This window comes from Psittacula echo (genome assembly GCF_963264785.1).
Source record: "Psittacula echo genome assembly, chromosome: 1".
Taxonomy (NCBI): Eukaryota; Metazoa; Chordata; class Aves; order Psittaciformes; family Psittacidae; genus Psittacula; species Psittacula echo.
This window is the reverse complement of record NC_137735.1, coordinates 120,218,512-120,506,869: the sequence shown is the minus strand read 5'-3', so window position 1 is coordinate 120,506,869 and position 288,358 is coordinate 120,218,512. Positions and strand designations below refer to the sequence as shown.

The 288,358-nt window shown below is 36.8% G+C and overlaps 4 protein-coding genes across 4 annotated transcripts in view; 2 read left to right on the top strand and 2 right to left on the bottom strand.

Annotated features, from left to right (window-relative positions):
• Positions 1–15,546: 15,546 nt before the first annotated feature.
• SLC6A15 (solute carrier family 6 member 15) lies at positions 15,547–42,885 on the bottom strand (the record flags this gene model as incomplete). Its single annotated transcript, XM_080625742.1, has 11 exons — positions 15,547–15,918; positions 17,336–17,498; positions 19,943–20,102; positions 22,748–22,940; positions 24,165–24,357; positions 24,447–24,688; positions 28,283–28,393; positions 29,640–29,821; positions 33,638–33,764; positions 34,221–34,378; positions 42,597–42,885. 11 exons carry the CDS (start codon positions 42,883–42,885, stop codon positions 15,547–15,549), a joined length of 2,190 nt encoding a protein of 729 aa, XP_080481868.1.
• Positions 42,886–134,996: 92,111 nt separating this feature from the next.
• Positions 134,997–144,624, bottom strand: TSPAN19 (tetraspanin 19; the record flags this gene model as incomplete). The annotated part of the gene is made up of 8 exons (XM_080630719.1): positions 144,320–144,624; positions 144,135–144,207; positions 142,938–143,068; positions 141,599–141,673; positions 139,697–139,807; positions 137,683–137,826; positions 136,260–136,343; positions 134,997–135,062 (listed from the first exon to the last, which is right to left on the bottom strand). The coding sequence occupies exons 1-8, from the start codon at positions 144,383–144,385 to the stop codon at positions 134,997–134,999; spliced, it is 750 nt and encodes a 249-aa protein (XP_080486845.1). The 5' UTR covers positions 144,386–144,624.
• Positions 144,625–150,116: 5,492 nt separating this feature from the next.
• On the top strand, positions 150,117–267,004 carry LRRIQ1 (leucine rich repeats and IQ motif containing 1; the record flags this gene model as incomplete). The annotated part of the gene is made up of 26 exons (XM_080610104.1): positions 150,117–150,245; positions 151,275–151,386; positions 152,027–152,121; positions 153,218–153,323; positions 154,023–154,252; positions 156,177–156,251; positions 156,428–157,630; positions 158,624–158,776; positions 161,442–161,592; positions 174,649–174,842; positions 175,613–175,740; positions 181,840–181,913; positions 182,190–182,283; positions 186,493–186,669; positions 193,168–193,644; positions 196,106–196,244; positions 198,792–198,911; positions 214,807–214,896; positions 215,580–215,704; positions 216,969–217,064; positions 217,398–217,483; positions 225,497–225,598; positions 246,044–246,176; positions 247,699–247,759; positions 252,667–252,787; positions 266,850–267,004. 26 exons carry the CDS (start codon positions 150,117–150,119, stop codon positions 267,002–267,004), a joined length of 4,626 nt encoding a protein of 1,541 aa, XP_080466230.1.
• A 13,758-nt stretch (positions 267,005–280,762) lies between these two features.
• The window catches only part of ALX1 (ALX homeobox 1), a gene marked incomplete at both ends in the record, with an annotated part of 18,265 nt that continues 10,669 nt past the window's right edge, over positions 280,763–288,358 (top strand). Inside the window, 3 exons of the mRNA XM_080632554.1 lie at positions 280,763–280,994; positions 283,202–283,506; positions 287,133–287,261. Coding sequence (XP_080488680.1) covers positions 280,763–280,994; positions 283,202–283,506; positions 287,133–287,261 — 666 coding nt within the window. The remainder of the gene's footprint in view (positions 280,995–283,201; positions 283,507–287,132; positions 287,262–288,358) is intronic.

Below are 288,358 nucleotides of genomic sequence, written 5' to 3'. Positions count from 1 at the left end.
AATACAACATATACAGCCACCTACAAGTCATACCTTTCTTCTTTCCCGTATCACATATAGTCTTGGCAAAAGCTTTTTTACAAGTAGAATAATTCAGTCTTAATATCACCTACCAGTGAGTAGCACTGACTCCTCCATGCAGGAAGGAATTTGCCAGCATAGATGAATTCTTTCCAACTTGGGTGATGCAGCTATATCAGTTTGAGTCTAGACTGTCAACCTAAATTTGGGCCCAGAGCATTGAAAATTAAAAAGACACTGGCACATACTGCATGATTTAGCTCAAATGTGTGACATTTGAGCCAGAATGTGTAGTACACGAAAGATTCAAAAATTAAGGTCTTTATCCTTAATGATTGCACAGGGACACATTTTCATAGGGTTAAGCTGCATGACACCCATTAAAATAAATAGAAGTTTAAAGCTTAAATCTCCTGTTCTACTTGCAAGACTTTCCTCATCATAGCATATAAAATTATCAGAGGACTTATTTTCTCAGTTTTGGAGGAGTTTACTCCTGTACTTTGTTAAAAAAAAGGTAAGTGGACAGGAATAAAACACATTTAATATCTCATTTTGTTGTTTTTGCATTTCTCTCTGTGTTTCAACAACTGTCATAAATCTGGGGTTAGGGAGATGTAGGTTGCAGTGTCAAAGTGATGCTTCTGTCAGAAAAAGCAACTTTAAGAATGTTTGAAATGTCTGAGACTGGATGAGGTTTCCTTGTGTTTTGTTCTATTCTCATTAAAGACTCACATCCAAGTCTCACTAACACTGAGTACTCATTTCTCCTTGTTAAAACACTAACTTGAGGGAATAGTTGGTATCTCCCACTGTATCCCTTTCCCTATACCACTGTCTGCTAGGCCAGATTTCAAACTGTAAGCTACAATCCTTTATTAGTATAGCAGACTGGGGGCTAATCTCTGTGCATGTGTGTGTTGGGGGGTATTTCTGGCTTTATTCTGCTTTCCACAGTGGAGTTTATACCCTAGCCATGGTCCTGGGATGTGCTAGCAGAATGAATAAACAGCTGTACAGATCTGTTTGTCTCCTGCAAGGCTGCATTTTGATGAAGAGGGTCCAGAAGCATGCACTGTGCATCATATATGTACCATATGTGAGTGTACAAAGGCAGAACACAAAGATATTTTTGCCCTGTATGTTGCTGGTTTCTTGTTCCAAGCAAGCAATACTTATAAAATACGCTTCATTCCTGATGTTCACAAAAGTTAGAAACAGTGAATTATTTCTTTATTCTCTTTAGTAATCAAATTAAAGCATTTTCAAGTCCATATTATTGTGATATCAATGTCTGAACATAACTTTTTCCTCTGCATTTTCTTTTCTGCAACTTCACTCCATAACTCCCCTTTTATTGGCTGACATTGTCCAGTCACCTCAATGCTTAGTTAAGTACTTTTAAGCTTCATTAGCATAGGACATCTTGTTGTCTAAAGTAATCACCCTATCAGTGAGTTTCTGGCTGTTTGCATACTTTACAAAGATAACATATTCATGGGGAGCTGCTTCACCCTATGACGAGAAAAGGCTTAACCTTCTGGGCAGTATCTGTTCCTGAAGCTGCAAACCCTTCTGGTTTTGTTCCTGATGTTGTGTCTTGAAATTAGATTTTCTACATGTTGTATGGCATAAAAATAATTATTCATAGAGCCAGGAAGGACACTGAAGTGTTTCATTTTCATTATGCATTTTTCTTCATTTCTAGGCACAGTCTTAAAATTTGTTACACTACATGCTGAGCTTCTGAAGTATTTTGCCCAGACAGCACTCAAAACCTCATATATGTCTGTAAATATGCTAGAAGTCAAATTTCAGATCTGACTTAGACACATTTGCATTGCCTCTGAAGAAATGGGTTCCCATAGCTAAGTAATGATATTCTGTAAAATAAAATTAGCCATTCAGTGTTATGGGTGTGATGATGATAAGTCAACAGCACACTCAAACATACATCAAGGCAGAGAAAGCACTGAGTCAATTCAGCAGTGGCAATCAAGAAAAGGTAAAAACTAAGGGAGTGGCAAATTATTATATTCATATTAAAGACATGATAAGACATTAACATTTTCCTCACAATTTGTTCTAGAATATTATTAACTTGCTTTAATAAGAATGTGCTTTACTGTGAAAGTTCATGTACACATAATATGGGGATTTTAATGATATAGTGGATCTGAGAATTGTTCCTGCTAGGCCAAAATTCAGATTATCCAGTCATATATCTCCATTTTGGGCTAATGTTGCATGATTGAGCAGATACAATAATTTCATTACTACCAAAAGAGAGATCCATCCCACTGCAACTGTATTCCTTTCCTAACCGCAAAGTCACCTCCTCCCTCCTGCATCTCTGCTTGTCCTCACTTCATCCTGTGACAAATCAGTTTAATTCACAACAGAAAACAAACTGGAATAAAAATGGAAGCATTTTGCTGGCCTAACGAATTGCATCTGTCTGTGAAGGTCTGATGAATGACAAAGTGGGCAGGAGTGAAAATAGGAAGATGAAAAAATGCCCTCCTCCTCCCAAGATTGCTAGATTTGTTCAGTTGGGTTTCATAGCAAAACATCCCACAACAGGTGCTTCACCTAAGATGGTTTGAAGAGTTTCAGAGAATGAGAATTAAATACCTGGTCTGTTACACAACTAATACAGAGCATGTGTACACAGTCAGAGTGTGATCTGGCACAGATGATTTCTGACCTGTGCAGTACTGGCACAAGGGTTTTCTGTGCAGCATAGCAATACAGACTCAGCTTCTCTGCATTCAAACTGCAAATGCAATTAAGAAATCTGATGCAGATAGTTAGAATGTAATTTCTATGTGTGTGATAAATGCTGTTAGGCTGATTCTGCAAATTCCAGGTACTTCACCAAACTGTTAAGTGAATCCTGAAAGCTGGTAATTGTGTAATGGGGAAAAGACAGATATAGAAGGTTAGAAAAAGTTATCCCTGAAAACAAAAGGGAAAAGCTGTGGAAAGAAGTTTAAGAATTACAATTCAGTTAATTTGGTTTTTTGGGGTTTTTTTTAGTGATTGTGATAAAGTCATGATTTAGTGTCACCAGCATTTTTTATATGTGTATGTGGCCATGTATCTGTATGCCATGTGTTGGCTAATTTTCAGGTTCCTGTCAACAGTAAATTAAGTAAAATCTTTAAGAGACAGACTGTGGATTTTTTTGCTACTGTTTAGTTGCTCATAACACCATTTTCATAGAAAGAACTTGGTATTTTTGAGGCTGAAAGCAAAATTCCACGTTTCCTTTTTCAGTGGCAGTGCAGGTTTAAGCGATTTCCACTCTCAGCCCTTCCTTCCTGCCTCCACACCACCACATCCATTGTGCCAGCACAGCTGTTTGTGCAGCCTGTGATGAAAATGGGAACCATCTGAGAAATCCTGGGGCAGCAAAAATCAAAAGGAAGCTTATAACAATGTGTGAATTAAGATATATGGGAGCTTGACCTTGCACTGGGACATCTATGAGATCTATGCAGCCCTTGTTAAACTGACCCTAGAGGACCTGAGGTCTGGGGAAGATTTTAAAGTTTCTTACAAAATTTCAAAATGTGTCTCAAGAAGCCTCTTATTTCTCTAATTCAAAAGTTCTTTCTTTATGTAGTGAGCTTACTTACTTTCAGCCATTTACTACTTGTAAGACTCTTTACAGAATAATCTTGAATTCATTTGGAGATAAATCTTCTGCAGGAGTAAAGACACATACTTAAGTGCCTTCTGTTCCATCCCAATTTTGCTCTTCTCTCAGAAAGCCAGTTGAATTGTAGCCGTATATTTATGTAAAGGTATAGGTAATGTGTACATATATTGCTTACAACATGTTTGCAAGCTACTCAATTTTTTTAAGTCAGATAACCAGTTTGTATTTTACAGTTTTGCTGCCTAGGGGCAAGCAGAACATTCATGACATCTTCATTAAATATGACGTCCATGTTATTAAACACTTATTTTACTCAAACTATTTTTTACTTGAACAGAGCTGAATGCTCAGTTTCCGTAAAGACCTACAGACATTAATGTCTCACCTGCCTGATTTGGCAGTTTCTTCAGAGTGCCTCAGATTCTCCTTTTTGAGAACAAGGGGTTCTGTCACACCCAAGTCCCACACCAAATGTTGCCCATTTATAAATTCATAATTTTGGAACACTTGACTGTCCAAATGCATTGCATATGGGAGGCTGGGCATCTGGTTTTCATTCCAGGGACCAGGCAGTAAAATGTATATCATTTAGGTGCTTTGAGTTTTTGGCTAATTTCAAGTCTGTAAGTAACGGCTGGGACTATTCATATCCTTGATGCTAGGGAAGTGCTCAGGAGATTTATTACAATATTAAATCACAGTAACCCAGTGGTTCTGACTCTGAGCTGTTAGTCACAATCTCCCATTTTTCTTCACCTCACATCCTCATACATTGAGTTTTCTGTGCTTTTAAGTAACTAGTTTTCTCCTTAAACCTTAAATCCATGGTACAATTTTCCTGCTATTTCACCCTAAATCCATGGCACAATTTGCCTGCTATTTCACCCTGATAGTTTTGTCTTTAAATAAGACAGCTAAAATAAAATAATTTTTGAAGGCTGCATTTCTTTAACATGTTTCCCCAGAACATTTCACAATGCTTCATGAAAAATAACCAAACTTTTCAGTACGTCAAAGGCACTTGAGTACTTAAAGGGAAATTAATTTTGACACAGCCCAAGTCTTTCTTCCCAGCCCAGCATTCTCTTGTCCTGATTCATTCCCCTTCTCTTCCACTCCTATACTGACAAAACTTCAACCACCTTTGATTCATACCTCTCTTTAACAGCTATATCTAACTGTAGACTGTTTCTTCTAAAGGCTTGATTACATCATACTTCACATAGCCATCAAAACCTATTTTCTTACTGAAGTCCTTTTTTTCCCCCTATCTTTTTATCTTTCTAATTTACACTTTGCCATTCATTGAGTCTTATTTCCTCAGTATCTTTTTTCTTGCTTCTTTTAAAGAGCTCAATTTCAGTTCCACCCCCTTTCATGACTCTCTTCACATTTTTCCTCATTTCTCATTCTTTAGTTTGCAAACCTGACTCTTCCTTCGCACATCTGCCCTTTTTGCTTGAATAAAGAAATCTGAAAATAAATTATTCTTGCTTTGAAGCAAATTTTTTTTTTCCTTATAATTTTTCTTTTGGCTAATCAGATCTGCTTTTGGTTAAGACAGTATTTCTTATCTTTGAATTTCTAGTCTTTGAAAACACATTCTTCATTTTCCACCTGTTGAGTTCGGGTTAGACATGAGACATCCAAGACACATCTTAAAAACAGAAAAAGATATGGGACTGAAGAAATAAGGAGAATGTCTAAATCTGGTTTGTTGGGAGTTTTTTTTCACTGAATAAATTCTTTATCTTAACACCATAACTTAAAGAATATGGCACAGGAGCTCTCATTACCATTCTGTGTACTTTATTGGAAAAAAAAAGAAATGTATTGATACTGACTTGAGAAGAGTGTCTTAGTTCATATTTTTCACTTATTTAGTACTGAGTTGTGATGAATACAATACAGATGAAAGGCACAGTGGTTCTGTCAGAGCTAGTGAGAAATGCTTTCCATCTTCTTTACCAAGAGGGTTAAACAGCTGCCCAAGACATGTTTTAGTAGCTGTACTACTTTTAAAACACTACCAGATATCACAGTAGTTTCTTTCCTCAGAAGCAAAGTTGCAAGCTTCAGTTGCTCCTTGAGCTGCTGTCCCTTTTCAGTGCTTCTTGCTACCCCCAGTTCTCATCTCAACTCTCATCTCATTGCAACCTTCAGCATTTACTGATGATGGCAGTGAGAAGTGTTGAACTCTTTAATATTATTAGTGTTAATACTATATTTTGAGATTTCCTTATTCCACTGATTAATTTGCCAACTAATTAATTGGCTAATTTAAGAAATGAGAATAAAAAGAAATAGGATATTTGAAAAACAAGAGCATGTTAGAAAATTATTGATTTCAAAATATTGAATCAAGAAGCTGCTGCTTGCTTCCAAGACCCAAAAGTGTACTACTTGGCACTGGGATACTGACAGTGTGTTGCTGCTTTTACTAGCATTGAAGATTCAGAGAATCTTTGTTTCTTGGATATAAAATAATCAACTATCTATGAAAACAGCTGAAGGTACAGAAAATTAATAAAGTTTAATTAATAAAGGGGTTTAACAAGACTATGAGCATTCTGAAGAGTTCTCTGTCTTGGTAAAGAATAAAAATACAGCATTCTCCCCTTTTAAAAGCTCCTGAACATGCCATTTTACCAATACACATGAAATACGAGCACCATCCAGTGGCAAAGGAAGTAGATCACATCTCATATTTCTGATTTCCTCTTTTTCCTCAAATCACAGCATCTAATTAGGCATTTAAATGTTTATATTAAATATGCTGCATTTTTAAAACCTGTCATAGCTACATTTCTGCTAATTTCTCAAAGATGTTGTAGCAGTAAAAAGCTTTTTTTTTTTGAATACACTGCATCTCAGCTGAACAGTGAACGTTTGTCTTTCGTGGTCGTCAATATGGTTTAGTATCTTCAGAGTATCTAAACCCCTTTGCAAACACATCCTTCTTTTGTCTGCTACTGCTATCACAAACATAACTGATTCCTTCCTAGTGTGACAAGATCGCTGGGACCATTATGCCAGCATGAGGATTCATCAGCTAGCATGTACCTGCTGTTCCCTGATAATAAGGTTATGATTGTTCAACTTTTTCTTCCTTTTTTTTTTTTTTTAATCTCATTCTTATCTCTTTTTTCTCTGTTCTCTTTTTAATTCTCTGCATGATACTTTGTAAGCTATTTGTGGTGAATTGACTGTGGCTAGATGCCAAGTGTTCATTAAAACTGCTCTCTCACACCCCTCCTCAATTGGCACCAGGGGGGGAATGTACAACAAAAGCCTGCTGGGTCAAGGACTCGCAATTCATGAATTACTGTCACAGGCAAAACAGACTCAACTCAGGGAAGTAAGTTTGTTTAATTTATTGCCAATCAAATCAGAGTAGGATAATTAGAAAAAACAAATCTTGAAACACCTTCCCCCCACCACTCCCTCCCTCCCTCCTGGGCTTACTTTCATTCCTGATTTCTCTACCTCCTCACCCCAGAACAGGTCAGGGGAATGGGGAATGTGGATTGTGGTCAATTCGTCACACGTCTCTGCCACTCCTTCCTCCTCAGGGGAGGACTCCTCACACTCTTTCCCTGCTCCAGCTTGGGGTTTCTCCCAAGGGAGAGAGCCCTTCCCATGGGCTGCAGTTCTTCACACACTGCTCCATCATGAGTCCCTTCCATGGGGTGCAGTTCTTCAGGAACAGACTTTTCCAGCCTGGGTCCCCGTGGGCTTCTGACTCCATGGGGCCACAGGTCCTGCCAAGAGCCTCCTCCAGCACAGGATCCCCACAGCTTCCTTCAGGCATTGCCCTGCTTCTGTATGGGGTCCTCTATGGGCTGCAGGTGGAGATCTGCTCTGCTATGGACCAACATGGGCTGCAGGGAGACATGGAGTCTTCAGAGCTGTTACTTTCACATACTGTCACTCTTGCTGTAATTGCTGTTGTGCAGGTTTCTTTTTCCCCCTAAATCTTATCCCAGAGCTGCTACCAGTGCTGCTGTTGGGCTCAGCTTTGGCCAGCAGTGGGTCCATCGTGGAGTCAGCTGGCATTGGCTCTGTCAGGCACCAAGGAATCTCCTAGCAACCCTTTAGTTCCCCTTGCTACCAAAACCTTGCCATGCAAACCCAATACAGTATTGATAAAATTTTGATACATCAGAAAAGACTAAGAACAAGCAAGAAGACTGTGGTAAATGTCCTGAACATATGTCACTGCATTTGAGAACCTTCATCAAAGAATATGGAGGTAATGAAATGGCCTCCATTTGTGCCATACTGAGGCTGACTAATCGTGTTATCTTTGGGGAAATCAGATCTCACAAAGCATACTGGTTTCAGAAACCTTAGGACTTCTGCAATAAATTATGTTGGAAATCTATTTTCACTTTCCACATGGATGAGTCTGTTCTTAGGCTATCTCTGATTGTGTAAGGCACAAATAAGATTTTCTTTAATTTTAAGCATGACTGCCTTTTGCAATGATCTTTTCCTTAAAAAAAAAAAAAGGATAAATTAATTGTGGTTATGACTGACACACCACATAGACATTCCGGCTTTTTAGATAAATATCTGAAAACTCTCTCTCCTGCTCTTTTCTTTTTGTTTATAAAGACAGCAAGCAGCAACTTGCTCCCAAATTGAAGTGTAAAAGCAACGTAAATTACCTCGGTTTTACCAGCAACTGTACATATAATTTCATATTTTGCTTCAGCAGTTCTTTCATTAATATCCAAGGGCCTGGATGTTATACTTTATAGTAATTATTTCTGATGTTTTTAAACCTCCTCATCTAGCTACTTTTTTTGACCAGTCCTGCTTCTTTACAGAAGACAGACAGTGCCCTCATTTTTAGCCCATCAGACTAAACCAGGTTAAAGAACTTCCTGCACTTAAGGTTGTTCAATCATTATAAGATCAAACTAAGAATCAAACATCTGGTGGTAGACAGGGCATACATTCTGATATACATCAAGTCTGAAAATTTCTATAAAGCTGAGGTGATTCATGCTAATTGGCTATTAGGAAGCAATTGATTAAGAAGCAGTAGTTTAAATGGGTGCAAAATCGAAATACTTATTATAAGTGTTGAAGGAGACAGGCAAAAGGGCAGAAACAAGACATATTTATTCCACAGCAGAATAAACTTTAGCTGTCTGCTTAAGTAGCATTAGTCCCCTTCATGATTCTTTAAAACAAAGTAGCCTATTGCACTTTGATAGCAGCTTTTGCTCACGTTCTTTCCAACAGGTCTTGTGCAGCAGCAGACATTTGGCTATCAATTCACATTTAAATCTAGCATCTATATTACTAAAAGCAGATGTCACTACAGGCAACTAGTCTGTAACAACAGATTTCGGCACTTTGTGTACTGGGCACAGAGGGGATGCATGACAACTACCCTGAGCAGTCACTTACTTCAGAAGCCTGATGTGATATGATGGTGGAAACTTGCAGCTGCTCTGCTACAGCAGGAATATTTTGTACATTTGCTCTGTGTCTATAATAGCTATCCATTATACACATACTAGTATTGACAATTGATAAATTATGAATGAGCAACTTGCTTAAATTATGCCATCTTTCTACCATATGTTCTAATACATGCATTTTAGAGGACTCTTTGTAACCCTATTTTATGTGCACAACTTCTAACTACTGTAAGATGAGCCTGATAATTAAATATAGCTGTTTCTAAGCTAATGCTACTAGTGCAACTTTGTGTTGACTGGAAATTATGTGAAAAGCTCCAGGTAGAAATGAAAAAGGATCTGGGATTATCTTCCAAAACCAAGTTATCCCTAAGGAATTTTATCAAGTTGCTAAGATGTTTTAAGATTTCCGTACTTTTCATTTGTTTGGAATAGCTTTTCAACACTTGACACACTCAAAATTGTGCTCTTGAAGCACACAGCTTCTGAGACTTGCATTTACCTCAAATGAGTTAATTTGGTTCTTTGTCTGATGCTGGGACAATGTAGCTAGGTTATGCCCTTAGCTTACTAGAGGTAGTGAAGTCAGGACTTACACCTAACTTTAAAAATCTTTAAGGTAAGGAATAAATCATATACTAGCTTCCGGGGTATCATGCCAGTTTACAGTGCTACATCAACTACTATTCACAGTAAAAGCCCTTGTCCAACAGTTTATTAAGATGACTGATGTAGGATTTTTTGTTTTCAGGTTCTTTTAGCATCTCTACTCACAGTATCACAGTATCACAGTATGCTAGAGATTGGAAGGGACCTCAAAAGATCATCTAGTCCAATCCCCCTGCCGGAGAGGAACACCTAGATAAGGTTACACAGGAATGTGTCCAGGCGGGTTTTGAATGTCTCCAGAGAAGGAGACTCCACAACCCCCCTGGGCAGCCTGTTCCAGTGTTCCGTCACCCTCACTGAGAAGAAGTTTCTGCTCAAGTTTAAGTGGAACCTCTTGTGTTCCAGTTTGTACCCATTACCCCTTTCCTATCATTGTTTGCCACTGAGAAGAGCCTGGCTCCATCCTCGTGACTCTCCTCCTTTATATATTTATATACACTAATAAGGCCACCCCTCAGTCTCCTCTTCTCCAAACTATAGAGACCCAGCTCCCTCAGCCTTTCCTCATAAGGGAGATGCTCCACTCCCTTAATCATCTTAGTCGCCCTGCGCTGGACTCTCTTCAGCAGGTCCCTGTCCTTCTTGAACTGAGGGGCCCAGAACTGGACACAATATTCCAGATGCGGTCTCACCAGGGCAGAGTAGAGGGGAAGGAGGACCTCTCTCGACCTACTGACCACCCCCCTTCTAATACACCCCAGGATGCCATTGGCCTTCTTGGCCACAAGGGCACAGTGTTGGCTCATGGTCATCCTGCCGTTCACTAGGACCCCCAGGTCCCTCTCCCCTACACTGCTCTTTAGCAGGTCGACCCCCAACCTATACTGGAACCTGGGGTTGTTCCTGCCCAAATGCAGGACTCTACACTTTCCCTTGTTATATTTCATCAAGTTTCTCCCTGCCCAACTCTCCAGCCTGTCCAGGTCTCGCTGGATGGCAGCACAGCCTTCTGGCGTGCCAGCCACTCCTCCCAGCTTAGTGTCATCAGCAAACTTGCTGATAGTACACTCAATTCCCTCATCTAAATCGTTGATGATCAGACCAGGAGCGCGGGCGAGGCAGTTTGAGCGGGCAGGCGAGCGGGATGGTGAGTACTCGCCGTATGACCGGTGCCTGGTCTGGGAGCTCTGCTCTGGCTGCCCCGGCAGTAGCCAGCATAGGCACCCAGACAGAGCCGATGAGAGGGGAGGCTGCAGTGCAATGCTCAGAGTGTAGAGAGTGCCTGCACTGGTCTCCTGAGGGAACGGTGCCCAATGGGCTGGGCTGCACTCGGTGCTCCCTGGTGGAGGTCCTCCTGCAGCAGGGGCTGAGCTGCAGGATGCTGTCAATAGGCTTCAAGATGTCAGGGAAGCTGAGAGGAAACAGGGCTGCCTCCTCCAGGCCCAAACTGTGCAGGGGCCTCAAGTGTCCCCTGCAGCTCATGGAGGAGTGGAGGAGGCTGTCAACCCAGGAAGCTGGGAAATAGTAACAACAAAAAACAAAAAAAAAAAGAGGAAGAGGACAATTAAAAACAAGGGGCTTCCTCCTAAAGCTGTTGTCCCCACCCAGAACTGCTTTGCTGTCCTGCAGGGTGCTAAGAAGGAAGGGCACTTGCACCAGAAACAACCGGCTGCTGCGCCGGTAGAGAAGATCACTACTGGTGTTGCCAGGAAAAAGAGACGGGTCATAGTAGCAGGGGACTCAACTTTGAAAGGGACAGAGGCACTCATCTGTCGGCCTGACCCAATCTCGAGGGAGGTGTGTTGCCTACCTGGGGCACGGATCAGGGATATTGCAGAGTGGCTGCCTGCTCTAGTGAGTCCCATGGACTATTATCCACTTCTGGTGATCAATGTGGGTGCTAACGATGTTGATAGCAGTAGTCTGGAGAACATAAAGAAGGACTACAGAGCCCTGGGAGAGGTGGTTAGGGCCTCTGGAGCTCAGATTGTCTTTTCATCAATTCTCCAGGATACAGGGGGATACCTTAAAAAAGCTAGGAGGATTGGCTTAGTTAATAAATGGTTAAAAGGATGGTGCCATAGTCAGGGGTATGGGTGTTTTGAATACGGGACCCAAGTTAGTAGGTCAGGTCTACTGGGAGCTAGCAGAGCTGATCTGACAAAGAAGAGGAAGAGAGGTTTTGGTAGGAGGCTTGCCAGGCTGGTCAAGGTTTCTTTAAACTAGATGTGTTGGGGGAGGGAGGCATTGTTCCATCCCAACACACCCAGTCAGTTGCCAGCACCTACAATAAATGCTCGGAGCGATGCAGAGATATTCCAGTCGCTCCAGCCAATGAGCTGGCTTCATTTGGAGCTCGGCTCAAATGCCTCTATACAAACGCCCGTAGCATGGGAAACAAACAAGAGGAATTAGAGATGTGTGCACGACTATGGGAGTATGATATAGTAGGCATCACAGAAACATGGTGGGATGGCTCCTACGACTGGAGTGTTGGAATGGAAGGTTACAGGCTCTGTAGAAAAGACAGGCCTGGCAGGCGGGGAGGGTGAGTTTCTATTTATGTTAGGGATAGGCTGGAGAGTATGGAACTCTGTCTGGGGACGGGTGAGCAGTTAACAGAGAGTTTGTGGGTCAAGGTTAAAGGGAGAGCAGCGATGGGGGACATTACTGTGGGGATCTGTTACAGACCGCCTGATCAAGAGGAATCTGTGGATGAAGTGCTCTATAGGCAGATAGGAACAGCCTCACACTCACAGGCCCTTGTTCTCATGGGAGACTTCAACCACCCTGACATCTGTTGGAGTGAAGGTACGGCCCGGCACAAGCAATCTAAGGCATGCTAAGGCACATGAAAAACAAGGAGGTGGTTGGTGACAGCCAGCATGGCTTCACTAAGGGGAAATCCTGCCTGACCAATTTGGTGGCCTTCTATGATGGGGCTACGAAACTGATGGACAGGGGCAGAGCAGTTGATGTATTCTACCTGGATTTGTGCAAAGCTTCCAACACTGTCCCACATGACATCCTTGTCTCTAAATTGGAGAGACATGAATTTGATGGGTGGACCACTCAGTGGATAAAGAACTGGCTGGATGGCCTCACAGAAAGAGTTGTGGTCAATGGCTCGATGTCCGCCTGGAGACCAGTAACGAGTGGTGTCCCTCAGGGATCGGTGTTGGGACCAGTCTTGTTCAACATCTTTGTCGGTGACATGGACAGTGGGATTGAGTGCGCCCTCAGCAAGTTTGCCAATGACACCAAGCTGTGTGGTTTGGTTGATACGCCGGAGGGAAGGGATGCCATCCAGAGGGACCTCGACACGCTTGTGAGGTGGGCTGATGCCAACCTGATGAAGTTTAACCATGCCAAGTGCAAGGTCCTACACCTGGGTCGGAGCAATCCCAGGCACAGCTACAGGTTGGGCAGAGAAGAGATTCAGAGCAGCCCTGCAGAGAAGGACTTGGGGGTGTTGGTCGATGAAAAAATGAACGAGCCAGCAGTGTGTGCTCGCAGCCCAGAAAGCCAACCATATCCTGGGCTGCATTAAAAGGAGCGTGACCAGCAGGTCGAAGGAGGTGATCCTGCCCCTCTACTCTGCTCTCGTGAGACCTCACTTGGAGTATTGTGTGCAGTTCTGGTGTCCTCAACATAAAAAGGACATGGAACTATTGGAACAAGTCCAGAGGAGGGCCACGAGGATGATCAGGGGACTGGAGCACCTCCCATATGGAGACAGGCTGAGAAAGTTGGGGCTGTTCAGCCTGGAGAAGAGAAGGCTGCGTGGAGACCTCATAGCAGCCTTCCAGTATCTGAAGGGGGGCCTACAGGGATGCTGGGGAGGGACTATTCATCAGGGACTGTAGTGACAGGACAAGGGGTAAGGGGTTCAAACTTAAACAGGGGAAGTTTAGATTGGATATAAGGAAGAAATTCTTTACTGTGAGGGTGGTGAGGCACTGGAATGGGTTGCCCAGGGAGGTTGTGAATGCTTCATCCTTGGCGGTGTTCAAGGCCAGGTTGGATGAGGCCTTGGGTGACATAGTTTAGTGTGGGGTGTCCCTGCCCATGGCAGGGGGGTTGGAACTAGATGATCTCAAGGTCCTTTCCAACCCTAGCTATTCTATGATTCTATGAATATATTAAATAATACTGGTCCCAGTACTGACCCTTGAGGCACTCCACTAGATACTCAGGTGGTAAATGTTATTCTTTCAGATAGTCTAGCTGAGGGAAAAGCAGTCTGTGTTATTGTCGTGGTTTAAGCCAGTCGGCAAGTCAGCCACGCATTTTCTACTCTCCCCCCCCCCACCCCAGAGGGATGGGGAGGAGAATCGAAAGAATGTAACTCCCATGGGTTGAGATAAAAACAGTTTAGTAACTAAGGTATAACACAAACCACTACTGCTACCACCAATAATAATAATGATAAAGGAAATAACAAGGGAAGAGAATACGATACCACCCGCCGGAAATGAGCCCGACAGAGAAGAGGACGTGCCCTTCCGGGGAACTCCCAATTACATCCCCGGGCATGATGTGCTGTGGTATGGAATACCTCTTTGGTTAGTTTGGGTCAGGTGTCCTGTCCCTGCTTCCTCCCGGCTTCTCCTCCCTGTCAGAGCATGAGACTCACAAAGTCCTTGGTCAGGGTAAACATTCTGACCAGCAACTGAAAACATCGGCTTTATCAGTATTATTCTCAGGCCAAAAGTCAAAACCACAGCACTGCACCAGCTACTAAGAAGGAGAAAAACTGACTGCTGCTGCTGAACCCAGGACAGTTATAATAAGCATATTAGGAAACAACAGAGAAACACCTTCTCAATCTCTTTATTCATAGGTTAAAATGTAATGCCATACAGTTCTTAACAATTACTGACTGAAAAAAATTACCTGCATAAAACAGAAGCAAAACTGAAGGAAACTAATTAAAAAAGCCATCTTGCTTCAACTTCTGAAATGATTACATACAGAATAATATACATATTTACATTACAAGTATATTATATAAATATAATATATATGTAATCTTGTAACCACAATAAATACCAAGAAGGTCTTTTTTAGGCACACAGCATAGAAAAAAATGCAGAATCTGCACAATCCTTAAGATTCTTGGAGTGACTCACTCTAACATTGTTTTCACACTGAAAAAGCAAGTATTTTACACAAAGTATACAGACAGAGTTTATGCAGTCCCCAGTGAACAGGGAATCTTTCCTCACCTTCCTGTAAGTCTACTCCTTGATTTTCTAATCCTATTGCTCTATACAGCTATTATATAAGAAAATAGTTTGCAGGTTTGTTTTTTACTCAGCTAAAAGCCTAAGTAATTATCAGTGCTAACAAAATAAGTACAGCATATCTACATAAAGTATACAAGTGTTTACACAAACATGGGTTTGGTGAACTACTTTGGAGCTCACTTTTAATACTGGGGAGTTAACCTGAAAGCAGAAAAAAAAAGGATTTTCACTGATATTACCACACAAATAGTTTCTCATTTGAGTGACATCTCAGCTTTGGAGATAGAAAGCTTTAAATTTAGAAATTAATTAAAAAATCAAATCCTTGGCTATACTGGCAGATGTAGGCTACCACTGATTTTGAATGTGTTCCCTTCAGTGCAAACAAAACCCCAGAGGATTAATCCAAAGCCAGTTTTCTCAACCTGTACATACAGTCATGACATTTTAAAGACTGTCGCTATGGAGCACCTGAGATCGCACCCTACTAAGTGAAGCTGACCACTTCTCATAGGAGAGCCATGATCAGTGAGAGAGGAGAAACTAACAGCATCTTTTTTTTCTGCAGTTACAAATCAGACTCCGGCATATCAGGCATATCAGCCATCAGGTATCCAATACCATAACGTCCATTTGGAGCAGTGTCCAGAGTTGGTGATCCTGTCTGTTTTCGATATATGGTTTTGCCAAAATTTGGAGATGGCACTTCGCTTGGACTCTTCCCATGAATTAGACTTGTATTATCCCCCTCCAGATTAACAGGTTCCTTTATTATCCGGCCTCTTTTGTAGGATACAGATGCCAAACTACCAGAGCTGTCATCAATAAGGTTGCAACGGCGCACCATGAAGACTACTGGGACTGGCAGTATGGCCAACACCATCAGAGATATACAGACAATCATTCCCCATGTTGGATAGCTGTGGAACTCTTCCATGGCCTGATGAACCGAAGAGAAAAACAAAGAATAAGTCTTCCTGAAAAAGAGCAAACCTGCAGTCCTCATCAAGGCGTGCCATTTTCATCTTCTTGTCACCTTGAACCCACAATGTGGGCATCATTACAGATCTCAAATGGAGATGTAGGATTGCCGCCTTTTTGTCAGTGAGTAGGACCTAAACACTGTCACACAGTTTGAGATGCTCAGAGTACTCCAGCAGAACCCAAATCAAGATTTTCACAATAGGCTTTCTGGTGCATTTGTCTGCAGCTGCTCTCTGATTCTTTAAAGGATGTTCAGAATGGATAAGTGTGCAGTGGAATTTGTTACTGTGCCTGGAAAATAAGTTCGTCTAGGCCAACAGCTAGTCTAGACAGGGACTGTCCCAGATGACTCTGTGGAATTGTTTCACTTCTTATAAATTTAATGCAAACTATAACAAACACATTTACTGGGGCAGTGACTGCACCCCACACCATGACTCACTGGCCAACAAATTCAGTTTGCTTGATTTTATATACATGGAAAGGAATATTGTGTTTGGTATTCTAAGGTATTTCTTTTTCTAATTTTTGAGGGCAAGAATAAAGCATAAACAAGAACATTTTTATAAGAATCCTGAGAAAGTAGCAGTGGTTGTCTCATTAGAGGTAGATGTCTACCTATTGTAAAGACGACCTCTTGTGTTTATGCTTTACCTGTCTTTGCTGCAATCTTCCCACAGCTAATTCACACAGTTGTCCATTCAAAAAGGTCCCCAAGATTCATTTCTCTGTTATTTTTCTCTCCCTGTGTTTTGCATGACAAGCCTGTAGAAAGAGCTGAGGGCTGTTGAGCCTACATGCTAGTAGAACTCTTAAGAGTTACCTTGACTGAATTTCTTTTTGGAGCCAACACGCAGCACTGACTGTACTATTCATACAGACAAGTTTTGTGCAAATCAAACACTCCTATCAGAAACAGATTTCAATGCAGCTGTTACCTACAATGTGATATGCATTCCTAAAGGAGAAAATTTACGACATGGCTAAATCACAGTATTTAATTTCACATTAAAAAAGAAATATGCCATCTGAAATTATTTATATAGTGTTATTGCCCAACTATACTCTCTAGGAAAATAAGATTTAAGGAAAGTGAGTAACTTCTCCCAACCTTAAGAATTTCTTCAACATGCATCAACAAACTAAAAAGTCACAAAAAGCATGAAGGTTCACGTAAAGTAGTTATATTTTAAAGCAGAACTACTCTAAAATTTAAAAAATGGCTGGGTTTACATTAATGTTACTTGAGATAAAAACAACCATGCCATTATTTATACTGATTATGAATTTCTAATTGCAATTCTTTTGTCTTTTTATGTATTTCTGAAATACTTCAGATATGATCATTATGATAGCAACTGTTATATACATACCATATCTTCAATCCAAGCATTGTAGCCAGGAGGACTTAATCCCATTTGGACAACACTAGCTACCAACAAACACAACAATACTAAAGGTGAAACATACTTCCACATGTAGTAATAATACTGGCTTGGAGAAAACCCAAGCATATCCTTCAGATCCTCCATAAACCTGTGAAGGGAATAAAAGCTTATTGTTAGTGCGTGCACTGAAATACTGAAATTTTAAGTACTATAATTGATACATAGCAACTAATTTGAGGGAACTGGCCCTGAAAAACTGCATGCATAGAAAAGGCTGCAGTTTAGATTACTTAAATGGGCTGAAAAAAAATGAGTTTATATTTCTAGTTCAGAACAAATGAACAGCTGGATTTGCTACACAGTGCAGTGATTTAGTAAAGTGCTTGCTGGACTGTGCTGGAAAGATATTTAAACTCACCTTCTTTTTAGAAGATTTTTTTTTACATCTTCTTACATTGTCTACTGGGTTATTTACTAAGGCATGTGTCATTACTTTTGGGGACATATAAAACCAGCACATCTTACAGATTCTGCAAAATTAATTTTGAACCCACATGTTGGTGCAGTGTAAAAAAATAATTTTACGCATAAGCTATGGTTTGCATCATGTAAGTGCTGAAATAAAACTTTGTGAAGTTTTAAATCTGTCTCCCTGTGCATCAAAATTGCAAGTTATGATACAAACAAAACTCCTATTTTTGTACTCTTGACGGAGGAGTACATGGTTCCAGAGCCAGTAGAAAAAGAGAGAACATTTTTAGAATTAATTCCTTTGGAGTGTACATAAGCACTAATTCTGTTTTAACTCCCTTGTGATCCCACTCCCTTCTGAAATGTGCCTCTCAAAAAAGCTCTCATAGAAACAAATATGTTTTCAAAGCAGTTACACATGTGAAGCTACTGTCATATAAACTCAAAAATGTTTTTGAACTGCATAGTGTGGGGTGTTCTATCCCTTGCTTACACTGCAATGAAGCACATCATTAAGAAGAAGCTGAATTTACAAATGTATTGTGCTCCACTATAGATAGCCTCTCCTTTCTGGGATCTCCAGTACTTCATCCAGTTGAGCATAAATCTATTATCTTCACTTTAAAGTTTCTCACCACCTCCATCCTACTTATCCTCATTTAAGAGTTACCAAGCTCCTTTAGCACTCATTCCAGCATAGAAGATTTTCCTTCTTGGCTACAGGAAGGACATTGCCTATCCTTTGGCTGTAATCCCTTTGGATGCAATGTGTTATTTTTTTACTGTCTGATCAAAGACAGGAAACATATGTACGGATCTTCATCTACAAGGAGGACCCCTCAGTGCTATCACAGCTGATGACAACCTGAAGCTGTTGATTCTGGCAGTTTTTGCAAACAAGAATGCTGGGTTCCTGAAGACGGATATTCTAGAGAAATATCCATCAGAAAAAGTATTAGGAATACTCCAGAGGGAGGTTCAGGAGGCCATTACGAATAAGAAATTTGGCTGTTAACTTTTCACTTTATCCTGTCAGAACCCTTTCTGAAAACATGAATCAACTGAACTCTGATTCAGAAGCAAAATATTACTGTATTTTAGCTATTCCTTAACATCAACTTCCTCACAGGTAAACTTTTTGGCACATCTACCTTCACAGTGGAACTCTACTTGACTGGACATTACCAACCTGATCATCTGCTTTATCTTTCATTTGCATGTGCAAAAACATCTACATGGTGTTTTCATGTTTATGTGATCAATCATAGCATCATACATGTGGCCCAAGTGGGAATTCTCCTTTAACAAGTAAGCAGACACAGGCACTACTTGCACAGACCAGAAACAATGTCTGGAAACCATTAAGTTAAATTTTCTTAATATAGTTTATTTCATTATGGTGAGTGACTGGATGATTACTCAGATTGAGCAAGCAAAATGTAAAATGAAAGCCCACCCATTCTGTGCACCATTTGTACATGCAAAGGAATCACAGATGTTTAAATTACTTCAGCACCTGGTATAGCATACTGTTTTATCTGTGGACTGCATGAGTTATTTTGTCATAGAAACTCTTCTGCTCCTTAAGTGTGGCACATATCAACTTTGCTTAGTGAACACATTCTGGTTATTACAGTCTTAAAATGTAAAAAAATTAGGACTTCATAGTCATTTCTCTTCAGCCATCACTGATAGAAACTCACTTAACTTCACCGTCAACTGGGCTACTTCCAAGTAAGTTTTGACCCTGTCTTTTCCGATCATTTTCTCTATTTCCTCTCACAACTAATGCAAAGAACAGTTAATTGCTATGACCCTTGCTGTCTTATTTCTACAAAAATTCCTCATACTTGAATATCCAGCTACCTTTCTAACTCTCTTCTTTTGCCACTTTTTCTGTACTCTCCTCTCTCTCTATCTGTTGCAATTGCTCTTCGGGTTTCACTACAGTGAAATGCAGTATATCTTGCTCCAAACCTGTTTTCAGTCACATCCAGATTAACCCACTTTCTGCTTACTTGTATCTATGCATACATAGCAAATACTTCACGCTTTAAATAGTAATTGCTATTGTAATGAATACTATTGATATGTACAGAGAGATATATTGCCTTCACTTACTTGTTTATTCCATAAATTCTGGTGACTGCAATATTCTCCAAAATGACCACAATAAGCAGCGGCAGAGTAGCTGAGTAGTCATCAAACATCGTCACAAAGTAATTTCCAGAGCGCTGCACGAAGATCAGGCCAATAAAAAATGCTACCAAGCAGCAGATGACTGGAATAAAGGACAGAAATGTGAGCTGTAATTAAAATGAAGTTCCACAAGAGGAAACAGGATAAACAGCAAAGATATACTTTAACTCATTATTTCATTATATTTCATATAATCAAAGTTTGATTTTTTTTTTGGGGGGGTGGGGTCTCAATTTTAAGAATACTAGGAATCCTACCTATTCCCTATATAACGGAAAAGCTGTTAAACTAGAATTACTGGAATTGCCATATTGCAGCAATACTGATTACACAGCAGAGATTAATCAAGTGACTATTTCTCATTAAACATTCAACTTAATGTGAATGCAATGCTAAAATAATCAGAATTGGCAAGCTAAATATCATACATCATGTTACTTGGTCAATAGATGACTTTTTGGAATTCAGAACTGAAAATAACTTAGAAGTGAAAAAGTGAAAAAAAAAAAAAAAAGCTAAAAATTTAAAAAGTTTAGGACTATAATTCTAAAAAGTATAAAGGCTGAACAGACTTCCCCTAATTACTTACAGAATAAAATTCCATTAGGATCAGTCTAAGTGCATTTTTACACTAAGCAACAAAATTTCTGCCCCTTTTTTTGTTTAGGGACAACCAATTGAATATATGAAAAGATTTCAGCTGTCATCCAGGTGAACACATTAACACCTAGCTGCTCTGGTGCTGGGATAATGGGGTTGGCAGTTTGGAATTAGAGGACAGGGAAGCCAAGCAGCTGGGATCACTTTCTAGGGAAAGAGGTGTTGACAAGGCAATTGGAAAAGGGACACAAGTCCTCAGCCTCTGGGAGTCTCCTGTCCAGCGTGAAGAAAAGGTATTCCTTGAAGAAAGATGTTATCTGTCACTCAGGCAAGTGACACACAGTCATTCACAGATCCAGATGAAGTCCAATGCACACAACCCACGTGGACATGAGGAAGTGAGATGGAAAATCTACCTCAGCCCTAGAGTCACAGCTACATGAATTGCAAGGAAAAACAATCACAAATGGATGTTCTTCCAGGAAAATTGCTGCTCCAGTCTCCAGTGAGCAGTGCTGCACAGTGGAAGGACTCCTGACCATATGGAAAGGAATTCTAATTCACTTTCACAAGAAATGAGTGCAGAATTCTATAACCAGGACGAGAAGGGCCCTGCCTCCAGCCAGGATGAGGCTAGGGACAGTTGGGTTTACTGGCATGTATGGAGCAGATGGCCTGGCACATGAGTCCCACAGGAGTATAAGGCTCTAGTAGACACTGGTGCACAGTGTACCCTGATGCCATCAAGCTATCAAGAGGTAGAATCCATTTGTATTTCTGGAGTGACAGGAGGATCCCAACAGCTGACTGTACTGGAGGCTGAAATCAGCTTGACGGGGAATGAGTGGGAAAAGTGCTCCACCTTGACTTGTTCAGGGGCTCCGTGCATCCTTGGCACAGACAGTCTCAGGAAAGGGTCAGCGGGACTAGTGGGCTTTCAAGTATAGCTGCCTTGGAGACTGAGGAAATTAATCTGATTTGGAAATACTTGAACGCAAAAAAACTTTTAGCTTATGAGTTTGTTTCCCTGAGCTCAAGAGGAACTGAACTGGAACCACAGTGCAAAAACCTGCAGATGTGCTCACACTTCTGTAAAAATTGAATATTTGTGGGTTGTAAGCACAAACTCTAGTGCAGGCATAATCCTTATTAAATCCCACCAATACTGCATGAAGTATAACCCAGCCACTTTAGTTTTGTAAGTTAATTATATAAACACTATATAGAGTTGTAATCCTTTGAGTACAACTGAGTTCAGCAAAAATCATGCATGCATACCACTCAAAAAAATTACAAGAGAAAAGCAGTTCTTTAATATACCTTTCTCTTAAAAGGTTTCTTTCTCAAACGCAGTTACAAGGAATTTTTGTAAAATACTCCTTTACGCCAGAGTAATGGTTATATATCATAGTACTTGCATATAAAATTAGAAAGAACAGCTAGTTTCTAAATGTCACACTGGTTATTCAGTAAGAATTAAAGAGGTGATAAAACAAACAAAGAAAACCAAATAAACAACTGCTCAATAGGTTAGAACTTCCTAAGACAAATCAACTGATTTTTCAGAAGAATTTTCCTCTAGCAAAGCTAAAAAAAAAAAAAAAAAATGTTTTCTGTTAAATCTTATTTATTAATATAAGGTAAGGAAAGCAGCCACGAAAGAGCAATGCTCTGCTGCATCCAGGGTTAGCTCTTAGAAAATATATTATTATTTCCTTCATAGAGTTAGATAATGTTAAAGCAGCTTATTATATTTTTAATTTTCTATCCTTCCTGTCACATAATTTGTGCATAACATACCAAGTCCTTTGCAGATGTCATGCAGATTTTCCGAAACTTAACTTTCACATTTTATGCTGCCCTTCTACCTCAAAAAGAGAAATTGCTACAAGATCAGAGCTATATGAACAGGCTATACCTCAAATAACTTTAGGCATTTAAATAAAAACCTCAAACAACTAGACATTTTGTTTAAGACTAGAAGTACAGTCTGGAATACAATGATTTACTGCTTTGTAAAATGTCAGCACTGAAAACTCTCATGTCAAAAAACAAGAAATGATCATATGATCAAAAAAACCCCTTACTTTAACTCTTTAGTGAGAAAAAAAAGTTTGTGCAACTCACCAGTAAGAATTTCTTTCCTGACTTTGAAGGTATCAACAATAGGTGTGATGATGCCTTCAATGGTTCCAAACATACTTCCAAGTCCCAAATTTACTAACATGAGGAAGAACATGACTGACCAGAATGGAGAAGCAGGGAAGTGGGTCATTGCTTCTGTAAAGGCAATAAAAGCTAAACCAGTTCCTTGAACCGCCTGTCAGTGAGAAAAATCCCCATTATTACTCATGGACAGTATTTCCTTTTTTTTTTTTTTTTTTTGTTGTAGTTTGATAGTCTGACTTCCTGTTCATACAATGTCATTGATTAAAACTTAAAGGTAGCCATCTAATATGCAATTTTTCCACACTTTCAAACTTAATTAGTACTGGATTTACTGAAACATTGGATCTGGCTGAGAATCTGTAAGTTGAATGATACTAGCAACACATTTCTTTCAGAGGATCATGGAATACCAGGTTGGAAGGGACCTCAAGAATAATCTGGTGCAACCTTTCCTGGCAAAAGCATAGTCTAAACAAGATGTTCCAGCACCCTGTCCTGCTCAATCATAGAAATGTCCAGTGCTAGGGAATGCACCACTTCCCAGAGAAGATTATTGCAAAGTCTGATTGTTCTCATTGTGAAAAAATTTCCCTCTTGTGTCCAGCTGGAACTTCTATCTCTCTTTCATTAATAATTTTGCATAAGAGCTATTACTACACAGGACTGCTATAAAATACACAGTTTTCTCCACTAAGTATATAAAGGACTTCATTTCTATAATTATTTCTTTCAAATTTAAATGGCAGGAATAGTACAGAAACTTTTAATGTCTAAGTCACTGATTTTACATTTTAGCTTCAGATGCTGGCACAACCATATAGAGGTCTATGCTTGTAACTGGAAGTCCCTCTGAAAAAGCTAGAAAAAGCTAGAAAATCTACAGATCTGGCTCACACTAAAGATTTTAAACCAGGATGATATTCCTTAAACAATTATCTAATAAGTAAATAAGAACTTTTTTACTTTCTAATGAAACAATATTTATGTTTAACGATTGTATCTTAACATTGGAAGACATCGAAGTATGACACTGAATAGGTACACCTCTGTTTAGTCTTTGGAAAAATTCTCATGCTCTACTCTTCTAAAGAACAGAACTTTAAAAACTTATCACCTCCTGAGGAGACCAATGTAAGGATCAAAATACATTATAAATCAGTGAAGACTGTATTATGACATCTGACCCAAAAGTCCTTAGGCGAGCTATAATGTAACCCTGCACAGAACCATGTTTTCATATGGATCTCTATTGGTGCACTTCTCACAGGTACACTGTACTGATAATCTGAAATAAACTGTGAAGTATACTTACACAGACTTACAAATATTCATCTGCTCATCATCTCTGTATTTAAGACTCGCTTATTACTCTCACCTTGTTAAGTTCATCTTCAATTTGACAAGATTTCAGACCAAGAGAATCAAACTCTTCTTCTTTAACTTTCTGAATAATGTCATAAACTAAATTGTAATCTTCTGCTGTAATGCTTGAGAAATTGATATGATGTGGGATCATATCCTGGCTCAGATTGCCCATTTTTAAAAGTTTTAAAATCTTGTCTGAATTTCTGTAAAACATAACAAAACAGAGAAATCAAACTCAATGACCTGTGTTAATTCATACATGAAATATAAATAAAAAAAAAAATATTCATACTGGATAACACATTTTTCATTTATGATACTGGCTTTGAAGCCCAGAACTGCAAACACCACCAAAGTTGCCAGCACAGAAGTGAAAAAATTGATGAAGGACACCAGTACAGCATCAAAATGGCAGTTGTTGTCTCTCTTGTTGTAGCTTGAAAAGGCAATGACTCCACCAAATCCAAGCCCTAAGGCAAAGAACACCTGAGTAGCAGCTTCTCTCCAGACCTTGGGCTCCAGCATTATTTCAAGCTGTTTGAAATTAGATATAATATATGTCAGCTATAAAATGCATTTCTATTATAACAGAAATAGATTAACAGAAATAGATAACAGAAAACCAAAAAATAACAAACAGGAAGACAACCTACATCATAAAACACTAATACTCAACTACAAATGTATTTTCATTATGATAGAATGAAAGCTGAATGTGACACCTAAAGTTGAGTGAACTTATGGGCTAGAAATTCTCTTAATTTTATATGATACAATCCTTAAAGAGAAGCATGCTATACTCTGTTCCAAATAATGAGACACTGCTGGAGATATACGATAATTCAAAACGCAGCTAGTTATACTGAGAAATAAGACAGAACTTATACTTTATTTTTTCAGTATTTAGTGTCCTTTTTTGTGGCAGTGTATGTATTGACAGTTGTTAGAATTACAGTGCATTTTGAGATGATCAACCCTCTTATAAATGCATTAAGTATGCTGAAAGTTGCTTTGTTGTTACTTTTCAAAAAAAAAAAAAAAAAAAAAAGGTGAACATGAGATATACATGCTTATATGGGATTTTACACATGCAAATATGTAAAGCAAAATGCAATAGATGAAATAAACGTTAGCCACCACAATCTCTATAGCTCACGAGTCAAATCTTCCTTAAACCAGATGCCTTGAACTTACCCTAAGTTAAATGGGTCAGGTATTTGAGGGACACGTAAGCCTTTTATCAAAAAAACTGAACTGCATTGCTCATTCAGATGACTGTACTTCAAGAAATATCTTTGTTACAAAGTTGTAAGTCATCTTATAACAAAGTTATAAGTCTGTCTATCTCAGATTCTTTTAGATACTGAATCATAAAAATAATTATACGTGAAATTTATACATTCGATTTTCTGAAGTTGATTCAGGGCCTCCCTTTAACAGTGAAAGGCCTTACGTTTGCACACGTAATCTAAAAAAAACCCCAAACAATCAAACCCTAGGCTTATTGAAAACAGTAAAACCAGAAACCATAAGCATAGATGCCAGCACTGTTAGACTGTCTGTCTTACCTTACTTGAAGTAAAAAAAAAATAAATCTGTTATTGTAACATTTCAAAAAATTTTCCAGTTTCCCATAAAGGTATATCATTTATTATAAACAGGCAGAAAGTACCTGCTTTATTCATTTATATATAGCTAAAATACAGTATATTTGGGGAGGGGGATGGTGTTTATGACAATAAACTTGTTCCAGAATCACAATTTTTGTTTTAATTACAATGCACAAGTAGCTATTGCACGTAGTTCTAGCTGCCTGTATCACAGAGTCATGCTGGAGCTGTTCCACTAGAGGGAGTTCAAGGGATATTCTTAATTTTTGCCAAATTGTAACTGGATTAAGTATCAAAACACTTCTCGCTTCCTGTAATGTGTAATTCAGCACCATCGAAGTCAGTATGCTCTCAGACACAAATTGTCTGGCATTTCAAAATAAATTTGCAACTGATTTGCTATATAAGATGTTTTCAGTGAAATTTTGGGGGCTCTGTATTTAAGCTTCATTCAGTCCTACTGCAGTTTCATTGAAGCAGTTGACTTCAGTGGGCTTTACATGTACCTTGCTTTAGGTTTTTCATTAAGGTTATTATTTAGAATTTATCCTTTATTCATCAGCCACACCCAATAGAGAAATTCTCCCCCTCTTCATTAGCCCTGTGCTCTCACACCTGCACCAATGTGTGCTAGTCTTCTGCTGTGCAGACACAACTCTTCTGCGGGAGTATGTTGTGGTTGTTGGTGGTCTAAATGTGGTTGTAAAACTGAACTAATCAAGGCTAAGAAGATGTTTTCCCCTCCCCTCTCATGTCTTTCTCACTGTATAATTTTCAACTTAGATCAGTTTAGCAATCCTTTTTACAGCCTTCCTCCCCAGAGAAAAAGTTAGCACTATGGAGTGAATGGAAACAACAGGTAGGGGAGTCTAAATTCCCTTACGTAATTTCATATGAATCTACACGCCAAATTAGCGCCCAAATACAGAAACAATCAGACATTATAATGAAAATACTTTTGAAGGTTTATATTCACATATACTGTATGTGACATACAGGCCTCCTAACCTCAAATTTAAACCACAACTTAAATTTTGAGATACAGAACTGGAAACCAGTAGAAGGAATTAAAACTTGGAACAACTGTGTAACTAAGCTAAAAAATAACTTGTAAAGTAAGCATGAGCTGCAATTTCTTTTAGGTCTGACTTATGAAAGATGAAACAGTGAAGAGGTGATGGTATTCAAGGGGTGTTTCAGTGCTTCCTTCAGTATTTAGTGACACTTCTCTAGTTAAAGAAAGGATTAAAAATGTGGTCAAGAAACCAAATTATAACTTCTAGAGGTTTGTACTCCATCTCTCCATCTCTGCTACAGACTTTGTCAGTAAGCATTACATTTCTCTGTTCCTCTGATTTCCCAGATTTGCCCAAGCAGCCTGAAAGTTCCTGAAGACCCACGACTCTCTAAAGCCGTGACAGCGAGTGAAGTGGAGCATGACTATGTATCACAATGCAAGAAATAACAGTGTGATAGCTAACAAAGGTCATTTTTATAAGATGACAGCTCTCCACAGACTCAGAACACCTGGGGATCAATACATCTGACAACAACCTGTCATCTGGCATTAGCCACTATGCGCATTGATTTTAATAAGCCTCTGTTATTTGGCTTTTGTTTTTAAAATGTCACTCCTGTCCTGATTAACTGCATTATGAAATGGACTTGTTGGGAAGTTCATTTCATAATATGGTATGAAGCCCAGCATTATGCATTGCTGAGTATGACTCTGACTACTCAAATGTGCTGTTCCTGTAGTCTAGACATGGTTACAAGCACTTGAGATGGGTGTGGGCCAGCATAATTTAGATCTTCAGGCTAAACAAGGATTTCTAAAAGCCTTTCTAACCTCTGTAGTTATAAAATTCAAAGCTCTGTAAGATACGTTCCCTGTTAAAATGTTGACTGTAAAAAATAAATAGAAAAATTAAAAAAAAAAAAAAAAAAAAGAAAATGTTTAGGCCTGCTGCTATCCCGGCATGACATGACAACCATAAAGAACACAATAACGAAAGCCGAGTGGTGAGTACTTAAGACTATGTTAGTATTAAAGATAATTCCCCTGTACTTTGGGCTACTATGCAAACAGCATCAATTTATTTCTAAAAAAGAACAAACCTGTCCTCTTTCAAAAGGAGTCAGTTAATTATGTAAAGCCATGACAGCGTTCAAGGTAAGGCATTTCACTGTGACATCCCAGAATTAGGCATTTCAATCCTATCGAATGGCAAGATTCAAGATTCACTTCTCTTTTCAGTATTTGGACCTCTCTGAACATCCTAAATCCTGTAAACAGCACTTTCAGTCATTAGCTTTGTAAAAGCATCTAACTCTGGGAACCTTTTACCTAAAGGAGGTAACTCTACACAGGTCCCTGGGACACTTAAGAGTCTTTGGACCTCAGGGCTTGTTATCTCATTTAACCAAACAGAAATACGGCTAAATGTTCTATGAAGACAATAAGCTTAAATGGTCAAATTGCCACTGCATATATTGCAAACAGAAATTAAGCACGCACCTTAGGTGTGAACATGTGACGAATTCCATCCACTGACCCATTAAGGAGCAGTCCTCTGATCAGAAAGCATAAAAGTACCACATAAGGAAAAAGGGAACTAAAATACATGATCTGAAAGACATTAAGAAGAAATTTAACATGACATCCATGGACTTTATTTTAAATAGCTTCATTCACTATTCAATATCTCTTGGATAGATGACTGAATTGATAATCATACGGTGTTACAGAACATGTAGGGGAACTTTCTATTCCCCTTATCTCTGCAAAAGAAAGCAAAATCACAACTGTAAAATAAATTCTCTACTAAAACAATACGGTTGTCATTGTGTTGACCAACCGAAAACAGCTGGGCTTCCAGGGAAGTTCAGTGCGAATTCAATGAGATGATGACAAGAAGGACAGAAGTGGATTGTTTCAGAAATGTTTCACTTTACAAATGCGCTTTGATTCAAGTACATGGTATAGTAAAGCTATAGAGCACAAATGGAAATTCCTTTTGTCTTCAGGAGACAAGAGTCAATGAAAGTACATAACCAATGGATTAGAATCACTAAGCAACACTCAATATCAAAACAGCAGAAAATAAAAGTAATCAAATAAAATCTTTCATTCTCCATCACTGAAAAGCAAATCTACTCTGTATTTTACAGTAAAATAATTCTCTCGCTAAACTTGCTAGTTCTTTAATTAAAATACGCTAAAGAGGTCGCAGAATTTTCCACCTCAGTGCCAAACTTTTTACTAGCAAAAAGTTTTGCTATTGAAGTAGATTATTTTTCATTTAGAATCCCACAGAGATCAACAGAGCTAGCAAAACACTCACTAGCCAATCCAGCTGGCTGCATAGCAAGGAAGGACAGGGTGGTGTACTCGGATGGAAAGGAATGGCAGTCATTAGTCAAAAGAAACAATCCAGAATTCTGAAAAGCAGCTGTGTTAATGACAGAAGCATGCATACCAATAACAGTAACAAAAATGGCAAGGCCTTTTGAGGATCTGGGTGCCCTGCAAACATAATGTGAGTATACATGGGAACCTAATTCGTAGACATTTAGAAGCACACAGACATGCTGCACACTATGTTATGAATAACAGTCATGCTGATGGGAACAGAAATTATTCTTGAGATCTCGACTCCCACTAAATTACTATAATTCCCACTAAAATTACTACAGTTTTAATGCTCAACTACTAACATTCCTCTACCTGAGATTATACAAATACTAGGGTGAGTCACAGCTTCTAACCTGCTCCTACAGATTTCAGGAGAGAGTAAACAGAGGGTGTGGTAAACAAAAATGTCATGAAATGTTTCAAAGTAAAACACTGTAATTTAGGTAAACAGTATACTCACTTTGCCTGAGGACTGAATTCCTTTGATCATGGCTAGGCATACCATGACCCAGGCAGCCAGCAAGCAGATAGTCATCTTCCAGTTTAAACCCCCGCTTTCTGACAGAGAGCTGGAAATATTCAGTGCTTCTCTGTACCAGTAGTAAGTGGTTGCAGAACTTTTTTCACACTCTGGCTCCACAACTGTCAAGAGATGTTAGCAAGTAAAGAACGGGACTCAGGACAAAAGTATTTTCCAATATTTCATGACAGTGTTATACCAATTCTAAATATTTGTAATTGTGTCACCATCATTTCCAAAAAACTAAACTCAAAGTGTCTTAAAATGTTGTCTAAAAGAGAAAGTGATTGCTAATGGTGAAAGGTTCAGGGTAGATCTTTCTAAAACACCCTTTTGGGATAAGTTATTTCTTCGCATGTAGTCAAGACCAGTCCTAGGCAGAATTTATTTTTCACTTAATTACTAAATAGTAGGCAGGTCTAGATGAAGACATACATTATCTTTATGACATTACCCGCGTATGATACTGTGACTTATATACTATGCAAAGCTCCTCTCTAAAATTGAACACCATTTTGAAAATATACGGAAAACAAATTCTTGCTTGTGTCTGCTTTGATATGACACTCAAATCAACAAGCAATTAACTACTATTAGAAACAATAAAATCAGTCAAATCAAAATCAAATCAAAATCAATCGATCAAAAATCAATCAATCAATCCAAATCATCATCATTATTGTTTGATACTCAAGGATCACCTACTACAAGCTCAGGAGTGTTGCATCCCAACTAGAAGGAAGGGCAGCAGGAGGGCCAGGAGACCTCCATGGATGGATAAGGAGCTGCTCAGGAAAATTTGAAGGAAAAAAGAGGCTTATAAAAGGTGGAAGCAGGGACAGGTGGCCTGGGAAGAATACAGGGATGTTGTCTGGGAAGCTAGGAACCAGGTTAGGAAAGCTAAGGCCCAGTTAGAATTAAACTTGACTAGGGATCTGAAAGATAACACAAAGGGATTCTATAGGTACATAGCGAATAAAAGACAGACAAGAGACAATGCAAGCCCCCTCCGGAAGCTATCAGAAGAACTGGCTACCCTGGATTTAGAGAAGGCTGAGGTTCTTAATGACTTCTTTGCCTTGGTCTTCACTGGCAAAGGCTCTGACCGCACCACCCAAGTCTTGGAAGGCGAACACAGGAACTGTGAGAATGAAGGCCATAGGCCCACTGTAGGAGAGGACCTGGTTCGAGACCATCTTAAGAACTTGAACGTACACAAGTCCATGGGACCTGATGAAATCCATTTGTGGGTCCTGAAAGAGCTGGCAAATGAAGTTGCTAAGCCACTGGCCATCATATTTGAAAAATCATGGCAGTCAGGTGAAGTTCCCAATGACTGGAAAAAGGGAAATATAACCCCCATTTTCAAGAAGGGGAAAATGGATGACCCGGGGAATTACAGACCGGTCAGTCTCACCTCTGTGCCTGGCAAAATCGTGGAGCAGCTTCTCCTGGAAGACATGCTAAGGCACATGAAAAGCAAGGAGGTGGTTGGTGACAGCCAGCATGGCTTCACTAAGGGGAAATCCTGCCTGACCAATTTGGTGGCCTTCTATGATGGCGCTACAGAACTGATGGGCAGAGGTACAGTAGTTGATGTCATCTACCTGGACTTGTGCAAAGTTTCCAACACTGTCCCACATGACATCCTTGTCTCTAAATTGGAGAGACATGAATTTGATGGGTGGACCACTCGGTGGATAAAGAACTGGCTGGATGGCTGCACACAGAGTTGTGGTTAATGGCTCAATGTCCGCCTGGAGACCAGTAACGAGTGGTGTCCCTCAGGGATCTGTGTTGGGACCGGGCTTGTTCAACATCTTTGTAAGTGACATGGACAGTGGGATTGAGTGCTCCCTCAGCAAGTTTGCCAATGACACCAAGCTGTGTGGCTCGGTTGATATGCTGGAGGGAAAGAATGCCATCCAGAGGGACCTCAACACACTTGTAAGTTGGGCTGATGCCAACCTGATGAAGTTTAACCATGCCAAGTGCAAGGTCCTACAGCTGGGTCGGAGCAATCCCAGGCACAGCTACAGGTTGGGCAGAGAAGAGATTCTGAGCAGCCCTGCAGAGAAGGACTTGGGGGTATTGGTCGATGAGAAAATGAACATGAGCCGGCTTCAGTGTGCGCTCACAGCCCAGAAAGTCAGCCGTATCCTCAGCTGCATCAAAAGCAGCGTGACCAGCAGGTCAAAGGAGGTGATCCTGCCCCTCTACTCTGCTCTTGTGAGACCTCACTTGGAGTATTGTGTGCAGTTCTGGTGTCCTCAACAGAAAAAGGACATGGAACTGTTGGAACAAGTCCAGAGGAGGGCCACGAGGATGATCAGGGGACTGGAGCACCTCTCATATGAAGACAGGCTGAGAAAGTTGGGGCTGTTCAGCCTGGAGAAAAGGCTGCGTGGAGACCTCATAGCAGCCTTCTACTATCGGAAGGGAGGCTATAGGGATGCTGGGGATGGACTCTTCATTAGGGACTGTAGTGACAGGACAAGGGGTAATGGGTTCAAACTTAAACAGGGGAAGTTCAGATTGGATGTAAGGAAGAAGTTCTTTACTGTAAGGGTGGTGAGGCACTGGAATGGGTTACCCAGGGAAGTTGTGAATGTTCCATCCCTGGCGGTGTTCAAGGCCAGGTTGGACAGAGCCTTGGGTGGCATGGTTTAGTGTGAGGTGTCTCTGCCCATGGCAGGGGAGTTGAAACTAGATGATCTTAAGGTCCTTTCCAACCCTAACTATTCTGTGATTCTATGGTCATCACCAAAGTGATGAGAAAAAAAATGGCTTCTACACAGCAATGTTAAATGAAAGTTGCAACGTGCATTCCAGAAGTGGTTTTTTTTTATTATCCTGAGTCAAGGTAATTGATGAAAAGAAGGGAAAGATACACTCATTAGAAGAAACCTAAGACAGATTTCAGATCCTCACTGAAATAAACTGTCAAAAATTATAGGAAGTTATCATATGTAATACTTTTCTTTGTGTAAGCATAGTTAAGATGACCTCTGCTGAAGTTAGGCTGACACAGTGTACCTTATTATTTAGGCAGGATGAGAGTACATAAACTATCACTGTGGCTCAATTAATACACAATAGCTTGTGGAACTCAGTCTATCTGTGTGCCAATATTCACGAATACCAATTATTTCAAGCAACAGAAGGAAGGAACACAGGCAAAGACACTATAAAAACATCATACAACTTTTTAAATGTCCCTGATTATGTTCTTCATAAAAATAAAAAAAAAATTACAATTTGAAATAAAAAGAAATTAAAATAAGCATTTTGTATTTCAATAGCAAGGATAATGCAAAGTGTGCTGAGTGTGTAACTTGTTACGAGATGACCAAAACCAAGGGATAAAGAACTTCTAACACTATTGCATAATATGTCCATTTAAGACCATCACATTATAGTGACAAACCAATGACCAATTATCTCAATTCCACTGGTTTACAAAGCAAACAATACTTTTATCACATACATTTCATTGATATTCACAGTTTTCAATTTTCTGCTTTGTTAGTAATGGAACACCAGGAAGTACCCTACCAATTGAAGTGTAGAAATACCCTTCCACCTTTGTTTTTCAGCAAGTAAGCATAAAAAGCAGTCTGAACATCAGGAAAAGAGTAATCAGAACTTTTTTTTTTTTTCCTGCAACACACTAAGCAGCACTCTCCTTATTTCATGACTCTTTAAAATGCTGTTGACAGTGATGATCCTTTCAAAATACAGTATATTTATCTTAAATTAGGGGGTTTTGTTGCAGTTTTTCTAAGTATAATAATGTGACATCACATTAAGGTACAAAACCAGCTTTGCATGCAACACTCTTTCCCCACAAGTATCTCTTTGAATTGGTGGGGGGTTGGGGCGGGGGGTGGTGTTTCTCCATTTGGTTTGAATTTTTAAGAACATTAATACAGACTTACAGGTATGAGATGTATTTTTAACTAAAGGACACTGGTCCCATGGTAATGGATGCTGAAAAGACTGGGAAAAGTAAAACAGACTCCATCCAATAATGACATTGTAGTACAGGGCCACAAAGAAACACACCTATAAAAAAAGACAGATAAAAAAGTTAATAAATGCAACTACATTTGCAAATTAAAAAAATAAGAAAAAAATCCCAACTGAACTTCTGCATATTTCAGCACGTCAGCCACTGAACCTAATTTTAATTAAGTCAGAAAAAGAACTGAATGTCTTGCCCAATTAAGGTACTTGCCAAAATTTTCACTTTTCTCTGTATTTATCACGTAACTCCTACACTTTTACAGGCTTTTTTTCTCTAGAAGACTACTTTGTTCCCTAGTTTCTAACTTCAAAAGAATCACAAAATGCAAGTTAAGTGGTTTTACACACACATCTATATCAACACTTTTTAATGTTTTAAGATCTCCCAAAACATTGTAAACTGACCTTGATGCTCAACTACAGATCAGTGGGCTTTCCCTGCAGCAAAACAGAAAGTCTAGAAAACAAATCACACAATTAATGTTAGTAACTTACTACACAGCTTGCAAATCCAATTCCTCCAAGTTTGGGGCTGATGTAATTCCATACACCAATACTCCCTCGGCGGATCCTCTGCCCCACAGCAAGCTCCAAGAAAAAGAGTGGAATCCCTATTATCAGTAGCAAGATTAAGTATGGCACAAGATAGGCACCTATGAAAGGAATAAAGAGTCAGAGTGAGTGGAAGAAGAGTCAGAACTTGACACAACAAATGCGAAACCTAACAGCTTCAAGTCTGAACTAGTGTCCGCAAAGCTCTTCTGATCACATGCAAAGAGTAATTTTACCTGATGTAATTGGCCATACATCTTCTAAGATAGGAAAAACCCAGAGACAGCAAATTTCCAAAGCACTGTAACATTGTGAGGCAAACCCTACTGAAAGTGAATTATTATCTAAGCTAGTTGTTCACTTGTGTGAAATTCTAGACAATTAATCAAACTTTTAAGATACATAATGAGGCAATCAGGAGCTAAATCGACATCTCTTAAAACACTCAACACCTTGACTTCTAACACAGCAGCAAGACTTAATTTATAGAAGAAATACAGAACATACTGTGCACATAATATTCTAAATTTCATCCAATCTTAAAACAGTTTCAAAAGATCACTTGTTGATTTCTCCAGGTGCACTTCAGACGCTCAGAAACAGGATTTCACAATATACAGATAGTGATTGTACCCAGCTAAGCAAAACATTACATCAGCCCATTTCTACCAGGCTCCAGAAAGAGACTAGGGACACGAGGTGGAAATTAAATGTGATATTGTAGGTCCAGATCTCGCATTAGTCAAAAATGCTCAAAAAAACCCCAAAATACAGCTGTTATTTCACTTTTGTACATATGTGTAACACCTTTTTTCAACATTTTATTCCTAGGAAGTGGTCATACAATACTAACTTAAGCACATATCTTCATTTATTTCTGTGAAACTAATAGGAAGCAAATATATCCATACACTAAGCACACTGAAAAGTTCAGAGCCTGACTTACCCCTTGGTGTTGCAGAGTATTTAACACTAGAGCTAACAAAACATTCAGCCATCACCAATCAGCAACGTGGCCCCTAATTTTCAAATGCCTGGCTCTTATGCTGCAACACAGAGAACTGTGCTGGCCAACAAACTCTAAAGACTTAGGACTTTTGACTGCAACCGTTGTAAGGATAAAGAAAAGCACTTGAGAGATGTAGATTGCAACATGTCAGAGCAAGCTACAAAGCAAAAATCGAAAGATCTCAGGAGCTTAGACTCAGAGCTATTAAGTTGTATAACCAATCTCTTCATCTCGGCAATGAGAAAGAAGCTGAGCAAATTTCAGAAACCAATTTGGAATTTATCCTCAACTCCAGCTAAGTCCTTCTTCAAGTTTCTTCATCCAGCATCAACTTTCTAGGGCCTTTTTTTTTTGGAGTCAAAATACACTGTCATTTGCATATACTTAGTAGCTTATCTCATGGAATACACTTTATTTTAGAAGAGCTAAATGTCCTAATCTGTGCAGGAGATCACAGATTTTCTGGTACGTTCCACTCCTATGTGGGTCCACTTGCTATTTTGCTCCTCATGAAACACAGAAAAACTGGACATCACCTTCTACTATAAAGATCTTGCAAAGATCCTAAGCAGGGAGTAACTACAGTCTCAAGTCTAAGAATAGTAGGAAAAAAAGGCAGAGTAAATAAAACCTAAAAAAAACCACTGCTGGACAAGACAAAGAATATTGATCTTATTTATCTCACAGTCTACAGGCTATTACTAGAATGGCATATCTCCTTGTGCTTTATTTTCATGACACGATAATATGATATCAATGACATTGAGCAGCATCTGGTCAAAACCTGCACCAGGCTCTGAACAGTATACCAGTTTTGAGGTTACAATACACCCTTCATAGAGCCAAACATCATGGTCTATCTACTCACTGCAGGACACTTAAGTGCTACTTCTACTGAGGTAGCAACTACATTCCCATCCAGTATTTTGGTGTTTTGTGTCTTATGTGCACTAAACAGAAAGAATACAAAGGACTTACTGTCTACTGTGAAAAGTGAGACAAGAGAGACAGAAGGAAACAAAGGTAAAGAAAACTGAGGAATAGAGTGACAATCACACTCCAAAATGAGGGGGACCACCTGTCTAAGAACGTATAAGACAAATAATACCATTAAACACCCTTGATTTATCATCTACATTCTCTCAAAATTTCTGCAAGACAGAAGTACAGTTAACTCACACTGCAAATGAGAAGCTCTGGCATTACAAGCTTTAAAAATTTGGTCATACAATTAACTGAAAGCCAACAGTACATAGTTTCTTCATCATATAACACTACTGTGAATGATACCTGAGGTCTTAATTAGACAGGTGTTGCATAGCTGTGCACAGCTGAAAATAATTGGGCCCTAAATGACTTACCCTGTATCCCACTGGATGACTGTACTAGAGCAGTAACTGAACCCAGCTCTTCAGTGTCCCAGTCCACAACCTAAATCACAAGGCTGCAAAGTTAAAGAGATACTTAAAGACCGGGCTGAAGTGGGTGTTTTATGGTGCAGTATCAATGTAAGTTGCAAGATTTATCAGTTAGATTCAACTAAATGATTTACAGAAATGTGGTGTTAAATCCATGTCACATTACATATGACACCATCCTATATTCAGTGTGTGTAGCCAGCAGAGCACACCTGTATACTGTACGGCTTGTGCAGAGCACCTGAAGCACTGGTCTTCTCATCAACCCAACCTGCTGAGCAACCTTTTGATCCTGTGCCCTTCCCCAAAAGAAGGACATAATGGAAAATAGTGTACCTATAAGTTTCAGTGCAATACACTTTGGACATTGGTGGATTATACAATGGTGTATCATAGCTGCAAAGGGCTTCTATGCCCTATAAATAACATGAAACCACTGCATCTCTAGACAAGTATTTTGTTTCAGCCTTCTCTTGAAGCTAGACATCAAAGAACTGTAAGACATCTTCACTTCATCATAGACCAGAATCACTATGGAAACAGATCAGTATGCCTCTAAGTTACTAGTGCATGAAAACATGTGTCCTTGGAGTTAGAATATTGGATAATTTTTATTTGAATAAGAACAATAAAGTATACATGCAGGCCTCAAACAGCATCTTACAATTAGTTATATCATCTGCTGTATCTACCTGCTATGCAGTCTTCTGAATATTACAATTTTGTGCAGTTCAGGATCCCCAATTTCCCCTTCTATATATTCAAAATTATTCTAAAGACTTTATTATTGTAAAGTCACTTTTTTTGCACATTTTTGCCTTAACCACTGGCTTTGATATTAGAAAACTTATCTCAGCATCATATGGACAAAAAAACAACAAACAAACCCTCATCCTTCTTCACTAGAATGAATAATAAAGATACAAAAGATTGCAGGAACTGGTGAACGTTAATACTGTACACAGCACTGCTTTGATATCTTAATTTTTTTAATTAACCAAGCATCATAATGGAATATCTGGTAAATTGTTTCTCTTATTTTTAATGTTGAATGTTAAAATTTTCGAAGTTATGACAAGTGGGCAACAAAACACTATAGGTTTACAGTCTATGAAGCGCCTATAAGTGAAAATATTTACCATTACAAAATACAAATTGTTTTTATCAGAAAAATCTGATAAAAGGTTTTATCTGTAGGTTTGCAGTCTATCTTACTGATAGGACAGTCTTCCTGTCACTAGTCTTTCACGCTTTAAGTAAGTTCAGGTATGCCTATTTACAAAACTATGCTTAAAGGATGAAAATGTCCTTAGCTAATAAGCTTTAATGAAGAATTACAATAAAAATAGACATTTTCAGCACTGAAGTACAAATGAATTTTGAGTCTGATCATTCAGTTTAAGTCTGAGCTCACAAAATAGTATCAAAGTCATCAGTGAATTCAAGACACTGATTATGAATTGTTATCAAAAGCTAAATAATGAAGCCACTGAATTCATACTCAGTGTTGGGAATACTAGAGAATATCTGCTTTGCTCCCATTTTGCTTGTATTAGACAATCAGACTGCAGCTGATAATGACTACCCAGTATTTAGAGTTTATATATTATTTTCTCAGCAGTTCCCAGCAATAGCTGCTGGACCACAGAACTTAACAATTTGATCTACTGATATTTCGGTATAAAATACATAATACTTAAATGTAAAGACTCATGATGTGACTCTAGATGTCTACCTCCAAAACATAATGGCAAGATAATCTGCTACAGATTTCACTATGCTGCTCCTAACTTTTATCTGTTTATCATTTTTACTAGTTCTTTTGAGTTTTTACATCACAGAGATATTAAAAAGACTGACTGCAAAAAGAATTTAAAAAAAAAAAAAAATCAGGAAAATTAAGCTAACGCTCATCAAAATGCAATACAATTGGGTGTGCAGTACTTTGTACACTCCAAGTAAATCCTCTTATAATATGCAACACTAGAAGCTCTTAGGTAACTATGTTCACTTGTCTTCATAAACACCTAATATCATATCAACTAATCTAGCAGAACAGCTAATTTTGTTTGCTTTTGTTCCTTTTAATATGTGAAAGTACCATTTTATTTCTGCTAATCCTAAAGGGAAATTATAACAAAATTGAATAAACTTTAAATAGCTCTTTGAAAAAACGTGCAAGGTATGCAAGCTATTCACCAGGTGATAGCTATAAGCAGCAGGCAAATACAGGTCTAGTCTGCCACTATTTATTAGCCTTATGGCAAGACTGGGTACACCTGAGTGGTTTATTTTCATAGGAAGCTGGGGCAGCTCTGAACCTACTGCATGCTAACATGGGTTCTGAAATTGTTATATAGGAACTGTGCCTATGTGAACAAACATACATATTATTCTTCATATAGTAAAGGAGTAATAAATAAACTGTACAGTGTAAAAATTATAAATATAAAAAACTTCTAAAGCTAAGTTAGAGAATACCCAGCTCCAGTGCAAATCAACTTTTTGAGTCACCAAGGAATAAACAGCTTTTTTTCAGCTGTAACACACTGAAAACAAGTGGAATAGGTACCTTAAGTGTCAGATGAGAACTGGGCATTGCTTACCGGAGGTAAGGAGGACATGTGGTGAGGACAGAGGTGAAGTAGGCAGAGATCTATAATCAGTTCCTCAAAACTTTACTGAACACCTTCAGACCCTCATTCACAAAGGCTAAAAACTCCTTTGGGCCCTCTGTCTCATTACAAGTCTAGAAAACGAGCACCCTGAAGTACTCAGTCTCCTCCCAGCCAAGCGTGAAAACCAGCAAAGAGCTGCCCACTGTAGGTGTATCTTAGTTGAGCACTAACAAAACCCAAACAAGTATTACTCTAAATATTTACAAGTTTGTACGAACGAAAACAACAGGAGAAAACTGTTAAAGGATCACAAGAAATAAAGGGAAGTTATTTTGGCAGTGCAGACCAGACCCAGAAACACTGATTGGAAAAATACCTATGGATGGCCAAGCATCAGCGCAGTGTAGCGATACACAAGTTACTTTTTAAACATGGCATCACAAATAACTTACTGAAGCAGTACAGACCTCTGAAGTCAGGAATGCTGGCATACCACAGGCCATAGCCATAAACAAACCTAATCTCTCTAGAAAACAGGGCAGTAAACACCCAATGTTTTCCCCACAAAATCCTCTTATAATATACATCTAATTGGGCTAACTTGGCTGTATCTTTTCTGTGTTTATTTTGTTGGGTTTGTTCTTCTGTTTACAAAAGGTTGGGTTTGGTTTTTTTCTTTAAAAAAAAAAAAAAAGACAAAATTAAAGATGACTATGTGTTGTGAAGGAAACTAATGAGTAACTATGGGGTTTACTTCTTTTTTGGTTTAAGTTTTAAGTATGTTTATTGGTTTACCACTTTTTATTATACTCTGCTTGCCTGACGGTATTTGCCAGATATAACTTCCTTAAACATAGGGAAGAAAATGAAAAATGCTTGGACAAAACCGAAGGTGGAGACCTAGCCATGTTTCACTGAAACAGCTCTAATGAAAATCCACAGAAAGGCTGTGTACCTTATATCGGAGACTCCAACAGGTATTTATAGTAATGCTCTCTCAGCAGAAGACTACAGAGCAGTTCTGACACTGATACTTAGAATGGGTTGCATAAAACCACTCTTTTACCTAGAATTAAACATGTAGCAGAAAACTGGAACCTCATATAAAATGTAGATGTAGATTTTCTCACCAGGCATTTGAATTATTTCCTCCTTCCTTTTTCCCTCCTCCTATTCTTTTACTTTTGAGAATTATCTCTCCATCTGCGGACACATATACAGGCACCAATGTACTTTATGTTTCAACATTTTGTGTCACCCTCATCATCTTGCATTATGGTTAACTTGAACACCAAGAAAGCTTTAGCTCTAATGATCACTTGCTTTTCTCTGCTGCTCTGAAGGTTGCAATTCACTAAAATGGGGAAAAATTACTGTTAAAGTCAAATACATCCTCGGCTCAGCAATGTGTAGAAAACATTATTTCTCCACAGACTCCACATCCAAGTTCCTGCAATCACAGCACAAGGGGAAACATTTAACATCAATCTGAAATGAAGGGGTTTTTTTTATTTTTCCAAGTTTGATTAATGAAGTGCAATAATGTCTGAAGGTTGGTGGGGTTTTTTGGTTTTGTTTTTCCCAAAATGGGGAATTATTAACTAAATGCATTTAAATTTTATCTGAATTAAATTAACACTTGCTGGCAGAGTAACTTTAAAAGCTCCTGATGGTATGAATCCAACAGCCTAAGGAGCATATCAATGAATCTTTAATGTTGGTTCGAAGGACAATCCAATGGTCTTGCAAATTTAGGAACTAACTACATCAAACACAGACTTTCAAAATGACACCACGACGCAGAACAAACTGCTTTAGTGCATTATCCTTGAGATTACATCCTGATATCCATACTTAGGATGAAATTATAACATTTTAATAGCTACACCTTTAACTATGAACCAGTTTGGTTTAAAATTATTAGCATATGTATTATTTTTTTCAAATAGCAGTAATACTTGATCAATTCTATACTGTGTCTAGTAGAATAGATGAGATTGCCATCCACTGAAAAGCTATGGGCTTTGAGAAACTACATTTAACAAGTTTTCTCAGTTAATATTACAGTTACAGATAAAGAAAATTTTAAGATTCCAGAGGAATCATTAAATCAACCATTTAATTTTTTCTTCAGAATAAAGTAGAAAAAAATTAAGTTAAATGAGAATTAAAAAAAATAATCTTCAATAACTAAATATAAAAGAATTCTACAATAATTTTATCTGGAGATGGAATATTTCAAAGTATAACCTTCATTTTTACAGCTTGAACTGTCTGAAAGAAAACAAATAAAGAATTATACTCTGATCATATTCTACGCTTATTTCTATATTCCTCAATCACATCAGTTTTGTCATTCAACTTTCAAAATCCACCATGAATAAAATCTTGTTCTGTATTTTCTATTCTGTAGTATAGATTCACTTTTTGTATCATAGAGAGTGACAAGCGTCGTTTGAATTCAGCTACAACAGGATGTGCGTTAATGTAGTATAGTAGTGTACAGTACAGCATAGGATAAAACACTAATCCTGCATTCAGAGGAAGGGAGGTCTCCAGCCTCATACTTCATACTACATTCAAGACCACAGGTGGACAGCTAGCAAACAAACAGCTTGATGTTAATGTTCTAAGTGAAAGGTAACTTGTTGTTTAGGAAAATAGTTAACTATATAACAACACAAAACAAATGTATTCTCTTAAGGTAATGATTTAAATTCTTCATTATCAGTAAATAAAACCTTTTCACTCTTACAGTATTTTGTTGTTCTTGCAGGAAATAAATCATGATCAAGTGGCCTAGGAGCTAAAAGCAATTAAAAGCAATTAAAAAGTAAAGGTGTGAAGCTTAGTACTGCTAAATACTGAAGACTGAATGCTGCTTTAGTCTTTGAAGTGGATGCAGATATAATGCCCTGATTTATTGTCCAAGTACTATGAAGAACACTTTAGCAGAGCAATAGCCAGGTCCTAATTAATGCAACCTCTCTGTAAATATGTGTTTTGCTTAGACACTAGTTTGACCACTAGTTAAAGTCATATCAAGAGCTTTCTTCCCTAAAATGAATAAATTGAATCTTAATCTGCTACTTACTTTAACAGATGTGTCTCACTAAATAAAGAGAATATGGGTTTCTCTTCATAGGTTCTGGTGGAAATTAAAGCAAAAACCTGACATGATGGAGCAGGTTTTGCTGTCGAAACCTCTGCTAACCTTGAAACCTGACAGGTTAGCTTCATCACTTAGATATGCACCAGCTATCACAAGACTTACCTCCACCGTTTTTCTGACACAGATACGGGAATCGCCACACATTCCCTAATCCCACAGAAAATCCAATTTGTGCCAGAATATATTGGAGTTTGCTGTTCCAAGCAGGTCTTTCATCTTCTACATCTGAGCCATCTTCAACATCAACATCTTTTTCTTCCTGATCATCAACCATAAGTTCACTCTTCTTAAAGGGATCATCTGAAGAATCTTCATTAGAGAGAAGGTCCTTGACTGACTCAATGACCTCATCATCTAGTTCTCTTTTCACTACCTTGCTGTTCTTAGGCATTTGTAATAAGAGAAAATCAGCAAGGAAGTCAGATTCTGCTGAGACAGATGGACAAGTGCTGAAGAAAGCTCTCCCTCTGCTTGGCCAAGAATACTGAAGCAATAGGCTGAAGATGATGCCTGATGAGTCCTTGATACTAGGGAATCAAGAGTAAGGACTTCGCTTCCTGAAAGTCTGTTCTACTGAAAGTATCTGTGAAAAAAATAAAATAAAAAATAAAGAAGGATTAATGAGAAGAAACTTAATTTAGAAATCATATGCTTTGGTTTACTCATTTCTGCTTATCTCAATTATTTGACAGGAGGAAAAAAGAATAAGAAAGGGAAGTTAACCTGTTTCCAAATTGTAGAAATTAAGTTCACTGTACTTAAATATTTCTGTAGAATACATTTCATTCACTTGCTGATAGTTTTGGTTTTGGTCTTTTTATCTTCAATACTGATAAGCTAATTGTTCATATTTTGACAATATAACAAGATTCTTTTTATCAGGCGTAACTGTGAATGCATTTTATAGAAAAATTGGGAGCCCAATTTCATTACTTCCTGATTTAACAGCTGTATTTGAATTTATTAAAAATGTATTTTAAACAAAACAGATTCAGTTTTTCAGACCACTTCAGAAAGTCATGCAGCAATCAAAATTTTTATATATAGGATGCACCTAGTGCTTCAAAAGCAAGGGTGACTTGTTTTCCTGTATTCTTCAAGGAAAATATAATCACTATCATATTTTCAAAGGAGAGATGTTCATCATGTATGAAGTTTGAAGCTTTAGTTAGTTTCATAGAAACAGAAAATAATTAAACATATCTGAAACATCTGAAAAGCTGTAACCAAACCCGTTTTAAAAGCCTGCTGTTTCAATTGTGTATGTACAGACACAAAAATGCCTGCATTTGAATACGTATTGTCTTTAACACAATGAATCATTTAAAAAGACACACAAACTTGCTTGCAGCTGCCACTCTGAAGGTAACCCGAAGATTTTGGGGAGGAATGTTTTTCAAGAAATTCTTCACTAATCACATGGCATAAAACTAGTATGTGCAAAGCCATCTGCACAGTTAAGAGCCGTAAAAGGGATTTAGATTATGTGTTAAGCTTCATGAAAACCCTGAAGAGGGAATACACAAGGAGTCTAATCAAGAACTGCTAACTGATGAACATCGGAAATTACTCCAGGATACAGGAGACCTTTCAGCTTTTGCTTATGAACCTGCTGCAATATCTGGTCCTTAGCACTAAGGCTGTATCATGTTCTGATGAGCTCACACATAGCTGAGAACTACAAGGTATTACTGGACTGTTTATAAAATAATTGAGAGATCAAGCACCTCACAGCTGCTTCAACCACAGATCAGAAGAAAGACTTCAAGCCACTGGAACCCAGCCCACACCTTATGAAGGTGAGACTGCACAACACAGAAGTAAAACCTCAGTCACTACAAGTTCTATCACCAGCCTCGTGGCTGACAGAACAATTACATTTTTCAACAGTTTCTAAGGATTTGGAAGTTGAACATCACTCCAGTTGCCTACTGAACTCCACTGTAACCTCTTTTCCTTCATTCCCTAGGCTCTTGTCACTGCCTTCTCACGTCTCACTCCCTCCTGTTACTGCCTCCTCTCAGCAACTCCAGCTCTGGCAGTCAGCCCAAATGTTTTACGCACAGTGGAGCCTGCCAGTTTCTGCTCTGCTTCATGCTCACCACTGTCACTGGGAAGGTTCATGGTCCTATAAACTTTCCTTCTGGCACCTGAGGAACTAGTATCAGGCTTTGTTTTGACTAATACCAGTTCTTTAAAAAAAAATTAAGTGTATGAGCTATACACAGAACAGTATAATGGGGAAAAAGAGTTGTTAAGACAATGGAGAAATCCTAATACCATACCCTGAATATCTGGGCTAAATCAACGTCTATTCAGGTCTCTTTCTATCTGTTTTGTCTTTTGGGCTGTAAACTCTTCAAAGGACTACACCCTCTTCTACTTCACGTATGGTTCAGTAGCTCTTAGCTGTGACTGAAATATGCAGGTAGAACCAGAATGCAAACACTAATAATACACTAAGTTGAAGCATGTAAGCAGTTCTAATAGAGCTTTGGGACTATAAGCCACAGCATCTGGTGCTTCAGCTACTACTTTCAGTCATATTTGAAACTTGTCTTTTCCTTTTGTTCCCCTGATGTAAATTAGAACAGCTTCCCAGTTCCAGTAATTACTAATAAGTTCAGGGAGTACGTTAAAATGAAACAATTTTCTGTCTGTAATAATGTAATGGCTGTATAAGTGAAACTACACAAGTATTTGTCTGTAGGTCTGAAATCCTTCTCTAACTGTAATAGGCAAAATATACTTTCAGTAGAAAAGGCATAAGCCACCTATCAGTATTTAATAAAATGTTTCAAAAGTTCTTATCTGTATTAATTATCTTAGACACAGTAGCTTGCAGGGCAGCATCTGGAGCTCTAACAGATGAGTCAATTCCAACAGAAATTGCATCATTCTGTCCTGTCATGCATTAAACATTGCATTAGTACACTTCAGAATAGACTGGGCTTGATACTTTTATTCCTAGCACAGAATAGTATTAACATCCCTTCCATTAAGCAGGATGTTATCCATAGCACTATTACTGTATAGATTGCAACACTTGCAGGGCTTGAGAAAATGTGGGAGGCATGCTCAGCACACTGGTGCTTGGCTCTTCCACCACTGGTTTTCTAACTGAGTATGTGTCACTGTACAAACTGCATCAAGGATGCAGGACAGCCCTTCAAAATGATACATCAGAAATCCACAGGTGGTCTCTGACTGTCAGATTTAACAACTTCTTCTCTATACTAAAGGAGTCAGCACCAAACCAAATGAAGAGTCCTACCTCACCAGATACCTCAGGTAAAAATGCTCAAAGCGTGGTCCCAGCTAGTTTGTGCAAGGACTATTCCATTCCATGATAAGCACTCCCAGAACACATTCTAAGACATCACAGAAGCCTCTTGCTTTGATCCAAATCAAAACCTCACAGAAGGCAGATGCCAAACTACTCGGCCTGAGTAACATCTAGATATGGATGCTGCCAAGTGAAGACTGAATAGTCATAGAATCATTTAGGTTGGAAAAGACCTTTAAGATCATCAAGTCCAACTGCTAACCTAACACTGCCAAGTCCACTATTAAACCACGTCCCTCAGTGTCATGTCTACATGCCTTTTAAATACCTTCAGGGATGGTGACTTGACCACTTTCCTGGACAGCTTGTTCCAGTGCTTGAAAATCCTTTCAGTGAAGAAATTTTTCCTAATATGCAATCTAAACCTTCCCTTCAAGCCGCTACCTCTTGTCCTATCACTTCTTGCTTGGGAGAATAGACCATACCCCACCTTGCTACAACCTCCTTTCAGGTAGTTGTAGACAGCGATAAGGTCCCCCCCCCCCGAGACTTCTCCAGACTAAACAACCCCAGTTCTCTCACCCACTCCTCGTAAGACCTGTGCTCTAGACCCTTCACCAGATTTGTTGCTCTTCTCTGGACATGCTCCAAGCACCTCAGTGTCTTTCTTGTAGCAAAGGGCCCACAACTAAACACAGTATTCGAGATGTAATCTCACCAGTATAGGGACATACCTTGTAAAGTTGTAAAGTTATTCACCAGCATAGTTCACCTAAATACAAGTTTAGCTGAACAAGTTCTTTTTTTTGTTTTGTTTGTTTGTTTAATAACACAGTATTGAACTTCAGCCCTTCAACCTATAAAATGCTGGTTTAGGTCCCCACATCATTTTGATCTAGTCCAGTATAGAACTGAAGCTCTTCATTAGCATTGAATAGTAATTAGAAAATAACACACCAAATTCTGTTACATGGCCCTTTCAGGTAGTTCCACTACTAGCTACCTTCTACACAGCCTTGTGCAGCAGTACAGCATTATGAGATATTCCTCCTAAATACCATTAAAAATCTACATAACAAACCACCATATTTATTGATGAACTACTGAATTCAGTATCAGACTCAGTCATTACTGTGATCATTTTAAACTCCAAATCCTAAATCTTGTCACGTATTTTAAAATATTAATATGCTATTACACCACTTTGGATTAAAAATAACAAGTCCAAATATAACTTAGCCTTATTAAAGCTCTTTAGAGGCTGGGGTATTGTTTTGGTTTTGGGTAGGTTTTGGGTTTTGTTTTTCCTATCTTAGATCAGATCATGGAATTTGATCAATTGATTTAATTTGGTTTCCAGGCAGCTTCACTCATCTTTTTCATAACTTCGAATGATGTCATGGTCAGGTAAAAACACTGAAAGGAAATTTTTATAATCACATTTACTGAAGAATTAACATTTCTCTGGAATTTTCCACAAGTGAAATGAACAAAGAATGATGGAAGCCCCTTTCTTATATAAAATCCTCTTAAAAAAGAAAAAATAAAGAAAAAATAATCTTAAACTGACCTGACAAGTGTCTGTATTGTTTGAGGGAATTTAACAGAATGGAAATAGTTGAACAGTACATGGTTCATTTAGAAGAACATTTAGAAAATTATTCTGTCACTGAGCTAACAGTAATCAATAACCTAAGTTAGCATGAACATACTTCTGGAAACAACCAAACAATTCAGCTAGATTTTTATGTCTTACTAGCACTGTCCTGGATATGTTTAAATCTCTATTTCTCATACTGAAATATAAATCAGTGAGTCTTTTTTGACACATCAAGCAAACTGCAGACCCAAGCTTTCTCAGAGCACAGTCAGAATTTTGTTATTTTCTTCTACAAAAGAAGAATCAAGACTTACTGCATTAGCATGCACAAGCAACGTAACCTGATTAGACTGCCACATTATTAGCAAATTAAGCAATAATCCCTTGTGACAGGGAATTCAGTCCCAAATTAGCTCCCTGGGAGATCTGGGCTTGCTCTAGAACTTTTATGTCAGCTTCATTCCCGCATTCAGAAATGCTGGCACAGGGAGATAAGACCTGTAAAGCCTTCACTGACCAAACTGCAAGCGTTTGCAGTAAGACCCAAAGGGAATTCATCAGGCATAGCACCAAAAGACACATTGAAAAATTTTACTGTATGCCATTTCTCCCAATCCTTCTTATATGCAATGTCTAGTAAGAGAGTCATACTAGTGCTGTTCAACACTGCCTGCTCCTCTTCACCGTTACGCTGGTAATGAATCTTATGTCAGGATCCTCTTCAATGCATTTCTATTAGACAGATCTGCATGCTAACGTACAGACACTTACTAGATGAACATCGTACTTCTAGTTCTCCCAACTGCGTAGCACCAGTATACAATTAAAAGTTATGAGGCTGGAGATTTCCACAACACATACGAAAAATAGGTGAAGAAAAAAAAAATAAATCTCACTTGCTTACAAATTTGTAAGTATAATGAGTACAACCGCCCCATGTTCTTGAAATCACAGCACAAGTCTCTATAAAAAGCTATTTGTAAAGCAATTTCATGTTTAAAACATCCCACAGTACTACTGCAACAACTGATATAACTAAATATTAAAGAACTTTCAGCAACGATTTTCTGACATAAATTAAACCACAATTATTTTTACATTGTGTTCCTTTTTAAAACTTGCCTTATAAACCCTCCATTCTTTTCTAAGACTGTACTTTATTTCTTTTATTATCTCATTTTTACATCTGATCAAAATGCAACAATTCCGCAGGTTCCAATTATAATGCATTACAAGTAATCCTCACATCTTTGATCAAAAATTATTTAAATCTTCAGCATGAATTGGAAGGGAATGAAAGGAAAGAAGGGGAAAAAATATCCAGGCAGAAAATAACTTTCTAGAAGGCTACTGTAACATCATTTAAAAAAAATAGGAAAAAAAAAGAAACCAGAGAGAAGTAATACCTTTTTAAGTTCAATGTCTGCCATTAAAGGGAGAAAAAGATTAACATTCTGTTCTTCAGACCTCTGCACTCTTCTCTGATGGAGCAGTTAACGTAGCAGCATGCTGCTGTGGGGATAACAAAATGCAATATGAAACTACAGTCAGTTCACAGCACTATAATCTCTGCTTTGAGGGTAGACTGTGATAGCGCAGTGTACCAGTCCGGTCCCACCAGCTTACATTTTGCGCTCCAGTTCATGAAATCTCCAGACTTCCAGTGAAGAAACCAGTATGAGTCAGCACAGGACACAGAACTAAAAGTCAGGATTCTCACCATGGCACGTGTTTGTAAAAGATCCTGACTGATATTCATGACAAAGGTTTCAGTCCCTATGAAATCACTGGATGAGACTTATAAGCAAAAGTGAAGAAGAGGAGCTTTTGCACCTTGAAGGAAGCCTATGAAATGCATCTCAAATACAAGTCTATGAGCTAGGCATAGAGAAACTGTGATGGAAACAACCGATATAGAAAAAGGACCACCAAAAGGACTACTGAGAATCTGCATAGGAATCAGGCAACTGGTGCAGGCAGGATGCTAATGGCCATCCTATCTGAATGAGAAAGAAAGAAGACTGCAGGAGCAAACTAGGTTTCCTGGGAGCATTGTGATTGTGAAGAATGGCTACCATTGGGGGAAACCTGTGTACAAATAACTATTTCAGCAAGAGTGACACTTTGTAAGAGTACTCATTGCACAGAGACTGAATTACTGCTGCAATGCAGCATTGTGTTCTTTGGTGGAAACAAGAATATGCACCATAGCCTTTTTGCCTAGTCAAGCCCACTTTTACCTGTCTACTGAAGCAGTCATTACGCTGCTCTTCAGCATGGACTACATGATCTGGCATTTTTCCCTGGCTAGTTTAATAGAGCCTGTCAGTAACAGATATCTATTCAATAGGTACTTAACTCAATCATAATGCAAGATAATAATATTCTACGGAATGCAACTCACATTTATCTGCATTCTTCAGTGATGTTATCAGAGACATGCTAATGCACGTTACACATACTACATTACACTGTAAAACAGTAAGAGCTACAGGAGACTTGAAAGCATTAGAAAAAAAATTAATGGTTTTGATTCTGGTGTCATTATACATTTAAATCATTTCGACTATAGCAAAACAAGAGAGACAAGACTAAATTCACACCTCCTGCAAGCAGAGGTAGTAGTTATACAGAGTTCAGTGACACTGCACCTGTTTCATATGCCTGGGAAATTTGTTCTCAGTTCCTACAAGATGTTTTTCCTGGTTTTATCTTACATCTAGACCCTGGACAGTCTCAAATGCTGACAGTTTCTCTCCCAGATTAGTCTCCATAAATTTCAGTTACAGGAGAATACTTCCTAATGTTGTAAGACAAACAGAATTATTTGTCAAAAATAGTAAGATTTTTTTTCTCAGACTTGTTCATTGACAGTAGATTTGATTTTAGCAACTTGTGTGACTTCTTCCGTATCACTGGCCCAACAGAACGTTACAACCTAGAGATCATCAGTGTTAATTTTTTCTTTTCATTACATGTAATCTTTAAAGACTTTATTGCCCTTACTGTAGTTTCTCGCCTGCTTTCACAGGTTTCTTAGTATTTTCTTCTCACAAATCAACCTCTCTGAAATACTTCACAGACTTACATGATGAGCTAACTGTAATTTCTTATTCAGATAAAGAAAAGGTATGACTTATTCTCTGGTCTTTTCTTACATGTACTTTATTGAAGGAATAAATTCAGTAGTTACCACACCTCCAGCTGAAGCTGATGAAGTAATCTCAACAATACTGACAATACTTGATTGGTCAAGTTCAAACTGCTGGCAACTTGAAATAAAATCTCCATTTTCTAAGTAAGTTCACCACAAAATACAACAGCACCATAACTGTATTTTAAAATCTTATCACACTTCTAAGAAATAAGAGAATATAAAACTATATTAAATATTTCATTAATACTGAAGTTATTTAAGCTGCAAATGAAGTACTGAACATTAGACATTACCAGATATATAGCTGCACCGAGACTTGAATTCTGACCTCTGTGTTTTGGATCAGTAAGTAAATCAACTTGTCCTTGCAAAGAATTTATATGATTACTTTGTTGTCTGGTTTTTATACATAAGCAAAGAAGCTAAACTGTTCATAGATAGGTTAGCAGAAATTGTGCTTCCCCTCAAATCTGATTATTTCATTATATAAATCATGCCTTCAAGTTATGTTACAGTAAATCCTACATCTTTAAAAAGAAAATTATTAATACCAATTCCGCTGTAGAAAATCCAGCACTGTAAATGTCCTATTACATTTTCCCATCCCTTCTCCATTTCGGCTTAAGAAGAGCATGCTGACTCATTAGCACTGCAGTACCATTTCTGCCACTTGAAATATGAAAAATAGTATCACTTGCCAGCAGCAGAAAAATATTTTCCTGAAGTGGGAAATAGGCTACTGGCACCGTGACTTAGATTCAAGGCATTGTTCTACACTGTATTATGTAACTTCTCTTGCATTTCTCCCATACAAAAAAATACAGAATCCTTAGTCTTAAGAGTGAAGGATAAGAATGAAGATATCTATTTCAGTGAAGGCTTCTGGGAAGCTCAGCCCAGTTATTGCCATTACCTAAAGCAACTGTTCTGGCAGTTACCATTGCTCTTTCACACTACTTTGTACGGGCTTGTCAGGTTTTGTGCATTAGATCTTCAGCAGAATAGTGCTCAGTTATTATTTATCAATGATAACCTTTTTCCTAAATTATTCAAGAACACTTCCTGTGTAACAGCAAGGTTACTTTGAATCAAATCTCAATAAAGGATGCAATTGCTTAAGTTTTGAACTGCCACCTGTCAAAGTTATTCTGTTAACAAGAATTCAGAGATCTTTAAAGTCACATGGAAAAGCTGCTACTGGCATTTCCATTTTCTACAACCCATTGCCATGACAATCTACAAGCTACATGAGCAAAGTACCCAAAAATGTTCTTTCAAAATCAACAGATACTTTCTCTTTTGAGCATTATTCCTTGATATGAGTGAAACAGCGCAATAGAAAGTAGCAGGGAACACAGGTGAACGTGTCCTTGATGTTGTGAATGCTTCTGGTTGCATACAAGAGAATTTCAGAAAGAAAAAACAAAAAAATCTGTCTTCCACAAAAGATTCCTACCACTAATACTTCTCAAGTGATATAATTCCATACCACATGAGCAGCAGCTACTCCAATATATCTTAACAATGCAATTTATACCAAAAGGCATAGCTGTTATTAGTAGACTGTGTTTCGGAATAACCTGTAGGGCTTTTTTCTTTTCTGAGAACTTCAGCATTTTAAAAGTCATATGTGTACAGGCTTTTGAAATACAAAGCAAAGAGAGTTGCTCAATCTATGTGATTCTCATCTGCACCATTACTTTTTCGCTTGCTTCCCTGTAAGAAAAAAGAAAACTGTAATGACAAGATACTAAAGGTCAAAAGAAATCAGCTTATGCTGCAAAACTCATTTCAAGATGCCTTAGCAGTTTCACTTACTCGTTTCACTACTGGTAGCACATCTGAACAGCTATGAAATGGTTTGGTTTTCCTTCACAGATCAACACCAATATAATTTTTTGTGCTTGACTCTGAAGTGCAGAGCTGAGCTCAAAGGGAGTGTCTGATATGCACTGAACGCAGGCTGTAATGCTACTGTTATCTTAATATGGTCTATGTGTAAATCACAAGATCTTCTAGATTAACTAAGACAAAATTAAGCAATCTTTCCTAGGTATTTTTTAAAGTTTGCTTTTTAATGAGCTGATGGTAATGGGAAACACACTACTAAACAGAAGGAAAAAAAGATAGTATGTTGCCATAATTTTTTAATCAAGTGGAGTAAGCTGTCTGCATGATACAACCCATGCACATGTATGTGACATCAGATTCATTTATACTTTTCTTTGGAGGGGGAAACGAGATTTGGATTCCTGTCCTATAGCATGTCACAGTGACACACTGATGGTGACATGCTATTTAAAAATAATTAGGCTTCTCTTAGAAATCAATACTACAGCAATCAGCTTTTATGTAGCAATACCACACAGAAAATAAAATGGCTGGTAAGGATGAGGTCTTGACTACATCTTTTACAAATAGAACAAAGTGCAATTCACTTAAACGGAAGAATTCCAATGGCAACCTCTCATGTGGCAGATCAGTGCAGACTATACAGACGTATTTCAATCATCTCATTTACTTTCACAACAAAAGCAGAGCCTTCCAAAGAAATTCCCGTTCACTTTAAGACTAGCAAAATCCGTGCAATACCTGCCAATATGGGCATAGCAAATAAGAACAATTAGTAAGAAAACTGAAAGTGGGGAAGAATCACTGGGAGAAAACTGTAGGTGTCAATCAACCCTGCAGATAAGCTATAGTACACAGAGCTCTGCAACCATTAAAATCCTGACCAGAAAATAAATCCAAGACTCACAAAGGTTCAGAGCAGGTCCTCATTACCATACCCACCCAAACATGGCTGACACCAGGGTGCACCAGCTACCAGCCCAACGGGGTGCTTCAGCCTGCGAAGGGTACAGTGGCGGAGGGAAAGGAGGGGACGGGAAGGGAGGTACCGGCGGCGAGAGGGGAGACACCAGCAGTCCCCGCCAGGCGACTCCCAAACCCCGCAGCAACAAGGCAGCGCCGGGCGGCCACGGGTCTCCCGCGTCCACCTCCTGCGCCTCCGCCCAGCCCTCGGACACGGTTACCGCAACCCTCGCCCAGCTGCGGCTCCCTCCTCCCTGGCACACGGCGCCCGCGGACCGCTCCCGGCGTGACTGGCGAAACTCCCGCTCCCTCATCTGCTGGAGCAGCGGGCCGAGCCCTGCTCCCGGCAAGCCCGGAGCCCTCCGCGCTAGGAGGAGCATGAAAGCGGCGCTCCCCCGAAACACGAGTTTCCGCACATCCAAGGCGCTTCACGCAACACGCAGGAGATGAATGAATCTTATGTCACTCGCGGTACTAAAAGGATGTAAGTTGCCCGCCTCCCCTCAGTAATTCTAATTATTATAAAAACAGCCCCGTACATCCTTTTAATCTACCGCCGAGTTAAAACACATGGGCAGCTACCACCGGGCACTCGCTATTGTCTTCCAGGGGCCGCTTCCTCCTTGCCGGGGCGAAGGCAGCCTCCAGTGGGGGACCTGGGGAAGCCACCCCCCAGGAAGGCAGCGGACACCGGGCAGAAAGGGACCCACGCGCCCGGCCCATGCTGTTCCTTTTCCGCCCGGTGACACACGCGAGGCGGAGGGCCGGTGGTGCTGCTCCCGCCGCACAGCCGGGCTGGGGAAGAGCGGGTTGCGGCGGCCACCAGCCTCGCCTCGCTTACCTCCACCCGAGGGGGTCGCCGGGCGCCAGCTGTGGGAACGAAGGAAGGAAGGAAGAGGGGGGCCGGGTACCCCCTGGGGCGCGGAGCGGCGAGCGGGGCCGTGCGGGTGCAGGGCTCAGAGACGGGCAGGCGGCAGCAGAGACATGTGCCCAACCCTCGCTGCGACGGTTGTTTAAAGACAGACATAAAAGCGGCGGGGGGGGGGGGGGGAAGGGAGAAGGAGGAAAGGGGAGGGCAGCGCCGGGCTCAGGGAGCCGCACCTCCTGACGCAGGGAGGAGCGCTCCCGCCCCCCGCCTGCAGCAGTGGCAGCATCGCCTGCGGGCGGGGAAGAGGCAGAGGCCGCAGCGATAGAAGAAGGAGGGTGATGGAGGGGCCGTCGCCGCGCCAAAAACCCTGCGGCCGCGCTACGACGCTGCGGGTGCCCCGTACCCAGCCGCCTCCTTCCCTCCCTCCCTCCCGCCGCCGGGACGCGTGGCCGTCCCCGGGCCCCGTGTGCCGCGCGCGTGGGCTGTGCGCGGCCGGCGGCGTGCTGGCAGGGGCCACCCTGGAGAGTGAAGGGGTGGAGAGAAACTGAGAGGAGGATGGAGAGCACCGATCAATACCCGTGGTGATGGGGCACAACTCTTGTGAGCCATACCTTAGCTGCTGCTGCAACCTCGTGTAGATGATGTTTCACTTAAACAGCCCCTGTAAACTTTCTGTCATGAAGTTTGTCCCGTGCCCTTCTACTGGCTTTTCCTTTACTGGCATTTTTCTTTAACTGAAAAAGGCAGATGGATCACGGCTAGACAGAAAGGCTTGTAGAAGAGGAAGTCAGCTGTTCAAAGGGGCATCAGACAGGCAGGAAAGGCACACTAGTTTTGGTGGAGGTAGGAGTGATGGAACTGAGTGAACGGTTTTAATGATCATGCTGTGAATAATTATCGCAACAGCTTCAATCTCAACACATGCCAAATAAAAATATATAACTTTCTTACACCACGTGAATCATGGAGCGATTCTTCTTCAGAGTTGCGAAGTTAGTCTGCCTACATGTCCGTCATATTTCACTGAGAAAGCTGTGATGCAAACTTATTTTTGTATTTCTACTTCATTATCAAAAGCAATTTAACATAATATTGTGAATTTCTCATTAATAGTAGAGTTAAATAATAATTTCCACAATGTATTTTAGTTATGGGTAAAAGTGGTCCTGTAAATGACATATTTTGCACATAGTGACTGAATATGATTTGGAACCCAGTTAAAATGAGCTTATCTTGTGTAAGTTTCCAATTGTGAACTAAACTTCCTTTATAGTGAGTACTAATGAGAGGAAGAATTTATGCTTTCTATTGCCAGATCATGAGTGATACTTTTATTTAGTAAATTAACTAATAATGATATCACATGACTGCATAGTTAATTGACATAGGAAAAGGTCATTCCTGGATCTCTTTGAATTCTGTGTACAGTTATTGATGAGCATATGTCTATAATTGTGTTCTCAATTATTTGCTGCCTCTAATTTGAACAAAGGAAAGGTATCATGCAACTTTTAATGTCCACCAAACATATCATCAGTCACTTAGAGCTTTTTGCAGTTCCTTGGGGAATTTGCAGTTCCTAAAGTACAATGTAAAATACCACATTGGTAACCATCCAGTAGCAATCTTCCCTTCAGACTTTCTGCAAACCAGCAATCGACATTCAGAATAGATGGACTAGGGTATTTTTACTGCAGCTCTTGTATCTTTTACTCCAGTGCTTGCAGTCACCTTTCTAATCTTTTCTAATGAGGTTTATTGATATTTAAAATAACCATCTTTAAATTCCACATTGATTAAATCTTCAAAGTGCAGACATTTCAGCTTCAAAACTGTTAAAGCAATTCCACTTCCAATAGAAAAGGATTTCCACTTTTGTTTCTGGGTACAAATGACAAAAATATGATGGGAAAATAACTTAGTAATTTTTGCCTTTTTTAAAAAAACAAGAAATCACTGGTGGACACAAGGTTTGTGATTTAGCTGTTGCAGGATTGAGCTATCATTCTCTAAACTGAGTTATGGGCCTATACACATACCCACTGAAAGCCTCATTTGCTGATCAGACTCTCAGTGTGTCTGTGCTTGTGACCCAGAAAGTTTGAGGACAGAGAGAAACAATCTAAGTGGAAAGCAGGAAATGCCAGCATGAGAATGAACATCCTAAAGCAAAGCTGAGATGCTGAGGTACAAACCCTCTACCTTGTCAAAGCTTTAGATTAAAAAATGCACAGAGAAGTTATGCCAATTTTACTTTTCTGCTAGGTTTTACTGTTTTGTCGCTTGCACAGAGATTTTAAATAGAACACATTTCATAGTTTTGCTGGAAGGACACATATATAAAATAAGCCACTTAATAAAAATACTTTTATACCTATTTTAACTATTGAATAACTGCAACCTTAATAATATATTGAGTTTCTTAAAAGTATCTTCTGGCCTGAGCTGTTTGTATTCCCTAGATTGATGGTGTGCCATTCAGTAATAGGTAAAAGTTAGGAATAACGTTCTTGTAACTATAATGAAGTGGACAAGCACATACCAACATAGGAGTAAATATGAGTCAGTATACAGCAGGTAATTTGAATGGAAACAATAATAAGGAATTTTCATTATTACTGATTAAAAATCATACCTCAGGTTCATAGTTCAGGGCTTGAACTTCCAGGACAGAACCTTTTGGTGTTTTGGACTTCTCCATCAAATCTGTTGCATAGTGCTTCAATAAAAAATTACAGTTTCTTGTTAAATAGGCCTTTTGTATTAAAGTTTTGTTAATATTCTCAGTGTAGGTAAATGGCACTTTTTCACATGCTGGCTAAATGTGGAATTAGATAGTATTACATCTTGCACCTTTTGAATCTGTCACTATTGTTTATGTTCTCTCTTTGTCTCTGTATTAGCTTAGCACTGAATTTTAAAGGTATTGTGATTCAGAATATTATGGATGGTAAGCTGAGTTACATCAGTAACAATCAACTATGCTATTTGACTACTCTGCTACAGCTGTACCATGATGACATAAGTCTCTGAAAGGCCGCTTTGCACCAAATCTTTATTTCTACATATTTTAAACTACAATTTGAGGCACAGTAATCATGCAGATGCTACACACAAAACCCCTCAGTAAGGAAGGTATGTGATCAATAGCAAGTCCAAACTCTCATCTAGCTTTGGAACTCCAGTTCTGGACAATTGCATAGCTTTTCAGCTTATTAAAATGAGTCCAAATAATTGCAATCACATTTCTCAGTGCACTAGTGGGATCTGCTGCATAGAAGAGAGAGAACAATCTTGGATTTTTATATCTAAATTAATTTATCCTTCAAAATGAGAAAATTTCAGGCAGGACAACATGTCAGTCTGACCCTACGATGCTTCTCACTGTAGAACAACCTGATGGCACAAGCAGACTTCCTTGGACAAGCAAGTGTAATAGTTGTATGCCCAAGTGTTCTTACCAAATCTACAAAAAATATTGTAGACTTCAGTGTTGTTCTTTGATGAGTGATGAACTACTTGGATCAGGTGAGAAGCCATTGTGATTCAAGAAATATCAGGCAATGATTATATAGCAAGTGATCTGCTGGCATATTGCCAACTACTGTGAGTGCTTGTAAGCTGCAGTAGTTGCTCATACATTTTACAGTAATGATGGAGTCCTTGAAGTCTGGCTATGCTTCTTCAGTTTTTCACATTTTCATCTCTAAATATTTTCTAAAATATTAATAGATGTAAGAGATTTGCTACTTTTTGCTGGCTTTATCAAAAGGTATGTGTTTTTCCATGTCAAAAATGTGGATCATCTGTTACTCTGTGTCTAACTTCATTGTTATATGTAAAGTAGTCTGTTGAGAAGACGACTAAAACATTTCTACAACTGCACACAGAAATGGCTAACAACTAGGCAACATAAGATGAAAAATCAGTTGAAAAATCACACGAGTATACCAGTTGCACATGGCAAGGGGTATCTAAGATATCGCATATTCCTTCTCTCTCTGTTTTTGGATGGAAGTTGCATGAAGATTTCGGTGCATAGGATTTCTGTAACTTTGCAAGAGCACTGCAGGAAAAAGTAGCTGTAAAAGTTGTCTGTTGCTTATAGTAAAAGTATGTTAATGATCTCTCAGCCATGGTCTCGTGTGGCCTTGCTGCATGAATACAGCAGGGTAAGACAGTGGGTGATGTGATTCCTGCCATCATTGCTGTGTTTGTCATGCTGAGAGAGGAATGTCCAAAAAGTTAAATCTTTCCTTCAGGCTTTGTCTCCTAAATATACACATTATGTATATTTATATTTAGGCAACTCTGGCAGCTGATTTAGCAAGTTGCAGCATACCTCAGTCTAGTAGAGAATAACATGAGAAATTAAGTTCTGGTAGTGGTGAGCTATTGTAGAAATCTGGCCAGAATAAATGTGCCCTTCTCTCACCTATTGAAGAAAAAACCTATCACAGATATTTCCAAATGTGAAAAAATGAACGATAAAACAGATCATTGGAACAATATGCAAATCACGGATGCTCAGAGAACCACATATTTCATTACAGGTAAAACATATATTAAATCAGCATCCAAACCAAAGAGAACAATCATAAATAAAGTCATATTTTAGCAGTTAATCTCTAATAAAGATTGTTATGCTACTTGTGAAAATGTGGAAAATGAAGATGTAATTCTGATAATGGAGCTATTTTCTGTATCTTTGACAATTTAGAAATCACCAAAATTAGGTTGATGACAGCAATGTAAAAAGCTAGCAGCCACCCAGCTACATCTTTTCTTGAATATAAAACAAGAGATACAATAGCTACACAAATTTATGTGTATGCAAATCAAATTTCAAGACAACAAACTTTTAAAAATAATATTTTGTAGTGGGTTGAGAATGAGGCTAATGATAAAGGAGCTAAGAACCCCCTCAGCAAATGCACAGCAAGTAAAAAAATAAAATAGGCTATGCAAATATTAGCCACAACTATAAAACACTGAAAGAGATCCTGGATAAAGCTAAACTGTGAACTTTTTAGCATGTTATACATTGTAATCTTAACTACAGTTTTCAAGAAGCTGTCATGCCTATTTTTTCCATATTTTCCAAAAAGCCTCATGATCCAGTAATTCTAAATCACTTATGACCATTTCCAACTTAAAAAAATATTTTAAATATAGCCTGTTTGGCTAAACTTTCATGATCTCTTTCTGGAATTAAAATGCGCTTTGTCTCCAACACTAGCAGAAGGATTACATAAAACATTTTTGCTCTTTTTTTTTTTTTCATGTTTCTTATTTTCACGGATTATTTATTTTTTTTTTTTTTAATAGTAGACATGTTTAGGAGCAATAGCTGAATGGCAAAGAATCACTGACAAGTCACAATGACTTGTTATTGCAGCACATGTTGGCTGCTCTGAGTTCTCTAGGAGATGGTATCTGGTCAGGATTCTGAAGAAGGGTTTTCCTTATCCCCTGGGGCACGAATCATTCCTTTGAACACACTGTTTTTGTTTTTCTGGTGATAATTAGTAAGGTACCTTGTTCTCCCTGGACTGGGGCAAATCGAAGTGCATTGCAAGACCTGGGCATGTATAGAGATTAAAAAATGCAGTTCCAGAAATGCTGAGTTGAGGCTTTGGCAAGTTAGGTTTTGAAATGTGTATTTAAAGTTCAATTTTCACCAAATTGGAAGGTTTAGGTATACTTAGTGGAATGGTACCTTGACCATTTCTTCAGCAGAATAAATTAAAGAAGTATTTTATTCAGGGAAGAAAGAAATGGCATTGAAAATATTGTCCGCATAGATTCAAAGTATCATGTAAAGTGTAAGTGTAGCCATAAACGGATGAATTTTGATTTTGAAAATAATACAAACAGTACTGCTTACTAAGGAATGATTCCATGTGTTATGTTCATCTATATGAGACATTATGAAAATTTAAGAAATTGCATTTTCCATTTAAATCCAAAAGACTGACATGCTTACCATAAAATCGTAAAATTGTATCAATAAAATCATACCCAGGGGAAGTACTTTCAGATTTCCAAAACTTACTGATACTAGAAGAAAAAGATTGTAGAAGCTCTAAACTGTACATGAGTTAAAGCTTCCTCTCAAGGTGTGTTGTATCCAAGATGACACGTTTTCATGAAAATTTTTGGAGTTGTATTTTTTAAATAAATTAATACTTTCATGATAGAATTCAATAGGTGGAGACTATTATTTTGATTACTGCAGTTCAGAGTACCATGTAAATAACTGAATGTAATATTCAGACAAGAGAAGGAGGCTTATTTTCAGAAATCACCAAAAGACTCTTTTACAGATTAAATCAATGATGAATTAATTTTTCTGACAGCAAAGAATAAATAGCATAGGATGGTCAGTTGCAAGCCATCCATGGGAGATTTTTAAATGTATTTAGGCAAGTGAATGAACACTTGTACGGTGTTCTATATGACAACCCAGGACACGGGGAAAAAAACAAATCCTTTGCTCCAGAAAACAGAAGAAAGATGTCACAGTCATGAGTATCATTGCTAGATATGGGCTAAAACAGTAATTACTTTGGAAATGAAGTGGTCAGGAGTTTACTGATTTGTTTTCTTCACATCAGAAGTCTATGTGGATTTTTGTTCAAATACAAAATTTAATGTTTAAATAAAAGTCTAATGTTTTCATCTTTTATAACAGCTTTTTTTTTATTTCACCCAAATATATCAACACATTTAAAATGAAGTTAATATAAACCATTATTATTATCTTTTGGGCCAAAAACATGTAAGCATCACAAAATAGTCCAATATACAGCTAAGCATAGCGCTCTGTTCATGGATGTACTGTAAATCTGGAATCAAGGGATAAAATGGCAGGAAATTTTTTTGTTTGATTTTAAGCTTGCAGTATAGCCTTCTAAGGAAAATTATTTTTGTTTGTACAGCCACACCATATACCACATTTTGAGTATTATGCTAAGGATTCAATTCTGAATGGTATTTTTGTTCAGTTCTTGCTTGAAGCTGCACATGACACTCAGAATTATTCCTTGTATTTGAGCTAGGCAAGCTATTTTAAATATATTCATTTGCTATGGTATGGTGGTTTTTATCATCTCATAACGAGATGAACCAGAATGAAATCCTAGCCTCGCTAAGATGTATCTAGGATAGCATGGGCTAAGTCTATGTTAATCTGCACATTTCATGAAGAAAACCAGAAAAGATGTCTCTGACTGTACTGGTTGTCTCAAAGAAATTTCAGAGCAAACTGTTTTGACAATATTTTTTTTTTGACAATATATTTTAACATATGACCTCAGATCACAGGCTTCTGGGCTGAGAAAATCCAAACACATTTCTTCATCTCAGGACTTGCAAGAGCTATCATAAGGCTCCACTCATGTCTGTAATCCTGTCAATCATTGCTGCACAGAGAAACTATCATTCTCTACTTACAGTGTAATAACAACTGTGTTATTTCATAATAACAACTGTGTTATTTCATAATGACACAAAATCCATGTTAGAATTTGCCCATGTCAGACACATGCTGTTTCTTACTTAGTTATTGATTGGCAAGGGTGGAAATTACTTTTTTATTCCTGCATGGAGTTTTCTTTAAAAACTGTGGTATAAGGGACTGGTGTATTCCATATGCCTCAAGCTGAATACATTTTCAATCAACCACCATTTGATCCTCCTGTCAAAAGACACAATTAATTTTAAATACTTTCATTTTAATACAAAGCAAGTCTAAGGAAATGTAAGCTTATAAGATATTAATAAAATTAGAATTTGGTTGTTGTCTGTCAATTGATGTCAAGGAGTGAGGACCAAGATGTGTGTTTCATTCACAGGAGTAAGAGACTGGAGGAGACAACTTGCATTAACAAATCTGGTTCTGTGTTATCCTAGTCAACCTACCTGTATAAATTCATCCCTAAATTTATCATGTTCAGTCTTAAGCTACTTCTATTTCACCACCAGATCTTGGTGAAAATTTTCTCCAGAACTCTCCAATGATGGTTAGAGACCTTCTTCAAGTATCTAGTCACAGCCTATTCGTCGTCATTTGTTCTTGTGCCAAAAAGTTCTTAAACTTTTTTCTGTCTTTGTACTTAATGTATCATCATATATTTATGAAGCGTAACACTATCTTTTTCCCCCTTTGTTTTGACAGAGTTTATAGAACTGGCAGAGTCTTTTAGAGTAATGAAAGATAATATAAAACTATCCTCATGCTAATTAGTCCTGCACATCATGAAGATGTATTAGCTTAAGTCTTAAAAGGATCAGGCAGGTGATAGTTTTCTATGGTATTATAACAGTGTTGTCCCTGACGTGATTTATTACATCTCTGTGAAAGACTTAAGTAGCTCATGCACAATACAACGCTGTTGCAGCACTTTTCCAGTTATATGTAGGACCAGAACAAAGGTTCACCTGAACAGTGGGTTTCTAAATATTATCTCAAATGCTTAAGAAATGTCAGACAAAAAAAAAAAAAAAAAAAAAAAAAAAAAATCTGTGGTTAAAATAGAACACTAGTTTATCAAAGAAAAACGTGAAGATATTCATTAGTTATCCATAGTAAACCCATACAGAGCTTACTGATTTTTTTCTTTGATTACCTTTTCCTTCACATTTGTTTGAAAAATCTGTATATGATTGAAGTCAAACAAGTAGTCTCACAGTTTGTCCTGAAATATATTTATTTCCAGGCATATTTACAATCCTTGCAAAGAATCCTTAAGTTAGTAATTTTAGAAAATTGATAAGAAAATTTTTGCAAACATGTATTAAAACATATCATGCATAATAATTTTTGGTATTCTGGAATGGAAATAATGTAGCTTTTTCCTTCATCAACCATCTCCAGGTACACAGAAATGGAAGTTTTATTGTTGAGGTTTGCTCTATTTTAATCATTCTCATTAGTGAAGTTCTCTTTGCCACCAAGAGTTACACTACCAATTTTGCTGAAGGCTCAAGCAAGCTTTCATAGTTGTTGCATATTTTAGTTGCGGAGATTCTTTACTTCCTCATTGTGTAAGCCAAAAAACTTCCCCAGTAAGTTTCTTAACTTTTACTACTGGCTCCTTTAAAACCACTAGTCACAGAATTACTTAACCATTCTAATTATTCTGTTGAACTATCTTGTGATCACTCAGCTCATCCTTTATCTGATTTTTTCCTTATATGACTTCACTGTTCCCCAAAACAAGTTAATATTGACCTATTTTTGCTTCATTATTTGTAAAAAAAAAAAAAAAATCTATCATATGTCCTCCTCAGGAATAGTTTCTGTAGATGGTAACGTTTCCTCTCCAAACTGTCTATAGTTTCTATCTGTATTACACAGATTTCAGTATTTATCTTCCCTGTAGTATTATTTTCTTCATGCTAGTGTCTAGTTCTGAAGGTTTATAGTAAACCATTACTACAAAACAAAACAAAACAAAAAAATCCTTCCATCAGCACCCCAAAATTTCTTCTAACCAAAATATACTTTATTCATGCTCAATTGTGATTTAATTAAAATTTTGAACAACAGCTTCTAGAATAATACATATCATCTTTAACTTTGTCTCTTTTCTGTATCCTATACCAGCAGGTTTTTCATTTTACTTTCTGAGGTCTTTGCATTAGTGTAAAGATATATTAGTTATTTCCGCATGAGTTTATCCAGTTTCCTAGCTGAATTCCTCTGTTCTACATTCCTGCTTCTGCTCTTGTCACTCTCATCAGTTTGTATCTTCTTTTTCCTAGAACACTATTCTTCTTTTTCTGTATCCTTTACCACTCCATTTATCAATTTTTCTCTTCTTCTTTACTAAATGTAAGTAGACTGATTATCTGAGTGTCTCAGATTAAAAAAAAAATAAAAATACTGAGGATCCAGCTTTAATGCTAGATACCTGGGCTTAATTGCGTGCTTAGAATCAACTTCATCTGTTCAGAAGAGTCCTTTTCCTGCAAATACCTCCCAGAAGTTGGACATCTCCCTTAAATCTTCTGATCAGCCTCGTTATCTAGATCTGGATTAAAAAAAAAAGCCCTCTGCCTGCAGGCTGTACTTCTGAAGGGTTTATAACCCCAAATACCAATTTAAATAATCAAGTTAAGTCTTTGCTGTCTCACTCTAAAGTCCTAAAACTCCATTTGTTGTCAGATTCCTGCCATGAGAACTGCTGGACTAGCAGCACTCTTGTGTTTGCTGACTTCCCACTTTTATGAATTTTGCCCATGTCTGCTATTTATTATGTTTTTCAGTGGAAATCAGGAAGCTGTTTAGCCAGAAATGAAGAGCAGTGGATGGTTTTTCTGCATTTAAATCCTTTTCAGTCCAGTCAGTATCTTAAATCTTTATTGAGTCTGAATCCGTTCAGTGGGCATGCCTCTAATTTTATTTTCTAACCACAAAGACCCAACTCTTTTTGATGTAGTGAATGTCAGACTCTCATCTGTTCTATTTCTGTCTAAGGATCATTCTGCCTTGTAGACATTCTCATATTTCCTATGTATCATCCTGTCTTTGCTTTTCATCTGATTCCTGATTGTCTCTCCTCTTCCCTAAATTTTACTACTGAGACAAGCTTCCCTCCTCCTGCCTATGCCACCCTCTATTATTTTGGCAGAAATGAGGTTACATTCCTGCCACTGATTTGCAAAGCTACTCCACAGTTTTTAGCAAGTTCCTAGTCCTTCTAACCTCCTGAATGGTGCTAATTAATAAAAAAAAATAGTATTTTACACCTTTTGTATTACTATTGGCGTAATCACTTTTCTGTGTATCTTCTGAACAAGCATTTTAACTTGTCTTTCAGTTTCCCTGTGTTTCACATATTGTTAAATACACTGGCTGTTGTAAAACCACAACTAGTAAAGTACAGAAATCAAAATATGCAATATTTACACTAATATTCTTGTCAGATGATTTCTTTATACAGCATTCTAATTTGCTTCTTATTTACTGTTAGACAAATCATATTAATGAACATATATTACTTAGGTGAGACTTATCTATGAAATTATATTGACTCTTTCTCTGAAATTATAGTGACTCTTCCAATGACTTTGAAGAGTCATTCTAATGCAGTTTAAAAGTTTCAAAATGAGAGGCATTCAGCTATACAGGGCTTGTGGTTCAAAAGCAAGCCTTAAATGCAATTTGTAGAGGTGCAAGTGCAATTTGTAGGTGCTGGCATGCACGACCAGGGTTTGGAGTTTGTGGTGGTCTTGGCTGGTTCATTCTTTTTCCTGGAGCTGTTGATTTAGCCTGGATGCTACTTGTAGTTTCTCGCTACTCGTGTGGTGAGGGACGGAAGCAGTAGTTCCCTCCGAACTAGGGTCAAGACATAGAGCATTCACAGAATGCGGGTCAACAACAATTTATTGCGCAGTTACAATTCCTTATATATGTTGCCTAAGCACCTCCCCAGAGTCAGCTGGTTCCTGTCTACTGGCAACTTCCCGTCACATCATGTGATCTTCCGTGCGCCAATCCCTACACTACTGAGATCAGTATGGGGTGTTATGCTCTGGAACTGAAATCACTAAATAATGAGTGGACTGTGAGTTTAATTCTCTGTAAATATGCTTTCCTTATGATATTGCCTGTCTTAAATGGTTCAGTGATCTAACAGCAGGGATTGATCCTGTGCTTAGTGAAGTCATTGGCAAAATTTCCATGGTAATTAACGATCAGAGTCTCCCTGTCCTTGACAATGTGTAAGTACGTGTGAACAAAAGCTTTCTTTTGCTGCAGGTATGAACTAGCAAGAAATAACTCCCCAAAGTAAGAAAAGTAAGCAGGAACATGCATGGCAGCGATGTGTGCCTCAGGCAGACAGTCATGGCACCTGTGAGCGCTGCTGCTTTGTGCATCAGACTTGCTTTAAGCTAAAATCTCTGAGGAAGTCAGTACACAGAACCAACCTTTCAAGCTGCAGTTAGAGGCTGAGAAAGTTTGGCAAGCTTGATATCTTTGTCGAAGTTAAGTGTATGACTAAACAGACAGAAAACTTCTTTACAAACATGTTTTGTTCACAAAAATAGTATGTCCGAAGTAATGAAGCTATTGTGAATATGTACAAAGAGAGAGTTAATGCTGGATTCACATGAAAGCACCGCTTAGAAAGCTGTTTTTCTTGGTCTCTTATCTTTAAAATACAATGTTCTTATGTGGACATGACAAATGGGAACCACAAGGCACTGCAAAACAAGCCTTTTCTACATAGTATTGCTGGTGCTATTGTTGAATCAATGAAAAGGATGGGGTTTGTTATAAAAAAAATAAAATATATTCTTGATTCGTAAGAGATCCCATTGAAAAAGCATGCAAATAATTTTGATGCTAATACATTTACCTGTAAAAGTAAAGAGATTGTGCATAATCAAAATTTAGTCTTTAATTAGGGTGATGATTATTCAGATTGAGGGCAGAGATTAAGAGCCATATTTATCCAATAGAACTGATAAATGCTACTAAATTAAACTGAGCATTTTTCCAGCTGTTTTACAGAGGATTATGTATTTTCAAAAGCTTTTCATAAATTTGTCAAAAGCTGGAAAAAAATAAACATATAACAGAATTTCTTGCTAAACAAATAAAACCATTAATATGCCAGAAGGTTGTAGGATGAGGTTTGCTACATACTTCATAATGGCAGCTGGAGATTTGTGTTATTTTAGCAGCTAGATTCCTACATGCATGAGTATAGCACTCACTGAAGGATCAGCACAAACGATGGGCATGGAGAAGCAGCAGCAAGGGCTTAATACAGCATTTAGTGGAAGAGCTAAGGGTGGACTATACCGAAGAAGGTGATTTAGTTTAGTAAATCTGGTATCCAGTTCATCAAATATACATGTACATGTATTCACACTATTATGTAAGTGTGATGTGCCATGTTTTGGGCTTTATTCATCAATAGAAATTATGTGCTCCTTTGAGGGTTTTCACAAATGAGAGAATTTTTCAGTCATTAGAATTTCTGTAGTTAATTTCTTTAGATATTTTGATAAGCACTTTAAGTAACAAGATTATTGACATTTAATACATAAAGACAATTGTTGAAAACAAAAATTTAAAGACAAAGCCTTAAAAACCTTAGATACTTTGAATCTCTATTTTAGCCTAATAACTTTCTGCACCAGTAGAATTTAACTTTGTATTTTAAAGAACAAATTATCTGTTGTATATATTCACCGGACCAGCTCCTTTGTTCATACACTTTGAATTTGGGTAGCGTTACAGTACAGTAATACTTGAGGGCTTGGCCTTTTCAGTTAAAAACTAAAATGGGGTTAGATGAGGGAAAGGTGATTTCAGCCATTTTAGCTTTGCTTATTTTTAAAGTTTATTAAAAAAAAAACCAAACACGAAACAAAACCACAACAACAAACAGATGTTTTCTCTATGCAGTGGTTTAGCAGATTTTATGTTTAATTTCGTTAGAATTTTCTCTCTTGTATCTGAGCTGAAGCACTGTAAACTTTTCTGTGCCATCTCTTTTGATGTGAGAAATATAAAGATTATAAATCACAGAATTCCTGCAAACAGACTATATTATGGTCTTTGGAAAAATTGTGTAAATGAATTTGGATGCACTACTGTGAAACCCATACTCAAACAGCTTATGTTCTAGGAGGGAAAAAGAGAAGACCTCTTGCTACCTCACGCCAGCGTATTATGTGCAGAATGCCTGATGTGAGCAATTTTGCTAGAGTTTTTGCACAGATTAGCAGATAAAGGGAGAAACAAGACGAAACATAATAGATCTGAATTCACAATGTGAGAGGCTGGTAAATCCTGAGAGTACATACAAAAGAAAGGTTATCATTCTATGAATGCATTTAAAATGTAATAACTTTGAAAAATATGAATTGTATGTGATGAAATTAAGTCTTTAAATAAATAAATATTGTTATGAAATGCTTCTGTATAAAATGGAACACCTGTGGCTCAAATTCAAGTTTATTGAAAATAAATGAGTCAGTAATCTAGCATGTAGTATTTTAATTTAGCAAACAGACTGTGTTTGGTTTATGATGGGTAAAATAAAGAGCATGACTGTACATTTGAGATATGTAAAGGGATAGGGACTGTATTATTCATCATCATACCACTTGCTTCTTAATTGCAAGTCTTACAGTGATCAGATCAATCATCCTACAATGAACCAACATGAAAACAGCTTAAAAACTTAACTCTTGTTGGCTGGTAGGTGTTCTTATCAGGTAACACTTATAAAATCATATATATTTTTACTGGATCTTGAATATATTTTCTATAACTAAAAATGCATACACAGATAGTTCATATATATATGTACACCTGTAAATGTACTTTTCTATATATATACACATATGGATATCTATGCGTGTATACATGCTTAGGCTCACTTACAGATAAATCATATATCACAGGGAGAGAGAGGGAGAGAGGTGCATATCCATCTGTCAGGTCTGCCAACACTCACAACTCTGAATTGCTTGTCTGTGAAGAGTAGGACTGACAAGGTGCTGTCGCTAAGCACAATATGGATTTGCTTCACGCATCACGTGGTAACAGTCGATGGTCAGATCAATCATGGCATGTAGCATCGTCAATGGAGGGAACTGCTCCAGGGTGGCATCGAATTTGAAACTCTGTGTATTCCTCTAGCATATTTCTACTCATAACTACAGGGATCATAGAGAGACTGTGGCTCCTAAAAACGGCATCAGAATAAAGTGGTGCCTTGCTCACCCTGCTTCATAAAATGCTGTGCGCTTTCAGTGTCTGTGCAAGTGTACTCTCATGCAACTTAAAACCAGGTCAGAGTAGAGTGATGGTAACACAGCATGAGGAAAATCTACTTAATTGGTATATTTGCTTCTTTTATTTTCCTGGCTTAACCGAGCAGCTAATGGCAGTTTCCAGGGTATATATTGAACGACAATATGTCTGTTATATATAATCAGGAGAATGATATCCTGCCAACTTCCTAGTTGTGAGTCATAAATGTTGACCTCTGGCTACAAAAACCTCAAATTTAAAATGTTGTCATAACTTGCAAATATGCAGAAATTATTTACTTTCTTCATCTTGTTAGACTAAGTATAAACTGTACCATTTATTGTTTTATTATTCACTTATTTCTTTTTCTGTGGAGCAGGAGAAAGTCTTCCTGAAAGCAACTGGGGAGGAGGATCAGTGCCAGGTGAAATTTGAAATGAAGTTGTCTGAAACAAGCAGTGAGGCTGTACATTCCTCTGGCATATTTTGGTATATAGATTACAATCATTTCTCTTGGGATATAATCCTGTTCTCCTGACAATAGGTATTTGCTTCTGGCTATGATTTTCAAAAACACATAAGTTACTTCAAAGCATGATTTTATCGGTTTGAAATAAAGATGTGCCTCTGAATTATAGAAATACATTTAACTTACTTTCCTCTCACTTGAGAATCACTCAGATTGTCTAATATATGCGCACAGATTGCTTTTTATCTTTGAACCATTTCTACATTTGAGAAAACATATCCTTTTTTTGATACTGCTCATTCTTTGTTTTATTATCTGAGAAAGAAATTTTTTGGCTGATATATCACTTTAGAATGATAGCATAGAGAGTACTCCCATAGGGGAAAATGTACTTTTTATGACATCTCAGGTGAAACAGTGATGACAGTAAAATGAAAATATTATTCAATCACTTGTTCAAATTACTGAATTGACCAATAAGCTAAAAACAGATGCATATAATATTTTAAATGGATACTGGTATCTCACCACAGAAACCTCTGAACTTGCTTTCATTATGAAGATTAAATAAAACACTCAGTATTCAGGGTGTAGAGAGCAGGACACATTTTATTTGTCAACTTAAATATGATGCATTTTCCTAATACATAATTCAGTCATATTTTTCTTCTCTTATTTGTAAATTTATCATTGAGTTATGAAGTGGAAAAACCTACTGCCACTGTTTTCTATGCTGAAAAACTGGACCATGACAGACTGTCTCAGGGCTTCAAATCTGTTGGACAGAGTAAGGCAATTCACAACAGGATGGACAGACCTTGCAAGCATGGACAGTGGGCAAAGGAGGTTGTCTCCCTGATGACCCCACATTTACTCACCAATGAACCAGATATTACTCAAAGCCCAGTCTTATTCCTTTTAAATAAAAAATATTGGAGGAGTAGGAAAGCACTGACAAACTGGATGCATCATCCTTCAGATGCAAGATAACCAGAAGGTAGGTCCAGAATTTAGTTTTCAGCTGCGAGGTTTAAGATCCTGGACAAGAATTCTGCCAGGGTACACCCATTCTGCAGTGCCATGATAACAAATACAATGTCCCCTTCCTTGTTCCAAGGAAAATAGTCAGCTTCCTCACCTAAGTCTGCCCACCACTGGCTCATAACAGCTGTTATGTTCGTTGGCCATAGACTAGATAAGTAAAGAATTCCTGTGTTTCTGTAAAGTTGACATCTTTGGCACCCCGAAGTTATTGACAGCTATTCAGGATCTTCCTTTACTTTGCCTCCTTTTCCAGGAATAATTTGGTCCTTCTTCCTTGGATATGGCTATAAACCCACTCAGAAGTGAAAGAATTAAAATGATCAAAAAAAAAAAAATAAATCAAAAATTAGTCTTTCCATTTAAGAAACTTTTAAATTATGCAGTTCTTTGTATTGCTATAAATCATAAGCCAATGTATGTGTGAATGTTGTAATATGTTTAAGTATTGAGTCTAAAACTCAATCACTTATATCTCACCCAGGTTTTCAGATCATGTGGGAGAAGGGCACTTATTTGCTTATGCAATGTGGAGCACAATGAACCTTCCATACTTTGCTTGCAAGTCATTTAAAGATGACACAATGCCTTTTAAAATATAACCTAGCTTTAATATAGCTTAGCTTTAGATTTATGCTTTGGCATTCTAAAATATGAGATATACATTTGAATGCTGGAACTTTTTTAATACTCAAAGTTCAGAAAATTTGGGATGTGCTAATAAAGAACAAAACCAAAGTTTGAAACCTTTGAAGTGAAGTTACTGCTGAAAAAGAATTTCTCTTCTGCAGACTTCAGAAAGGAACTGATTCTTGGCTTAGCTAATTTCAAACATACAGCTGTATTTTCTCATTACAAGGACATCTGCAGGCAAAAGATACGTTCACAGAAATTAGTTTGCAAATTCTAACTACTCAGAAATTTTCACAAAACAACTTTTCTTTAAATAATTATCCTCAAGCACAAAAGTGAAATACATCAGTTCTAAAGTGCATTGTAGGAACAGGGAAGCCTACACTTCATTAGCAATTACAAGTCGTTTTGTATCAGGCCTAATTAAGCTTGAAAACAGAATAAAAAAGCATTAATCAGAAAGTGTCTGTTGGCCAAAAGCTATTAAAAATTTAAGTCAGAGTATGCATATTCTTTCCCTCCAAAACCCACTGATACTCAAACCCATGCAGAGGCAGAGAAAAGCCCCTATGTCATGGCTGTGCATGCAGGTAACAACAATGAGAAGTGGAGCTAATTGAATCCTTTACCAGATGATGCCTGCTGTAATGGAGATGGCAAAATAAAAGATATCTTCAGATATTAATGAGCATGGAGAGAAAAAGAAAGGAGAAAAGAAGAGAGGGAGAGAAAAGAGAGGGGAGAAAAGAAGAGAGGGAGAGAAAAGAGGGAGGAGAAAAAACATCAGCAATGATAAAAGCAGTAATATGGTCTCAATACGTATTTACTGAAATTTGTCAGCTAAAACATGTATTTCATTAAAGCTATAATTTAGTGAAATACTTCACATCAACTCCAGCAATCTTAAGTTTTCATGAAAAATATCAGAGTGCATCTAAATATTTCATTTAGCTTTGGATTTTTTTTCTTCTTTAACACTTCGATAAGAATATTTCATTATGTTCAAAGCTCGGTGTAGCGTCACATGTTGCTCTGCATGTCTTAGCTTGGCTGAAAGAGCTTTTTGTCTTTACATTTTTTTCCCTCCCAACTGATTAATTCAGTTCAGCTGTTTCTCCTTTCCATAACTGAAGGTTTGTTTATGTTTGGCTAATGCTGTGCATTTTGGTAGCAAGAGTAAACTGGCTTCTGATACAGCTCCATCTGGCAGAAAGCTAGATGGATGCCTATTCCTCCTATTCCTCCTACCTCATTCTTTTCTCTTTCATTCTCTTTTCTCTGCTTATTATACAGTTTGTTTTTCAAAGACCTGTCCTGATGTTCAACCTCTTCTCTAACTTGGTCTGTGAAATTTAGTAAAAGTTCAAATCAAAATGGTTACATACGGCATGTTCTGCTAACGACAGGGTAGTAAGTGTTTGTTGAGAAACAATGCCCCAAATGATTTTAGAATTAAATTTGCAGTTTTAGGGGGGTTAAAGAGAGTGAGACCTGAGGTCTGGGGCAAAAATACCATGTCATTCTGAAGTTTTGACAGTGGTTTAACAATATAGGAGTTCTGCTTTTTAACTTTCTCTTTACAGAAACATATTAAGATACTAGAGATACTAACCGGCTATACAGTTACTACATACATGCAGGTATGGGGAACAACAAAGTTTTCCATTAGTAACAGATTTTCATGATCAAGAAGTATATTCTTTAGACATCTGCTTCAAACTATTTCAAACACTGAAGAACAATCATAGCAAGTTATGAATATGCTGTCCTTCTTGTTATTATTGCTGCTACTAAGCAGAATTTCATAAATTGTAAAGGTCTTCACTGGAAGGAGAAGGATATGTCATGTAAAAATATAGCTGAAGCTTATAACCTAAACACCCTTTGCATGTACAAAGCATGCATCTTTTGATTGGATAAGCATCACTCTTACCTTCCTTATGACTTTATTGTGTTTTGCATATTGCACCATGATTCATGGCAATGCAGCTGTCTGTGTGAACACCAGCAAGCCCACAGTTACCCATGGCACAATACTTGCAGGCAATTCTACCAAAAGTGAGTGGAACAATTGTTGTGACTCAGCCACCTGCAGCAGTGAAGTTGCTGTTGTGGTCTCTTTCTCTGTTTACACACGTGTTCATATATACATGCATCCCTTTTCTTACTCATAGAGATTTCCCTACCAAGATGATGCTAGTAAATATGAAAACCAAACATCAATATGCAACCTTATGTGCACCACTTATACCCATTTACAACATGCCAGTACTCACTCCAAGTAGTTTTGCTTAGCAGTGAAGGGAAGCAATTGAAGAGAAACCTCAAAGGATAATTAAGAAATAACATAGGCATTTTCTTTAGTTTTCCTTGACATATTTTCTTTGCAAGTCTCCATTCAACTTTGAGTTTTGCTTTGAGCTCCTGAGCCTGGTACAGTGGAATCTTTTTTTTCTCATACTATAAACTTTACCTTGCTGATAAAAAAGAAGGCACAGAGCTATAATTAGCAGATCATAGAATGAAAGGATTATTCCAACCCTAAATATTCTATGGTTCTATGAGTTTTACACTGGCTAAAATAAAATCATTCAGTATCTTATTATGAGTTTCACATACGTGTGAACTGTCAAATTAATAGGGCCTTATTGCATTCATATTTGGTGTTAGAGGAGTCTTAAGTGACCAAACATAACTCATGGTCCATTTGAAATGTTTTCAAACTAGCAAGATGTTGCAAAGTGGTTAAGGACTTGGCCCAGAAAGATTCATCAGATTTAATAGTTTAAATTAATATAAGCTGCAGGTTTAGGGTATTAAACATATACCTGAATAAGATTAATAAAATTCCACATCAAATAAAACACCCTTTTGCACTGAAATGTATTGTCTTCAAATTCATTTATATATCTCTGATATGAGCACTATAATTTCCAATCTTTCAGTGCAGGATAACAAAGTCTGTACTATTATTCATTATAAGCTTCTGTGCAAGAGATGTGATAGAAACAAGTGAATTAGTCAGTCAAAAGTAGAAGCACTTATGGCTCTGAAAGATCAAAGTGCAGGTAAATAAGTAATAAGGGACAAACTTTCTTGTATATTAAGCAGACAATAATTCTCATTTATGCTATATATATATTCCTTTCAAGCATTTTAAAGAAAATTTAGATGATTATGAAATATATAAAATATATTGAAATATATGAAATATATTGAGGATGATCAGGGGAGTGGAGCACCTCCCGTATGAATATAGGCTGAGAAAGTTGGGGCTGTTCATCCTGGAGAAGAGAAGGCTGCGTGGAGACCTCATAGCAGCTTTCCAGTATCGGAAGGGGACCTACAAGGATGCTGGGGATGGACTATTCATCAGGGACTGTAGTGACAGGACAAGGGGTAATGGGTTAAAACGTAAACAGGGGAAGTTTAGATTGGATATAAGGAAGAAATTCTTTACTGAGAGGGTGGTGAGGCACTGGAATGGGTTGCCCAGGGAGGTTGTGAATGCTCCATTGCTGGTGGTGTTCAAGGCCAGGTTGGATGAGGCCTTGGGTGGCATGGTTTAGGGTTAAGTGTCCCTGCTCATGGCAGGGGGGTTGGAACTAGATGATCTTAAGGTCCTTTCCAACCCTAACTATTCTATGATTCTATGATTCTATGATTCTATGATATTGTTAAGCATTTCTACATAGTTTTATGTTTTTGAGTCACAACAATATTCAGAACTTCTTATTTCACTGTTGTCATAAAGCAAGTATGAGTTGCCAACAATCACAGACCAAGTCAGTCTAGGCATGAGAATCATAGCCAAAGATTTCATTGTCTAAAGCATAATCTTTTCCGCATACCTCTGGTGAAAATCTAAATAAGGGAATATTTCACTGTACATGGTTAGAAACTCAAGCTGCCTCTATAGTTTCTATGTTCCAGGTGTTACAGATGGCTTTGCCATATAATTTCTAGAACATTTCGTGTCTCAGTAGCATCCTAATACTAAAACAAAGAAACATGAGCAGATATTTAACATGCCAAAAAATACACAGCCAAACTACTAAATCATTATTTGAAAGGGTGCAGAAATGCATAAGTCAACATTGATTTCAGAGAATAGCCTGACACGTTCCAAAGAATCTATTTTTAATTTCCACAGCTGAGACTTGCACCATATGCCCTAATAACTACAGTAAGAAAGGCAGTGGGAAATATTAATTTTAGATCAATTCATTTTTGGAGCTGTGTTCTGAAAGGTAAAAATTGATAAGAGAAAAGAATGAACACAACCCAAACTTATGTTTATAAACAGTATTACCACTTCAATATAATTTTGTTTTCATGTTGAGATACATAGGTCTGAGATAGCAATTTTATCAGAAACACTGACACTAACTTCATGCCCTTGCGGTATGTTGCTCTTGAACTTAGCTTCATCCCTCACCAAGAAAATTTTACAGCTTGCTACAGCTTCCTGTTTAAGAGGAAGGTATTAACACACTATCTTAAAATAATTTTTCAATTTAGACCAGAGCTTGTGGAACAACATAAATAGTTGGGAAAAAATGGCAAGTTCATAGGAGCTGAGGAATCCCTCTAAAAAAGCAGTTTTATCTGATCAGCCAGGTAGATAAGAGATTTCAGAATCTTGCAGGTTAAAGAGGCTTATTTCAATATGCATATATGACTTCAAGGCTAATTTTCAAACTGTTAAGACTATTTTATAGTTGAATTCACCTGGATATTCAGCTATCACTATTTAATATTTTTTCCTCCATGAAGTTCAATAATTATGCTGGTGCTATCTCTGTTTAACAGTTATTCTTCCTCTTCATTCACTCCTCCCATCTCATTCAGCTTACTTATGTGACTGTCAAAACTTGCTCTGACCTGAACATTAGAATAAGCCTAGAGTAAGCCACATTTTGAGTCAGGGAATAGTACATTTTGATGAGCACACGATTATGTCAACTTGTAAATCCCAGGCAAACATCAGAATGTGATAAATCGTCATTTTTAAATGCGGATTTCTTCGTCATAGCCCATACCCCTTGGCTTCCCTCTTAACTAAATCTTGAGACACTATGCACTCTGCTATATCCTGCTTCACTTGGTGAGGGGACCATGGTTGGTGGCTGGGAAGCCACCAACATAGTCCCGAACACCTCCTTGCCCTCCTTCAGGATGCTACTGATCAGGTCCATCTGGATAGTGGATCACAGGGCTGCAAAACCAGTTGTGTTTGGAGCAGGAGAAAGGCTGCACTTGAGGAGGAAATAAATTCATTTGACTATGGATCTCGACACTTCAAGTGCCTAAGTCTGGGCCAGAAAATTTGCCACATGGGAGCAGCTTGATCCTTTATTAGAACGTGACACTAACCAAGCTCAGCTGTAGCTACAGGAAACATCCCTATTTGGAGATCTGGGAAGTCTTGGTGAGAATCAGACCTATAAAGATTGTCACCTAAGAGGTCTTTTCTCAGATTGGATTTAGCATAATTTTGAGATTTCTTTGCAGTACTGATGCTAGTATTTCATCAAGTTTACTTTCTTTTTGTTCAGGCATATTTACTAATATTTCCCATGAGTCACTTGCTATAATGGTCATTTCTGGAAGATGGAAAGAAACGATAAGCCATTTTTGAGTTACAGGAATGTAAAAGAAACCATAGGTAATGTACATAAATTTTAATTTTTATTACATACTGTCTTGCAGAAAATGCTGTGAGATTCTATTAAATAGAAATAACAGAATCTTAAAACTGATGGAATCTATGGAATGAGTAGCAACACAGTCATATTTTTGAAAATTGACTGTTATGCAGCAGACTAAGTTTCTTTTTGGCTGATTTGTAAGTGCAAATGCTAGAAGAAATGCATGTACCTAAGAAACAACTTCATTTCTCTAATGCTCAAAGCAGTTTCTGGAAGTAATCTGTAAGTAACCTTACAGATACCTTACTTTTAAAAGGCCCCAGAAAAATTGCCAGTTTGCCCATTACTGCACATCAATTTTCCAGGGCTATGTGTTGATTAGCAATTGGGGTGTGGGGTGGGGAGTGAGGCAGAATGAGGAAGAGTGAGAAGAAAAACAACAAAGCTCATGGTGCTCATATAGCTGATAAATAGCAGGGTGTAAGACCCTAGACTTGGATGAAAAGAAGCTTTCTTATGAATAGTTCACAATATACCTGAAAAAGTCTGATACCCTGTAAGAGGGCAGTAGGTTTAAAAAGTTCTGGTTCTGCTCTTGACTCACACGCTGTCCTACTGCATTGGCTTTGGCAAGATACTAATTTTTCACTAACTCTCCATCATTTGCAAGTTCTGATTATTTAAATTGAAAGACCTCTGGGGAAAAATAATTAGAAATAAAGCAGATAATAATAATGCTACATTTACATTTCTGTTGGTTATGTGACTGAAGCGTGGGTTATAATGTGTGCATACAGAGGAGCTGAGCTATGACTGAGAAACAAACCTTTATGAAGAAGAAGCTAGAGCAAAAAGAGACATATGAGAGGTATACTGACTCTGGAAGCTTCTGTGTTGATCTTTCATTTCGTTTTCCATTTAGCAAACATGTCAGAACTGCAGGGGCTAAGTTTGTTTTGGTGCTTCACTGGCACAAAGGTTTTCCAGGTTGCATAGACAACCTGGTGGTCTTGGCTTCTCATCAAGAGCAAAATGAGATAGATTTGTGCTGCACTTCTTATGCAAGAATATTGCTGCCTGACAATTCTCAGTTCAGGGTTTCCTGATATATTGAATGCCCCTCTGTTTTTAACAGTAATTTACAAATACTGTTCACAGTATCACACAGACAGCCTGGGGAAATTCTTTTTCAGTTCACTTAAATTTTTCACCTTCCTGTCTACAGGAAAACTGTGTCTGGTGCCTGTATCAGATAACTATACCAAGTTCATTATGAAATTCTGATAACACCTTTATTTCTCACCTTTTATGTCTGAGAAAGAAAAGGCAGAGAATGAAACTTGTATTTCTAAAGTTGCATTGTAAAAAAGAGAATCGCTATATTTATTTCATGTGCATATTTTCCCATCCTGACTACTTATCTCAGTCTGTTGTTCCATATCCTCCCACTCTGTGTTGGGCTCTGTTTTCACCTGGTGATCGCCTGGGTCAAAAGCACTGAATCTTCCAAATTACAGGCCAATACACATCCAAGGATGGTGAAGTTCTGTTTCCCCTTCTTTGTTCACAACCATTGCTCCAAAGGGCAAATGACACAATCCATGCATTAGCTTAATTAATCTAATTTTTAACTAAAGTGCTTTTCAGTTCATAGCTTCCTCTCAAACGTGCTGCAAAGGTGGCATGTGCATAAAGTGTGAATAGAAATTCAGAGACACATGGTGATGAAAGGACTGTGGTAAAGCAGCATGCTCTTCCCACAAAACAGCATGAGCACAAACTGTAGGCCATTTTATAAAATGGCAGCAGATATTTATCTTGACTACACAGAATGAAGGGGTTTTTTGACCCCTATCCATATAAAATTAATATTAATCATCAGAATGTTACGTAAACCAGTGCAAATTCATGGGACTTTCTGTGAAGAAAAGTCTTTTAAGGTGTGTGTTCAGGCAAACAAAGAGAAGATGGGTTATTTTATTAACACTCATGCAGGTTTTTGTCCTTTTGAAATATTTTTATTACTAATTACTTAGGTTCTAAGTAAATGGAAAACCAATTTTTTTTCTGTTCATTCTTAGACCATTTCACACTGCAAAAGTGCACATGAGCAAGCTTGTATTTCTTCATCCAAGCAAGTGCAAGCCACAGTCTTGACAATATTTAAGGTGCAAGACACACTGCATGTTTGACCAGTTCTATGTGGTTTTGAAGGTTCTGGCTTTCTCTTGAAGAAATTTGTCCTACAACATTTGACCTCTTGTTATTTATACATTTTGCACAGTCCTAGTAAAAGTTTCATATTTTTTATATTTTTATTTATAAATATTTATATTTATATTTTTTAATATATTTTCTAGTAGGCTAACAAAGCGTGGTTTAGACATGTTCAGATTTCCCCACACAAAACTAAAAACTTTTAAAATCAAAAGTTTCTTGGGTAAAGTGAGAATGGAAATTCCATTCTGAAGCTAGACATCCAACTTTGAAACAGAGAAAATTGAAATTAGAGGAAAAACGAAAGCTGCAAGGGTTGTACACCCCTCTCCTTCTGCCAGCTGTGTTCTTGAAGGTCGGCCCTTGCTCTCAGTCCCTCAGCAAGCTTCTGAGGAATGCAACCTCTGCTCTGGTCCCTAGGAAGCACTTTCTGGCAAGGCTGAGGTCTGTTCCTTGCTGCCCACTGCAGTCTCTTTAGTCTCTATGTATGTAATCAGCTCTTACCGTTGCCTTTTCCCCTCTGTAGTTCCCATAGGAAAGACACAAGCTCCCTCCAGACAATCCATCTGATCTCATCATGTCAAGTGCAAGTAAGCCCTTGCAGACCCAAGAAGGAGCAGCAAATGCTTTGCCTCAAAGCAGGTCAAGAGTTTCCCTCTCTTCCTTTGAAGGCAGATGACAGTAATCTCTGTCCAAACAGGCAGGTTGTGAGCCAGATTCGCAGCTACGTGGCTTCCATGTCAGTGCAGGCTTGCACCTGACTTGCTTGGAGTCAGGCAATGCTCATTCATGTTAGTTTGCAAAAGATCATGGAGATATACTAAAAAATAAACATGAGGCATGTCAGCAGACACATCAAAAAATGAATATAGGGCTAATTTAGTGCTTACTCAAGTTTCACTCTTATACATGAATGCATGTTAGGGCAGCTTGTAGTCACTACTTCTAAATTATTATTATCTGTATTTACCATTTGTTTATATTTTGTTGCCACCCAGAAACAAGTCTGGGTCTCACTGTGCTAGACACTGTATGAAAATAATTGATGAGAAAGTCTGCGTCCTTAAAAGCTTTTAGTCTGAAGGATAAGCCATAAATGCTAGATGAAACAATCAAGTCAACTGAAATGCACCTGGGGGAAAACATGCACAAAAAATCTACAGTTTAATATGTTTTGCGTCACAGTCTCAATTTTTCCATCTGTTTCTGACTGATAACAGCCTGGGAGGTACCACTTTCCTGTGACTGCTTTATTTAGTAAAGTGTTACATGAAAAAAAAGTTGCCTCTCTGTGGGTCCTTAGTGGAATGAGTATGAGTGAGCACAACTTTTTAGAGGTTTGGGCCTTCCAATTCCTTCCATAGGAAGATAAATGCAGTAAGCTTCAAAGTAACTGGTGGCTGTCCTATATTGTCAATAAGAAAGGTAGTTCTAGTAACAGGCAAGTCAAAGAAACCAACTATATCTCACTTCTTCAACCTTCTGTGTGTAATTCCACCAAAGTCAAGAGTTGTACAAGATTGGATTCAGCCATAAGATGTTGCAAATTAAAGTTTCATTTCAGCAAATGAACGTAAATAAACTAAACCCAAGCATGGAGAAGAGTGAGGTTTCTTTTCAGTTAACTTTGCTAAGGGAGGAAAAAGATCTCCTATTAAAAGTACAACCCAGCAAAATTAAAGGTAAACAAATTTGCTTAAAATAACTAAATACGTATTATATTCACAACCCTTTTATCAGTCTTCTAATACGTTCCGATAGTATTTTCACTGTTGGAAGTTAATGACTTATGTCCATTGTAATTATGATTCATGATGTCTGCATTGTCTTAAAGAATTTTGTCGAAAATTTCAAAGAATGCTAACCTAATAGAAAAATTTATCATTTAGTTATTTACTCAACCTAGGAAAACATTTAATTTTTATATAGTCACTCACAAATTGTTATTAACATACATTAAAGCACCTTTTATTATCTAATGTACAGAAAAGCATTGTTCTAATTTTTTTTTTGCTGGACTTAATTCACTTTTGTTCAAGGTGTAGGCAAAACATTACATCTAATATTTGCCAACATTCGTTTTGCTTTAATATCTATCCATCTAACATGAAGTCCAGAGGAGGGTCACAGGGATAATAAGGGGCCTGAAGCACCTCTCATATGAAGACAGGCTGAGAAAGCTGGAGCTGTTCTGCCTGAAGAAGAGAAGGCTGCGTGGAGACCTCATAGTAGCATTCCAGTATCTGAAGAGGACCTACAAGGATGCTGGGGGAGGGACTCTTCATCAGGGACTGTAGTGATAGGACACAGGGTAATGGGTTAAAACTTAAACAGGAGAAGTTCAGGTTAAATACAAGAAAGAAGTTCTTTACTGTTAGGGTGGTGAGGCACTGGAATGGGTTGCCCAAAGAAGTGGTAAATGCTCCATTGCTGGCAGTGTTCAAGGCCAGGTTGGACAGTCTTGGGAGACATGATTTAGTGAGAGAGCGCCCTACCCATGGCAGGGGGATTGGAACTAGATGATAGTAAGGTCCTTTTCAACCCTAACCATTCTATGATTCCATGATCTTAATTAATGAATTTTAAGTAAGGATAAAATTAGGTGGTCTAGTGTGCAGTTTTTGGCTGAGCTGGACTGTATTTTCCTCACAGTAGCTAGTATGGGCTAAATTGCTGTAACCAATTGTTTAAGTTGCATATTACAGGAATTACTATAGCATGAAACACTGGAGGACAAGCCTTACAAGAAGTAGTGCAAGTTCAGCAGTGACCTGGCCTGAGCTGGCTTTGGTGCTCTGTGGGAGCTACAAGCTGCCCTGTTCCTGCTATGTAGATAACTAAATATCCTGTGTTCAGCAGTAGCAGCCATTTTTCTCCTTCTTAGTAGCTTGTGCAGTGCTGTTTTTTTTACTTTCAGCCTGGGAACAATGCTGATAATAGCGATGTTTTTATTTCTTGCTCAGTAATGTTTAGTCTGACCAAGGACTTTCTGAGTCTCAAGCTCTGCTGGGGAGGAGGGGAAGCCAGGAGGAAGCAGAGACAGAACACCTGACCCAAACTAACCAAAGAGGTATTCCATACCACAGCACGTCATGCCCACTATATAAACTGGGGCAGATACCCTGAAGGGCTAAATCACTGCTTGGTCGGGCTGGGTATCGGTCGGTGGGTGGTGGTCGGTAGTCCGTGGTGGTCGGTGGGTGGTCTCTTCCCTTGTTATTTCCCTTATCATTATTATTATTGGTGGCAGCAGTAGTGATTTGTGTTATACCTTAGTTACTGGACTGTTTTTATCTCAACCTGTGGGAGTTGCATTCTTTCGATTCTCCTCCCCATCCCTCTGGGAGCCAGGGGGGAGGAAGGAGGAGAGTGAGAGAGAGACTGTGTGGCTGACTGAGTTTAAACCATGACACTAAAGAGGAAGAAGTAGAATTGCTGAAAGTGCACTTGGGTCTTGACTAAGCCAGGGAGTGTTGGGGTACAAGGTTGGGCTGGGAAGCAGCCTGGGGAGTGATTTTTTTATAGAATGGAATTTATAGTGACTGAAAACAGTCACTAGGAATGATGTTGCTGTTCGGCTTCATGGCTTGGACCCATATCTGTATGCTATATATTACCATGCTTGAGTGAATAAAGTGGAACTAGTTGCGAAAGCAGTGTGTGTGTGTCTGCATGCGTATAGCCTCTTTCTTTACAGATGCCTCAGCGCACAATAACCATGCAACACAGCATTTCTCCTGTCCTAAGTGACCACTGTAACATATAGAGCCCAAAGTCATGGATTAAGTGAACTTAATGGGCATTTTAGAGATATTTCATAGACATTTCACAGGGGTAGCCCATAGACTAAGGGAATGATATCTTTGAATGATATAAAAAAATGGGGACAGGAGTGGTGTTTAATGAGGTTTAACTGGATAGTGTGGTATGGAAGCATAACAGAAATGGTATGGAATAAGGGGTGGAGAATGTGCTACGTTTGGCTGGAATAGAGTTAGTTTTCTTCATAATAGCTTATATGAGGCTATGTCTTGGATTTGTGCTACAAACAGTGCTGATAATAAAGAGATGTCTTAGTCATTGCTGAAGAGTGCTTGCACAGAGTCAAGGCCTTTTTTGCTCTTCACACCATGCCACTAGTGAGAAGGCCTGGGGTGCACAAGGAGTTGGGAGGGGACACAGCCAGGACAGCGGACCCCAAGTAACCAAAGGGATATTCCATACCATATGACATCACACTCAGCAGATAAAGCTGGGAGAAGAAGAAAGAGGGGAATGAAATGATGGAGTTTGTCTTTCCAAGTAACTGTTACATGTGATAGAGCCTGGATTTTCTGGAGATGGCTGAACACCTGCCTGCCGGTGGGAAGTGGTGAGAGATTTCCTTGTTTTACTTTGATTGTGTGCTTTGCTTTACCTTTTAAACTGTCTTTATCTCAACCTACGTATTTTCCCATCCTGGGGCAGGGAAAGTGAGCAGCTGTGTAGGGTTTAATTGCCAGATGGGGTTAAACCACAACATCTAGACAGTTTTCTATCTAAAATAAATCTCAAATATTAGGTTTATATCCCAGTATAGAGGGTGGGATGTAGGGACTTTATTTGTGTCTTGTTTAGCTTCATATGCAATGTTTAAAGGGTCAGCTGTATTTATCAAACTGATTTTTCACTGATTTTTTCTTCTGCCTTGTGGCTTATTGATTTATTTGTTCTACTGAAAATTGTCTGTCAACTGCTTAGTTTGACTAGCTGACTTTTCAAAAAACATAATTATAGAGCAGTCACTTCGTCCTGGATTATGGATATGGGAACCGCAGAGGCAGTCACACACATGTAGGGCAACTGTTGTTTGCCAGGTGATCCTGTGTTCAGGGTCAGTTGCACTGTGCTCCAGGTTGCTGCAGCTGAAGTTCTTCCCTTCCATTAACCAGGTCATGTAAAGGTAGTTTGAGCTTTTCCACCTTACTCTCCAATCCATAACATCATAGTTATAGTGTATTGCAATATATTTGCAGTACCCTAATATATCTACATCTCAGAGGACTATATTGCTTTGGTTGTCTTTCATAGAGAACACATAAAATGTAATCCCCTCTAGTAATTCATTTAAAAGTTAACGTAGGCTTTCTGCCTGCATTTTGAAGAGTCTTCACTTTTTCTTTTCTTTCTTTTCTCTGATATGATCAATAATCTTCTATTTGCCATTCAGGTCATCTCCAGCTTGACTGTTAATTTAGAAACTTTCTGAAATAGAATTTTTCACCTTTAGTTTTCTGTTTAACACATTCCAAATATGACTTCTCAGGTAACATAAAAGACAGTTGCTTGGTTTGGGTTTTTTTTTCCCTTTTTTTTTTTTTTAAGAAACAAAAACTAATTAAGTCTCAAGCTGTTGAGACAATGTCATTTTGAAAGATTACTTTGAAGTCTTATATTTCCTTAGTATTCTTTAACATAGAGACTTAGCCTATGCAATAACATACTGAATACCATAAGCTACATTGACAAGAGAGATAAGAAGAAATTGTGCTCTCTGCTTCATCTAGTTTATTTTTACTTTTGTATATAGGCAAGACAAGACACAATGTGATACTACATGTCTTTGTAGTTCATAAATAATCACAATATTTGGGATAAATTTTTTTCAGGATTTTACTTCTACTACCAGAAAAACTGGACAAAAATTATAAATAAATATCAGAAAATCTGATGCCTATAACATTAAAGTTTAACATTATACCTCATAAATATATTCTTTCAATATTTATACTATATTTTGTATTTCAAACTAATACTTCCTTCCTTTTTCAGTTGTACTCAAGTGTCACAAGACCATTTTTAGACTCTAAATCTATAGAAATTCACAGATAAAAACTTTCTGGCCTTTTATTAAAGTATAGCTAGAACAAGAAATACTTGTTAGCATTTTATGAGAAAATAAATAATAGATGTAAAAAGAATACAAGGAAAGGAAAATAGGGACTATAGAAGTGATCTAAAACACTATGAGATGAAAATAATGATATAAGAATAAATGCGCCTGTTATTTCTTTTCAGTCTTGGCTTACAGTTTTGAGGCAAACAGACTGCTTTTTATATACTTTTCAAAATATAAATATTTATAAGTCTCAGTTAATGGTCTCAACAGAAAATAACATTGCATGCCTTTTCACGCATCAAATACTCATTTCCAATTCAACATAGACCTTAAAGTTCACTAATCTTAAAGTATCTGAAGTAGAGGTTCACATTTAAGCATACAGTTAAATTTTGGTGTCTGTTTTGTTTTACATATGCTACTACTCTGTCCTCTTATTTTGTAGTTTATTTCATTGTGCTACTAAATATCTTTTATTTTGTTGGTAAAATACTTAAGTACCCATAGTGGGGTATGGACAATTAATTGAGAAATGGTCAACATGTGCATTTATACTTCTGCTGTGGTTTTTTTGTGCTATATGATTATATGAACTTGTTTACTGTTCAGAAGTCATGTATGTCTATAAAACACATCACATTTTAAAGATAAGGAAAGGAGAAAAGGAAGTTATGCAGTTTATCCAAATTGTAAGTAAAAAGAAGTCCGACGGGTTGTTTAAATATTTTACATTTTCTTTCAGGGCAAAAGAATGTGGAATTTCATTTGATACTACATTGTTCTATAAAACCTTAATGGACTCTATATTCCTGCTAGTAATCATAAACCTTTTAAATTATATGGCTCCACTGCACATAGTAAGTAATGTCCCTTTCATTGCTATGTATACTAAAGCCAGTAACAACAATACCTTATTGTGAAGCAGTTAATAGCTGTAACTAGTAGCAATATTTCAGCCTCCTGCCAGGTTATAGGTGATAAAATATTAATTCTTATGTCTGTCACAGAGAATTGTAACTCCTGAGCCATCACACTTACCAAGCATTATAAACTACTAAATATTTAATCGAAAATGATGTAGCAAATCAGTGTTGTCGTGGGATTTTTTTTTAGTCATCACATTACATGTCAATATTGCCCTTAGCTAGCAGCATGCTTGCTTCTCCTAAAGAAACCAAGAAGTTCCACACTTGGACATGCGCAATCCACAGCGCAACACAGTTGCCAGTGAACCCTAAACCACGGGTATGCGTGCATTGCAGGGGTCAGAGGGGCAGAGACCGTTAAGCTGCTCAGGCAGCTGCTTTTGAATTGCCACAAAAGACAACCTAACACATTACAGAAAACTGGAATTGGTGGTGATTTACTTTAATATGACAGGCTGTAAACTGCTGTGGTTCATTATTTCAGAAGCAGCTGAGCAGCCCCAGCAGCTGGCTGGGAACCGACAGGAGGAGGGAGAGGCAGGTAAAGCCCAAAGCCTTTGACATGGGAGATGACCAAAAGCCAAGAGGATGACAGGGACTGTTACACTTTTTTGGGAAGGTATATGTTTCCTGTGTCCTTTCACCCTTCACTAGATACCCACTTTTGGCTACTATTGGAGGGAGGGTACTGAAATTGCCTTTTTGTCCATGTGGCTTTTCTTAAGGTTCTGTTACCTAGTCTTTCAAATATTACTAACAATTACAGTTTAGCAATGTCCAAAGTACTTTGTAAAGGTGGGGAGCACAATGTATTTGCCTATACTGGAAGTCCTGGTTTGTTAGCAACAGGCTGATACAATGAAACAACCCACAGATTTTCAGAAGGTCTGTCAGCAGCCCGGACTGCTTTGCACCCTGACTTACTGTGTAGCATAGAAATACCTTTCGTTGCAGAACACTTTTCTACTTAATTAAAGTTTGTGTGTGTTTATTCTGCTTCTTTTTCTTTCCTTGTTTGGTTTTGTTATCATTAGTTTGGAAGTATCTTTGCATTTGAGAATTGGGGATTGCCTTTCTTTGGGACTTAATTCAAATGCAGCCGCAAGGCTTGGGCACTGCAACAACACATCTATTCCCATTAAGTACTGCAGACCTGGGGTTAGCATTCAGCTTGATTCTTATGCACTGAAAAATGTGTTTCTGTGCTCTGAAGACCTTGATGTTTTACAATCCTCCTAATTATTGCTCTCATTCTGACCATAACATGGGTCACATGCCTCCCTCATCAGTCACTGCTTCTTTAAGATTTGATATCCAGCTTCTGCTAACTCCATTCTGCTTCTCTGCATGCTGTCATTTCTGCATGCTAACTTATGTGGTGCCAGTGATTTTCATAACCTGATTAACTGAATTAGTTTTTGAATAGAGATATCATTTTATCCTGTTATCTTTCACTTTACCCAAGCCTGCAACCTGCCCAAGACAAAGAAAGGCTGCTGTGTCCAATGAACCATGCAGATAGTGCACATCGTAGTCTCTGAAAATGTATTGAGTACAACTGATTCTTTGTAGAATCTTTAACCTCCTTCTTGATCATGAAATATCTTTAAGATTAAGGTAGTATGTTTCTGGGGTTTTTTAATGATTCGTGTGACAGCATTGTTTTCTAAAAGTGAACAGGCTTCTGCAATTCTAGCATTTTTAGTAGTTTATTTTTAAAGATTCTGATTATTAAAATGCGATAAGCAATTAGCCTGTGGAAATCAGGTCCCTTTGAAAATTTAAATCCATCTGTATTATTTCTTTTAATAGCTTCACATTGTGAGAAGTCATTGGGAAAATAAGCATTCCCTGGCAAGCACTGTGTGAAGTAACCATCGGTTTTGGCAAAGAGAAGCTTAGGCATGCATAATTTATTTACTTCTTATCTGTTACTTGTGCCATTTTTCCACACTTAGTCCCATAGTAACTACAGAGATCACTGTGTTGCAGATAGCTGGATAGGTCCTTTTAAAGACAATACTTGTTTTGGGTGGGGTTTTTTTTGTGTTGTTTTTTGTTTTTTTGTTTTTGTGTTTTTTTTTTTTTTTTTTTTTTTTTTTTTTTTTTTTTTTTCCTAATACACAGTCTGACCCTATAGGGTTTTTTGTAGAGATGTATCTGATATTTCGTTATTGTAAAAGCATTAATTCTGGCACAGCTACCTTTCTTTTCTAGTTCATTTCTCTGATTAATCACTGAGTATTCAAAAGATATGTCCTTTGACAAACTACAGTTGATGCCAAGTGCAGGTGACTTTGCTTTTAACTTGAACTAACTAAAAAGAAAATTGCCCATGCCTACAGATTATTATCTGTTGGTACTCATACATCTCTCCTCCACAGAAAGTCATCATTTCAGCCATACTGAATAGCTAGCGCGCGTATGATTTCATTTTGGATCACTTAACTTCATAATGAAAACTGAAGCTTAAGCATTTTAAAACCATCCCCACCTTTTTTTTTTTTTTTTTATATTTATATATAAAATAAATCCAAAACAAGCAAAATGCTTTTATTGAAACAAATAAATTACCACCTATGGAAAAATTAGCAAGGCAAAAATTCAAATCTCGATTTACTGTATTTATATTGACATGCTGCCACTTCCTGAAGAAATGTTCTAATCATTTTATTTCTCTTTTTGGTCAGTTCATGATCTATCAGTCCTTTAAAAAACAAGTCTCTTCTTTGTAAAATTCAGAATAATCACATGCATATTAAACAAGGTTTCACAATGTTTTCTAATTCTGGTCATTCATGGTATTAAAATATTGAACAGAACATTTTCTGTGTTACATAGGAGACTTCATTTAAAATTATATACAGAAGAGGATTTGAGGCCCAGGTTCATCACAATGCTCCAATTGCTTCTTACTACAGGAAATGATGGGAAGGAGACACCATGTAGTAGTTAATATGGTTTTTGATCTCCCCTTCATTCTATTCTTGTAGTTATTAGATAAAAGTAAATCATATAAAGCATTTCAGGTATGAAGTACTTTGATATAATATAGATTTAAAATTTTTTTTTAAGAAATAAAATGTCAGAAAAAAATAAAATATTATTTTTGTTCAAGAGCTCTGATATGTGCACACATGTGCAATTAGTTGATACAGCAAAAAAATTCTTTGTATATTTTTCAACAATTCAGACTATACATTTTAAAAATAATCTAATTTTTGTGTTTGCATTATAAATATTCTTTAAAATTGCAGCTGAAATCCAAGCTCTCTTTAATTAGGATCTGCCAATCAATATTTGTGCCACAGGAAGAGTACAGACCCAAGCATAAACAGCATATATTAGAACTAGATAAATGATAAACAAATAACAATTTTTATCCCAGTTTTGAATATAAAATACGTTGGTTTGTAGAAAATTTACATCTTGCCCAAAATCCCATCTAACTTCCAGCTCTTCTGCTATAGAACAGCTTGAAAAGATGACCTGTCTGTGCTGGAAGGACTAAAAATTCTGAAACACAGATTAAAGTACAAAATGGAAGATATAACTTAAAATTCCTTGCCACTCTTTTTCTTTGTTGTTGTTGTTTTGTTTTGTTTTTCAGATTTTTGGTCATGATTGTCAAGCGTTTGTTGTTTTCTTCATTTTTGTAATGAAAATATTTCTGTATATGAGGGTATAAACACGGTTCATAAGTGTTGAATTGATATGCAGAACACATATATATACAATTTATATTATGCTTGCATATGTTTTTAACATATTTAACAACACAAATGCTGTGTTGTATTTAATTTTAAATTTATTTTTAATTTTCACACAAGCACATTTCAAGACATAGCTTGTTCCCATCATTTCCGTATCATAAAATTTCACAGGGCTTTCAGAAGCATATTCTTCCATTGTAAAACTAAGTAGCTCCTTTTGTGCATCATTCTGCTAAAATAATATATGAGCTCAAAACAGAAACATATGAGCTGAACACAGGTAGTGATGGACCATCGTGACAGGTATGGACCCAAAAGGCAAACAGCACTAATAGGATGCTTCACAGCTGAATGTAGTGAGCTGTAGCATAGACACAGACAGGGGATTTGTTTCTTTGTAACCAAATGAGAGAAACAGTCAATATTGCAGTGCAAATCACCTAGAGAAGGTGAACTGTTCCTCAGATGTCCAGCTTCTTCTCTCTATTGATTACAGAAGGTAAGGATGACTAGAGGAGATGTATTGTACACGTCAGATAAGCTGATTCCTGCCCTTGGCGTCTATTCATTTATCTGTTCATTGATGAGAGCTATTGCAATACACTATTTTTCAGTCACGGCTTAATAAGCAATGATCACTGCATGGGTCACTTAAAGAAACACCAACACAAGTGACGAACATTAGCTCATCCTGATTCCTTGAGGACCAGAGAGTTTCCTTAGGATTGCTCTGCTACAGCTCTGCTACAGCACTGGTAATAAATAGCTCACAAGGACCAGTCTGTTAATCAGAAACTTCTTCAGCCATTCAGCCTGGGCACCATCACCCCATGCCTGCTACTGTGACATACAATTGGGGAAAAATTGCATAAATCAGTTATATTTCAACTCTAGTTTCCTTAATTTTGCTTTTAATCTCCAAACTTCAGCTTCCCGTACAAGATGGCTTTAGGACACCTAAAAAAGAATTAAGAAATACTAGGATTTGAATAAGCCTTTTTGTATGGCTGTCATGCCAAAAAGAGGCCAAGAATGATATTCACTGAACCTCATATAAACATAAAATACAAAATACTTAAAACAATTATATTGAAAATAGTGAGGAAATTAAAAAAATAAAATCAGCTGAAGATATGAATTTGGTATCTTCGGGGGAAAAATACCCTGTAATTTCATCTTTAAAAACTTGTACGAGAATGTTCATTTTCAAGGAATGAAACAAACTGACCGATCACTTTACAAAGACTGAACAGGGACATGATTAGGATCTTTTCCTGATTGTTTTAGCTGTCTCATCATGATCCTCTAGGCTTTTAACTTCTTTTTTGTCTGCTACAAAATCAACCTCTCTATTTCTTGTCCTACTCCAGTTCTTGTAGATTTTACTGGTATATAAATTCATACATATGGTTTGCTTGTGGCCTATGTATCACTCATTTGCTGCAGATCTTCTGAGACAGAAGAGCTTATGTACCAAGACATTTGTTTCTAATTTAACAGTGCCTTAGCTTGACTAGGCCACATGAAATCATAATCCCAAACAGTTTTACCCGTAAGATTTTAATTACCTTATACTCATATATATATGCTAACTATTGTCAATATTCATGTGTAGATGCCATTTTAATTTCATCTTACATAAAATAAAAGTGCATATGAGTATTTTGAATGAGAACAGAATAAACATTGTCATCATTCATCTTTGAAATGTTTATTCCTTTGTTATGTCTCCACGACTCATGCTGAATTGTATATCAGCCCTCAATGAGTTCTATGGCACCCCTTTGGCAACTTGTAGAAAGAAGCAATTTAAAGATACATAAAATGTTTTGAAATATATGCAGTTCTGGTTTTCTTGAAATTTGTACCAAAATGGATGTTGTTTACAAGCAAGGAATAGGCCAGAATTAGCTCTTCATTAACTCTGTTAATAGATCTTCTAATGTTTCCAGGGCTTCATTCATACATGTATGTGTGAAAGTAGGTCCATATAACTTTAAAACCTTCTAGGCTGCTCTGTTTTCCCACTACATGTTTAAGGATCACCTAGCTTTTTCTCTACTTAGCAAGTTGAAATTAATTCACATGCACTTCGGTTTAGTTTGCATTGAAGAATCCAGAAAATCTAATTAGTCTTTCAAGAGATCTTTTGAACAAAGATGCCTGAGACCTCATCCAGATATTTCTTGCAGAAGTTCTTAAAATCACTAGGAAACTTTTCTTGTAGGTGGACCAAGATTTGTAGTGAATGCTTGACACACACGAGCTCACTCGGTAAACCTGTCATTATAGAGTACACCACTGAATTGCTACAGGTATTTTACTCTGTTTTAGTTAAAGTTTGAAAAGGTATGCTGATGGCTGTTGTTTTAGTGGTTTGGGTGCTGTTTTAATTTTCCATTGCTATTTTGTAGTCCTTTTCAATATTGTGGAGGGCAGTACTTATATCATGAAGCAGTTCTGAGGGCAAACTATTTTCATATCTACAAAAAATTGCATATGAAGGCACAGTTGGCTAAGCTGTACAGCAGAGGTATCTGTTTTGCTTCAAGATAAATATCTATTGTATTTCACCTTGCCATTTTTTTCCTCAGCACCAGTTTTTCAATGGTTTTCAGTTCTTACTCTTTTGTCTTTTAGTGCAAGAATATGAACCAAGATAACAGGAATTAGGTTCTTCTAGCCCACTCATGTATGGAAACTAAAAAGTTCAGGCCAGGGCAATACTGTTCTAAAGTGAAGCAGTGCTCCACAAAGACCTATTTCCAGAACAGTGGGGAGCAACATCATGCAGTATGGCATGCCAGAGGCAGGTTGCTACAGGCAGTTCAGTGATTTCAGAGTTTGGTTTAACTTAACTTGTTTGAATTCTTCCTCATGGTCCTGGACTTGTTGAATCGTTTAATTACTGACTCTGCAGTGAGAACCTGTGCCAGGATTTGTCACTATAGCTGCATTTTCTCTGACTTTGTTACTCTTTCATTTCAGGAAATGCCCTAAATACAATGTAATATTCATGCGTCACTCACTTTCCATAGCAAATGTGTACTAAGTGACTTCTCCAAAACACACAGACCTGTGGCCTAATGTGTGGATTAAAGGTACAAAAGATAATTGGGATTAATTACAATACATTATTGATGCATGAAGCTACATGTCCAGGAAAAATTGCCTGCCAAAATAATTAAATACTTCTACTGTTATGCATTTCTAATTGTATATAATTTTGAGTATCTTAACATGTCTACAGCTCTTGACAAGTTGCAGCTATACTTGTATTTACAGGAAAATATGCTACTTTAAAACTAGCTGAGCATTATGGCAGAAATTTTATTACATTGTTTGATTCTTTAAGGTCAAGATGGCAAGTTGAGCTTTCTTCATTCCTAAATACTCCAAGTACCTTAAAATAAATCTTACAGATAAATCTCTCTCGTCACACTTCTGCTTAAAAATAAATTAAATCTACCCAAACACTAAAACAATTAAATGCAGGAGACAACCTAATCCTCTCTTAGCAGACTTAAAAAATAATCTTCACTTTGTTGAGCTTGCTAAGAATATCTAAGTTTCTAGGGTAGAAAAATTCTGTATTACACTGACAACCCATCAGCAATACCCGTTCTGTCACACATTTTTCCTTCCTCTGCTCAGAAACATGATGCAAATGGCTTGTATTGTCTCAAGCTGTGTTTATGGCACAAGCTGTAGCAGGAAAAAAAGTTAGTTGTTATAACTTTTTATAACTGTCTTAGAATAATAGATCCATGACTGGTCATGTTTTAAACAGGTTCTCAATCATATAGATCTCTCATGTATGCAGATCTTTGCTGTTACAGTACAGCTCTCATGTCTGTTCCATATATCACTGTATTCTGATGCATTATGCAGGTATAGAATTATAAACTTAAGAGTATACCAAGAGTGCTTTGCCAGTTAGGTTTCTTCAGCAAAGCACTATTTTTCCTCACAATTCTGGTTGCTGGTCTACTATTGAACTAGTAGCCTGAACAACTCATATACATTAGATGAGGAAATATAAACCCTGTGAGGCAGAAATCTTGATAAGCTGGATGCTCCCTTTTTACCCTGAAGAAATTACTGTTGGTGGTAGGAACCGTTAGCCACTTAGGATCTCACTTGCCAGGAGAGAAACATGATGGAAAGCATCTGGTAACAGTATCTACCATGTAGGTCAGCAGTTAAGAATTTAGACCACTATCTCAGAAACTGAGAGACCCGGTTTGTAGACCCCACACAACTTAAAGTGAGTCAAGCTACATCTTCTACCTGGCAGATAATTTTTCTAATCAGTAGCCCATGAGGTATCTTTAACATGGATGTGCCAGGGCATTCATCCTGAACTTGGTACACTGCACAGCTGGTGAGTTGAGGATGATGGTCCCCAATAGAGCAACCACAAGAGCAAATTTCTTATACTCAATTGCCATCCTAATTCACAGATCTTTCAGTCATCCTCTGTACAATAAAAAGTAATGGCAAGATACCTCTAATTATTCTGTCTTATTCAGTCAGTACTGAATGGCTAGCTAATTAACAAGGGAAATAAAACCCCATCCCATACCAAAAATCTCCCAAGAAGCAGAATGAATATTCCACTCACACCACACTCAGCTGCAGCATGAGGGTACTGCCAGAAGTGCTTCAGCCAGCTAGTTTCAACCCAAGACAAACCACACTTCAAGCAGTCCTCTACGATGTTTTATTCAAGGTTAGCTTGAAACACCTCAGCTGATATTGCAGTCATGTAAAAACAGGCCATTGAGCACTTTGCAGAAGAAATTATAAAGCTTTTGGTTTAGAGGTGGCTTCTCCAAATTTGGTGATTCTGTCTACGGTTTTGATTTAGTAAGTATGCTTAATGTCATTTAGAAGACTCCTATTTTTAAGTCTTAATAGTGTCATTTAGTGCCAAAAGGGTGTACACTTTACCTTTAGATGATATGGTGAACTGAGCATGTATTTACAGCATATGCTATGAAATATGCTGCCAAATTTGTTTACAGTACCTCTCCCTTTTAATGGGATACCTGCAATTCAGAGGTGCTTATTACCTCTTCCCACCATTTGGGGTCATAAGATGAACTTCAAATATTTGTTCCCTTCTATTTTGAGCTGAGTGTTTCTGTCATACTGGTCTCTCCTCATATTTTTCCCTTCATTTCCCCACAACACAATGAGTTAATCATTCTCAGACAGTATGTCCATAGAAAAATTCTTTGGCAGATTTTTTTTAAGTGTTCGCCTAAAGTAATTTTACTAATTCTTCCTCTGCATTGTGGATATTCACATGATATTCAACATTCCTTGGAGAGACCACAGTTTAATCTCTCTCATTTGTTTCTTTGTGCCCTTTAGAAGTATTTATCTTGCACAGTCATACAGGGAAGTTGAACATATGTGGCATTTTGGTAATCTCAGGAGAATGAGTAACAAAGTTCCTACTCTGCAGAACTGCATTTGGAAGATAAAGAACTAAAACTTTTCAACCAGTATTTTACTGTTTAATCTATGGGAATACAACTATTACTATTTAAAATAAATGTGGAAATATTTTTATATTCTTACTAAACTTCATGGCTGAACACCATTCTTCTGTTTAAATTCTGGTGTTAGACTCATCATCCAGTGACATGGCCCTGGGAGGGGAACCCAAAAGCAGGACAGAATTGTTTAGCCTAGGGAAAGTCACTAGGGTTGTATCCTGGACAAAAGAGAGGCTTCATACTATACATGGGAGATACCCCACTTCACTTCTGCAAATAGTGATCAGTTGCCATATGGAAAACATAATGAAGATATACCCTAAACAGTAAGATAGAACTCATAATTAACGTGCAGACAGCCTGGATATTTCTAATCAAAATTTACACCTTCTAGGATATTTTAAACTGCTTCTTTCAAGAAGAGATTTTCAGTGAGGGAAAATGAAATCCAATTGTATCACATGATTTAATCTTAATACTTAGCTAATATAAACTATTTCTGTCAGGTCTCCTTGAACAGCTTGAGCGGCTCAGACATAACCACAAAAAAAATCCCTTTTGGAGACTAATTTATAATCTGGTCTGGTGTGTGCATATGCTTTTGTCAAAGGTTATTTGTCACCTGATTACCAGGTTTCAGCTGCAGACTAAGGGTGAGGTTTTCAGGTCTGTCTTGAAAACTCCAGACATTTTTATATGTCAACATTATTTTTTAAGAAACTTTTTAAACTACCAAGTAAAAACAAAAAAAACAAAACAAAACAAAACCGCAAAAACCAAGGAAGGCATAAATGTTGTTTTAACATTTAAAAGGAAAGTGATCAAAAATCAAGTGATTACTGCTTTGGGAGCAGTAACAGATGCTCAAATTAAACAATCACATAGGGATTTATGAAACTGAGTTGTCTCGATGCTTCTCAAAAGTGTATGTAAAATAGAATTCCATGCTTCAGAAATGAGAGACTAGGACGATGATGCTTATGTTATGGTAAGGAGAAATAAAGGAAACACAGAAGGGTAGGAGCAGGCATGGATATACTGCCCTTGGAATCATGGGAAAGTTTGACTGGATGACTACTCAGCACCAGCAGATTTCCTCAGCAGTTTCCCATCCCACTTCCTGCATTAAAGTAAAAGTAAAGATGGTTTTATGCCAATTATAGTAAATGTTGGTCATGTGGGGAAAAAAAAAAAAAAAAGTCAAATCCCAAAGGATTATATATAAGAAAATTTAAGAAATTAAGTTAGGAAATCTACATTCTGAAGTATTCCCAGGGAAAGAAAATGCCTCTTGGTCCTGTCCCACTCTTACTGAACTCAGATGACAAAATTCCCACTGGCTTCATGGGAAACAGAACCAGAGCCTATTTTATGAGACAAGTAAGTGTTTTGTATTGAAGTTTCATGATTCATTTTCAAATGTAACTTCAAAAATCAGTTCTGTTATTTCAGATTTTAAGCTTATATAAGCACTCAGAAAGTTCATAATAAGTGATTATTGAAAGGATTTGGATATGGAGAATAAAATAATTTAATGACTATGTAATTTCACTCATATGCTCAGGAGCAAGCAAATGCATCAGTGTTGTAATTATCAAAAGACACATGAAATTCCAGATACATCTTGTTAGTATAGCCAGTGTACAATAAAATCTTACTCTTTCTTCTCTCAGTAACAAGGTTAGTTAGTATCAAACAAAGAATGCCTTCAAGAGAGCTTTCTAGCAATACCAAAAGGTCATTTGGACTGCATACAATATGGAGAGAAAAGAGTCTCACTGATTTTTACTTTTTCGTTTTCCAGAACCTCATGAAAAATTCACCAGCATATACATAGGCTGTTTATAAAACAATTTTCTGACAAAATAGCTGCCTTTACTTAGCCTCAGCCAAGCTTACCTTGGCATTTGAATGCAAAAGATTTTATACAACAAATTAAAACACCAGTGCTGAAGCTTATTTTGTCTTGCACTTCTCTACCAAAAACGGTATCTGAGTAATTACATTCCAAAATATGAGTGTGGTTTAGTTTTCAAAACTTATTTTGAATTTTGGGAAATCTCATTCTTTTTAAAAGCAGACTGAGGTGCCGCCAAACCTGTGTTTATGTCAGCCAAGCAAAGATGAAGATTCTTTGGTTCAGGTGAAAGAAAAAGTAGATTATGTACATGTATTCATCTTAGTCTGAAGGTGTTCTTGAACCTCAAGAGAGAGGAGGACAGGGAATAAATACATGTGTATTCCTCCTTCCTTTTTGGGGGAGGAGAGGGAGAGGGGCACCTTTTTTCTCCCCCTTCTCTTGAAGCAAGTCCTTTTGTCTCCCCTGTCCCCAAAGAAATGTGTGCCTTAATTAGAGGACACTGGCTTACAAAAAAATAGCTCAGTAGACTGATACCTATAGATTGCTGCTAGTTTATACTGAAAGCATACTGAAAAGAAACACGTGTTTCCTACCCCAAAACTTGACTATCAAGTGAATCCACTTGAGTCAACAAAGAATTTTTTTTCATTGGGGCCATCAGGACTTGGAGTAAACAAGCCAAATCAGATGGAATCTTATGTTCACAAGGCACTTAAGTTTTACTCTAAAATTTAAACTCTCAGTGTTCAAATGAGTTAGAAGTTAGGGAGAAAAATGTTCTTTTATCCCCTGGTTATAGGATTTTCTTGAGAATGTCTTTGTCTTTCCTGTTAAAACATTTATAGGCAAGCCTCATTTTTCTTCTATAAGTAGAAATAGCAAAAGTAATAATGAATAATAATCTGATCAGGGTCTGCCAGCAAGCCTGGCCTGCATGAGCCTTTCATATGGAGATTAGGAGTTTTGACTCTTTCCTTTGATCTATAGTCTTGCTCTTGGCAGTTGAAACATTGCCAAATGGGCCTTGACAACACTTCGTGTCCACTCTGCTTGTATGCTCAGGCTTCTGTGAAACTGTGCAGTAATTAAATCTGTCTCTATCAACAATTGTTAGAGATTTTCTTAGGCCATTGGACAGAGTGAAATATTTCTGGTGCCTGGTATATTTATATAATGGCCACAGGTTGAAATTAGATGTCTCAAGGGTTTATCTTTCTCTTATACAGAATCTTAGATTCATCATAAAATGGAACAGAACATAGCAGATATGAATAAAAATTAATACAATGGCAACAAATAAAAGGAATATACAGAAAAGTCTTAGTTCTGCTAGAGTTAAAAGCAAAGCATCTAGACATTTCACAATTGAGTTAATTTTGATTAAAATAGTATGACTGAAAATACATTGTGTAAGTCTGTATCTTTTAAAATTATCTTTTTATTTTATTGCAGATGTTTGAGATAATCTTTCTTGGAGAAGAGAAGGCTGTGTGAAGACCTCATAACAGCCTTCCAATATCTGAAGGGGACCTACAAGGATGCTGGATAGGGACTCTTCAACAATGATTGTAGCAATAGGACAAAGGGCAATGGGTTTAAACTTAAACAGGAGAAGTTCAGGATAGATATAAGGAAGAAGTTCTTCACTGTGAGGGTGGTGAGGCACTGGAACAGGTTTCCTAAAGTGGTGAATGCTTCATCCCTTCTGGTGTTCAAAACCTGGTTGAATAGGGCCTTGGGAGACATGGTCTGGGGTGAGGCATCCCTGTCCATGGCAGGGAAGTTGAGACTAGATGATCTTAAGGTCCTTTCCAACCCAAGCCATTCTATGATTCTATGAATGAACAGCTGAAAAAAAGAAATTCATCAACTCCAATTGGTGACTATAGCCTGATCAATCCATTTTTATTTTCTGCTGTAACTTTTGCTCTGTGAATTGACTATCTCAAATAATAGGGTATGTCAAACATACCCGTTTTCATCTTTATCAATGACCAAGTTTTCTCAGCCTTTTTTCCCCCTAATTCTAATTTAAATATGACTTTGTGTTCAGTCTTCATGGCTGCTATCAGTCTGCCACTGTTAGTAGCTTATTTTCTTGAGGCTGGTTGTCGTGGTTTAAGCCCCGGCTGTAAATTAGAACCACGCAGTCTACTTCCCCCCCCCCCCCCCCCACTCCCCAGAGGGATGGGGAGGAGAATCGAAAGAATGTAACTCCCACGGGTTGAGATAAGAACAGTCCAGTAACTCAGGTATAACACAAATCACTACTGCTAACACCAATAATAATAATGATAAGAGAAATAACAAGGGAAGAAAATATGATACCGCTCGCCGGAAAAGAGCCCGACCGAAAGGAGGACGTGCCCTTCCGGGTAGCTCCCAGTTACATCCCCGGGCATGACGTGCTGTGGTATGGAATACCTCTTTGGCTAGTTTGGGTCAGGCGTCCTGTCCCTGCTTCCTCCCGGCCCCTCCTCCTCCCTGGCAGAGCATGAGACTCACAAAGTCCTTGGTCAGTCTAAACATCAGTTGTTATCAGCTCTTCCCAGGCCAAAAGTCAAAAACACAGTGCTGCACCAGCTACTAAGAAGGAGAAAAACTGACTGCTACTGCTGAACCCAGGACACTGGTTTTGAAAAAAAAAAAAAAAAAAGTGCTTTTATATTTTTAATTTATCCCTATACTGTAAGATGGTATATATGCTTATTGCATCAACTTTGAACATGAAAACTCTTATAGCTACAGTAAACCCATTATTCTGGAATAAAGCAACTGTCCAACACAGACCTCAAAATTAGGTTTTCACATGATCTGGTAGAAAAATTTTAATTGGCCTTTCCCGTGGATTTTTATTAAGGGGATAACATACTCATTTGAAAATATTTGTCACTTCCACTCACTTGTTATTTCCAGGCTGCATTACTATAAGCCATAATATCTCTGGTTCTAGCTGGGAGCAGGGTAGAGCTCCAGCTGGGTGGAATGTGACAGTTAGCTTCTCAGTTAGGTAAGTCACCACTTTTCCTTGTACCTCTAATTCATCCAGCAGTTGCTAATCACTTCCCATTTCCCTGTTCGAGAAACTGCATTGCTCAGCTTCCTTAGAAATTCAAGAGTGTATGAACAGTTTGCCTCCAGCAATAGTCTTTCCAGATCTGCAACACATTTCAGGATCCCAAAATAGAATGAGATGTACTTTGTGGGAAGTTGAGGGTGTGGGTGAAGAGGGGAGTTCAGTTACAATGAATAAGAGAGTACCTTCCTTCCTCTCCATTTAACAAGCAATAATTTTACAGTTATCGCACTTGTCATGCCTAAGGGGGACAAAGCTTAATATTCTGTTCTTTCTGATACAGTTTATAAAGTTAGTTTCCCAGTTTTTCAGGCTATGCATAATTTCTTTTTAGAGGGATATTGTTCATAGGCTCTTGAGATGTAAGAGATAAGGTTCATGTCCATTTTTGAAATCATTAAACCAAAACTTTAATCTGGTATTCCTATTTCATATGTAAATGCATTTACTACAAAGCTATGAGCTGTAGGTTATGAGCATTTAATCAATGTTTCTCAGTCAGATCTTGGCAGAACCTAGGTGTATCAATGGCTGTACATTTCCTTACGATCCATGAAGGCAAGAGGGAAGTACAGGTAACTACAGTAAACATGAAATACCTGTAACTTGGACAAATTCTTTTCTATAACTGTTCATAATATGTGAAACTTCCACAGCATATTCAAATCAGTCATTATATTCCTTATAAGGGCTTACAGTACTTACAGGACTTTCCTAATAAGTCCTATATTCTTTAATAAGTCTTTTCTACTATAACTTTCTACTGTGCTTGAAAGAGTTCTGCCTTGAAATGCTAACTGCATATTACAGCTTTTTACAATCTTAGGGAGCCAAAATCCAGGCTAATTCATGAAATTCAGCACCTAATATTTGCTGTGCTAACTGAACTGGATGTATCTTTGACTACGTATATACCATCGTGACAGGATCTACAGGAATCCATACAAGGAAGAGATGTTAATTCTCTACACAAAAAAAAAAAAAAAAAACAAAAAAAAAAAAAAAAACAGAGATTTGATTCTGTGAAGGACAATTTACAGCGTCAGAGGATAAATCTCCATTCTGATATTACTTTGGATAAGTAATATACATGCCTCTTACTCTCCCATGAATTTTACTGCTCATTTCCCAGTAATTAATATCATCAACATAAGCAAAATTATGTAGAACAAGAAGTGACTATCCTAGTGAAATAAATACAATTTAGAACCTGCCATCTCTCCTGCCTCACCTGGAGCCTGAGTAATTTCTTTAACTGGATTATAAAAAGTGGCAATCCAAGGACTTTGGAAAATATTAAACTCACTTCTTTAGCAACAAAGCATCTTGATAAGGAAAGTGAATAACTTCTATAAAATAAAACATGAAAGATCTCTGAAAAAAGCTGGGCTATTGATAATGCAAAGTTCATTGTGGGTGGCTAATTATGGGCAGTGGATTTTCTTTCTACATTGCCTTCTTTTCTGTTGGAAGCTTGCTGAGTGAATTGTAAATATAATAAAGAGAAATGGCTTTCATGTGCCTTGGCATGCAGCAGGAATGATTAAGGAGATACAAATTTAATCCACAGAGTTCTTGTGTTTTGGAAAGAACAATGATTTTAATAGGTGCTTTTTGTATGTTTGTTTGTTTGCTTTCTAAAAGGATTTGTGGCTTAATTCAGAGGTTCTGCAACTGTTTAAGATTTTCCCACATTTGTCTTGAAGTGAAAGAAAGAAATCTCCTTTCTCTACATTTCTTCCCTCTGAATAAGTATACATATCCTGTGATGTTCAACTGGAGAAAAATAAATGTTTTTGAAACGTGAAATGAGATGAATGTAACATTTCAGTGTGGATAATGAGTCTTCTGTTCTTCCTGCCATGGGTATATCCATTCTTACCTTCAGCCATGTACAGACTTAACTCCATATTGACATTTCAACCCACGCATTTTGAAAAGGCACAGGCATTATATCTAGAGTACAAGAGGGTATTTTATGATGATTACAGTTGTAATATTTTGTGCTGAGTGATTTGGTTGATTTGATAAACACCATTTCTTGAAAAGAAGGATTTCACATTCAGAAGATGCATACATTTCTTGAAATAAGTGTAGATCTTAAAAATATATTCGGTATTCACCCCTCAAAAATAAAATCACAGAATACTGTTCTGCAGGTTTACAAAATTCTGGAATCTATATTTAGTCTCCTAATTGAAACCCACAAACCCAGTACGAGCAGCCCCTACCATGCCCAGTGCGGGTATACCTAGTTCTTTTTGCCAGATCTCCTGGGACCACCACACTGGAATTCATAAAATCATAGAATCACTGAATGCTTTGTGTTGGAAGGGGCCTTCAAAGGTCATCTAGCCCAACCCTCTGCAAGGAGCAGGGACATCTTCAACTAGATCAGGTTGTTCAGGTTCCCATCCAACCTGACCTTGAACATTTCCAGGGACAGACTGGGAAATCCTTGAGTGGTACTAGATTTGCTGTAAGGTGGTGAACCTTATTTTGAAGATAATTTGAATAAAACATTTCAAGCAATCCAATATTAACAAATGAAATGTGACTTTTTTTAAAGGAAACCTTTAACCAATTAAAACAGTAAACATATATTTATTAATAAATAAGGTTGCTGGTTTTTACTTACAAACTTATGCCTTGGTAAGGAAAGTAAGAATATGAATCTGGAAAAGAGGGTTTTTTTCAGTGATACTCACTATAATTTTCATGATAGTGACAGAAGTTCATTTTAGAACTGGGTCTTGTATTTCTGCCAATGCACAGCATGCTTGACCTGTAATGCCCTTGCTATTCCAGTCCTAAGCCTCCCCTGAGCAAACTCTGACAGTCATGAAAACTATGGCAATGTGGATCTGTAGCCAGTTAACGGGAAAATAACATCAGAAAGTTAATTTCCACTTGTGACCTGAAGAAATTCTCCAGATAAAATAGCTTAGAGTTGTAACCCAGTGTCCCCAACCAATAACATAATTGCCTAATAACTTGTGTTCAGCTCACTGTAATTTTGAAGTGAATACTCCAAAACTATAATTTGCTGATAAAACCAAATCTGCGACACCTTCAGAGGATGAATAAATAGAGTCAAAATAGGAGAATAAATTTTGATTAGTTGGTTACACCTTTCTTTTAGTGGAAAAAGTCAGGCATGTGCTTTGATACAGTTGTTACACAAGTCTATTGCAGTAACAAAGAAAATACAATGTTATTTTTGGCTGCCACTAGTACAGTTCTTGGAAGATCATGTGATCTTAACATCAGCTTAAGCAACTCAACGAGAGGCTGTCTAAAACCATGGCATGTCAGAGCTTGCCATGTGATGTGCAGGGACCAGCTCTCACCCTCTGCAGCGTTGCCTGTAGCAACAGGGAGGCATGTGATGTCTCTGGTGGGTCACAGCCACCCAGCACCAGCCAGAGCTTGGATTTAAATGAGGGAGGTAGAAATATTGATTCGGACAGCTGGAGTTTCCCAGTGTACTGCAGAGATAATGCGGGTTGATAATTCTTGTGGAAAACAGGACAGGTATCAAAAATCCCTGTGGGCAGAAGTGCCAATTAATTTTCTAAGATATATTTCCAAGAATTATTTATACTTAAAAAAAAAAAAAAGTGGATGCACTTAGCATTAGAAACACTAGTTTGGGTTGGGTTTTTTAATCTTTGTCTACTATATCAGAATATAAGAAAAAAGAATGGCTAAGACATTAACAAAGGAATTATCATATATTCAGTGAGGAAAATAAAGAAGTAGAATATGTAAAGCTTTAAGAGAAAATGTGAGATTTATTCATTTTTCAGAGTGCTTTTATCTCCAGGAACTGCAGTAGTGAAAAAAAAAAAAAAAAGAACAAAGATGAGAAATAGTGCTCATAGGCTTCAAGTCAATATATCCAGATATTAAATTTGCATTAGCCCACTATGTATATACCATGTTTCTGCAGCTTGACAGAATGGCATGCTCCTGCCATATCCCAGAAACTTAAAAACATCAGTTTCAGTTTTCATTCATCTTAATTCCAGCAGATATCTAGAAGCATTAGGTATACAGCAAGTCAAAAAACCCCAAGTTGAATATTATGTCAGAAAATGCTACACAATATGTTTTAATGAGATATCATTTGCCATGTAAAACTCAGGGTAGCCCCACAAGCTAAAAGTTTTTTCTGTGGTGCATGTTTCAGTGTTTCAATGTTTTTTTGCATATTTGAATTTTTAAATCCAGTTTGTAAAGTTATATTTTTGAATCATATAATGGTTTGGATTAGAAAGAACCTGAAGATCATTGAGTTCCAACCCCTCTGCCATTGGCAGAGACACCTTCCACTAGAACATGTTGCTCAAGGCCCTGTCCAACCCAGCCTTGAACAACACCATAGATGGAGCATTCACAACTTCCTTGGATAACCTGTTTCAGTTCGTCTCCACCTTCACAGTAAAGAATTCCTTGTTTACATCCAAACTTAATCCCCCCTGTTTAAGTTTGATCCCAAACTTATTTATTTTGTATAATATATTATCTTCAGTGCTGGTTCAAAACACTTTTTAGATGTCTGAATAACTCAAAAATAATTGTGAAATTTTATTTCATATAAATTGATTTTTGTGTTTTCTCGACAGAAAATAATAAAATTGCCAAAAAGTTTGCAGAAGTTCAAATCCTTTTCTGCTCATAAACTTCTTTTTGCAACAAAAATTTACTCACTGATTCGTTAAAGAGAATGTGTTGTCTTTTTGACTTATTCTTTCTGAAAATGTATATATTTAACAGGAATACCTAAACCTTACACCTTTGCAGTTGTGAGAATATGTTAGTCATTAATTATACACTGTGTTCAAACAGCAACAGCAGCAAAAATGACTCAGGTAAATGTCTGATGGATAAGGTTTTTTAAGTACAATTTTCCAGAACACTTTTTTACTCATCTGAGCCATATTTCTAATAGTAATGACTTATGTGTATACATTAATTGTTTGGGGTTTTCTTAATGGAAATATTTTCTGAGGAAAATGTTTTTTTTTTCTTCACCCAGAAATTTATTTCTGCAAATCATACAAACTATGCCATTTGAACCTCACACTGCGCAAGTAGTCAACAACATGATCTTTCCATTAGATGTAGTAGAGGGCCAAAGTGGGCCTGAAGCAGACCTGAGATGCCTAAAAATAAACAAAAAAATCCTGATAGTCCCACTCAGTGGTGTCTGAACCTGAAGGCTGTTAAGATCAGTTGGTTCCTCCTAGTTTGATTTTAAAGTTATCTAAACTCTTAAAATTTAGTTTCAATGCATGCCTAGGGCTTCCCCAACCCCAGGAGATGCTTATCTCCCGCCTAAGCCTGATGAAGATCCAGAAATGAGGCATTTCTCTGCCAAGATCCTCAAGGGTCTGACACCGGCTGACAGGATCTCACAAAAATGTTGTGGCTGGCAGGGAGGTAGTAGCCACAGAGATTCAAGCATCTAGCCAGGAAACAGGCAATCTGGATTGAGTTCTCTCCTTTGCCTGAGGGACTCAAAACCTCAGCACCTACCTCCCAGGAGAGTCATGTAAGAATGAAGCTGTAGGTTGTTTGAGGAAACAGAAGCAAAGCAAGCATGTGAAGGGGTGCTTTTTTGCATATTCTGCCTGCATTTTACCTCCCTGGGTTAAAAACAGAAGTCAGATGGGTTTATGGGTTCTTAGATGGGCATCCATCTGTGTCACGTTTGATTTAAAGTATAGAAAATAGTTGTTGGAGAAGGGACACAGAAAATTCTCCATCACTATTCAAGTCCTGGCTATCACCTTGTGACTCCAAGACCCTCTTTCACTTGTTTCACATATTTCAGTGCTGATACAGGAGAGGGACAGCAAAATGGGATCTAACCATGTGTAATAATCATTATTCAGTGAATGTGTGGCCACACAATAAAGTTTTATGGCTTTGAACCTCACTTACTAAGGAGAAATTTGAACCCAAGTGGGGGACACTTTCTAACAAAGGTGTGAAAGATAAATAACTATGACTAACAGTTTTAAAAGAGTAATTGATTTAAAAGTCTAGAGAAAAGTGTCTGCCATAGTTTGTATATACTCACCTGGACCTTTTCAAAATCAAGTGTCTTTCTGCAGCTCTTGCTGTTCACTTAAAACCAGTATTTCAAATGTATTGTTCCTTAATGTGCTGTGTAGACTGGCTGTTTTCCAGTGTCTTCTTTCAGGATCCCATTCTAAAGCAGCTAATTCTCCTTTTCTTCTTCATTGGAAGCTTGTGTGCCTCACTGAAAACTTATGTTCCACCAGGAAAAATTGAGTAAAACATAAACAAACATAGAAGTGCGGCCAGCAGGTCAAGGGAGGTGATTCTGCCCCTCTGCTCTGGTGAGACCCCTCATGGAGTAGTGCATCCAGCTCTGGACTCCTCAGTACAGCAAAGACATGGACCTGTCGGAGAGGGTTCAGGAAAGGGCCACAAAATTATCAGAGCGATGGAGCACCTCTACTGGGAGAAACGGCTGAGAGTTGGGGTTGTTCAGCCTGGAGAAGAGAAGACACCAGGGAGACCTTATTGTGGACTTTTAGTACTTAAAATGGGCCTATAAGAAAGTTATGGAGAGACTTTTTAACAGAACTTGTTGTGATAGGACAAGGGGTGATGGTTTTAAACTAAAAGAGGGGAGATTCAGGCTGGATGTGAGGAAAAAAATTTTTAAAGTGATGGTGGTAAAAATATTGGAATAGGTTGCCCAGAGAGGTGGTGTATTCGCCATCCCTGGAAACATTCAAAGCCAGGCTGGATGTGGTTCTGGGCAGCCTGATCTAGTTGATGATGTCCCTGTTTATTGCAGGGGGTTGGACTAGATGACCATTGAAGATCCCTTCCAACCCAAACTATTCTGTGACTCCATGATTTTCTTGAATGATTATGGCTTTTTTCCTCCACATCCACTCAATCACAGTAATATTATGCAATTTAATTCTGTGAATTTTTGTATATCTTATATCAAGATTACTCTCTTGATTGAAGATCAGAGATTTCAGAGCAGCAAAGAGGGCGTCTGAAGGAGTGTGTTGATTTAAATATACCATCACCACTTTAGTTAACATTTTCACTCCTTTGTGGTATCACAAAATTGGGAAAGTCATTAAAGGAGGAAAAAAACGTATGATTGTAGTAGGTCCAATAGTTATAAGAGTTCTACACAGTTTAGCACTAGGAGGCTGAATTAATTTCAGTGGTGCAATAATGACAGCAACATGTGCCTACATGTATATTAGGTATATGAATGAACATACAGGTATATGAATATATGTACCTATTCTATACAGAGAAATATAACAGAAAGATCATCACAAGTACACTTTCATTTACATGACAATTTCCTTTTTTTTCTTTATGCGCTTCATATTTCTATGTCTTCATATCCTTAAATAAAGTCTAAACAGTTGGTTTCATATAGACAACACTTTGGTCAGCCCCCAAATTTATAATGAATCTTGACTTCTGTCTTACCTTGTCTAAGTGCCATTGTATACCTTTAGATAGTTGTTTCATTGAAAAATAATATTTAAAATTAATAAACAATAACCAATGTATTTGAAGAGTCTACTGCGAGGCAGAATGATATCATTAAATCATCCATTGTTTAGCCTATTTTATTGGAAATCTGCAGATGAAATAATTTACAAGGAAAGAACCTGAACATTCCCTGACATGCATTCTGAATTTATTTCTCATAGTTTAGGAATTTTAAATTGTAGGGATCCTGGCCAAACAATATAACATAATTGTGATTTGTATTTATATAGGCAAAGTGCAAGCTAGTAGATTTGAAGACTATAATCATAATAGTTGCTATTTAGCAGCAAACCATGCCAAATGTTTGGAGGGACTTGAGAACTAGATTTACAGTAAGGTATCGGTTAATAAAAAAAATTAAAAAATTAGAAAAGAGCATGACACTCAGAATCCAGACTTCAGTTCAGTGTTTCTACACTTTCTCTAGACACACAAGGTTAGATATCAAAAATCTTGATTTTGTTCCTAATTCTGCAAATTACTCACAAATGGGAGAAATGTTAGAAATTTCCAAAATGGAAAACAAATTATTTCCCTGAAAATGTTCTGTTAAAATTTCAGTGACCTCTAAAATGCTGTAAGGCTTCTTGGACATGCAGCAAAGTTCACAGGATGAGAAGAGACATTTAAGACAGTTTCAAACACCTGGACTTCAGCAAAGCACTTGACAGTTTCCCACAGCCTCCTCCTAGACAAACTGGCAAGATACAGACTGAATGGGTGGTTGGCGAGATGGAGATGAAATTGGCTCACAGGCTGTGCTCAGCTGGTGATGATCAGTGGTTCTTACTCAGACTGGCAGCCTGTCACACGCAGGGTCTCCCAGGAATCAATATGCTGTTCAACATCGTCATATTTTCTGGATGATGAGATTGAAAGTTTCCCGATGACACTAACATCGATGGTGTCTTAATTGCTCAAGGAAGTTCAATTTCCTTTTTAAGTGTTCTATTGAGTACTTTTAATGCTGTCTATCTTTATGTCCAGGCACTTCTTAGTACCATTAGTCCATCAGTTCTGAGTAGTAAAGATGGTATGCACATTTAGTCTGCATTAACTTTCTGATTTTGATATTGTGTGCACTCTGCTCAGCAGCACTGGAGAAAGGGAGGAACAGAAAGAGCATTCCTGTTGGATTTTTTTCACAAGGGTTGTCTAATGACCTTGTCCTAGGGCTTAATATTTTATCAGAATTAGAAATTATGAGGCCAGTTTTCTTATGTATGTGTCTGAGGACTGGACTCATTGGGGTCTACTTAGGAGTTAGAACAGACTTTGGGATAACTTTCCTCTGTGCAAGTTGTTTAGTTTCAGAAAACTTGGGTTTCTATGAACATAACAGTTTTGAGGCTTCTGTTTCTCACTTATGTTTGATATCCACAAATGGATTCAAAAGAATGGAATGTGCCTCCACAAGCACTCACACATTAAATATGACTGTATAGAACATTCTTCCTTGAGGAAGTTGAAATCCCATTCTCTCATTTTTTGGAGTGCCAATAGAAGAAAAAGAAGTTGTTTTATTATTTTGTTGTTGTTAAATATATATTTTATTATAAACCAGATATTTTTAAAATGTATTTTATCCCTAAATGTTGCTAGAAATCAAACTCAAGTCTTCAGAAAGGTGTTATGTCTGATTAGAAATGTGCACTACATGAGAAGCTGATTTATTTAATTTTATGGATAACCTGAAGAGTTCATTTAGTGAGAATGACTTCTCACTATGCAAGAGCTGCAAATTGTATTTGAAATTAATATTTCTGATTAAAATTGGCACTTCTGATCTTCTTATTGACAAACCCCAATTTGCTTAAGCAGTAACCTCATTTCAGCTGAAAATGTCTTCAGCACATGCACTTTCAGATCCATTCTGCTCTATTTTTGCAGGATAACTCTCAAACACTTGTCCCAGGCACAGGCACCAAGCTACGGAGGTGCCTTTGAGTATTTTCCCTGACAATTTTGCAACTGCTGTGCTGAAATAGTAGGCAGTGTGGTAGCTGAAAATTTCTGCTTTCCTCTCAGTTGGTGTCTCTTACGATTCTTCTGGTCCCCTGCTGTTCTACTACTGCCTTGTGATCACTGGCCATCTGGAATTCCAATTGCCAGCCCTACTATTTTATCTTGTGACATCATTCTGATACATATCTCCATTTTCCTAGATGTGTTTTAAGATACAGCAGGGGTCAGTCGGAGAGCTCAGTGCCATACTTCACATTCTGTTAATATAAACACATTTCTATGCCAAACCCAGATGAATACTCAAAACAAAATAAAGGCCAAAAAAACTCACCAGGTTTTAATCAGTTTTTAATAATTATTTGTAATCCGTTTTGATTTTTTATTTTAAGTTTACATTTGCATTCAGCTTCTAAATTGTGATCTTTTTATCTTTTAACTGGAAAAAAATTACATTTTACTTTCAAAAAAGCTGAAATAGCCTTTTGCAAAGTGCTCTGTATACCTCTAGAAAATAATAAAGGCAACACTTCTTCATTTCCTAAGTAGAAGAAGCCACTCCTCCAAAGCAAAGAATGTAAAATAAATTTGGCAAAAAAAAAAATGTTTTTGAAGTTTACCTGTTTCAATTTTTATTTATTTTTTAATCTTTAATGTGTTTTGCTTAGCTTTGAGAACTGTAGCTGAACTTATGCCATTGCATCTTCAAAATATTCTCTCAGAAATGCTTATAGGATTAGCATTTTGTGACCTAACACAATTTTCATTGTGATTCTAAAGCAACACTGTCCTTTAACCAATATACTTGGAATCATCTGGAGAAGGAGAGAAATAATACTTCTAAAATCTTACTAAGTGATTTAGTGATAGACAACATTATTCTCCAAGAGAACAGAACTTGGCTACAGAATGGATCTTCAACAGAACAAAAAAGATACTACTATGCGTCAGCTGCTTCTACTAATTTAGTACAGAGGTGCAGCTAAGTGGATTCATGAAACTCATTTCCATGACCATTTTCCAAAGAAACTCAATCATCGTAAGCTACAGCTAATTGTAGATGATAATTAGTTGGCATAAACAACAGACTATGCCAAGCTCTGGTGGTATGAACTGGAGATTTATTCAGGTAGCTTCCTTTCAAGAGTGACTTCAGAACATTTGGATTGCCTACCATCACAAACAATAAATATAAGTAAAGTTATGCCTTCTAGCCTATGTGTTACAGTCAGACAACAGTGCAAGCCATCTACTACTTTACAACAAAAGTCATATTTCACTGGGCTAGTGCTGTAATTGCTCTGATATCATGCAAAGGTGATAATCTTCCCTGGCAGCCATTTTTCAAACAAATAAACATAACTGATCAGATGAATAATTTTTCCACAAACTGCAACTAATTGTTCAGGTTTTCCCACAGAAGAAAGTGAAATACAAGCAGCTGTGTGCTGAAATATGTGTTATGGAGATTATTAGCTGGGAGATAGGTATCCTCACCTGTCCAATAGGATATTATTGTTAGTTGTGCTAACTTTCTTTGTTAGAAAGAGCTGGCATGAATTATATCTTTGACAAAGCATAGTCACCGTCTGCTCCTGGCTGGCTCCCTTGACCAAGTCCACACTAAAGTATTCTGTAGGCACAGGAGAATCTGATGAACAGACATGAATGAGCAAAAGCTCATAAGGAAGGTATAATTATAGATCAAAAGTAGGCATTCATTGTTCAGTTATTTTGTTCAGAAGGACAATTTGAAAATCATGTTGCATTACAGAGAAGAAGGCAGAGCATATTAGTCATGTTGAACTGGACTACCACATTTAACTCTACTGGTTTCCTAAGAGTATGAAGAATGCTGTGTAAATGGGATAAATAGAAAGTAGTTTTGATTGTTGCTGAAAAATAAATTTCAGTTGTGTATGAAACTTCGGTTGTTCTTGAAAAATAAGTCTCAAAAGTTCTTTAATAAATAAAAAATACCACATAAAATGCCTTTCATTCTCACCTGTATCTTTGAGACAACATTAAGGAGACAAAAAGGAAAAACATAGTCTGCATTGACTAAGATAGAGTTTATGTTTATAGACATATTGCAAGGCTAAGAACTATAAATTAAGTGTAAAATTATCCTTATTGCTTGAAATGTTGTCACACTTAAGAAAAAAAAAACATCCACTGTGATTTTATTACCAACTAACTTATGTTGTAGTGAGACAACTGAATTTCAGAAAATTGAGAAACATTTGAGCAACTGTCTGGCTGTTCCAAATTCAAGCACCACCTTTGACAAAGTTCTTCAACAAACAGTCACACCTGGGTTTTAGCTATTTATTCTAATATCAGTTCTTCCAGGTCAGTGCCTATTTGGCACTTAAGTGTCAGAGGTTAATTCAATATGGAAGAAAGATGTGTTTTACAAGGTACTTGGATTTTCCATAAGTCATGATATCACTCTACACCATTAAGAAGTTCAGAGGGTAACCTTATTACCTTACCCTTACTTCAGAAAATAGAAATGGCTAAAAATAATTCTTCAGAGATAAAGTGGTTCCATGTTGTCCATACACTCTTGAAGACCTAGGAGACTAGAAGATTTAAAGTATATGTACATGGCTGTCAGAAGGACCAAGAGTTATGGGTTTTTTTCCTAGAAAGTCACCCAAGGAGAGAAGGAGTAGGGGATTCGCTCACCAAGGTGATATCTCCCAAAGAGTCATAGCTGATTACTGTCATCCTCCATTTGATCTCCAGGGCAAAAGGGAAATGTAGACATAAAATGCTGCAAGAATGAAATACACAGGTGCTGAACCCTGCTGGTCAACTGGCCTTCACAGCTGTGTTACCCTGTGACTGTGTTTCTGGCATGGATGGGGATCACATGGCATGTGATGCATCTGATATGAGACTGTATCTCCGGCATGGTCAGGGAGTCACAATACTGGTATTTGTAGATGACTGGCAAGATGAGTTCCTGAAGAATAGTTATCTAATGATGCATAGACTGTTTATTCAATTACTGGTTGAACCTTGAATATTTTTTCTTCTATGTACAGTGAAATATTAAGCTATAAATAGGTATATACACATATATGTATGCGTCTTTATTGCTTTAAAGATATACATAGGTCAAAATCCTATAGAAAATATATCCAAAGAATTACTTTTTTTAACCTGAAGGTTAAAAGAGGATTTAGTCTTTTGAACAGGAAAGATTTTAACACATTGCAAAAATCATTAAACTATTTTCAAAAAGGCCTCCTAAAAATATTTTACAAGCTTTTAAAATTCTTCTTTAAAATTCTTTTTAAATCCTATTTCCTGTTACCAGTGAAGAAAAGAAGTATTTAAATTTGTCCTGATTTAAAATATTTTAAATTTATAAACTTCCAGTAAACCTAAATTTTGGAGAAAGATTATTGTGCCAATATAATGTTTGAAAATATAAAATCTAATGGTGCACTTGGAGTAACTGACTTGTGTCTACATAGTTAATGTGTCTTTCACAATGCTTTTGTAAGATGTATACAGTTTTTGTAAGATGTATACAGTTTTTGTAAGATGTATACAGTTGCAGCTGAATTTGTTATCCATGTGGAGAGTCTTATGTTTAAGAATGATCTGCCCACATGAATAAAGAGCTGAAGTTTCAGCAAATTTTGTGAAAATCCTTGTAGAGATCAAGCTGATAGTCACTGTGTAAATTTAAATCACTATATTAGATCAATGAACCTAAGAAACAGCAAATTCAAAACTAAAATGTCTGACTGTAATGTATAGCAAGCTATTTCTACAAAACTCCTCTGTACTCTCAAATCTCACTACGTACAGCAATGATACTGAATATCCTTAAGAACCCAGTTCAAACCACACATTAATCTTGTAATCCACAGACACCACTCTTACACCATGCTTGAATGTTTATTTTAATGATGACACAACTAGCTAGTCTAGTTCCCTTATCCTACTTGATAGTTGGTACAAAGTAGATCTGACAGTGTTGACAAACCCAGATATTTTCAAGGGTCGTAGTAGTTAAAAATTCAGATAATGTGTTGTAACTTATGATTCTATTAGAGAAACATGAACAAATCTTGGGGAAAAAAACCCACTGGCTTTGTGGAAAATGACTGTTACATTTCATGCAGGTTTAAGACTTTAGAATTCTTAATGGTTTACAATCTGAACTATTGTGGCTTGCAACATAAATACAAACTATGTATAATTTTAAAGCATCTTCTTAGTGAAAGTGTTAAGAGCTGAAGTTCTCACACAATGACCAGGATTAACAAAAATATCATTATCTAATGAGAGTCAATAGCTAAAATCGACTGAAATTCCAAGAATCGCACTGGAAAGGAAAACCACTGTAGGTGCACAGAACACAAGATCGCAGTGTATTGACACAAACATGGGCACTCCTTGCTCAGTACATTTAGTGATTTGTGTATTTTATGAAGACAACTTGTGAGTAATATCTGAGACAGTACTGTTATATTTTATTTCTCTGCCCCAGCGCTTCACTGCATTACTCTAGTTCTTGAGAGGCACTTCTTGTATTAAAAGTGTTGCCTTAGTAATACTAAGATATTCCAATGGAAGAGCATATCTTGGGACAGAATATGAAGGCCCATGAAGAGCTCTAAAGAAAACACATGAAGGGAAAAGATCCTGATCTCTGCTGGGAATATCCCTGGGACAGCGTGAGAAAAAGTCAAGTTTGAGGAGGTTTCCATCCACAACATTAGCACGAATTACTAGTGGCTGGGAAGGTGTAAAAATTATTAAAACTCTTTGGAGCAGTGGGAAGAGTGAAGCAGTCTGTGAAACAGTATGTGAAGGCACTCAGTCCAAAGCACTACCTATCTTATCTGCCTGCACTACAGATACAACAAAAAATGTCATGCCCACCCCCACTCCCCAACCCCCCACACTTATATGTAGAAAAGCTGATTTTTGGTGACTCTTTAAAAAGCTCTTTAAAAAGATTTATTCTTTCTTCCTCAGTGAGTTAGTGTTATTATGACACAGATAGAGAAGATATTCATTGTGCCTGATCTTTCCTCTTTTAATTGTAAGATTCTCTGCAAGAAAATAGACTATTTTTACAGTCATTGTTACAGCTGTTATTACATGAAATTAAGAAGATAATTGTAATATAGGTGTAATATTGACTTAGAGCAGTCTATTGGGCTTCTCCAAAACTTGAAGTGCTTGTAGAAGTGTCATGGTTTAAGCCCAGTTGGTAACTCAGACCCATGCAGCCATTTGCTCACTCCCTCCCTTTTTCCTCCCCCTGCTCCCGGAGGGATGGGAAGGAGAATTGAAAGAATGTAACCCCCACAGGTTGAGATAAGAACAGCCCAGTAACTAAGGTATAACACAAATCACTACTGCTACCACCAATAATAATAATGATAAGGGAAATAACAAGGGAAGAGAATACAACCACTCACCACCCGCTGACAGATACCCAGCCAGACCCGAATAGCGATCTAGCCCTTCTGGGTAGCTGCCCCCAGTTTATATACTGGCATGATGTGCTGTGGTATGGAATACCCCTTTGGCTAGTTTGGGTCAGCTGTCCTGTCTCTGCTTCCTCCTGGCTTCCCCTCCTCCCCAGCAGAGCTTGAGACTCAGAAAGTCCTTGGTCAGACTAAACATTACTTAGCAACAACTAAAGCCATCGGTGTTATCAGCGTTGTTCCCAGGCTGAAAGTCAAAACCACAGCACTGCACCAGCTACTAAGAAGGAGAAAAATGACTGCTACTGCTGAACACAGGACAAGAAGGTTCGTAACACAAATGTGATCAATCTCTAATTCAGATGCAAAAAAAAATCTAAACCACTCCAAACCCAGAATTTCTTTCAAGTTAAGGATTAATTTGAGACAATCTTCAGTCTGGGAATATTTCAATTTTTCTTTTTATAGAAGGGTTTCAGAAACACCTCAGGCAAAGTCACTCATAAGGTATTAGTGGCTTGTTCCAGAAACCTAGCATGACCGTTTTTTGTGAACAAAGCTAGTACTTCTAGCTTCGAATGTTGCTGCACAATTCTTTTTCTTTCTCACATATGCTGTGCATTCCATCTTTGTAGGATTAATTTGAAAATGCATAAGATATAGTCCTGGAATTGACTTTTGACTTTTTGGGCCACTGATGTCATCCCCTGGGTATAATTACCTTTTTTTTCTTTTTTTTTAATGGCATGAAATCTTTGATTTTATATTTCAGCCCTGATGAGTTCTTCTCCTGTTATGACCACATGAAGACACATCACATAAAAGACATCAACTTCCGTTTGCAGGTAAAGGCAGGATGTAGCAGAAATCTAAACTAATGTATGAGCCACTACAGCCCATTCAAGAACTAAAGGAATAAATAAACATCACCAAATATATACTTCCTCCTGAGAGACAAGAATATGAATTACAGTTTAATCTAAACATTAATATTTCAGAGCCAATAATTATATGTTCTCTCTCATTAAGAGCTAGAGCATCTTTGGACTAAGGACCATGCTGTCCTGTGTTTTCCTAACACAAATTCGCAGTTCAGGCAGATTCAAAATTCTTCTAGGGATGGCAAGGCACCTGATAATATATGTTGTTGGATATATGTCTGGTCCTTGTAAGGGAATGTCTGCCTTTACCTAAGTTTTTTGCATATGCAAAGAAGTAATTTTGTAAATACGCATTTTATTTTATTTTAAACACATTCAAAGAAATCTTTACCTCATTCAGTAAAAAGGTTTTTATGAGATAAATGAAGATATAATGGGCTACTTTAAAATAAACCCTTAACCATTCTAGTAGTGCTGGTTTAAGAATGTTGTTATTAGGAAAAGAAAATTTTGCCACTAGCTGTTTGTTTGGTTTTTTTTTTCTAGTAATTGATTAAAGAAGAGTTTTCAAATTAGGATAATGAATTTCTCATATATTTTTTCTGTCAATATGGGGAAGAATACGTCACAAAAAGAGCATACAAATCCTACCCCAAATTGAATTATCTCATTTAAAAGGTAATCTCTTCTGTTGTGCTGATGAAAGTAATTACTCCAATAATTAGCATAGAAGAGAATAAGGCATACATCTTCATCTTCTGTGCTCTGTGTTAGAGATGATTCTCTGCTCACTGCTACAGCTGAAATGTGTGGGAAAGCTTCTGAAGCGGAGTAGGAAGTGTGCTGGTCACAGATTCTACATCTTGTTCTCTGCCAAGTCTGCTACAAGGACAGGCAGGTGCAGCAGACCATGAGACAGCTGCTGATGCTTCAGTAACTCCAACATGGAGGTGATGATGTCTGACCTGTTTTCTGCTGCCGAAACCATGTGGGAAAGAGTTCATGGAAGAGGAAGGGGTGAGCATCTGAGAGCTGGCTTGCAAGAGCAAACTGTTATGAAAGCAGAGATTTGTTTTCTGATTTCTCAGAATTTCCTCCAAGAGTGACAAGCATAGCTCTTCACTTTTCTCTTTTTCTGAGATAGTAGTGTACTGTAGTGGTGGCAAATTGTCCCCTTCTCCTGACATTTCAGCTTGGTTGGCAGCCTGTTGCCCCATCTTCTCCATGTTCCCGGTTCCCACTGATGCGTTGCAAGCTTCATGATGAAACCTGTGTGTAGTATGGAGACTCAAAAATCATAAAAAAATCGAAAAGAAATTAAAACCTTTTCCTCTCTTTTTTTTTTTTTTTTTTTTTTTTTTTTTTTTTAAGTCTTCTGAATGTCAAGGCAGGCAAATGATCTTTTCAGCCTTGCTTGTGATTCTCACACGCTTGGAGACCATAAAATTAACCTACCTTGCCACCCACTCACTTCCAGATCAGCTGCATTAGCAAAGCAAGGGAGACACAAGTATATTGCTACTGTTACCTCTGGGACCTAGCATTACACATGTTGCCCTGAAGGGCAATGGCCAATCTTTCAAAGATGGAACAGAGATTGTTCCTTTCGCCTAAAACCCAGCTGTAGATGGTGATAATTCAGTAGTAAAAGCACTTACACTTACTTGCCTCAGGGCTGCTTTATAACCTGCCAATATGCTGACTGCATCTGGGGCTCTGCCTACCACTTGTTAAGTTTCCAAGATAGTGTGTGAGGAGGCAAACTTCACCTCTGCCTTTGGCATAGCAATACTCTGAAACAAATAATCCAGATTCAGTGGAGCACAAACAGGTGACAAGTGGAAGCTTGTCTGTCCCATCCAGTTACTAGGATACTCTCCCAGGAGTGACTCAGTTTTAAAATGGGCTATTAAATCTACTTCTTTACTTCTACTTACTGCTGTCTTATTTCAGAAGTATGTACCACCTTTGTGTACTCAGTCACATAGGAAACTCCTGCTGCTTTTCTCCTCTCTCTCACACAGAAAAAAATAGCCATTGAAGGTGTTCAAACTTCTTCAGCTGAAAATGAGATTGATTATCCTTCTTATCCTTCCCTTCCTCTGTTTGAACTCTGTTGTTCTTGGCTTGCATGTCCCTACCTCTGAGTTCAGTCTAGGATTAGTCCTTCCTTTTTGGATGCTATTCAGTCATGATGAGAGCAGAGACAAAGCGGAAAAAAGAGAAAGTTGCTAATTTGGCACAAAACAAACCTATGACCCTACTACTTTTTTCTGTCTCATACTGCAGAGATCCACATCCTGATCCTTTCTTCATGACCAGTTTGCAAGCACCCACAAGTCCTCCACATGCTGGGTGACTATGCAGTTGCACCCACAGATTTGTTTGGCTGGACTCTCACTGGGCAGTGAGCTCTGAGGACACTGGTTGGGTTGAGACCCTCAATGGACAAGACCTAGCTAGTAAATTCTGATCAGGCTTAGAAACAAGTAGTGATCTGAGTTTTGGTTTTGGAGATGGATGAACCTCATTATATAGTTAAAAGAAAGCAAGAAGAATCTAATGCTTTTTTAGACCCGTGGCTTAGGGTTTTTTAAGTGTCTATGCTTGCTTCTTTTCTCTGATATTATTTTTGGTTAAATATAGATCCCTTTATTTGTTTAAAGTTTGGATTATCATGTTATTTGTTAACGTGAGGGCACTTGGCTAATCCTGTAAGTCTGGTTATTGCTTGATCTGTTCAAAATTCAAGACTTTTCCTGTATTTACAGGTGTTGTCACTGTCAAATATTAAATGGTATGTTGAACCATTGTGAAACAATGTGTCTTATGGCACATCTGTCAATGGGCATATTAAACTGGTTTGGGGTTTGTATTTTTTAAGAATAAATTTCATTTCCTAGTCCTAGTAACTGAAACTATTTGAATTGTAATAGTCTCATCAAGCTACTGTAAGCACAGATATAAAGAGGCTCATACAAGACTATTCATAAAAGGATAGGAAAAGCACTGAGAATACAAGAATGTAATTCATTCATTGAAGAATAAGAGTAAAATTGGCTATTAAAGCTATGAGCTTCCTCTTTGACCTTCAGATATCAACCTGCTATTTCTTTTGAACTCCTAAATAATTGGGAAATAAATTTGTAGAGGAATTTAGAAAAGTAGTTTAGGAAGGATAAGTTGATCATAGATGTTTTCATGGTATTATTTTTAGTTTTACTTTTCAAGATTTTTCTCCATGACACAACATTATTTTGGGATTTTGATTTGTTACAACTCCATTTAAAATGTATAGCTTTACTGAAATCAAAAGCAAAACTCTCCCCTGACTAAATAAGGGCTGTGATTCCCTCTCATCTATTTTATGGCCTTACCTCTTACTTTTTTAGGTAAGTATAATTTTTCAACCTTAACTCCTACAAGATGAGGAAGCTTCTTGTTGACCCCTTATGGTGGAGTCCAGAACCATCGCAGAAAGATCCAGAAGGTAATGTCAATGCATGCCTGATTTCAAATGTGTTTTGCAAATACCTGGGTGCTTATTAAAACTTCTTGGACTCATGGGAAAAACACAGCATAATATTACATATTTCAGGGATTTTGAGGATTTTAAAATTTTCAGTAGACATATAAAGTAACTGAAACTTGCTGGTTTAATGGGAGTTTCTGGGTGAAAAATATTGTTTACTGTAAACTGATCTTTCAGTAGCAGAGACACAATCTTGTGTTAATGCACACGACACCTATAGTGAAAATTCATTTCAAAGTCATTGCTACCAGACCTTAAAATTATTAATGATAACTTTAATGGCAAAGAATCCAACAGAACTGTGGCAAGTCTGCCATGTGAATAGAAATCATGAAGAAATACTATACCTCTGGCTTACTGAAAGTGGAAGAAAGACCGTGTCCTGTCCAGAAAACTGACTTGGAGCTAGAGCAGGAACATATAGATGCTTCTCTGTCAACCATAAAGCTTGGGCTGAACATGGCCTCATCTATTTCAGTGGAGTTGACCTTCTCATCCTAGGGTTTGATTTTGTTTCTGTAGCTTCTGATGCAAAAAAAATTGTTGGAAGCTGCTCTTAGTCAACTGCCCTTAAGGCTAGTTTATAATTCTTGAAGACAATTACAAGATATGTTAACCTATTATGTGATGTTATTTGAACAGGTTAGAACTCATTACAAACCACATGAAAACTTCTTTCACTAATGTCATGAAACAATCCTGTACCTCATTTTTTGTGTCAAGGGCAAATTTTTCTGCTTTTACAAACATACCCTCACATGCACAGCACTGGCCTACAGTCATAGCCAAGCAGATTAAGTATAAATTCAATTTCATTAGATTTAGGTTGTAATTCCGTTCACTGTCATTAAGGTGTAGGTTAGGGAACAACCTCTTAGTAAGGATGGCCTAGATGCTTTTTGATTCTTCGCTCCCTGTTCAAACCTGCCTGCTCTTGCTGCTGCATTGCTTGCTGTGCTCTGCCAGCTGCACAGACTCTTGTACCCATGGCCTGAACCCCTGCGTGTGATCTTACAGAAATCATTTGCACTTTCTGAACAGCAGTTCATAGTCATCAAGGAGTGTGAAGAAACTTTTGTTATTATGTGTGTTTACAGTTTGTCTGCAAGGTTGGTCTTCATAGATGACTATTGAGTACTTAGCTGGCTGACATCCCACCACAACTCAATAAACTATCCTGTTGAGTTAGTTGCTGGTGGCTTTTCTCACATTTAGAAACTCTGTTTCATACAGATTTCACAGTTGTTTTCTTCCATTTTGCATGAAGTAAAAGCTTGGGGATTAAATATATTTATTTATTCTATGAAATAGCATGCTTGAGTGCATTTAAATGTCAAAAGACAAAGTTTTGGATGCTAAAAATTAGTAACTGATGTCTCCATTTCTAAAGTAGTAGAATTAAAAAAAAAAAAAAAAATAAAAAAGCCACTCATGCCATGAATTACAGTAAAGAACTTGAAACTACAGAGCAAGGAAATAGAATACTAACACATCCTTGATTTGGGAAGCATTTGTCCTGACATGCCACTTGGCCCACTCAAGTAAGGGAGGCAAAAACTATGTAAGTTTATAACACTCCATTAGCTCTACAAGTCTTCAACATGAGATTATAGCAATAAGCAGGTTCTAACAGTAAAATTTCAACAGGATTACAGTTCCTATGTCCCTTAGTAACATCTTGAATGCTTATTTTACCTTCACCTTTGATCAGAAAGAAGCAAAACAGGAGTGTTGGTGATTTCTGCCTCTAAAGTGGCAGAGCTGAGCTGCAAGCTTCCATTTCCTTCATGAAACATGAGGATTACAGGAAGAAAACAAAACTAAGTGTTGGTGTCAGGGTCCTTCTGAGATTATGCATCTCTTTGGCTGTGGAGAAAAAAAATCTATTTGACTAATAACAAAAAAATCCAGGTACCTTGAAAGATGGGGTCAAAGCTTTTCTGATTTGAATGAAATCTGACCACTATTAATATAATCATCCAAACAGAGTAGCTGATATGTAAAAGAAAGTATTTCCCAGGTTGTCAGTGTTCACACTTCCAGAGGAGTTCTTGTGACTCAGGAGTTAAGACTCAGGCTTAAGCAATGCAAAGACAAGAATTCAAATTTAACCTCGAAACTCCGTCTCTCTTGCCATTACTGACTGTCAGAATTCCTAAGAAAATGAAGTGATTATGTATCATTTGCTATCTTGTAACTCTTTTCTTTGAATTACAGACTGTAAAAATGTGTCTTGTGTTGGGCTTTCCTCCCGGTCATTGTCTGAGGGCTAAATTCAATTAGAAACCAATCTGGATTTTACCCACCACAAGTAAGTTAATTTAACACTCAAATGACCTCACCATGAGAATCCTCTGTCAGTATGGGGATATTGCAAACAACAATCTATTTCAGAAGTTTTTTAAAGACAGTTTTGCATAACAAAGCAAAAGCAAACAGCTAAAAATACAAGAGATTCCAACATGGAACCATACAATAATCTCAAAACTTACTCCATTATACTATCATCTGACAGTACATACTTTAGAAGAATCATATTTTGCGTGCTTTCACAAACTCCTTGATTTTCTCTGCCAGACACTAATGAAATGTCTACAGATATTTTCCCTAACAATACAGTACTAAAATGCATTTGGTAAAAATACCTTGGTAATATAAGGAGAAATGCTATCCAAACTTGTGTCTTTTTAAACTGGATTTAGTATTGATGGTTATAAACTTCGCACAAATCTGTGGATGAAGCTGTCTGGCCCTTGTTTGGATTCAATCAGCTTCAATAAATGAGCTGAACATCTTTCTCACTGATAGGGAGCAGAAGCACTGATTGTTGTTAATAGGAGCAAACATAGCCTGCTGATGGTTGGATTTTAAGCAGCTTCACTTGAATTTTATAAATTAATTTATTGTGATCCTAGCATGTGGATTTTGACTTTCACCATTGGAGAACCCGACCCGAGTAACCCTGCTAGTAACAGTGGAACTGTTATTTATTACAGTAGTGCCTAATGATTCCCAACAAAGATCACAAAAAAAATACACAAAGTTAGGAAACAAGCCCTATATCTGAAAGGCATGAAATTTAAAAAAAGTAAGTCAGACAAATGCAGACAAAAAGGAAATGTTGTTATTAAGTTTTACAGAGGAGGATTTTGAACAATAAGAGATGAAAAGTTTTGCCTATAATGGCCCAATATGTTGATGGCAGAGAAGAAAAATGAATCAAGAACTTCTAACTCTCTATTGTTCTAAGTACAGCACTTTAAAGCTGATTTTAACACTGTATTTCTAAATCAAAATCCAGCTAAGGGTGGTCTTGAATAACTTTTTTATCTTAAACTTCTCCTTTTTATTTACATTTCTTATAATTATCACAATAGCTTATCCTATCTGTGCATAACCCATTCTGTATATCCCATGATATATTTTATCAAAAATACAGTTCAAAGGAGTTCTTATCCCACTTTGACACATGAACAAATATTCATGTATTGTTACAAGAAACTCATAAAGGCTGCATATGACTCTGTTCAGCAGTGGAGGGAATACATACCTTTAGTTTTTCAAACATACCTCTCTTCTCCAAAAAAGCTGGAGAAAGCATTGTGATTCAGGCTCTGCTCTTACTAGCACTATTATTCAATCTGAGGAACACCACTAAACACAGTGGAGTTAGACCCATGTGAACTGGTGTAAACTGAAAAAGAACCTGGCCTTTCTCTTCCTGGGGAATTCCTCTTTGGCTGTTACAGCTATAGAGGACACAATGAAATGTGTGCGATGCAAAGAAGCCAATCACAGCATTACTTGAAAGAAAGATATATACCCATGAGGCATTTAAAATCAATATGTCTTTGAGGGAGAGGAAAATGAAAAGTCAATCAGTAAATATGGAGAAATATTCCAGTGGCCTTTTCCCTTTCATGTTTGCAGAGTTGTGCCAACATTCTAAATGTGTTGGTTCTTAGATTTTTCATTCGTATTTATTATTTCTGCAAAACACAATAAGTCTGTGTAGGAAAAAAAAATCACTGCCTGAAGGTTTTGAGCTAGTGTGTAGAAGCAAGAGTTTCTAAGAAATCTGTAATCTTCAGCAAGGACATGACACAGCACTTTGGAAAGAGCATTATCAGTGACTCTGCTATTTGCTTTTAAAATGTTGGACTACCTCTGTTACTTTTAGCTTAGTTTCTGTAAAATATAACTAATTTCTAACATGTGGATCAGACCCTTAGCTAGTGTGAGTTCTCAGAGAGGATTAAACTTGAGTATTTGAGTATATATGTTGAGTATTTGAAAATAAATAGTGTACACAGCTCTCTGTTAGAAAAATTGAAAAATAATACTTTCCTTTCTAGTAAAGGAAAACAGTATTTAAAGCTATTTACATGCAGTCATAATCCAACGAATGACTGTGGAGATCATGACGTGCAAAGCTATAGGGCAGCAGCTTTAGGAAGTATGCTAATAGACTAACTCTTCAGTGGCATTTCTTAGGAAAATGAGACCTGACTGCATAGCCATGCTGTAGCGGTATGCCTATGAGAGTGCACATAGGTGCAAGTGTGTGTGTGTGTCAGGGATATGCAGACACATCCTTGCCTGAGCGTTGAACTGTCATTCCATTCCCATATATTCTGCATCTGTTGCCACTCTCAACTAGACTTTCTAGAGGATGGTTTGAAAGGTTTGAAAACCTTAAGGTTCCTCCTATAGTAAAGAAACAAGATGACTGAGGATAGGAGAAAGTCTCTTCAAAGAAGGGCTGCTATATAAACATACCCTTGATTGGTAACATAGGACATTATACAGAAAAGAAATGGTCAGAATGCCTAAATATAAGAACTAGGGCTTGCTTAGGAGTAACAAAATGCACGAGAGATTCATACTGTGACATTTAAATTGTACTTCTTGTTGCCTTTACTTTCTGCAATGAATGTACAGATGCTACCAAAAGTTTATATTCTATTCCTTTGAGCTGCTCAATTAATGATGCATATCTGTGTCTGAATTTGCCAAGGAAGCAAGATGGTTTCACAGGAATATTGAAAGTGTGTCTAATCCATTTAAGCATACGAAACATCACTCTGATAATGACTGACGAATGGAGTTACTCATAAATAAGAACATGATGGATGTGATATGAGAACAGGCACCAGCCCAGGAATACTGGAGATGAATGTAGTGAAAGTTGTTCATCAAATAATTCAGTCATGTTCGTCAAATAATTCAGCAATGAATCCTGGTTCAGACTCAAGAGCCATTAGGAAATGCTTTATTTATACTCTGCAACAATTTTATTTTTTTTTTCCCTGAAACCTTGGTTAAACATTGTTTTTTTTGTCTTTGGAAACTCTTTATTTCAGTCAATATAAAACAAATTTAATTTACTTAAAAATAGTTCAGACTGGGGAAAATTGAAATATAAACATGCATTGTTTCAAAGGGAATATACATGATGGGAATGTAGCTGGGAAGAAAGTTTGCTTTGCAATATATGAAATATACAGATCATTCTAATCACCTCACATAAGGGATAAATTGCATAAATTCTGTGATCAAAGCATTGTGCAGGACTGCTTGCATGTGTATTTAACATAATTGAGGCTTAAGAAAGTTCTTTAAAGAAAGAAAGGTCACCTTTCATTTTGAAATATCATTAGGTCACTAGGATCATATGTTAATGTCACTACATCTGTTAAAGCAAAAAGGGTATTATTTACTGTACTCTTTTTGGAATTCTGAATGTTTTTAGAAGAATAGAGAACAGAATCTTGGCTAAAGATTGTTCAAAGAGCTGGCAGCTCTGACTCATTCCAAAAAAAAGAAAAAGGAGGTTCACACCTTACTTTTTTCTGTTGCATTTTCATGCTAGGTGTTCCTTTTTTTGTTTATTGATGGAAAACAGTGCTAGTATCCTTCTATTAAAAATGGTATCCATTTTTTCATTACAAAGAGCTTTTCATCCTTGTCGTGGTTTAAGCCCAGCCTGTCACTCAGAAACCATGCAGCTGCTCGCTCACTCCCCCCACCTTTCTCCCCCCCGGTCCTGGAGGGATGGGGAGGAGAATCAAAAGAATGTAACTCCCACGGGTTGAGATAAAAACAGTCCAGTAACTAAAGTATAACACAAACCACTACTGCTACCACCAATAATAATAATAATGATAAGGGAAATAACAAGGGAGGAGGATACAATCGCTCACCACCTGCTGACCGATACTCAGCCTGACCGAGCAGTGATCTAGCCCTTCCAGGTAACTGCCCCCAGTTCTACATCCTGGGCATGGCATGGCTGCGGTATGGAATACCCCTTTGGCTAGTTTGGGTCAGGTGTCCTGTCTTTGCTTCCTCCCGGCTTTCCCTCCTCCCCAGCAGAGCATAAGACTCAGAAAGTCCTTGGTCAGAGTAAACATAACTTAGCAACAACTAAAAACATCAGTGTTATCAGTGCTGTTCCCAGCACTGCACTTGCTACTAAAAAGGAGAAAAATGACTGCTACTGCTGAACCCAAGACAATCCTAGACAAATTATCTCTTTGATCTGCCTGTTCTTTTCACATTCCCATCCTCAAATTCTTGGAGGTCATACCTGAAATTATCCCATCAGGCTCATAACATCATGGGGCAGATGCTAAGAAAGCAAAAGGGAGACTTATTTTAACATAGGGGTTAGGATACTGTGTGTACAGAGAGGCAGAACGGAATTGCAGCCCCCTGAAATGTATATATATTTTATGCTGGACAAGCACTGACAAAAAAGAAAAAAAGAAAAAGCAAAACAACAAACAAAACAGCAAACAAACAAACAAAAAATGCAACTAAAGCAAGCGAACAATCAAACAAATCCCTCAAAAAACTAACAAACAAATAAAAAGGAAGACACACACAAAAACCCTTAAACACATCATTTTTTTTTTATTGTAGGATAATTTTTTAGACCAGTCACAGCCTTAGACCAGTTCCTTACAAAGCTGCATGGGTACTGGTGCTGGTGCCCAGCTGGGAATCGCAGCAAGGCTAAGAACATGAAAACAATGGGACCATCTCCTTAGCAGCAGAGTGCTTTTAGGCCACATGAAAGTGACTGTGTATAACCACAATGTTTCCTCTCTGTACAGATTTGTATAGGGAATTTTTGCAGTTAACATTTCCCCTTCACTCTCTTACCAATAATCTCTTTAGGGACATCTCCTAATTTTGGTGATATAAATTCTAATGTGGCTGAACCGGATCCACTTGTTATCTTACTGAGCTTTAGCACAGCCTTCAGGATTTGTGTCCATGCAATTCCTTTGAAGCACATTGTCTCAGAACATCATTTTCTCTGACAGTGCAGTGCCACATGGATATCACTTTCAGATTTATTCAGTATGTTTTAAAGTGTGGACCATGTATAAGGTATGTATGCTATGGCATTCAGTGAATATTGTTTATTTTTCTATATTCTGTATTATTCTTAAGTTCCCTGTGTCCTCTAGTGTCTACCTATCAGAATTGCATGAATTGGCAAACAAATATGTTTCTGTTTTCTTGCCTCAAAACTTAAAAAAAAAAAAAAATTCCATCATACCAATTTTCTCTTCTGTTCTATATTATTCCTTTTTTCTAAATATTATATTAGAAGTGATATTTCTGTATTTATTCTTGTTAAGTAGCAGCAGCATGTGTGGCAGTATTGCCAATTTTATATATAATCTTCTAGAACATACACATGCATCTAATATGTAGCTATCTGTGTGCTTGCTGGAGATTTTAGCAGCCAATAGGTATATTTTATTGGAATGCTGACGCAGGCTTTGGTAGGTATTGTCTAGTATACTGAAGGACATTTGTGTCTCACTTGGGCATGTCAAGCTGTCACTGAGGATAATAAGAGCTGCTTACATTCATCTTAAAATAATATTTGGGTACAGAAGAGTACATTTTTACAGAATTTGGATTTTAACCTACTGTGGAGAGCAGTATGTGTGCACATAATTGACAACTGTTTTATAATATAGGTACCTTAGATACAAATTCAGATTCCTCAGGTGACTTCATTTGGGCCTTCTGAATTCTTGAATCTAGTGTTAACCATTTCAAGTTATAGAAACTATAAGGTAGTGCTACTAGGCTCTCACTCAACTGAAAAAATAAAGGTACTTTCAGAAGACCTCGCTCTATAATACCTTCCTAGGAAAAGTAGGATGCATTACTCAACATGATTACCATACTCTCCATATGAGCTAGAATAATTGTCCAGCTTTTACATGGCTGTATTTACCCAGATAATGTATTTACCGGATGGCTGGGAACATACGTTGTGCCCCACACCACTGCCTGGAACATTATCCTGGTCCCTGAGAAACAGATTTTGTGGTGACACGGCAATCCAGAGAGAATTTAGCCAGACAATGGGACTCATTTCCGAAACAGCCTTATAGACACTTGGGCCAAAAAGCATGGCATTAAGTGGGTATATCACATCCCCTACCATGCACCAGCCTCTGGGAAAATCGAACGGTACAATGGGCTCTTAAAAACTACACTGAGAGCAATGGGTGGTGGGACTTTCAAACATTGGGATACACATTTACCAAAAGCCACCTGGTTGGTCAACACCAGAGGATCTGCCAACAGGGCTGGCCCAGCCCAGTCAGAACTTTTACATACTGTAGAGGGGGATAAAGTTCCTGTGGTGCACATAAAGAATTTGCTGGGGAAGACAGGCTGGGTTATTCCTGCTTCAGGGAAAGGCAAACCCACCTGTGGCATTGCTTTTGCTCAGAGACCTGGATACACTTGGTGGGTAATGTGGGAAGATAGTGAAGTCCAATGTGTACCTCAAGGGGATTTATTTTAGGGGAAAACAGCCAATGAACTTGATTATTTGCTATTGCCTGCTATGTAGCACTTTTATAGCCCACCAACTAGATGTCTTCAGGTAACCAGCGACTGGCCTTGACTTCCCTCTGATCATCATAGAATCATAGAATCATAGAATAGTTAGGGTTGGAAAGGACCTTAAGATCATCTTGTTCCAACCACCCTGCCATAGGCAGGGACACCCCACACTAAACCATGCCACCCAAGGCCTCATCCAACCTGGCCTTGAACACCACCAGCAATGGAGCATTCACAACCTCCCTGGGCAACCCATTCCAGTGCCTCACCACCCTCTCAGTAAAGAATTTCTTCCTTAGATCCAATCTAAACTTCCCCTGTTTAAGTTTGAACCCGTTACCCCTTGTCCTGTCACTACAGTCCCTGATGAATAGTCCCTCCCCACCATCCTTGTAGGCCCCCTTCAGATACTAGAAGGCTGCTATGAGGTCTCCACGCAGCCTTCTCTTCTCCAGGCTGAACAGCCCCAACTTTCTCAGCCTGTCTCCATATGGGAGGTGCTCCAGTCCCCTGATCATCCTCGTGGCCCTCCTCTGGACTTGTTCCAACAGTTCCATGTCCTTTTTGTGTTGAGGACACCAGAACTGCACACAATACTCCAAGTGAGGTCTCACGAGAGCAGAGTAGAGGGGCAGGATCGCCTCCTTCGACCTGCTGGTCACACTCCACTTGATGCAGCCCAGGATACGGTTGGCTTTCTGGGCTGCGAGCGCACTCTGCCGGCTCATGTTCATTTTCTCATCGACCAACACCCCCAAGTCCTTCTCTGCAGGGCTGCTCAGAATCTCTTCTCTGCCCAACCTGTAGCTGTGCCTGGGATTGCTCCGACCCAGCTGTAGGACCTTGCACTTGGCATGGTTAAACTTCATCAGGTTGGCATCAGCCCACCTCACAAGCGTGTCGAGGTCCCTTTGGATGGCATCCCTTCCCTCCAGTGTATCAACCAAACCACACAGCTTGGTGTTGTCAGCAAACTTGCTGAGGGCGCACTCAATCCCACTGTCCATGTCACCGACAAAGATGTTGAACAAGACCGGTCCCAACACCGATCCCTGAGGGACACCACTCGTTACTGATCTCCAGGCAGACATCGAGCCATTGACCACAACTCTTTGCGTGCTGCCATCCAGCCAGTTCTTTATCCACTGAGTGGTCCACCCATCAAATTGATGTCTCTCCAATTTAGAGACAAGGATGTCATGTGGGACAGTGTCGAATGCTTTTCACAAATCCAGGTAGAATACATCAACTGCTCTGCCCCTGTCCATCAGTTTCATAGCCTCATCAGAGAAGGCCACCAAATTGATCAGGCAGGATTTCCCCTTAGTGAAGCCATGCTGGCTGTCACCAACTACCTCCTTGTTTTTCATGTGCCTTAGCATGCCTTCCAGCAGAATCTGCTCCAAGGGTTTGCCAGGCACAGAGGTAAGACTGACTGGTCTGTAATTCCCCGGGTCATCCATTTTCCCCTTCTTGAAAATGGGGGTTGTATTTCCCTTCTTCCTGTCATTGGGAACTTCACCTGACTTCCATGATTTTTCAAATATGATGGCCAGTGGCTTAGCAACTTCATTCGCCATCTCCTTCAGGACCCGCGGATGGATTTCGTCAGGTCCCATGGACTTGTGTACGTTTAGGTTTTTAAGATGGTCTCGAACCAGATCCTCTCCTACAGTGGGCCTAGGGTCCTCATTCTCGCAGTCCCTGCGTTCGCCTTCCAAGACTTGGGTGGTGTGGTCAGAGACTTTGCCAGTGAAGACTGGGCAAAGAAGTCATGAAGAACCTCAGCCTTCTCCAAATCCTGGGTAGCCAGTTCTCCCGATATCTTCCGAAGGGGGCCTACATTGTCCCTAGTCTGTCTTTTACTTGCTACGTACCTATAGAATCCCTTCCTATTATCCTTAATATCCCTAGCCAAGTTCAATTCTAACTGGGCCTTAGCCTTCCTCACCTGGTCCCTAGCTTCCCGGACAACATCCCTGTATTCTTCCCATGCCACCTGTCCCTGCTTCCACCTTCTATAAGCCTCTTTTTTCCTTTGAATTTTCCTGAGCAGCTCCTTATCCATCCAAGGAGGTCTCCTGGCCTTCCTGCTGCACTTCCTTCTAGTTGGGATGCAACATTCCTGAGCTTGGAGCAGGTGATCCTTGAATAACAACCAAGAGTGTTGGGCTCCCCTGCCCTCTAGGGCTGTATCCCATGGAACCTTACTAAGCAGGTTCCTGAAGAGGCCAAAGTCTGCTCTCTTGGAGTCCAGGGCAGTGAGCTTGTTGCACGCTCTTCTCACTGTCCCGAGGGTCTCGAATTCAACCATCTCGTGGTCACTGCAACCAAGGCTGCCCTGGAGCGTCACATTTCCAACCAGCCCTTCCCTGTTGGTGAGCACGAGGTCAAGAATGGCCTCTCCTTGTTGGCTCCTCTATTACTTGTAGAAGGAAGTTGTCTTCCACACAATTGAGGAACCTCCTGGATTGCTTGTGCCGGGCCATACCTTCACTCCAACAGATGTCAGGGTGGTTGAAGTCTCCCATGAGAACAAGGGCCTGTGAGCGTGAGGCTGTTCCTATCTGCCTATAGAGCACTTCATCCACAGATTCCTCTTGATCAGGCGGTCTGTAACAGATCCCCACAGTAATGTCCCCCATCGCTGCTCTCCCTTTAACCTTGACCCACAAACTCTCTGTCGACTGCTCACCCATCCCCAGACAGAGTTCCATACTCTCCAGCCTATCCCTAACATAAATAGCAACTCCCCCTCCCCACCTGCCAGGCCTGTCTTTTCTATAGAGCCTGTAACCTTCCATTCCAACACTCCAGTCGTAGGAGCCATCCCACCATGTTTCTGTGATGCCTACTATATCATACTCCCATAGTCGTGCACACATCTCTAATTCCTCTTGTTTGTTTCCCATGCTACGGATGTTTGTATAGAGGCATCTGAGCCGAGCTCCAAATGAAGCCGGCTCATTGGCTGGAGCGGCTGGAATATCTCTGCATCGCTCCGAGCATTTATTGTAGGTGCTGGCAACTGACTAGGTGTGTTGGGATGAAACGATGCCTCCCTCCCCCAACACATCTAGTTTAAAGAAACCTTGACCAGCCTGGCAAGCCTCCTACCAAAACCATCCCAACAAAGAATGAACTTTGCCGAAACCAGACAAGCTCATCAGTGACCAGACGGGTTCTGTGCTGCCATCAGTAGGCAACAATCCAACACTGCACACCATCTCTCCTGCTCTGAAAGACTCTTACAAGAGGTGGAACCCAACATCATGGGCTGGATGAACTCAGCAGCTTTATAGGGATTGGTCCATGGACTAAGGAACGATATCTCTCTCTTTGTGTGTGTGTGTGTGTGTGTGTGTGTATATGTGTGTATATGAGACAAAAGCAATGGTATATTGAAAAATTTGGGACCTGAGCATGACATGAATGATATGGAATAAGGGGTGGATATTGTCCTGGGTTCAGCAGTAGCAGTCATTTTTCTCCTTCTTAGTAGCTGGTGCAGTGCTGTGGTTTTGACTTTCAGCCTGGAAACAACGCTGATAACACCAACGTTTTTAGTGGTTGCTAAGTAATGTTTAGTCTGACCAAGGACTTCTGAGTCTCAAGCTCTTCTGGGGAGGAGGGGAAGCCAGGAGGAAGCAGAGACAGGACAGCTGACCCAAACTAGCCAAAGGGGTATTCCATACCACAGCACATCATGCCAGTATATGAACTGGGCGCAGGTACCTGGAAGGCCCAGATCACTGCTCGGGTCTGACGGGTATCTGTCGACAGGTGGTGAGCGGTTGTATTCTCTTCCTTTGTTATTTTGCTTATCATTATTATTATTGGTGGTAGCAGTAATGATTTTGTGTTGTACCTTCGTTACTGGACTGTTCTTACCTCAACCCGTGGGTTGAATTCTTTCGATTCTCCTCCTCATCCCTCCAGGAGCTTAGAGAGGAAGAAGGGTGGGGGGAGTGAGTGAGCAGCTGCACGGTTCTGAGTTACCGCTGGGCTTAAAAAACAACAGTTATTCATTAGATTTGGATGCAATTTACTGCACTAGACTAGTGAAGAACCAGCCAGCTTGTACTAAATAGATGTATTTGTATAGCTGCAGTAGCTACTTCACACTGACTTAATATTCTGTATTTCTGAAAATGTAGGTCTTGGAGGAAAGGAGGCACTCCACTGCCAACTTGATATCTCAGGAAGAATGTAGCAATCCTTGCCTTCGAAGGGCTGACAAATCAGTTGAAAATTTATGGGAAAGAATCAGAGGACAAACCAAAGAAGATGATGTCATAGTAAGTCCTTGGTCAGAGTAAAGAGTACTTAGTAACAACTAAAAACGTTGGTGTTATCAGCGTTGTTTCCAGGCTGAAAGTCAAAACCACAGCACTGCACCACCTACTAAGAAGGAGAAAAATGGCTGCTACTGCTGAACCCAGGACAGTGTCTACCAGAGACTGCTTGATCAGGAAGATGAAGTCCACAAAGTCTTCTTTAGGCAACTGGAGGAGGAAGCCTCATGGTTGCTGGCCCCTGAACTCAGGAAAACACCTTATACCTGCTCGAAAGGCAATATTACTTGGCACAATATTGCAAAATGAGTGGTTTAGGGTCACTTAAAGAATGACCAGCGAAGGTATAAGGAACAGCAGTTTTAATATGATTTATAAAGGCTGGTGGTGTTCAAGGCCAGGTTGGATGAGGCCTTGGGTGGCATGGTTTAGTGTGGGGTGTCCCTGCCCATGGCAGGGTGGCTGGAACTAGATGATCTCAAGGTCCTTTCCAACCCTAACTATTCTATGATTCTATGATTCTATGACTTAACAAAATTTGATGGCAAGGTTCACTCTATTACTTATCACACAGATGAAGTATATAAAGGAAAATTGAGGTAAAATCGAGCTAAAGGTGATTCATACAGACACTGAAGGCAGGAAGGACAAGGGGGACCCTCTCACTGAGTCATGAGATTCAGATTCGACACTTTTGCTTTCTAAACTCTAAATGGAGTTCACGTGTGGCTGGATCTAGTCTTAGTCTTAGACTTGGTCAATGGTGTTCATCTAAGGGGTTACAAATGCTAGTTAGCAGCAGTTTGCAGTTTTAAGGTGGATCTTATAAATTGAGTCAATAGAATTTAATACAATTGCTATAACAATCTGTACACACACACATACATAAAGACACATAAAAGTATACCTGTTAAAAATTCCAGTTGAATCAGTGCAATATTCACATCTAATGTCTCAGTATTTCTCAGTGGGTGAGGGTCAAGGAGTGGATGACTTCAGCTCAGATTCCATCTTTCACCAGCAGCCCTGACAGTCCTCCAGTTATCACAAACTTGAGAGTTTGTGAACTTTGAGTGATGTCCCTCAGTCAAAGCATGCTTTATCACCCAATTCATTACATAAAGGACAGAGCCTGTCGGAAACTCACGAAATAGTGGAACAGCCCAGAGAACTGGAAGGAGGAGGGAGGGGAGTGGTAGGGAGAAAATTACACTACCACACACAAGCAACCCAGGACATTTCTGCGGTGTTAACAATACTGAGTCAATGCAAGTGATCAAGAATCAAGCTAAAGAGCCTGCTGCTTCTGAAACACACAAGGAGAAACTGGTTGGAAATGTAAAGATCAAGGATCTCAGCTGCAATGACCATGACACTGTGGACTTCAATATCTTCCTCGGATTCTATTTTCAGAGTGAATTGCTTCAATAACAAAATTAAAATCTCTTAAACCATTACAGACATCAAGGTAACAGGTATCTGCCATTCTTAACACAGATAAACCTTTGAGTGAGATGAGAGACTTCATCACTGTGTTTCTTAGATTTTTGCTGGTGGCAGAACAAAAAATACAAGTTAGGAATTCAGATTCTGTTCCAAACTCACTATTCACCTCTGAAATTTAGTTCTCCAAATAAGAAATTCAGCCTGTGTTAGGCACATGAAATGTAATTTTTTTAGACTAAATAAAAAGAACTTACCAAATTTATGGGCATCAGAAAATAAAATAAAAAAATAAATTAAAAATGCTACCACCTTTATTTGTAATACCACACCTTGCTCATATCTCATCACAATATTTCAATCACCGCCCTGCTCAGAGGATACAGAATGTTTTAGGGTTTCAAGCTTAGTCCACCTAAACCACTGAAGCCATTTAAATGAATGGAAAAGGCCATTCAGCAAGAACAAAATATGTCTACTACAACACTTGTTAGAAAAGAGCTGCTAAGAGTCCAGTACTAATAAGACTTTGAAATTTTTTGAAATTAAATTGCACAGCAGACAAGAAAAAAACAGAGAAGGACTGGAAGGAAAAGTAAACCCCTAAAGAAATATAAGCAATATTTAGTAGATATTTTTTCTTGACTGAACCTGAAAATGGGTTCCTTGTGTTTCAAAATGCAGTGTGCTATACAGTACTATTCACAGCACTCTGAACAAGTTGTTCCAGAGACTCAGGAAACTACTATTAAACTTCTTATGAAGTTTTATAAACCAATTAATAAATGACATAGTACTTCAGACTTTAACATACACAGTTTTGTAGCATACCACCATAGCCGTAGTCACAAACAATAAACATATTAAACCCCAAATGTTAGTATCCTAGTGATTACAATATGTACAGCCCAAACCAGATTTTAGTGGAAGCAATTTCATTGACTGTCACAGGCATGGATCAGATAATTCTTGCACCACAGCCATGCTCACAAGAGGTCATGGCCAAATAATATTCTTTCTGATGTTTCTAAACAGCAGACCAGTCAGTGTGATCAAAAATATCTGAGAAAGAGAAAAGGATGCATTAAAAACAACAAAGAAAGTGTTGATACTCACTCATGACTGAGTCAATATGGCTGCTAACTTGGCTCCTATGAATGACAGTGCAGACAGATATAAAGGGAATGACCAGGACATGCCGGAATATACAAGCTGAATTCTTTGCTGTGGCACAGGCTTGCTGTGTGACCTGCAGCAAGCTACATCCACAGAAGTATCTTGAAATCTATTTTAAGTGACATATAATTCAGTTATGTATCGAGTTTTTCAGTGCTCTGTGCATCCAAATACATTTGGACTCAATGATCTTAAAGATCTTTTCCAACCTAAATGATTCTATGATTCTTGCTCTTAACCTCTTGAATGGTGATGACAGTTCTTTTCCATCAGACTAGAAGGTGTCAGTGATGATAGTACACTGAAGATCATGAGACACTCATGTACTTCGCTAGTACATGAGTGCAGTATTTGCTTGTACTAGTGGCTAGTACAAGTATGAATACAAAATTTTTTTATTACTGAACTGGCCCATCCAATAACTGTAATGTTTTTATTACATACTTCTGTGGGAAGGTACTACATATGGAAGAGGCAAAATAGGACATACTTTCAATTCTCTGAGTAAAAATGAAGTAAACTCATTTTCAACCTCACAATTCTAGACATTATCAAAAATCTTTCTGCCTGCTTGGTGGTACTCAAACATCAGGTCATCTGTGGAGTTAACAATCAGTTCTTATTGCCATAATTAATATAATTTTGGTTTTATATTGATTTATTCCTTTTCACCCAATAAAATTTTGTCATAGATATGTGTGGGAGGAAGGATTTTCATGATTTTGTGTAGTTTGATTTAACATATTCATGGACTAGGTTCTGCGCAGGTACAGGACAAAAGAGGTATTTTGCTCCACAGATTTTACATTCTCTGTAACTCCTTCCTGTCCTTGCAATGCCATCTGCTTTCACAAGTCAGGTCAAATATTTCATTCAATAAACTTTGGACACCAACATCTGTGATGGTGCTTGAATATATGGGAGTTTGTTGGTAAACTGTGCTTGATGTTACTTCTATTTAAAATTGATGGAAACCTGTACAAAATTTTGGAGAGCGTGCCAAAGCCAAATGGCAATGAATTGACTTTTACCCGCAGCAGAATATCAATATTTTGTGGGTTTTTTGCTTAAAAGTACTCTTACCTGTGTAATTAGCAGGCTGACAGTAATTGCAGTTAAGATCAAAACATTATTTTCAAACCATGTGTTTAAATGTTCTTCACATCCCTAAGCAAGTACAGATGAACAGATTTCAAGAAAAAATAATTTTAACTTTGGAATACATATTGCACCTTTATAAGAGCGTACTTTAAAAATACATAGAATAGGACTTTCTACATGTTATGATGAGTTCTGATATTTACTTGCCAGAAAGTAAATAGATCAGTAACGTGTACTACTTAAAGAGTTCGCTATAGCATTTTTAAAATTATCCAAACAGATAGTGCTTAAGTATATCTGATATTTATGGAAATCTGATATGGAAATGTTCCAAAGCTTGTGAATTAATCAAAAGGGAATTTGTTTTAGTGTAACTGAGAGCTTACCTTACAAGTAAATGCATGAAAGAGTATTTTCAAGTTTTCACAGATTCTCATGCGTTATGCATCCTGAAACGCATGTGCATGTTTTTCAGATCACAGTCTATGCCTATTGTATTGCTTTTTAAAATGAATTATAAATTCTTATATAAATTAAAATAGCTATAAATAAAACAGATGCTTTCTATACTTTGAAGTGATCTTTAAGAATTATGAGGGTTTGTAGAAACAGAGAACAACTCCAGACTGATGAGCAAAGGAAGACAATACCAGATGTCATTTGATGACATCCTTTCTATTATTTACTGTCTTACATTGTCAAAAAACAACCTGTGCCAATTGAATTTATGTTCTCATTGGATAGTCCTATTAACATGTGAGGGTATAGTGAAGAAAGTAATATGCATCAGTGGTCCCTTTATATAAAGACATGTAAATGCTAACATGAACTTGTCTTGGGAAACACATCTCATTTTTCAATGTCTTGCTCATTCCTTTTGTCCTGTAAAGTCTTGGAGATGCTCTGGAAACAGATAGTACAAACAGGTGGAGACATTGCTGACACTCTGTAAGTAAAGAAAAGTAATTACAAGTGGAAGATGTACTGCGTATTTTTATATATGGCCACTTCCCATTCTCATCACTGATTTCCACAGCATGGATTTCTGAATGCCAAGATGTTTCCTGCTTCATAAACTGCTACTAAATGTCCTAGTGTAACACTGGTCAGGCATAACTGCTGTTTTCTTGAAGTATCCTTAATCTAGAACTGATTACATGACTGACGCCTAACAAGTAAAAAATAAGTCTTCAGAGTGACTAAAGACAAAAAAAAAAAAAAAAAGAAATTATCAATACTTTGGTATTTGCAAGCCAAGTCTTGGTGGAAAACATGTTTTGAGGTTTGGTGGGGTTTTTTTGCTTGGTTTTGGTTTTTTTGTTTTGTTTTGTTTTTTTGGTTTTTTTTTAAAGTCCATTTTAGTAATAAAAGTTACATTGATCAAGACAGGTATTTTATTTCTTATCATGCGGTACATCGAACCCCTTGGAACATCACAAAACCATTTCTTCAGACTGGATTTTGTACATGAACATGGGATCTGAGTACTGTTTTCCTTGTTTTTATTCCTTTCCCACTGTGTAATATTGTATCTTCCACAGCATTCCATCTAGAATAGAAATACTGTAACTTGTTAACTACAATACCTATAAAGTCTGTCACACAGAGTAATTTCCACCCCAACGATTGCTAGCTATTAGTTGATTAAATTAGCTAGATAGTTTCTCTCTGCAGAGAGAGTTGGAACTAGATGATCTTTAAGGTCCCTTCCAAGCCAAAATATGCTATGACTCTATGATTCACCCTTATGTATCCACCATTTCCTATTATATCCACTGGATAGTATAGACTTAACAATAATATGATATTAAAATATGCTTTTGAAAGGAACCTCCTTTTAGACTTTTGGAGCATAAGTAAATATAAAAAAAAGAAAAAAAATACAAACCCAGATTAATGTAAAATATTTTGACAATCACCCTTAATCTTCCAGAGTAATTCCAGTGTAGAAACTGTGTGTAAGCAGTAAACTATATTAAGGATATGCTCACTGTGAAGTATAACAAAATGAAAAAAGAAAACTATACATTATAGGAAACAAAAATAATTAATGTTGTTTCATAATCAATGTGATAAATGGGGAGAGATTTTAATAAAGCATATTTTAATAAACAAAAATAAAACCTTATACACTCTGGTTTACTCTGGTTGAGAAAATTAAATAAGGACCAGATTTTGAAAACTTTTAGTTATTTGGTTTTTACTTCTAATGTTGCATTTGCAAAAACTCTCCATTCTTATCAAAAGATACTATGCCCTGTTCAAATGGATTATCAATTATCTCTTCCCAATAATCTATTTCAATAGCAATAACACAAAATAAAACCAAATTACCAAACAGTGTGGAGAATGGAATTCTTCTCATGTAGGAAATTCCAGCAGTTTTTCATTCTGAATCAGAGTAAAACTTCAGAAATATTTGATTTGTTTTATGGAATGGAAAGTCTGTCATATTTTAGTTCAGAGTATACCAGCACATAGTCTACCTGCACCACTGACATAATGGAGTCACCATTAATCACTACAGAAATCATTAATGCAATGAGAGAAGACTGGATTTTCGAAGAACATACATTACAAATACATTTGCATTCTTGAATCTAGACATACGTGCTTTGTGTGTTATCTGGAATCATAAATTATCTTCAACATCTGTCAAGAACTCTGTAGTTCCCCTCTGCAAGAAGTCATGTTAAGGGATTAACAGCTGATCTATAGAAATATATTAAACCATATTTAATTGCTAAACTGCAGTGTTTATAATTAAAAGCTCATGATGCAGAATTAATTTGCAGCGTGGATAGCAGGCCACAGCCCACTGGACAAAAACATTGCCAACAACTTTGAAAATAACTGATCCCAAACAAGTGCTTTAAAGGACTTTTCTGAAACAGCAATCAAATTACGTGTTACCAGGCCACAAAAATTATTATGATTAATAATTAAGAATGTGTGCTGACAGTATTGATACACAAACTCATTTGAGGCTTTAAGCATTACTTCTGAGAGAGTTTTAGTGCAATACCTATTCAAATGCTCTGCAGTAGGAGCTCTGGTTTGACATCATAGTATCTCTGTTTGTCCATGGTTCAGGTCAGTCATGAGGCCTAAGCAGACCAAGTGTTTTATGATACCTAGAGCTGCTGAAGATATTAGAAAACACATTGTTTTTTTCAGCTACAGTAAACTTCAGTGAAAAAAACTGTCTGCCCCTGCATAAATTTAAAAATCCTTCAAAAGCTTAATTTCATCAATAATAACCCTTATAACAGCAAAGAATCTGCTTAACCACATATTAGCAGCCTATCTTGAAAAATACATCCTTTACTAAAGGAGTTGTTTTTTTAAAGTAAGTTCTGATTGGTATACACGTTTTAGCTGTATTTTTGGCGGTGATAATTTATTGGATTTTTCCTTACATTGTGCTGCACAGCGTTCAGAATGTTCCACACAGGCTCCTGCTCAGCCAGACTCTTGTTCCCATATTCAGAAATAACTTCATCAATTCTATTGTTCCATTGATTGTGGACCTGTTTATAAATATTTATAGAATTTGAGAGATGCATATTGAAAGAGTGTGGATGAATAGTACAATCTTCGATCTTTTATTGATACTCAGGTTTCTTCAAGGGTTACTTGCAAGCAGCAGCATTCTAATCAATTTGACAAATAAGATCTGAAATATGTCATAGCCATTGCACTAATAGGAAAGTTGAAAGCAAAAGGGGAAGATAAATGAAGTGATCCAAATCACAAAAATAACACAGCCAGACACAAGGTGATTAGCCTAAATGGAGCCAGAAGAGATAGGGAACATAGTTAAGATGCACCTGATCTGCCTTGAAATACTAAATCCTACCTCTCGTACTTATTTTTAGTAAGCACAGCACCATACAATAATAAGCAGAAAACCAAAATTGATTCTATACCTGGTGTGAACAAACTTGTGTGAGCACCATGCAATCTGGCCAGGACACGTATGGCTTTGGGCTAGGAAAGTAAGCAGTTCATATTGGCCGTAGATTAGGGTCTTTGCAGACACTGTTAAAATAACCCTTCAACAACAATTGAAGTGGACAAGCTGATCAGACATAGAGGGTGCAGCAGGGAATGCATGACAAAAATAACTCCTAGGCTACTGGAAGGAATCATTACAAAACAAGAAAAAATAAGGCTTCTCTAACTCATTCCCCTTGCTACAGTCATCCTAAAAAAAATAACTCAAAAGCTTGCTGAGTGAATGATGATGTTACCATAATTTATTATACTTCAGCAGCACTTAATTAAGGTTGAGATCAAGTGCAATTACAGCTGATATAAAATAAATCTAACTGCAATCTTTCAACCAATTTTCCTAGCACAAATAGCTGACTCCAGAATGTATCACTGCTGACAGATCAAATCTTTTACCATGCAAAATCATCACATAGAACAGGGAGGACATCATTATAAATTAACCTTTAATAAAAAAATCTTGATGAAACAGATGCACTTTGATGGAGTAAAACTTATTTATTTGTGCTGTACTGACTTAATAGCATCAGGATTTGGAGAACTCTATGAACCTTATGAGACTGGTGTCACAAGAGGTTTTCCCAAACCATAGATTTTGGAATTATGTAATAAGGAAGCAGCCAGACCAGTATGGATTTAGTACCAATTGCCTTTCATATAATACTGTGAAGATTGCTTAAGCTATTAGACTTGCTATATGTAGAAAAATAAATGTCTGAATAAAGCTTCAAAGTGGTACAGCTACTATTAACATCCATGTTGGTATTTATGTTTGCTTCCTGTTGTTAAAAGCAAAGATACATATTCCTTATACTAGAGCTCTATTGAAACTAAAATACAGGCCTAAAATTCATTAGTATACTTTTCATCCCATGACACCAATGACTCCTACTATCAATTGCAAAACAGACAACTGTTATCACCTGCTAGGAGACACAGGTTAGCATCTAATGCTCTCTTTTACCTCTACTGATGTCCAGGAAAGAGGGACTTTCTGGGTCAAAGAAAAATAAAGCTGTCCCTTACACTGTTGATTCCACATTCCTGAATAAGAGAGTATGTTTTGTTGCAGAGGATAAACTGATAATATATTTCAATGCCCACCCATTTACAACTATTGAACCATGATGAATTCCTCAAATGAAATTTTCCATATCTTCTGCTATACCTGCTCTACATACAGAATAGTCAAGTTCAAACAAACAGTGATACAGCATAGAATGAGAACTGACTATTAGAATTTTTTTAATTAATTGCAAGAAACTATTTTGAAATTATCAGCAGTTTTACGTAGTTTATTTACATACCTCTTCTTTCTTCACAAATATAAGCAACAGTATTGCCATATGGGTAACAAACACTAGGATTTGAAAACTCATATACTGGGGAAGAAAAACAACAAAAACAAAACTAAGTTATGGATAAACATGATATTGAACAAGTGAGTAATTCAATAAAAAAGTCCCAGGAGCTCATGAATGACTCATGAAGCCATCCTTCATGACTATTATTTAGAGCCATTTGAACAAAAGTAAGAAACATTTTTTTCCTGGAAACCCTCTGAAAGTGACATCATAGTCCAAGAGGCAGGCTTCAGTCAAAGCACAACTCACTGATCTGGGCTTTTGACAAAGCCATAACTTGCAAGTGAAGAACAAAAGTTGTCCTTAAGCAGCTGTGCTCCACTGAAGAAAACTCATTTCATAATTTCCTCTTTGAATTACCATAGTACTTAAGTCACATGCCCAGTCAAGGACTTTTTTGAGTTATAAGATGCCCAAACAAAACAAAATAATAATTGATTGCATTAATTTTCAGTGAGATGCTGTGACACTAGATACTTCCATGGAAATTGGAAATGAGACAGTTCTTTCATCAATTAATAAATTGAGGCAAACAAGGCAGTAGCATGACAGAAGAAGGCACAAGAGTCCTTGTTATAGCATCAGACCTCCTCTCACAGCTGTGCCAACTGATATTTGTAGTGCTTAATAAACTAATCAGAAGAACAGTTCTCTGCTTTAGCCTTCATATAGGCTAAAACAGATCGCTCAAAAAGGGTAACAATAAACAACAGACAAAAATATAATCAAAGTGACCATAAGAATGTATAATTGCCATGTAATTTTTCAGCAATCAAGATCTTCTCTTAAAAAGCAGAATTATATATAAATATGTAGTGTGCAGGTAGGCCTACATAGGTAACAGCTTTCCAGTCATATTCTCCATTTTGATACTGCAACCATAATGTAGCTACCTGTGCCTTCAACCTGCAATATTTTGGGGCAGGTTTTTCTTTATTTCTTCAACATATACTAAGCACATGAGCACATACTAAGAAAAAGTTAGTCTTCATAATTTCAGTTCTAATTTTAAAACCTCTAACTTAAAAAAAACCAGTGGTTAAAACCTTTGCTATTTCAAACTGCAAGTGCTCTGACATTAAAAAAAATCATCCAGTGATATGGAAGGATATTCAGTTTTGTTCAGATTTCATTTGAGCCAGGACGTTAGCTAAAAATACCTTTGTATCTGCAGATTTGTTAAGCACGGTACGTGGAAATCACATTATCAAGACAGTATTATGGTTTTCATGCACACAAAGCTTCCTTTCATTTTGCAAGTTGGAGTCTGATCTACATTTACTGTAACTAGTAGACATTTGACTTCCACAACACTTCCAAGTAATCCCATGGCTGATGTAAAAGTAATAACAGATCCAATTCCAAGTAATATATAGGAAATAAATGCCACTAGTTGCTTCTTGCCTGAAGAAACTGCAACACAGTACATTCATACTGTCACTTTTGGTTTTGAGACTTCACTTACAAAACTTATTCCAGAAAAACAATCAAATCTTTGCAATGCCATTACTGAAGAGGTGGAAATAGCAGAATGGTGAAAGGATATTAATATTACTTATGCTATGGACAGTCAGAGCAAGAAAAAAATATATTTTCATAAATGCAGAAAATGGTAAGAACATATAAGATGTAAACAGAACATATTCAACTAAACAATGTGAACCACTCACAATGAAATCAGAGAACAATTACAAGTTTACAGATATTTCTTTCCATTTGGCAAAAAAATTAGTAGCACATGTGCAAATACTATGCAGACATATAGCTCTCATTAAATCCAGACTCAGATTCAGTGCTAACCTCCATCTTTGTGACTAGCCACTTTCCCCGTTCCTCTCTAACCATTTTTGATTAGATATGGAAAGTTGCAGGAGGTTTCATTACTTCCATCTCAAGTGCTTCACACCAGAATTACTATGTTGGATGGTTCCCATACTATCAGTTGGGAATTGATGTTCCTTGGCATAGCCAAGGCAGACAGCTCTTCAAGATCCCAGCTGTTGTTATGTGACCCAAACCTTTCTTCTCCATGAAACAATTTGCTAAGACCCTGGGAAAAAAAGAATATCTATAGGGAGAGACCTAAGCTCCAACCTGTGTTTATTCCACCCAAATATCCAACTAAAAGATCTAATGTCAAATACAGGCCAAAAGCAGTCTGTTACACTATATAAAGAAAAGAACAATAGAGCTGAATTATGTTTCAGTGATTCATCTACATACCGAACGCTAAAAGAAATACTGTACATCAAAAGAAATAAATCATACAAGTTACAATAATATATAAAGTGTAGATATACTGACATATTTTTCCCTATTTTGATAATTATACTTGGAAAAATGTATACAAGAGAAAAAAACCCAACAAATGCATTCCAAACCAATGCTGCCACCTTGTGAAAAAAATTATTCTGTCACTGCTTATGTTAATTTATCCTACAATCATTTGAAACAAAAGAAAAATTCTATTTATACTCACATAACACACTGAATAAATTGTTTCTGTCAAATAAAAGCCACAGGCCAAATATCAAAAGCATAAGACCCAGAGCCTGGAGAAAGAAAAAAAAAAAAAAAAAAAAGCATTATTGTTTTAATTAAAAGCATTTTAAAAAAAATATAATTTGAAGCTTTTAAATAAGAAAAAGAAAACAGAATTTTTACCAAGAAAATTCCATTGAAGACATTTAAGTAGTACTTCTGAATAATTATTTTATCTTTTATTTTCATTCTTCTGTTTTCAGTTTTGATTCACAGCTGAAAAAATAATTATATATTTAGTTCAATATGAAACAGATATAACTAAGCTTATCAATTACAATGGGATTTATTTTCTTCTGCTAATTTTTTATAAATTTAAACAGTCACCTCATACATTGAACAGAAAAATAGTATCAACAGTAGAATCATCAAGATGGTATCTGGTCTCAGTTGCATCTGATATTACACTGTACAACATGTATTTCTTTTTTTAGATTTTTTTTTCTTAATTGCTAAAGACATGTGGCAAGATTTATGTTGCAGAGATGGCAAGAGTTACGTAGTCTGGAATACACTTTTGCTTATATATTTCAATATACTTAGTTTACTAATTATTAAAGATACCAGCTGAAATGAAGAGACATAACCATAGTAAAGACATAAGCTTTCATTTGTTTACATGACTTAATTCAATTTTTGCTGAAAATAGCAGATACAGCCTAATTATTTCAGTGTGATTTAGCACACAGTTCTAGCAAAGCCATAAGAGCTGTCAAACTGTGCTACCAACTGCCTTGTACTAATCTAGGGTACCCTTTACACTTTTGAAGTGAATCTCCTAGTCACTCTGCTTACTTTTTTCCTCTGTTTTTTCTTAATTGTGGAATGCCACAGGATGTGAAAATTTGAATTCCTTTCAAATGAAACTGAATCAAGAAATGCACTTCGTCTGTCATCAACAGCAAGTCAATGGAAGGGCAAACAGAGACCCTGCCCGCAGCAACTGCCCTGAAATACATGTAAAGTGTGCATTAGACCCTGAGTACCGTCCGAGAATCACCCCTGCAAATGCTTGCAAATGTTGACAGGACCACAATGAAGTCACATGGTGTCGTGGTTTAAGCCCAGGCCGTAAATCAGAACCACGCAGTCTACTTCCCCCCCCACCTTTCTTCCCTCCGCTCCTGGAGGGACGGGGAGGAGAATCAAAAGAATGCAACTCCCATGGGTTGAGATAAGAACAGTTTAATAACTAAGGTATAACACAAATCACTACTGCTACCACTAATAATAATAATGATAAGAGAAATAACAAGGAAGAGAATACAACCGCTCACCAACCGGTACGTCACCCCCCACCCTGCAGTGATCCAGCCCTTCCGGGCACTCTCAGTTCTACCTTCTGGGCATGATGTGCTGTGGTATGGAATACCTCTTTGGCTAGTTTGAGTCAGGTGTTTCGTCCCTGCTTCCTCCCGGCTTCTCCTCCTCCCTGGCAGAGCATGAGACTCACAAAGTCCTTGGTCAGGGTAAACATTCTGACCAGCAACTGAAAACATCAGCTTTATCAGTATTATTCCCAGGCCAAAAGTCAAAACACAGCACTGCACCAGTAGAAAAAATGACAGCTACTGCTAAACCAGGACACATGGGCATTCATATCTTGAGCATAATTTAGCGTATTTCAGTGGGAAAGACCCCTAGCACTGTAAACTCTTTGATGCAGGATTTATTTTTGTGTACATATATATCATTATTGTTATTATTATCATCATAGTACTGTATCTTCTGGGCCTCTCAAGCTTTTTGCACAGAGAGGGAAACTTGTACCTGTCTCATGTTCTCTTTCATCTGTCTTGCCTATTCTCTAAACATACTCCCCGATTTGAATCTGCCTGGCTTTGTGGTACAAGCTGAGAGGAGTCCAAGAGCAACAGTGTTAAAAGATTGACTGTGCAATGGCAGCCAACTGCAGTTGTTCTACACTTCTCATATGTTAAGCAGGCAGGCACATAAGCATGCACAGACACATGAACGTAACCAGCACAGGTATAGTCTTCAGAAAGTATTTTCTAATGCAAAGTGATTTGTTTGAAAGGAATTGTTCTTGTCTTCTGTCAGAATTACTATGGATTGCTTACAGTAAGAAGTTATGCCTTCTATTATTTGTAAAACAGGAAAAAAAAAAAAGGCAGTGATGAAACTTCTTGCGTTAACAATCTATTTTACATACAAAACATATGTTACATATGTATCAAATTTGTTGATTAGAAGATTCAGCAAACACAAGCTTTGCCTGCCTTGTCAAGATCCTCATGCCTGGATTCTGAATATTCAGTTGCTGAAACGTAGAATGAAGAAAGCTGTAAGGTTCTCAGACCAGCTCCGTAGCAGGTTTAGGTCAGTAATACACTATGTAAACTTATGGACTGTATTAGATAACTGGTCTTGCACTTTCCCAGAAGAAGATCCGCTACTTTAAAGAGTAATAAAACTTCATCAGAATTTTCAAAACCATCATGTGTTAAAACGTTGGTGTGATGTGTTGTCTAAATAAAAACCCTCAACAGTATTTCGCATGAAAACTGGCATCTGCAATAGTTTCTGTTGAAATAACTGCAGTTTCTATGTTTTATTTTGAGCCATTTTAATAAGTCAGTTTATCTTCAATAATTTATCTGAAAAACAGAAATATTAACTTTATAAAATTATTTGCATTTTACATTACATTGTTGCTTCACATTAAAAATCCTTACCAGCTCTGAATATTTCCATCCTACCTTAAAGAGAACAGTCTCATAATGATATGTTTCTTTCTGAAGTCCCACTTAACAACATCCTTACAACAGAGAAGTTTTCTTCTGTTGATCAGCCCTGACTTCCTGGTTACAGGCAACAGGCCTACAGAAAAAAATCTTTTTCATTGGCAAAGTTGTTTGCTAAAGGCATGACATAGTGCCTGTGGTCTTCAGTCACCATGATTACAGCCTAACTTGCTCTTACAAAACAAATACTAAGTGCATAGTCAATTCAGTGCTTGAAGGCTTGACCACATTGAAAAGTTCACTGGTTACATAATTCTGTAAAACACAGGACAATTCAAATGGATGAGTTTCTATTGTTTTAAAATTTATATATCTTACTCATCCATAACACTGATGAGAAAATGGTAAACAGTTGCCCTTGAATCCAGTATCCTGAGGTTAACATCCACAAGTCTTTCAGAAAGGTCTTCAATTTATTTTAAAGACAGTATATGGAAAAAAACCTGCTACCATAGAATCATCATAAAAATCATAGATTGGTTTGGGTTGGAAGGGACCTTAAAGATTATCTGCTTCCAACACCTCCTGCCATGGCCAGGGACACCATCCACTACACCAGGTTGCTCAAAGCCCTGTCCAACCTGGCCTTGAACACTGCCAGGGATGGGGCAGCCACAGCTTCTTGGGGAATGCTGCTCCAGTGTCTCACCATCCACTCAGTAAAGAATCCTTGTCAGATCCTTCCCATTGCTCACAGAAGTGCCCATTTTCTATGTAAACCTGTCTTTACCTTTCATGTCTTATTTTTCTGTTACATCTGTCTTTGCACATTGGTATTCCTAATCTAACTTTGAGGACAGATGCATTCCCTAGAACACCATTACACACTAAAAGAATATTGTCTGCACCCTCCCTGCCCAATATGATTTTGCTAGACTGAGCTGTATGGAGTCTTTAACTCCCTGACTGGGCATTTTCTACAGATCCCAAAGACCTATGTGTGGCTGATTGTAGCAAAGTATTTCTCATCTCCAGGCAGTTTATAAAGGAATAGCATTTGGAGTTCAGAATCTTGCCTAACATTCTGCTGTTGCTTTTTCAATCAGATTCTGAAGTGTTCATGTTCGAAATCTCAATTATTTTTGAATCTTGCAAAGTGAACATGGCATTTACATATGATATGGTTTAGTCAAGGTGTAGGGCATGGGTTGGACTCGATGATCTTGAAGGTCCCTTCCAACCTGGTAATTCTGATTCTGATTCTGATTTGTTTGTCATTTAGATGGGTAGCTACAGAACAAATTCAAGGGTATACATGTAAATTACACAAAGCTGGTTAATGAACAAACAAATGTAACAGATAATACCCCATGCCCTGTGGCAGGCTGCTGGAGATCGGAAAGTGCTTCAGGTTCTCATGCACACTTTACATGTATTTCAGGGGCAGTTGCTGTGGGCAGGGTCCCCACTCACCTTTCCATTGACCGAGCATCCACTTGCAATTAATGACAGATGATGTACATTTCTTGATTTAGTTTCATTTGAGAGGAATTAAACTTTTCACACCCTGTTACATTCTGAGAAAAAAAAAAAAAACCAAAAACAGAACAACCCAAAAAAAAAAAAAAAACAAAAAACCAAAAAACCCACAACAAACCAAAACCCCAAAACAGAGGAAAAAAGTAAATAAGGCGACTGGGAGTCTTTCCAACCTATGACAAGGCCTCAGCGTGTGATCACAGCAGAGATGTCTGGTGGGTTTTCATTTTTTATGCCTCTGGAGCTGACCTTGCATAAAGAAAGCAAAATTGCAGTGTTTTAATCCATCTTTATATAGTTTATCTTTGGTTTGCTTTAATTCTTTTTTCCGATTAATTGCTGATTCAGATTTATTCTAAACACTACATTCCAGTTCACTGCTTAAAATAAAAAAGCATTAAAAAGCGAAACAACGCACAAAAAAGGGTTGCGAGGTGCTTGGTCCCGTAGAGCGGCCTTCCAACGGCCGCCCCCCCACCGGCGCGAAGCGCCACCTGCTGGCAGAGTTTGGATCCTCCGGCCTTCCTTCTCAGCAACGGCTTTCCGTTGCCTTGGAGACGCCCCGCGGTCAACAGAGCGGTGGAGGGATTCTCGTCGTCCCGTGAGGGCCTGACTAGCGGCGGTTGGAGGTTGCGGAGTTTCACGGCAGAGGGGTGACCGGTCTCCGGAGTCAGCCAGGAAGGCAGAGGCTTCGGTAAGAGCTCGGCTGAAGGAGGAGTAGCTGCAAGGAGTAGATAGAGGAGACCGGAGAGCTGTAGGCTTCCGAGGGGGAGGACTACAGCCCCCAGCATGCAACGCAGTGACTCTGTGGTCATTCTGGGAAGCGGCGGCGGGCGGGTGGCCTCCCTACCGCCATGGTTTCTGGGAGGTGTAGTTCCTCTCAAGAAGGAACTTCTTTGCACTGAAATTTACGTCTGGGATGCGCTCGGCGTGTCCTTTCTCCTGTTCGAGAAGCCGGCGACGGACGAGGCTCGTTGCTCTTATGGAGCTGGTCTGGGCTGCCTCTCCTGCCCCCTGACTGAGGCTAGGAGTGAGGAGAGGAGTGCGGGTTGCAGAGGGAGAAGGGGATAGCGGTGGACTTCTTCCCGTCCTGCCTGCATCCGTCTACAAGTCTTGTATGTACTTCTGTGGGTTAGTCTATTTCTCACTGCTTTTTCTGTATCCTTACAACTTCATCGAATGCTTTCTGGGTTCTTAGTCTTATTTTGTAATTGTTAATATCAACTATATATATATATTATCTTTTTTTTTTTTTCTTTGCAGCTATTAGGTTTGCGGAAAAAAAAAAAAAAAAAAAAAACAAAAACAAAAACCCAAAACACAAACCCAAACCCTTGTGAGGCTTCGATCATATCACTGATACTGCCCACTAGGAGTAGAGAGCAGGCAGACTTTTTTAATATACAAATTTAGTAACACTTGCAGAATTTCGAGGGGTAGACTGAGGGGAGAGTCTCTTATCACAAACTAACAGTTTTCTTATTTGCTTGCTGGTATGGAGCGAAGTTCTCAGAACAAACTTCTGCTGTTGCTTTCACGTTTTAAGCCAACTGTTCAGTAAAAACAACTAAACTTATGCTAAAAAAGCATCGTCCTTATTTTGTTTCATGCAGTGCTAAAAGTTAATATTTTCCTTGTGCAGCTTTGAAAGCACATAAAACGCTGTGGAAAGTAAAATGTCAGAAGATACCGAGGGAATTGAAAAAGAACTAGAAGCTGAATTAAGCAGAATCAGTGTTTCTTCCTTTGAAGCAGATGACCTTGACACAGAGGTATCAGACAGAGCTTTGAGCGACAGTGAGACGGTAAGTATTTAATGGGCTAAAAGTGCTTCTATTTCTGCTTGAAAGTAGTACTGGCATTGGAAAGCTGATCTAATGAATGAACTTTTTCCTGACATACCTAACCTGAGGATTTATTCTGAAAAGTTGTCTAAGTAGTATAGCTTCATGAAAAAAATGTAACTGCCAGTGGTGACAAGACAATAAGACAGATGAATATCAGCATTCTGCTTAACTGAGAAAATCAGACTCGGAGGTAATGTTTTGTTTTAGATCCTCTGAAGCAGGAATATTTAATTGAAGTTGATGAGGTAGACTAAATCTGGATGAATAAAACAATGTTTCTTCACTTAAATCTGTATTTAAATCTTACATGATACTGTCTAATGTTTGAAGACTTCCTGTTATTAATTTAATATAATTTGGTTGCTTAAGTCCTCTTTTTTTGGATGACTTCTTATTTTGGAAACATATTTTCTTTTGAAATCCAGTCATAGCAAAAGGATTGGTCTATAGGTTATTAGGGTAGATTGTACCAGTTGTGTGTGACCATATATCGTATGTTTGATATGACATAAAGATCAGCAAAGGCATCAGTGATAATTATTTATGCACTCACATGCTGAATGCCAGCAATGCTTACCACAATTTACACATCTGAGAGAAGGCAGCCCATTTCCCCAAATCCTTGCAGTATTTGTTAATTTTTGTCTTAACCTTTTCCTTAATTTCTTGGTCCAACACAATTACACAGAAAATGTTAATTGAAACATGCTTATGAAGGTAGTGGAAGAGAAGTTGCTAAGATGTGTTCCAATCAAAATTTACTTAGAATGTAATTAAAAGTGAGAATTATTAATTGGTCGGTAGGTAATAAGATAGTGGAAAGAGTGTAGTAATTTGGAACAATGTTGGTAGCCACTGCTACTAAATCTCCATCAATGCATTATAGGTCAAGCCAAAATGAGTATTCTTGCATGTCACGTATTTACCTCTGGTCATAACTGTGAGATGAAAATGCAGAATTTGTGTCAAATACTGTGTTTTTTCTAGATTTCAGATGACTTGCCAGAATCAGTTATCTCCTATTTAAACTTTATAAAAAGCAGAAATCAAGATGCTGAAAAGTTTATACTGCAAGACTTAGAAGATGAAGAAACTACAAGTAAGCAAGCGTCACAGATAAAATATTTACGCACCTCATATTGCCAGTGGAAGTTAGACTAACAGTCTGAAGCCAAGTTCAAGTTTATATGCCCAGGAAGCTGACATTGTCTGTTCCATTCTAGTTTTTCCCATCATCTTGGGTTTCACACTCATTTAGTGTAATGGTCTTTGTGAACAGGAGATTGAGTAATTGTCTATATATTTTTATATTTTTATATTTGAGGAAGGTTTCTTTTTATAATTCTTTTTTTGTTTTTTTGTAATGGGCACTTACTCCTTCTCATTATTTTTGTAGTTCTTTGGTTTTGACCTGTCTGATACAAGTTCTACTGTATTTTGCTACATGGAAAATGTTCTGCTGTGTTCTATGCTGTGGAATTCTCTTTCATATTTCCTATAACTGGATTCTTACAATATCATTGTGTGTGTTCCAGATGCACATATTTGCTGCTTTTAATGTACATAAATGACTCCTATATATACTTGAGTAAAATTGGGCCTGTTTAAGAGTTTTAAAGGGAAATAATGTTTTATTTTACTTTATTGCTTTGCTACTGTATTTCTTTATAGAACAGAAGTGAGTACTGGCAAGGGATTTTATCTCTGTGTACTAAATTATATATTTATTTCTTCTTTAGGTAACATTTATGGAGTAGTTTCTTGCCATGCTTCAGATTACTTGGCAGAATTGGCTTCTGAATATAATGAAGATCCAGAACAATTTAAAAAAAAGGTATTCTCAATTTAAACAATATTTATAGTGAACAAAATTCTATTAATTAATCTAGATAATTTACACTTGCTTTGTTACCTCCTAAGGAGACCTTTAGGTGTGTTCAGTTTTGTTTCTGTCAGACTACAGTATTAAGATGAGTTTGTCCATGCTGTTCTTTATAACCATGTCATCAGCTGTAATACACCATGTTTATACGTTTTAAAATTCGGAATAAATTCTCTGTATCAGTAGTTGAGGTTCTCAGCACAAAAATCAATAAGATGAATTAAAGCTGAATAATCTTTTATTGTTAATTATTTGCAGAATATTATTGCAATAGTATGATAACACTTTTAAAATTCTCTAATCTTTTTATCATGATTAGGAGGATGTGCTACTATTAGTCTTGCCCCTAATATGTTCCATTATTTTATAGAAAATGTAAAGATAATAATGTCTGTAACTTTCATAATCAAGAGCTATCAATCTGGATTCTTTTATGTTTTCATAGGATTTAACTGAATAACTTGCTGAAGTTTTTAGAAAAATATAAAACTGTATTGAATTTAATCACTTTTAATTTGTTGCCTGGCTTTTATTAGTGCGCACTTTTGCAAACATGATTTTTTTCTCAGAACACCATTGTTTAGCACAATTACTTTATGTGACTTCAATTGCATTAGTTTAATATATGCCCCAAGCAGGTGATGAACAGATGATAAATGAGCAGGAATAAATTGCTTCTTGCCAGTAAAGAACAATGACAGAAACATAGCAATCTGCATGTCCATAGTATTACTTCCAAGTAGATTCCTTAAACATTTACTTTGTAACTAGTTTTCTCCCTGTGTGCATAACAGTATTAATGCATAAATATAGCGGTTAGTTCCAGAGAAAAGAAAACAAATCCCAAATGCAAACCATTCATTTTTCAAAGTCAAAATATAAAATATATTAAAAAACCCACATAGAAATATTATGTATTTTGATAAATGGTCCAATATTTATTACTCTAGAAAACAATATTTTGACTGATTCATTTACATTATTCAATGTCTAAGGATTCCAGTCAGTAGTAAGTTTTGTATTATTGTACTTTTCATATGATGAAAAGGTACTATTTGAAATTGAAAACGAAGACTTACAGATTGCTACAACAGCCAGTTATAATAGTCAGTCCACCAGTGATGAAGTGATATCTGATGACCATTTTGTTACAGGTAAGCAAATGCATTAGTCTTTTGGCTGAGTTGCTCTTCAGTGTCATATCACTATTTCCTGCTTTTCTGTTTTCATGAGTATCATAACATTCTTTGTAAAGAATTACATGCTTCAGTAAATTTTGATACTTCACCAATTGGACATGAGCAACGCTTGAGCTTTTATCTCATTTCAGGATCACAAAATTACCCTTTTCTTTAATGTCTTTAAAGAAATTTGTTTCAAAAAATACTACTCAAAAATTATTGAAATATTTATGGATACAAATAATTATGAATACAAATGGAAACCAGATTTGATGCAGTAAGCAGGTTGTGCTTTCGTCATAACTTACAGTCACATTGCCTGGGAATGTTTCCCTTTGCTGTGTCCTTCGCATGTTTTCAGGGTGGAGTGCATCAGTTATAAAACCACTGCTGATAGCCACAGAAGACATTAATCCTGAATCCAAAGTGTAATCCTGAAATATACATCGATAGAATAAGAATGATTGTAACAGTCAGTAAATGTGCATCATGATCATAAGACATCTCTGATGAAAAAGACTCGTGTTGTAGTTCTCATTTTCCTGGAGATATATATTGCTGTCTTATCAGCACAGAATCCTTTTCTTGTCAATACTTTAAAACTTTTTAATGTCCCCAGTGCTTATAAGGAAGTGAAATAAAAGGTTTGGTTGATTGACTGTAAATTCATAGCTGATGTTGAAATGAGCATAAGCCTTACTCATCGTGAAGTAGAAGAAAAGTGTAAACAAGAACTTGAGCAGTGGGAGAAAAGACAAAAGGAGCTTGAAGATGAGAAGAGGAAAAAGTGGAAAGCTGAGAGAGAAGCACAGGAAAAACAAAATGAAGAGGAACAGACAAGAAAGGTGCAGCGTTTGGAGGAATTTGAAGCTGAAAAAATAAAGCTAGAGCTTCTTCATAAGGTAATCAGTGATACTAAAGTCAATCTGTTCCCATCTAGACTATCTTAATTCAAGATCTAATGTGAAAAGGAGAGTACTTTCCCAAACTGCATGACTGTCCTATACTCTTGTCTACTCGTGATCCAAAATTGAAATGTAAGACATATTTAAGTATGATCCATTAAGCTTTATGCATTTACTGCTTTGATCAACAGTGATTGAATTTGCTGTGCTAAGTGTTAAATTATTTTGCGGGTTTTGCCTTTACTAAGTTTTTTTATATTATGACACTAGCCAAAGTACCAGAATTGAGAGCTGTGCTAAATTATTCCCAAATGAAATATGGTCACTGTGCCTTAGTTGAAAATACTTACTTACTTTGTACCTCCCACCCTAATTTAGATGACAAATCGTAGGTGAAGTTTTCTAAACCAAAATAATTCAGTGCAGAAATGCTAGTTTTGTGCTTCATCTAGGTAAAAATTACAATACTTCCTTTTCTTGTCTATATCTGGGAGTCAGACTTCATCTACAGGGTACTGCCACAATGGAACATGACTCCACACGTTGACTGGTTGCACTCTCAACGTATGTAGTTATGTTTTGTGATAGTGTGCATTGTGCATACTGAAGAATAAAATTTGATAGCTCCCCACGAAAGAGCATAAGAATGTGAAGAAGTGTACCTCTCAGTCATTTTACTTTTAGGGCCACAATATTTTATTATTTAGCCTAAATATTTGTATTCTGAGAGATGCATTAGCACTGCATTTTTAGTTAACTAATATGTAGCTTTCTGAAGAGGTGGGCATCTTGGTCCCAACAAGGTAATTAAAGTCACCAAAATTAAGGAAGGGCTTAGTAAGTGAAAAGACTTTTGATCTCTGAAGGCTAGTTTAGTGACTGATATAGCTCGTTTTTCAACAGGCCACAAAATTGATTAGGCTTCCTCTGCTCTTTTATGTCATGAAGCATTTTTGGATGTAGAATGACTTTCTTTCTCTGGACAAGGTGGGGCATATCCCCATTTAGACACTTTGGTAGTGCTGTCACTAGCACACTCTTTTTGGAGGTGAGACATGGAAACCAACTTCCCCCTTTACGGAAGGATCTAGACATTTATTCTGCTACTATCTCAACAGTATGCTTCTGAATATGCATGAAAAACAGTGCTTAGGCACCTGGGAGACTTTATGCCCCAAGTTGGAAGTGGTAGTTTGTTTATACTGGTTCCTTCATATCCTGGTATATATTTGATTTGGCTGATACTGATTTATCTTGGTTCCACTAGAAGTTATGTGGTTCTGGATCAGCCTCTTTTTTTTAGGTACTTACTGTCTGCTAATTTTCAGTCAGATGTAATTTCCAGATAATTCATTCTTTCTTCTCATTGAGAATATGTTGGGCAAGGAGTGAAATGCTATTTATTTGCAAATAGTGAGAAAATAGACTTGAACTTTCATTTTCTGTTGAGGAACAATTTCAGTGAAAAGAATTTATTTAGCTTTACTGAACAAAATTCCTGTTTGAAAGATTTTAAGATCAACAGTAACATACCAATGCAATTAAAGGAAGATTATTCACGCTACTTTCAGAGTGTTTTGGTTATGTTTCTATTATTTGCCTGTACTTTGAATAGTTGTTTCACAAGCATAGTTTTCATCTTCAATAGTAGTACAGAACTTTGAGAGGAAGGTGGCAGTTATTTGGGTCAGTACCAAGATGCTGACTCTCTGAAGGTACGCATCCTTCAGTACACGACCAAATCTGCATTACAAGTGTAAGTGCCCAGTTGTTTATTTTATTCTTGCACAGCTGAGTTTCTAATTTTAATTTAGGCATTCATAAAAGTGCAAAGTCAAGAAGATGGGGGAGATTGGAGAGAGAGTGGTTTGTGATGTTCCAGGTTTTGTACAATATTCACTTAAGTTAATTTGTTGTGCAGAAACACCAAATTGCAATAGAGGATGAGTTACAGAAAGAAAAGAAAGCTTGGAGAGACAAAACGATGCAACATGAGGTAAGGTTCTACAATGAGGTTTTGTTGAAAGACTGTGAGGTTACTGTCATATGTTGTAGAATCAATGTTATTCTGAAATAGTTAATAGACCATATTTATTTATTAATGATAAATATGTGTCGACACCTGTCGTATTTTAAAAGTGCTTGAAGTCTATACTTATTGTTTTGGCCTAGGAATTGATCATGAAGCTACAGTTGCAAATGGAAGATGAGAAAAATGCCTTGGAAAAGCAGAAAGCAAAAGAAAGACAACACCTGACAGAACAGAATACAGCTGCTGTGAAAATCCAAGCTAGATTTAGGTCATTTTTAGTCCATAAGAAATATGCACCCATCTTAAAAGAATGGAAAGATGAAATAAAAAAGAAGCAGAAAATACTAGAAGAAATAGAGAGAGAAATGAAAGAAAAAGAGGAAAAAATGGAAATGCGAATGGCAGAAAATAGGCAAAAGAAAGAAGAAGAAAAAAAGAGACAAGAACTTCTTGAAAGACAGAAATATTTGGAACAGGTGAAGAGACATGAGGATTATGAGAAAAAGAAAGAAAGCCTGAGACTTAAAAAACAGTTGCAAATAAGAAGAGAAGAACAGAGAAAACTAGGAGGAAAAAAAGCGAAAGCTGTGATGAGTGAAAGCACAGAAAAGAAGAAAGAAAACATAAAAAACCATAAGCAGACAGAAAATACAAAAGTAGTAAGAGAACAGGAGGAGGAAGAAGTAGAGGAAGAAGAAGAAGAAAAACAGGCTGAAATGATGGATGAAAAAGCGCATTGGATTATTCCAGCAGAAAGAACTTTGACATCAACATCAAATATGCTAGGCTCTGAGAAGGAGCACTTTTCTCAAGTAAATAATGACAGCATATACAAAAATTCGATAACACATGTAGGAGAAACTTACTCACAAACTAGAGATCTTAATAAAGCTTCAAATAGTCATAATTCAAACAATGAATCTGTTAATTTTGGAGCTAACAACATGGTAGAAAATAAGGCAAGCAATATATGCAGCAGTCCACCAATTGTCCAACCAGATGGTAGTGATAAAGAAGTCAAAGATCATGTTTCTCAGTCTGAAACAAGGAGGAAAACTGTGTTTCTAATGGAAGATGCTAATGAAGTCAGAGAGACTTCAGACAAAATTCAAGATTTAGCTGAGTGTTCCAGTAGTATAATTCTTCCTGATGATATTGAAAAGAAGAGAATAAACTGGATGAACACATGTAAATCCTGGTCTAAAATACATGAAGAAAATCAAAGAAAGCAAGCAGCTGAAAAAAAACGACCAAGGAAGAGTTCACTTAGCACGATGCCTAAGATGCCTCCATTAAGTACAGAAAAAATAATTCATAGCAGCCCTTGGTGTACTCTGCAGCAGGTAACTATACAGAGTATTTAGAATGAAATTGGAAGCTACAACATAGCTTTTTTATTATTATTTTATTTTTTTTTAATTCAGTATGTCAGCAAATCCTTTTTTTGGAAGAGGAGGAGATTATCATTGAGCAGGATATAGATCTTAGTGAGACTTCCTCTGCACAAGTGCAGAATAAGGGCAATGAGAATTTGCCTTTTTTTTGAGGCTTTTGAATGCCTATAAGCATTGTGGAGGAGACTAGTGTGGTATTAGTCTTCAGACAGTTGATAGTATCTAAAGTCTATAAAAGGCAGGAGCACCTAGCTCCTATTTTCTGTTAAATTAATGTGGTTTTTGCCTTGGTATGAGGGTCTGCATTTCAGCTCCTGCTTCTCTAGCCTCTTCACAGTTTTGAGAAGAGTAGTCTCTTCCAGAACTAAGACATTGCTGATCAGCTTATAGATGGTGTTTTGGCATAAATAACATCTCTTGGCTCCCAGCACCTACTTTTCTTTCCACTTGCTAACTTATCACTGTATGCTTGTTCTGTGCTGTGTTGGTATCCAGTCTGATATGACTGAGTATGCTTTTAGTCTGAGCTATTTCTAGCAATTTTTGTACACTCACTTCTTATTTATGGTAGTGTGATGGGAAACAATTCACGCTGTTGGTTGCTTTGTTTAGTGTTAATCTTCCACCCATTCAAATTTCATGTCATTAGTAAAGCACTGGTTTTATTTGTTATAAGGTGGATGTTAAAATCAGATTGTTTTCATTACATCTTCTCCCAATCAAACCCATCATTGTCATCCTTTTCTACATGAAAGGATTAGCGTTAGTTTTTGCATTTTTCTAAAGTGTAAGTAGAATATAGTTTTGTTCTTTAGTTGCTTGCATTTTTCTAAAGTGTAAGTAGAACGTAGTTTTGTTCTTTTTAAAGAAAATAGCCATAATGTGACATTGTACAAGAATGTTCAATATACGCATAATTACTTTATCAATAAATTCATGTAGGTCACAACACTTACACTTGAAGATTTGCCACCTTGTAGTCTCTCAACGTTATCCGAGTGTTCAAATCTTCAATTTTTGACTCTGAGGCGCTGTGGACTAGTAGCACTGGAAGGACTAAGTAGCTGCAAAGACCTGAAGTATATCAATGTGGAGGTACCAAGTGTGTTTGATTCTTTATAATAACCCAGGTAGAACTGCCAGTTCTGCTGCTTAATTGGTTATGCAGTTGTGTCCAACTGTGAATATATAGCTTTTATTGCCTTAGCAGCATAGGAATATCAACAAAATACTCTCAAATGTTAACAAAGTTACCAGCAGATTTGCATTGCATATAAAAATTTGCATTGTACTAAAGCAACATCCTGCAGAAGAACCAAACTATACTAAGAAAAGTGCATGATAGTATTAGTCCAGGATTAGTGTTAGTGTGGCACAGTGATAGATCTTAGATTTATGAGTGGGCAGATGCTGCTCACCATAGCAGATGCTCAACTTAAGCAGGAATGGGTAGAAGGAAAAGTCCTTTGCAATACACACAGTGAATGTTAGTAAAATTATTCCTATATATGCTCAAGAAACAGTATAGTGTGTTACACTAGAGGTATAACGTCTAGGTACTTCTACTGCAGTGTCTTAGGTGGCCTTGTAAATTTAATGACAAAGGAAAACTTTTTGCTCTGTGATGCATCTTAGTTCCAGAACTTGACAATTTACATGAAGCAACTCTGTTCACATTTTTCATTTCATGTCCTGTAACAATACCATTTCAAAAGAGAGATAGTATGCCCTTGTTTCCATAAGGAGATGGGAGACATGGTTACTTGGAACATGGAGAAGGCTGAGGTACCTAACGACTTTTTTGCCTCAGTCTTCACCAGAAAGTGCTCCAGCGGCACCACCCAAGTCATACAAGGCAAAGACAAGGACTGAGAGAATGAAGAACTGCCCACTGCAGAAGAAGATCAGGTTCAAGAATATCTAAAGAACCTGAAGGTGCCCAATTCAATGGGATCTGATGAGATGCATCTGCAGGTCCTGAGAGAACTGGTGGATTAAGTGCCTAAGCCACTATGCATCATATCTGAGAAGTTGTGGCAGTCTAGTGAAGATCCCCCTGACTGGAAAATGGGAAACATAACTCCCATTTTTTAAAAGGGAAAAAAGGAAGACCCAAGCTGTGTGATGTGGTTGACATGCTGGAGGGAAGGATGCCATCCAGAGGGATCTTTACATGCTTGAGATGGGCCCTTGCAAAGCTCCTGAAGTTCAAAAAGGCCAAGTGCAAGGTCCTGCACCTGGGTTGGGGCAATCCCAAGCATAAATACAGTCTGGGTAGAGAAAGGGTTGAGGGTAGCCCTGTGGAGAAAGACTTGAGGCTGTTGGTTGATGAGAAGCTCAACATGATCTGGCAATAAGGCATGTTGAAATATCTGTATCTTTTTCTCAGTTTTCTTACCAATTTTCAGGATTTGATAATTTTGGGTACCTCAAAATACAAGAGCAAAATACTAGTATAAGGGCATAATATCTGTGTTTCCAGCCTTCCTGAGATTGGTATTTTTATGTGGTGGGTTTTTTTTTTTTTATTAGATCAAATATTGGCTGTCACAGAACAGTTTTGGGTTTGTGGTTTGTTTGGGGTTTTTTAATTGTTTATATATTTTAAAATGTTATGCCTTTAAAAATACACAGGATTGCCTCACTATGATATGTCAGGATAATTTAGTTAAGGAAAAGACTCTTAGATATATTTTAAGTAGGCTTTATTAATAATTTAGTAATTATACATGTTATTAGTTATAATATTTCATACTTTTGCTGTGCCAGCTAATGTGGCAGTTGTCTTCTATTTAGCATTAATGAAGAAACAGCCTCTTTTGTCACAATCCAAGATTGGTTCATGGATGTTTCTAACATAGCTAAAGCAACTGCCTCTGTTTCCCTTGGACATTCATTTCTACTTGATATTGCTCCTCATTTCTGTTGATACAAAAGCTAACATTTGAGCCATATCAGTTCTCTGCTTTAACTTACTGATGCAACTGAAGAGGCTGTCCAAGGGCAGGAATTAGTGTTATGTCTTCCAAAGGAAACCTGTAAGCATTTCTGCCTGCAGCTGAATCCAGTCAGTGCCTAAATCCAGTCAGCTTGTTAATTCTGGAATAGGAATTGTACCCTTTGGTTTAATCAGTATGTTGCAAAGGCAAGGAATTAAGGTTTGTTTGAGTATTTCCAGGTGAAAAACAGAGGAAAACAGCAAGGGCAGCAAATAGTGAAATAAAAAATTGAGGAAGCATTATTAAAATGGTTTTGGGAAGGGGATGTTAAAAGAGCAAGATCTCTTGGGAGCAGAACATTAGCTGAGAACAGTGTTAATGTTTGTGACCAAATATCTCTAAATGCAGATTTTCAGTCTTTGTTAATAGATTCCAGCAAAGTCATAGCTGTTTTCATTATTGTCTAATAAATATGATGGTTTCTATTCCATCTTCTGAAGGGATCTGAGAAACTGGGAAATTAGAAATAGAAAAGACCACTCTATCCTTAACTTCTCCTTACACTTTTTTGTACAACTTATGGGCATTTTCAGAGCCAGAATGAAGCTTGAAATATATATTTGTTCTATTCCAGCAGGACACTAAAAACAGCTTCTGTGACTCATCAATTTATTTTCTTAATGGCAAAAATAGAGATGCCCTTACTCCTAGCTAAAAGTTTAGGATAAATAAGCTATGATGACCTTCTGTCGTATTTTTAGACTTAATTCTGACATTTCACTTCAGATGCTATTTAAGATTCTCATTTTCCTTTATTGCAGGAAAACAACATTCAGATAATTGACTGTGAAAATCTAGAAAATCTTAGTATTCTTATTCTGAGTAAGAACCATCTTTCATCAGTATGTGGCTTAGATGGCTGCATAAATCTTCAAAATCTTGAACTCTCCTACAACAGAATCACTCGGATTGGTAAGAAAATTAATAAAAAGTTATTTCAAATTATATGACAATGCTTGTGCTGTTTATATTCAGTTATACTTCACTTGGATTCAGGGCCAGCTAGCTGCTAAAGGAGGATGACAAAAAAGGCTTAGAACAGACCTGCACTTTAAAGCATACTCAACTTCACCTTTGTAGTATGGCTTAGCTACTGCCGTGTGTTACTTCTACCAGGTTGTGTAATATTGTCAGTCAAAGATAACTAAAAATCTTTCTGCAAAGGCACCTAAGATTACCTGCATTAACTCCGTTGGAATATGTGAGTAGCCTGAGTTCAGTTTATCTACAGAAACAATACAAAGCCTAGCCTTGCAACTGCAAAGAATTACAGTATGTTCTTGATTGACATAGTAAGTAGTTGTATAGAAACCATATTATCTGGCTATTATTATTCCACTCTGCCTCTTCATTGCTACTTATTGCCCCAAAGGTGGAAAAAGGAATGAGTTTAAGGTAGAATCATGCCAATCATTTAGGCACAGCAGGTGTGCCAACCCCTATTGTTTCTACAAAGGTAGTTTGTTATATTTGTCAGGTCCAACACTTGGCAGGCAACAGTTGTACCTTTAGCAGTCAACCAGTTAGAATTTATATGTATCCAGACCACTCAACCGATGCATCAGTACATGAAATCTTTCTGCCAAGAGATAGATGTTTTCTCTTGGCCAGCAAGGAATTTTTCATTGCCTCTCTGCTTGTACTGATACTTGGACTATAAAGTGCCTAAGGTGTAGATAGTGTGTCTCAGCTTATGGCAAGTTTTGTTTTTTTTTTTTTTAATTGCAGAGAATTTTGTGTTATGTAAATTTCATATAAATGTAAACAGTATTCAGAGCCTTTTCTACTGATAAAAGTTCAGGAAAGTATAGCATGGTGAAAATAATGGAGAGCTTTGCTGTATGTAAGTGGTGAAGACAGTTTTTTGATTTTAAAATTATGCATGTCCATGTGTCCTGGGTTCAGCAGTAGCCATCATTTTTTCTCCTTCTTGGTGGTGGTGCAGCGCTGTGGTTTTTACGTTCAGCCTGGGAACAGCACTGGTAACACTGATGTTTTTAGTTACTGCTCAAATGTTTACTCTGACCAAGGACTTTGTGAGTCTCATGCTCTGCCAGGGAGGAGGGGAAGCCGTGAGGAAGCAGAGACAGGACACCTGACCCAAACTAGCCAAAGAGGTATTCCATATCACAGCACGTCATGGCTGGGAATGTAATGGGGAGTTACCCGGAAGGGCTGGCTTACTGCTCGCTCGGGCTGGTTTTCGACTGGTGGTGTTGTATTCTCTTCCCTTGTTATTTCCCTTATCATTATTATTATTGGTGGTAGTAGTAGTGGTTTGTGTTACACCTTAGTTACTGGACTGTTCTTATCTCAACCCATGGGAATTATGTTCTTTCCATTCTTCTCCCTGTTCCTCCGGGAGCGGGGGAGGGAGGGGAGAAAGGGGGGAGGGGAGTGGACTGCATGGCTAACTTGACAACAGGGTTTAAACCACAACAGTTCCTTTTGGTGCCCAACGTGGGGCAGGAGGGGTTGAGATAAAGACAGATCTGACCGGAGTGTGTCTAATAGTATTTGTGATAAGCATTCATTGCTTTGGATTAATAGTCACTCGTCACAATGCTGATTTATTGGCTCTCAAGGTTGTTTCTCTTGATCTCACAGTTTCAGCATATCGTACCTTACTTACAGCCGGTATTTGCTGTGTTAGTGTTTATCAAGTATGGGGCTTGGGTTAAGGTCCTTGTCTCATTGTACTTTATGTTAATGACTTGTACTACAATAGAATCATTGATCATGAAACTGATCTGGCTTATGTTTCCAGTGTGGTCACCACCTTTACACTTTGGGAGGTATATAATAGAAGTGCTTAGCAGTTACACATCTGTTTTCTCCTCAGATGGTCAACTTGTGAAGGAAACATTCTCTTTCCCTCCCAGCCCCCCCACCCCAACCGTTTACAGCATCATTTTGAAGAGAGTTTTACATCATTTTACAGAGAGTTTTGGAGTTTTTGAATGGCCTTTAAATACTGTTGAGACCTGTTTGCTGATTGTGATGGGGATCACCATGTTGGCACGCATACAGAGTGTGTTTTGCCCACGACCATATCGTCTGATCTCAAGAGTTAAGCAGAGTCAGGTTTGGGTCTTGTCTGGGGTTAGACGACAATATAGGGGGACCAAGAGATTTTCCTCGAGGCTGGACAGCCATGAGTGGCAGGGTGTGTGGGATAGTATGGGCAAGTATCGAGGTCAGTGAGCCCCTCCAGTGCTTTGGAATTTCACCACTGAACAAGTGCAAAATCCAGAAAAATTAGTAAAACACTGTCCTGGGTTCAGCAGTAGCAGTCAATTTTTCTCCTTCTTAGTAGCTGGTGCAGCGCTGTGGTTTTGATTTTCGGCCTGGGAATAATACTGATAAAACCGATGTTTTCAGTTGCTGGTCAGAATGTTTACTCTGACCAAGGACTTTGTGAGTCTCATGCTTTGCCAGGGAGGAGGGGAAGCCGGGATGAAGCAGGGACAGGACACCTGACCCAAACTAGCCAAAGAGGTATTCCATACCACAGCACATCATGGCTGGGAATGTAACTGGGAGTTACCCGGAAGGGCACGCTTTCTGCTCTGTTGGGCTTGTTTTTGGCCGGTGGTATCGTATTCTCTTCCCTTGTTATTTCTCTTATCATTATTATTATTATTGGTGGTATCAGTAGTGATTTGTGTTATATCTTAGTTACTGGACTGTTTTTACCTCAACCTGTGGGAGTTACATTCTTTCGATTCTCCTCCCCATCCCTCCGGGGTGGGGAGTAGAAACTGCATGGCTGACTTGCTGACTGGCTTAAACCACAACAAACACTTAAATGAGGTGTGTTGTCACCCTGGTCATACCAGAGAGTGACAAATCATGGCAATGTGCTGGGGCCTGGCCTATGCTTACAGGGCCTTGTTCAACACTATCCAGCACCTTCAAAAGGAAAAAAATGTCCCTGGATCTGAGGGCAAAGCAACAGACAGCGCAGGTACTCCAGCTCCAAGCACAGCAGCTACACCACCTCCAGTGACAAGTACAGTCACTACTCAAACTTTGGCTGCAATGGACAGTGCAGCTACTGCAGCGACAAGTACAGCAGCTACACCAGCCTCAGTGACAAGTACAGCAGCTACTCAAACTTTGACTGCAACAGACAGTGAAGCTACCCCAGCTCCAAGCACAGCAGCTACACCACCCCCAGTGACAAGTGCAGTTGCTACTCAAACGACTTGATAATCAGTGCAGCTAAACCAGAGGACCAATTCGTGCCAATATCGGTTGCCCCTGTACGCAAGAGGAAAAGCAAAAACGAGGCAAGAAGGGTGAAGCAAGATGAAGAAACAATGTACTCACCACCCAGGCCAGCATTTGATCAGGAGTCATCATCACATGACGAAGAAGAAGAAGAGGTGACTTCTCCACCTCGGACCTCAACTGAGCTACGGAATATGTGAAAAGATTTTACCCATCAACCAGGGGAGCACATCATCACCTGGTTGCTCCGATGCTGGGACAATGGGGCCGATGGTCACAAACTAGAAGGTACAGAAGCCAAGCAGCTGGGATCACTTGCTAGAGAAGGGGGAATTGACAAAGCAATTGCAAGAGAGAAAAAGTCCCTCAGTCTTTGGAGGCAGCTCTTGGCAGCTGTGAAAGAAAGGTTTCCATACAAGGACGATGTTATGAGTCGTTCGGCCAAGTGGACTACTTTAGACAAAGGCATCCAGTCTCTGAGGGAATTGGCCATCATAGAGATGATCTATCACATCAAGCCAAATAACAGGGATATACCCATAGACCCAGATGAAGTCGAATGTACACTACCCATGTGGCGAAAACTTACATGGAATGCACCGTCATCATATGCCCATTCATTGGCAACAGTAACCTGGAATGACGTAATACCACTAACAGTGGATGAAATGATTCATAAACTCTGAGAGTTCAAAGACACTCTCACCCCTTCCATCATCTCAGCTGTGGAAAAGCTGTCTCAGGATTTCAAACAATTGAGAAACGATCTGTCTGATCTATCCAGCTCCTCACGTGTACCAACACACATCTCAACTATTAACAAAAGGCGTCCTATTGTTTGAGAGAGAAGATACAGAAGGCATACGCCATGGCCACCCTATGGTCTTACCTGCGGGATCACGGAGAAGACATGATGAAGCGGGATGGAAAACCTACTTCAGCTTTGGAGGAACGGGTGCGTGAATTGAAGAGGAGAGCAAGGGTCAAGGCTGATCATCCCATGAGAGCTATGGCTTCAGTCTCTGGTGAGCAGGTTCCCAGATGGAGTGGAAGAGCTGATTTTACTCCAGCTCCTGTGATAAAGAAGAATAATCCCTTTCTACAAGACTTAAGTGCCCAACGCTGTGATGACCATTAGAGGGGCCCTGCCTCCAGCCTGGTGGAGGTAGGGGACAATCGGATTTACTGGACTGTGTTGATCAGATGGCCTGGCACATCAGTCCCACAGAAGTATAAGGCTCTAGTAGATACCAGTGCACAGTGTACCCTGATGCCGTCAAGCTGTCAAGGGGTGGAACCCATCTATATTTCTGGAGTGACAGGAGGATCCTAAGAGTTGACTGTACTGGAGGCTGAGATCAGCCTGACTGGGAGGAAATGGCAAAAGCACCCCATTGTGACTGGTCCAGAGGCTCCATGCATCCTCGGCATAGACTACCTCAGGAGAGGATACTTCAAAGACCCGAAAGGGTACCGATGGGCTTTTGGTATTGCTGCTTTGGAGACTGAGGAAATTGAGCAGCTGTCCACCTTGCCTGGTCTCTCAGAGAATCCTTCTGTTGTAGAGTTGCTGAAGGTCGAAGAACAGCAAGTGCCAATCGGGACCACAACAGTGCACCGGCAGCAATATCACACCAACCGAGACTCCCTGATTCCCATCCTTAAGCTGATCCGTAGACTGGAGAGTCAGAGAGTGATCAGCAGGACCCGCTCACCCTTTAATAGCCCCATATGGCCAGTGTGAAAGTCTAACGGAGAGTGGAGACTAACAGTAGACTATCGTGGCCTGAATGAAGCCACACCCCCATTGAGTGCTGCCGTACCGAACATGCGAGAACTTCAGTATGAACTGGAGTCAAAGGCAGCCAAGTGGTATGCCACACTGATATTGCCAATGCATTCTTCTCAATTCCTTTGGCAGCAGAGTGCAGGCCACATTTTGCTTTTACTTAGAGGGGCGTCCAGTACAATTGAAACTGTCTGCCTCAGGGGTGGAAACACAGCCCTACCATCTACCATAGACTGATCCAGAATGCACTGGAACAGGGGCAAGCTCCAGAACACCTGCAATACATTGATGACATTATTGTGTGGGGTGATACAGCGGAAGAAGTCTTTGAGAAAGGGAGGAAAATAATCCAAATCTTGCTGACAGCCGGTTTTGCCATAAAATGGAGTAAGGTCAAGGGACCTGCACAGGAGATTCAATTTTTGGGAATAAAATGGCAAGATGGATGTTGCCAGATCCCCACAGATGTGATCAACAAAATAACAGCAATGTCTCCACCAACTAAGGAGAAAGAAACACAAGCTTTCTTGGGTGCTGTGGGGTTCTGGAGAATGCACATCCCAAATCACAGTTTGATTGTAAGGTCTCTCTATTATGTGACCCGGAAGAACAATGATTTTAAATGGGGCCCTGAGCAACAACAAGCCTTTGAGCAAATTAAACGTGAGATAGTTCATGCAGTAGCCCTTGAACCAGTCCGGACTGGGCCAGATGTAAAAAATGTACTGTACACCGCAGCCGGGGAGAATGGTCCTACCTGGAGCCTCTGGCGGAAAGCTCCAGGGGAGACTCGAGGTCGACCCCTCGGCTTTTGGAGTCGGGGATACAAAGGATCTGAGGCCAGCTATACCTCAACTGAGAAAGAGATACTGGCAGCCTATGAAGGGGTTCGAGCTGCTTCAGAGGTGATTGGCACTGAAGCACAGCTCCTCCTGGCACCTCAGTTGCCTGTGCTGGGCTGGATGTTCAAAGGCAGGGTCTCCTCTACACATCATGCAACCGATGCGACATGGAGTAAATGGGCTGCACTAATTACACAACGAGCTCAAATAGGAAATCCCAGTCGTCCAGGAATTCTAGAAGTCATCATGGACTGGCCAGAGGGCAAAGATTTTGGAATGTCACCAGAGGAGGAGGTGATGCGTGCTGAAGAGGCCCCACCATATAATAAACTGTCAGAAAGTGAAAAGCAGTATGCCTTGTTTACTGATGGGTCCTGCCGTATTGTGGGAAAGCATCGGAGATGGAAGGCAGCCGTATGGAGTCCTCAACGACAAGTTGCAGAAACTGCTGAAGGAGAGGGTGAATCGAGTCAGTTTGCCGAGGTGAAAGCCATCCAGCTGGCCCTGGATATTGCTGAACGAGAAAAGTGGCCAGTACTTTATCTCTATACTGACTCATGGATGGTGGCAAATGCCCTGTGGGGGTGGTTGCAGCAATGGAAGCAGAGCAATTGGCAACGCAGAGGTAAACCCATCTGGGCTGCTGCACTGTGGCAAGATATCGCTGCCCGGGTGCAGAACCTGGTGGTGAAGATACGCCATGTAGACGCCCATGTACCCAAGAGTCGGGCCACTGAGGAACACCAGAACAACCAACAAGTGGATAAAGCTGCTAAGATTGAAGTGGCTCAGATGGACTTAGATTGGCAACATAAAGGTGAATTATTTTTGGCCTGGTGGGCCCATAGCTCTTCAGGCCATGAGGACAGAGATGCAACATACAGATGGGCTTGTAATTGAGGGGTGGACTTAACAATGGACACTATTGCCCAGGTTATTCACGACCGTGAAATGTGCTGCAATTAAGCAAGCCAGGTGACTAAAGCCTCTTTGGTATGGAGGACGATGGCTGAAGTATAAATATGGGGAAGCCTGGCAAACTGACTATATCACACTCCCACCAACCCGCCAAGGCAAGCACCATGTGCTTACCGTGGTGGAAGCAACCACTGGATGGCTGGAAACATACACTGTGCCCCACGCTGCTGCCCGGAACACTATCCTGGGCCTTGAGAACCAGATTTTGTGGTGACACGGCACTCCGGAGAGAATTGAGTCAGACAATGGGACTCATTTCCGAAACAGCCTTATAGACACTTAGGCTGAAGAGCATGTCATTGAGTGGGTATATCACATCCCCTACCATGCACCAGCCTCTGGGAAAATCGAACGGTATAATGGGCTCTTAAAAACTACACTGAGAGCAATGGGTGGTGGGACTTTCAAACATCGGGATACACATTTACTGAAGGCCACCTGGTTGGTCAACACCAGAGGATCTGCCAACAGGGCTGGTCCAGCCCAGTCGGAACTTTTAAATATTGTAGAGGGGGACAAAGTTCCTGTGGTGCACATGAACAATTTGCTGGGGAAGACAGTCTGGGTTATTCCTGCTTCAGGGAAAGGCAAACCCACTCGTGGGATTGCTTTTGCTCAGGGACCTGGATATACTTGATGGGTAATGCGGGAAGATGGGGAAGTCCGATGTATACCTCAACGGGATTTGATTTTAGGGGAAAACAGCCAGTGAACTCGATTATATGCTATTGCCTGCCATGTAGCACTTTTATAGCCCACCAACTAGATGTCTTCAGGTCACCAGAGACTGCCCTTGACTTCCCTCTGATCATCATCCCAACAGAGAATGAACTTTGATAGAACCAGATGAGTTCTGCAGCAAAGGAATGATCAGCATCAGCAGGCAACGATCCAACACTGCACACAGCCTCTCCTGCCCCGAAAGACTGTTACAAGAGATGGAACCTGACATCATGGACCGAATGGACTCAGCAGCTTTATAGGGATTAGTCCATGCACTAAGGAATGATCTCTTTCTCCCTGTCTGTGTGTGTATGTGGATGAATATATGTAAGAGCCATGGTATGTTGAAAATGTGAGATCTGAACATGACGTGAATGGTATGGAATAAGGGGTGGGTACTGTCCTGGGTTCAGCAGTAGCCATAGTTTTTTCTCCTTCTTGGTGGCGGTGCAGCGCTGTGGTTTTGATGTTCAGTCTGGGAACAGCACTGATAACACCGATGTTTTTAGTTACTGCACAAATGTTTACTCTGACCAAGGACTTTGTAAGTCTCATGCTCTGCCAGGGAGAAGAGGAAGCCGTGAGGAAGCAGAGACAGGACACCTGACCCAAACTAGCCAAAGAGGTATTCCATATCACAGCACGTCATGGCTGGGAATGTAATGGGGAGTTACCCGGAAGGGCACGCTTTCTGCTCTGTTGGGCTTGTTTTTGGCCAGTGGTATCGTATTCTCTTGCCTTGTTATTTCTCTTATCATTATTATTATTATTGGTGGTATCAGTAGTGGTTTGTGTTATACCTTAGTTACTGGGCTGTTCTTATCTCAACCCATGGGAGTTATAGTCTTTCCATTCTCCTCCCCATCCCTCCAGGAGCAGGAGATGTGGGGAAGAAAGGGCAGGAGGGGAGAGTGGACTGAGTGGCTAACTTGACAACAGGGTTTAAACCACGACACCATGCTAAATCTGAAGATGTTACTGGGAAAGACTGCAGAACTAGGAATAGAAAGGGTATGAGGAAGTTTTGATTTTCATCAACATGACCCAGCAATGTGCACTTGCAGCCCAGAAAGCCAACTGTGTCCTGGGCTGCATCAAAAGGAGCATGAATAGCAACTGAAGGGACATGATTCTTCCCCTCTACTCCACTCCTGTGAGATGCCACCTGGAGTACTGCATTCAGCTCCAGGGCTACCAATGTAACAACGATATGGACCTGCTCAGGTGAGTCCAGAGGAGGGCCACAAATACGATCAAAGGACTGAAGCACCTCCCCTGTGAAGATGGGGTGAAAGAATTGGGCTTGTCAAGCCTGGAGAAGAGAAGGCTTCAGGGAGGCCTTTTAACAGTCTTCCAGTACATAAAAGGGGTCTGCAAGAAAGCTGGAGAGGGACTTTATACAAGAGCATGTAGTGATAGGACAAGGGGCAATGGCTTTAAACTGAAAGAAGTTAGCTTTAGATTAGATATTAGGAAGAAGTTCTTTACTGTGAGGGTGTTGAGGCACTGGAATAGGCTTCTGCAAGAAGTTGTGGCTGCTCCATCCCTGAAACTGTTGAAGGCCAGACTGAATGGGGCTTTGAAAAACCTGGTCAAGTGGAAGGAAGATGTCCCTGCCCCTGGCAAAGAGGTTTGGAACTAGGTGGTCTTTAAGGTCCCTTCCAACTCCAACCATTCTATGATTCTGTGATATTTTCTTTTTTTTCCAGTTGATTTAATTTTCTTTAAAGTACATGGACATACTTTATTTTCCTGTGGCCCAGCAGGAAAATAATATAAAACAGTTATTAAGCTGATAGATGAAACACTTTCACATAAGACATTTATATAATTAAATGGTTTCCACTGTTAAAAAAAAAAAAAAAGACTGAAAAGTATGAGCGTGGATAATGCAATTGCATGATAGACAACAAGGGCATAGCAAACAGGAAATGGGAAAGCTAAAAAAAATTCTCTAGATTTAGAGGTTTTAATGCTGATATTTTTAATATTTTTTGCTTATATGTGTGAATTTGGAATGTTACTCTTTATGAACTGAGTTTATAATACGTGAGAATAAAGGTGCTGGAATATCAGTGGCTAACTGTAAAAGCATCTCATGACCCTGATGAGAAACAGTAGAATAAACTGGTTAAAGAGGCTTCACCTATATCCTTGTGGCCAATAATGCTGAATAAGACTCTTCTTCAGGTTTGTTTCATTTGATAGATATGTTTGAAAGATTGCTGTAGGAATGATATGGTATTAGTAGATGACATATAGGAATATGGCATCTGTGTGGAATGTAGTATATGGAATGTACAGGCCAAGTGAGTGAAATTCTCTCATACTTTTCTGTTTTGTTCAGTGTGCTGCTATGTTTACTGAGTCTATAATAGTATGAGTGGGTAAATAACTGTTCACAAAAATCAGTTTGGAATCCATCTTTTTCCTCTCCAGAATTGCTTTGAGGATGTCTGGTTAAAACATCCTCATTATAAAACATAGTACAGGATTTGTTTCATGCAATAACATACTGGTTTTAAGTAGTCACATAGAATACACAAAAATGGATTTATGGGTTTTAAGAAGTTAATATATCCTTCCCATCCAATCTTGGAAGATGTCCCTTAGCATTTTGGAAGCTGCAGTACTGCTTTTTAATAAAAGCTGTGGTCTTTTTCCTAAGACGTAAGGCTTATTTATTTTTGCAGTGCTTCTGTTTCAATAACTTATTGTAGGAAACTTCAAGCATACTAAGATTTTTTTTTGTCTCATTGAACTGCAGCATCACTAGGGGAAAAATTAGTTGCCAGAAACACCTTAAAAATAACAGTAAAAGTACGAGAAATGTTTCAATTATGCTTTTCCATTTAAGAATGCGTGATCACAAATGAAGTAATTGTGTCAGTAACACACTGAAGTTCAATGTGTGTATTTGTACTTGGAAGATGAATGCTTTACTTTCTTACACAAAAAGTAGTATTTTGACTTGAGTCATAGAATATGCTTTTGTAGGGTGTCTGTGTTGCTAGAGTGTGTTGGTTAAAATCCTGGCAATGCTCAGAATAGCAATGCATAACCGTGGATAATTGTAAATGCTTCTTTGGACCTACGCTTCTTAAGAAAGCAGTGTTTTTTTAACCAGACACCTTTCAGATTTGTTTTATTTTTTTTGTTTGGTTTGGTTTTGTTTTTTTTTTTTTTGCATGTGTGTTTTCATCTTCATGTTCACTGTTGGCTTTCACTCCTCTCTTATCTTTCATCTTTGTCACATGTAGGTGTTATTTCAGAACTGCATTGATAGCTAAGATAGAGTCCCTAGCTAACAGACTCCAGCTGCACTTTCAAATTGCTAAGAGCTACTAAGGTTTTCCACAAATTTTGCCAAAACCATATGTTTTCAACAGAATGCATTTTCCCATATACTGATGTATTGGTTGCATCATATGTAAAACAGAAATATCTTCTGGAAATATGCAGAAGACTTTCATGCTTATTTTTAATTTTACATGTGTGCAGAAGAAACATTAAAATATCATCTGTTTATATTACATTATTCTCTCTTGTGTATGTTTCTGCTGGACTGCATTTGATAGTTCCAGAACAGATTGTGATCCTATTGTATGTAGCCTTGGCATGTCTCTTCTGGATGACATTTGATCTAATTAAATGAAACAGATGAGGAGGAGATGTAAAAAAGTGCTTTCTGCAGCATGCAGAATAGATTTCCAGATCGAGTATTAACTCATTGCCTTTTCTTACTGTGTGTGCAGTCTTTTCTCTCTGTCCCGCTCAAGACCAATTCAGTGCTTTTGAAGTTTTCAGTACTGCTATGTTCATAACAACAATAGAGTTTTAACGACTGCTCTTGTAAGGAAGTCTTGGGAGCTCTGGACGCTGAAACGTTATTGTTATTGAGACCGCTAGATGGTGCTGGTTCCTTTTTATTTTTATCCCAGAGTAAAAGAAAATATGGACCAGGATCTTGCAGTGAGGATAGTATGTCATGGGCATGTTTGAAATTCTTTCAGAATAATTAAAGATTTGTATGTTTATTTCATAAAGCATAGTTTTGAAGTTACAGTGTAAGCCATTTGGTTTAGATTTAGGATTATATCTCTTCAATATCAGGTGACTATGTTATTTCTATTAGGTGCTTCCCATTTTTAAATTACTGTGATTCAAAGGCCTGTATTTATTTGGGTATTCCTAAACATACTGCTAGTCTTGGCATTTCATTCTTTACCTTTGTTTTCTCCTTATGATTCATTTTCTGTTTTGGTTCCTCTTCTATATTCTCAATAATCTGTGGTGTGAACTGGTCTCTGGTCTCATAATCAAGTTTATTCTCAGAGGACAATCACAAAGACATTCACCTCTGCAAAGCTCATCTGACTTCCTTTTAGGGACTTGGGAAGTCTTGAGTGAGATAAAAATGTGATAAAGTATTATTTCATATAATAAGTATATAAAAAAGTATATAAATAATCCTGTAAAGTAAGAAAAGTAAATTCAGAATTCCTTATTTTATATATGTTTTGTAAAAGTTGTCCCTTCAAAGGAGTTTACTACAGATACACAGAAAAACTGCTTGGATTTGTAACATGTCGGATGCATCAGTGTCATTGCAGAACATCTAGCATGTGTAACACCAGGGAAAGACAGTGTGATTTTGCCATTTTAAGATGATGATTCAGGAAAAATTCTGTGGAAGAAACAGACAGTGACAGGAACCTTTTCCTTTATATCTTTTTAGGGTAGAGATTGCACACATTCTTGCTCTTTACCTGGCAGGAATAAGTTTGTTGAGAGTGTAATGGCTATAGAAGTATAGGCTTATATTTAAAGGCACCAAACTTTTTTTATTAATTTCTTCATTAAAAATGTTTTATGACATAATTCCTTAAACAACATGCACTTTAATAAAGATGGTGCTGTCTTAAGGTTTAACATAATTTGTTCTCACCTTGCTGATAGCTTAAAAAAACCCCACTTTTAAAAATGAAATAATGAAAATTAAATTTTAAACATAAAAACTGTTTCCATTTTGAGGGGTGATTTTAAGAGGACTGTTAGCATTTCAGAGAGCCCATAAGTTATGAGTAGCAGTTATAAAGTGTTTAAAGCATATTAAGTATAGTTTATCACTAAACAGTTTATCACTGTTTCAACAGAAGTGCTAAAGGGGTTATGAACTGGTTTTATTGCTTGGTTAACAGGTTCAGAAATTTTTGAACTATACATGTGGTATATTTGATCAGGTCAAAATGCAGAAATTGTTTTTAAACCTTATTTGGGACTAATATTAATTGTTATTATAGGTAATATAAATATATTGAAAGTTCAGTTTTCTTAGTACTTGAAAATCAACAGGTTTTTATTTCATCATGGTTTGATTTAGATAAAATCTTTAACTTTCAGGTGGTCTGGAGTCACTGAAAAAGCTTCAGCAATTAATTGTGGACCATAATCAGTTAATCAGCACAAAAGGTCTTTGTGAGGCACCTACTCTCATTCACCTAGACTGCTCTTTCAATCATCTCACACAAGTTGAAGGCATTGAGAATTGTGGCCTACTTCAAATTCTGAAGTTGCAAGGCAATAACCTCCAGGAGGTAAAAGCTTTGAATTCAGTGGCTGTTTTGCATACACTTATGTTGACAGTCATGTTTTTCAGAATGCTGATCATGTGCACAGTGCTTGCTGTGGGATGCTTTGTGCTCTCGGTTGGGTTTTTTTTTCACTATTAGTGGGAGATTTTTCAAAGGTACAGATGGCTCGCAATTAATATCTTCTTGCTCTCAAGTCCTTGAAAAATTTGCCCTTCAGAAATTATTTCTTCCCTCTGTTTATAGCATCTAGTCTTCAGTTTGTATTATTTGATGCTGACTCTTTGTTTTAAATGTAACTGAATATTATTATCATTACATATAAGTAATAGTTCAGGCTGATTTGATATATGCTGGTCCTCCAAAAGTTGAAATTTGTGCTGCAGCATTTCCATTTAAAAATATAAAGTAGTTTGTTAACTACACTTAGTTGTATTTACTAAAAGTGATTCTCTTATGAATCTGAGAGAGGAAAACCATTGTTAATAAGCAGCAAATAAATGCATGAATAAAATAATGAGACTGTGGCTCTTGGTTTTGTTTTTTTTTTTTTAATATTAACTTTTCAGACTAGGTAGAAGGCATAAAAAATACCACCTGATATGCAGAAATCATGTGTGACAACTGGTACATACATAATAAGGAAATGATACATATATCAAAAATGTGGGGTTTGCTTGTATTTAGTAATGATTTATGAAAAGCATCTGGTAAGCATTCCACTGTTGTTTCTCTAATTTATATTAATTTTAAATAACCATCTCTTTTCTGTTTAGTTTCCAAGACTGGAAAATCATGTTCTCCTTAGAGAACTATATTTGGATGACAATAGCTTTTCTGCTATGAAAATGCTTTCTTTGTATTGGTTGCCTCTATTGCAGATTCTTTTGCTGTCTCAAAATAGGTAAGCAAGTATCATTCTTCCACTTACAGAACTGGCAGAGGAACATTTACTAACATAACACTTCTCCGAAAAGTAAAATTCTCAGTGTGATTAAAATATCACTGTCTTTTCTGGATACTTGTTGAAAATATGTGGTTGACAAGTAATGACACTGGCTACCTTTAGCTAAGAATATTTAAAAGAGCATTAGCTATTAAAAGTATTTTTTCTATAAGATGTTATATGAAAATAATTTTTGAGCATTGTGGCATTATTAAAACCATGGTGTTTCTTTCTTTTGCTTTTTCCTTTAGCAATTGTTTCTAGAGTATGTCTGTCAAACTTCGTATTTCACAGCTAGTTTATTCAAAACAGACTTTGCAGGCTATGTTAAGTGTAACTGCTAGAGTTAAAAAGGACAGAAAAGAATGGTTTTATTTTTGCATGCATATGTTTATGCCCTCCAAAACAAGCATATTTGCTTTAATTTTTCACTGTTATGGTTCAGTTTGAAAGGTATAAAATAAAAAAGAAGGATCAAGACAATCATCATAAGACTAGATCATGCACTCAAGTACTCTGTAATTAGCTTTCTGTTCATTTTCTAAGCTAATCTGTACATCTGTAAAGTTAGAATGACCAGATATTCAGAAGTCAAAATTTTTATTTCCGTACCCTCTTTTTCTCAATTTAAATTCTGCTAAAAAAATAAGGAACACATTATAATTTCCATGTTAGTAGTAAAATTAATTTTCTTAATATAAAATATTTTTCTATACTGTGACCATTTCACTCTGAACAAGATTGATCTCAGCTAAACAAATAGAATATACTTTGCTACGCATAATATACACTTTGAACTAACCACTTTACCCTCCTGTTAGTGAAGAGGAGATGCTTTTAGAGTGGGATTCATCTGCCATTTTTAGTCGTTTGCTTTGAGGCTAATCATATCATGCAAGTGCCTCTTCACTGACTAGTAACAGTCAAAATGACCAGCTCATACGTAGGTGTCTACAGTTGAACAAATTCATCTCATCTCATCCTGTGTGACATTTAGTTCAGCAGAATACTGTATCTGGGAGCCTGTGGGAGACTGAGTCTTGTTATTATAAGGCATTTCCTTCATGGAAAATGAATACTATTTGAGTGCATACAACCTATATTTTTTATAACTTTTCAGATTGTTTTCATATCATCTCTAATGAAGTGGTATGCATTTAAGCTCTTAGATGTAAATATAACACCTAGTTATATTTACAGAATCTACTCTTCAAGTGTGGCTTTTAGATTTGTGGTGGGTTTTTTTGTTCTTTTAATAATTCTTCTATAGTTTGGAGAAAATGCTTTCTGCTTGTGATTAAGTGTTAAGTGTTAGATTCTGAATCAAACAAATTTATTTAATTCCTGTTCTTCAGTTTATTTATTTTTTTTCCTTATCCTGATCAGCTTTTTTTTGAAAAATGCAGTAATCTGGCACTATCTTTGTGTAGTTTCTTCCTCCTCATACCATTAGTTTTTTGTTAACCTTAAGATGTAGGTATGATGTGTGTAATAAAAAGTGCAAAACTGCTTGAAGACCTCATGTGCCTGCTAGGCAGAGAAAAAACAGGAGCACAGTCTCAGGCATAGGTTGAATGCAGCCTCTGGATATAGGTTGTGGTGGACTGGCCGCATATATGTACCCTATGTCACTCACCTATCCCATGATCTTACAGTTTTTAATGTTCCTTGTGGTGCTTATTATATTTTTCCAATGGTCAAGCTGAGATGCAGTGTTTGATCGACTGAGCTGGACTGGGAGAAAACATATTTTTGCAGCAGTAAACTGGATGTGCTGAAAAGAAACACATACCTCCTCCCCAATCAATTTTCTTTCTTTCCTTGATGTATCTATAGTTTATTTCAAAACTTTGTAACAAACAGAACAAGATAGCCTTAAATGTGTATTAAAAGCCTTAAAATTCCTGGTGTTTCAGTAGCATGCTCTGTTACAGTCATTTTATGTGCACTTATAAGCAGCTCCATATGTGTGCTACAGCACAAGTAACTCGATGTTCTATAGGAACAGTGAATGTAATGGAGTAAGCTGTTGAAAGAAAAGCTGTTTCTTTACTTTTATCCTACAGCTAGTGCAATTTTGTGAATTTTTTTCAAGTGTGCACTGAGTGCCATTTCCTTTCTACTGATTGCAGGAAGCCCATATAATGGTAATGCTGTGAATCTGTACTCTTTCACAAAGTGAAGTACTGTGAAAAAAAAATTCTTTTCTAATTTACAAGATTTTTTTATTCCTGAGGTGCTTTGCCTGCATTATAAACCAGAAATTGCCAAAGATAAAACTCAAAATAATAAATGCTGTAAACCTTGAATCTAGCAAAAAGGAATTATAATAGAACAGGTAGTGATGAACTCCTTCAAATATAAAAAATGGCAGCTATTTCACCACTGCTGCTTTTATTAAGTATTTTACTGTGGCTTTCAAATACAAAGCATATACTTCATCAGTATGCAGTTGACCAAAACCAATGCTGATTGTCCTCTTGACTTGGTTATTGCAGAGTTGGGACTATGAATATCTGTGCTCTATTTTATAGCAGCTGCAGAGCACAATTATTTAGTTTAAAAAGAGAACATTTTCCTTTTTCTACTTTTGTCAATAAAGATTTAGAAGTAGGAAAGAAAAAGCTTTCCCCTGGGACTAAAATAAATACTTATTTAATATGTATTTAGAGTTCACATGGTATTTAAATTTGCATGTAATTCCACTTGATTATGTAGTTTACTTGTTAATGTCTTTTTCATTTAGAAATTTTACAGTGAGGCACTAAATCAGTCTACTGTTCAGGTAACCATTGCTTTTGGGGGCTTTTTAGGCAACATCAAAATAGAGAAATCTATCTATCTTAAAATTTCTGTTTTAATATGGCAATAATATGGCAAAGTTCTTCTTTTGCTATTGCTTGTTTTTCATGAAGATAACCTACCTGTGCTAGCAAAAATTTTAATATTTAAAAAAATACAATCATCTTGCAAAAATTCCTTTTTTGGGGAAAGCTGATTTGGTCGGAATCAAATTCTTTATGAAAATGTTGCTCTCATGTTTTTGCAACTAGATGCATACTATTCCTAAAATTCTTATAATAGAAATGCTAAAAACTTGGTTTAATTCTGTCTTAGTACATATTGTTCTCCCTACTTCAATATATATGGTATCTATGTTTTTAACCTAATTTCTGAGACATAAGTGTTGAACTCCCTGTCATTGCAAGCTGTCATATTTTGAGAATTTGACCACTTTTACAGAGTTGCCATAATAAATTTAAATATCAGTGGATGTTGAAATAAGTTAGTCATGAAAAAGTTATATTTACAGATAGTGGAGTTTTTTTCCCCATCCCATCCTTACCAGTCTAGATTATTTTTGATCACTTCCAGTAATTCTTTGCTGGTGATAAGTTTAACTCTAAGTATATGGCAATACAGTTGAGGTAAGTGCCTACTAGAATATTCAAGAAACAGGTGGCTGACAGATTTCCTACATTATATTTGATTACTACTTATAAATATGGCAAATATTGTAAATTAAAAGATTTCTATTTTTAAAGAATGAGACAGAAATGTGGGTTTTACTTAAAATTGAGATTAGTATAAATTTATTTTTAGTTATTTAGCCCTTCTTCCTGCTAACCTCTCATTGTGTAGATGATAATTTTGCTGGGAAAAACAATGTACAGCAGGATTTGGACCATCCTAAGCAGTAACTGCTATTCATGTTCAGAAAAGCAATCTTTATTTTGTTTGATGCATACATGCAACTAGTCTCTTAAATCTTGTTTTTTAACCTAGAATTTCTCTGCCTATCTGTGTCTTGTCCTGCTACAGACTTAAATGGGAGCAGAAAGAGGAAGCTATAGTTTGCTTTTTTGTGAATATCTTTTTCTTTCGTGTCTTCTTTGTAATTTATCTCTCTCTTATGCCCAGGGCTAATGTGACAAGGTCAAGTAGTATTAAGTTTTCAGTAATGTCCTTTGTCTTTCTGGTTTGAATTTTCTTAGAAAAAAATTAACAAAGAACATCAGCAAAAGGAAAGCTATAGAATGACAGGGAAACATTCTAACTCTCATAGTGCCAAAGGCAGGCAAGGATAGTCCAGTAGACATTTTCTAATTCACCACAGCATATACTGATAAAGATCTAGAGAACTTAGTCACCGTAAATGAAAAAAATGCTGCATTATCTTTCATCCTTTGTGCAAAGTATGACGTTTATTTTCCTGGGTATTTCTGAATATGTGACTCCATAATCTGAATCATGGATTTTCAGTCTTTGCAGCCATACTGTTAGCCATTAATATCTATGATGGTATTTGTTACAAATATTAAACATATTTATTTACTATTGACTGATCATGAGAACCTAAAATACTGATATTTGCAGTACTACATACAGTTCTACATAAAGCTACATGCTTTTTTAGAGTTAATACTTCTTCATATTTATTTGATTCCATGGAAAACTGTCAGGGAGGTAGCAGAACTAAATAAGGCTAGAAGCAGAACAACTTTACAGTATGGTCTGAGAAACAAATGGAAGTATACTGAGACATGCTGAATTGCTTTAAATCTGTTTCTCTTCATTTACTACTAAAATGTTATGTTGTTTTATAGAAATACTCATCAACTGAATGTGGATTTTTTTTTTTTTTTTTGCATAAAGTCAAATGTTCAACAAGATTAAAGAATCTACAACCAACATTTGGTCCCAAATTTGTGTACCAGAGTTAAATCCAGCTCTGTCTTTAAGTTGTAGTGCCTGTGCTGAAATACAACATAGCCGCATATTTCAGCAACAAATAAGTATTTTTGACTCTGGCCACTTCTATGTTTGTGGAGAAAATGGGTTTTCCTTTTTGCACGTTTATGTTTCAGACCAGAAGAATTCTGATTTATAGCTTTCAGAGGCTCTATAACCCACAAAAAATACTGTTTTTCATGAAAATGTGTGTGTCACAAAATAGACACACACATTGCCATTGGTGTTACCTTTTTCTTATTATGCTTGGGCCTTGTCCTTATCAGGATGAAAGATACTACCTAAGTGTGTATTTTTTTTAAAAAAAAGATAGTTGATATAGTACTTGCTTATATATATTCTAGTTTTAGTTGAAGACTGGTTTATTTTGCATCTTGATTTTAATTTTTCCTCCCTTTTTCATATTTAACATAAATCAAAATTAGTGTTTAAATCTGAAAGGTAATATTTGCAAATAGCCTGGCAGTTGACCAAGCCATTCAACATTCCTTATTAGTTGCACCAGTGCAAGTTTGTAAGTAAAAAAACCTTGTTTTAATAGTAGTGATAATAGACACCTTACAGTACAAAATCCTTTGTACTGATGAATATCAGCTCAGTTTCCTTATATTTACCTTTCAATAAAATTTTTGAACACGAGTAAAAATTTTATCATGGCTTTACTCGTGTTTTGCTGCTTTGTTGCACAAGAAAAGCAATTTCATAACTGTCTGTATGATAGGCATCTATTTGACACTGTCTGACAGTAGTAGTAAGACAGAGGAAGTGCAAAAAATACATTACAGGACAATGCAGTCTTGACCTATAATGCAACTGTGACAACGATTAAGTTAGGTTTAGGATCTAGGCGGTAATGATGAGTGGAGAAGAGAAACAAGCTGACAAGAAGTTTGAGCAATGGGACGTGTAGGAAGAGAAAAGCGAGAAGCAGATTTTATTTCCTCTCCAGACTCAAGGCCTTCTGTTAGTTTCATTGTAGTTATAGTGCCTAAAGAAGCCAATTGAGTTGCCTAAATTTTACAAGACTTCAGATCAGCACTAAATGCATGAAACAGAATAAAATGTTTACCATCTAAACAAAACCAATAATGAGCAAATATTAAAAACAGAACTAATGAGAAGACTAAGAAATGCTTTCATGTTAAAATTTCAGTAATTAGTTCTAGCACCTTGGATAGCTAAATGAGTATTTTCTCTATGTAAATAAGCAAATTGTCATGACTATAAAACATCCTGGTCACCTTCTGCTTATGAACTGATGTTTTATTTAATTGAAAACCCAAAGCCTTTCTGTTTTGTTCTTAGATTAACCGAGCTTGTGCCTTTGAATTCATTTATATCTTTGGAAAAGCTGGATATCAAAAATAACTGCTTGTCAGGTGAGTTGTATAAAAAATACCTGTAAACCCCCATCCAAACAAAACTTTCTTAAATAAAATCTTACTTGAATTTTATTGTTTCTATTTGAGACATTTATACAGAAAACATAAGTATTTTCCATACGTGGATGTTATAGATAATAATTATACCTATACTGTATAAGAAGCATAATTGCTTGTAGTACTTCATGATTTTGGTACAGTTGACTTTCATGTAAGATTTAAATGGTTCTGCATACAAATTTTAATTTCATTTTCTTTCCTACTACAATACAGACCTTGAAGGTGTCATTTCATGCTTAAGTGGCTGTCATAAGCTAAAGGAGTTGTCACTCAGTGGAAATCCTCTTCTCCAAGAAAGAAATTGGAGGTAAGAAATGGATTTGCTAAATCAAAAAAAATCAAAATCAGCCAAAACCTAGGTGTGTATACATATTGCTCATCAACCAAAATCAGCCAAAAACTTGGTGTACATGTGTTAAACACTAGAAATGAGGAAATATGAACACTATGACAATTTGGAAGAGAATTATATGAAAACAACAAAGAAAATTCAATTCTGTGATCTTTATTTTCTAAGAATTTGTTTGTGGTTTTGTTTAAACAAAAATCTTGATGTTTGACCTAAAACTTGGAACCTTATTAATAAGCAGTTTGTTCTAAAACTCAACAGTGGTCTCTCTATTCTGTTTAACTGATATTCTGAATGTGTATTTGTAGCTGCTTCTTTGTCCATTGATCACAATATTTTCCTTCTAAGCAAGAATTGTTCCCCTTTACTGGCAAGTTTACCACCTTTTGTAACTTTAAGTTTCTGGTTGGTGTTTTGTCTGATTAAAATTACCCTATTTTACATTTCATTAAAACTGCTGCACAAAGACATGACTATCCACTCAACTTTTTTCTTCTTCTCTTTTATCTGCACTATTTAAAAACTTTATTTTATCTTGATTATCAATGGTCTTATACTGCTTACTTGCCCTTCTTATAACCATCAGCTTCTGATTATCACAAAGTTTCATGGAGTATTTCTTTTTCTGCTTTGCTGTCTTTTTTTTTTATTTATTCCTTTCCATCACTTCATCCATTCACTGCTTAACAGTCTTGCTGCTTTGACAGGTTCAAAGTACACATAGCTAGAGAAAGGATGGTGTCAATAATAAATGTATCAAGGAAACCTTGGCTTAACATCTTTTAAGGAAAAAAATTTGGAAGAAAAAAAGGTCAGAATGAATTGTTGTGTTTTCCTTAATAGTTGAAGCTTAGATTTTTTTTTTCTTGTTCTGAGAATTTTTTTATCTTTACACCAAAAATTAATGCTTCATATGATTATGAGACACAGGTGTAAAAATAATGCTGTTTGTTGCCTTCCAGTAATACGTAATATTTAAAGAATAATCTGGGGGAAAAAAAAGGCTGATCCTAGAGACCAGCTATATATACAAATATATACACATACACAGTTGGACTTGGTGATCTTAAAGATTTTTTCCAACCTAGTTGATTCTATGGTTCTCTATGTGAATATATAAAAACTGGATAGGGTAGAAAGGAAACTTGGCATATGAAATGAGATGCAGTCACCAAAATCCCTGAAATGAGCAGTTGTGATAGCATTGTATTTGTAAGCTATATTAATAAAATTGTACATGGATAGGTTTTTTTTATTTTTTGGGGAGTTTTGTTGTTGGATTGGTTTTTGTGTCATTTTGTTTATTTTAGTAGAGGTCTCCTTGTTTCTTGAAAATTCTGTGATCTGAAACCCTTTACATGGCCCAGCGTCATCAAGACTTAAAGCTGTCTGAGAGAATTGCTCAGCAAAAGCACAGTAGTGCTGTTATTTTAATATGAAGTGTTCTTTCATTTTCCTTAGAATTAGCCCTTTCTAGTCTATGAGCCTTAAAGAGCAGAACAACAAGCTAGAAATACAATTTTAGATTTTTTTTTTAGGTGATTTTCCAGAATACATGTATTGAAATGGTAGTGTCTTTTATGAACTCTTACTATAATTCTCTTTAATGTGCAAAGAAGCATTTAATCATTAAGAATTTAAATCATTATCAATTCTTTCAGTTAAGGAAATCTAGTATTTACGTAGGAAAGTGTTGACATAATAAAATATGAGACACAACAGTTAGACTTCCATTTTGGATGTAATTAAAACAGGTGACTGAGATTTTTTTTATTAGAAAAATGTGATTTTTTTTTTTAAAGCTTAGCAGTTTTGAAGAATGACCAAAGTTATTCTTTGTATGATTGCAAGTCATTTAAAGGTGAGGCTTTACACTGCAATGTTACACAAGAATGTGTTTAGATAAATTGTGTTCAAATTTGCTATATTAAATTGCATACTTTAACAACAGCAAAGTTTGGGGTATGTGTGTTTTGGCACATATCTTGTAAGAGGAAAAAAAACCAAACAAAAAATAAAACCACTCTTAGATGTATATCTTACATTATAAGATTTTTGCACAAATTTCTGATTAGTATTCTGGTGGAAAAAAAAAACAAAACAAAACAACCTCTTTGAAACGTTTAGTTGGAAATGAGTCATTTAAAAAATAGCTGTACAAATATATTCTTGGTGGTTGGTTTATTTTTTAATGAACAGACTTCTTTGCACTCCCATGGTGCCTGCAGGTAATTTTGTGAATAAAATTCTGTGACTGTGGCAATATTTTAAATTCCTATCTGCATTGTTTTAATTCCCACTATTTTAAAGACCTAGCTGGTATTTCACTGGTAACCTTGAGGGGAAAAGTTTTCAGAATTCCTATTTAAATGTAAGAACTGACACTTTAGATTGCTCGACCCAATAGAGCTTTTATGATTAGACAAGAGATTCATTTGTCTAAAGGATTTAAAGTATGGGATATTATAAAACATGGATTTGCTGAATACAGCATTGACCGTAACTTCAGGCTATATGTTCTAGTGAACTTTACATAACCCCTTGATACCAACAAAGGAATTAATTGTAAAATTTCCCAATTGGTTTTGTACTTTCATGTCCAGCCAGCGATAACACCAACAAAAGTGAAGTAGTAAGAAACTGCCTTTTAGAAATTAAACCCTGGGATCAGTCTGAGCACTCCTAGGGGAATGTGTTTCAATGCTGTAATGATTAATAGAACCTCTTAAGTGACAGAATATTCACCAGGAAGTTTTCACTAAATGAAATATTGACTCAGCCCTTCACCAGGAGAAACCCAGCTGGAAAAACTTGTGTTGAGATCCTATAGCTCTAAGACACAATACTTCCAGCATCAATCAACTTTGATATGGCACTTTTGTATGTATCACTATTCAAGATCAGCTTTGGCAGTTTCTCTCTCTGTGTTCAGGGACAGTCTATCTAAACCCATTGTTTTATTCCAAATGTATTTCAGACAGTATTAGTGTTACATTAATTGACAGTAGAGAAGGAAAGTTTCATATTTTCAAAAAACTAATATTGTATTGAGCAACATTTTAGAATATTCAAACTCAGTCACAGAAACTGATTTTAAACTTAGTGTATATTGTCTAAGCTGAGTAATAGTCCTTGACCTTCACAGCAAATAATCAGGTAGTTCTAAAATTTTGGAAATTGTATTATCTTTTTTGATACTAAGGGGGCTTAAAGCCTACAATAAATACTCTTTAAAGTGTTACTAAGTACTAACTTAATGAAAATATCAAGTGTCAATGGATTGATTTAAATAATTTTTAAATCTTGAAACTGTTGACCAATTTGGTCTGGTGTAAGAAATATACTAGCTAATATTTCACAATAACCTAAAAGACTGGGCATTGATGATGCTATATTTTTTTTTTATTGATAGACAAGTATCTCATACATATTTTTTTCTTACATCAGTGGCCCCAACTCTCCTTTTCATAGCAAGGAAATGTCATCTTTACTGTCATCCCTGACATCCCATTCACTGACCCAAATTCAGTATTTCAAAACTGGAATTTTTTTTTCTGTGGGTCATACTGAATATCATATTGCTTTATGCAAATGCTTTATATGCAATTATATCATATTTATATCCTTTATATACAATTTATATCATATTTATATCATTAAACACAATTTTTATAATATTGCTTTATATGCAAATGGTAAAGAGAGTAAGACTGACAATATTTAGTATTCTGTGAAGTTTTTATATCTAAACCTTTCAATGGTCAACAAAATCAGTGCTGTATCTTAATTCTATGGCTTTGCTTGCTGTGTTAGCTACTAATCAAATGTGTTGCAGGTGCCTGTGCACAAATGTGTCAAATTTTCCTCTTACTGTTGAAGTAGGCAAAATGCTAGCTCTAGTGAACTGAGAATGTTGCCACTGACCTCTCTGGAGTCAGTATTTCAACAGTGCTGTTGATATCAACAAAGTGTTAAGAAGTCTTGTTAAGTTCTGTAGTTTATTAAGAATAACATTTTTAGTTAATAATATATGAAGTGATGACAAATATATATATGTACTTAGAGATCTATCAATTTGTTCTGTTTTGTTATGATTGTATCAATAAAATGGGAGTTTTAGCAATAGGTGTTTTTTGTACAACTGATTATAACTTTTTCTTTCCTAAGGCCTTCCTTTTGTAAGGTCCTTCCTAGTTTACAGTTTCTTGATGGTGAAATCTTAAACTATAATACTTTACCTACAACTAAAAGGATAAAAAAATCAGAATCAAGTACTTTTATGGAACTTTGTCAACTTCAAATTGAAGAAAATGTTCTACTGAAAAAAAAGGCTGCTGAACTGAGGTATGTATGTGAATATAAATTACATTCAAAAATATGTTTTCATGTATTGTTAGTGTAGTTATTGGTATCTAACAAATTTTACTTAGCTTTTTGCCTGGAAATGTTATGTTAAGAAAGAGATTAGAATCATCAACTCCAGTGCAAAGAGTATTTCAAACAGGCATTAAAATATTCAGACCTTGACTTTTGTTTAAGTTTGAGAAAACAGGTGGTTCAAAACCTTCAGTTAGTAGTAGTTGAATGAATTCATACATGCAACATAGTACAGTGGTACGCAGGAGTAGTCATTTAAATCCTGAAAGTGCTATAATCATATTAACATGATTTCCAGCTTTAGCTTAATCAAACCTAGTTTGGCTATTGGTGGGATGTATGGTCCGCTTTTTCCTGCATTTGTTTTCCGTGTCTGTATTATTGATGTTCTAAATGACTGAAAAAAGTTTGACCTCTTTTCTCTTAAAGTAGAGAATCAGATGTCTCTATTTCTACGTCTTTGATTTTTGTCACATTTGCTACCTTTACCTTTATTACCATGATCAGTTGTCCGGTGACTTCAGCTTAGACATTGCAAGTGGTAATTTATCATTTATACCTACTATCTTTTCACCTCTTTACAATATCTAAGTAGCTCAAACTTCTCATGTTTGTACTCATCCTCCTTTGTGGTAGAAAAAACTTTCTTATGTCTGAGATTTAGGACCTGTTTCATCAGTATTATTCGAAGAAAAGATGCCAGTCTGTAATTAGGATGTGTCTTGTGAAAGAGCTGTAGAGGACCTAACTTTTCCATACATCTAAGGACCATCCATCTAAGGACCTTTTCCATCCATCTAAGGACCTAACTTTTCCATATGTCTGCAAGATGGTAAAAATGGGAGGGAATGATGATATTCACAAAATTTAATGGTTTATTTAACCATAGTCTCCATGAATGGACAGCTACAAAGGTAAGAAATTTGTTGGGTAGTCAGGCTCAGACCATCCATTAACGACTAATAGTTAATGGAATGGCTCATGCTGCTTTATGGAAGCTGACATGTCCGTCTGACATCGTTATCAAAGACTTGGAGCAGGAGATAGAGTGCACACTTAACTGTGCTTGCAGATGACAGCAATTTGGAAGAAACAGTTTACATGCCTGAGGGCAGGGCTGTTGTTCAGAAGAACCTAGGCAAGCTGGAGAGGTAGGCCAGCAGGAGCCTTGTGAATTCAACATGGACAAATGCAAAGTTCTTTACCTTGAAAGGAGTCTCTTTGGAACAGTACATGCTGGGACTGACTGAGAAAGGTCTCTGCTGAAAAGGATGTTTGGATCTGGGTAGATAACAAACTGAATGTGAGTCAGCAGTGTGCCCTGGCACCAAGGAAAGTTAAGAACATCCTGATGGGTTGTATCTACAGAAGCATAGCCAGTAGGTTGAGAAAAGTTATTTCTTTTTCTTCAGCCCTTATTAGCTCGCAGCTGGAATACTGTGCTCTGTATTTTGGGTCACCAGTACATAAAAGACATTGATAAATTGGAACAAGTTTGGTGCATTGCCCCTTGGATAAAGCTCTGAGCAACCTGGTCTGATCTCAGAGAAGCAGGAGGTTAGATTTGAGATCTCCTGAAGTTCCTTCAATTGAGAATTTTTCTGATTCAGTGTAAGTTTTGCTTGAAAGAGCTTTCAGATGTTTGAGAAGAACAATAGTCAGAAGAAAGAATGATGTAAATGTCTCTTCTTTCTTGAATGTATGGTTTGGGGGGAGGTGGTGAAGGGAAGGAGAGTTGTGGGGTTTTTAAGGTTTTGAGAATTCATTCACAATCCTTTAAATTGGTAACTGTGGCATGGTTGAAGCGTCTTGTATCAAATCTAGTCTTAAAGTTAATTTCTTATGTGTTAAAGCCCACTATGTTTTATTTTGATTAAAAGTATGATTTATGGATGATTTGAAAACCATTGAAAAAACTGCAGTTCATAAAAGGAACTCTAAACAACTTCTTTGTATATAAGCCTTCACAGCATAGCTATTATATTTACATACTGCAATACTTCAACTGAATTAATGTGACGTTGCTAAACAACAGGCCAACAATAGAGCAAACTTCTCTGTTTCACATCTTGCTAAGTTATGAGCCCCTGTAGGTGTGACCTCAAATATGTAAGCTGCCAAAAGTAATCACTGCTTGCTTCCCTAATCCATGGTTCATAAACCACTGCTGCCCAATTAAATTGTCTGTGCTGTTTCTGCCTGAAACTTCACTGTTCTGGCCATGCTTAAAAATGAAACATATTGTAAAATTAAACTTCTCTATTCTAATAAATGCTTTCTGTCACATAATCTTTAGATGTCTAGTAGTGAGTCATTGTATGAAAAAATTATATGATGCCTTAGCTGCAGTAATTTGTTTTCAGTCATCAACTATGCAGATGTCTGGTTAGTGGAACTTAAAGTTTATAAATACTGTATGTATAATACAGTGAAAATGATAGGAATTTCATAAATGGTATTGCAGGATAGAGTCTATAAACAGTGCCCTCTTTCATGTATTTGCAAGGGACTTTTGTAACCCACAAGTGAACATCAGTGATGATGCTTATAGAAGTTTCGCCAAAGACAAGTTAGATTTTACCACACTATTAGGAACTATTAGGAACAAAACCTCAGTTAAAATTGGAGTGTACTATTTATTAGAATTATGGAAATCACAGAAGAGCTGCAAAAGGAAACACATGACATGAAGCAAAAATTTAACGGGCACATGAACTAGCGCAAAAAGGAGTAGAATATTATTTATGATTTAGCTATAGTGGCCAGAAAAATATTGCCATTGCTGACTAGAACGGGTTTGTTTGTCCTCTATCCATTTTGCCTCTAAGAGGTTTGTTCTGCTTCTTTTCCATATAAATTTCACTTAGTCTGACAAAACAATGCTTTTGGAATAAGCTGGCAGCAATTGCAGATGCAATTGCAGTAGGAAATTCTATACAAAATGTGTCAGCTCTGTAAGCAAGCTTCCACAGTTACCTTAAAACTTTGTAAGTGGCAAAATTTTGGCTGATTTAAGCTCCACTGGAAGGCCTCTAAGGAGGAGTTACTTGTCCGTTTCCATATCTGTTAGGTCAGCTTGTGCATGGCTCCTTACACGTTCTAGATGGTGTCAGTGGGGGTTTGCTCCTCCCCACCTTTACTTTTCATTCCCCAAATACTGCATGTGAAGCTGAGCAGGGTTTGGTCTATATTAATCAAGCCAACAGCGATGGACACTCTGCTGGATTGATGTTAGGATTGAAGTTGTAGCAGTCATTAATAAATGCCTGCCTTGAATTTCCAAACAGATTAGAATCTGATTCTAATGCTTTTATCTTTACTCAAAGTCCTTGCAAATTCCTAGCACAAGTTGAGAGGTATCTTTTTGGTAAGAAAGCTGCAGGTAGCTTTCTGCTCTTAGCATTTGTTTTCAAAAGTAATGTCTTCGTCTTTAGGTATTATCAGGGCCACTATTGTAACACATTTGTACATTGCTATGAAAGACACATCCCTTTGTCTTCTGACTTGTCAACCCTTTCCACCACTGCAAAAGCAGTGCATCTTTTGTGGTTGTGCTGAAATTTACATACAGTAGTTTACATACCTAAATTACTTTTATTTTGTTAAGATCAAAATGAAGCTGCGTGTAGCCATTGAATGTGAGGGAATGTGCTGGTCAAAGCTGCAAGACCTAAAAATTTTGCTATAGCAAGACTGGATGGATACTGACACTTCTATCAGGATAATCTCATTTCTTGTTTTGTCAAGATGCCAGTTTATGCTTAAAACCTTGGTTGTAGCTTAACCAACAAGCAATTCCAGAAGAGTTATTGTGACCAGACCCCTTGACCTACTATGCCAAAAGAGGTCTGAAAGGCAAACAACCAATTAACATTAATTGGAAAGGAAATAGTGTGGTATCAAAAATCTCAATACTGTAGTATTTTTTACTTTGTCTTCTCTCTTTCCTCACATGTGAGTTGTTTTTTTTTTTTTTCCATTAAAGAAGTAAATCAGTCATGCATATTTTCCATTATAGCAGCTTCCTCTCTGTGGTTTGAATAAACAGTCTTCAGAAACATGTCTCTCGTATCAAGAATGCAGTCCTTCTGAGACACTGAGAAAGCTGCAGCGCATTAATAGGATAGCTCTACCCTAAGCCTATTGAACAGATCTTTTTTTCTCCAGAGCTGCCTGAATTCCCTGTTCACCTGAGGGAACCACCAAGCTGATTGCTACCTAGCACTTGCATCCTATCTTAATATTTGTTGTCTGTGTTTTGGAGCTTCACTTTTGCAGGGAAATCCCAAGTACAGTTACCAAGCCCCTTCGTTGCTTATAGTTCTCTGAGATGTCACTACAGCTTCCTTTGTAGTTTCTTGATACTAAGGCTGGTCTGACTGCCTTAAAAGAAAGCCACTCGTATATGGGGAGCAGCCTAAAAATCCTGAGAAATCAGAGTACAGTTGTGGATTGCCAGGGTATGTGTCAGCTGGGAAATAGGATGCATGCCCACAGCGACAAGACTATTTTGCAACTGCTGCTTGGAAAAGCTGCTCAAAAGCAACCTTTGTGAAAAAAATAACACAGGTTCTCCGGTAACCATACAGTTACTCCTCCCTGCCTGAATTTTCAATTGCCTTCAGTCTTCCCTTCCATTTCTGCTTCCCACATTCATAGCCACTGGAAGGGTGAAACAGCTTCTTGGCATGGCCCTGCATCTGTCAAAGGAGAGGATGCGCAAGTATCCTTTTCTGTTCACTGTTATGGTGTTTTGTTTTTCTTTTTTTTTTCCTGTTTTCTTCAGAATAAGCAAGTATACTCAGGATATGTTTTTCATACAGAATTTTATTTAGCTCAATATATAATACATTCTGGGTTTTTTTCAGGCAATATTTTAATCCTCAAATAAACAAATAAAAAAAAAACAAATAAAGAAAAGGTGGAAATTAATTATATTCTTTTTTTTTTTTTTTTTTTGCATTCTCACCGTAGTATTTTTTGTAGAAGTTTGGTAATGATATACCAAATTTAATTTTTGAAATACTTTAACTAATTTAAAGCATTAAACTAATGCTTTACATATTTCATGTTGAAGAAATTACTATTCTTACGGTGCAGTTGGAGACATGTAGAATTTATTAGATCCTTAAGTGAATGTATGCATTGTATGAATGTATGCAATTTTTTAAGAATTGTCATATTTGTGGAATTAACAGGAGTAGGAGTAATATTGTGTGATAGGTAATCAAATGTACAGCTAATGCACAGTGAGTTGTGTAATTAGGCTGTGGGGATTTGGCTTCCAATTTAGCTTCTCATATTTTGTCCAGTAGCACTGAAGTTGCACCAGGAAAAGAAGGTGTCGAATGTTTTTTAGTCTTGTAAGATCTGATTCTATATGTTCTTAAAAATCTGAAAAATTATTAGTTGAACTTCATTAGAGGAAATAGTTGTATAGGTTAAGAATCTTTTCACAATAAAACCTTATAAAAGCTTCACCTTTCAAGAATGATGAACAGGAAAGCAAATTGTTATTCAGACTATGATCTTAGGACCTTATTTTTCCAGATTCCCGAGAATTGATCTTATTTCTATTTTTTCTCTTGGATTGCTGACTTAGAATTGACTTTATGGTCCTCTGAAAATAGTGCCAGATTAAGATCTCTGCATTTATCTTTATTATCAAAGGAAAAAATTTCATGATTCCAAAGGTACCTCCTACCTAATACAAGGGACAAACACTGTCCTAATACAGCCTTATGAATCTCTAACAATTTCTTCATATTTGCTTTTATTCATCATTGTCATTTAGATGGTGTAGCCCAAAAAATTAATGAGGTAGACTTTGTAGATCAATGCTGCTTCAGTCTAGTTCCTTCCCTTACACTGATAAAAATATCTATACCAAGAAGCTTTTTTTTTTTTTTTTCCAAATTCTCTCTGGCATTGTGGTTTGTTGGTTTGAGTCTAAGTTTGGGTTTTGTTGATGTAGTTCTAATCTAAATTGTAGAATTACTGTTATTTTTATATTAGCTGTCATAGTTTCCAGATAAAATTGGATTATTAAGGCTATTACAGCATGTATAACAAAATTATCTCAAATCCTCTAAAATTTTTAGCTTCATATGCCTCTAGCCACATGTAAAATTAATAGTGAAATGCGTGCCCTGGTGTCTGTTTCAAACAGACTGAAACCTTTTTAAAAAAAAAAAAAAGTCAGAGTAAAATAAGCAATCTAATATATGCCTGTATTGTAAAAACTGCCAAAAAAAAAAAAAAAAAAAGAAAATAGGATTTATAAATGCTAAAAATGGTTTTCAATCAGAGTAATTATTGTTCACTGTAAGGATATGGAAACATATAAGGATACTTTAAAATACAAGGTAGTTTAGAAAGCAATAGAGGGAATACATTTTAAAAAAATCATTCTTACATTCTGAAGCATGTAAGGACATTTTTGTCTTTTTTTTTTTTTTTTTATAGAATTGCCTCTTCTATCAATTCTGTACAAGGACAATGCTGGTATTTTAATCAGTTGATGAAACTTAGCATTAAACATCGATATGCACATGAGTATGGTGAACTAAACATTACTGACAGAGATGGACCAGAAGCACTGCAAAATCATCTAAAGCAAACATCTACTGGCTGCCTACAGGAAAATAACCTCTTTATCATGGGTGCGACAGAAAATAAACAGGTCTTGTTGGATCCTTCCAAAAGATGGATAGCTACTGGCTGTACTCAGGCCACATTCATTAACTCCTCCGTACCTGTGCACCGAAAGGAAAATAAAGAATATCAGAAAGTGAAGCAGACAAGCACTGAATCTTGTATTAATTACAGTGGGGAGAGCAAAGGCAACAATAACATGTCAGCCAAACTCATGTTGCAACAGTCAGTGATAGTAGTAAGTAATGTGGGAAAAGATCTTCAGCATTTTGAGAATGATACAGAAAGGTAAGAGAGATGTCAGACTGCTTTCAAATAGATTAACTGGATAGGCAATAGGAGTGAGGATTTCTTGTTCAAAACAGAGGCACAGAACTTGTAGTAAGAAAACAATATTTTTACAATTATTAGACAGTGAAGAGTTATTTTAAGGAGATGTACATTAGAATTCCATATCATAACAATCCTTTGTGGTATTCTGTCAGTTGATATATTAGAATATAGATATATATGTACTTAAGATAATTTTTAAATACTTTCTAACAAGAGAATTTGAAAGCTTCCACTTGATCTCCTACTTTTTTTCTTCTTTTTTGCGATAAATTTATGACACCAATTCAACAACATATACAATATTAGAGATGAAAATGCTGGACGGTTTGTAGAAATGTTGGGTCAGTTAACAAAGTGTAAGGCTTTTTTGCTATACTGTTCATTAGACATTCAAGATTCATTTGTGTAGAGTTTACTGTCAGTATAGTTTAGAAGGCAAGAGGGAAAAGTTGCTTAGGTCTACTATCCTACTCCCTTGACCTTAGGCCAATCTCCTGCTGTTGTGATGACTGAAGAGCTAACAGCCTGCCCTGCCCGTGGTACTCCTCCAACATGCTTCAACCTGCTTCTTAAAGGCAGGGGTGAGAGGCCAGTTCAACTTGTTCTGTGCCCCCAAATATTCTGTATGAAACAGACTGGTTTATTTTATCTTTGGAATGTGTTTGCTGCTGGTTAGTATGGTTCTGGATTTATGGTCAGGGAAAACAGAATCTGAAATTTTAGCTCTAAATGTACAAAAATTCAGTTATGGTTCCCTAATAACTCCATTTTGAAAATACATGTTTTGAGAATGCTATAAAGAACAAGCATGAAAGGTATGCTTCTTTGTGCTGCTTAGACCTACAGTAAATGGGCAGTAGTGCTTAGTAGGTACTTAAGACACTAATAATTTGTCATAACATTTATTATTCAGGAAGACCATAGAAGTAATCATTGCCTCTCAGGAAGTTGAAAGTAAGAGTACACTAGCCTATTATGGAATATGTATGCTTCAGAAAAATCTTTTTGAAATAGTTCATTTAGAGTTTTTAGTTAATATTTTAAATGCATTCTGTTAGTCAGTTGTTGAACAGTTCTCTTCAATAGTAGAGTCATAGAATAGTTAGGGTTGGAAAGGACCTTAAGATCATCTAGTTCCAAATCCCCTGCCATAGGCCAGGATGCCTCACCATGTTGCCCAAGGCTCTGTCCAACCTGGGCTTGAACACTGCCAGGCATGAAGCATTTTCCACTTCTTTGGGCAACCTGTTCCAGTGCCCCACTGTGCCCTCATAGTAAAGAACTTCTTCCTTATATCTAACCTGAACTTCCCCTGTTTAAATTTGAACCGATTACCCCTTATCCTATTGCTATAGTCCTTGATGAAGAGCCCCCTCTCTGGCATCCTTGTAGCCCCCTTTCACATCTTGGAAGGCTGCTATGAGGTCTTCATGCAGCCTTCAATGCAGGATGCAAACCACTGGGTGGTTGGTTTTTAACTCAGCTACTGCTTTTTATAGACGCAAAGCTCATAAATAAATCATGTTTGGGGTTGGCAAAATTAATAAGCATATTTTAAAATTCTGGCTTAACCCCTGAAGTGTGCTTTTGTTTTCTGAAAAGTACACCTCTATGTGTGTACTATAGATGCACTGCACAGGGAAAGTAATATGTAAAGACTGGAGGAAATTTATGTTTCTTTCCTCAAACCCACCATACAAATGAAATGAGAATTTTACAGAGAAAAGGATTCCAAGTCATAATGCAGAGCTGCCATTAAACTTTTTCTCTATCAGTACAAATTAATTGAACATATATTTATAAAGCTCAATCATTCAAATATATAGTAAGATATTTGTATGTAGTAAATAGAACAAATATAAATAGCATGTAATCAGTGCTTGTTAATCAATGAGCAAATTAGGAAATGTACACATATAAGCAGTGGTCAGTAAAGTGAAGGGTATAAGTAGGCAAAAAATGAGATTGAACTTTCTGTTTTTCCTGTTTACTCCATTGGAGATATTTGTCTCATGCAGTTTTCAGCATTTAGCTCCCTTTAGTTATCTTTTTTTTTTTCATTTTGGGCAGTGGTCATAAGTGGACCCCTCCAATAATTTATTCAGTCATTGTTAAACCCCTTCATTTTAGGAGATTCTTCCTCTCCAGTGAATATACAGGGAACAGAGCCTAGTGGGGATTAGTCCACTTATATCATTGGATTAAAAACGTCCAAAGTTATGTGATGTGAATATCCTCCAGTGTTTCTGAACATACATGTCACATCTGCATTGTAATTTCTCAACAGTCTAATAGCAGTGCCTTCCATTTGTCTCAACACATAGTACTGTGTTTCATGGTTATAACTGGACAGCTATGCTAATTCAATATACTGGTGAGGCTATGTCATTCATAAAAGTATTTATATCTCTCTGAGGCTACATATGGCAGCATCGGTGATCCAGTCTTTTTGGCGGCAGTACCATGCCAGGAGGAAAACTGACTGCACAAAACCAGAGAATCATCAGTTTATAAAGTCTTTGAGACAGAAGCATGAAGCTGCCACACTAATCCAGGTTGGGTTATGGTATTCTCTTTACTTTGCAAATTTCATAAGGAAAAAACCTTACTAGTTTTGTGTACTTGTCATCTTCTATTTTTGTTTAAGATTTTATTAGTGAAAGATGAATAGTTTCATAATTAAACATTTGTTTTATTTTATCATCCACTTAATGTTTCTAAAAGAGAGCCTTCTTTGCAAAAAGTTTAATAGAAGCATTAAAATATTTCCCCTTTTTCACTATTTACCTGAATTAGTTTTGCTTGATTTAATTCTCATGTTTTGCTTAAGATATACTGTGCCCATGTTCTTACTGAGGTATGTGTATGCTATTAAACTGACAGATGCTCTGTAACTGGTACATCATTTATGATAGCCATACAACTAACTATTCTTCCCATCTCTTCTATTTTACTAATCCATCACTTTCCCTCTCTCCCCATCTTCAGAACCCAGGATTGCCCCATCTATAGTGACATTGGGAACAGACCATGGCATAGGCTGTCCTATGGTAGATACTGAGCTAACAGTTAAACAGAATGGGTTACTATGTGGAAGAATTGAAGTCCATGCCTTGACTCTTTAGTTTGCTAACCAGTTTACTTGCCTGCAGAGTTGTCAGGGTTCATGGGGTTTTCTGCATTTTTAAAGAAACGGACCCTGTATTGATTCCAGATTTCAAGTTATCTTAAAAACATTCTAGTTGTAGGTCTTCTATGAAAATGTCAACAGTGCCAAAGTAATTTAGGTTTCCAAGTTCCATTTTCAAACTGAAAATCCAAGTAATTCATTAGTATCTATGCAACAAATTGGCAGTAGCAAATGTTTAGTAAATGTGCGTACTAAGAAACAGGACAAGTACAGAATCATATTACAGCAGCCAGTTATCTGGGAAGTTGAGCTAAAATTTTTTTCTGGAGTATAATGCTTAGCTAGTATATTAATTGATCTCCATAAACTTTATAAACTTTTAAACTTAGTTATATATTTGAATTCTATTACATATTAAAGTGAAGAGTTTCACAAATTCATATAGTGATTAAAATGTCCTGCCTTTCATTTCAGACCTCAGAATTCCATACGTTAGTATGAAAATACTCTTTCACTCTTTATCTTCTGTGTATTTTATGGGTTTTTAAATCTCTTCATATCCATTCTTACGTTTGTTCATTTGTAAATAAAAGTTTAGTCCATTTATTCTCCTTTTATGTTACTCTGTACTTTTAATCTTTTTGTCTCTCTATGAACCTTTACCTCATTCTATTATAACCTTTTTTAAAGTGACTAGAACTGAATTCCATAGGAAGATATATCATGGATTTGTTCTATAAGGCAGTTTTCATCTTCTTTCTTAAAAACTAATATGTAATTTTTCTTTTTGATCGTGAATGAGCACTAACCTGTTGTTTTCATAGATCGTTGTTAACAGCTGCCTTACAGGTTATCCTTCTGCATATACTATTAGGATTCCTTTTCTCGTTTGCATTTGTAAAAACTAATTGTATTTGTTGTATTAAATATATTTTTCATGTGATCGCTCAGTAACATAAGGATATTTTATCAGGATGGTTATGAAGATCTGTAGGAAAATAGGAATAATGAAATGGTAAGAAAGGAATTCTAATACATTTAATCTTTTTTTTATAATAGTCAGGAATTGTGTGTCTAAAACCAGTGTCATTTTCAATGTCCTATGCAGTTAGACAATAATTTCCTAAAAATTAATAAGCTAAACATTAAGACAGAATATAAGATTTAACCTTCCTATTTTAGTGCCTTCATTGCAAAGCCATTAAATATGGACTACACTACATCTTTCAACAAAGTGAAATTTTTTTTGCATGGTGCTTTAAAGGCTTAGGGCATCTTGAACTTCAGTAGTGTCAAACACTGATTTGGGGGAAAATTGCAGTCCTGAATTTAATTTTCTTAATTTCATCTATGTAATTTTGATCTCTGAATTGTTCTTCTGGATCTGATTCTAAAGCTTGGCATGTGTTCCTCACATCCTTCCTCTTTTTCTAGCAGTTAATTCTAATGTGCTCCTTTTTCTTAGGTATGATTATGCCTACTGGTAATATTTTTTTAAGTAAAGATCTTAGACAGTTAAGAAAGAGTAACTGACCTAGGTCAATTGCATAAGATGTCTTTAAGAATTGCTACTTGTAAACTATAAGACATTTAGTACAAGTGTATTTTTATTCACAGAAATTTGAAAGTTGACACTCAGCTATTTCTTATGTAGCCTTTCCTTTCAGTTTATAATAGTCCCTGAAGGAATTGTCAAATAATTAATTAGTTGACCCAGGTTTGTAGTTGAGGGAGTTGCAGGATTCCTTTCTGCTTACTTGTGGAGAGCCTCTTGAGTACTCTAAGCTTTAGACATATGCTGGCATTTAATTTGTCTTGTAGTTTTAAATGTCACATAAAGTTCAAAAAACAGATCATTGAGCTATTAAACCAAGGCCCAAGATGTTTTATCTTCCTAATGGGATAACATAGAGAATCTGGATTTGGGTTTGATCTATGGCTTTGTATAACATGCTTTAAATTTTTTGTTTAGGCATTTTGGAAGGGTTTTCTTTTGCGAAAGAAACTGGCCAGTGCTCTTGCAGCTGTTAAAAGCGATGAAGTAGAGGATGACTATGAAGAAATAAATGTGGATGATTTCGCGTTTTCTGAAGTAAGCACAATCATTAGCATAAAAAATTTATGTAAAAAATAAACATTATTATTATCAAGCAATTGTGTAGGTGTTGGAAATAATAGACTATGAATGGACTACCAGAGCTAGAATTAATGTGTTGGATGTCCAGAAATAAAGAAGCATTTGTTATATATAGCTCATTTAAATGTATTTGTCATGGATTAATTGCTTCCTGCTCTTCGAGATGCTCTGGTAGTTGCCTTACTGTTAATGTCACACCCACCATTGAATCCCATAGATTTCTACACTTAAAGGACAATCATGTGAGAATAAGGAAACAGCTACTTTTGTTCTAAAATGTTTAGCTTTTTAGTATTTTAGTAACAGATTATAATGTCAACAATATTTGAGTATGTATTTTGTTCATTTTCATAATAGACTGAGATCAATAATATATCTGAAAATATAGCTGAGTTTTTCAGTGTTGTGATATTCCAATATAAAAAACACTCCCCCAAAACCAGAGATGAAGCAGGCTTGCTAGCTCTTCTTTTGTCTTGTAGGTATAGTGCTAAAAAGACTATGAGTCTGAATACAAAAGTAAATTACGAAGCAAAATATAGTTAAATTGGGAAAAAAAACCCTCACACTTAGAAGCTCTGTGATGCATAAAATCCAGGAATCATTTCTAGTAATTTTTACAAATTATGCAGTTAATAATGTTCTTTCGGTTTCAAAAGATTTTAACTGGCTCAGAAGTTTCCATTCTAAGAAATACAAGCAGGCTCCAAAGGAATTTGAGGAGTAACATCACATTCAAAAATGAATTTAGCTATAATTAAATGGAAAAAAAAATGTCTACAGGATCAGTATTTTCATTCAGTAAGCAAGGAAAAGAGTCTTTAAACCAATTTTATCTCATATAGCCTCAAATGGCACAGTATACAGGGGAAATTCGAAACTCAGTAAGCATGGTAAGGCAGCTGTTGATGACTTACCCATGTATTTGTCTGAAGCGCAGCTTTCTTTCATTGTTCACCATTTGCTGACTGCCCTTTTTTTTTCTTTTTTTAATGGTTTCAGGTAAAGCAAAGAAAACTGATGGCAATTTGGCCATTTGAGACCTAAGAGGATATGACTGAGGGTTTTTTCATGAACCCTTGTCTCTGAATGTGCTTATTCAGCTGCCGCATCTTTGCAAGAACAATTTATCAATATTACACTGCAGTTTTGCAAATGAGATTGATGTGATAGCCCTGCTACTGGCAGGATTAAATCCTGTTTATGATCACATGTTTGTATGGGTCTCACAGAGTTATGAAACCAAATCTATTGTTAGCTCAAACAGTACAGTTTACAGTTGATCAGTCTTCAGTCATCTGAGTATCAGCCTTTTTTGCCATTGTTGGGGTTTGTATGAAATTATTACCAATGACTTGATGACTTGGAGTAATTTTTTTTTTTCTTCTACCTTTCAAAGCAGCTATTTTAACATACTTTTCAGAATTACTGTCTTTTTATAAGACCATGCAAAATGTTTGAGGCAGGAGTCCCAGGAATCATTTGGTAGACAGGAAATGTGTTTGTGTAAACATAGAGATCTGGCTTAAATTTTAGGATTTTTTTTTTTTTTTCATTTTAATTTGAAATATATATACAAAAAAGAACAGTCTCATTAGTTGATGTTCTCTGATCCCTGGCTTCTTTCTAAAATAATAAAAAGCAGAAAGTTGAAGGATTTATTTCTTCACACAGGAAGGAAGTATCTGTTCGTATATTAAAGAAGGAAAATATCCTGGTTTGAATTATTCAGTCAGTAGGCCAGAGTCTTATATGCTGTAATTCAATTTAGTCGTTCTTGTTTCACTCTGTTTGGCCCAAATAATCTGTGATGTGTCTTGATATTTTTTTATTTTAATTACTAAACTGAAAACTACAAGGGCAGTTTTATTTCATCTGTCTGTCAGGAAGGCAATCTCATTTGGGCAGGTGCTCCTGAGGCCAGGGAGAAAAGGAAGAAGTGAGGAAGATGGGGAAAAAGGCCAGTTCATTTCAGAGAGGCTTGCACTGTATCACCCTCTGATGTTGCCACACAGCTCTTCCTGATTTGCTTTTTTTTGGGGTTTGTTTTTTTTTTTTTTTCCAAATTGATATTGAGTTTATAAGGAAAGAAATAAAAGATAGGTCTAAGGAGCAATTCTCAGAGAAAGTGTTTAGGTTCAGGTGATGACAAGAGACCCATGAGTTGACATTTTAATTTGCACAACTGGCTCAAATACTGAACTGGGGACTAATGTCAAAAAAGTTACTCAAGCCCTTATCTTCTTGTGATGAGAAATGTAAGAACATCTGTTTTCTACAGGGCAGTGTATGTGATAAATTTGCAATGTATATGCCCATGAAAGATATACTTTGTTCAGTGAGTGAGCATTTCAGTGTTCCAGATTAATGTCTGTAACTAGACTTATACCCTGCAATATTTGTCTTACTTTTTGATTTTTTTTTTTTTTTTCACCCCAAGCATATATCTTGTCTGTACTAAAGAGTTTGATTGTGGGAAGTTTGTGGCTTAACTAAAATGGGCCTACACTCTGCTCTATCTGTCCCAGACTAGCCATCCTCCATACTAGGTTACTTGGTATTAGATTGCCTGGATCCATGCATCTTTAGCTGTTTAGTTCTCTGCAGCTGGGCAATACGAAATCACATGGTCTTTCTCCTTCTGCAGAAACATGCAGCAGAAGCTTAGAACAGTCTATACTGCTTATTCCCTCCTTTCTGTCCTCAGTGTTTCTTTCTGGCCCCAGTATTTCATAGCTGAAGCAAAGCCAAATAATGACACATTATATCAGTGCCTATCTGTTGTGTCTCAAACAAGTATGTAGGGAGGAGTATATATTGCTGGGTCTAAGACATCCCATATGCTAGGGTGTGAAAGAAACGAAAAATATGCAGACACCATTTTGTACTGCAGAATTCACTTTGGATAGGGTAAATGAAATGGGAGAAAATGACAGAAAGAACTTTCTTTATTGCAAACCAGTAGAAATGGACTAAATTTTCTCCAAAGGTCTTTGTAATAATCTGATATTTTGTAGTGTAGTCATTGTTTGGGTTTTTTTACCAGTGTTGCATATATTTCAGTCATAATGGTTTTATTCAGTATTATTTAGTGTTCTCACAAAATCACTAGTGTGCAAGCACCCATTTAAACCATTTGCAAATATTTCAATAAGTCATTAGGCACCAGTCTTCATTAAATTACTGTTTAATATATTAATTATAAACTCAGTGTACCCAGTGCTCTGTGGAAGGTGAGGCTGGCACCATAGAGAAAACTCTACTCCTTGCCAAAGTTCCTCTTTTTACTACATTTATGCTCAATGAACAGTGGTATATTTTAACAGAAGTTTGGCACCACATCACTTGAAAAATGAATTGCATGTGATTGACCTGGAGGAAAGGCCTTTATCTTGTTCACATTAGCAGGATTAGTAATCTTTTTACCTGAACGAATACTGGTATCTTCTTGTATTCATATCAGCTCTCATACCTTGCCGAAGACATTCAGGAGCAATTGATGGCAGTAGTGTTTTGTGTCTGTTGTATTGTGCAGTGTCAAAGGCTATCCCAGATGAGATGAAAGATCTGGCCAACATATGTCGCAGAAAGTATGAGTCTGGTATTTAGTGATATTTTCCTGTCTTTCATGTGGACTTCGGAGAATTCCACCTTATATGCTCCAGAAGGCTGATCTTAAGGCATCCTTTCATCAGCGGTCCATCCGTGTAGCAAATGATCTGCAAGGCAGAGCTCATTTAGCCTCTGGTTGACAAAATCTGACAGCATATTTGCTTGACACAGTTCTTACTTTCTCTACTGTGTAATCATTATTTTCTCAATGTGAGTATGGTAAAAGCCAAATACAAAATGGCTGAACTTGCCAGTGTGACGAAAAGCTGAACCAGTTGAATATGGTCAGTTTTAAGACAATTTTTTACTCAGAACAATGACTACTGAATAATTTTTTTCCTACACTGAGTCAGCATATGGACATATGTCTTATTCTCATCACGGTAAGTACCAGTAATGGTGGTTACATAGCACAGAATATAAATACTGTATTTCTCAAAACGTCATTTTTTGAATTTGGTTTTAAATCATCACACTTTTCAAAAGAGAAAGTAACTTTGTAAGTTGCAACCAAGCTAAAAAGAAATCTGTCACTGTTTTCTTCATCAAAGGGAACAAATTTGTTGCCCTGAGACAAAGTGTTTTCCTGCTTCTGAGCTTTGTTATGTAGAATTTTAAAATCCCAGTCTTTTTGAAATTATAGACTAGGAGTTTTATTCACATTTCATTCACATTTCCTTCACATATTTCCTTCACATACTTCTTTCCTTCACATACTTCTTTCCTTCACATACTTCTTTCCTTCACATACTTCTTTCCTTCACATACTTCTTTCCTTCACATACTTCTTTCCTTCACATATTTATTTCCTTCACATATTTATTTCCGTCACAATTTCTTTCATTTCCTTCACATTCCCTTCACATTTTACATATCCACACTCAGACACATAGCCATTCCTATTTTTTTTTTTTGCTTGCCTTCCGTGGCAGCTAGGTAGCAGTTCTCTCTGTTGTTTTCTGGGGGTTCTTTTGTTTTCTTTTTTAGAGGGAGTGCAGGGGGAAGAGGGGAGGAGACAGAAGAAAAACTACGTTATATGTGCTAACTCTTGAAAAGTAAACAGCAATTAGAATTTCTTTACAACTCATTTTAGTGTTCTTATCACATGTCAAAACTAGACACATGCAATGTGTTTTGTTTTAATATAATCCTTCATAATGTGGTTTCTCCCAGGCTTTGAGCTTGGGAGTGTGAGCTTGTGACAGTGTCAGGGTCCGACTGGAGACTCAGCTACTCATACCAATCTTTGAGACAATGGACAGTGGAGTCTGATTTCAGATCAGTCTTTCACAGACAGTTTTCTGTCTGTTTTCTGGCTAGTGCCAGGAAATAAGTGTAGCCTATGGATTAGAATGTCTCCATAATGTTTCTTGTATCTTGACACACTTACACATGTCTAGCTCTTGTAATTGCTTATAAATGTCAGATCCGTATCCAGCCTTTCTGTATGGTATACTGTAGAGAATATGATCCTTTTTTTCATCAAATTTCTGACAAAGTTACAGTGTCGTAGAAAAGCAAAAAAGTGTATGATGAAATTTTCTTAGATCCATCCTCTTTAAAAAGGAGGGGGAAAACTCTCTCCTAAGTAACATGTTGGAAGAACAATCTTCTCAGTAAGTGTGTATCAACAATGTCTTAGTATGATCATGCTTCTTCAGCTGCTATGTTAAGGAATTGCATGCCATTCTCAGTCTGTGGCATCATCAGATACATAAAGTCCCCTCTTTCAGCAATGAGGCTTATTTAAAAAGCTGAAATCTTGTTTTCTAGTTATCTAATAGATATCCTGGACTTGGAAGTAGATTGTTGCAGTCAGTATCTGGTAAAGTAAACACAAACAGCTATTAGGAGTTGTGGCTGTTGCTAAAGCTCCAGCTTTACAGCTCATGCAGAATGTGTTCTGACTGCTTGCTGACCTTCCACCGTGAGATCTCAGTTCTAAGCCCACTAATGATGCATGACACTAAAGATATTTAGCCAAATGGTTTAGTATTTTTCTAAATTATATTTAGCGTGTATGACATATCAAAGTATAGTGATGTAATTAATTGTACTTCCTAGTCTTATTCCTCTAAAGACAAAGTAAAGCATTGGAATTGAATAAAAAGGCCAAGCAATGAAAAAAATATACAAAAGTAAAAAAGTCTTAGTTCTGTGGAGTTTTAGACTCTTTACTGCAGCCTCAAAGGAAAAGCCATTCTAAGCCAAATGCCTCATTGTAAATGGAAGTAATAAGAGAGCCATCAGTTCTTCTCAGGGAGTACATTTGCATCTGGAATCTCTTAAAGGCTGAGCCTAAGGATCACAAATCACTGAACGTATCTTCCCTAAGTTCTTTAATTTGCATAATGTTAAAACTGACATTTTAGTGTTGGTATAGATTGTGTTACAGATCTAGTTAAATGTTTGATTTTTACCATGTCCACATACCTTGATTTCCACTGAAAAAAAGATTTTTTTAGTAATGTCTATTTAAAAATTTCAGGATCTGTCCTAACTGACTTGTCTGTGCTCTGTGAGAAGAGGCCATTGATACAGCCAATACTGTAATTGAGTAAAATAGCAGTACTTTTGGAGGAACCAAAGAGGAAAGTGAGATCTCAGCTTCCTTTCTCCTCCACAACTAAATCCATACATGCCTCATTGCCTGGAGGTTGAAGTCATTTTAGTTTAGAACGTAGCAGCTGTTATACAACCGAGCACAGCTTAACTCACCTGAACATATACAAGTTCCATGGAACAACTGGGATGCATCCAAGAGGATTGATCAAGCTGACTGATGTAATTTTGAGGTCAGTCTCTGTCATCTTTGAGAGATCATGACAACTAGAGGAGGTTACTGGTGTCTGAAAAAGGGCAGACATCACACCCATCTTCAAGAAAGACAAGAAGAAAAATTCAAAGACCTACAGGCCAATCAACCTTACCTCAGTTCCTGGGAAGGTTGTGGAGCAAATCCTCTCAGAAGCCATTGCTAAACCCATGAAAGAAGGTGATTGAGAGCAGCCAACATGGGTTTACCAAGGGCTGATTATTGCTTTATATCACAAGAGGACTGGCACTATGAATAACGTGAGGGCAGTGCATATTGAATGCCTTTATTTTAGCAAGGCCATTGACAGTCTCATGCAGTCTTATTCTCAAAAATTTGTTGAGATATGGGCTGGACAAGAGGGTGGTAGATTAACTGGACTGCCAGTCTCAAATAGTTGTGCTCTGTGGTGCAAAATCCAACTTGGGGACAGTAATTAATGGATGGTAGGGGGACCAAAGTAGTTAATATTTGAATTAATAACCTGTGTGATGGAACAGAATGCAATCTCAGCAAGTGTGCAGATAATACTAAACTGGGAGCAGCGGTCAGTATGCTGTAGAACCAGGGTGTTCTTCAGAGCAGCCTGCACAGACTAAACAGGTTGGCCTCATGAAGTTCAGCAAAAGCAACTGCAAAGTCCAACATATGGGCTAGAGTCACCCCATGCAACACTGTTGGCTAGGGCTGACTGTCTAGGAACCAGTACCTCAGAAAAGGATCTAGGGCCCTAATGGACTTTCTTTGCCATGCAATTCTTGAGTTTCTAATAGTGGCAACAGAGAAGGGGAAAAAATAAAAAACCAACCAACAACCCATATCCTGTAATGCAATCTGAATTTAGCTAAAATCTATTTAACTTTATGTCTAGTTTGTCCTTGAATGGAGTGGGCTAAGGAATCCTAGATGCTAAATACTGTTAAAATCATCATCTGGTTAATAATAGGAAAACATCCCAACGAAGCAGCTGCTAAAATTCTTGAATTTCCCAGAAAGTAGCAGTGTAGGCTCCAAAAGAGTAAGTTGTTAAGACTACAGTTATGAATCAACAAATTTCAACTTGCAGATTCATTTGTGCATAATTTATTTCAAATAAAAAAATTATTGCTAGGAGCATATAAGGAGGACTGTATAAGTGAAGCTGAGAGATAATTAATACATATCTTCTTTACAATTAAGTGGGTTTAGTGTAATTAGAGATTTCTTATCATCAGTTTCAAAAAGCATATGCTTACAACTGAGTCCTTTGCTCTTTATCTTCCAAACATTTTTTGTTATTATTTGTGAAATAAGGACTTTTAAACAAAAAGGAAACATTGTCTTGAAATTGAGTCAAATGTCTCATGTGACAAGTACTTTGAATCATATTAAAGGTTAGATGTTTATAAACTTGAGACTAGTCTATTTTTATTACCCTGTGCTTCTGCCTGACTTCCGTTTTGACAATTAATGCAAGCTGAAGTACAGCTTTCTTTTCTATTGTCTTTTTAGTATTGATTTCCCAAATTTGATAGAACATTTCAGATTATATTCCTTTAAAATTCTATATTCTTTGAATGTACAGTATTTAAGGGCTGAGGGTGAGTGGTCTCTTGGCTGTTTAGTTTGCTGCGGTTTTTGATTCATTGCCACCTGAAAGGTTTGTTTGTTTGTTTTCACAGAGGTACAAGAACTTGGGAAAAGGCTTTTAGGGACATACCAGCTAAAGTCTGTGTAATGTGGCAGAGTCAGAGAGGGAAAGACCTAAAGATTCTTGTCATTTTAATGTGGAAAGACTGCATCTGGGGTCTGAGAGCCTTTTTGAGGGGTGGTCTGAATTCAGTGCTAGGAGCCTGATGTTTATTGAGGTGGGTGGGGGTATATATCTCAAAAGTTTTTCTGAAGCATACATTTCTTATGCTTACTTGAGCCATGTCTAACCTCTGAAGCTGAGGTTACCATTTACCCATCTGTATTGTTTATTCTTGTATTCAAAAATAAGATGTAGGACCCAGAGCTTGGTCTGAACACTTGTCAGGCTTAAGACAAAAATGCATTTCTAGAAAAGTTTGGGTCATGTAGGTCAAGAACGACTGACATGAAGTACAATAAGATTCAGACTTTTGGAAAGTTAATTATGTATGTACACAATCAACCTTTTTTGCGAATGAAAACTTTTAGTGTCCCTGAAATGTTCATTATTTATTTACTTTTATATATTCTGAAATAAATTATTTCCATAATTTTAGTAATACATATCTAGAGAAATCACATAGTTACATATATATATGTGTATTACGATTACATATCCTGATAATATATTAGAATTTGAGAGAACAGTTAGATTACTGCATATAAAATATTTTGGAGACATAACATTTGGATAAGACATTCCCCAATAAAATTTTCTTGAATGTTTTTCTTAACAGAATGTTACAATTTTTCCAGTAATTGTCAATACATACTTCTTATAAATGGACATCTACACAACTGTATCTGTTCTCTAATTTTCCTACAAGAATGTACTCTAGTAATTAACCAGTTTTTTTAAGTGTATAAAATCTCTTGGGGTCAATTAATCATTGCGATGTTTCTCTGGAAATCAAATGATGCTTGCTACTTTTTTTGGCTTGAAACATTGTTTGGTTTTAGCAGCCATGCCCAGCTTTCTTTCCTAATTCTCTTGTCTTATGTAAAGACAGGGTTGAAAAAGAAGCATCGCCAAAGGTTAAAATAACCTTTATTAGGGTGCTAACCTATTTATCTTCACCACATAAAATATGTGAAAAACCATGAAAGACAAACCCAGAGAAAGAGACTATTTTTTCTACTGCTTGCAGTTCAGAAATATGTTTTCTATAAAATGTATATTCACTAAACTAATTAAAAAGTCTGCAGGTTTTTTTATAAATTTGTTCAAGTCAACACATTTACATATAGTTTTAAAATGGCAGTACTTAGACTGAATTGTTGTGGTGTTGGAAATGGAATAATAATGCAACTAATAGATGATGCAGTTAAGAATGTTTGTATTTGATGCTATCTTAGCTTTGGAAGTCTTTTAGAAAGTCTGGGTCTGAACTGATATTCAACTTCCTAACACTGAGCTAAGCTTTACACATGAACTTGAGTAACTCAGAAAAAACTACCACATAGAGCAATCTGCTTCCTAAAAAGACTGGGTGAAATGAAAAGCTAAATACACACATATATTCTGATCTTTAATTTCAAAGGATGTTTTCAATCACAGTCTGTCACCAGTGTATAAATGAGCATAGAAAAACGATCTGCTCCTTCTGTATCAGCTACAAGAGCTAAAAATTTGTGATTTCTTAAGAAGTTTCTCAAAACTTACTTATGCTTTCAGAGAGGACATTTCCAGGAAAGAATACTTGGGCCTTGGCAGAAATGAAGTTTTGTTTAAAAAGAAATTAAAGATGTTGTCCTGGAGTAGCATGATATTTGAATTAAATGGTCCACAGAGTGAAATATGTTTGCCGGGAACCAAGAGAGAAAGTTACAGTTTTCTGCCAGATGGAAGATATACATACAGTATAGTATGGCTGGTACGGCTGGTTGTAATAGGCCCTTTTCTGTTGTGAGCATCCAAAGGGATAACCTTCAGCATATGATCCTTCTGCCTGATCACTCCCCCTCCCAGTCTGAGCAATTATTAAGCTACAGAATATCTAACACTAGGTAAAGCAGTTCTGTGTGTGGCATGTATTGCCCAAAAAGAAATTTTGCCAGCTTATTTGAAATAGTCATAGAATGCCAATGAGTGTTCTGCCTTGGATTAAAATACCATCTTTCATTTATCTTTTTGTTTTAACTTTTTTGATTTATTTTCTTGGAGTAAACTAGATTTTAACTGCACTATTGAAATATACTCACTGAAAACTAGGAAAGTAGGAATCAAGGATATTGCCACACTGAAGAATTTTGTTTAAACTCGTATTCTATAAAGAAAACTAGTGGAAAAGTCCTTCCAATTTGTTTATTTTGTCTTATTACATAGTCTTATTAAAAAATAATATAGTATCATAGAATCATAGAATAGTTTGGGTTGGAACGGACTTTCAAAGGTCATCTAGTCCAACTCCCCCTGCAATGAGCAGGAACCTCTTGAACTAGATCAGGTTGCCCAGAACCATATCCAGACTAGCCTTGAATGTCTCCAGGGATGACACATCTACCACTTCTCTGGGAAAAAAATATTGATGTAGATACTTTGTAAAATCTGGTGGAAAAAGGGCCTTTCTACCTAAAAATGACACTGATGGCTTGCCTCACTGAGGGGAGAAGTTCAGAGAAACAGGTTAGACAAAACCAGCTAAGTGAACTGAAGGGTGAATCTTTTTTTTTAAATAAAAGAATTCCACACACAATTTTTGTGAAATTGCAATGTAGATTTTTTTATTTATTTCTTTTTTATAAAATACCCTTTTTTCACCTCCCATTCCTTCTACTGTATTGTAGTGTTCAGGAGCAGTCATGAATCTGAGTTCAGAGTGAGGTTTGGATATAAATTTTCTTCTGCTTGTTTATTTTCTGTGAGTTATTTTCCTATTTTTCTCTTAGATACCATATAAATAAAAGCAGTACATAAATATCAGTAAAACATTTTATCTGGCTAAACCATTGCTGTTCTGCAAACAGTGAATGAATCAATGAAGAAATGAAATAAGAAAGGAAGGAGGTATAAAGAGTTAGTTCTCCCTGATTTTCAAAAGTAGTTTTACAGTTTTGCCAGATGGTGAGTCAGCCTGTGATTCTGAGGTTCACCATGTTTGGAAACCCCAGGCAGCTTCAGCTCCAATGGCAGCAAACACATTGACCTTTTGGAGTTAATCTACACCACTTTAGCAGAAAGTCCTTAAACTACCAATTTCCAAGATCTGAAAGAATATACCAAGGAAAAGATTGTCTCCAACATGACCAGTTTCTTTCAATCTTTCCATAAGCATCTGCTACTGAACTCTTCTGGAAACAAGTATCAATCTACTGATGTAGAGAGATGCTTGGTCTGACCCAGAACAGAGTTACATACCAAATGCTGGTCTTCCTTTTCAGCCTGTATTGTTAATGTCTTCTTGCATCCTCTTCTTCTAACCATAGCACAGTTTTGGGGAGTGGTTTGGTTTTTATTATAATCTTGTGATCCTCCTTGATCTAACAGAGATGAAAGGCAGTATGTGATAACATTATTCACAGCTTAGACAGTTATGGTTTAAATAGTACATGGTTTAAATAGGACTCAGAACAGTCCAAACTACACATATAGTCATTATAAAAGATTATGTAACTGCAGAATGTAATCCAGAGCATATAAAATATGCCTAGAATTAGATTGTGTAAATAATATTTGCACTAAAACTCTTCTTTTCAAGAGCTCATTTAATCCCAGTTGAAGTTAGTAGAACCATTGTCGCTGACTTTGGTAGTTGTAGGATTTGATTGTTTCTGAGATCACAGGATTTTAATGTTTGATTGTAAATAGTGATTGCAGTCTGCAAAGGAAGGGATAGAAATGTTTTAGAAATGAAGGAATAACAAGATGAAAAAGTTTTATATATAATGTGCCATGAAAACAAAAAAATCCATAAACCTCCAGAGTTCATTGATGAGCTGCAATATCAGAGGGGAAAAAAACCCTGTAGGGTTAGATTCTCAAAGGGGTAAAAAAAATGCATTGTGAATCAGGATAAATAGGTTTTGATCCTGATGGATAAATGGAAATAGTTAATACCATGGAAGTTTTAATAATAAAATTCAGAAAGAAAACTCCAAACCCAAATATATTTGCACCTTCTTGTTGTTGAATATTGATATCAGGGATAATTGCATTGTATTTAATAATGAATTTGGTGGTCTGTATTCTTTTTAATCTTGGAAGTGTTTTATTTGTATCTTGAGCAGGAGCTAAATCAAAACAAACACAAAGTCTGGCACAAAAAAAAAAAGAAAATTAAAGAAACCTTTGAATAATTTGGCAAGTATTGGAAATGTGTTTCAAATCATAAGTTAGAGTGAATTTATTTCTGTTAAGTTTTAACAAACGTTTATAAAGGTCTATGTATGTTTTATGTATGTTTTTGTAAAAATTGCAACTTTTAAAAAGTAATGAATAATCTTTGATTTGAAACAAACACTGTAAACAAAGTATGAAGGATGCAGAAGTGTGAGAGATCTTCAGATGAATTAATGTGTTTTAAATCAACTGTATGTGATTTGCATGTATGTGTAAAACTACATATATACCTCAATATTTGTGAAATCAGTTCCTTAACTTGGCTTTAGAAACAAATGTGTGCTTGTAACGATTTATGTAGACCATATAATCAAGCACTATAATTTTATTTGCTTTGTAATTCATCTCAGATTGTTGATTTGTTGGTTTTGTTGTTTGTTTTTTTTTTTCTTTTCATGGACAATATCATTAGAAATGGATGTAGGTTTTAGCCTTAAGTATTGGTAATTCTGTCATAAATTTGCATTAGTTTCAATTTAGGACTGTATTTATGGGGAAAGTATGGACAAAAGTTTCTTGAACTTAGCACTGTCAAAATCTCTAGGGATAAACATAGTGGAAGAGCATATATTTGAAAATCAATTCTGTGTTTATTTTTGTTGGCCAAAGCAAATGTCAGTGTTGTATATTTTTATAATATGCTACACATTCATAGGAGTGCGAAACGTGCTTAATGATAAATCAGTTATCTTTTTTTCTTGTCTTGCATATTTATACCTTTAAAAAGTGCTTTTAGATTTTCATTGATATTTATTTTCAAGACTTAGAACACTGATAGACGTTTTACGGGCTATGAAAGAAATAGAAACACTGTGAAGAATATTAAATTAATAAATGGTGAACACTGGGCTGAGAAAATACTTGTGAGAAAAGTTTCAACCTGAAGTTTAGGAGCAAAGAACTTTAATTGGGTCATGGTACAACTGTAACGCAGAAGAATTCAGTCAGTGATTCTTGCTGCTTAAGTTATTTTTGTTCCAAAAAATTGACTACAATTTTGGAGTGGTAGTTTTCATGTTTCATGATTTTGTTGATTTCTATCACAAACAATTTCATCAGAAAGGTAGAAATTCAAATAGCTAGGATGCAGGCTGTACCTAAAATTTGACATTAGAACCTGGATCACATTCACTCCTTATGTAAGACATGTAAGTAGCCAAGTAATTAATAGACACATCATTGTACACAAAAAAACAATTAGATTATTTGACATTTAAATTGTACAAGAAGTGGAAATCTACCCCTCTCTCAGCTGTATTGATTCTCTTGCAAATAAAGGAGGAAAAAAATACTTCAGAAATTTGCCGCTTTCATAACCTTTATATACCAGCAAAGTTGAAGACACAGCTTTTGCGAAAAACTGAGTTGACCTATGACTGTGTTGCAAACCCACACTTAGAAAAGTAGTGAAAAACTCTCATCTGAAAAGCTAGAAATATGATTTGCACAGTGCATTTGAAGGGTAAATTGAAGGAGGACAAGGAGGACTGATATCTGATTTCACTGACAGTTTTTGGTCAGATTTTCTCCTTTTTTTCCTAGTTGCTCATTTTGCATTTTGACCATTCTGCCCATAGACCCCAGGCAATTACAAGATTTGAATATATCATAGCTTTGTCTCTGCTGAGATACGAACATATCAGTCTTCTGTGTCTGAATTGTACCAGTCTCACATCTTTAAATGATCACCTTATGTTTTGATTTACTACAATCTGCTTCTGGAATAGATTTTAACTGTGACTTTTTTTTTCTTTCTTTTTTTAATGAAAATTGTTTGAATCAACCACTCAGTTGTTATTATTGGCATAAGACTAATCAGTGAGAAGATATGGGTTAGTGGGTTGCAGGTAAATGTACCAGTTCAAGAATGTGATACATTTTATTTTTTGCATGCCTCTACACTTTATTTACATAGATTTCTTAACATATACAACCACTTGAGTGTATGTTTATCATTAATTGAAATGGTAGGAAGGGGAAGAGTCATAAAGGGACATTATCTGTTAATCATGAGAGCACAGAGTTTATCCAAATTTATTAAATGAAAGAATGAAAACCAAAACATACTGTAACCAAAGAATAGGGAGTTCAGAAACAAGGAAACAAAGATGTAAGAATAAATCCCTTTTTAGATATGAAAATAAAGTCAAAATTTATTGAAAATTTTTTTTGAACTGTTAGGTCTGAATGGAAGATGAAGAATAATACTGGTTAACCATTACCTTATAATAAAAAAGAGTGGTCTTAGAGTTACCAAATTATGTGACCACTACCTGAAGTAAACTTTTCAAATAGCCAAAATATGATCCTTTTGTCTCTCAGAATTTCAAAGGGTTTGGAAGACCTTCTTCTTCACCAGTCTAAGGCTGTGCAAAGACCTATTTACACAAACTAAACAGTAAGGTATCCGAAGTTAACATAATTTCACAGGGTCAGAAATCATGCAGTCTAAAATATTCTATGAATGGAAGAAACACAGTCCAGTTTTATAAATTAGACATTTTCAAAAGAATGAACTCCAGGCTCTTTGCTGCTGAGGTATGAACAGACTGAATGACTGAGCCCTGTGTAAGTGAAGCCAAATTCTTCAGCAGTATTTACTTACTGTGTAGGAGTAATTTATTTCTCTCACTTATCAGAATACAGTGAAAGAACAGATGGTAAAAAAAACCCCAAGGACTTATAAGAAAAATAAGTCATATGCAGGTTGAGTTTGAAACAAAATCTAAATTTTGCTTTTATGAAAGAAATCTGAATTCTGCCTTGAAGTGCTAGAGACACAAGTTAGCACCTAATCTTGTCACCCTTCTTCATTCCAAGCTATATTTTAGTTCGCAAATTATTCCATAACATCAAAAATAAAATTGATTAATTGAAGGAATAAGTACCTATAGCATTTACTTTTTTTAACACCAGGTTTCAGTGAAAACTGTTCACTGATTCAACTCAACAAAAACAAGTTTGACAGGATCAGGTGCCTACGTCTGGATATAAAATACTAGTTGAAAACTGAACAAAGCTGTTCATGTTCTTTAGACTTTTAAATACCTTAGGTCTGTATTTATTCAGCCTTTGTATGGCAGTCTTTTTGAGTAACTTGGGTTTATTAACAATATTGGGATAAAATTATAAGAATTTGAGAAGGAGAGGATGCATCTTCTCTAAAAAATGGAATACCCCCCAAAAAAAACCACAGCTCACAAATACTATTAATCTGATTTTTTAAAAAATAAAAAAGTACAATACAGATCTCCAAAGGTGTTTTAAGCGTAATTGCTATGCAGGTGGCAGTTCTGATATACGACTTGAAAACACTTGAAACAGTGAGTAAGACAATTTAAGAGACTTTGAAAAAGCTATCAAAACTAAACTGATTTTATCAGTGCACTATTTAACTTTACTCATTCATGCAGGCTGCATTAGAGAAGGAATGGCTAACTCTAGATTCCACCCGTTTCCTTTCAAAAACACTCCTGCTCTCGAACCAGCTGTACTGGACAAAGGTAATATGTCACAGAAACTTCTTACTTTTCAGTCTTTATTCATTCCTTAAGGATATGCTATTCTGGGGTGATTAATACGACAATCTATTGACTTGAAAAACACAATTACTTTTGGAAGTCTCAGACTTCCTCCTCATCTCCAGATGCAATTTTTCTTTAAGGTTTTCTTTCATTTGCCTTTTTTTTTTTTTTTTATTTTGGATCTATTTCAACACTTCACAGTAGCAGAAAAAAAGATGATGTGCTTCATCTGTACATTTGGCAGTGGATTAAAAATTGCTAGTTGACACACTACTTTAAAAAACTAAGATCTGCATTATATGACAACAGCTGAATATTTTCAGAACAGCTAAAGGTCATTAAACTGTAATGTCTGCTAGTTATTTGACAAACTTTGAAGTTTTAGCTTTTTGTTTTGGTAGAGCTTTCTCTTCTTGTTACAAGCTTAGTAATACTAATGTTTTATTTCCTACAGTTAAAAGAAAGGAATCCTATAAAAGTATAATTCATTATATTTAGGGAATGAGTCCCCAGATGTAAGGTCTAATGGGTATATCACTATTAAGAATCCTTTCTGTTATGGTAACAGATTCTGCAAAGCATCGTGCAGGTTTACCTGCCCATTTTAAACTCAAACTTGCAGGAATCATTAACTGAATTATTTTTCTCCTTCTCTTGCTTAGAAGTATTCTAGGCCTTCACATTTCAGTGAACATTCAAATGGTTCGCCACTGTCACCACAAGAAGTTGGGCAGTGCATTAATAGCCCACATTCATACTTAGCAGAAAATAGTGGCTTTCATAGCAGGTAAGTTAATTTTTTTTTCTTTATATTTAGTTAAGTTGTATTTGACAAAAATCAAAATGAGGAAAACTTGAGGCTGTTTTCTGATGCTTTTGCTCCATTTGGTTAATATGATGTTACTGGAGTTAAAAAAACTGGGACAATCCCAAGCGCAAATACAGGCTGGATGGAGAATGGATTGAGAGCAGCCCTGAGGAGAAAGAGTTAGTGCATTGATTGATGAGAAGATCAACACTACCTGGCAATGTGCAATTGCAGCCCAGAAAGCTAACTGTATGCTGGGCTGCATCAAAAGGAGCATGACCAGGCCCCCAACACCAGAGAGATGTGGACCTACAAAACTGAGTCTAGAGGAAGGCCATGAAAGTGATCAGAGGGCTGAAGCACGTCTCCTGTGAAGACAAGCTGAGAGAGTTGGGGTTCTTCAGGCTAGAGAAAAGAGTGATCCAGGGAGACCATATAACAGCCTTCCAGTACCTGAAGGGACCTACTAGAAGTCTGCAGAGGGACTTGTTACACGAGCATGTAGTAACAGAGCAAGGGGTAATGACTAGATATTAGATTAATGATTAGATATTAGGAAGAAATTCTTCACTATGGGAGTGGTGAGGCACTGGAACAGTTTTCCCCAAGAAGCTGTGGTTGCCCCATCCCTGGAATTGTTCAAGGCCAGGGTCAATGGGGCTTTGAGCAACCTGGCTAGTGAAAGGTGTCCCTGCCCATGGCAGGGGGGGGTTGGAACACGTGATCCTTAAGGTCCTTTTCAACCCAAACCATTCTATGATTCCAAAATGTATTAACTTGTTAAAATCAAATATATTAAATTCAGTTGTTGTTTTTCATGGACTATCAGAATCAAGAATATAAGAATATATGTATGTATTTTTATTTATCTAGGTTTGACTTTAAATCATAAAACTTGTATTTTTCACATATATCATAACATAGATGTTGAAATAGAGATTTGTAAGACTAGATAAAGATTAAAAGGGATTTCTTACACAGCTGCATTCTTTTGGAGAAAAAGGACTGAAATATGCTCCAAGTAATTGAAATGTAAACATTTCAAATTGATGGCAGACTTTTATTACTCTCCAAGATAAAGCCTTCCTGGAGTATTAAAATAGATTTTTTTTGTATTATTTCCAAGCTCCAAAAGTGCTTTTAAAAGGCACAAACAACTTGTAGAATAATAAAGACTGCAAAATAGTCACCCAAGAGCCTTATTTACCTACCTTTCAGTACCACTCTTTTACTTTGTTTTCAGGTCAGGGAAGGGAACAATGTCACAGCTCTCTGACTGGAAGGAAAAAAAGACATTTTCATTCATGTCTCAAAAAGAAGAGAAAATTTCAGAAGAATGGTATGTTAAGCTATTTTGCTTACATAGTGACTTCCAAGAATATACACAGTATAGTTGGCTTTTGTTGCTTGCCTTTTCTAAGTTCCACTTTTCAAGAGTCTCTGTTCTATACCAAAGTAAAAATTAATTATTTTACAAGTGTGCGAGAGCAGCTTAGTAAGTTGCAATAATGTAATGTTAAATATTGCAGCTGTGTAATTCAGAAAGTTTCATACCATGCATAAGAAGTACTATATGCACTTGTATTCTTTTTGAAAGTGTATTATACAATAATATGCAGCTGGTGTAACATAATACATGTGAAATGCTTAGTAAGTTATTATCTTCCCCTAGGGGTTTTAAGGATATTTCTACTGCACAGCTAATGCTGAAGAGGGCCCGTAAAATGAAGCCTAAAAAGTATAGTAATAAAAATTCAGGTAAGTAACAGTTCAAAAAAAGGTTCTATTAATGTAATTTTTCTGTAGTTAAATCTCAGAATAGTTACTCTCTTTTAAAAGTTTGCTTGCACAACATTAAACATTAATTTGAATAAAGATGGATTCAGTAAAAACTACTCAGTTTAAATCCATTTGTTCCAGTGATAAAAAACATCCACTGAATTTTGAAGTTGAATATTTGACAGCTATGGTAAACAGATTTTTTTTGTTTGTTTGTTCAGGTATCTCTTTTTCCAAATGTGAAATTTATATTTCTGCATTTTGTGCTTTTTATGCTTTCCTCTTGTGGGAATTGCAGGTTAAAAATATTGACCTATGCAACAACTATTTATGGAAATAATAGCTTAATACATATGAAATGAAATAATATTTTTTGTATTAAATATTCACTGTGGATATAATGTGTATCCAACTCTTCTGTAATTGTCTTCTGGTTCCTCTCAAATGCTTCTTTTGTCAATGAACATTTTCTAGAACCATGTTAGTAGGATATGGTAATGCAAATGTTAATTGAATATGTTAATAAAAATAGTAATAAAATACTGCTAGTATGAAAAACATTCAAATATATAAGAACCTGGTTGACAATAAGACCTAACTCTAAATGGTGTCTGGAAAATGTACTTTTATTTAGATTTAATAAATGTAAATTGTGGAGAGTAAGGGGAGAAAGAGACATGTAATCAGCAAACCATGTTTTATTGTTATGGAAAGGAAAAAAATAGGTAAGAGGTAAAAGTTACTGTATTTAAATCATCATGGCTTCTCATGATGCCCTAATATGTTACTAAAAAAAAAAAAAAAAAGAAGTAAATACCTGGTGTGCAGCTGAGGTTTTTACATATGTTCCATTTGGTGGCCTCTGCATTATTTTTTATTGAAAAACTTATTAGGTTATATCATCTTTTCTCCATATGCCCTGTGGTTTAGGTTAGTGGTAAATTAATCCAGTCATAAATGTCTGATTGAGCATATCAAATTTGCTATCTTTTTTTTGTTGTAGTTCTAATGGATTTTTTTGATATGTTTGTATTCACTTCGTTCAGATTATTCAATATGGTGTATGGATGTTGAGCTTTTTAATGTATCACTTGGAATATTCTCAAAGTATATTACTAGTTCTAAAAAAATTAACAAAACTTTTGCACAATTATTTTATAGGTTCAAATTTTCTCTTCTTGACACCACCTTATGCAGAATTATTTTGTCTTTTTGACTTACCTCAAGTACAAAAATAACCTGTATATATAATTTCACTGTGTAGATTTTTCTGACAGTCATTAAAATCACGGTCTTTTTCTTCAGCTATGCAGAAAGCGTAAATTCTAGAACCAAGAAATATAACTGAAAATATTGCATACTCAATCAATTTTCAGTACAAAGATCATCAAGCCAACTATTCTTTCTCATACAGCACACTGGTCAGTGTAGGCCAAGTATACCAATATCAATTAAAAAAGTATTTTTATCTTAAACTTATGTTAAAACTCAGTTGTTGCACTAAAGAATTATCCTGATCTAATATTCACCATGTGGGAAGAATCTTCATTTATATAATTATGTTTTATACCAACTACCTCCTCTGAAGTGGTGGGAGCAAGTCAGGGTCTTGTTGAGGGTCTGGTTGAACAGAGCAACTTTACAGCATTTAAATTAGGGTAGCTATACCTTATCCTGAGGCTAGCCATCTCCAGATCAGGAAACTGTAACCAGATCCATTAGGCTGCCAGCGTCTTTCTTGAATCTACATGTGGTACAGCTCATACTAGAATACTTGCAGCAATTCCAGTATAACTAAAGAGAGAGTTCAAAATCTTAGGCCACTGTTGTCAGTTTAACCCTACTGAAGAAGGAATTCTAGAAGAGACTTTATTCCTTCTAATATTTAAAAGCAGATTGAAATTAATCTGAATAAGTAGATGACAACATTGTCTTTTAATATTTCTATACCTATTAGCATCGTACCACCTTCACCTCCTCTGAAATTAGCTTCCTATATCTTGTACTTATTGAAGTTTGAGCAACTTGGTCTAGTAGGAGTCCCTGCCTATGGCAAGGGAGTTGAAACTAGATGATCTTTAAGGCCCCTTGCAACCCTAATCATTCCATGATTCTATGATAAGCTGCATATGAAATATTGTAGGATTTGTTTTTAGTATTATTATTTCTGTTCTTTTGAATTTCCAGGTACTCAGTGTAATTGCAACTGTTTCATTTTTAGCTTTCTGATTTAAAATAGTTGAATGTATGCTACCTACAATAAAATAATTTTCTTAGTGATAAGGATTGCTACTCACTAGAAAATAAGTAGCCAGCATCCACTTGAAAAAGTGAATTATAAGGTGTAAAAAAGCAATTATCCATGTTATATCCCTTTACTACACATCAGTAGTAACTGATAACTATAGTAGTAACTGCAGTAACTACAGTTTAAGCTCTGACAAAAAGCAAAGCAACAGCATTTCTAAAGGTTCTAGATACGAATAAATTATAAACTATTAACAAGTATACTAATTGCCTTTATGGTAAGATTTCAGCATCATCTCAAACATCTTCTATGTGCTATTCATCATTCTGTGGTACTGATCTTTTTAGTTGCAGGTAATGATAAGGTGCTGATGGTTTTTGTAGGAACAAATGGCTTGTCAGAGGATGCTGTCTGCTTCCATGTGCTATCAAATTCCTTTGCCTTAGGCCTGAGATTCACAAATTCTAAGTGTTAAATCAGCTTCCATTCAAAGAGTTCTACAGTTGCTTTTTAATATAGTCAAGATATCTGCTGGATTAGAACTTGGTTTGGACAGTCATGAATAACTTCAATTCTTAACATTCTCAGGTGTGGGAATTTCTTCTTTAATTTTCCATCTAAAACTTTTGTCTCCTTCCAGCGCAATTGGTTAAATATAGAAGCCCACATCTGAGTTAGTCATGTGCATTCTTTTGTGTAAAGAAATAGCCACCTTAAATGCTATAAATTTCCTCCTAAATCATAATTCAAAAACAGACTACTTGCATCTCACTGTAAAAGCACTTACAAATCACCATTGCCTAGTCAGAAAACCTAAAGTGACAGGCTGAAGTACAGAGTTAAACTGTAGATATGTAGAAGAAACTGAGAAGTATCTTACCTCATATGTCTGGCCACATACCTTCTCAGTAGTGAAAAAAATATGGAAAATACTAGCAAGTGCACTGCATGCTGTGGTTTGTATTACGAGGAAGAGCTTAAAGTAGCATAAGCTTATAATAGGGAGTGATTCAGGCAATGCTTATATTGCAGTAGACCAGTTCCACCAAATAATGGCCTTAAGGGCTGTTATGCCCTAATCCACTACAGCTACGTATGCTTGCTTATGTAGTTAAATAAAATTGTGGCCTGTATTTTAACGATACCAAATGTAGGCTGTGTCTACTTCAACTATTTTATTCTACGGTAAGATAATACAAGAAGTGTGGGCAAGAAACCAGAAATATTGCAGCCAAGTAAAATGATTATAATGTCAGAAATACTCCTGTTTATCATGGCTGCAGAAAATTCTATAGAAATTCTAATTCAAAATCTAAGTACAGCAGACATTAACGCACCTCACTGTGCTTATTAAGCACAGTGACTCAAAACAATCCTAACTTTCTAAAGATATCTTGGCACAACAGTGCAGAGTTTCTTGATTAACTTTGAATTTCCTTGATTCTGTGGATTTTATATTAACTTCTGAAAGTTACCTTCCTCTTTTAAGTTGGCTGGAAGCCTTGTCTTGCTTTCAGCTTGTCTCTCCTGCGCTGCTGTACTACTTGTTTAACTATTTCCTATCCAAAGGAAATCTTGCCAGTGACTAACAGCACGAAATGTTAATTCTTGCTGCCACATAGATATTTTAAAAAAAAAAAAAGTAAAAAGCAGCTGGAGTGGGCCTTGACTCCTAAATCCAGAACAAAATGGCATTGGTATTTCACAGAGGTCAACAAATATGTTTAGTTCTAATGTAGAATTTAAGAGAGCAATGCAATGCTAATTATATAAAAACAAACAAACAAACCCAAAAACCAAACAGCAAAAAATCCAACATACCTCCTTCAAAACCCACAACCCCATAACAGATGACCTGAATATACAACACTGATTTGTTGAATTAACAACAGTCGGAATAAAAATGTGGGGGATGTTATTCCTTGTTGCACCTTACATCAATAAACATTGATCTGTATTTCCTTAGCAGCAGAAAGAAAGCTGCTTCTGTTGCTGTGTATTTCTTGTAGCAGTATCATCTGGGAACTCCAGCTATGGATGAGTTGAAGTCCTAATTGCTGTTCAGTTATAGAACAAAGTATGGTCTTCCTTCCAAATGGATTCACAAATTGAAATATCTTATAGATCAGTATCTGTCACTCTGTGCTACTTTGATTTGTCAACTCTCTAAAGTTGACACAGATATGTTTATGTTTTTCTAATTACAGATATTGCACAACAAAAATTAATGACAATAATTTAATTTTTTTCAGTTTTCCATATTATCAAGAAGTTATTTAGTAAATGTGGTGCCAAATCAGGCAGTGACTATTCCTTCCATATTGTTTCTATAACATCTCTTGTGTTTGTCCAACTTATCTTCTATAGTTGGAGTCAGCCAAGGAATGTGCATTAAATTACCTCCCTGGTTCCTAGATTGCCAGCACAGATCATTGTCTAGTAAGCCACATTTAAATGAGAATGCCAGAATCCAGGAAGATATTTGTATGATTTTGAACTGTTGGACTCTTTCACAGTTCTCTGTGAAATCTAAAACATTTGATTGCTTGTCATCAAAGCATACATGCAGTTCATTTCCCTAGCTCACTCAGAGACTGAAAAGCACTAGTATTATAAACTATGTAATATTGCCTACATTTGGAACTAGATAAAGAAAAGGACTCATTTTTAATAACAAAAGAGCTGTAGGCAGTGGTTGAGGTGATCCAGGAAGGTACAAATTCGAATAGTCTGGCACTGTGTTAAATCCCTGTGGTTATTTTGCAAAGACTCAAAGATAAATCTTCTCGTAGAAATCTCTTAGAACAGTTTCTATCATTTCCCTGTCTTCCTATTCCATGGACCTTCTTTACTGCTGGTATCCTTGCACACACATAAATGTTTGAAAAATCTAGGTATACACCAATAACTTTATGTGACTTCACCCAAAAGTCCTTGGTGCAGTTTAGCTTTGGACTAGTTGGAGTTTTCGTAGAACTTGGTGGGAGGCTGGATTAAGGAAAGATGACATTTTAAAAATATTTTGGAAATATTTTAGTAGATCCACACAGGAAAAGAAGTGTGTAATTTCAGAAATTATTTTAAGTTAATCAAAAATAGTTTGGAAAGCCTCAGTTGCACTTTGTTGAAGTTTTAATTTTTTTTTTTTCATTTTGTTTTTGGTCTTCTATTGAAGGAAAACACTGACTTTGTGACTAGTATAAAGCTAGTTATATAGTACATATAGTAACAAGTATATAATAGAAGTCCTTTTATTAATACTAGTGTATAAACACTGAATGCTGCATGTTGGAAAAATTGCAATTAGAAAAAAATTTACTCTGAACATTTTTTTCCATGTGTAGTACATGTATGGCTATGTATTTCACAGCTATAGAAAATACAGTAATAATTCATACTTTACTTAAAATATTTTTTATAACTTTTATTACGTAAAATTTTGGGGAGAACTTTTAAAATATAATGTATTACTACTCAAGATTATTTTGGCCCAAATCTTACTGTGATCTAGTGCCTCAAACATTTGCTACCCTTAAGAACGCTAGGTTGTTACAAATTTATTTTTGAGTTGGGAAGCATGGCAATATAGGCCTACTTCATCCATCTGTGCAAAGAGAAAATATCTACAGACCTGGTAATCCAGTTTGTGAATAAAGTGATCCCATTATCAGAATCATTCTTATAATCTGCCTTTAAAACTAATGGAGCTAATCATTATTTATTGTGATTCTTGAGTTGTTTCATTGAATTTACAAATTGCATAGTAAAAGACGTTAAAATTACTTTAAATCTGATATCCTCTGGGTTAATCTGGAATAATCATCATACAACAAGATGAGAGATGTTCTACTAGACAATTTGAAGTAAGAAAGTGTAAGGTATCTCTGATTCTGTCTTGGGAAGAAGGCATGGCCTAAATTATTCCCTCCTGTGTTTTCCACGATTCCTTCATTAGTCAAGTTTTGCTACTTTGTACTTTGCTACTTTGCTTGCCACCATTAGAACATTCTGTCAACCAAATGCTGCTGCAGTGTCGGCTGACCAAGGATACTGTAACAATTTGATGTGTTTTATCAATGCGTTAAAAGTATCCACGCCCATTAAAGATCTTCACTTGGCTTGTTGTCTTGCTTGTGTCAAGAGAGCATTCTCCGAAAAAAAGTGGAGCTCCTAGTATGCCTTTATGTACCATTAGTTTATAACTGAAGCATCTTCTGCAAATACAGAGGTCTAGGCAAAAAACAACTTTGTAAATTGGGGTTAAACTGTGTCAGAAGTTGCCCATTGACTTAACAGGGCATTAGTATCCTTTATTTCTATAGATAAGGAAACAATGAAAAAGCTACTTACTTTGCTGCAGTATTCTAGATACTCCTACAAACTTTTTCAATAAACACCAGCCAGGCCTTGTAAAAAACTCAAAATGAAGTGTCAGATATAAATAGCCATGTAAATTTATTCTGCCTCAATGCTTTCTGAGTTTTTCAATTTCCTTTCTTTTCCTGCTCTATATCTTCTGGCAATGTCTCACATATTCATTTCTGTTACAGTTACACTCTTTGTGAAAATTTAGATTATTTCGTTGCTGTATGTACTTTCTTGCTATGTTCTGTTGCTGTTTTCCTTCTTTAATTTTATTAGTGTCTACCCTTTTCTGACACTTTGTAGTCACCTCTGTAGACAAATTTCTGCCTCATTGTTTCTCAGACATTCCTGAGAGTGTATTTGTCTGCTTTTGTTATTGTCTTCTTTTAACCATGAGAAACATATTTCTTTGATTTTTCCTTTGGCTTTCCATTACTTATAATATGCTCAGTGCCATAGCTTCACAACCCTATATATACTTTTGCTCATCATTATGTATCTGGTTTTGTTTCTACATTCTTCTAAATCCTTTTGGTTTTTTTCTTTTTTTTTAAAAAATAGCTGGTTTATTCTGTGCTGTGCGTAGAATTTTCACATTCTTTCTAACCTGCTGTTTCTCTTAAACTCCTACATTTCTTCTATGTCAAGCAAATAATTCTCCCTTCACATCAGAAATAATGCATGAAAATCACCTTTCCTGACTTGTGTGGTTTCACATTAGTTTAACTTTTGTTAATTAAACTTTGTATTTTTTCCAGTTTAGTAATACGTATTATCTAGATTTATACACAATTCTGTGCTCATCTTTGCTTCTTTGCAGAATTTTTGAAATAAAAGTTATGAAACTAAGTAAGAATTCATACGGTGGCATATAGATGAGTCTATAGACTTTTGAGTTTTTTTATTTCAGTAAGGATGGCACATGCAAGAAGGTTAGTTTATTATCTGCAGGTTTAGCCTCAAAAATAATCTGCCTCTTGTTAACATTTTTTAGGTGTAAATGACTTGATTTATACTGCTGAATAATTCTGAAATACAGCTTTTAGAAACAGTGCTCGGCATATATTCTGTCAATATTTCTGCTTTAATTTCAAGATTCAAAAGCATATTTTTTAAAATAGTTTCTGGAAATACATGCTTTAGAATTTAATTTGGAGATGATCTAGCTAAAAGATCAACAGTGTTGAAATCCTGTGAAATAGTGACTTCGATTCTCAGTTGCACATGTTCCTTTATTTTAGAAAGTGTAATCCTTTGTGAATATAAAACCTACTCTTAAAGGTATTTGCATTTATTAAGTGGCTAAAAGGTGAAAAACTGCTTGAAGGAATGAATGAGCCAGGTCTGACCTTTGATTTTAACTTGTTCTTGTCATCTAGACCCAGCTGTGAGACTGGCGTGGTTCAGAAACAATGAAAATAAACATCTCCATGTGAAACCACTGAGGAAGGCACAGCCTATAAATGCTGGTTACTTTGAAGGTATGAACAAGTATTTCATTTTATCTCTATGCATATAAGCATTTATATCTTGTAATGTGTTTTAAGCAAGCCTACTTGAAATGTAAAACAATATGCACAAATAGAAGTCAAGAGTTTAAGGTCCTTATCTGCTCCTGAATATCTCAAGTTACAGCAGTGAAACATTCCAATTTCTATTCATTGGGGAGGGTGAGGGTGCTCCTAGAGATTAATTCATAATAAACTGGTACATAGTTTATTTATTATTATTACATTTTCATCATAAAAATAATCACTATAAAAACATCAAAACATGTCAAAAAGATATAAAATGCAAAGCACTAAAACAAAATTTTCAAAATTAAATACCACTTCAAAATCTTTGTCTCATTGTCATCTTTTCTCAAGCTATCCATTAATTCGTGATAATCATTAACATGTTTTTAGGAAGGTACTTTCATAAATATTCTCTAAAACCCACTATTTGACAGAAGACAAGCAAAGAATCTCCAGCATGTAAATATAAAACTGACTTTCCAAAAGCTTTTAAATACTGTTTAGCTCCTTTACTGTTGAAATTAATTTTAAAACCCTCTTAGATTTCAGTATAATTAAAGCCAATTCTACTGAAAATATCCTTGTTCTAAGAAGCTGAATGTCTCTAGAGGCTTTTTTTTTTCACTGTTTTGATTACTTTTGCAACTCAGTGTGTTCAGAGAGTTGTCATCTCTGTCCTTCTATCTTTTCAAAGAAGTAGCTATATGCCGTCTGATTTATTTCCAAGCTTACAAAGTAAAATTAAAAATAATAATGTATTAATGTTCACTGAGTGAGAATAAAAATTAGAACCTGAGACAGGTGTGCAATCAATCTGAGTGTACCTAAACTGAATTTGGTCAGTTAACCTAACTGTATGAAAATCCAGATTTGTTTCACATTCATGAATACATGCTCAAATTTGGTTGGAAGCAACTCTTGGTGAATACTGAAGAGGAAAAATGTTTGCACTATTATTTTCCTTGGATCTAAGCATAAATTCACCTAGAATATAATCTGCATCTATGTGACTGATTTTATATTCCCAGTGTCTCATATCTGTTGCTGTGGCTATGCTTATAAGCCAGAGTGCATCATATACTGAAGAGAGCATGCTGACTGCCTACAAAACACTGGATGTCCTAAGCTTACAAGCGGTAGCATGAATGTTCAAAACCGTGTCAAGCTTGATCACAGGCTCAGTACCCTGAAGTCATAGGTTTATCCTAGCTTTTCTGCCATCAGTTTATCTGTTCCTGCCTGGAGATATTGGAAAAGCCAATGTATGCATTCTAAATATTAATGAAATTATTTTTTGAATACATGGAGAGAAGGTACCATAGCAGATAAGATATCAAAAGGCAAGCACTGTAGTGGCACTCTTGTTTATCTTTCATTTCAGGGACCACTGTATACCTTTGGCCAGCTAATAGATTTTTTATTTTTTTTCCATCTTTTACTGGTTGCTCACATGCAATCTGCTGATCCTTCAAGATGAGCAATACTCTTCTGTCGGATCAGAATATAAAATTCTCCTACCTGAGGCATTGCTACTGCAGATGGTATGGCTAGAAAAAACTAGGTTGTCAATTAGAAACCTGAGAGGAGCACAGATCATTTATTTATGTGTATGTGAGATACCATCAGACCAAACTAACAGTTTAAATTTAGAACTTGGTAACACTTTGCCTGTTACCTACTACAAAGCAAAGCACATGCATGATAATTTCAGCATTGTGTTATCAGTCATTTCTTCCCTCACTCACAGAAAAGCTTATTTCCCATTTCCCCTCTCTCACCTTTTGACCATTTCTTCTTCTTTTGCCTGGAATAGATTTCTTTGGGTCTGTTCTCAATGGGAGTTCTTTCTGTAACAAGAAGGTGGAATGTTTTCACTCTGTATCCATAAATCTTGTGGACACTGTATTTTAAGTCAAGAGAGAACACAGACCAGTCCATTGCATGGTAGAAATAAACTTCATTCAAGCCCTTTTACCTTCACAGATTGGTAGTCAATACTCTGGTAGAAAATCTGAACTCCAATCTATCTCCTTCATAAACCACTAAATAAATCACGAATAAAAAAAATAAATAAAAAAAAAGACATGTTCTAAATATTCCTGCTTTATTTCTTTAAATTGTGAAATGGGGGGAGAAGCCATAGCATCAACAGCAAGTACACATGTGTTGTCTGTTAAATGACAGAATAACTACTTTTGAAAGGGGATGCCCTCGGAAGTGAAACAATTAGAACAGTTTTAGATTTTCAAACTGGAACATGTCATGGTAGTGAATATTTAAGAGGTAATCTAGTTAAAAAGTAAGATGAATGTCTTTTGTCTTCACTGTGTCTTTAGCTTGTCTTTAAAAATAAAAATGAGACAAAAAGAAATAAAAAATAAGAGGTATAAAAATAAAGAGTGGAAAGGAGTAAGTTTAACGTGTGATGATTGTGTATTTCGGAGGCAAAGGTTATATTCTGCTGTAAATTGCTTTCTCATCTAAACTACTGCATCATACTGACAGTGTTGTATCCTGCAGCAACACTGCATCTGTAAAAGAATATCTAAACATAGTGAGGACATAGTGTTGATTCTATATTCAACTCTATTCTGGTTACAAAAGTTGTGATGAGCTAATATGTGAAATGTTGGTATCCGATTTTGAAAACCTGTGCATAACTTTAATCCCATGGGACAATTCACGTATCTAATCTGGCACACACATTGTAGGAAAATACTTTTTTAAAATTGGAGTGACATCATAAGATTTTATTACATTTTAGAAGAGTCTTATGCCTCACTCACTGATGTTATAAAAATCCCCAGAGGGGACCATGATTTCACATTTGTGTCACAATAACATACAGAAGTTAGTCAGAGACAAGCCCCTTTGCATTATATGCTTCATCAACAGCATGAGGAAACGTTCCGACAGAGAAGAATTTGCCATTTAAAAATACAAGCAGTATGTGAAGGCACAAACCATGGGAGCATAATTAAATGTGTATTAGTGTATATGTGTGTGTGTATATGTGTATCTGTCAATATGTATACATTGCATAGCACTTATGCTTTTTTGTTCCTGTATTTAGAAAGCAAAGTAAATGATGAACCATTACTCTCTGGTGTAATTTGTAGTATCAACGTGTGTTTTGTAATCCTAATGCCTTCTGTCTCGGTGCTGTTTCAATTTCTTTAAAATGAAGTTAATGCATGTGGTTATTATCTAATACAGTTTCATTAAAACTATTATTTAAATAAAAAATATTTTTGAATCATATATTATGACATTAACTTCAGTAGGTTATAAAGTGTAAATATGTGTTTACTGCTTCTCTTAAGAAACTGTAGCCTAATCAATAACCTGAAGGCTTAGAAAGAAGAAAGACTTAGAAAGAAAAACAGACCTGAAAGCCTGCCTTAGCCTACTTTCACTTCTGATGATTTGCTGGACGTTTCCTGGAATTATGTATACTACACTGTGGGGTTTTTTTTGTGTGATAGGTTTATGCTTCCAGCCTGGTTATTGAGTTTCAGTTATTATCAGTTGGTTGACAAACAAAATATGCCTGCTTACAATTTTAATGAACATTTTTTGAGATTCTTGTGTGTTTTGTAGATGGTGGCATTTCAAAAGATCTCAAAATTTTGGAAACATTGTAAGGATCACAGATAATTTTCAGCATTTCGTATTTTGCTGCAAAGCATAATTTTAGAAAGCTTTATGACTGCTTCTCCTCTTATCTGGAGGCTATTTCAGTTATTGATTTAACATAAAATAGTCTTGACTATTTTGGATAAAGTAGATCAGGAATTGGAGGAAGAATATACCGTTGACTACTCTTTTCTTCAGAAACTCCAATTAGTCTTGGCTGAACACGTAACAGAACATCTCTGTCACCAGTGGGTCTGTAATTACAGGGTCTGTAATTTCATTTACACAGAGGAAGAATACCTACTTCTCCAACCAGCAGTGTGAGTGCTGTGTCCCAGTACAGCGGCTCAGAACTAAAGAAGAAGCCCTGAGGCCTAGCACATTGTTTTGCTTTAGGAACAGTATGTATCTTTTGGGGTCCTCTTTAATCCATCTACCTCAACAATTTTGGTGAGTTATCCAAATAATTTCTGTTCAGAGGAATGGGAAGCTGGATTCCAATCTGTAGAGCAAATTGGGAAAAGACAGTATATCAGCTGAGCGTCCAGTCAAACTATCCCAAGTATTATTTGGATAAGATTATTTAACTTCTCAGAAATTCATAGACTATGCTCTAATTAGTTATGTAATTAGGTGATTTATTGCCACATATACTACATTTATTTTTAGTCATATCCATATCCATCAGTGCACATCAATACCATACACTTCCAAGGAGTAGAAACAATGCAGCTTCACCCAGGGATGTGCACAATGACCAATGCCAGGAAGTTTAACTGTATTAAAAATGCATTGGACTATGTTATCAAGATATGTTTACTCTAGTTTGGGAACCTGTAGTTCTAATTGGTAGTACTGTATTTCCTGTCATTTTATGCTCATTGGTGTCTAAACAAAACAATGGATATACTGCTAAGGCGAATTTCACCAATACAGATTTGATAATGAACAGATTATGCTTTCTCAGCTTTTAATTGCAGAAATATTTATTCATTTCTCTTTAAATTGTCAGTAGGAATAACATTTCTTTTTCATACTGGAACAAGAACAAGGTAAAATGATCTTGTGATTATGTAATATGATTGGAAGATAAATATCAAGGATCCATTTAAAATCATCTGTTTTCTAGCTTTCTGATAGCTAACAATTATGAAACTCCTTGTAGTCTCAAGTGGAAAATGTTGCAGAACATCCTTATAGATTATTATTACTAGTGCTAATTAAAAATCTGAACTTGAGACTTTGGAAAGTGGTAATTTAAGATTATCTTTGAGTTAAATATGTGAGCTCATTAAAACATTGTTACATAGTGATCAACATAGTTTTTTAGGTATTCTGTGTTAGAAAATATGAATGAAGTGAAGAAAAAGTATATATGGCAATTAAATAGAACTTGTATTGCTTCAAGTCACTGATGTTTTAAAATATCTGCATGAGAGTTCAGTGAGTTCTAAGAGTGGAATGCTAATATTCATCTTTTTTTGTACTTTAAGTATTTTTTGTGTGTTATTAAAGAATATTTAAAAATGCATTGAACTACAGCTATTAATTTGTGTTAGCTATTTTTGTATTTTAAAAATTGGCTATTTTCAATGGAAAAATATAAATGGCGTCAACTCCAAGGAAGTGCATTGTTTGTACACATCCATTTATAAATTAAGTCATCTTTTATTGAGCTGTGGTCTGAAAAGGATTAACGAACACATTCTAAATCTGGCCTTGCTGCAATTATACTCTGAATTGCCATTTTTACAGTTAAATTTAGTTATTACACATCTCCCATGCTTTAAATTTGTATGCCACATTAAAGAAGCAGTTTCTAAACCATAAAGCACTGACAAAAATGACATAATAATGCATTTCCAGAGAATGCAAGATCTGTCCCGAAACATGATGAAAATGCATTACAGAAACCTGTAGTGTGGAAGGGAATCTTTTTAAAATCAGAATTCTATGGCTTTGTTTCTTATTATTTAGTTTGAGCTCATGCAACAGAACTCTCTCATTGAAATCTTTTCTCATTTTAAGGAATTAATGGCTCTCCACCAGCCCTTTAACATGTAAAATGAGTAGGTTACTTGTGTCCAGTACATCCAAAAAGAGCCAGGTTAAAATAAACATAAGGAGTTGGATATCTTGGAAAAAATCTGTCATGGGTTTGGGTTAATCATCTCCAGAAGAAATTCAACCTGATGCCTGAAATGTAAGACTTCTTGGAGAAAGCAGTAAAGCCTGAGGCAGTGTTGATCTGAAGGAGTGCTCTCCATGGGTCAGAGCTGCTCTGCTGGCAGAGTGCAAACCCAGTTCACAACAGCGGTACACTGAAAAGTTGTAAAAGACTGCAGGGGCCTTACAGTGCACACAGTCAAGCTTCGGTTACATAGTCCTAGTGGCCCAGTTTCTTATTTGAAAATAAAACTAAAAAATAAAACCTGTGCCTAATTTTCTAGCCTCCTGTCCATCAATGACAGTGTAGGATTTTTTCAGTATTCATGCAATGAAGGAATCCTGAAATTATCGTATATGTTAAAAGATAAATATGTAAAACATCATTTATGTGTGCTTATGCAGTGCACTTCAGTGTCTGAATATTTGTAAATTATCTACACATATAATGTTTATATTAATATTTTTGTTTTTCACATTCATTTAAAAAAAAATAATTAAAAAATCTATTTGCCAGAACAGGAGGTACTTGCCATAGATGCATACTTAATATTATGAATTCTCAGTGTGATTCTAGTCTTCAGGGTTTCTGTATTCATAGAATAGAATTAAAGGTTTCTAACCACATATTTCACCTGCCTGTGTATTATCTCTTTGTTCCTGTCTCCACTATTTTGCAGACTCTTGTAATTTGTGGTGGTATAAGGACTTTATTAGTACATCAGACTTAAATGCGGTCTCTAGGCTAGAGAGAGTGTTTGCTCCAACAAACTTCCAAAACTTGGATTTTATACAATGTGTAGGCTGTTACCTGTGATTCTGTAGCATAGTAGTTTACCAATCTTTAGCCTAAAGTAACTGAGCATAAAAAAAAAAAAAAGAAAAAAAAAGTCTTTCTGCTTTTTTTTGATAATAACTACCCAATGATGACATCAGTGGAAATGGGATTTCACCCAAAATGTCATCAGAGGTTGAAGACTATGTTATCTCATTATTGAATAAGGTAACACAATTATTCAGATAGTTTTATTTGTATCTTCTAAGATTCTATGTCTCTTTCTTTCCGCCTTTCCTTGGCATTTTATGTCCAAAAGCTAGTTAGTGTAGATATCTGCATCTCAGCCAATGTATATGTAAACAAGTTGACTCCACATTCAGATCCACAGCTTTTAATACTGCATAAGGCAATCATTTTGGATTAATAGATCCCTGAGTACTGAAGCATTTCAAATCCTTTTTCATTTGACCATTCAGTGACCTGATAACTATTTCCTGTCCCTAAGTAAGGTTGTGACCCAGGTCTTAGAATGCAAAAGACAGATAATTTTAGCAACAAGTTAAATCCAAAAGGATTTGGTTGGAGGGGGTAAGGAAGAATAGGTTTGGCTAAATTCCTCTAAATAAAGCGTTACAGCACTTGGCTTTTAGTTAAAAGTAGTTGTTGAATTTGTTGCTATCTGTTTGGATGGTTGGGGACTGTAGCCAGTATTGGGATGGTTTCTTCTGCTGTTACTGAACTGTACCCAGTGTTCTTTTTACACTTCAACAAACCGATTTCTAATGAAGTGGTCATTAAAAGTTCATTTTAAGATATATTCCAAGAATTTTCCAAAGCAACTGGTTCAAGCATTAGAATCATATTGCTATGCAAATTATATTTTAACATAGGGCACAGAAAGTGTATGGTTTGTGTCTGTAAAAGTGTCATGAATGTTGCATTACACAAATGTTCATCTTGCAAAAGAATTTCCATTTGGTATGAAGCTATGAACAAGGAATATAAGGTATTCTTAGAAATATTTTATAGGTACAAATCTTGTTTCACTTGGCAACATGATACATTTTAAATCCTAATTAAAGAAACATTTCCTTTAGATATACAGTTTAGTAGCAATACCTCTGCATATTTTAAGTACTTTCAGAGGTGAATTAAAGGAAGGCCTTCACTACAGAGCTTTTCATTGATTTGAAACTGTAATTGATTAAAGTTTCTTATGAAGGAATTATTTTTTCCTATTCTGTAATGGTACTTATAGTGTAATGGAGAATTAATACTATTAATGAGATCAGAGATCTACTGCGTTACAAAAAGGCCATTTTCATGTGTTTAATGTTCAACACACATTTAAGTCTCATTTTTTTCATTAATAATGTGGTTTAGATACATAATATCTGCTGGTATTGTGCAATTTTTTTTCATGCAGAACATTACAAGAAGACTTTAAAATTGAAATCTAGGTATTAAAATTTTTCTGCTGTTCAGTACTGACTCTTATAGCAAAGCTCTATACCTTTTACAAATTTCATGTGATCTATAAGATCTATGTGTGATAGACTTAATTTTACAAGGAAATGCAATTAACTCAAATATTCTAAAAAACATGTACAATTATGCAGTGATACCTGAGTAACTTTTATGTAACACTTCATATGTTATTTCTATAATGTACACCTTCCAACTTCATAACTTTACAGTTCAATTCTTATCACATGCAATACAGAAACGTGTTAGCAGTTTTTTGAAATTTGAATATATGTTTGTGATGTTTTGAAGTATGCACTGCAGATATTTTATCTGGCTTATGCATATAAAAAGGGTAGAAATACTGATTTTTCCAGTTACTTTCAGGTATATATATGTATGTATTTTTTTCTCATATTCCTGAGAAAGGTTGTGTACAGAGATAATATTTTTAAATAAAATTTTGTTTGCATGGTAAGCTAGAATAGTTCTTCTTGTGCATGTTTATTGCCAGGTTAATTAACCCAACATGGTTATAATTTCATAAATTACTACTTTTATAGAATCCTATAGATAACCCAGCCCAGGTACCGAGATAAAGAAATACAAGTGGCCAGCCAAAAGAACAACTTCATTTCACTTTCACAATCATTATTAAACAAGAAGATTATGAATAACTTTATTTTTTTTAATGGTTTCTAAATGCAGATTAAGTATCAGGCTAAGAAATATATAAGAAATTGACTGTGGAATCTCATTTTCCTAAAACATTTGCATGCTTTTTTTTGTGAATAAGCAGCAAGCTCAGTAGTTTCCAGTTTATGAATAGACCAGAGGTATCTTTGTCAAAAATAAAATTAACTTTTTTAAAAGGAGGAATTTAAACATTAATGTGTATTTCAAAGTTAAACTTACTGAGAATTTGCTTTAATAGCTGATGTACATCTTGTAAGTGAGAAATTAGAAGTGAATGAAAAAAGAAAGGAAGCTATGTGCTACTAAGGCAGAAAGTTCTGATTTAACCTACCAATGACCTGACTTTGTTTGTTCAGATGACAGTTCTAAAAGTGTGCAGAGAATATTCCCTTTTAATACAGTTATTTGCCGCGAGCTGTGACCTCACTGCCTGTCAGGGAGCAGGTCTGAATTGGCCCTTTCTCTGATATCGTGACATTGCTTCTGTTGCCTCGATTGTGACCTCTGATTGCATGATACCCCTGAGAGTTCCATTTAATAAGCGTGACTCCTGACTCTTAGCCAGGTCTGCCTTCTTAGGTTTTGTCAGACTCTACTTGTAGTCTGGTCTACATATGCTAAAACACTGCATAGGCTGTCATCATACTATGTGAGTTGTGTGCGTTGTATTTAAAATTCTCTTTCAAACATATTTCATTTATTGCAAACAGAAATATTTATAGAAGCTTACTTGGAATAAATTATTAAAGTTGCTACTTCCACAATTATGGCTGCTCAGGATTTTTGGTTTTTTACCTTTGTACAAATAGTTACTATTATTGCACTATATTACTAAGAATGCATGTTATCCCTGCATCATACTAATTCCTTACTTTGAAATTTGTTTTATTTCCCCTATGAGAGTGTTATGTGTTTCTATGACTTCCCATCAATAATATGTTTGTTATAGAATTAGTAGGGGCAAATTCTCTTTTTTCATTGCACATCTAATACGGTTACACAAGGAGACAGTACTGATGAGCACCCAGAGCGCTGAGATGTAGTTATTCAGGACTAGTCAGGTGAAAGCTGAAGAATCTGTTTGGAATCCAGAAGGTGAGTAGAACTATGACTTATTAAATATCATTGAAAATTAGATATCTTGGGTTTAGTGATTACTTTGCTACATCAATGCATTCTCTCCTGTTTTCATCCTTTTCTAGCCAGAATCCTGAAGGAGAGTCTATTCAGAGATCTCGCTGCCTTGAAGGTGATGATCCTATTCAGACATTTCTGCAGTTCTAGTATCCCTTGATGCATCTACTGAACCAGAATACGGAAAAGTTCAAAGATTTGGAAAAGAGTTTCAAGAACCGTGGTACAATTTACAGACAAGTTTTTGTATTTACTTATATAAGTTTTAGTATTATTGAATATACATATACCTTTTTCTAGCCTCTGTATCAATACCTCTAACATACTACCTCTAATCAACGTAGTTTTTCAGAAAAGCAGAAAAATCTTGCTGAACAAAATAATGCTTTGTTCTCACTTTTGTAGTAAAATGAAAAAAAAGTCTGTAAATATTACAGTTTCATGTCATATTTCTCTATTTCTTCAACTGTTCATTTCTTCAACTCTGTTCACCTTTTCACTCAGATTATTTTGTGTTAAAATTGCTATATCTTGTATGAAAATGAAACTATGTTAGAATGTCTTGTATAAAACAAGTTCTCTGATATAAGGCAAAAAGCAGGTATTTTCTTACTGCATTCAAATTTGGCAATGAAATGCTGTTTGTTCTTCATGACAGTGACTATTACAGTGGAAGTAAAATCTTGGTTTGGACAGTTAATCTTATTATTTTATTTTTTTTATCTTTTTGACAAATTCCTGTGTAAAATAATCCAATTTTAATAGCCTAATTTAGTAAACCACATAATATCTGTTTCCTTCTTCTGGACTAAAGAGTATAAGGTTATCTACTGAAGTTCCTTGGTCTGAAGTGAGAGTTTGCTTACCTAATTGGAATTTATGGGATTTCTTTTCATTCTGCATCAGACCTGAATGCTCTATAAGTGCTATTTATAAGCTATTTATTTGCAGGAGCTTAGATAATTGGCTGCAAAAAAGCCAAGTTAGGAATGGGCAATTATTTTGGCTGTTGTAAGGCAACAGGTAAAACAAATCACACTTTTAAGTTAATTAGTTATGGCTGTCTTGAAAGCTATTGCAAATCAGAATACACGAGGCAAATTCATCTATTCAGAATCATTGTGGCCTTTAGCTTATTCCCTCCTTTTCAAATGAATTTTATGTATATGTATGTAGAAACATACATGCATATGTCAGTGAGTTGGGGAGTTTAGTAGCAAACTTAGCTGAAAAGTTTAATTAAAAAAAAAACCCTAATTTAAAAATGCCTAGTCTAAGAATAAAATATTTACAGTCAAGCTTAAGGAAGATTAAATTATGTTTGGTAATGGAACAGAGTTTTTTGTTTTCTTCATTTTCTCATTAAAAAAAAGAATTTGAATGAAGGTCTAAACAAAATTCTATAGAAGAACAGGAGGAGTCGGGGCTAATTTATTCCCTTTTCATCTCTAATTTCTTCATTCAGTAAGGTAAATCATTCAAACCTCTGCATGGATAGAAAAAACCTGTCATTGTAACTACAACTGATCTAACATCAACATCATCAAGTCAATTCAATTACTGTGGGGCTGAATACTCTTGAATATGTGTTGATTTTTCTAAAATTATGTACTTATTTTAATTATTGCATTTTTCATGTGTTTACAAGCTGAAAATCTCAGTCCAAATAATCAAGAAATTTATTTTAAGAATCTATAAAAATGCTAAGTGCTTTGAGGCGTACGAATTAAGAATTAACCTGGAGCAACTTGTAAGCAAATTGTGGCTTGGGGTTTTTTGATTCTGGTTCTGGTTTTGGTTTTGTTTTGGTTTTTTTTTTACCTGGAATTCCTTTGTTGTTTAGTTGGGTTTTTTGGTTGGGTTTTTTTTTAATATTTAGATAGATCCATAAGACACTGAAATTTTATATTGTTATTTTCTTCCATGATGTATAAACCAATTAAGTATAACTCAATAAGAAGAATTAGTACTTTAATGTCTATATTTATTTATAGTCACTCATAAATTAATCTGGGTATAAATATATAAGAATTGTACACACTTGGGGATTAACTCACCTTAGATGTAGAGTCTTAAGAAAAAGAACCATGTCTATGTGAGAATTTTTTTCCATTTAATTCAATGAGCATTAAATCAAGCCTTGTTTATACAACATTTGGCATAATGACAGGCCTGATCTTCAGTGGTACCTCTGGGTTTTACTGTAAAGTAAATTAAACAGGAGCCTTGCACTTTGTGTAGACTTTCTGTGTATATTTGAAAACCTAGAGTAGTTTGCTGCTATGCATTACTGCACTGACAAAACTGTGATTTGTTGTCACAATATGTTCATCAAATACAAACAGGTACAGATATTTAAAGTTAGCATCCTAAAGTAAGCCAGAAATAGTTTCACCCATGCAAAATAAAACCTTTTAAATTGAAATTTATATGTTCATAATAGATAACCAATTCATAGGTATTCATAACTGAACTACATATTGATGTTAATACAATAATTTCATTATTTGACTTTCAGTGTTATTCTGCATTGATAAATACCAATCACATATGGTGTACATCATGTGTATTGATGAACATGAGTTCTTATAAACAAGTCCGTATATTATTCAGATAACTATCTAGAAAAAATGTTTATTCACAAGAGTAAACATAACAAAGATTTTTTTTAATGTACATTCCAAAGCTGTGATACAAAATTACTTATTTTAATTACTTATAAAAATGATGACTATTAATGTGGTGTAAGTCAGCTTTACTGATTAACTTCATGCTGCTCCTGAGTAATGACTTTTTTTTTTTTAATACTTAGCATATGTATCTTAGTTTTTTGTTTTGAAATAATCTTTTATTGGGTTTGGTAAGTCTTTTTTTTGTCCCTTTCTTGTACTTTTAAGTCCTTCAGTACAAACAAAACCTACCTTAATAGTTGTCACACTCAATAAAATTTATTGTATTTTGTATTTTCTGTCCTCCTGACAAGGGGCAACATTGTAGTTAGACCTCCTGTGCCCTTACATAGTTTTCTTTTGTATTTGTTTTTTTGAAAATTCCTTTAGAAGATCTGATGTTGTAAATCAGTTTGCTTGGTTTATTGAATTTAGAGAAGGGTATTCCTCTGGCTTGGACTCTGTATGAAGTGATAATCTTTTCTTGTTTGGGATTAGTGTTTCTTTACTGAACAACTAAACACTTCTGTTCAAGTTCTTAATTGTTTCTGTCAGATAACCTTAAGAACTCGGTATGTATAGAAATAAAATCTATCAAAAAACTTTGTAAAAAAATTGGTTTGATACCATGCATCTCGTAATTTTCTCCTGAGCAATATAAAACCTATTCCTCTGTTCAGTAGAGAGCATCCATCATTAGAGGTTTATTGATTCCCAAAGATTCTGAGAAAAAATAGACATAGAGTCTGTACTAGGCAGATTTGCGGGATAAGACAAATTATGTGAGAAGGTAGGAGGTAAGGATAAACAAAATAGGCTCAGTATACTTTCATTTTATTTTTTCCTTACACTTACTAATAGATGACTGAGCATGGAAACGACATATTATTTCAAAATATTTTTTACTCCTCCTTGATTTCTTTGGTTCTTCAAGGGCCTTGACTGTCCAAAGATCTCTGAGTAACTCTTGGCTGTATTCCAAATTTGCTTCTCAGGTTTGGTTTTGAAGGGGTTTTTTGTGTTGTTTTTGTTTTTGTTTTTTTTTTTTTAAGAAAGAAACAACTTAATTTTTCATATATGAAGCTGTTTCATGTTGTTTCCCAACCTATACATAAAACAAGTCTGCCCTTGGGTGGCTGGACTGAGAAATGTTAATGTTCTTTTTAGTTGTAGTGCAGCTTCCACCTGTTTGAGTTTGGGGAACCTGAGGAAGCCATGTGTGTGTCTGTGTGCATAGGTAGATGCCGATACTTAAATTTTTTATATATATATATATATATATTCTACATCCTATCATTTGTCACTTGTTATATTTTTATTCCTGAGTAAAATACAGTCGGTATTGACTTTTACCACAGCATTAATCCAATAAAAAATTTCTCACTATCCTAATAGTAATGCTGTTTATTATATTATTACCACAATGTGCAAGTCCAGCATGATGGGGCTGAAAAGTCTAATGCTGGGGTGCCTTCAATACTTGTGTTAGTACAAACAAAAATACCCAGAACAGCTGATACATGGCGTCAGTATCTATATAGCTATATAATGCTATATAGCATTTAATCAAAAATTTAATAAATGCAAAATCCTAGACTTAGTCACCAGAGCTCGATATTTGCATTTCCAGTCTTGGAAGGTTTCAGAGAAAATAGAATCTGAAACTTTCCAAATGTTTGTGCAGCTTATTCTTCTGCATTTTCTTCTGCTTTTCTTCTGCTCTTCTATGGTGAAGAAAATCACATGGGCTTTGTCATTCACTGAGATTAAAACAAATAACCATAACTATATTTTTAATTCCACTATTAAATGACTGCTGTAGCATTCTGAAGAAATAAACCATTTTTTTTCTGAATATTTCATGGATACAAATGTGTTTGAACAGTAGTCTACATAACTAAGCAAAATAGTTTAAATTGTACAAAATTAACGAGTTCAATCAAATGGCAGAATATTGTTTTGGTTTCCAGCTTCTTAAAAAAAAAAATATATATATATAATATATTATATACATTATATATATTTTTATATATGTATATATATAAAAATAATTATTTGGTGAATAGGGAATCTCATCTTTATTAGAGTGTGGACCTGTATTAAAGCAGTTCACTAATGTTCCTTTTTCTTGTTTTTCCCATCTCTATGTCTTTCTAATTGACTTGAGCAACCTAGTCTTGCATTATTAATGTTATTAGCCCTCCTCTATTCAATCCCTAAATCTTCTTCTGTATGGATCTTAAAGTTCCTATACCAAGATCCACTGCCCGAATCAGATCAGAACAGTCATAAATTAGCAAAAAATTAAATCAGCAATTACCTTTGTGGCAGCTTCCTGTCTGCACCTCAGATGTAATATTTCTTTAGATTTATAGGTCAGTTCTGAAAGGTTTTATATATATATATATATATATATCTTAGGAAATGTCATTATATTAAACTGATATTGTTCTGAAGGAAGTTATAGAAGATAAATGAGAAACTGTGTTTAATGTAAATGGAATACAGAAAGTGGTGACAGCCCATAAAATTTGCAAAAGTTGGATAAATTGGAGGGAACAGTGTTTAATGCTGCCTTGAAGTCAGTGCCAGGAAAGTGAAGCTTACGAAGTAATTCAAAATTCAAAAAAGGGAAATGAATCATGTTCATAAGAAGAGTAAAAGACATAAGCAGTTTAAGATGAATTAGTTGTTTGCAATATATTTGTGTGATCAGATGGCTGCAATGGAAGAGACTGATTAATCTGGAAATACTGGAAGAACCTCATTGACACTGTTGTGGTATGAAGAGAGAAATAACATTAAATAAGTTGTCTTAAAAGTACACCATTGAAGACTATGTAAGACTGGGATTTGCCTCAGTGTGGGGAAAAGAGCAAATTTAGCATAAAAAATAAGCTAAGTATAAATACTAATTGCTACTGATAAATAGTAGGGGTGGAGTATTCTGCAGAGGCAGGAACAAATAGCAAAATGGAAAATAATGTGTGGGAAGGCCCAAGTTTGAAACCATGTTTTCCTTGAATTCAGAAGCTGAAATTTGTGCAGTTTCAGTGGTTTAGGAATCTCAGTGAAAGTGTTCAGCTTTTGCATAATCAAATAAGACATCAAAGAAATAAGGCAGAAAGCAAAGTCTGAAATATGGTAACCACTGAAGCTGAACGAACTATGTGAATGAAGCTTTATTACTGGTGTTAATCACCCAGAGATAGAGCAGAGTGTAAAAGACAGCAAAAATTAGAAATTAAAACAGGGAGAAAAAGGACAGCCAAAATAAAGACTTAAAGTTAACTTAAAGACATAAAGTGTTAACTGAGGTTGTGGTGGGGATCTGGAGTCAGTGAAGGAAGAATGATGTGAGGGTGAGGTCAAGGACAGTTGTGGTGAAAGGAGATGATTACAATAGCAGATGAAGAGATAGACAAGAGAAGAAGGTTTGCAGATGGAATAGTAATATAGTAGACCTTATTTATAGTCTGAAAAAATCTGAAATACCTGGTAAAAAGAGACACAAGTTTGGGGGGGGGGGAGGGAAGGGGAAGGGGAAGGGGAAAGGGAAAAACCCCTCAGAATTTTATTTTTTTTAATTTCATTATTTGCTTTTCTATTTTCCAAAAGACGTGCTTTTTTGAGTTATTCAAAATTCCCTGTTCAAAACTCTCTGTGATGTAATTGATAAGGCATTTTTAAGCATCAAGAAATTTTGTAGGTCTTAACCTCTGAGTGGTATTCTTGTGAGAAAAATCTATTTCCAGTTTTATTCAGCTGTGAACTCACTCAGACACCACTATAAATATTTTTATTTGATTCATTCTGGTCCTAGAGATGGAAGTTGATTTAGTCAAAAGTTACTCAGATGAAGAAGTTTCATCTACAATTACCTAATCTGTGCAGTGTAGCTATGTTATAAACAAGTTTCTTTGGGTTTAAGGCAGAAATGTATGTGTTTCACTGTTTGAAAATTCCAGACTTGAACTGTAGGTAAACAGTGCCTGAAGATACTGTAATTTTAAGTGAAAAGAATTCATGTCAATTACTGCCCCATAATACTAACAGCTGCCTGGAAGTCATATATATTGTTAAAATAGATGTATTCACTGAATACCTGTGAATATGCTAAAGACCACTCTGAATACCATTCGTTTTCCAAAACCATGGCAGCATGTAGAGTACATTTGGGCATGCAGTGATTGTTATGTAATGCTTAGGTGTATTTAATGTCTTCTGACAAGTAGACTTCTGACACGTGTCAAGGTTTTTCTGGAAGTGAAGAAATTCCTCTCATTTCTCTTACATTCTCTGTAAGTTTCTGGATGGTTTTGGGAGTGGAGGGGGGGGTGTGTTGTTATGGAGTTTTTATTATTCATAGAATCATAGAATAGTTAGGGTTGGAAAGTACCTTAAGATCATCTAGTTCCAACATTCCTGCCATGAGCAGGGACACCTTACTCTAAACATTTTCCTGTCTGTTTCCAAAGTTTTTAGTTCCTTGCCTTGATAGCAATGTGATTACTTACATTCTTGCTTTCTGTGATTCATGTATTATACAGATTATGACAGAAATAATGCTGGTTTATTTATTGACTGACATATGCAGAAAATGTGATAAAATTTTGGATTTTAGGTTGAAGATTTCAAGATTATTTATTAATGTGTATTTTAACATAACTTTATAGAAGACATGAGAAATTACGAAAATTCTCATAGGTTATATATAATTTTAATTTTAATTCAGAATAATATTTTTCCATAGTTTGTAGAGCCATGCACACTCACATGCACATGCCCTAATATACATTGCTGGCCAGTAATGTATGCCAGAAAGCTAACAGATAAGAAAAGTGTCAATGTATTAATAGCGTAGGCTTTAATTTTTATAACCAAACCCAGCTACTTAATTCTTATATTAAAAGCACCATTTCCAGAATACATATTGAGAAAATTAGCTCTGCTCACAGATTTTTATATTATGGGAGGAATGCTGAAGAAATTCCAAGCCCTTCTTTCACATTCTGTACCTTAGTTTTCTTAATCTGTTACTTATTTGTATTGTACTCTGTATGAAACAAGTTTTTAAGTTACTTAAATCACTCTCTAAACACAAACTTCAACTGTGAAAAGTTGGATACAGTGCAGACTTCTCCACACATTTCTCTGTTTCAAAAAATGTGACATAATAAAGTTAGATCTTTTATCTTCCCATCACCAACAAATAAATTTATTAAAAAAAAAAAAAAATCACCGTGTTCAATCAAGTTCTTCAGCATTCTCTAGAATATAAATTGACAGAGTTGAGTAGCTAACTGAGATTTACAAGAACCAGGATCATTTTTTTCTGGGCATAGAATATGAAAACTTAAATGCAGAATCTGAAAGATCACCCTGAATGTGAACATTGTGTAACCATCTTCCTTTTTTTATGTATACTTGCTTGCTGTTAAGAACACTTGCCCTCCACTGGGGAACATGGATATGAGGTACTCCTTAGACAGTGGGAAACAGGTTTCAGGTACTCCTTTGTGTGGTGAGGTTTGAATCTCCAGCTTCCACGTGCAAAGCTATTCTTTTTTGGTGTATTTCAGTCCTTTTTTTAAAGCTGACTGCTACAGCTAAGGGCACAAGATGCATCAGTCTTGAAGAAAATTCTCTCTAGAATTTAGGTCACTTCATCAGAACTAGTTCACAGATTTAACCCTTCTCCTTTAACTCATGTAATGGATTATTCAGAGATTGTCTAAAGTGCATAAGTAGCATCCATATTTTAAACTGAACGTGGGTTGACTGTCTCAAAGCATGCCCAGCAAATAAATAGATGTTTTATGGAGATGGAGGATGACATTTTTCTAGATCCCAAAGTTCAGGTTCTTACAGATTTTCATGGTGATTTGGGGGTTCAATTCCAAGGACGTTTCATGTGCTTCTGAATAAATTCTGTTGTCTTAGATGCACAGATTCTGTAGAAAAATGGCAGTAGGTGCCTCTGAAAGCTGCACTGGATCTGGCCTGAGTACGTGTGTATATGACTAATTGGCAACACCTAAAAATCATTGCTGTATTAATGCCAAGCGTAAGACTATTCCAATCTTAAATTATTAATGTGTGTGTCATGTTAAAAAAAAAAAAAAAAAAAAAAAAAAACATGAAAAGTCAAAAAGATTGAAAGCTTAGAAGTGATAATATAATGAGGGTATGATGCTTTAAATACCTCTGCTATTTAAATAATTTGGGTTTTGACAAAGTTGTGCCTTCTTTGATCTATTGCTTTTTTCTTTGATACTCTAAGGGTTGTCTGGGCTTAACAATTAAAGATTATAGGTCTGATCCATTTCAAAGATGCAGAATGCTTACTGCTCTTAACTGTGGAATTTGTGAATGTTAGTACTTCTACAAAATCAGGTCCAGGTTTTTTAAAAAACCCAGAGCCCTAATTTAAGAAAGATATCAAGCAAATGCATGTTAATGATACTGATATGCCAAATCCTCAAACACATGATTTTCATAAGTGAAGAAAAGTGATTATTCTATAGTTTAATTCATAACATAACATTTTTTCATAAGAATTAAAAGGAGAGATGTTGCTATTAAAAAGTAAGAATATGGGTGTGTTCCAAATAAGAAAATAGAATACAGACTTCTGCAGCGTTATTAAACAAATTATTGACAGTATCTGCCTATTTGAGAAAAAAACAACACTATTAACACTAACATGGAACAAGAATACTCCATTTCCTAGTATATATCATTTTAAGAAAGAAAACCAATTCAGTACTCTGTGCACTTTTATCTTGTCCCTTTCTTGTTTGAATAATGATTCAATAATTAACATGCAAAATAAATAAAAAAAAATTTAAAATAAAATTTTGTTAAATAAATCCAGCTGTGTTTCAGACATAACTCAGTCAAAAATTCAAACTGCAACTAAGGCAAGTTATTAGCAATCATGTTGGAAACATAACTTGCTAAGTTAAAATTATTCTTTTTTTTTTTGAATGTTTATTCATAGCTTATTGTATGTGCATCTTCTTTCAACCATCACTGACACACAGACTCAAACATGAACTTCTAATAATGGATTTAAATCCCTACATTGATTTCCCTTTTAATGGAAGAAAAGGTAGCAAACATTTAGTAAATGCATAAATAATACTGATCCTTTTAATATGAAGATGTAATTCCCCTGAGAAAGATGGTAATACTGGACCAATTTTTCTGTAAATACAGATAAGAAAAATCCTGCAGGTAATTTACTGGGGACTTATTCCTCATTGGAGAGCATACACAAAAGGCTCAATGTCCAGTACTGCTCTTATGAAGTCATACAGTCTTCATCTGAAGAGCTGTAAGCATACCAGTGTAGCTGCAGACTTTGAAGCTATAAATTTTCAAAATGTAAAGGTCAGAAGACTGTATTACTGAACCAGGAATGGGGGAAGGCAATATCATATATTTAGAAAACAAGAAATGGCTCCCACATTAATCAAGGAAGGTGATGATCTCTGTACTTGACCTTTTTAGACAGTCCTCACAACCTCATTTGGTTAGATACAGTGACTGTCCATCCAAGCTTTTTCATTTACCGTCTTCCTACAGAGGTAAATGAAAGTTCTTTAAATCATCTGAGGATAAATTCTTCTGTCTAAGTTCTAGTCTGTGTGTCACTAGCAAGACATATATGACTCCATATTCTAGGCCAGGACCTTGCTTAATTTTAATAAGCAGGGTTTGGCAGTTGAACACGTTCAGCCCAAGTAATTGCTTTTTGTCTTTTGTAAAAGGCAATACATTCAAGTCTGTCTATCTGGGGAATCTTAAAAAAAATATTTTAAAATAATAATGAACGGCAGGAGTATCTTTTTTCCTCCCCAGGTAAAAAAGAAGAATTTTCTCAGCTGGATACTACTTTAGATGAGAAATTACAAAGGAGAAAAGACTTGACATACAAGTGGCTTCATACACAGCTTTTGGATTATGGAGCTGCCAGTTCCAAAAATACGAAGTGGTGAGGTCATTGCCTCTTAATTAGATTTTTTTTCATTTTAAATTTATCTTGTAAAGTGAAACCCAGCTTAATAGCTCTAAAACAAACGTGATTTTGTAGCTAGCAGATAGTACACCATATTTCTTGGTCTCAAACATGGCACCCTTTAGAATTAGTTTAGTAGTCATTGTACAGATACTTCTTCCACAGTGGTAAGCAGTGCAGAATCTTATGATAAATAGCTACATAGCTTTATACTACCAATGCAGTGTTTGTTATGTTATAAAGAGTGTAGGAAAAAGTGCTTATTCATCACATGTTTTATAACATTATTGATATATATTATGGTTTTATTAAGATCAGCTATAATTAGATCAACTGTAATATTACCTATATTGTTAGATTTGATTAAGGAAGTAAAACCCCTACTTTTTAACTAGATTGTATTTATTTATATTTTTTCTTCAAAACATCAACTCAACTTTTTCATCTTCAGAGTATACTTTAGTAAAATGTAAACATGCTACTTATTTAATTTTGGTTATTAAACAGGTAAAATATCAATGCAATTAAAGAAAGGGTTACTCTTATACCATAAACTAATATGAAGACACAGTAAGTATATCTTGGTCATAAATTTAGTGTAAACTATTGATATCCTAGTGAAGTCATTAGTAGACAAGCACACCTAATAAAACCGAACAAGTTGTCAGTGGACAAGCAGTACAGTTAGTGTAAGCATTTTAACTTCATTTTAATTAAAAATGTATTTAATTTTTTATGAAGTGGACTGCATATTGCTATGTTTTGTATGAAAAAATATTCCACATTTCATAATTGTATCAGTGACTCTAAGGAGTATATGCAGCACGCACTCCCTAGAAAATATTTATCTGTCAGTCATGTTCCATCATAGTGAAACACTCGAAGTGTCTGTTTAAGATAACTGTCATGATTTTTAATTTGAATGAAACCATTGAAACAGATCATATAATGATGTATAAAAGTAAGAAGACATGGAAATTTATGAAAGAGTTGTTTTAAATGTTATTATGTTACCTCTGCAGGTGTGTGCTATACACTAGTACTTGTAATGACATTTTTTACAATTATGATACCATTTTGGACTGTGGCAGAAGTCCCACTGATCTCCATTGGAACATCACTGGTAGACTGGTTATAACAGCTGGTAAATTTATGTAACTGAAAACGATTTTATTCCTATGTAATATGGCAACTGATTTTGCTATAATTTATGTCAGTACAGCAAAAGTTCATGCATGGTTGCATTTATTGACATTATATTTTTAATTAGTATTCTATCATTTTAATAAACAATATTAATTATTAATGATTTGTTGATTTTAATCTTAAGTACAAACATTTTAGTATTAATTACTCTGCTACATTTTAAGCATGGAATTATTTTAAACAGTATCATTTCTACTTAAGAAGGAGTGTTTCCAGGAAGATTCTGTACAGGTATTTTAGTGAACCCAGTAAAGTGGGACTTACTGAAATTTCTATTCTATGTTTTTCCCAGCTGTCGTTTTTTGCCCAAGTTAGATCCTGTGATACGTGACAGTAGACAAGTACAACTTGTGGTAAGAACTTGTTTCTTTATGGGATTTTACAGAATTCAGCTATGCCTTGGTGGTGCTTCCAAATGCATATTTGGTGTAAAAACCAGACTTTTTCTAATTAAATATAATTTTTAATATTGCCTCTATTTGGCAATCAAGTCACCCATTGATGGAGATCAGAAGAAAATGTTTTAGCACAAGAACCCATGTGTATACATAGCGTTCTAGTTTAATTATCTGATATTGGGTTTAGTTATAAGACATCGAATGCTACTGTGTGTTTTTTAAAGCTTCTAAATCAACCGAAATGTTTTAAAAAATTGAGTATGGTTCAGCATCAATTACATTTTTGACTGAAAACATGTATTCTTGTCAATCAGAGAAGTTTAAACATTCTTAAGCTCTGTAAGTCACATACCTAAATCATTCTAATGTGCCCATAGCATCATTTATTGAAAGATAGAAAGTTGGGCTTGTGTGTTAATATGGTGACATTGTAAAAAACGGTGTATAAAATCAGACACTATTACAATTTCTTCTCTGTATTTTTGCATCATTAAATGTCCTCTACCCTTTTCATGGTTTGGTGGTTTGGGGCTTTTTTCAGCATTTAAAAAAAAAAATCATTTTCTGAAATGGGTAGGTTGGCAGGAGGGGGAATATGATAAATTTAACAATCTGAAGATTTAAAAAATGAAAAGACTCAGTGTCAGAGATAACCAAAGGTTCCTTTGATAGTTAGCAATGTTGTGATTACAGGAAAATTTATACTCTATCTGCATACATATATATGTATACACACACACACACTTTACATCTTACCGCCAAATTACTAATTTTTTTTTTTTTTATATTATTATGTAGGGGTTTAAAAAATGAGAAAAAAATTATAAACTATGCAGAATTAGTGTCTTATATTCAAATATATAGTGTAAAATGTTGCATAAAAAGAATTTCCCAGTTAGATATGTCATATGCCTCATTCTGTACTCTGAGCAATCTTTGCACTTTCTAACCTCTACTTTCCTTAGCTTCACCATCTACGCAATACGCATTTTTTGGAAACACTTCCCTAAACCTCTAAAATTCACTGTTGAATAAATATTTTTAAGACTTCGATGTTTCTATTCCCTTTTTCATTAAGTCAGATTTTGTCAAAGATTTTTCTCTCTGGTGTGGGTTGTCCCCACTTCTTAGGTTCCTGTTAAAGTTTAGGGGCTGAAATCAAGAGCCAAATGACTGTTGTGATGGGGTTTGGTTGCAGCAACACAAATAGTTATTTGTTGCATAAAGTCTAAAACAGTAATTGCTCTAATTTGAGCAAGTCATAATCTAATAATGTTATCTAAATTACATATTATGTAATTATTGCTAAGCATATGTACATATAGGTAGGTTGTATTTTATTTATAGTAGGCAGTTCTGTCCACAAAATACTACTGCAATCCCACAACAGTATTATGTGGTGTGCCCACATAACTGGCAATGTTATGGGATTGTCACAGCCTGTGCCACATAATTACATAACTGTTCCACATGAATGACATAGAGGAAAATGAAATAGAAAAAGGAATAAAGTGTATCTCTAATGCAGAAAGCAGTACTATGTAGGCAATGAAGTAATGATGTGGTTTGTACACATAGATGGCTGGAGTATTATGGTTTTTAAGTTTATATGGATTCTCTTAACTTGTAAAGGTTTAAGTGCAAACATACTTCTGCTGCTTTGGCACAATAAATCAGTTAAAAGCTATGAAATCATAACAAAAATTAAGCTAGCACTTTGCTGCAATCATTATCGAAAAGTACGAAAAGTTGTGGTAAACTGGAAGAAAAAAGGAAATATATATTAAAAAAGAAAAGAAAAAGGAAATATATATTAAAAAAAAAAAGAAAAAAGAAAAATATATTAGAAAAGGAAAACATTCCTAGGAATTTCCAGTAGTTTATTCATATGTCATATGCTTGATCATAATGTTTCCTTGTGTGTAATAGGATCCCTAATTTGTATGTGTTTCATAAGCCTGCATTCTGAATGTACTACATTAATATGATTTTTTTAATTAAAATTAACTTTTTAATTAAAATAATTTAATTAATTATATCATTTTCTAAATGATATTTGTGCACATTCCAAGAGTTTAAGATGTTCTTTTTCATGTATACAAAATGTTATTTCAAAGGTTGCATATTAACAATCAAATCTTAGCCGTTCCAAATGGGAAATAAACCTGATGCATTAACCTGCAGTAAATCTATGATCTTGGTGTGTTAACCTAGATTCTTTTGATGATTTAGCTTGGTAGTACAACTACATAAGTGCTTAGCAAGGCATGCTGACTTACAGTTTAAGCTGGGCACATGAAAATAATATGATTTCCTGAATGACAATTAGGATATACTTACTGATTCATCTTTGTATGCAGTTTAAGTTACCTACATGCTAAGTCATTTCACTATTAAACAGTATCTCCAAACATTAAGATATAACTTGAATTTAAAAGCAACCTCAGAAGTTTACAGAATATCTTGATAATTTAACATAAGAATAGAAAAATATTCAGATGCAGAGCTGTATTCAAGGAAAAGATTCCTCCTGGTTGAAATGAATTTCCAATTAATTAGAAGAAAAAGAAGTTTGTAGTAAAAAACTAATGGCAAAAAGTCTGAAGAGTTGAATCTGATGATCACTACAGATGGCAGTCCAATACTGCACTCTGAAAAAGTGTACGAGTATCTTAAATGTCTTCCAAATTTTTGGCTCTGAGCTATAAATGTAAAAAGGAAGGTTTTAATTAGCTTCAGAGGACCTTCAATCAGGTTCTTTACAAACCTGAAATTAAGTTTGCTCCAGTGACTAATACAACCTTAAATATTACTCTGACTGTAATTGGGTAAAAACACTTATCTTTATTTGAAAGAAAATAACAAAGATTTTACATCAGAGAACCAGACAGCCCTATTAAAGTCTAGTATATAACACTGAATATTGTTGTCTACATGATGATGAAGCCTCAGATTCTATGATGATAGGGATTGGATAATACTTGTGTGGAAAGAGTTGTTGTTTATAATGCCGTGGCCTCCTGGGTCTTTGGGAATTGGGACATTAGAAAACTTCTGCTGTGTATTAAAAGAGGTTAGGTGGAAATAAGAATGATCAAGTACATTGTTTCAAATCTCTCTGAGCATCACAATGATTGTATTATTTTATTTCTGAAAGACTAAAAGCTTTCTATTTAAAGATTTTGAACATGAGGAGCTCTCACAAGGTTAAAGTGACTGTAAATATTAAGGCCAAAAATATAAAGAGTTGTCAAGATAAAACTTTTCAAAGTTTCTAGACACTGCTGTGGAAGAGAATATAAAATATTGATGCTAGCTGCAATAATATAGCCTGCTATCTGTGCAAAGAAAACTTTAAAATCGTGGTCATTAAACATATAAAAGGCAAGCATCAGAAAACAAGGGATAAACTTTCTGTACTAATACAAGGGGTACACAGTCACGAAGGAAGAGCATAAAATTATCTGTATCTTTGGAGTTGTTGGTTTGAAAATGCATGAACTTTCTAATGAATTTTACATTAAACAGTGACTGGGTAAAGACAAAGAAATGAAACAGGTCTCTATTTCATCTGAGTCCTCTAAGTTAGATTGGACTACAAAGCCTGTCTGCATTGGTGCAATGCTGCTCTTGGTACAGTGAGCTGGTTTAAACAGGAAGTCTGGAGATCGTCTTCTCCAAAATAGCCTACAACTTTATAGTAACGGCATTTTCCTGAGAAAAGGAGAGATGCAGGCTTCAACCCCCCAAAGAAGGAGTTGAGAACCAGTCTCCTGATTCCCGATTAAGCACTCTAGCTACTATGATATTATTTGCTTTTATTAAAGTGGACTCTACCCAGTTGGACACCTAGCTTCTGAAAGGATTTGGGGCTTTTTAGCCCAGGTAGAGGAAGGATTTTATCTGCCTTCTGGATTCTGCTCCTGAAGGTCCAGAGACTAGAAAAGTATGCCTTTATGTTCAGTACTTCCAGCTGACTAACTCTACACTGTGGGTTTGTAGATCACTCTTCCACAGTGTCTGATTTTTCCTCATCATTGTTACTGCCTCAGTATCTAGTCAACAATATTAGATGGCTGCTTTTGGTATCGAACAACTTCATTTCAAGGAAAGGGAGCTCTTGTTGAGTAAATGTGTAGTCATTTCTGCAAAACTAACAATCCACCATTTACAATGTGTGGCATCTTCCAGGTCAGTATTTTTAACCTTTGCCCTAGATGTCTCCAAAGCAAGGACTCATTGCTGAAATATGATTTTCATTTCTATTTTGCCATATTTATGTGCAGAAAACAAGCTTTATGCCAAAAATATATCTCCATTGGATGTTAGAAGTTTATAATTAATATAATACTCTTACCTAAAGTACAATTAAAATGCTGTCTGGTGGTTACAGTTAATTAGCAAAAAATGTAGATTAAATTACTTACTGGGTCCTTGACTGATTAAACTGATACGTGTCCTGGATAAAACATAAATATTGCAGTAAATAATCCAATATGACATCTCTGACATTCAACTATAACTTAAATTATAGACTGGTCAGTAAATGATCTTAAGCTGTTTAAGGTTTCATCAGCCGTCTGCAAGATTTATTTTCTTCAAAAATTACTGTACTAAAATGTTTTCTTTTGTTGTTGCACTGACTCAGATCACAAACCACAATTTTAAGATCGGCTCTTATTTACAAAAATGCTTTGACATAGTGCATTTGTTCAGCTTAGGCAACAATAAAGGATTGTGGTATCATTTTGAAGGAGGTTGTTTGACAGACCGTGTTTGTTTATTTGAGGTAATGTGAGCTGCATTCAGAAAATGTTATATTTTGTTTCATGATTGTGTACATTCTCTCCCACTGCTTCCAGGCAAGCCCTGTAAGCAGAGAAGACACGGATTTAGACCTTGTTTCCATGGCCAGTGGAAGTGCTTTGACTGAGAACAGAGAAAAAAATAAGCAGCCACACAGACACTCAGCAAGATCTTCAAGTAAGTTATGGTTTTTTTCAATACCAGTTTTAAAGATCACTTTAAAATGCTAGGAAAGGAGCATACTTAGAATCCCTAAAAACACATGCTACTTACCTATCTGTTTCTTTCTAACCTAAAACCTTTTCATATGTTTTCTACAGTTCTGTTTAAAAACTGTCATGAATAAAACTTTGCTTTTCTGATTTTAATGGGAAGTTCCATATGATGGAATACGTCTTCTGATGATCTGGCTCTTAGAAGATTTTTTTTCTCTAACTTATAAAGCATAGTGGGTTTTTTTAATATTTGCTGGTTTGGTTTTTTTTCCAAAAGTGGTTTGAAAAATGCATGTTTTGTTAACTGAATACCAGAGCACATATCCTAATCAAGCCACAGATCTCTGCTGTGTTGATTGCCAGTTATGCTGTAGTGTTTGCACCCCACTGAACTTACTATAGCTCAGTGGCGGAGGATCCTTTTAAAGCCATATATTTTTACTGCTCTATTATCATACAAATTAACAAAAGAATGGCTATACAGAAAAAATGCAAGTTATAAAATGTTATCATTTTAAGTTTTGTTTTATTCTGTGTAATATAACTGAAGAAAATGTTACTATATTTCTAATGATATGAGGTACTATATTTTTTTTGTTTGTGAACAATACCTTTTCCAGATAAATAAAACTCCATGCCACCAAAATTACAGAAAATGTAAGCAGTATTAAATAAATTTGGCAAAATTATTGAAATTCCTAAAATTGTTTAAGTAGTGAAGCTTCTTGAAATGTTTTATGTCAAAATAAAAATCAGGTTATTTCATAAATCATATGCATTTTCCAGATTTGATTTTTTTCATTATGTTTCCATATATACTGACTTTTCACTTTTAACAAAAACAAAAACAAAAACAAACAAACAAAAAAACCAACTTGTAAACATGTAAAAATATTTGATATCTCTATTTTTCTGACATACTTTTTAAAGGCTTTGGAATAAAGATTTATTTACATTATATTAGTCTACCACAGGCAGAAAATTACGGTGAGTACAATTTGTCCGTGCTTATTTATTTGATTTACCTTCCTAAAATTAGATTAGATAAAATTAATCATCCTAGTCTAAATTAATTTCATCCATGAAGGAAGAATATGATTCTCTCTCTCTGGCTGCCATCTTAGAAAAGAAAGAATTATGTCCTTAGTTTTCCTGATTCTCTCCATTGGCTAGTTATGAACCCGCACCATTTAAATTAGATGAGATTCCTAACTGCTAAGATCCTAAATTTAGGTAAGACAAGTCTAAGCTACTGACGTCAATGGCAAAATTAACATTATATTCATATATTCAGAATAGAATATATTCATATCTTGGATAATTGAGGTATGCAGTATACACTACATTCATATTAATGTGTAATTGCTATCTAGATTGTAACCCACACTGTATGCCTATCCAGAAAAATAAATAAGAACAAGAGCTTTCACCGAAGATAGGCATATAGAACTATGTTATGAGTTTGGGAGCAATAAAGATTAAAAGTGTCATTCTGTTATGCCTTCAAAAAGAAGAGACTAGGAAAGGAGCAGGAAAGAACCATCAACTGGCGAAGTCAGAAGTGCAAGAGACAGAGAGACAGTTTACAGTGTCTCTTAATATATATGTATATATATTATATATGTATTTTCATAAAATACACATATACTACAACACAATTTTATATTCATTCTCAAGATCTCATGTCTTTCTATATAAATTTCTGCACTTGCATCTATATAAATCTTTTCATCATGGATTTGATAAGTTAAACAGTGGTGATACATTAAATTATAATACATATTATATATAAATGATGTCATTACTATTACCTTTGTACAATTTATATTCAATATATAAATATGTTTATTGTATTAGTTCTGTTTGCTGAAGACATTTAATTTTCAATGATCAAACATAAATTATTAGCTGTGTGGGTATCCTTAATCTGAAACACTAGAAATTTGCCTTTATTTATTAAAAATACTTTCCTGTTGTATTGTCTCTCTTGGTTTTGCTTTCTGAAATAGCTAACGAAGAAGCCTGGAAACCTTTTTAGTAATTTAGTATGTGTATTCCTTTTGAGCTAGCCTTTTCTTACAGAAGAGCTTAGAAAAGGTGCTGTGACATTAGAGGTGCTGCCATTTGAATAAATAATTAAATAAATTAAAATAATCAGGTTCTTATACTATTTTTTCAGGAGAATTCAACCTTGATGGTTTGATTTTTTAGGTTTATTTACAAAAAAAAGAATCTCAAATATATATGATACTAAAATAAAATGCATTTTATATACTACAGGAACATGACTTCATGACTGATAATGTGTTTGTAAAGACAAAACATACAATGCCTCAAAGCTGTTATCCTTTCATTCAGAGGGTTTTTTTTAGAAAGGCTAAGTCAAGATTTTCAGACATATTTTGGGAACTGCCCAATTTTCTTAGAATTCTTCGTTAAAGAATTTGAAGGTTTTTATCACCCAAATTTACTTTTTTTTTTTTCCTGAAAAAGGTGGATGGGGTAGGTTAATTCTAAACTAACTTAATTCTGTTCTTGACAAAACAAGATGAAATGCGGAATAAAAGAAATGCTGTGGACATATCTCAGTTTAAGGAAAGCATTTGTGTATTTGAAGTATTTGATGTGGTTCCATGTTATATGTTCAAAGGGAAAATTAACTGTGCATTAAATTCATCAAGTATTTAAAAAAAAAAAAAAAAATGTATATATAGCCTAAAGAAAGAGTAGCAATCGTTCAGTTAGACTAATTAGTTATCTGTCTAATTTAGGACCTTGTCTCTACTGCTGGCCAATATGTTACGTTCTCAAACATATATCACTTCATAGTCCTTCCAGAAATTGTAGGTTTTTTCTTTATGCTCCCTGGTAACTAATTTTTCTTTTCTGTTTCTTGAGTTGGTTTTTTTGGGTGGGTTTGGGGTTTTTTTATGCATTCTTGTCTGACCAATTCTAAAATCTTAATCTCTATGTTTCCTAGTGTCGATAAATTGCAAAAGTAGGTGTGTTAGAATAATCTTTACCTGATTATATTTTCTGCCTTTCAGTTTCACATAAACTTACCCTGCTTTTATGCAAAAAGACAGAAAAAAGCTCTTCCTCCCTGAAGTATAATTTCTCTGTAATACACATACATAAGATGATTAGTGGTTTACAGTTAGAATTATGCAAGATTCAAGTATCGGTACTCATTGGTATTTTCATTAACTCTGTAAATATTGGGGTGAATTGCTGGTTACATTTTTTGCTTTAATACTTGCTTGAACACTGTTACTGTAGTCAGCGCTAAGTTGCAAGATGGGCATAGAAATATTTTGCAAGTATTAAAAGTAATTTATTTTTTTAAATCTAGCTAGACAGGATGATTTTTTTCAATACTTATGTCTACTTTGTGAGCAGGCAATGACGATCATAACCTCCATTCTATCATCCTAATCTGATTCTAGCAACCGACCTTTGGATGAGTCTCCTACATATTTACATTGTCTACCTGTCGTCACAATTTTATGGTTTTTCTCTGCAAATCATACTTTATTTTCATTGTACTTCTTGTCTTATGAACAGTCTTGTCTTTTGACAGGGATTTCCGGAAGCACCAGATTTTGAAAATGGAATGCAATGGGAGCTATGCCTTTAACAGTTATTTAAAATACTGCCCAAAATTCTTAATTCTTCTCTTCGTTGAATTCTAGTCTTTCAGGGAGTCTCTGATACGAATAAAAAACTTCTTTCCAGGAAAAAATTTAGAAGAACTTGGACCTGAATCTTGTCATTCCTTAATCACCCCTAGTTAAAAAAATGGCCATAAATACTATCTCCACTACAAAACATTTATCAATTTCATTTCTCAGATAAATTCAAACTTTACCATTCTGTCAGTCAGTCAAATGAAATTAATGAAGTTTAATAATGCCTTTCTTAGAGTGGAAAGACTTCAAAATCAGGACAAAAAAAAAAAATTAAACACAGTAACTTTTATGGTACAGCTTCACTTCTTTAAAAAATCCCTGCTTTCCTGCTCCTTTCTTGTTAGCATTAGTATTGTCTATATATTCTAGTTCCATAACTGCTGTCTTTCATTTAGGATTTGTAAACTCACTAAATGCAGTAAACATCTCATTTTTAAGCTCTCTCTTCATGCCTTTACTCATATTTTACCGAGGGGTTTCTGGTGGTCTTTTTTTCTCTTTCCTTTTTTTTTCTTTTTCATACATAGTCTGAATTAGAATGTTATAGAAACTGAGTAAGAAACATCTTAGAAACATGGCATTAAATATGGACATACTCATTTAGTTGTCTTTTCAATTTCTCAGCATTTACCTGCTTAAGAGTCTTCCTAGAATATAATGATAACATTTATGCTTTCTCTTTAGAAATGTGTAAAAATGCTGTAAATTTATAATGGATATTTACCATACAAATTGCTTATTATTGTCTGCAAAATGCTGAACCCAATTTACCTTAGAAATCAGAACTGCTGTCACAATTTTAGGAATAAAGATGTCTGTTCTGGAAGCCACATCTGGTTATATGACCACATTAATGTTAGTGAACAAGCATTTTGCCCAATAAAAGATAGTGAAATGAGTCTGTAGTATTAATATTTTTGTGCTCAAGAAAGGCATTTGATGGATGCAAAAGGGTTCTACAGTTCTGAAGTAATAAAAAATTACCAGGCCTTGATACCTAGTAAAAAAGCATGAATGTTGTTTTGAACATCATTTCAATGTAATACTTTTTTCACGTGGATTCCTCTGTATATCTTACCATAATACAAAATATGCCTCAGAAAAAAAGGTGTTGATCCACCATACATTCATGCCTATCATATATTTACATGGTCAGAGAAAAATAGTTAGAAAGTAATTAAACCTATGTTAGGGTCTGAAAGAATGCAAAATAGTCTCAATCTGGAAACCCTTAGACATGTTAGACTAAAATGGTACCTAGGCAAAAAGCCATGCAGAATGATGGGTTAATTTAGCAGTGGTACAACTCTATATAAATTTGAAATTCTTTAATGACTTCCAAATTAGAACTTCCTTATATTCTGCAAACTTATGGTGCAGGTAGATAAAGTTCATAATTTTAATATTGTGTCACATCCAAATTTTTCATCTGACATTGATTCTTTCTTTTAAATAATCAATGAGAAAAGGCAATGTATTAGAAAATAATAAACCAGTACAGTAATCTTCATTACATTTTAAACATTCTTCAGTATGCTGAATTTTAATTGATGTCCTATATATGAAAATACATAGCACAATGAAACTTGTTCATTTGCAGGCTTAGATATTATTAGATATTATTAGATATTATTTTTCTGTTTATGATGCTGGTAGGATGCATTTTATCCACACAAGGAAAAGTATTTGACTGCAGATTCAAGAGGTTTGGCTTTTTCCTATTCTGTTGCTAGCCTGTTAGCTGATGCTAGGAATGTCATTTGGAATCTATATACATCAATTTTCCTATCTGAAGAAATAATAGTCATGATATATACATTCCTTGTATAATGTTTATATATCTGCTGATGAAAACATCATTATGTTTAACAGTTTGGAAAGGGAAGGGGCTTCCTCCTCATTTGTGAACTGGATAAACTATTTGGAATCTACCATTTCAACAAAGGAGTAATGTTACAGATGGATATGCACAGGTACAGCCATGCAGACAACAAACTAGTTACAGTACAGTGACAAAATCAAGGAATGTGTCAAATTGTGGAATGGTTAAATCACAAAATAAGGTAATTGGTGGCAATGTAGGTCTAACTCTCAGTCTCAGTTTCTTAAATTCACTAACTGATTCTTACTTTTTTTTTTGCCTTAACTGGAGAGATATTGTGTTGAGTAACTATAAAAGTGCAGTAGTCCTTGAAGAAACTTTGAAGGTTTCTTTCAAAAATGAACATAAAATTGTGAAAGTCAATATCTGAGGTGAAATCCTGGCTTAATCAAAGCCGGTAACACAGATGTCAGTATGATACATACATCTAATGCACTGCAAAAAAACTTCAATTTTTTTACTGTTTTGTAGGTATTTTTTTTTTTATTTAGAAGTATAATGGTTTAGTATTTCCCTGTTCTTGAAATACACCATCTTAATAACATATTTTTTTTAAATGTAAAGAAACATGTGTAGGCCTGGCTCATGAGTTAGTTCTACTGATTCCATACCCAAGTGTTCTAAAAATTCAACTAGTCATACGTGATTAAAAAGAAGAAAATCTGGATCAGGAATGTAGTTGTGTATAATTTTGCATAATGAGAATACTTATGCATGCAAATTTGACAAATTCTGCAGGATCATAACTTTTTTCTGTTTTTTAAACGTAGCTGAAAGATACTGCTTTTCTGACCATTTGAAATTGTTATGGAGATACATATATATTTTTCTATGTATTAATTTTATATCGAACAGCACACACCTAATCTTTTTGAACAGACTGCAGAATGGTGATTTACAAGATGCTGCTTAATTCAATTTTAGGTTATATATTTTAAAATACACTAAATGCACACTTTAAAAAGCATTTTGAAGTTGCTTTCATAAAATTTATCAGGCTAGGGAGAAAAATTATACATGTAATTTCATCTGGTTTGATTTATGAAAATAATTCAAGAACTATGTTTAACAAATACACAGAGGCATTTCCTAAAATTTAAGTGCTTAATATTACAGCCTGACAGTCTTTTAGTAGGGTTTGGGGATACTTGAGGGCAGGTTGGTTGTTTTTGTTAAAGAGAAACCAGGTTTTTAAAAAAGAAAATCCATTCTGAGACATTAACCACTTGGAACCTTGGAACCATTAGATACACCAGAAGGATATTTTTCGTACGAGAGGGGCAAACAATAACAATTTTGGATTTCCTTTCTGTGTGTTATTTGTTCGGTAGTTTCAAAAATTTTTTTCAAGTCAGTGCACAGAAGGACTCAGTAATGAATGTTGGGTGGCAAAGACGTGTCTCCCCCAAGAAAAATCTTTCCTTGTTTTTTTTTCCCTTCTAATCTGTCTCTTTTTCATTGCTGACTTTTCCACACTTGTGTTCCATAGTCCTTTCATTTACTATGAACAATTCTTGTTTCTCCTCCTCAAACTTCTTACTCCAGCATCATCATCCTCTCCCATCCTTAGGCTTCCTTCACACAGTCACCAAGTCTTGTGTTTCTTTCCACAGATCTTTCTCTGGTTACCTTTTTCTTAGTCTCTCCATTCCTTCTTGTACCCAGATATTCCTTGACAGTACTGCTCAGATTCATCATCTCCTAGTTTAACCTTCCTCCAAATTTGGCCTGGTTTAGTGTACTATTTAGACAGATCTTGAGCCCAGACTCTTAATGTACTTATTCTGTGTATCATTTCTTATCATCACCTATATTTTCACTTTTTTAAATTATGAAATTTCTGAGAGTTAGGGCCCATCTAGTGACACTTAATCCATGTCTTTCATTCTTATTTGGTCCCCATTTGCCAATTCACAACTTTCTTCTTTCCCATATTTTCTCTCTGCTCCCAGTGTCAGTCTGTATGTCAAGTCATTCTAGTCTCTTGTGCCATCTATGCCAGGGTACTGTGTACTAAGTTAGCCATAGTTTCTCTAACTAAGAAACTGAGTTAGAGAAACTAACTCTCACTTAGTTTCTCCTTAGTTTCTCTCTTAACTCCAAGTCAGTCTCATTTTTCTTTCAGGTTTAATTCCAGCTCCCTACCTCTTCTCTCAGTCTCTGTCCTATGGGATCTTTAGCTCTTATCCTTTCCATAGCTAGGCTACATCTGCCACAGAAAGCATAAAACAGTCAGACTCTTAAGTTCCCTGACCTAGCATGATCTTCAACATTATTTTTAGCTATAGTCTTGCTTAGCTCTGTGTAACATCATGGTAAAGCATGTTTCCATGCTGACTGATATTTTAGGGAATAAAGCCCAAAAAAATCAAGACCTTGTCCTCTGATCATGTAGAAACTTCAGTTTGTATATACTTTATCCAAATTTGGACAGATCCTAACAGCAAGTCTCTATTACTTGGCAGACTTAAAGTCTTCTGTGAAAAGGGGAACATAAATGTTTCACATATTTTCTTAGAAGTGACCGACCTTTCAGAAAACTTCAGCCAGAGGCAGATACTCAGTGTGTAAAATTTCATCCTAAATGGTCAAAATTTGGGAAATGGATAAGGAGCTGAAAAAAAAATAAATATTTGGCTTTAATAACCAACAGTGCTTAAAATCCTGTTCATAGTTAGGAAAATGTTATAATTCACAGGAACTTATTTGAGCATTATGTTTATTATTTTAAGTGTTCAGAATGGCAATTAATAAATTTTATAACTTATTCTTGCAAATGCTTGTAAATGTTTGTCTATCTGAATTCCTTCATGTAACTCAGTCACATTTAAGTCAAGTATTTAATTGTCAGCAAGATCAACAGCATCAGTGTTCAGTGACTAAAGATATTTAAGTTCATTGTTTCTATAAAATTTTAAGATTAGTCTCTAGTCCTACCAACTTAAAGTCAAGGAGATTTACAGAGAAAACTAATCATTTGCTTACAAAAAAAAAAAGAAAGTCATAAGTATGTTTTATCTTCAAATCTCCATATGGAGATATATCTTTACATATTGCATGGGATTTCGTATATGATGCTCCTTCTCAAGGTTGTACAAATATAAGTGTATGAAATACAAAAATTTAATGTAAAATTGCAAAACATTTTTGGTTTGATGTAAATAATGCAACTAAAAAAACATGTTTGATCCACATTCAGTATACCCAAAAGTAACATCATTAAAAAATAACTTTTCTGAAATTGTAGCATTTACCTTTTTCACAGACCTGCTGAACCTAGCTTCTTTTCAGAGCTTAAATTGATGTAAACACTTTGCTGCTATGGATTTGTTCTGGTCACTTTCATTAAAATGTTGAAGTTTTTTCTCCATGCCTTCTTATGCTGTATTTGCACTTAAGTAATACAATATGGTAAAGACTTTGAAATAAATTATATCTCCAGACACACAATGTTAGGTGGATCAATAAATGCCCTATGACGTCTACTATACATCATAAAATGTCTATCATAGCCTGTTTAATAAAGCTTTTCTTCTTGGACACCAAGAATTTCATTCAAAGCATTTTACATATTGCATTACTTATCAAAACAGAGGATATGTAAACCTTGACATTTGTTAAAAGACCCAGGCCTTAACCAAAAAAGACCAGAACAAATCAATAGCAGAAAACAGCTTAAACAACAGAAAAGTGACTGCTTGGAAATAGAAGCATGTGAGCTTAACCCAAGACAAGCTTTCAACACATACTCAAAAGAAATGGTTATTTGATATATATACAAGCACCTGAAAATCTCTCAAACTATACTGGAGCTTCACATATGCAATGCTACAATTAAATGAAAGTACAGTCAATAACTGTTACAGCCCGTATTCCAAGCCTGATTTGGGATAGGAGAAGTTAAATTGCTTTTCTTGGCTAAGATTTCGTTTCCATATGAGGGGGTATTAGAATAACTGTATATCATGTAAAATTGTACTTAATACACTCACCAGGTTCTATTTAATTCCAGTACCAGTAATGGTAAAAGTTATTTGTATTGTAGAATCATAGAACCATAGAATCATAGAACAGTTAGGATTGGAAATGACCTTAAGGTCATCTAGTTCCAACCCCCCTGCCACAGACAGGGAGACTTACTTTATTAACACTACTACTGTTACTGTTAGTATTATTGCTATTATTCCTATTATTGTTGTAAAAAATATCAGTACTTTATAAAGTAAAAAATCGTTCATTTTAATAGGTCTAATTTATACTTAGTAAAGATATCTTGAAACAACGTGAATCTTTCTGTTGTTGCCTTTGGGTAAGTCCCACTTCAAATATACTCATGGAACATAACATGAAAAGAAAATATCATGATCGTGCTTAAAATTACTCATAAATCACAAATACACACATGCCAATCTATGTGTGTATATGTACATATTAATGACATATATGCCTTTCAAATATCTTTACACTGATGGCAAAATATGACTGTAGATATCACCTTTTATTTTTCCAGTTAACAAGTTCTGATAACAGTTATTTTTATTCACTCATATATGCTAATACATGAACTGTTCATTTGCAAGGCACATTGCAGTTTAGGGGGAAATGAAGGTATTGCAAATCCAAGCTTGCTGGAAAAACTGTTTACATCATTACTAATGCAGTAAGATAAAAATATAAGATCTCTCTTAAAAAAAATATAGAGGTGCAAAGGAAGACTTTAAAATAAAGTGCACCCCAAAGAACAGTTAAAGGAACAGATGCAGATATTTTACATTTTAATAATACCTTAATATTGATCTTGAAGCACTTCAAGTATATGCTCAGTAGAATATTTAAAAAAAAAAGCAAAGTGCAATAATTACTTTTTGGTGAATCTTTGCTTTATTTATTTCTGTACATTGAACTAAATATCCACTCCACTTTTTTTACTTTCTCCCTTGTTCTTAAAATAAAAAAAAATCTCATAAAACAATAAAATTGCATAACTTCCCCTGAGCAGGCATAAACATACTTATGTCCAAGGAGAAGTAAAGCATAATATACATGAGTAACAAATATAAATAAATATAATAAGCATTTTTGTTTTGGTTTGGTTTGGGGTTTTTTGTTTTTTGGTTTTGGTTGGGTTTTTTTGGTTGGTTGGTTGGTTTCAGTTGTTTTTTTTAATTTTTGTTTTTGTTTTGGGGTTTTTTTATGAAAAATAAGACTGTATTTTAAAGGAACATTTCTAAGTGTTCTAGTTTCTTTGAATTAATTCAGCATGGCATTGTCATCCCTTACCAGACTCTCTAGTCTTCTGTCATCTACTTGATCTCGAGAAAACTCTAACCATTTGCTAATAGAGCTGCCTTTATTGAATATTTCTAAAGGAAAAAAAATTGCCAATCTGAATAATAATGTAGAATCAGAAAGTCTATTGTAAATACAGGTATTGACACCAAGTAACTGTGTTTTAGTTTTAATTTGTATATGGTATCTTTACTTCTTGCAAGACCCTACCTAGATGTTTAGTTTACACTTAAGTTCAAAGCTGTACTTACTTCACTGCAAGAATGTTCATACCAAGAGTTATACTGAAGATAATACCAAGAAGTCATACCAAGAGATACTGAAATTGCAAAAGATGTGAATTAAAAATAAGCATAGTAATTGTGGACACATATGATAAATCAAGCAAGTCCTATATTTGCAATGCATTCCATTCCTGTATTTTCTTTTTTTTTTGTTTTTTGTTCTGTTTTCAATCATAATTATCAGTTAAGCCACTAGCAGTCTAAGTATAATATCTGAGAATTAGGTCTAATATGAATAGGAGTAAGCAAACCTCACTATGCTTATATGCAGGTCTAACTCATATCTTTGAGAATTCTTCTTCAGGGAATAGGCAGTTGGATCTCCATGCCAATTCTGTTTTTCTTCGCTGCAGTTAGACCGGTCACCAGAACAGCAACGTTGATATTAATACCCACCTCTTAGTACTGTTTACTAGATATAAAAGGTGCTTTATCAGAAATGCAAGTATAATTATGCTCTTTTCAAAGATGGGAAGATGGGACATACAAGGGGAGTGATTTACAATGATTTACAACAAACTTGTCTTGTAGATATAGTTGATCATTCCCTATAGTGGTATTATTTTATTTGGCTGACAGTGCCGAGAACTTTATGAAGGATGGGAAGAAAGAATGCAGAGTAGTCTATGCTTTAATCCTGTCTTTCTAGGTCACTAGTGTGTATCAAATTTTAAAGTAGACCCTAGGAAATATAACCAGCACCTCAGGATAGATAAAGAAAAAGGGACCTATGCCTTTCAGAACTTCGGATAGCCTCTGATTTATTAACTTGCATTCAATTGAGCAGAGTCTACGCCTTTAGAGTACCTGACATTTTGCAAAAATATCTTCAGGCTGAGGAAGGTGTCCTGCTCTGTTACTGAGGGCCTACAAATCCTGAGCTTAGATTCTCACAGACATCTAAAATCTTGTTTTGTTCAGGCAGTTTATATTCACTCAAAATTAATAAGTTATTACATTTTGCTCACAAAATATTTGATTGTGTTGCCATCTAAACAATGCAAAAATGAGTTGCAATTAACTTTTGAGTCTGAAGTTTAGACAAGTGGAATTCATGCTATGACAGATGTGGCTGTTATTCTGCCAAAATAAAAGGTTATATTAGTAATTTATGGAGACTTATCACAAGTTTCTTGCAAAAAATTATGGCAAGTATTTGGGGATTTTATTTTTCTGTAATAATAATATACATTTCATAGTAATGAGAAGACAAAATATCCCTTCCAATGAGTTCTGTATAGTTATAAGGCTCTTCTCAGTCCCTTCCAATCTCTAGCATACTGTGATACTGTGATATAAGTGAAAGGCCAGAAAACCTGCAGACTTCTAAAGTCCATTGTGAGAATAATATCTAGCAGTACAGAGAAGTTCATAAACAAGTGAGGTTATTAGTCCAGAAAGAATCCAGATTAAGCAATTAGGATGAGATTGACTTCCTGTTTTGCTACATTAACTCTATCACTTCTAAACTAATTTTCAAATTTACTGTTACTGATGTTTTTTGTTCTGTCATTTGTTATTTATTCTGGTTTTAAAAGAACATAATAACAAATATTTGTTTTGTTGAAATATAGAAATAAATAACTGTTATGTTGTCTTTATCATTGATGCAGTCTTGAAGATGAGTACGTGGGAAAGTCAGTCTCAATCATAAATTATCCCCATACTTCCTTTCCAGTCTGAACGTACAATACCTATTTCCCTTTTATTTATTTATTTTTTATTCTTTTTGTTGTTTACCAATGTTTTCAACTTCATAAAACATCTTTTAAATTAAAGGAGTACATGGAAAAGGGAAGTGTAGGCTGGGAAAAGCTCCTGACATTTAGATCTAGCAGACTACAGAAAAGCATTCATGAGAAAACAGAGATGTTCTTCCTGTTTGAGATGTATAGCTATGTTTTTTATATTAACAAATAGAATTATGTTCAGCCATATGATTTAAGCTTTTAATTTTGGGGACTATTTATTGTGAAAATTTTATTTTTTGCTATTGAACAGTACTAAAAAGTTGAAATATCAAAAATGCTGAAAATATGCAATTAGTAAGCTTTTGCCTTAATAGGTGGCAAAAATGTTTGTAAAATTTTTATTTGATAAGCTAAGTGTGCTAATTTTATATATGTTTATGTAAAAAAGCCTGTTCTACTGTGGACATCGTATCATTCTCTTGCACAGTTTGTCTTCCACAGATGCTTTCTTCCTTACAGATGTCTTAGAAAGGTTTTTCCATCTGTAAAGTGATGTTTTTTATAGAATAAGAATCATATCTTTTGTTAGGTATACTGGTTATTTTATTTAAATAATTACGTATTTTGTAGAAACTAAATTACTCAAGCATCTGTATGCATGACTATGAAAGTGATTATTTCACTTTATTTTATGTTTGTTTATATTTGCTGTGGCACCACTCAGCATCAAATTTAAGTATTCCTGGGTTTTGAAAAAAAAAAAAAAGAAAAAAAGAAATATCCTCTTATATTTGTTCTAATAAGGAAGAACTTGTTAATTAGATGTATGGTATGAACTAATTCTCCATTCACTTGAAGGATGGATGACATTACTAGTTTCTATGTCAAAGGCACTGAGCATCTGTGTATGTGTTTAAAATATGCTCAAAATGGACAGTGGTGCTTTCAAAAATATTTTGTGTAGTAATTTTACTGCCTATTTTGATAAAGAGATTGTTCTTAAAAAAGTACTATCTTGTGAAAATACTTTTATTACTTTTAAAACAGTGAGCAATACATAATTATGAAAGTTGTGTGCTATCAAATTAGACATATTAATGTGTATTACTATCTTAAAAAGAATATGATGCAGTGAAATTTAGGGAGTTCTGTTTGATTTTTAATTTCATGTGTTCTATTTATTGTCTAGAAAAGAATATACCTACTCCAGAAAAATCATGTTTGGGTCCATCTCATAAAGAACGGATATCATTTCGAGACCATCCAGTGCAGTTCAGCGGAGGATGGGGAGCAGGCAAAAAAAGGACAAAGTTTAAAAATATTGGAGATAACCAGTTGATATAATCAAACATGGAAAGCATATGGAGAGCTGTTTCTTTTTAAGTCTATGAATATTAATTTTTGGATTCTCATTTAGTACCAATATAAAGAGTTTCAATTAACTACATTTGACTTTTTTATTATACATAGTTTCAGCAGTTTGGGTTGGTTTTGTTTTGGTCAAAGTATTTTATACCTGTCAGTAAGTTATCATAGTTTGTGTTTTCAATTACTTGTATGTTCATGTCGTGTAGAATGCAGAGCTGATCAAACCTACAAGGATTGTTGTACAGTGAATAAGTTTAGGCTTGCTTATAACAACTGGTTGAGATGTGCAAATTTAATACTGGTTCATGCTCGTGATATATGTCATATCAAAACAGTGAATTTTCATTTTCTCACAAATAAAATACATGCTTGCAAACTGTTGTGAGCTATAATAGCCAGCAATGCCATTCTTAGAAAAGTCTGTTTGTAATATTTCTCTGAAGCATCAAAAATTCACAGCTACCTACACTTATCTTTTTATTTTAGTAATATGATAAGTCCTCTAGAGCTAAATTATGGTCATAATATGCTAAAGCAACCTGTTTATAGTCTTATACTTTCAAAGACTTCTAACATTTTCATAGAGGCTTAAGGAAAAAAATAAATTTACTAAGTTCTCATTTTGTTCTGGAGTAATATAACATTACATCTACATGACACTGTTAACCCAAATTACTTTGTTCATGTAGCCAGACTCCTCCAGATCTGTGTGTGAAAGTTTCGTGGTACAACAAGACTTAGAGAAAGAAAAGAAACACTGTATCAACTGTGTATAGGTATCTGACTCATTACTTCTACTGAATGCTTTGTCCATCAACATACAGGACAGAAAATGCTCTTTGATTTCAAAGCCTAACATTATTTTAATGTTTTCCACTTTGAGGGTAGAAGTTGCTAATTGCATCTAGAAAGTCTGTCTTTGGTATCTCCTCTATCTTCTGCAATATTGTGAAGCCTCAACCTGCAACAGATTGAGAGAAGCAGGGAGGTTAATGGAGCCAGAAACTTCAGTCAGTAAAGAATATAAATTCTAATACTGTGGCTGTTTTAAATATGTACTTAAATATGACATTATTTTGTGAGGTGCTTTTTATGCTAACATACATATGACTATGGATTGAAAGAGTTATCTCATTTTTGTGAATACTTGCATTTACATTCATATTAAAAGATGATTGACCTCATTGAAAACCTCATTTGAATCAGTGTGCTGATTTTAGGGTTTTTCAACATTTTACTTTTTTTGCATGTTTAACATTTTACTTTTGAAAAGTCAGGGCAGCCTACTTCAGAAAAGATTTCTCTACCTTTCTGAAGAATGATGGTCAGAGAAGATTGCTCGGCCTGGCTATAGAAATGCTGTGGTTGTCAGCAAGGTATAAAATATCACTAGGTGTTTATGTTATCTAGTTAGTTTCCCAATGTATATTGCAAGCATTAAAATTGATTTCCAGATTTGCTGTATAATGACTTTTAAATGTCATCACCGAAGACTGGACCTTTTTCTTTAAAATTTCAATTGTATTAGCAAGGATATAAGTTTTGTAGGGAAAACTTTGTTAGTTCAAAATGCTGGCCACCGTATGTGGCAGTGCAGTCAGTAAATAGATTCTCCACCATTACAAGTGTTAACTGGAGATCAAAATACAAAATCAAGCAGTTCACAGTTTAGCACTTCTTGCAGATTATTGTTTGCCTAGAGTGTCCGTAACATACTGCAGATCATCACAACTGTAAATAAGAGAATTATATTTCATATTTCATAAATCTGTACGTATCTGTATCATCTATATCTACCTTTATATCCACAAAAAGATCAACTGTGTAAAATTCTTCATACCTGATCTCTTTTGCTTTCCAGGTGTTTCTAAGTGAGAAATACCTCCAAGCCTGAATAAAATGTTTTGGCAACATTTTAAAAAACATTTTGTTTTGAAAAGACAAAATAGTAGCTTTTTAATGTACAATTTGCAAAACTAACTATATTCACTGATATACTGTTTCAGGTTCGTTAACATAGTTAGTCTGCTGTTCCGTAAATTGATACTGTTACGCATAGATTAACCAGTATACCCAACAGAAATTAAGTTATAAAGTATGCCAAAACATGTTGCTGTTTTCATTACATGATATTGAGATGTGTGAAAGGTTGATGTCTTATTGTATCCGACGCATTTTTTAAAGAATTGCAGTGTTGAAAGTAGAGTGTGTCTAGTCAAATATGGATAAATGTGCAAGGTGCAACTTCTGTTCAAGCTAGCAGACAGACCTTATTCCTTTGAGGAACAGGGTGAAGCAACCCTAAATCTGGGCAAATGTCTGCTGTTCATAGTCACATCTTATAGTGTGTAACGTCAGAGGTAACACGAATGTTGCACAGGGTGATATATTTATGACATGAATTTTTCAAGCCATACTCTGCAAAGCAGAAAGTGTTTCATCCTTTCTTTTTTTCTTTTCATTGTCTCTTTTTTCTTCTTCGTTTTCTTTTTCTCTTTTTCTTTTCCCTTCTTTTCTTTATCCCCTCCGTCAACAGAGCAATTCCCATTTATGACAAGAACATACACTTAAAAGTACATTTCTCTGGCAATCTGTTCTGGTGGCGGAGTGGCTGTGAGTAACAGTGACAGCCCAGCAAAACCTGCATCACAAAGCCCCTAAACTGCATGTTTCTAGACGTGCTACTGCCTTTGTGGTGCTCCAGACCTCTTCACCTCTCACTATCATCATTTCAATACTTTTTTCTGTTCCCTGTAGATCCTTTAACATGAAGCAGGAGGGACTTCATGGGAATAAGCTCTTTAAAAAATATGTCTCAAATGTATGAAGCTCCCTTCTCAGAAATGTAGAAAAGCCTTCATTCAAAATTAAGAATGAAACAACCGAGGTGCATTTATGCATTGATCCTTTGATGGGTGTCATTCGCTAAATCGAATTGAAAAGCTTTTTGCAGCTCTGCTGGATGGATCCATGGAGTGTCTTTTCCTGCACAACTTACCTATAGGTCTGCACAGCAATTCCTTAAACCCTTGGTCTTTAAACGGTGGTGTTAGGATCATCATTATCTCCTGCAACAGAAAAAAAGTGCTCATCAAAATGCATGTTCTGAATGAGAAAGAGGTGTTAATGGTGCTCAGATTACCCAAACCTGAATGAGCAAACATCCTAATGAGAAAACACCCTAAGGGAGTGTTTCTCACTGAATAAGGGGCAAATTTTCCTACTCACATGTTAAGACACTTTAACAGTAACCTTGCTGGCTCAAAAGGTTATTGCTCAGATTTATTGTTTTAACAGATCTGCAAATTGCAGGAAGCCCATGTATCTATAGCATAGACGTTGCTTTGGTGCAGGGTGAGTTAGTGTCACATTTTGACTATAAATAATTATTAATAACCGATTATTCAAACATGCTTTTATTAAAGAAGTGTCTGCTATACACACTGTTCACATTTTTTAAACATGTCACAGGTGGTGTCCAAATCTGGCCTCAGACACATGGGTGAAAAACTGCCACTTGGTCTCCCACTAGGAACTATGAGGAATATTTCTGATTTTACTGTCATATAGAATCATAGAACCAACTAGGTTGGAAAAGACCTTTAAGATCAAGTCCAACCTCTACTCCAGGATTACTAAGTCAACCACCAAACCTGTCACTAAGGCCCTCATTTACACATTTTTTTAACATTTTCAAGGATGGTGATTCCACCACTTTTCTGGACAGCCTGTTCCAATGCCTGTTCACCCTCTTAGTGAAGAAATTTTTCCTAATACCTAACCTAAACCTCCCCTAGTGCAACTTGAGGCTGTTACCTCTTGTTCTATCACTTGTTACTTGGGAACACCTCACTACAGCCTCCTTTCAGGTGATTGTAGAGAGCGATAAGGTCCCCCCTGAGCCTCTTCTTCTCCAGACTAAACAACTCCAGTTCCCTCAGCTGTTCCTCATAAAACTTGTTCTCCAATCATGATAATGGCAACGTATATTTGTGGAGGTAGGGTCTTTTCTTGGTACACACTGAAATTATTCCTGTTAGCATTAGCAGAAGCTAGGTTAATTTTCTGTGACACTGCACTCTCTTAATGTGCTTTTCTTTAATTAGAAAAGCATACAAAATTAGCTGTTACCACATGGCCCCAAGAAGTTAGGAAAGAAACTCAACCATATTATAAAAGATTGAGTAGCCTGATATCACATCTGAGATCCAAGCTGTTTGTACTTAGCTGTACTAGCTGGGAGGGAGGAGAGGGAAAGGAGAAAGAAAACAGTAAACTTTATTTTGTTTATTTCTTTTTACAGCCATAAGTGAAAAATGAATTAACTAATTTTATTTTTATTGGAGTTGCGAAAAGCATAGGAGCTTTGACCAGTAGCCTCTGGAAAGCAGACAAATCACAGTCAATGGCTGATCTCATCATTGCATAAGGTCTTAGGGAATGGAAATCTTGGCCCACAGTGGAATACTGCAGCACTCATTAAAGCTCATGTGACATATAGGTAGATGATATAGAGAGATGATTATAGATTATAGATTAGATATAGATATAGATAGATAGATATGTATAGATATAGATGATATAGATGATACAGATATCAAAGGGAGATGCCAACTTATCATGGTTGTAGCTGTGATTAAGTAGGAACGGAACACCTCTTTCTTCTCACACAGAGGCAGAAAAATGTGCCAGAGTAGGGCAAGAGCCATAGGTATGGCCTGCAAGCAACCATATAGATCAGTCTAAAGCAGCTGTTGAGTATTGTGGAGAACTGCTTCCCTTGTTTTAAAGGCAAAGGTGGACAGGAAGGTCCTGACCACATGTGTTTGGATCCATCCTCAAGGCACTTTCTGGAGGCCAAGCTGTGCTGAGGCTTTTCAAGCTCTAAAATCCCTGCTGGAAAGGCATTCATGAAGTTCCATGATGGCAAATGGGTTTTCAGATATTTTTACTAGAAATATTGTGTAACTGCCACAGACTGGCCATCTTTAAAAAAACTGGAAGTTAAAATGGATGACATTATGAACTACACTATTATTTGCAGGGCAGCTGGACAAATGGATTGTTCTTTATGAGCACAGATGGACTTGCTTCATAATTTTGATGACATAGGTGATGACACAACAGGTTAACACATACCTCGCTGCCAAGGACTAGCATTTGTTCCTCTCCCGATCTTCACTTGTTTGATAGATAGATTTTTTTTGAGTTAGCAACCATTTCTTAGTTGCTTAGTCGATTTGAAAGAAACCAGAGGTTAGCTTTATTTTTTTCATCAGGCATTGCTTCAAACCTGAATGCATATAAGTACCATCACTGAGCTGAGACACAGTCAATGTGCACAACAGATATCCTGAGGTACAAATAGCTCTTTAGGAGAGATTGCAATAGCTATTTAGTTAAAATTCTAATAAACGATAAATGCCTCTACTTTAAGTCAGCTTAATTTTCTGTGCTTATGAGACACGCTCTGAAAAGAGAACGTAAAACCATAAAATAGGTTCTGTCTTCCTGCCACATTCTGGTCATTAGATGAGAACTGTCCCTTGAAAATCACGTTTTCTGCCACCATCAGGGCAGATTCGAGGGGTTATTCATTGCAAGAAGGCAAGTCAGCCGTAAGCGTAGCTCTAATTTGCCTAATATGTTGCCATTCATGTGATTTAATACAGTTCTACAGCAATTAAACTACTATTTCCTTAATGCGAGAGAAAAAGGTGTGCCGCAGGGAATAAAATAGCAGGGCTAGAGCGACAGGAGAGAAGGAGAGGATACATCGACCACGCAGTCCCAATAAGTGTTAATTTCTGGTGGCTTTTTCTCTTCCGTAGTAGTTTATTTTACGGCGCCCGCGCAAACTACCGCTGCTTCGCACCACCCCCCACCCTCCCTTACCCATCCTCCGGATGGGGGGGTCACAGAGCGATCTGGGGGTATTAGGTCGTTGCACACTGTCTTTTCCCGTTTTTATGCGCAACGGCTTCAATTTTCATTGCGGGTTCAGCCCCATTGGTTTCTCTGCGACTTTAGTCTGGAAAAAAAAATCAATTTTAAAAAAAAAAAAAAAAAGCTGCATTTTATGGAGCTCCTTCATGTTGATGCTGTTTTCATTCGCTTTGAGTTGCAGGTAATGTTTTGGGAGGTTTTTGTGTTACTGTGATGTGCAGCCTGGCCATCTGCTAGGTTAAACTCGGAGCCTCCACCCGGCTGCTCGGGAGGGATTCGCTGCCTGTGGTGGCAAGTGATCTAGAGGGCGACCTGCTCTCTCTTGGAGGGCGGGAGACGAGGCGAAGATTCACGCTTGCACCACCTCTGCTTTACCTGATCACTTGAAACCACCTCCCTTGCCCCAGCACAAACGAAGGCGCGAAGAAGGGACTTTCCTGCTGGGTCATGCCCTCTCCCCAGCGCCCACCGCTGCCTGGTACCCCCTAGAAACAGTCACCGCACCAACGTGCTGGGGAAAAGGTCCCACTCTCTCGGCCACATATGCCAGATACGCGTTTTGTCAGGAAAAGTGAAATATTCCGAGGCAATTTGTAATACAGTGGATTAATTTTGATTGACCGGGGTAGAAAGAAAAAGAAGACTGTCTCTAACCATAGTCTAGGGGCTGGCTTTATTTGCCAATATCAATATTTGCGTGGAAAGCTTAAAATATGTTGTTTTTCCAAGAGCTGAAGTTTTAAAAGGGGAGGAAGAGGAGGAGGCCTGTGGATGAAATATTAGTAGTGTATCGGTTAACCATTAAGTCCTTTTCTGTATTCATCTAGCCGTCTTAGGTAGGAAGGGCAGAAAGTCTAAAGACTGGGGGATAGGTGTTCCTTAATGCAGGCGTGCGTTTCAGAAGGTAAGGGCAGCTCTCAACAAAGGACAAAATAAGACTGAGACTGTACAGAGCCGGGTGCTGAAAGACCGGGATAAAATTGCTCTGTGGCTTTCAGCATCGCTGAACTACACATTTTTAATCTGATCAAGCACACATCACATTAAAAAAAGGAAAAAAAAAAAAAGTTCTTTCAAAAGAGCTAGCCTTGGAAACTGGCAGTCCTTGTCAAAGCAGCTCAATGCATCCGTTTGTTTGCATCCTCTAGCTTGAACAGGGATCTATTTTTTAGCCCCTGTCCCTTCTGTCTCACACCTTCCTTTAGCTTCGTGCTTAGAAACCAGAATGTCGACCCATATTTCATGCCTTAGAAAAAAATAATTCATCTGAGATGACAAGGCCGCCACCACACACACTCTCCAGGCCCCTCGATATATTCAGAGCCTCGGGATCGCTCCGGTAATGTAAATCGTATATTTTCGGATTGATCCTAATATTAATCAAGCTGCCAGCAGGGAAGACGTGTGACTCGCCAAGGAGGGCTTTGCTTTTGGTTTGCTCCTTCGCAGACGCGTGCTGATGCTCAGCACTCTACAGCCAGCGCCCAGCCAGTTCGGCGTGGGAGAGCGAGGAGTCGCTGGTAAAGGAAAAAAGCAAACCAGATTTATTTAGTTAGACATCTACACTTAAAACTCTGAATCACCTCCTCTGGGGTAAATTAATTCCCGGGGAGAGGGGAGAAGCAAATGTTCACCCGTGACCCACTTGTGTAACCTACTAGTGAGGGTTTTGGCGTTTGGATTTTGATCCTAAGGCATCTGTTTCTTTGCTCTGTTTGTAGTTCGCCTTGCGTGTGTCTCTATAATTTGTTGGAAAGCACGGAGGAGCCGGGGAGGGGGAGGGTTTGGCGTTCAGAGGGCAGACCCCGCTGCAGGAGTCCCTGCCCGCTCGGCTAAGCCAGCCATCAGGGTTGCCCTCGCCAAGGCGGGTGGAGCGGAGCCATCCCTGGCTGAGTGGAAAGAAGGGCTCTGTCTGCCTCTCCTACGGTCTCGTGTGGAAACCCGCAGCCTACTCTAGCCTACTCTTATTCCAGCTTCGGAGCAAAAGAAGTCGGATCCGAAAAGCATCTTTAGAGGCAGATCTGTCTTCCTGACTGCGCCAAAATTCATGGGGCTTTGAGTCCGCGGCCCAACTTTCAAATCCTTTCTGAACTTGGTAAAGGGCTACAATAGCAGCCCAATAAAACATAGGTCAAATTCTTGTAGGATTTGTTTTTATAGTACATATGTAAGTAGGATTCATTATAATTTGAACTAGATCAAGATAAGAGATTAATGCTTACACAGAGCATCTCTGCTGAGATTTCCTATGGGGCTAAGATTAAATCCACACACTAAATATTATCTCACTCCGTTTTGTGTTGAAAGAAACGTTAGACGGTTTAAGAAGGGTCATTATGTGTTGCTAGAAGAAAATTGTCGAGGTTCGTCGAGCTTTGACACCAGTCCCTCTTCCCCAACGGGCGGAATGGGACGGGAGAACCTTCCCGTTCACGGTTTCTTGTCTTCCTCCTGAATATGCCTTTGAGGCACATGAAATCTGCATTTTATCTGGGCAGGTGTTACACAGGAAACCTCCCAAACAGCTGAGGTACTGTCAAAGCGCCAAACTGCAGGAACCGTGAAATGATAGCTGTCGTTACGTGTTGACTGGTTTGTGGACAAAGTCTGGGAGCCTCTGAACCTCGAGCCTGGCTGGGAAAGGCTCTGGGCTCGGGCCCAGCCTAATGAGAAACGACCCATCGCTTTCCCTGCGCGGGATGAGAGGGCTCAGCGCTCTCGTTCCCTGCCCACGCGGAATTAACGTTAAACCACCGAGGAGGAGAACGGTCGATTTGCTCCTACACTTTCACTCATCTCTGAAAACACGGGTCCCGGGTTTTGGGTACAGTCACTCTAGACAATTATGCCAATTAACGCTTCCCCACCGAGCGGAAAATCTGCGAGGTACCTCCCCACACCAGAACCGGTTTTATTTGTTTTCCTAGGTGAAGAAAAAGTGCCTTGTAGGAACAAAGTTCGTTAAAGGATGCTTGGATAGGTACCTTTGGCAGCCTGGCTGCAGAGATCCGAAACACAAGCGTTACTTTTAGGTATTAGGATAGTGATGCTTAAGATACTTGAAGGAAAAGGTCCAGCCAAGCTCTCAACTTGACTTCTTTCAGTGTTCATTGAGATGCACTGCACATATTTTGTTTGCTGGCAGTGAAAATACTTCACATGACTCTTCTCACAAACAGGATGTCTGGAAAATTATAACTTAGCCAAGCTAGATTTTGAATCTGTAATTTGCAATTTGTCACATTCCGCTGGGAGGGAGACGTGGAGCGAGTCGCGGAGTATCTTTTTACACCTTTCTTCGCCTCCGCGGGTCAGGTCGCTCGTTCCCAGGACCGGGGGACGGAAACAGGGGCGCTGGGCTCTTAGGAGGGTCTCCCTGCAGCCTAACTCCTGAACCCAGCTCAGTGAAATCTGTGGATCTGAACGTGAAACGAGGAACAAGCCTCAGCCAAGAAAACAGAAGTCTTTTCTATATGTGGAAATACTGAACCGTTTGAGCACCTGTTTTTCGAGGCAGACAGTTCTTTTCATATTTCACGGACCCTCCTTACTACCGCGGCTGCTGGCTTACCCGATCCCACCCAAGGAAATGCATCGCTCCCCGTCTTCTCCCGCTGCCAGCCCTCAACTGCCTCTCGCTGCGGGGCTGCCTCCCTGAAGGAACACCCAGCTCTCGTCCTCATAACTTCCCCTTCCTTTTCCCAGGATAACTGGAGTGTGGGAAGCGAATAAGATCCCCAAAATTCGTTTAGCCCAGTCCCCGGTAGAGCTGATTTCTTCCCATTCAGTCCCTAAATAAATTTCGTGTTGTAACTTTTCTGGAGAGAGTTGTTGATGTGAAACAGATTGAAAAATAAAAATACATTCTCTGTGGCCCAGACATCCATAGTTAAAAGTTGCTATTATAAATGGGGAGGAGGGAAGGGAGGATGAGGAATCCCGGGCATTCGGAAGAGAGATGCTAGCCCGTATAGACGCCGTTCGCAGTTTATTTAAACAAACGCAAGGATGTGAGGAGAGCTGCTGAGGAGATCCTCAAACATGCAGGCTCACTGTTTCTGCTGGAAAGTGCCATCCAGAGCCGCCGCAGCAGCATCAACTGGGGATCCCGTACCGACACCCCCTAATCTCCCTGGGGCCGTTTGCCTCGTTCAGGGCGGGTCCCGAACCGGACCCGAGCGTTTCTTTCCCTAAATCCGTTCCCTTTACGGCAGCAAGACGCTTGAGGTTTGTGCAGGATCCTCATTGTTACTCTCGGGTCTGTAACTTGTGATCTCCAGAAGGAATGGAATGCGAAGCGGAGGGGGGAGGCAACCCGCCTTCCCCGCAGGAGAGCCCCGCGGGCGGAGGGAGCGCCCGGCTTATCTCCAGGGACAGGCTTCCCCCGAGGAGCTCCTATGCACTGCAGGGGCGAGCGCCTTCACACCACCTCTGGCCACGAAACGTCTCTCCATCACACATAACACCCTTTCACAGAAGGTTTAGGAGATACTCCATCTCTGGAAACACAGCGGCACATCTGCACGCAGCTCTTAATAACCGGGCTGCCTGGCGGCGTGAGGCAGTCCCCGAAGAAAGATGCTTTTCAAGGCTGTCTCACCTCAGCACAGGAATTTTTTTTATTTTTTATTTTTTTTATTTTTTTTTCCTTTGCCTCCTTGTCCCCCGGGATCTGTCCAACTCCTTTTAAATGGTTTTAGTCAGGTGAAGTCAGCTTTCTGTTTTCAAGCTTTTAAGGGGAACGAAAGCCATACGTGGCGCCAATTCTCCCCTAGGTTACATCTTTCCTTCCTTTTGAAGTCAGCTGGGTTGCACAGAGCTAAATGAGAGCAGAATTTGGCCCCTGGAGGTAACAATGATGTGGAACAACTCACTTCTTTTATTATTTATTTATTTGTTTGTTTATTTATTTATTTTCTTGGGGAAGAGAGATTTATTTTAAGCTCCGGATATAATTTCTGTCACTCTCCACCTTTAACACTCAGATATTGTTAGCTCATATATATAAACCCCGGCGGTAAATTCGCCAGGGAGCGCTTTGCAAAGCCAAGGCGAGAAGCGAATGGAGTCACTGCGGGCGTGAAGATGTTGCGGGAGGGCTCTGTCTTTGTCAGCGGAGCTGGGGCGGGAAGGAGCAGCACAGAAGACGCGTAGCCTGTCCCGAGCCTGATCCCTAGCCGACGACGGCGCTTCCACCGCCCGCCCCGCCGGGGTGGCCAGGGCGGGGGTAGCTGAGGGAGTGCGAGGCAGCCAGCAGGGAGCGAGTCGCGCCGCCGCTGGGGAGGCTCTTGGCTGCTAGCGGGACACGCGTGTCCCCGCGGGAGGGCACCGGCGCTCCCTACAGCCTCCCTGGAAAAAGCCCTGCTGCTGCTGGGAACGCTTGGGGTTGGTTTGTTTTTACGGGCACAGGAGATGCTCCTTGTCCTTGGCTCCCCCGGAGTTTAATAGCTGCCTTTAAAGAGGGACATTTATTGGAATAAAAGCTGATTGCAGGCTTCAACAATGGTGCATGTGTCTTTCATTTAAAAGACACCGAGAGTTCCTTCTTTTTTTTTTTTTTTTTTTCCTCTCTCTCTTTTTCCCTCCCCCAAGGCATTCAGTGCTTTTAAGGCATAGTTATAAACAAGTTGCCTGAACGCCAGCAAACGGAGATGCAGGCGGCGGGGGGCAGGGAGAGGATCTGTTTTCCCGGGTCTAGAGCAACCTTTGCTCCAAAAAGTGCAAAGAGGAAATGTGCCGCTTCTTCAAGAAAAATCCAGGGACAGGACCTTCCTCTGTAGCGGCTTCTGGCGCCGAGTGCTGTCCCTCGCCCGGGAGAGGCAGCGGTCCCCCGCCGCACCTGGCCGCGCACGACTGGCACAGCTCGCCCTCCGCGCTCCTTCCCCTCCCCTTCTCCCTGAGCTTGCGGGAACCTCTTCTACCTCTGTCTCCCCTTAGACGGGCAGAGCAGCACCCCTGAGAACACTCCAACCACCCCAAGTCCTCCAGCGACACTTCTGCGGGGCGGGAGGTGGCGGGGTTGGAGGCGGGGGGGCAGCAGCCGGGCAGGGGTCTGAGCCTCCCGCCGCCGAGGCCGGTGTCGGATGCAGGTAACGCTGGAAAACGGGAAGAAGATGGGAAGTGTCAGCAGTGGTGGCAGAGAAGGGCAGGCTGTGCCTGTGTCGGGCGATGCCCACTCCGCTGTAGCTGAAACAAGCATCCCTCACTTAGCCTCCCTTTCTTCTGGAAAATATCAAACCAGAGACCAGCTGAAGAAGAAGTGGAGCTGCTCGCCGGGGAACAAGCTGAACTTAAACTGGCCTTCTCTTCACCTTTGTCTGGGTTCACAGGAAAGGTCTCTAAGGCGCTCAGCAATCCCGGCTGGCCATTACTGCACCTATACTTAAACCGCTCATTTGAGCTTCACTTTTTCTTCCCCCACATGGGGGAAGGGCCACTGAACTGATTTCTGAAATAGCCTTAACAGAACAGAAAAGCTCGGGCCCACGATGCTGAAATACTAATCCGAATTGATTGCAGACTCGGGTTTACTTTACTCCAGCGATTACTCCTTTCACTGGGAAGCAAGGAGCAGCTCCCCTCTAGAATGTAGGCCTTTCTAAGTAGTTTCCTATCTCTCTCTTGCCTGTGTTTTAAACCCTGTCTATGCTCGAAAGGACCAAGGAATTGATCACTTCTAAGCTCACACTTTGAGTGAAAACCACCGGCTTTTCAATACCCATAGGAATGCATGCATATATGGCTCATCTATTTTTCCTTTTATTACTTAAGACTATTGTTTCAATATTTTCATTTAGAAACTCCTTTTTTTCCTTTTTTTTTTTTTTTTGTGTGTGTGTGTGTGTGTGTGTGTGTGTTTTGTTGGTGTGTTTTGTTGCATTGTTCTGTTTTGTTTTCAAGTCGGTAGTGATAATATTTCAGGAGATTTAAAATAAAGGTCCCTTTTTAACCACTTTGCACACACACAGAGAGGCAGACTGGAGGTCTGTTTGACAGCAGCCAAATTCCCTTTCAGGCCGGTTTCTGATATGAGAGATTTCTACGTTTAAGTTCCTCTATTTTCTGTTCCATCTACACAAACAACTGCCTATAATATTTCTTTCTCTTTTTAATTCTAGGACCAAACTTCTGAGTTGTTCAATAAAGAACAAACACCGGTTCTTAATTTTACAACATCGGAGAACAGGACTGCAGCTACCGTGGTATCAGTCAAACTGATTAAAGAAGATACTCTACTTGAGGGTATGTGCCCTTGAAATTACCTTTTTCTAAGCCTCTCGGGGAGCTGGAGGGGGAGAGACAGGGGAACGAGGGATTACTTTCTTTCCAAGGTCTCTGGAGAAATGTGAATAGGTTGCAGAGGAGAAGTGTCCTTTCCAAGCGTCCTCCTCCCTCCCTCCCTGTCTCCTCTCACTCTCCTGGCACGCTTGTATGCGTTTGTCTGTCTGAAACGGATCTGTCTGTCGAAAATGGGCCTGGAACTCCCTCCTGTGTTGGGATTAGGTCTTGGGGGACCTGGGGTGGAGTTACACGGCTTGCCTATTTTCATATTCATTAGAAATGGGAGGTTGCATAAGGATCCCTGCTGAGCTTCAAGATATAAGAGCAACTTCGGGTTCCCCTTTTCAAGACAAGACAAATCAAAGGCTCAGAAGCAAACTAGCTCCCTGAGCTCTGAACTTCTTTCACTCCCTCCTTTCTTCCCTCCCATTCACTCACCCACTTTCCCTCCCTCCTCTGCTCACAGTCCAGCCTCTGTCTAAGGAAGAGACTCTCAAGCAGCCTTAGATGATTATGGATTTTCTGAGTGAGAAGTTTGCCCTGAAGAGCCAGGCGAGCAAGAACAGTGACTTTTACATGGGAGCAGGAGGCACTTTGGAGCACGTTATGGAAACTTTGGACAATGAGTCCTTTTATAGCAAAACGTCAAGCAGCAAATGCGTGCAGGCCTTTAACCCTCTGCAAAGGGCTGAGCATCATGTAAGGCTGGAGAGGACATCACCTTGCCAGGACAACAACGGTGAGTTGCCACTCTTGCTCCTGTGCTTTGCCCTCCCTGGAGATGTGCAGGGGAGGTTGGGAGGCTTCTTCCATGGGAGACCAAAAGCAGCTGTGCAGCCCCTGGGTGCTGGAATGAGAGAGGCTGTCAGGTAGCAAATAAAAACAATAACAACAATAATAATAGTAATAGCAGCAACAGTAATATCAGTAATATTAATAATACTAATAATACCACCACCAGAAAAAGGCGATATCCTATTTGGAAGGGCTCTTTCCCTGCTGGTCTGCTGGTGCTGCCTCTCCGGCTGCTGCCCTTCCTGCCGGCCCCGGGAATCGGCGGGAGCGGCAGGACGCAGAAAGCACAGCGCCGAGCACACAGGCACAGCCCGCCGGGATCCGGGGCCGCCCGCCCCGAGGAACTACCGACCGACCGACCGACCGGCCGGCGGGAGAGCAGACGGGCAGGAAAGGACCGCGGCGGCCCCGCGGTGTCCGAGAGGAGGCGGCCGGCGGGTGCGGGATGGCTCGGAGCTCTTCCCGGCACTGAGGCTCGGGACCGCCGTTTTCACGCAGCAAAGTCCCTGGAAACTGTAGCGCTGGTGTCGGTGTTTGCGGGACAGCGGCACGGACGGCTCCTGGCCGGCGTGTACGGCCACAGGGTGGGCATGGGAGGTCACTTAGTCATGTCTTTCAAATAACGCTCTGCGAGGATAATATAGTGGGGTTTTCTTTTCTTTTTTTCCTGCTGTGCTACCGAATAATACATAACGGTGATTCTTCACAGTGCCCGAAAACGACTTAGGCAATTCAAACAACAGCATTAAATATATATAATTATTTTTTTCCCTAGCTCATCGGCAAGGAGGATGTAGAATACTTTACTTTTGAAACATTTAAAATTTAATTTGTCCCATTATTCCACCATGATGAAAATCACATACAGAAAAAGTTAATTTCAAAAATATTTTCCCAGCCGAACTGGAAAACATGGTTGAGATCAGCTGAAATAATGAGACTAGCGACTTCATCTTAGGCACTGAAGTATTTGTTTTGAGAGCATCATTTTTGTATCAAACAGTTTGTAAGAAATAAGGACAGATTCTTGCAAGTGCAACCAAAATAAGCCCCTAGAGAAAATTGATTTATACACTGAAGTTTTTTTCTAATTAGCTCATTTATTGTGTGCCTTGGGGGCTTTGGGGCATTTCCTATCTATGTATGGTAAGTATCTAAAAATTGTGTTTGGTTAAAATGAGGTCGGACTGAAAGAAATTACCTAGAATACGAGAATATCCCAAAGCAAGCTTCTCATTGTATGTTACATGCCATCTTTGTATTTTAATTTCAACAGTTTTAAACTTTTTTTGCCTGTTTTGAGAGAGAAGGGGAAAAACCCCTGCTTTTTCAAATCCTGTAACATATCACACGACTTTTTCAGTGATGTGAGATATGTAAAAATAAAATAAATAATAAAGGAATGTTTTAATTTCTTATTAAGAAGCTACAGAGGAATATTTCTTATCTTTACCACTCAGATTTTGCCTAAAACCAAATAGTTCCCACAATCCTTATACAAAGTATATGAAACGATCTCTTTTAATAAGTTAACATTTTGCAGAAAACCCCTGTATTTTGTAACCATAACAAACTTAATTGGAAGCAATTCCACTTTACAAATCCAAGAAAAGGTATATGAAATCTACTGTGTTTTTAAAGTGAAATTAATTTTCAGTTTCATTTGCTTCTTGAATTGTCAGTTTACAGCTATTTAGTCACAGTTATTTTCTATTTTCATAGAAGTAAGGTTTGGGTTTTTTTTATATCTACCTCCAAGTTTAAAGGCATGTTTGTCAATAGCTTTATGCCACTTACATGAAAATCTGTTTTAGGCTAAGATTCCTTATCTGTGCAACTCCAGTTGAAGGTGATTTCACGGATTATTAACTACTTTTGTGGCAGAGCAAAAATATTCAAGTACTCTCATGCAGTCTCCTTACACTGAAAGATTTTAGATTGTATTTTCAGATACAGTTCTCTGTTAAAATTCAATGTGATTTAGTACTTTTACTCCGCATGTGGTTAATATTACTGATCCCTTTTCCCCGATCTTGCATAGAAATACGCAGACACATAGAATCTGGTTCCTTGTGAAACTGTTTTATATAAATTCTTGAATCTAAAGCCTCCCCTTTAACCAGATATTTCCCTCCCCCACCTTGCGTACAGTGAACTATGGGATTACTAAAGTGGAAGGACAGCCTCTTCACACAGAGCTGAGCAGGCCCATGGACAATTGCAGCAATGTCAGGATGTCTCCGGTGAAAGGCATGCAGGAGAAGGGGGAACTGGATGAACTTGGTGATAAGTGTGACAGCAATGTCTCCAGCAGCAAGAAAAGGAGACACAGAACAACTTTCACCAGTTTGCAGCTGGAGGAACTGGAGAAAGTATTCCAGAAAACTCACTACCCTGATGTCTATGTAAGAGAACAGCTAGCTCTGAGAACAGAGCTCACTGAGGCCAGAGTCCAGGTAGGAACCCAGCTTCAGCATTTCCATGACAAGTTGTGCATTGTAGGAACTGGTAAATGACACTCTTGGGGATTGTACAAAAGCCCATAAAGCTAAAGTAAATAGCTCATTTTGCTGTATTTCTTTACGGATGTGAGCTGTTATGCTGCAATACTAAAATAACTTGTTATTTTTTTTAATGATTTGTGTTGCTGTTCTAGAAACTTGTTTAAAGGATGAGAAAACAACATCAATAGTAAAACAGTCTTGCTCTCTGGTAGTCCTTTTTTTACTGTCAGAGTTCTAGGCATTGATTATTTTAAGTGTTGCATGTAAAGATCTCATTAAGGAGTTGCATGTAGTTTAGATTGACGATGATGCAGAACTTGGACACAGAGGATTCTGTGTGTGTTGCAGCATGAAAAGTACAATTTAAAAAGGAATCAAATTCCTTGACTTTATCCAAAGAGTATGCAGTGAAACTGCATGTACACAATCTAAATAAATACATGTGTATGTGTGAGTTTGTGTCTTGTGTAGAGCAAGGACATTATCATTTCACTTCTGTTGCATGGAATAAGCTTAACAAAATTGGGAAGTATATTTTCTGTTTTTTAAAATTGCATATCTGATAGATAATGTTATTCTAAGTTTTGGAACAAAACGTACTGTTGACCGCTTAGTGCAGTATTTGAGTGTCTTAACTGCGTACAGAGTTAATTCATTCAGTATGTGCATTCAGCGGAGTAATCTGAACAATATTTATGGCTTCGGATGTATAATGGTGGGAAAAGAAGCTAAATATCCAGGAAATACAGCCCTTCCCCCGTTTAGAGATCTTCCTTAGAAAAGGGTGTGAGCTGCATTTCGCGAGCTTATCCTATTTTTGGAGATCTTCTCTATTCTGGTAATGCTCATCATTTCAGTTTGGGGAATAGCAGTCCTGTCAATTCTTACAGACTGGGATGAATTTTTTTAATTTAGAGACTTGAATATGATAACAACTTCACAACTTGTAATCAAACACATGCACACATGCATCTAAAGAAATAGACATCAGTGCACATGCATACAACTGAAGTTAAACCAGGATCACTTTCAGAAACTAAGTCAGCTAATTGATATTATAAAGAAGTGTTCTTTTCATATCTATTCAAGCAGACAGCATATTCACTGTTATTGGAAAATAGAGGGCAAAATTATGTGTCTGTTACATCAATAGAATATTGCCAATGCTGGTGGAGCTTATTTCGGTGGCTTTTAACTCTTCAGGCTCTATGCAATCCCTCTCCCTCTGAATTTCATACAGTTTCCAATTATAACCTCCATTCATTCACATTTAGTCTTGATTTAAAAGAAAAAACAGCTTGCACAATGTTAAAACACTGTTCTTACAGTTGCATAGTTCTGGGATAATGAGAACTACTCCGAAAAAAACATTAATAGTCAGAACAGGGAGGGGAGAATTGGGCTAAAATGTGCCAACTGAAGTTTTGTCACATTTTCCAAGTTTTAGAAGCTTAGCATGGTTAAAGTATTAAAAATAATAGGGTAAAGGTAAAACCACGTATGTCTGCCTCAGACTTTCACAGATTGTCTGTTTCTATTTTATTTAAACATGTCCTCCTCTTTCTTAAAAGTTAACTGATCTTTGCATTTCTCATACAATAAATATGAAAGGAAATGGTGATCATTTTTATCCAAAGTAGCAACAGTATTCCATCACAAGATTAAGCAATTTAAAAGACCTTACATCATTAGAAGCAAGCATCTGGCAATTCAAGGATAACAAGCAGCAGATTTTTACATTGCTTTGTGGAGGCAAATGGTTATTTTATCTCTGCCAAAAGTCAGTTTCTAGTAAAGTGATGTAAACAGAAACATTTTGGGGGATTGTCAAAGGAAAGAAACGTGTGCCTTTTTTTTTTTCTCATTTAGTTACTATGAATTCAAGCAAATTGTTTGATTTAGTTTGCCAGAGTGATCAGCTGGATACCTTACCCACATTTCCCTTCACTGCCATTTCATCAACATCCAGTTTAATATTTGTCCTGCATACATGCAGAGAGCGCCAACCTGAACCTAATTTATCTAAGTTGTTCTCTTTCCTGCTGCATGTCAGTGAAGTAATTGGCACCCATTTTAAGGAGATTGTCAAGGTCTTTTTGCAATGAAAGAGTCTCATGACTAAATTCCCTTAGCATGTTTTTGATGTCTTCTGTGGAGACAAGTTGGTTTTTTTTTCTCTTCATTTTCTTTTCTTTTCTTTTTGCTTAGCCTCAGCCATTGCAAATAATACAAATTACCAACAAGGTCCCTAACAATATATACTCAGCAGTTATGTGCATGGGCCTTGCTTTGATTGCTGAGTACATTTTAAAAGATTACACATACTAAATTAGCAACAAGTCCTTGGGAATTAAAATGAGGAAATTTATGCCCTGGTTGCTTAAGCAGAATCAAAGGACAGTTGAGTTCTCCAAAGATCAAGGCAAAAACTGAATTATAAGCCAAACTGTTATTTAAAATATTGCACCGTCAAGGATCAGAAAAAATCCCTCAAAATGGGATTCACAGGCAGTGTCTATATATAAAATAAAAATCTCTTAATGTATGTATTACTGTTAGTAGTGTAACTTCTTTTAAAGAAATTGTTTGCTCATAGCTGAACAACAAAGTTTTAGTTGGATATTATTACTTTTATAAAGCAACAGCTACTTTTCTTTGCAATCCCTTGAATTCATCAGGGTAAGTCTTAGCCAGTCCAAACTAAACTGTTTAAAAGGAAAAAGGAAAGTTTTTTTGAAGACAACAAAACAATGACAGATATCAGCACAGCAAGAACTGTGCATGTAACAGGTTTGAAGGTAACACCTGATTCTCAGAATATTACAGAACAGTCTAAAGTTTATTGAAGCATAAAGAAAATAGCTTTCAGTTGACAAGAAGGCATTGCTTGGGGTCTAAATTATTTCATGGTCTAAATGCAAAGTGCTATTCTTTAGTTTTCTATTGTCAGAAACAGATATCACCTAAACAAATGTGAAAAAATGGCACAACAGTTTTAAAACTGTGTTCTTATGATTTTTTTATTATCTTCCTGCCCTGTTATCTTTCCTTATAGAAACCTTTTCTGTAGCACAGACTACTGTCCTGCTACCAGCTTAAACTGCCTTTTCATTCCTACTCATTACTACTCTTGATAATTATGTATACCTTTAGGAGGCAGATCACATATAGTCATACCTAGTGGGTGAGCATGTGAAAATAAGAGGAAGTTTCTTAAGTTTCTTTAAAATTTGATTTGTTACTATTTGGTAATTTTCCTCTACAGAACTGAACTCTGTCAAAATTATCGCTGTCTGACAGACTGATCTTCTTTGTTTCTCTTTTTTTGGCACTAGAAAGGAAAAAGTGTATACTTTTAAAATAGCCAGAAATAACTCCCAATAAGTCTGACACTGAAAAAGTTAAAACTTTAAGAAATTAATTCACAAGTGGAGAATTTCTCTTTCTTAGATAAACAGCTACTGTTTTTATCTTAGATAAAAAAGCTACTGTCCAAAATCTCTTGGCTTTTTCCTAAGACTCTTTGCACATGTATGTAATTAAGTTTACCTTGATGATTATTTCCTCATATGATATAGGTTTGGTTCCAGAACCGAAGAGCAAAATGGAGGAAAAGAGAACGCTACGGTCAGATCCAGCAAGCTAAGAGCCATTTTGCTGCCACCTATGATATATCTGTTCTTCCAAGGACTGACAGCTATCCTCAGGTATAGTAAAATCCAAGTAGTGCTTTCGTTCTACATTTACTTTCTCTTCCATCCCTAGGCACACAATGCACACAAGATGAATGAAAACTTTAGTGTGTTTAGTTTTCTGTGTTCTTTAGACACTCGCAGGACCTGCCCCTGTGAACAATAGTTCTAACATCTAATTTGAATAATTAACTTTTGAAATAGGTATTTTTTAAACAACAGGTTTAGGAGCTGCAGAATTTTGCATCATTTATGTACTGAAAATGGCTGGCAATATAGTTATACCACTAAGCCTTTTCTGCACATAAAACTATGTGGGGATTTGAGTCACTTTTAGTCCATCAGAAATTCTGAATGAAGATTAGAGACATGAGATTGACAAGAATGATGTAATTTTGACCACAATAAGATCAGGATTTTCCTTTTGGGCTATTTATAATGACAGACAAAAGTGTCTTAACTCTGGTCTTGTATGCTTTGGTAAGATGAAGTGTAAACCATGTGATCTGTAGGCAAATTCCTTCTGATGTATGAATCATGCACCATTTCTTTATGGACCTCAATAGACCGTTAAATGCAACAAGTCTTCTACTGGCATGAAACCATATTATGGCGGCACACAATGAAAAATTGAATGTATATGGCTGAGAGAAGGAGGCAGAGAGAAAAGAAAGCTCCCTTGGACAGTAGTAGTTTGTTTAATTATTTATTTGTTCTTTTTCTGTGCTCTGTTAGTATATAATAAGGTATACTGTGTAATAAGATCATAATCTTCTGTCTCTGTTCTCCAGTCCTTTGATTTACTGCCTTGCCTCCCTCTCTGGTATTGTTTTTCTGCTTGCTTGATTTAGTACATTGAATACCTTTATTTTGAAGTATTGTTTTCCATGTCTTCATCTTCCCATTGCTTTTACCACATAATTAAAAAAAAAATAAAAGGTACTGTACAAAGCAGGAATCTTGTATAGGCCCTTGTGGTAGAGTCCTTTCACTGCTTGTGTCCAGATCTCGTCTAGTTCATTAGGAAGCAAGGTCTCTGACAGCCTTAAAAATACACTCATACTCTGTGTGGGCTTGCTTTGAGCATGCTCTACATTGGCTGAATGTGAGTT